The 220,572-nt window shown below is 44.5% G+C and overlaps 1 protein-coding gene across 2 annotated transcripts; it reads right to left on the bottom strand.

The window, feature by feature from the left end:
- Nucleotides 1-24,249: 24,249 nt before the first annotated feature.
- On the bottom strand, nucleotides 24,250-203,991 carry ITGB2 (integrin subunit beta 2). 2 transcript variants are annotated; one of them, XM_077272157.1, is made up of 16 exons: nucleotides 203,906-203,991; nucleotides 109,756-109,816; nucleotides 107,726-107,817; nucleotides 106,860-107,040; nucleotides 105,844-106,014; nucleotides 101,817-102,058; nucleotides 100,407-100,562; nucleotides 87,696-87,791; nucleotides 79,956-80,045; nucleotides 68,549-68,689; nucleotides 62,812-62,996; nucleotides 54,361-54,605; nucleotides 36,519-36,729; nucleotides 33,907-34,112; nucleotides 30,964-31,130; nucleotides 24,250-24,390 (listed from the first exon to the last, which is right to left on the bottom strand). In XM_077272157.1, exons 2-16 carry the CDS (start codon nucleotides 109,811-109,813, stop codon nucleotides 24,325-24,327), a joined length of 2,307 nt encoding a protein of 768 aa, XP_077128272.1. In that variant the 5' UTR covers nucleotides 109,814-109,816; nucleotides 203,906-203,991; the 3' UTR covers nucleotides 24,250-24,324. The 2 variants fall into 2 exon arrangements, with proteins under 2 accessions (XP_077128272.1, XP_077128271.1); XM_077272156.1 differs by lacking the exon at nucleotides 203,906-203,991 and adding an exon at nucleotides 139,132-139,269.
- Nucleotides 203,992-220,572: the final 16,581 nt, after the last annotated feature.

Here is a 220,572-nt window from a genome sequence, read left to right on the forward strand (position 1 = left end):
GCCCCTGATACCCCACTACTGAGCCGCTGCTGCCGTATGTGTCCCTATTACTGCCCCTGATACCCCAATACTGAGTCTCTGCTGCCGTATGTGTCCCTATTACTGCCCCTGATACCCCAATACTGAGCCGCTGCTGCAGTATGTGTCCGTATTACTGCCCCTGATACCCCAATACCGAGCCGCTGCTGCCGTATGTGTCCCTATTACTGCCCCTGATACCCCAATACTGAGCCTCTGCTGCCGTATGTGTCCCTATTACTGCTCCTGATACCCCAATACTGAGCCTCTGCTGCCGTATGTGTCCCTATTACTGCTCCTGATACCCCAATACTGAGCCTCTGCTGCCGTATGTGTCCCTATTACTGCCCCTGATACCCCAATACTGAGCCGCTGCTGCCGTATGTGTCCCTATTACTGCCCCTGATACCCCAATACTGAGCTGCTGCTGCCGTATGTGTCCCTATTACTGCCCCTGATAGCCCAATACTGAGCCGCTGCTGCCGTATGTGTCCCTATTACTGCCCCTGATACCCCAATACTGCGCCGCTGCTGCCGTATGTGTCCCTATTACTGCCCCTGATACCCCAATACTGCGCCGCTGCTGCCGTATGTGTCCCTATTACTGCCCCTGATACCCCAATACTGAGCCTCTGCTGCCGTATGTGTCCCTATTACTGCCCCTGATACCCCAATACTGAGCCGCTGCTGCCGTATGTGTCCCTATTACTGCCCCTGATACCCCAATACTGAGCCGTTGCTGCCGTATGTGTCCCTATTACTGCCCCTGATACCCCAATACTGAGCCGTTGCTGCCGTATATGTCCCTATTACTGCACCTGATACCCCAATACTGAGCCGCTGCTGCCGTATGTGTCCCTATTACTGCCCCTGATACCCCAATACTGAGCCGCTGCTGCCGTATGTGTCCCTATTACTGCACCTGATACCCCAATACTGAGCCTCTGCTGCCGTATGTGTCCCTATTACTGCCCCTGATACCCCAATACTGAGCCGCTGCTGCTGTATGTGTCCCTATTACTGCACCTGATACCCCAATACTGAGCCGTTGCTGCCCTATGTGTCCCTATTACTGCACCTGATACCCCAATACTGAGCCGCTGCTGCCGTATGTGTCCCTATTACTGCTCCTGATACCCCAATACTGAGCCTCTGCTGCCGTATGTGTCCCTATTACTGACCCTGATACCCCAATACTGAGCCGCTGCTGCCGTATGTGTCCCTATTACTGCTCCTGATACCCCAATACTGAGCCTCTGCTGCCGTATGTGTCCCTATTACTGCTCCTGATACCCCAATACTGAGCCTCTGCTGCCGTATGTGTCCCTATTACTGCTCCTGATACCCCAATACTGAGTCTCTGCTGCCGTATGTGTCCCTATTACTGACCCTGATACCCCAATACTGAGCCGCTGCTGCTGTATGTGTCCCTATTACTGCTCCTGATACCCCAATACTGAGCCGCTGCTGCCGTATGTGTCCTTATTACTGCCCCTGATACTCCAATACTGAGCCGCTGCTGCCGTATGTGTCCCTATTACTGCTCCTGATACCCCAATACTGAGCCTCTGCTGCCGTATGTGTCCCTATTACTGCTCCTGATACCCCAATACTGAGCTGCTGCTGCCGTATGTGTCCCTATTACTGCCCCAGATACCCCAAATACTGAGCCGCTCCTGCCCTATGTGTCCGTATTACTGCCCCTGATACCCCAATACCGAGCCGCTGCTGCCGTATGTGTCCCTATTACTGCCCCTGATACCCCAATACTGAGCCGCTGCTGCCGTATGTGTCCCTATTACTGCTCCTGATACCCCAATACTGAGCCTCTGCTGCCGTATGTGTCCCTATTACTGCCCCTGATACCCCAATACCGAGCCGCTGCTGCCGTATGTGTCCCTATTACTGCCCCTGATACCCCAATACTGAGCCGCTGCTGCAGTATGTGTCCGTATTACTGCCCCTGATACCCCAATACCGAGCCGCTGCTGCCGTATGTGTCCCTATTACTGCCCCTGATACCCCAATACTGAGCCTCTGCTGCCGTATGTGTCCCTATTACTGCACCTGATACCCCAATACTGAGCCTCTGCTGCCGTATGTGTCCCTATTACTGCCCCTGATACCCCAATACCGAGCCGCTGCTGCCGTATGTGTCCCTATTACTGCCCCTGATACCCCAATACTGAGCCGCTGCTGCAGTATGTGTCCGTATTACTGCCCCTGATACCCCAATACCGAGCCGCTGCTGCCGTATGTGTCCCTATTACTGCCCCTGATACCCCAATACTGAGCCTCTGCTGCCGTATGTGTCCCTATTACTGCTCCTGATACCCCAATACTGAGCCTCTGCTGCCGTATGTGTCCCTATTACTGCTCCTGATACCCCAATACTGAGCCTCTGCTGCCGTATGTGTCCCTATTACTGCCCCTGATACCCCAATACTGAGCCGCTGCTGCAGTATGTGTCCGTATTACTGCCCCTGATACCCAAATACCGAGCCGCTGCTGCCGTATGTGTCCCTATTACTGCCCCTGATACCCCAATACTGAGCCTCTGCTGCCGTATGTGTCCCTATTACTGCTCCTGATACCCCAATACTGAGCCTCTGCTGCCGTATGTGTCCCTATTACTGCTCCTGATACCCCAATACTGAGCCTCTGCTGCCGTATGTGTCCCTATTACTGCCCCTGATACCCCAATACTGAGCCGCCGCTGCCGTATGTGTCCCTATTACTGCACCTGATACCCCAATACTGCGCCGCTGCTGCCGTATGTGTCCCTATTACTGCCCCTGATACCCCAATACTGAGCCGCCGCTGCCGTATGTGTCCCTATAACTGCACCTGATACCCCAATACTGAGCCGCTGCTGCCGTATGTGTCCCTATTACTGCACCTGATACCCCAATACTGAGCCGCTGCTGCCGTATGTGTCTTTATTACTGCCCCTGATACCCCAATACTGCGCCGCTGCTGCCCTATGTGTCCCTATTACTGCACGTGATACCCCAATACTGCGCCGCTGCTGCCGTATGTGTCCCTATTACTGCACGTGATACCCCAATACTGAGCCTCTGCTGCCGTATGTGTCCCTATTACTGCCCCTGATACCCCAATACTGCGCCGCTGCTGCCGTATGTGTCCCTATTACTGCACCTGATACCCCAATACTGCGCCGCTGCTGCCGTATGTGTCCCTATTACTGCACCTGATACCCCAATACTGAGCCGCTGCTGCCGTATGTGTCCCTATTACTGCACCTGATACCCCAATACTGAGCCACTGCTGCCGTATGTCTTTATTACTGCCCCTGATACCCCAATACTGCGCCGCTGCTGCCCTATGTGTCCCTATTACTGCACGTGATACCCCAATACTGCGCCGCTGCTGCCGTATGTGTCCCTATTACTGCACCTGATACCCCAATACTGAGCCGCTGCTGCCGTATGTGTCCCTATTACTGCACCTGATACCCCAATACTGAGCCGCTGCTGCCATATGTGTCCCTATTACTGCACCTGCTGTGTGGTTCTCTGTGCCCTCTAAATTATAAAGCACCCCTCTATAATGCTGGGCGCAAGTCCCCTAGAAACGTAGAAAGTAATATTGCCCTGTGTGCCCATTTGACAGTCACAGCAACCTGAGTTCCCCTATAACAATAAGTGCCTACTTTACATTTAATAATGTCCCCAAGCCTCCTCCCTGTACAGCTCCTCTATACACAGATACCACGAAAAAATGGTGTACTAGTCCGAAAGGTAATATAAATACTAACTTTATTAGAATATAAATACACAACAGGTCAAAAGTGACAGTAAAGGGTTAAAATCGGCTACACAGCCGTGATTGCATGGTGAGGGAACGACAGGGCGCCTATAATCCAGCAGGTGGAGTAGATCATAATGCAATGCTCAAACCTAGGTAATTAGCCCTCCCAGATGAAGTGTAAGGGTATGTGTCCACGGTCAGTAATCGCTGCGTGTTTGACGCTGCAGCGTCAAACACGCAGCGTCCAGATGTTCCAGCATAGTGGAGGGGATTTTTTTAAATCCTGTGTTTACTATGCGTGGAAACCCGCACGCGGTGGGCCTGCGACTCCGGACATGCTGCGCGTCTTTTCAGATCGCAGCATGTCCGTACACCTTGCGGGGACGCAGCGTCCCCGCAAGGCATAACACAGGGCGCTATGGGAGGGGGTCGATGATCCCGGATGTGTACAGTTAACACATCCGGCATCATCGCGTCCAAAAAGGGGGCGGGGCTTAGCGCCGAGCGGCTTCGCCGCTCCGGCGATACCGCCGGCCATCCTGAACGTGGACACGCAGCCTAACCCAGCCATGGGGTCAAAACAGAGGGAGAACAACAGCAAAATGAAAGCATTAATGCAGTTAAGATACCATATAAAAATACGGTAGGTGCTGGACAAAAGGGTCCCGGCGTCCCCAGACCTCCCGACGTACGTTTCGGATGAACTAAACGTACGTCGGGAGGTCTGGGGACGCCGGGGCCCTTTTGTCCAGCACCTATTTTTATATGGTATGTTAACTGCATTAAGGCCATGTTCACACTTGGCGGTTTTTACCGCGAATCCGCGGCGATTTTGATGCTGCGGGTCCGCAGCAGTTTCCATAGCGTTTACATTAACATGTAAACCCTATGGAAACCGCAAACCGCTGTGCACATGCTGCGGGAAAAACCGCGCAGAAACGCAGCGGTTTACATTCCGCAGCATGTCACTTCTTTGTGCAGAATCGCAGCGATTCTGCACCCATAGAAATGCATTGAACCGCTTACTTCCCGCATGGGGCTGTGCCCACGTTGCGGGAAGTAAGCGGATAATGTGCGGGTAGTACCCGGGGTGGAGGAGAGGTGACTCTCCTCCAGGCCCTGGGAACCATAAATAGTGTAAAAAAAAAGAATTAAAATAAAAAATGATGTTATACTCACCTCTCAGCGCTGCCCGCGGCCGCCCGGTCTTCGGTTTGCTGTGCGAGCAGGACCTGTGGTGACGTCGCGGTCACATGACCGTGATGACGCCTCGGTCACATGACCGTGACGTCACGAAGGTCCTTCTCGGCACAGCATCTTTGGAACCGGACCGCCGGGTGCAGCGCCCAGGAGATCGGGACAGCAGAGGGTGAGTATAACCAATTTTTATTATTTTTACCATTACTATTGATGCTGCATTGCTGCATATGCAGCATCAATAGTACAGGAGTAATCCCGCAGCGGAAACCGCGGAACAAACCGCGATAAATCTGCAGGGATAACCGCAGCGGTTTTGCCCTGCAGATTTATCAATTCTGCTGCGGGATAAACCTGCAGAGCACACCGCAAAGTGTGAACATGGCCTAATGCTTTGATTTTGCTGTTGTTCTCCCACTGTTTTGACCCCCATGGCTGGGTTACACTTCATCTGGGAGGGCTAATTACCTAGGTTTGAGCATTGCATTATGATCTACTCCACCTGCTGGATTATAGGCGCCCTGTCGTTCCCTCACCATGCAATCACGGCTGTGTAGCCGATTTTAACCCTTTACTGTCACTTTTGACCTGTTGTGTATTTATATTCTAATAAAGTTTGTATTTATATTACCTTTCGGACCAGTACACCATTTTTTCGTGGTATCTTAGTATTTTTGGTGTGTCCTGCACATCCTATATATTTGGCTTATTACAAATATAGTAAAATGAGGTTGTTGTATTATTTCCTCAGAAGCCATGTATGTTTTCCATGCTTCTATACTCCTCTATACACAGTATGATACCCCCACTGTATATATACTGCCCCCTTAGCATCGCCCAAACTGATGGCCCCATCACTTTAATTCCCACAGTTTGATGGCACCCTAGATAACCTCCATATAGCATAATGCACTCCCAATAGGCCTCTATATAGTGTAATTTACTCCCCATAGGCAGATTCTATATAGTATAATGCACTCCCTATAGGCATACTCTATCTTGTTTAATGCACCCCCCATAGGCATGCTATATAATATAAAGCACCCCCATTGAAAAAATAAATCCAATACTCACCTCTCTTCCTCCTGGTTCCTCCGCTGCTTCGAGCACCCGCTCATCTCCAGACAGCAGGCACCGAGTAGTGACATCATCGCGACCCGTCATTGCGGCAGTGACGTCAGATGCTGAGAGGGGGATGATGGCAGAGGGAGCGTGACGCTCCCACTCTCATTTATGCAGTCAACTGTATTTCAGATACAGTTGAACTTGCGATGGCAGGCTGGGGGTCCGACTTCTTGCATCGACCCCTCTTACTGCTCAGGGGCCCCATAGCGGCCGGGTGGCAGTACAGGGAGATCGACTCTTCCTACTCTGCCACAGAGTGTAACTGTATGGGAGTGCTGTGCATACTGATACAGTTACAGTAGTGTAGCTCCAGGTGGGCCCCCTCAGCGCGGGGCCCGAGGGGCCGCTCTATCTGCCTCCTCCCCGGTAGCTATTCTATTGATGCTGATTATCTAATGAGACTCCACTATAATAAGCAGTAAAGCTCCACACTACATCTGCCACCTGTACACTACATGGATTAGGCGGTACAGTCAAGGGCAAAATGTAGTTATATATGAGAAAACCTGCTGAAGTGCAGCATTAATGGCAGGCAAAACTATATCGTTGTAAAATACTAGCGGAGAACAGATCGGTGTTTTGGTACTTTCCTCAGAATTTCTTGTCTTTTAATGTTTCAAAAATTTTAATTTGGATGTTTTAATAAAAGTTTTTGTTTTTCTTCACACTAGAAAACAAGTGCTGTGTTTTCTATAACTTTCTAAGGCAGTGACGGGCAACCTTTTGAGCTCGGTGTGTTAAAATTCGCCAAAAAAACACTTCAAGAAAAAAAAACACATAGTTTTGTGATATTTATAGTTTAAATAACAAAAAATTTATAATTGTAATATATAACTGTATTTAATAAACCAAAAATTACCTTATATACTCGAGTATAAGCCTACCCAAGTATAAGCCGAGACCCCTAATTTTGCCACAAAAAACTGGGAAAACTTAATGACTCGGGTATAAGCCTAGGGTGGAAAATGCAGCAGCTACTGGTAAAGTTCCAAAATAAAAATAGATACCAATAAAAGTAAATTTAATTGAGACATCAGTAGGTTAAGTGTTTTTGAATATCCATATTGAATCAGGAGCCCCATATAATGCTCCATACAGTTTATGATGGGCCCTATAAGATGCTCCATATTAAAATATGCCCCATATAATGCTGCACAAATGCTGATTATGGCCCCATAAGATGCTCCATAGACACATTTGCCCCATATAATGCTCCACAAATGCTGATTATGGCCCCATAAGATGCTCCATAGAGATATTTGCCCCATATAATGCTGCACATGGCCCCATATAGATATTTGCCCCATATAATGCTGCACATGGCCCCATATAGATATTTGCCCCATATAATGCTGCACATGGCCCCATATAGATATTTGCCCCATATAATGCTCCACAAATGCTGATTATGGCCCCATAAGATGCTCCATAGAGATATTTGCCCCATATAATGCTGCACATGGCCACACACAGATATTTGCCCCATATGCTGTTGCTGCGATTAAAAAAAAAATGACATACCTCTCAGGCCCCCAGCACTTGCTATATTCACCGGTCCGCATTCCACCGACGGCCGCCGCTGTGTCTTCCCCGTCCTGTGCACTGACGCTCAGGCAGAGGGCGGCGCGCACTAATTGTGTCACTGCAGAGGACGCAGAAGACAGCGGCGGCCGTCGGTGGAACGGGGAACAGGTGAATATCGCGCACAGCGATATTACTGTAATGAGCGGTACCATGTGACCACTCACTACAGGAAGAAGCTGTCAGCGCCCGGAGAACCAGGGATGTGCAGGGACCGCGCCAGGAGCAGGTGAGTATTATTAGACAGCTGCCGCTCCCCCTTCCCTGCCGACCCCTGGGTATGACTCGAGTATAAGCCGAGAGGGGTAATGTCAGTCTAAAAAAATGGGCTGAAATTCTCGGCTTATACTCGAGTATATACGGTGATTATTTAAATTATCTGCTTAGTAACTTCTTTGTTCAACCGTCAGTCGGTTTCTTTTGTTGGTTTTGATATGATTTAACTTGTGTATTTAACTAACCTGCCTATTAGTGACTTTTTTATTGCTGAATTTCATTGGCTAAATTTTCAATTGAAAGTTGGTATTTTGTACTCTTCAAGCCCAAGCAAGCGCTACTAACTTCATCTGTCAATCTGTTTCTTTTGTTGGTTTTGATATTATTTAACGCTGAGAACAAGGTCTCACAAAAGTACGTAGAGGGGAAAAATTGTGAGTAAAGCTATTGCTATATTTTTCAGGGTGCTAAAAGTGTCTGGTAATCGGTTACAGGCACTTAAAATTTCCTGTTCATAGTGTCACTCCTCTTGATTCTCCAAGCGGCACCTTTCCATATTCTGAAGCTTTGACCTCAAGTCGACAAACACCTGAGCCCAGATACTGTCTTGAAATTCTGCAAGTAGCATCTCCAAATCATCAATTTGCATCCATTGGAAACCATTTAATTCCAAACTACTGTAGACTACTGCATCAGGACACTTAATTTTCATGGTCCGTTCTAGGCTTCTAAATTGATGAGGGCATGCACAAGAGCTTTAGTAGATTGTGGGCTGAGGAAGGGACGGATTCTGGCAATATTTTTGAGTTGGAGGCGACAGGAGGTGGCCAGAGTTTGGACGTGCGGTTTGAAGGACAGGGCAGAGTCGAGAGTTACCCCGAGGCAGAGTGATGGCGTTTACCATAATATATCAGGTAGGGGGGATACGCGAGATGGGGGAAAGATGATGAGTTCGATTTTGTCTACATTGAGTTTTAGGAAGCGAGAGTTGAAGAAGGAGGATATGGCTGACAGACACTCCGGGATTCTGGACAGCAGAGAGGCGAGATCTGAGCCAGAAAGGTAGATCTGAGTGTCATCCGCATATAGGTGGTACTGGAAGCCATGGGACTATGAGTTGTCCTAGGCCAAGGGTATAGATAGAAAAAAGTAGGGGCCCTAGGACAGAGCCTTGAGGGACTCCAACAGAGAGAGGGCGGGATGAGGAGGTAGTGTGGGAGTGGGAAACGCTAAAGGTGCGGTCGGAAAGGTATGAGGCAATCCAGAACAGGGCAAGGCCTTTGATGCTGAGGGAAGAAAGAATCTGTAGCAGTAGGCAGTGGTCAACTGTGTCGAAAGCAGAGGACAGGTTGAGAAGGAGGAGGATGGAGAACTGTCTGTTAGCTTTGGCTGTGAGTAAGTCGTTAGTAATTTTGGTCAGAGCAGTTTTGGTGGAGTGGTGGGGACGGAAGCCAGATTGGAGGTTGTCAAGGAGAGAGTTAGATAAGAGGTGGGAGGAAAGTTGACCATGGACATGCTGCTCAAGGAGTTTGGAAGCACACGGGAGCAGTGATATGGGGCGATAGCTGGGCATAGCAGTTGGGTCAAGGTTAGCTTTTTTGAGGATGGGTGTGATGGTGGCATGTTTGAAGGCAGAGGGGAAGGTACCAGAAGATAGCGATAGGTTGAAGTATCAAACAAACTTTATTTAAAGAAATTGAGATCAATTTCTCACGTGTGATGCTCAAAACCCATGTTAAAATACAAAGTAACATGGTAAAACAGGTCTGGCTACCTTATTTCAACATACTTCAGAATGGTAAATATCATGCAAAAAATGAAGTGAAGGAGGTCAGGAAGGTAAAATAAAATTATCTTTATTAGGTGACATTAATATATAAAATCAGTTAAAAAGACAGGGTTGTAAGCCTCCAATTAGGAGGTGGGTGGTCCTACAGCAGCAAAATTATATATATATATATATATATATATATATATATATATATATAATGGCATTGCAACAGAATTAAATTGAGCTTTATGCAATTAGAACAGCATTAGAAAAGACAATAATACGTATTTTGTTTTTCACTACCAAGTTTTGCATAAAGCAATATTAAGTGTTGTTCAAAAAAAGGGTGCATGTGACTTTTAAGGTATTCACCAATGTTGGTTGCACAGAAAAAATCAATAGGCGCTCAAGGTGGTACATCAGAAGGAATCTATTTATGCAACTGCCTTGTAATGTTTTCATTTCCTGTTCTGTACAGATGTCACTGTATCCCAGAATTCCAAGGCGAGGAAATCCACTGACCGCCATATTGGGTCACCCAAGTGATGGGTGTCTCAATATGGAAACTGCTGCTGGTACCAACCTATTGCACGGTACCACCAGCGGAACACCGTCGCACCTCTCACACGCTCACACAGCCTCTTGCGCGGTACCACCAGCAGAACACCGTCGCAAACTGCTGGAATCAGCCAAATGATTCACTGACTGCCGCCATCTTTGTACAGGAGGAGCACATGTGCTGTTTTATTGTGATCGCAGCTATCTGCACAAAGATGGCGGCAGTCTGATTTACTGTGCCAATTACGCGCAGGTGCAGTGAATCATTCGGCTGATCCTGGCGGCAGATGCACGACGTGTCTACAGGCAGAGAAAGCCGGTCACATTGAAGAGGTTTTCCCACAAATGAAAGTTCATTTTATAAATTGACTGTGCCTTACCGTGTACAGAGCATACCACATCTCCTGGGCAGGGGAGGAAGCAAAAGACAATACTGACATTACAGCAGGGGATCACTGTGGATTCATTTTGTGAGGTAAAATATTTCACTGACTGTTTTTTAAAAAAATTTTTACCTCACAAAATGTATCCTCTGCGATCTCCTGCTGTAATGTCAGTATTGTCTTTGAGGGGAGAACACAGCACAGGAAGGAGAGAGACGGGGCAGATAGCACATGGGATAGACAGGTCAAAGAAGAGAGCACAGACGGGAGAAGTCATCACATGGGGAAAGAGAGTGGATGGGTGGGTGAGCACATAGGAGGAGATTCTCAACGCTGCAAAGCCTACCCTCAGCGCGACATTACCGCCCTCATCGGGCCTCCATCTAGTTATATATATATATATATATGTGGGAACATGCTAATGTATCATACAATTTAGCAAGAAGTATTTTACCTTCTATCAATGGATGCCCAGAATGGTACTGCAATTGCGGTGTATAAAGGGTTAACTGCTGCAGAGCGTTCCCCTCGCCCAAAGGTCTAGCTACCTTACCTATACAAGGATGCAATGAAAAGAATAAGGCAGAAGTGATAGTACATTTCACAAATAATAATAGGCATATCCATCACTTCAGAGATAAATGATGATGCCTATCCGGGGCATGTGGCCTAGCCATCCATGGAGAACAGATCTTTTTAAAGTACTCCACTGAGTCGGCCCTAATGGGCTCCAATTTCTCGTATTATTTATTATTAACCCCAGCGATAACAGTGGGGACAAAAAAGCTACATGTATTCAAGCGGCTTGCAGTATAAACTGAGCAAATTTAAAGGATGGGTTCTGCATATTTAAAGGTTTGCACCTTAATAAGAATGTAGCTGGTAGCATAGGACATTTAGCTCCTGCAACTTCCTCTACCATGTTTACTATTCAAGACCCCAAATTAGCTACTACTGGGCAAGGCCACGATATGTGGTACATTATACCCACATCCAGTCTGTTATGTCAGGCTGAGGCCTGGTGTATCTGTTGTGGAAAAATCATACCTTCGCAGGCATACGTCGCATAGTTCTGTCTGCTAGCCTTGTTCCACTCTTTTTTTTTTTTTCAAAAAATCACCAAACCCCTCCCTCCCCCCAAAAAATTTATACAGTCTGTTATGTCAGGCTGAGGCCTGGTGTATCTGTGGTAGAAAAATCGTAGCATTGCAGGCATACTGATCACATATAATTTATGTCCAAATAAATACATTTGTCTTGAACTTTTGTAATAGTTCAGTAGTCCATTTAAAATGGGCAAGGCAAGGGGCGAGGGATGGGAAGTGGACGTGATGCTGATGGCGCATGCAGAGGACGAAGCCGTGGCCAAGCTGAAAGTGGGCCACAACAAAGACCCACATCTTCTCTTTCGACCTCCCTGTCCCAGTTTCTAGGGGACTGCAGCACACCACTATTGAAGCCTAAGCAGTGTGAAACGGTTGTTGGTTGGATAGCGGATAATGCTTCCAGTCACTTAGCCAGCACCACCACCACCATGTTTTCCACACGGTCAAGTCTGAGTAGCCGTGAGTGTGGACCAGATATTTCTCACCCTGATCCTCCTTCCTCCCACCATGCCGAGTGCCCTGAGACAACTGATCCCACAATTGGACACTCAGAAGAGCTGTTCAGTTTTCCCTTTGAAGATTCCAGACTCTCGGACGGTCAACTTGAAGTGGGGCCAGATGAGATCGCATGTAGCGATGCCCAAAGCTTAGAACAGCTATGGCCACACAAAGGCGATGGTGAGAAAGTGTCACAAGAGGTGGACGATGATGAGACACAATTGCCAGAAATATTTTTTCCATGGATGACTCTATATAGAGATAATGATGTTATGATGGTTTATGATTAACTATATATATGTATATGTACCTCCATTGGAATATATTTATGCATTATAATTCTATGATAATGTATGTCCCTTCAAGCCTTTATTTATTGCATAGATTTCTATGTTGGTTTCTCCTTGTACATGTGATTTCTCATTTCAGGTCCATGAGATGTGGTTGAGTTTGTTCCCTGCCTATGGACCTGAAATAGTGAAATATCTTGAAGCTCCTGGATTATGGGTTAGACCAATTTCTGTACATATCTGGGATCTCGAGATGCTATTGGAGGAGATCTCCATGAAATGTACGCTGTTGCGCTGTGTTTTCCGGCGCTGGAAGGTTGTAGAATGTGCGCAGCTGCGCTGTGTTTCCCGGCGCTGGATAGGTGTGGAATCCTGAATGGTGACTTGCGCACAGAGGAGTGAAGGGAAGATGACGTCACGGACATGCGCATTACAGAGCGGTTGCTGGAGAGAGCGTTGCATGCCGGTGATATGACGTCTATCTGCTATGCTGGACTCCTGTTGATGCGATTGGACCGGCGTAATCATGGACACGCCCCGTTACTATGGCAGGGGTGGACGCATTGAATGGATTGGTGCGATCGCCGGTGTACACAAATAGAACGTGGGGATTTTATATTTGGCTTTTTTGGAGATATTGTATATTAAAAGAGCGATCAGGGAGGCTGTAACCTTGTGGGGGGTGATTATATATGGTGGGCTATGTATAGTTTATGAATTTTTAACTGTATTGTCATGGTTTTGGTGTAATCTATATCTGTTCTGTTTGTACTGAACCGTCCTATTGGCTGTGAGTCAATTGCTGGGGCGGGATTAATGATATATAATGGTGGTTGGAGTGCTTTTATGTCATGCTTGAAAAAGGTCTGCGGACCGAAACGTTGCAGGAGGTGGAATAAAAACGTGATTTTTTCGTCTTCACAACTGCTGTGGTGCTGTCCCTCTTTTATATTTTGATTTGGACTTGGATACCGGGATGGATCCCCTGGTAAGGACGTGCACCCCTATATCCATAGAGATATGTAGTTTTTAAACTTATTTATACGGGTGCGGCTAGACCAGTGTTCTATTGGTCTCACAATTGCCAGAAAGTCAGGAGGAGGAGCAGGGTGCGGATGTGGAAGATGAGGTGGTGGATGACATAGTGACTGAACCAACCTGGCAGGAGGACATGCAGAGTGAGGACAGCAGCACACATGGGGAAGGAGGCATATCACCCCAACAGGCAGGAAGAAGCAGTGTGGTGGCCACAGACAGAAGGCGTGCATCCATTCCCCGTAACACCAACATGAGGGAAGTTGCCATTCCAACTATTAGATCTTCCCGAGTCTGTTTATTTTTTAAGACTCTGACGATAACCCTAAACAGGCCATTTGCAGCACCTGCCATGCCTGCATTAGCAGGGGTAGCAAAACTACCAGCCTGACCACCACCAGCATGATCAGACATGGCAGCAAAGCACCCGACTTTGTGGGCCAAACCCCAGGCTAAAGGAAAACTGTCTGCAGGTGACACCACTGCTTCCACTGTTTTGCGTAGAAGCCAGTCCACTGTACACGTGAAGATGCCTCTAGCCCTGCACCTGTTGTTGCACACAGTCAAGCAGCACCATCATCAAGCCCGTCCACGTCCTTGTCCAAGGAAAGCCTTCAGTTGTCTATACCCCAGTCATTGGAACGCAAGCGGAAATACCCAGCCAACACCCCACAGTACTAAGTTCTAACATTTCTCGTCTGCTTGCGCTCGAAATGTTGCCTTTTTGGCTCATTGAGACTAAAGCTTTCCGCCACCTGATGGTCCCAAGGTACTCGGTCCCCAGTCGCCACTATTTCTCCCGATGTGCCGTACCGGCGTTGAAACCAACATGTGTCCAACAATATTACCCGTGCCCTCAACAATGCTGTTACTGGGAAAATCCACCTAACCACGGACACGTGGACAAGTGCTTGTGAGCAAGGACGGTACATCTCACTGACGGCACACTGGGTTAACATAGTGGATCACGGGACCCAGTCATACCTTGGGATGGAACACATCCTTGCCACACCGAGGAATGCGGGCCCTACGCCAATCAGGGTTGCCCCTACAGTCTACAGCTCCTGCACCTCCTCCTCTTCAGCCTCCGTCTGTGAAATCAACACATCAGTCAGGAGCTGGAAACACTGAAGCACTGCCTCAGCCAAGTGGCAACAAGCTCTGCTGAAGCTAATCTGCTTAGGTGACAAACCTCACAATGCTGAAGAGTTATGGACAGCACTGAAAGATCAGTCAGATATTTGGATGACACCGCTGAACCTACAGCCACGCATGGTCATGTGTGACAATGACCGTAACCTGGTGGTGGCTCTGCGGCAAGGTGAGCTTACACACGTACCTTGCCTGGCTCATATGCTTACCCTCATGGTTCAATGTTTTCTGTAAAGAAACCTGGATCTGCTAGTGAAAGTATGCTGTCTGTCTGCCCAAGTCATCTACAGCTTCAGCCGCTCTTGCCATGGTTCAGCAGCGTTTGCAGCTTCCGGCTCACCGACTGGTGTGTGATGTCCCCACGCATTGGAACTCTATACTGCATATGTTGGAAAGGATTTGTGAGCGGAAGAGGTCAGTTGTTGACTACCAACATCAACAAGGCCGTCGATATTCAGTTCAGACTCCACACATAAGACCTCAGGAGTGGACATGGATGTCAGACATATGTACCATCCTCCCAAACTTTCAGGACTGCACCAAGATGGTCAGCTGCGATGACACCATAATTAGCGTCACCATCCCGCTTCTCAGCATTCTGAAAACCTCTCTGCTCACAATTAAAGAGGATGCATTGCAGGCAGAGCACGAGGACATGGAGCAAGGAACCATACAGGGGGATTACACTCAGCCCAGCCTCATGTCTTCCCAACATGGATTGGTAGACAATGAGGAGGAGGAAGAACAGGAGCTACTTTCATGTGCTATAGACGGTACTACAAGCACAGCTGTCATACCGTCTGTTCAGCGGGGATGGCCTGAGGACAGGGAGGAGGAGGACAGCATGGTCAGTCGTCCTATTGGTGAGGACACGGAAGTCATGCCTGTTAGCAGTCTGGCACGCATGGCTGACTTTATGTTGCGCTGCGTTCCACGTGACCCTCGCATTATAAAAATTTTTGGTGACACTCATTACTGGTTGGTGACACTTCTAGACCCACGCTACAAGGAGAACTTTCAATCTCTTCTGCCAGAGGCAGAGAGGTGTACTAAAATGTTCCTGTACCAGAGGGCCTTTGTAACGGAATTACGTAAAAAATTCCCATGTGAGATTGCTGGCAGCAGACGTCAGAGTTTGTTGTACTGAAGAGAGCATACATTGCACACTGGGAAAATGACCTAGGATACAAACTCTCACAATCACAAATAGTTCATGTCTATGCACACTCACATGGCCCAACGAGCTGCGTAAAAACCCAAGAAAACTCTTTTAAAATAGTAGCGCGATGGTACTCTGATGCAGACTCGCGCTTGGCGGACTGGGGCTCAGACCAGATGCTGGCGTTGTGAAAAAGAAGGAGGTTATTTTCATATTTGGTGGTCGTGCCCAGTCTTCCGTCGCTTTTGGGTAACAACGGAAAAACTCGCTAGTGACATTACAGGGACGTTGGTGTCATTGTCACCTGAAATAGCTTTACTGAACTTCCCCATATGATCTAAGCAAAAACAACCTCCACTCTGATCCGCAATATAATTGCTGCAGCCAAACTCCTAATTCCTACTTATTGGGGCTCAACCCAGACCCCCACCCTCCAAAAATTACTGTTAAAAATAGATCAATTATACCATATGGCCGAAGTTGTGGCCTCTGTAAACCATACACAGTGATTCTTCAAAGAAAATTGGCGCTCATGGGTAAATTTCAGATCTTCTTCAAACCTGTAACACACATAAACTTTTATCCAACATGAAGCTCGGAATATAATGATGCCGGCCCCAAACTATGCCGGCCCCAAACTACCCCCCCCCCCCCACTTACCCTCTCTCCCCTTTCTTTTCTCTTCCCTTCCTTCTCCCCCCCTTCATACATACCTTCTCTCTGTTTCTCATTATTACGCATATTAATATTTTATGCATTTCACCCTTATGTACCATGTTGTTTACTTTTAATATTTCTAATGGTGTTATCATACTATCAATCTTCAATAAAAACATAATTGAAAAGGAAAGAGTTTGTTGTACAACCAAGGAGTCCAAGCGAGAGAGACAGAAGTACACTCAAGCTCAGGCAGGGGAACAATGGCAAAGTTCTGGTACAGTTTTCTCAGACCCTTCCATCGTGCCAGCACAGAGGCAAGGGGTGCTGTCACAAGAAGTGCAATGTTTGGGAAGATGCTGAGGGAGTACCTTGCAGATCGTACAAACGTCCTCCGGGATTCCTCTCTGCCTTTTAATTATTGGGTATCCAAGCTGGACACGTGGCATGAACTGGCTCTCTACGCCTTGGAGGTCCTGGCCTGCCCTGCTGCTAGCGTTCTGTCAGCTGGTTTTTAGTGCCGCTGGTGGAATTATAACAGATAAGTGCATCCTCCTGTCAACTGAAAATGCTGACAGGCTGACCCTTATAAAAATGAACAAGGGCTGGATTGGGCAAGACTTCTGTACACCACCAAGTGAAAACAGCGAAACATAACCTCTAATGCATTCTCTTTTCCGGGAGGTGTATTCTCATGCACCTCTTCACAACCACACATGGGTATACGCTTCCAGATTTGGTCTCTTTGGTGTTATCCTCCTCCTTAGGCCGGCGTCACACTCGGCGTAAGACAATATGGTCCGTATTTTACGGCCGTAATACGGAGAAATGTTCCCAAAATAGTGATCCGTAGGCAGGGTGTGTCAGCGTATTTTGCGCATGGCATCCTCCGTATGTAATCCGTATGGCATCCGTACTGCGATATTTTCTCGCAGGCTTGCAAAACCGACATCTAATGGATTTATGTGCTCAAATGTTCGGGAAAACATATATACAGTATATATATATATATATATATATATATATATGTCATTGAGACACATATATATATATATATATAGTCTGTATTTATATTTACTACAGCGCGATATCTGTGAAAAGCCGGTAATTCAATTGCCGGCTTTTCATTTCTCCTTCCCAAACCCGACAGGATATGAGACATGGTTTACATACAGTAAACCATCTCATATCCCCATTTTTTTTGCATATTCCACACTACTAATGTTAGTAGTGTGTGTATGCAAAATTTGGGCGCTGTAGCTGCTAAAATAAAGGGTTAAATGGCGGAAAAAATTGGCGTGGGCTCCCACGCAATTTTCTCCGCCAGAGTGGTAAAGCCAGTGACTGACAGCAGATATTAATAGCCAGGAGAGGGTCCATGGTTATTGGCCCCCCCCTGGCTACAAACATCTGCCCCCAGCCACCCCAGAAAAGGCACATCTGGAAGATGCGCCTATTCTGGCACTTGGCCACTCTCTTCCCACTCCCGTGTAGCGGTGGGATATGGGGTAATGAAGGGTTAATGCCACCTTGCTATTGTAAGGTGACATTAAGCCAGATTAATAATGGAGAGGCGTCAATTATGACACCTATCCATTATTAATCCAATTGTTTGAAAGGGTTAAAAACACACACACACATGATTTAAAAGTATTTTAATGAAATAAACACACAGGTTGTTTTAATATTTTATTGCTCTCTCAATCCATTTGCAGACCCTCGCTTGGCAAAACAATAAACCCACAATATACATACCTTCTGCTGACCCGTCACGTCCCACGAGGTAATCCATCTGAAGGGGTTAAATTAATTTACAAGCAGGAGCCCTGCTAATGCAGCTGTGCTCGTGCTTGTAATTCCCCGGCGAATGAAGGAAATGTAGGTCATTGACCTACATTTCCTTCAGTCGCGGTGATGCGCCCCCTGGTGGATGTCCTCATATGACCTGGAGCGTGGGAAAAAGTTCCCAGGCTGCAGTTCATGAGAACATCCAGCAGGGGCGCATCACCGCGACTGAAGGAAATGTAGGTCAATGACCTACATTTCCTTCATTCGCCGAGGAATTACAAGCACGAGCACAGCTGCATTTGCAGGGCTCCTGCTTGTAAATTAATTTAACCCCTTCAGATGGATTACCTCGTGGGACGTGACGGGTCAGCAGAAGGTATGTATATTGTGGGTTTATTGTTTTGCCAAGTGAGGGTCTGCAAATGGATTGAGAGAGCAATAAAATACTAAAACAACCGCTGTTTATTTCATTAAAATACTTTTAAATCATGTGTGTGTGTTTTTTAACCCTTTCAAACAATTGGATTAATAATGGATAGGTGTCATAATTGACGCCTCTCCATTATTAATCTGGCTTAATGTCACCTTACAATAGCAAGGTGGCATTAACCCTTCATTACCCCATATCCCACCGCTACACGGGAATGGCAAGAGAGTGGCCAAGTGCCAGAATAGGCGCATCTTCCAGATGTGCCTTTTCTGGGGTGGCTGGGGGCAGATGTTTTTAGCCACGGGGGGGCCAATAACCATGGACCCTCTCCTGGCTATTAATATCTGCCGTCAGTCACTGGCTTTACCACTCTGGCGGAGAAAATTGCGCGGGAGCCCACGCCAATTTTTTCCGCCATTTAACCCTTTATTTTAGCAGCTACAGCGCTGAAATTTTGCACATACACACTACTAACATTAGTAGTGTGGAATATGCAAAAAAAAGGGGATATGAGATGGTTTACTGTATGTAAACCATGTCTCATATCCTGTCGGGTTTAGGCAGGAGAAATGAAAAGCCGGCAATTGAATTACCGACTTTTCACTAACACCGCTGCGTATTTCTCGCAAGTCACACTGCTGGTCCGTGTGGAATCCGTATTTTTCTCGCCCCCATAGACTTTCATTGGCGATTTTTTTGCGCAATACGCTGACAAACGCAGCATGCTGCGATTTTGTACGGCCGTAGAACGCCGTATATTACGGATCCGTAATATAAGGCTGATAGGACGAGACCCATTGAGAAGCATTGTGCCGTATGTTATGCGAGTTTTACGCACGTAGTTTCTGCGCTCTTACGTCTGTAAAACTCGCATGTGTGACGGCGGCCTTATCCTCATCCTCATCATCTACAACCAGTAGAACACCAGGGTGAATGGATTCCGTGATGCAAAAGTCAGTCATTTTTTTGTGCAAGGGTGTTTTTATGATGCCCGTTATTAATTGGAAACCAAAACAAATGTTACTCCCCCAGGGGGAAATTTCATAAAAAGTATTTTCTTCCGATTTATGCTTATATTTTACATTTTTCATAGCTCTGGACAGTCCTCTAATGAGGTAGTGTATACCTCTATAATATAAAATTATTCCAAGACTTTTATATTATACTAGATGGTGGCCCGATTCTAACGCATCGGGTATTCTAGAATATGTATGTATGTATGTATATAGCAGCCACATAGTATATATCACAGGCCATGTAGTATATAGCAGACAAATACTACGTGGCCTGTGCTATATACTATGTGGCTGCTATATACATACATACATACATATTGTAGAATACCCGATGCGTTAATACAGGCCACGCAATATATAACAGTGGCCACACAGTATATAACACAGCCCAAATAGTATATAACACAGCCCACGCAGTATATAGCAGCCACGCAGTATATAACATAGGCGACGTAGTATATAACACAGGCCATGCAGTATATAACAGTGGCCACGTAATATATAGCACAGGCCACGCAGTACATAACACAGCCCACATAGTATCTAACACTGGCCACGTAGTATATAGCAGCCACACGGTATATAACGCAGCCCACGCGGTATATAACACTGCCCACGTGATATATAACACTGCCCACGTAATATATAACACTGGCCACATAGTATATAGCAGCCCACGCGGTATATAACGCAGCCCACGCAGTATATAACGCTGCCCACGCGGTATATAACGCATCCCACGTGGTATATAACGCAGCCCACGCGGTATATAACGCAGCCCACGCGGTATATAACACAGCCCACGCAGTATATAACGAAGCCCACGCGGTATATAACACTGCCCACGCGGTCTATAATGCAGCCCACGGGGTATATAACGCAGCCCACGCGGTATATAACACTGCCCACGCTGTATATAACACTTCCCACGCGGTATATAACACTGCCCACGTGATATATAACACTGCCCACGTAATATATAACACTGGCCACATAGTATATAGCAGCCCACGCGGTATATAACGCAGCCCACGCAGTATATAACGAAGCCCACGCGGTATATAACACTCCCCACGCGGTCTATAATGCAGCCCACTCGGTATATAAAGCAGCCCACGCGGTCTATAACGCAGCCCACGCGGTCTATAACGCAGCCCACGCGGTCTATAACGCAGCCCACGCGGTATATAACACTGCCCACGTGGTATATAACACTGCCCATGTAGTATATAGCAGCCCACTCGCTATATAACACTGCCCACGTAGTATACAGCAGTGTGGGCACCATATCCTTGTTAAAAAAAGATAATTAAAGCAAAAAATAGTTATATACTCACCCCTTGGGATCCAGCGAAGCTGTCCCTATGCGCGCGGCTGCCGCCATCTTCCGTTCCCAGGATGCATTGCGAAATTACCCAGATGACTTAGCGGTCTCGCGAGACCGCTAAGTCTTCTGGGTAATTTCGCAAAGCATCTCTGGTAACGGAAGACGGCGGCCGGCGCGAGCGCATCGTCGGACTACGGAGGGTGAGTATAGCAGGTTTTTTGTTTTTTTATTATTTTTAACATTAGATCTTTTTACTATTGACGGTGCATAGGCAGCATCAATAGTAAAAAGTTGGGGACACACAGGGTTAATAGCAGCGGTAACGTTACCCGCAGCATAGCGCGGTACATTACCGCTGGCATTAACCCTGTGTGAGCGGTGAGTGGAGGGAAGTATGCGGGCGCCGGGCACTGACTGCGGGGAGTAGGGGAGGGACTAATAGGACTGTGCCCGTCGCTGATTGGTCGCGGCAGGCATGACAGGCAGCTGGCGAGACCAATCAGCGACACGGGATTTCCGTGACTGAAGTTGCAGACAGAAAGACGGAAGTACCCCTTAGACAATTATATATATATAGATTTTTATTTATAGCCCTGTCTCTGAGCTGTTGCTAGGGACAAAAATATCTCGTTGGACACATTCTGGCTTCATATTTATGAACCTGTGTTCGCCCCTCCCTTTTATTATTTCCTTTCATAGGTGGAGTCACATGTTTTATTTTTTTCTTTGATTTCAGTATGATTTATCTTATGTCTCCTCATTTTCCGCCACTAGATCACCAAGGTTAACGTGTTCTGTGCTGCTACAGCAAGTGAAATTTTTGGGGCAAGGGTGTCTATGATGCTCATAGTCTAATTTTTTAAAGGGAACCTATCACCTCAAATTGGCTGGATATGTAAATGCCTTTTTTCCGGTCCGATGGGCGGCGTTTCGTCTTCATTTCTCCACCCCATCCATCCCTGTGGTCCGCAATATGTTCGAGAATTAGAGTACTTGTCCTCCATAGTTCATGCAGTGGTCTTCAAATCTTGTCTTTTCAGATATACATTCCATTTTTTGCTCTGACCCTTTGTGTATACAGTATTTTGTGTTTTTTTTTAAATACATCCCACATATTGAAACATATTTTATCTCAGTCACTCATCTGGTCTATCAGTGGTATTTAAATCTTGTCTTTTCAGACATACATTCCATTTTTTGCTCTGATACCCTTGGTGTATACAGTATTTTGTGGTTTTAACATTTTTAAAAATAGAGGCCACATATAGAAATAGTCTGTTATCTCCATCCGACGGCCATTTTATGTGTGGTCTAAAAATAGTTTTTTTCATGCATACATTCCAATTTTTGGTCTGTCTAATACCCTAGGTCTATACACTATCTTGGTTAAAACAAAAAAATTTTTACAGTGTGGTAATGCTGTGACACTCCTCATCTATCTGTGGGCTACAAAGTGTGCTTTTGAGGCTTCCATTCTCCTTTTTTTTGCTGTGTGTTACCCTAGCTCAAAACAGTAAACACTATTTTGTCATGATTTTTTTTTTAAATGTACCCCCATGGGGAAATGTTGGTCAGCCCATACACTTGTGGAGGAGTCTAGGAGACACACTCCTTGGTAATGAGACAGTTTTGTTTAGGAGGCCCTCCTCCATGTTTCTACCAAGGGGGGATTGGGGTGCATGCAAATTTGGGTAAAGGCGGCTGTTGCATTGAATGCATAAGGAACCTGTATGGCAGGACCAACTGAAGACTGTGAAGTGGGTTTTCCTGTGGCCATCCAGTATCTGGGTTCAAAGGCTTATTGGGGTGCATATGACTTGATAGCAGGGCAGGCCTTGCATTCAATGCAACATTTTTTCAGGAGGCCCTCCTGTATCTCCACTGAAAGGGGTATTGGGGTGCGTTGTAATTCTTGGCAGCCCAGCCACTCACTGCATAGGCAATAACAGCATAGGAGACCCACTGCTTAATAATGGCCCTATAAGAATATTAATGCCGCCTGATGCCACTCTAAAAATAGGCTCTGTGACTTTAAGAGTCCCATCTACAGAAATGAAACAAGATGTGTCTCCTTATGTGTCACACCACATGCCCAGTTAGGGTTGTTAAATGTTACAATGACATTTCCCAGTGATTGCATTTGTATTGGTTGAAAGCAATGTTAAAGTTGAAAAACGCATCAAAAACGCTGCGTGTGAACATAGCCCAAGTGGTGGAGGAACATTTTGGTCTGGGGTTAATTATTTTGCCTTATATACAAGTCATTACCCTGGAAAGGAGGTTCCTTAACATATTTCCCAGCAAAATCCAGTTTGGTTTCGTTTTTGTATGTTTTTTTGGTGCACCTGTAAAAGTGGCCTGAAACTCTGACAACATTGCTTACAGCTGTGACCTAGGAGTCAGAAATGCTTCCAGGGGCGATCCCCATGATGTTCCTGTGTCATTTGCGCAGTGTTTCCATCATTTTCAGACGTTTTTAGACCTTAAAAAGGACCCCCGGGGGGATCGTGGTAAAAATACTCAGGTTTCCCATAGACTTACATTGGGCTCGTTGCTCGGGTCGAGTACCCGAGTATTCCAATCTGCTCGACCCGAGGAATGCGCACCCGAGCATTTTAGTGCTCGCTCATCACTAATCAATATGAATATACAGTACTCCTCAAATACGTTTTAATTAGCAAATACTGCTCCTTTTGTCTAAGAAGGTAATCACATGTCATGGTCACAGCAGCGGAGCTTCCTACTGCACATGCTCACAGGCGCCTTCCTATTAATGTTCTATTTTTTTTATAGCGCCATTAATTCCACTGCGCTTTACAGACATTATCATCACTCTCCCCATTGGGGCTCACAATCTTGATTCCCTATCATTATGTCTGTGGAGTGTGGTAGGAAATTGGAAAAAATGGAGGAAACCCACGCCAAAACGGGGAGAACGTACAAACTCCTTGCAGATGTCCTTTGTGGGATTTGAACCCATGACCCCAGCGCTGCAAGGCTGCAGTGCTAACCACTGAGGACATGCTCTGATAGTGTAACAAATAACAGCAGCTTTTATGTACTAAAGCGATTACCTTCCTAGAAAAAATAAATGTGATTTGCTAATTAAAGGTATTTCAGAATTTTCTTTATTCCTGGAGAAGTCCTTTAAATAAAAAAAAACACTTCAGCAACGTAAAAAGTATATACATGTTTAAAGCAAAAAGACAATAAAGCATTCTCTTGTGCTTGCTGTTAGATACATGATCATTCGCCATCAAAGTTCGGGTTCTTCACAGTGGTGGTGGCAGTAGTAAAGATGGGATTCACATTCTAAATAAAGAGAAAATAGTATAGTATAAAAGTGGCACAATATATTATAAAATACCATGGATATGGAGAATCTATACAGCAGGCGAAGAAGGACCATTAAGGGGCGCCAGTGTTACAGCATTGCACTAGCTTAGGTATCTATGGTTTTGACAACTCATATAGTGACAGTTAGTTGCTAGTGGTCGTAACCATGGATACCTAAGCTGCTGCAATGTCTGCACATGAGGAAAAAGACATAGCTTATCAGGAGAACTATGCTACATTTCTAATTGGAAGTATTTGCTAATATTATTTTTACATTCACTACATATTGGGATATGATCTTGGAGATGGGAATACCATTTAATTATAACTTTTCGCAAATTGTTAGATCTTCTAAGAAGACGTTAAAGACCCTTATGCACATTAGATCACAATCTGATAAACTCACTGATTTTGTAGGGACCAGCCAATCATCTAATCTAATGTATGGGGGGCTTCCCAACTCATCCTTGATATTATGTCTGGAGAACTAAGAGTTAATTCTTAAATGGAAGCAAAGGATTGTCAAAAGGAGATGTGCTGAAGACTCATCCACATCAGAGTTGAGTCCAGCATCACGATAAAACACATTTATTTGAAATACATTGAAAATCCAAGGTGCAAAAAGGAAGGTGCAAGCTAGATGTGGTTTACATTTTTCGAGCTCGTCTCAGCTCCTAGTTATAGCGTTCATCCTGACACAAGTAAAAACTAAAATACAGTGAGTACTGGGCGGTATTCATGACGTCACTCAATCAGTTCATGACTAAAGGCCCCCCATACACATGGGACTAATATCAACGGGTTTGGCCAACGGTCTAATGTGTATGAGGGCACCTGCCGGCTGATGGTCAGGAGAGATGTTTAGATCGCGCATGTCCCATTTCGGACTGCTGATAGCATTTAAAAAAACAGGTTTAACCAGCAGCACTCAGATATCCACGGTGCACGCTCCACAGTCCATGAATCCAACTGGACCAATACTCACAAAGTCAATGAAAAAAGGAGCAGCATCCATGTTCAGGTGAAGAAAAATTCAAACTTCTTTATTCTGCCATTACAAACATGCAACGTTTCGGCTGGAAATCAGCCTTTATCAAGCATAAAATAGACCATCAGTGGCCATCTTAAATAGTGTGGAACCCACATGTGGGCCAATCACCATCAAGGGCGGCCTTTAATACATAAATCCAAAATAGCACATAATATGTACATCCAATAAAAGATCATGTCATTGTGGCGATACAGTATACCATAATTAGACATATCATATAAAAATACATATCAAAAACAAAAGAAAATAGAAGTACAGCCATATAGGGACACCCCATGTCAAAATATCAGCCAATCACATCCCCGTTGTAGAATTGTCATGGTGATCACAACCCTGTATACATAGAGGCTGTCCAATCGCAATAATCGCTGATAAATGCGCCAAAACTGACCTCACACTATCACATCCTGAAGTCCAGAGGCTGCAAGACGCCGGCGCACGCGCACAGGAACCCCCCACGTCACTAGGTCATGTGACCGCAACGTGAGCGAAAAACCGGCGCAAGCGCACAACAGCATGCAGCCAACCACTCATACCCGGAGCACCTGGTCCCCAGCGCCGGAGGAAGTTTCACAGATCCCCGATGAGAACACGGAACATGGACGAGCGGCGGAAAATTAATGAAGTCATAGAGAACTGGTGGTAAATATATCATCTGTACAACTTTCGGAGACTGAGTATGATGTGTTATCCAAGGGGCTTTCATTTTGTCCTAAAAATTTTCCGGATTGGTTTCAAATTGAGTGTGATCTATTTGCTTTTTTTAGGAGATTACGTTTGTCCACTTTTTTCTCGGGGTCCAAATATGACTCCGATGAGACAACAGGGGGTGGGTTTACCCTTAAAGGGGCAGGTTTGTTTAATCGGAGTTCCTTTCAACCCCCCATTAAGAATCATTTTGTTGAGTCATATGTTGAATTAGTGGAAAGAGATATTAAATGGTTGAAATCCAGTTTCCGGAATTCTGGGTATAATAACCTATCCAATATGGAAAGATGTGCCCTTGTGAGCTTATCAAATAAAACTGAAATTACAATCAAACCGGCCGACAAAGGCGGTGCGGTTGTGGTGATGGATACAGTCAAATATAGGGCAGAAATTATGAGACAGTTGGCGGACACTGCTGTGTATTTGAAATTAGACTGTGACCCTACTACTCGTTTCCAAAGAAAGCTTAAACTTCTGATTGAGGATGCCTTAATTAGTGGACTTATCGATCAGAAGCTTTCGGATTTTTTGTTTGTAGATGCCCCGATTACCCCAGTTCTGTATACCCTCCCTAAGATCCACAAAGATTTGTTTTGTCCCCCCGGACGTCCGATTGTGTCGGGGCGAGGGTCTATGTGCAATAAGGTGGCGATTTTTTTGGACAAGGTTCTCCGCTGTTTCGCTACCTCCGCTCGCTCATATATTAGGGATACAGGTGACTTCTTAGAGAAAATCAACAATGTCCGAGTTGGTACCTCTACTACCTTAGTGTCCTTTGACGTTGTATCTTTATATACATCTATTGAACACGAAAGGGGCTTGGATGCTGTCGGTGTGGCGCTATCGGGCTCGGAGGTGGCCCCTGAGTGTGCACGGTTGGTCCTCACGCTGCTGGAGTTCATCCTCACGAGAAATTTCTTTCTCTTTGGGGATGATTACTACCAGCAGCTACGGGGTACCGCCATGGGGTCCAATGTGGCCCCCACGTATGCTAACATCTATATGGCGGTACTCGAGGACCAATTCGTGTACAGTTCCAGCTTTTGGGGCCACGTCCGGGCTTGGTGGCGCTACATAGACGACATCTTTTGTGTGTGGGAGGGGTCTCAAGATGAACTTTCGATGTTCTTGTTGGAACTCAATGGCGTGCATCCAGAACTGAGATTCACCATGACACACTCGGGGGATCGTTTACAGTTTCTGGACACAATGGTGTACAAAAAAGGTGACATTTTATGTACTGATTTATTTACGAAAATTACTGACAAGAATAGTCTTCTATACTACGATAGTTATCACCCAAGGAGGATGATGGACTCGTTACCATGGAGTCAGTTGGTTCGTGTGCGGAGGATAGTCTCGGATAGTGACACACGGGATTTGAGATTGGAGGAGATGTGTGAGAAATTTATTCGTAGGGGCTATCCTAGTAGGAAGGTGGTTCACCAAAAACAGAAGGTAAGGGAGTTATCGGATGGTGACCTGACAGCACACAGTACCAGGGCGAAACAAAGGCGTATTCCATTTGTCTCCACATATTGTCCAGCTAGCAATGGGATTGCCAATATCCTTAACAAACATTGGGGTATATTGAATAGAGGTTTGCCTCATGTGCAGGACTTCATTTTGCGTCCCATTCTGTCATACAGACGGGGTCGCAATCTGAAGGATCGATTGGTCAATTCGGATGTTGGGACGGGTAAAGTTCCCCTCCAAAGGACTTTATGTCCACCACGAATGGGTAATTTTCCCTGTTTAAACTGTTCTTGTTGCGGTAACATGCTGAAAGGGGATAGTTTTAGTCATCCTCAGACTGGGAAGAAGTTTATGATCAAAGAGCGATATACGTGCTCGTCTAAATTTGTGATTTATGTAATAACGTGCCCATGTGGTCTCATGTATGTTGGTGAGACCACTATGGAGATAAGATCACGGGTTAATAAACACAAGAGCACTATCAGGACGCAAATGTTTGATTTGCCAATTCCCAAACATTTCCATGATTGTAGGCACTCCATTAATCAATTAAGGTTCAGAGTTATCGATGGGGTCCCTGTGTTGAGGAGGGGGGGCGATAGGGTTAAAAAATTTAAACAAAAAGAACTAAGGTGGATCTCCATATTGGAGACTTTGCAACCCAAAGGGTTGAATATAGAATATAACCTTCAAGTGTGCTTGCCCTGAACCCTCCTCTTCCAGGTTTTGGGGTTCCTCTTCTGTTTTGTATATAGTATGTATTTTAGTCATATTTATTTATTAGTGTTTTTTCTCCCCCTTTTTTTCTTTTAGCCTACTACGGGATTTGGCACCCATGGATATCAGGGGGATACAAGGAATCAGCATATGTGGATTAGGTCCATTTGATTGACTATGATGTCGTTTATGCCGTATTCCTTCTCCTTATTTGCTTGTTTCCCCTATGTCTGGTGTTTACCTCCATTTATGCATCACTATTCACTCTGTTGTATGAGAGCCATGGATATGGCTGGTCCTTTACATTCCCCTGTTGCACGGGTCCGGCGCGGCCGTGTGATTGGCAGGGGGTGCGGCTGTTTTGGTTACGCTGCGGCGCCTCCCTGCCTCACACGTGCCGGCGCTGGGGACCAGGTGCTCCGGGTATGAGTGGCTGGCTGCATGCTGTTGTGCGCTTGCGCCGGTTTTTCGCTCACGTTGCGGTCACATGACCTAGTGACGTGGGGGGTTCCTGTGCGCGTGCGCCGGCGTCTTGCAGCCTCTGGACTTCAGGATGTGATAGTGTGAGGTCAGTTTTGGCGCATTTATCAGCGATTATTGCGATTGGACAGCCTCTATGTATACAGGGTTGTGATCACCATGACAATTCTACAACGGGGATGTGATTGGCTGATATTTTGACATGGGGTGTTCCTATATGGCTGTACTTCTATTTTCTTTTGTTTTTGATATGTATTTTTATATGATATGTCTAATTATGGTATACTGTATCGCCACAATGACATGATCTTTTATTGGATGTACATATTATGTGCTATTTTGGATTTATGTATTAAAGGCCGCCCTTGATGGTGATTGGCCCACATGTGGGTTCCACACTATTTAAGATGGCCACTGATGGTCTATTTTATGCTTGATAAAGGCTGATTTCCAGCCGAAACGTTGCATGTTTGTAATGGCAGAATAAAGAAGTTTGAATTTTTCTTCACCTGAACATGGATGCTGCTCCTTTTTTCATTGACTTTGCTGATAGCATTTGTCTACCTGTGATAAGCCGCCGGCCAATGTGTTAACCAGCGGCTTTCTCATAGAGAACACAGGAGTGCTCGGCTGAGTGAACACTCCTGTGTATGGGAGAGTCAGCTGAGATGGCTGTCGGCCGAACGACCGGCCAAAGTATTGTTCAGTCGACATCCATCTAATGTGTATGGCCAGCTTACCAGCTAAGACAATGCTCAAAATATGTAAGCCACAACTAACTTGCTCCATCTTTTTGCACCTTGGATTTTTAATGTTTTTCAAATAAATGTGTTTTATTCTGATGCCGGTGGGTATATGGGCCATACATACAAAAAAATTGAATTTGGGGGGCCACATTCTTTGCAGGACAAAGTGACATATTAAAGTGATATCATTTTTTTCTTTACACCTTTTGATAATTTTTGTTAAAGTTTTTCATGTGTTTATTTTTTTAAATGGCAATCATCGTATGGGTTATGCTACAGTTTTATAACTTGGGTCGTTATTGATGAGGCGATAACAAACGTCCACTTTTTGGTTTACTTTAGTTTTTATGTAAAACAGCATTTTTAGTGGCAAAATATTTTTTCATGCTTTATTTTTACGCTTTGACTATTTTGTTTCCCCCCAATTTCCCCCCAATTGGCCACATACAGTAATATTGTCTGATAATTAGCACCTCATAATAATTCTGGCAAACCTCTTGTAGTAATGTGCCCTATCCTTGTCCCCATCTTGTAGTAATCTCCCTATCCTGGTCCCCATCTTGTAGTAATCTCCCCATCCTGGTCCCCATCTTGTAGTAATCTCCCCATCCTGGTCCTCATCTTGGAGTAATGTCCCCATCCTGGTCCCCACATTGTATTAATGCCCCCTCCTGGTCCCCTTCTTGTAGTAATGTCTCCATCCTGGTCCCCTTCTTGCAGTAATGTCCCCATCCAGGTCCCTTGATCCAAGGACGCACACTCAACTGAAATTGCTGTCGTCGGGAGACCACTGGACCAGGCTGCAATTGTCAAGGGGTCTACAGTGCCTGCGGGCACCATGAAGCAGACTCAGGGGCCGCGTGTTTGGGTCCCCTGGTGTGGCACCCCCTTTTTGGGCTGTGCATTTAGTCAATATAGCATTATCAGGGCAGGTGTTTAGACAGTCAGGCTGGGTCCTGCTCTGCCACGTCTATTGAGGCTTCTTAGCACATAGAGGTTTAATACTAGAGATAGGACTATCCTGATTGGGTACACCTCGCCGCGGTGGGATGGCTTTTACACTTTTTTTTATCAAAATAGTGTCAACTAAGTAGCCTATATTATTTACATCCATGTACTATTTCTATTTTTTCATATACTTAATGCCCATTTTGTTTTTATCCTAGGTTATATCTAGGTAACATGGGGAGGTCCCCAATGTGTTGAACTGTAATATGTAATGAACCTCAGACTCTCTCTCCGTTAAAGAGGTCCTCTCACACCAAGCAGGCTGCATCTACATATCCAGACTGAGCATTATAGTGTAGTGTTCTCTTTAATCTTGGTTTCTGGTTATTGGGCAAAGTTAAAAGCTATAGTATTTTAAGTTACCTTGTCCCACTTGACATGTCGCTTTTCTTTCTCGAAGCGCTGCCACTCTTTCCGATCCTTAACTTCTGTGATCAGTTTCCATATGATAAGACCGATGACTCCAATTAAAATGACACCTGCAATGGTGCCTCCCACAATTGCAAAGATGTTGGGTGCTTCGGGGCATTCTATGAATTTAAAAAAAAACCACAAAAACTGTAGGTTATTCATTTTGTTGCCTGTGAATGTTTTTCAAGCAGAAATTGAGAATGATCTGAAAAAATGTTAATGGAAAATCTGCATAATTACACAAAAATGCATCTCCTGCTGCAGCATCCTGCAGGTTTCATCTTTCTAGTCCTGCCTTGACAAACCTAAAATTTCAGGTAAATTTTGACTTTGTATGTTTTATGCTAGTGTAGCAACTCACTTGGTAAAATCGGTAAAACTGCAACTGATCCTTCCAGATCCTGTACAGACTAGAGATCCTGACCCCACAGTCCTTACTGGTTCCTGCATGAGCTGAAAAAGCCCTAACCATATACTAGAAGATGGCGACTCAGACCTATGCTGCCTAAAAGGCCACTGAGCATGTCACGTTCCTTCTGGAGGGTAGAGTAGAGTATAAACTACCTATTAAAGCAAAAGTGTGCTGAAAAAAAGGAAAGATCCCAGAGTGAGTAAAACAAACCTTGGAATACCAAATAAAGAATGGAGTGTGGAATGGTAGATATTCTGCCACCTACTTTTGAAACAGGAACAGAAAATAGGAGAAGGGTAAAAAACAGAAACAGCAAGGAGTTAAACCCTAGATGAAATTTCACTGACTGGTTTTAAACTACAACAGAATGTCTGGACATCAAAAATGAGACTATCACCAGCAAGAAATGCCAGCCGGGGGAAACAATATAAAGTCGCATCCAAAAGGTGATAGGGCAGACAAATGAAAACACATGGGTTATGCTAAACAGACTGCAGCCAGAAATCAGGACCTAAACACCCAGAGAAAAGGTGTGTCTGCTGTGACTCAATGGACAGAAAAGCCAACCACAAAACACAGGCTCAAGGGTTCGAACCCTGGAGAATGACAGTATGTCAGTGTTTGGTCCCCCTGCCGTTTCCATCTTTCCACTTTAGGAAGTGAGTTTTTGGGAGAAAGAACCCACAATTTAATGACTGTGCTGTGGGGGAAAGATAGCATCTTCGTTTGCTACATGTGACAGTGTTGCAATGAAACCCAAGTTTGGATCAGCCTGCCACTGAATTTTGATGTTAAAAGCATTCTTTAGTGAGGACTTTGAATTTTTGGGACTAATCTTTTATACTTTTTGCTACTGGATGGTCTTCACCATAGTCATTTGTTCACTCAGTAGGACAGGGCACAGGTAGTGGATATGAAGATTGTTTGCTGCATGAACCTGAGAAACACACACCTGTTGGGAGGAAAAGAATTGAAGATGGATACCAGCAATCTAATGTGAACGGTTTCCTCTATGTAGTAAATATGTTGACTGCCTAATGAACAGGTGAGGATTACTTGAGATTTGTAGGAAGAGTCCGATGTTGCAACTGTATTGTATTGTAATAAATGTCCAACTGGGGGTCTGTATGTTGGGGAGACAGGGCAAAAACTGAGAACAAGGATAAATTCTCACCGCCATACAATAAAAGAAAAAGAATGGATCTACCTGTGGCCAAACATTTTTGTATGCCTGATCATAGCACCATGGACCTGAAATTACTTGTATTGAAAGGTAGCTTCAAATCTCAGAGAGACAGGAGAATCCTTGAGTATAAACTTATGATGACCTTTGACACACTTAGTGCAGGAATGAAAGTGTCGCATGGATTTATGTCTTTTTACATCAATTAAGGAATTTGCACTTCAGACCATGTGGGGTCATAATAACAGAACCAGACCCCAATCAGAGGACAATAAAACATTCACTCTCCTAATCTAGAAACTTTCCAATATTTATGGACACAACTGTTTATCACTTATCACTCTCCCATAATGACAGTTCTGTGCAGTGTTGTGTATAAATATGTGATTCTTCAGAATTTCTTTTAGTCTATGCCTGATGAAGATACCTGAGTTGTCTCGAAGGCTTGCAATTTGTTACCATCTTTTCAGTTAGCCATTAAAAGGTATCAACCACTGAGGACTCTCAATTCTAAACATTTTTCTATCTACTGGCTAACACGGTACCAAGATATATATCTTTCCTGTAGCAACTGTATTGGTGATGACAATTTGGGGAATTATGATAAGGTTATTTCCATCTTCTTAAATGGGTAACATTACAGAGTTCTTTACGAGAGCTGCTTAAGCGCTAAATGGTTCTCTGTTACTTGCACTTACTAAGTGGAGGCAAATATTAGCCTCCATGAAGGCTAGTATTTGCAGCAGCAGCAGAGAGGAGCAGGTAGGCAACTAACTAGGTAACTTTGAACATTGCTATAGCAGAGGAGTTTGAGTGGTGATTCCTGAGGGTAGGCATCAAGAGTGCATAAATTATCTGGTAAGAGCTACTTCAGGGCACAAGATAGCTGTCTGTGAGGGGGGCATTGACAAGTACTTTGAGTTTTTGCTGTGCTGCATTGTGAAAGACACAGAGGCTATTCTAAAGGGATGGAAGTGCTGCTGGGGAGATTGCCAGCAGACTTCTACAAGTTTTACAAATACAAAGTAAAGTGTGTCAGGTGTTATGCTATCATGGTCTACCACTGTACCTCTTGTACCTCTGTACAAGCCAGTTTCTTCATGTAAGGTCAGTAACTACCATGTATGTTGCCTTCTGAAAAGCTCTAACTCTAAACATCTCTATTTAAACTACTACAAGGCTTTATTAGTAACAGAAACTTCTGTTATGAGAAGCAATTACAATAACAACATAACATACAGTAAGGGAATGACTAGTTAGACAATTCCGTGATATATAGTTTGCAGAACTTATCGTTTACCTCTTTTTAAAGTATATCGTATGGAGAAGTTGTTTCTACCGTTCTCCTCCTGTAAGTAATACTGCATCCAACAGTTGTCGGAATCTTTCTCTTTGCAGATTGGTTGTTCGGTGACATCCTCCACTGGTGTGACCCTGGCTCCAGAACAAATACCTATGCAGTTCTCTAAATTCTTCCCTCCTTTAATATGACATTCAACACAGGGCCTATAGCATGGGAAAGGCAAGCTTTTAAGTTATGTGATCTTGAATATAGCACTCCTATGCAAATACATAAACATCATTAAACTTTTGGATTCTTATATTCTTTAAGGTACAAAGATTTTTTTTTATAATCGACTTTATACTAATTAAAAGCTGTCCCAACAGTAATAATGCATGAAGAACTTGCTATATCTCTTACAGATTTCTTACATCCTGTTTGATGATATTATCATTTATAGACATCTAAGGGCTTATTCAGATGTCCGTGCACAGACTGGCCGTGGTCCCCCCACCCGAACATGACAGCTTCATAGAAATATAAGAATCTGTTACACTTGGGTCAGAAGAGTCATGACCAGTCCATGCATTAGTGGTCAGTGCATGGACCGAATGGCATGGACATCTGAATGAGCCTTAAGAGGTAATTATGGAGTTCTCCTTGAAGAATAGTCAGGACACATACAAATCAATAGTAGTTGTAGCTACATGAGGTCAAGGTTAACAGACCATGATGATGACAGATTAGCTTCACCTTGCAATATGTAGCAGACCTGCTGCACCTTCACCCTACAGAAGAGGGCTTCTTCTTTATCTGCACTTTCACTTACAGTAATCCCAGATCTTGTCCCACCAGTCAGATGGCTCACTTGCTTACAGGACCGGAACACATTAAATCCTCATGGTAGCCTGTCTCTCACAATGTATATGCATTTTGTTCACTTTCAGGACCAAAACAGGTCAACTGTAACCTCATCATAGCTTTCCAGAGAGCTGAAGGTCTCACACAGCCCACACAACTATAAGCGTTGGCTCCACTCATGGACTGAGATCTTGCAGAGCACCCACTATTAGGTACTTACAAAATCATGCCATTCTGCAACTTCTCATATTCTTAGTCTCTGTCAGAACATTAGTTGACAGCTTTATTCAGGAACCCAATCAATTTTTTCTGCCTCAAGGCTTTTGACAGTCTCAGATTGGATAAACTGAGATCAAAGAAAGGTATTCCAGCTACTCAATGTAGTCTGCCAAACACTGCCATATAAAGATTCCCTGTGCCCCTTTCCAACAGTGCAGCAGTGCTGAATTTGATCCATTGTGCACCACAACCCACCAGTTCATCAAACCTCAGCACTAACGGGGCCCAGACAGTGCAAGACAAAGCACAAAGTAACCGAAAATGCACATCATAACACAAGCGCATGCAACACTCGCTACAGACTTCTCTCAGGCTACCTTTTGTCAGGACCCTTTTTTAAAGAGGTTCTCTGGGAATAAGCAATTGATGACATAATCCTAGGATAGGTCAACAATATGTGATTGATATAAGTTTGAAATCTGCTCCATTAGCGACGGGATGCCAGCAATGTATAGAGGGTAACTCAGTCAGTAGCCCAGTGCATTTTTTACTGGCCGCTGCCTTCTGTAGTCGCTCAGTTTCTCGAGTACTCAGTCACTCACAGAAGTTGATCATATATTAGCCTGCCATCACACATTGAGTCTTTGGTGCAGTTTTGATGCTTTTTCTGGAACCAAGGAGTGAATCTATAAAAGATCAGACTAATATATTTTCTTCCTGTTGGAATTTTGACATTGGCTCTAAAAACTGTACCAGAAATGGATTAAAAAATTGTATGTTTGATTCAAGTCTAACAATGGGTTAAGATATTGCTGCAGGAAAAACTGCAGCAAAATTGACTTGTTTTTGCTGCAATTTTAGAAAACCATGGCCATTAGAATAAAAAGCACATGCACACGTCACATGTGAAGCCGCCCTTTACTGGAGTTTCTCCTCCTTGTACAAAGAATGATTTTGATAATATTATACTAGATAATTCCTCATAACGCAATGTCCTCATGTAATATTGCATTCCTTCCAATTCAGAGTTTCAGACGTATTTCTCCTTGAAACATGAAAGCATATGTTCTGATCTTTAGTCACATTATTGGTGGTTTAGTGTTCCGTGTACATAATGCCAATGGACCAAGATGTGTTCTTGGTATAATGCGGATTGTGTTAAATAATGAATGGTGTACTTGAGAATAAAGGTGTTTTTCGGCACATCCAGCCAGATCCATTCACTTTTAAATGATTTTCATGGGTCATACCAATGAGATTGTGATTTAAGTAAAAATAGAATCTCCTGTAGATATGGAGGCAAAAATATTAGAAACTGTATTCTGCATTTTCTTACTTACTGCATATCTGTTTCTGGGAAACATGGCGGCGTAAGGTGGCCATTACTGCTCGGACATGATAGGCATAACATTTGTCTCTTAGAGACAGGTATATACTACGTAAAGGCTGAAAAGCATTTCAATAAATTTAGGGAGGACAACAAGAGCTTTAAGGAATTAAGCACACAAACAATAAAAATGATCTAAAATGCAGTAATGCTACTTAGTTACCCAAAACGTGGACATTGGGAAGGGCATCCGGGACAAGTCTTGCAGTCTGGTCCTATATAACTTGGATCGCAGCTACATCTGTTGCATTCACACTTCCCGCGGCCGCTACATATCACTCCATTTTTCATGCAGTTAACTGTAGATTTTTTGCACTGACATCCAGGCCCATCAAAACCATCAAAGCAAGAGCAAATACCACAGTTACAGGTTCCTGTAAAATAAAAGGAAACCAGTTCAATGTAAACTGATTGTTTTACCTCTAGGCTTTCTTGTATTATTCGGACTGGGGTGAAAATGTGAATTCTGTAGGCGACATTGTAAGTTTGAATTGCGTGACCCGAAAGACAGGAGCATCTCTTTCAGATCATTTTTAAGAGATCAATGTTACATTTTATTTATTTTACTCACTTATTTAGCATATAAACTATAACACCCAAAAAAGTGCAATAAATTGAATCTAGTAAGGATATTTCCAGAAAATTGTTTGTTTTTGGTGCATACAGAAGGTGTGCAGGTGTCCTGGTCCTCCTTGTAGTTTCTCAGCATGTAGGAGTTTCTCCTGTGTACTTACAGCAATGTCCGTTTATCTTTGGGGTGTGGGAAGTAACTGGAGTACCCAAAGGAAACCCACACAAACACAGGGAGAACATACAATCTCCCTGCAGATGTTGTCCTTGATGAGATTTGAGTTCAGCACCACACCGTTGCAAAGCAACAATGCTAACCACTGAGCCACCATGATGTCCATAAAACTGATTATTTTATGTCACATTGTAATATGGGTCAAGGCTTGTTTGCTATGGGGCTCAGAAGTCTTGGCTCTTGCTACATAGTCTGATTTGCTAAACAAATACAATTTGTTAGAATGCAGGGCATGACCAGAAGTCAGGCGAGCCCCACACACTTGTGTGAGCTCTGGGCCCATCCACTTTAACACCATCAATTCGGAGGAAATCAAGGCCATCCAGCTCCCAGACTGCCTAACCCCGCTCTGCTCTGCTACCTGAACCCTTCTGAGCCTGTTTTTTCTGCCCTGCGACGCTGCTGACACCGAGGCCTAACTGAAGCCAGAGTCTCTCCTACGCAGTACTGGCGGCGTTGTTCTATCCCTCCTCCTCCAGTGCTGGGACAGTTCCGACTGGCGGCCCGAGGCTCCAGAGGTGAGAGATTCCCGCGCTTCTCTGCGAGGGAATTTCCCATAACTTTGTTGTCTGGTTGGATGGGTGTTCACACTGACATACATCGAGGCCTGCTCCAGACTAGTCCCCCTCTGTGTGTTGAAACTACTGGGGGGGGGGGAACCCACTATCTGAAATGGCTGCCCTCCGGTCGTATTAACAGCCCTGCTGGGCCTCTGACTGCATTACCTCCACAGTGTCTTGTGCTCAGTTAACATGCAATAGGAGACTACTGCAATAAGAGACTACTACAGTGGAGTCCCAACAGCCTACCAATTAAATTTCCCCAGGCTTGAAGACATATATATTTTGGATTTGCTAAGCACAATTCAGCATTGCTAGGGTTAATCCTATATTTGACTCATTTAACCAGTGCTGAGATGTAGTTACTAGATTATCCAACAATTCATAACCGCCCTCATGTTGAAATCACGCAGGACCGCTTTAGCAAATCCAAGAATCAACCTCTTGCAGATCAATATGTCCTCAGGACCACACTCTCCAGCTGAATCATCTGGTTCCTCTTTACCAGATGGTGTTGACTCGGAAATGATTCCACCGTCTATAACCAGGGTTCTGTAAACTCCTGCCTTGGACCATACTACCCTACTATCACAGTTCCAGTCTGTCTTGCTTTCACGGCTCTGTTCTTGGGTGTCCCAGGACCAGGGGCTTCTTCCCTGTCCCTAATGCTAGGGGCACCCTAGCTCGCCCTGCTCCCCAGATTACTTCTGATGGTGAATATGCTGGTGCCACATACCTTGCCTTAGCTCCTGAATCCACCCTCAATCTGTACCCTGTACACAAGGAAGAGGGGAGTAGTAGTGTATCGTAATACACCGCCCAGACTAACAATGTAATACGAACAGGGATAAAGGAAAATACCAAACATACAAATATACTCACACATATAACAGAGGAATGCACTGAGGAGTGGAGGATGGGGTTAAACCAAAGTAAGAGAGAAAAGGGAATTATCACACACACAAAAAACTAGCAATGTTCACAGATAAATCCACCAAATGCCTTCTTCCACAATAACCAACAACAACCTCCAGCCATGCAGCATAAACTATCTCTGACAATATGTGCCAGCCAAGTCAGAGATTATATAGGAGGTGGGAGTGGCTAATAGTGCACAGCTGAGAGCCTTAATGCTCAAGGAGTGCTCAACTGAGCAGATTAACTCCTGCACTGCTAAAATAAATTTACACAATTTAATATGAAGGTGAAGTGTTTCTAATCAGTGCAGGAGTAGGAGAAATCAGACGCTGTGGTTTTCTGGCTCCTCTCTGTCGCGGTCTCACCTGCACTCTGAGCTGTCCAAAATGTAGTTAGATAAACTAACTAAAAAAACTTTCCAAAGAAGTCAGAGAACTAGGATCTCGCACCTCTAATCTTGAAGACAAGATGGATTCTACATGTCATGCACAGTGTCGAAAGAGTAAGTGCAACACGAAAGGATGAGGGGAAGGAAGCCCAGGCACTAGGGAAAGGGTGAATGGAGACCCCCAGGGAGATCTGATAACACTCTACCTGCCCTACTGTCGCTAAATTGGTTCCTCAACAATGGCCTAGTAGGAAACCCAAGCCCAGTATCTCCCTAGAGCTAGGCCCTGGATAAGAAGAGGATGAGCAATGGTCAATCCCCACTGTAAACTAAAGACAAAAAGGTAGACAGACAAGGGGAATGAACTTAGCTTGAACAGACTCAGAGCGGCAACACCAAACGTCTTCAAACAACTCCAGAGTGGAAGTTAGCTGACTGCTATAGTGTCATGGTTCCCAATGGCAAGGAAACGTCAGAGAACTTAAACTACAGACTAGCTCCTGGGTGATGGAATCTCGAGCTGACCGTGAGCTAAACCTACCACACAACTAACAGTGGCCGGGTGGCGTACCTACGTTTTATCCCTAGACGCCTAACGCCAGCCGGAGGACTAACTAACCCTAATAGAGGAAAAGACAGACCTGGCTTACCTCTAGGAAAATTCCCCCAAAAAGGAGACAGAAGCCCCCCACATATATTGACGGTGAGTTCAGAGGAAAAGACATACGTAGTATGAAGGTAGGTTCAGCAAAGCGAGGTCCGCTTACTAGATAGCAAGAAGATACAATAGGGAACTTCACGGTCAGCTGAAAACCCTATTAAAATACCATCCCGAAATTACTTTAAGACTCATGTGTCAACTCATGACACCGGAGTGGCAATTTCGGCCCACAAGAGCTTCCAGCTACAGAAAAATAACATAACTGTGAACTGGAACAAAAATGCAAAACAAACTTAGGACTAAGAGTCCAACTTAGCTGATAGTAGTCTAGAAGCAGGAACATGCAACAGAAAGGCTCTGGTTACATTGATGGCCGGCACTAGAATAACTGAGCAGCAAGGCTAAATAGGATACACCCATATCCTGATGGAAACAGGTGAACAGAGAAAGTGAAGCACACAAGTCCAGTACCACCAGTGACCACCGGGGGAGCCCAAAAACCAAATTCACAACAGTACCCCCCCCTCAAGGAGGGGGCACCGAACCCTCACAAGAACCACCAGGGCGATCAGGATGAGCCCTATGAAAGGCACGGACCAAATCAGAGGCATGAACATCAGAGGCTGTCACCCAAGAATTATCCTCTTGACCGTAGCCCTTCCACTTGACCAGATACTGAAGTTTCCGTCTGGAAACACGGGAGTCCAAGATCTTCTCCACAACGTACTCCAATTCACCCTCAACCAACACCGGAGCGGGAGGCTCAACGGAAGGCACAACCGGTACCTCATACCTGCGCAATAATGACCGATGGAAGACATTATGGATAAAAAAAGATGCTGGGAGGTCCAATCGAAAGGACACGGGGTTAAGAATCTCCAAAATCTTATACGGGCCGATGAACCAAGGCTTAAACTTAGGAGAAGAAACCCTCATAGGGACAAAACGAGAAGACAACCACACCAAGTCCCCAACACGAAGACGAGGACCAACACGACGACGGCGGTTAGCAAAATGCCGAGTCTTCTCCTGGGACAACTCCAAATTGTCCACCACCTGTCCCCAAATCCGATGCAACCTATCCACCACAGTATCCACTCCAGGACAATCCGAAGACTCCACCTGACCGGAAGAAAAACGAGGATGAAACCCCGCATTGCAAAAGAACGGAGAAACCAAAGTGGCAGAACTAGCCCGATTATTGAGGGCAAACTCCGCCAACGGCAAAAAGGCAACCCAGTCATCCTGATCCGCAGACACAAAACACCTCAAATAAGTCTCCAAGGTCTGATTAGTTCGCTCAGTCTGGCCATTAGTCTGAGGATGGAACGCAGACGAAAAAGACAAATCAATGCCCATCCTAGCACAGAACGCCCGCCAAAATCTAGACACGAACTGAGTCCCCCTGTCAGAAACGATATTCTCCGGACTACCATGCAAGCGAACCACATTTTGAAAAAACAGAGGAACCAACTCGGATGAGGAAGGTAACTTAGGCAAGGGCACCAAAGGGACCATCTTTGAAAAACGGTCACACACCACCCAGATGACAGACATTTTCTGAGAAACAGGGAGATCAGAAATAAAATCCATAGAGATGTGAGTCCAAGGCCTCTTCGGAATAGGCAAAGATAACAACAATCCGCTGGCCCGAGAACAACAAGGTTAGGCCCGAGCACAAACATCACAAGACTGCACAAAAACTCGTACATCTCGAGACAGGGAAGGCCACCAGAAGGACCTAGCCACCAAATCCCTGGTACCAAAGATCCCGGGATGACCTGCCAACACAGAAGAATGAACCTCCGAGATGACTCTACTGGTCCAATCATCAGGAACAAACAGTCTACCAGGCGGGCAACGATCAGGTCTATCCGCATGAAACTCCTGCAAAGCCCGTCGCAGGTCTGGGGAAACAGCAGATAATATCACCCCATCCTTAAGGATACCTGTAGGTTCAGAATCACCAGGGGAATCAGGCTCAAAACTCCTAGAAAGGGCATCCGCCTTCACATTTTTAGAACCTGGTAAGTATGAGACCACAAAATTAAACCGAGAGAAAAACAATGACCAGCGCGCCTGTCTAGGATTCAGGCGCCTGGCAGACTCAAGATAAATCAAATTCTTGTGATCGGTCAATACCACCTCTTGATGTCTAGCCCCCTCAAGCCAATGACGCCACTCCTCAAAAGCCCACTTCATAGCCAAAAGCTCCCGATTACCAATATCATAATTTCGCTCGGCGGGCGAAAATTTTCGAGAAAAGAACGCACAAGGTCTCATCACGGAGCAGTCGGAACTTTTCTGCGACAAGACCGCCCCAGCTCCGATCTCAGAAGCATCGACCTCAACCTGAAAAGGAAGAGTAACATCAGGCTGACGCAACACAGGGGCGGAAGAAAAGCGGCGCTTAAGCTCCCGAAAGGCCTCCACAGCAGCAGGGGACCAATCAGCAACATCAGCACCCTTTTTGGTCAAATCAGTCAAAGGTTTAGCAACATCAGAAAAACCAGTTATAAATCGACGATAAAAATTAGCAAAGCCCAAAAATTTCTGAAGGCTCTTAAGAGAAGAAGGTTGCGTCCAATCACAAATAGCCCGAACCTTGACAGGATCCATCTCAATGGAAGAGGGGGGGAAAATGTACCCCAAAAAAGAAATCTTTTGAACCCCAAAAATACACTTAGAACCCTTCACACACAAGGAATTAGCCCGCAAAACCTGAAAAACCCTCCTGACCTGTTGGACATGAGAATCCCAGTCATCCGAAAAAATCAAAATATCATCCAGATACACGATCATAAATTTATCCAAATATTCACGGAAAATGTCATGCATAAAGGACTGAAAGACTGAAGGGGCATTTGAAAGACCAAAAGGCATTACTACTCAAAATGGCCCTCGGGCGTATTAAATGCGGTTTTCCACTCATCCCCCTGCTTAATTCGCACCAAATTATATGCCCCACGGAGATCAATCTTAGAGAACCACTTAGCCCCCTTTATTCGAGCAAACAAATCAGTCAGCAGTGGCAGAGGATACTGATATTTGACTGTAATTTTATTCAAGAGTCGATAATCAATACACGGCCTCAAAGAGCCATCTTTTTTAGATACAAAGAAAAAACCGGCTCCTAAGGGAGATGAAGAAGGACGAATATGTCCCTTTTCCAGGGACTCCTTAATATATTCTCGCATAGCAGCATGTTCAGGTACAGATAGATTAAATAAACGACCCTTTGGAAATTTACTGCCCGGAATCAGATCTATGGTACAATCGCAATCTCTGTGAGGAGGTAGTGAACCAAGCTTAGGCTCCTCAAAAACATCACGATAATCAGACAAAAATTCCGGAATCTCAGAGGGAATAGATGACGAAATGGAAACCAAAGGTACGTCCCCATGAGCCCCCTGACATCCCCAGCTTAACACAGACATAGCTTTCTGTTGTGAATTTGGATTCTGGGCTCCCCCGGTGGCTACTGGTGGAATTGAACTTGTGACATCATCTTCCCTGTTCACCTGTTCTGATTAGATCTGGGTGTCGCTATATAACCTGGCTTCTCTGTTAGATGCTTGCCGGTCAACAATGTTATCAGAAGCCTCTCTGTGCTTGTTCCTGCTCCCAGACATCTACTAGATAAGTTGGACATTCGTCCATGTTTTGTTTTTGTATTTTGGTTCCAGTTCACAGCTGCAGTTTCGTTACTGTGTCTGGAAAGCTCTTGTTGATCAGGAATTGCCACTCTGGTATTATGAGTTAATGCCAGAGTCCTAAAGTAATTTCTGGATGTGTTTTGTTAGGGTTTTCTACTGACCATGAAAGTATGCTTTCTGTCTTCTGCTATCTAGAAAGCGGACCTCAAATTTGCTAAAACTATTTTCCTGCTGCGTTTGTTGTTTCATCTCATATCACCGCCAATATATGTGGGGGGCCTCTGTCTCCTTTTTGGGCATTTCTCTAGAGGTGAGTCAGGTCTTATATTTCCCTCTGCTAGCATTATTTAGTTCTCCGGCCGGCGCTGGGCATATAGGGATAAAAAGTAGGACATGCTACCTGGCTACTTCTAGATGATGCGGTAGGTTTAGTTCATGGTCAGTATAGTTACATCTTCCAAGAGCTTGTTCCTATTGAGGCTTATGCTAGTTCTCTGGCCATGGAGATCATGACAGTTTGACCGGCCCACTAAAGGGTTAAAATCCTTGGCTGAGAAAGGAGAGAAATAAGAAGTCTGCTGAAAATTTTTTTTTTTTTTTTTTTTTTCTCTAGTAGTTAGTGTGCTCTTAATTGGATCACTTGCCAGTCTGTCTATGCTGCAGTCTTTCTTTTTTTTCTCTCTCCTTCTAATCTTTGAATGGCTCTATGTTCACCTGTCTATAATGGATCTACAGAGTGTAACTGCAGGTTTGAATAATCTCGCCACGAAAGTACAAAGTTTGCAAGATTTTGTTGTTCATGCTCCGGTATCAGAGCCGAGAATTCCTTTGCCGGAATTCTTCTCAGGGAATAGATCTAGCTTTCAGAATTTTAGAAATAATTGTAAGTTATTTTTGTCCCTGAAATCTCGTTCTGCTGGAGACCCTGCACAGCAGGTTGGGATTGTGATTTCCTTGCTCCGCGGCGACCCTCAAGATTGGGCTTTTGCATTGGCACCAGGGGATCCTGCGTTGCGCAATGTGGATGCGTTTTTTCTGGCCTTGGGCTTGCTGTATGAGGAACCTCATTTGGAACTTCAGGCAGAAAAAACTTTGATGTCCCTATCGCAGGGGCAAGATGAAGCTGAAATTTACTGCCAAAAATTCCGTAAATGGTCTGTGCTTACTCAGTGGAATGAGTGTGCCTTGGCGGCTACTTTCAGAGAGGGTCTTTCTGATGCCATTAAGGATGTTATGGTGGGGTTCCCTGTGCCTGCAAGTCTGAATGAGTCCATGACAATGGCCATTCAGATCGATAGGCGTCTGCGGGAGCGCAAACCAGTGCACCATCTGGCGGTGTCCACTGAGAAGACGCCAGAAAACATGCAGTGTGATAGAATTCTGTCCAGAAGCGAGCGGCAGAATTTTAGACGGAAAAATGGGTTGTGTTTCTATTGTGGGGATTCTACTCATGTTATATCAGCATGCTTTAAGCGTACTAAAAAGCTTGATAAATCCGTTCCCATTGGCACTTTACAGTCTAAATTTATTTTGTCTGTGACCCTGATTTGCTCTTTGTCATCTATTACTACGGACGCCTATATCGACTCTGGCGCCGCTTTGAGTCTTATGGATTGGTCCTTTGCCAATCGTTGTGGGTATGATTTAGAGCCTTTGGAGACTCTTATTCCTCTGAAGGGGATTGACTCCACCCCATTGGCTAATAATAAACCACAATACTGGACACAAGTGACTATGTGTATTAATCCGGATCACCAGAAGACTATTCGTTTTCTGGTGCTGTATAATCTACATGATGATTTGGTGCTGGGATTGCCATGGCTGCAGTCTCACAACCCAGTCCTTGACTGGAGAGCTATGTCTGTGTTGAGCTGGGGATGTAAGGGGACTCATGGGGACTTACCTTTGGTGTCCATTTCATCATCTATTCCCTCTGAAATCCCTGAGTTCCTGTCTGATTATCGTGACGTCTTTGAAGAACCCAAGCTGGGTTCACTACCTCCGCACCGTGAGTGCGATTGTGCTATAGATTTAATTCCGGGTAGTAAATACCCAAAGGGTCGTTTATTTAATCTGTCTGTGCCTGAACATACTGCTATGCGAGAATATGTAAAGGAGTCCTTGGAAAAGGGACATATTCGTCCATCGTCATCTCCCTTAGGAGCCGGTTTTTTCTTTGTGTCAAAAAAAGACGGCTCTTTGAGACCATGTATTGATTATCGGCTTTTGAATAAAATCACGGTTAAATATCAATACCCATTGCCGTTGCTGACTGATTTGTTTGCTCGCATAAAGGGGGCCAAGTGGTTCTCTAAGATTGATCTCCGTGGGGCGTATAATTTGGTGCGGATCAGGCAGGGGGATGAGTGGAAAACCGCATTTAATACGCCCGAGGGCCACTTTGAGTATTTGGTGATGCCTTTTGGTCTTTCTAATGCCCCTTCAGTCTTCCAGTCCTTTATGCATGATATTTTCCGCGATTTTTTGGATAAATTTATGATAGTGTATCTGGATGATATTCTGATTTTTTTCGGATGATTGGGACTCTCATGTCCGGCAAGTTAAGAGGGTTTTTCAGGTTTTGCGGTCTAATTCTCTGTGTGTCAAGGGTTCTAAGTGCGTTTTTGGGGTTCAGAGAATTTCCTTTTTGGGATATATTTTTTCTCCCTCTTCCATTGAGATGGATCCTGTCAAGGTTCAAGCTATTTGTGATTGGACGCAGCCCTCTTCTCTTAAAAGTCTTCAGAAATTTTTGGGCTTTGCCAACTTTTATCGTCGATTTATTTCTGGTTTTTCGGATGTCGTTAAGCCATTGACCGATTTGACTAGACAGGGTGCTGATGTTGCTAATTGGTCCCCTGATGCTGTGGAGGCCTTTCAGGAGCTTAAGCGCCGTTTTTCTTCTGCCCCTGTGTTGCGTCAGCCTGATGTGACTCTTCCTTTTCAGGTTGAGGTCGACGCTTCTGAGATCGGGGCTGGGGCAGTGTTGTCGCAGAAAAGTTCTGACTGCGCCGTGATGAGGCCTTGTGCCTTCTTTTCCCGTAAATTTTCGCCCGCTGAGCGGAATTATGATGTTGGGAATCGGGAGCTTTTGGCCATGAAGTGGGCGTTTGAGGAGTGGCGCCATTGGCTCGAGGGGGCCAGACATCAGGTGGTGGTATTGACTGACCACAAAAATTTGATCTATCTTGAGACCGCCAGGCGCCTGAATCCTAGACAGGCGCGCTGGTCATTATTTTTCTCTCGGTTTAATTTTGTGGTATCGTACCTACCGGGTTCTAAGAATGTTAAGGCGGATGCCCTTTCTAGGAGTTTTGAGCCTGATTCACCCGGCAACTCTGACCCCACAGGTATTCTTAAGGAGGGAGTTATCTTGTCAGCCGTTTCTCCAGACCTGCGGCGGGCCTTGCAGGAGTTTCAGGCGGATAGACCGGATCGTTGTCCGCCTGATAGGTTGTTTGTTCCTGATGATTGGACCAGTAGAGTCATCTCTGAGGTACATTCTTCTGCATTGGCAGGTCATCCTGGAATTTTTGGTACCAGGGATTTGGTGGCAAGATCCTTCTGGTGGCCTTCCCTGTCACGAGATGTGCGAGGCTTTGTGCAGTCTTGTGACGTTTGTGCTCGGGCCAAGCCTTGTTGTTCTCGGGCTAGTGGATTATTGTTGCCCTTGCCTATTCCTAAGAGGCCTTGGACACACATCTCGATGGATTTTATTTCAGATCTGCCTGTTTCTCAGAAGATGTCTGTCATCTGGGTGGTGTGTGACCGTTTTTCTAAGATGGTCCATTTGGTTCCCCTGCCCAAATTGCCTTCTTCTTCCGAGTTGGTGCCCCTGTTTTTTCAAAATGTTGTTCGTTTGCATGGTATTCCTGAGAATATCGTTTCTGACAGAGGAACCCAATTTGTGTCTAGATTTTGGCGGGCATTCTGTGCTAGGATGGGCATAGATTTGTCTTTTTCGTCTGCTTTTCACCCTCAGACTAATGGCCAGACCGAGCGGACTAATCAGACCCTGGAGACATATCTGAGGTGTTTTGTGTCTGCTGACCAGGATGATTGGGTTGCTTTTTTGCCATTGGCGGAGTTCGCCCTCAATAATCGGGCCAGCTCTGCCACTTTGGTGTCCCCGTTTTTCTGTAATTCGGGGTTCCACCCTCGATTTTCCTCCGGTCAGATGGAATCCTCGGATTGTCCTGGAGTGGATGCGGTGGTGGAGAGATTGCATCATATCTGGGGGCAGGTGATGGACAATTTAAAGTTGTCCCAGGAGAAGACTCAGCTTTTTGCCAACCGTCACCGTCGTGTTGGTCCTCGGCTTTGTGTTGGAGATTTGGTGTGGTTGTCTTCTCGTTTTGTCCCTATGAGGGTCTCATCTCCTAAGTTTAAGCCTCGGTTCATCGGTCCGTATAAAATATTGGAGATTCTTAACCCTGTTTCCTTCCGTTTGGACCTCCCTGCATCCTTTTCTATTCATAACGTTTTTCATCGGTCGTTATTGCGCAGGTATGAGGCACCGGTTGTGCCTTCCGTTGAGCCTCCTGCTCCGGTGTTGGTTGAGGGTGAGTTGGAGTACGTTGTGGAAAAAATCCTAGACTCCCGTGTTTCCAGACGGAGACTCCAGTATCTGGTCAAGTGGAAGGGATACGGCCAGGAGGACAATTCTTGGGTCACTGCATCTGATGTTCATGCCTCTGATCTGGTTCGTGCCTTTCATAGGGCCCATCCTGATCGCCCTGGTGGTTCTGGTGAGGGTTCGGTGCCCCCTCCTTGAGGGGGGGGTACTGTTGTGAATTTGGATTCTGGGCTCCCCCGGTGGCTACTGGTGGAATTGAACTTGTGACATCATCTTCCCTGTTCACCTGTTCTGATTAGATCTGGGTGTCGCTATATAACCTGGCTTCTCTGTTAGATGCTTGCCGGTCAACAATGTTATCAGAAGCCTCTCTGTGCTTGTTCCTGCTCCCAGACATCTACTAGATAAGTTGGACATTCGTCCATGTTTTGTTTTTGTATTTTGGTTCCAGTTCACAGCTGCAGTTTCGTTACTGTGTCTGGAAAGCTCTTGTTGATCAGGAATTGCCACTCTGGTATTATGAGTTAATGCCAGAGTCCTAAAGTAATTTCTGGATGTGTTTTGTTAGGGTTTTCTACTGACCATGAAAGTATGCTTTCTGTCTTCTGCTATCTAGAAAGCGGACCTCAAATTTGCTAAAACTATTTTCCTGCTGCGTTTGTTGTTTCATCTCATATCACCGCCAATATATGTGGGGGGCCTCTGTCTCCTTTTTGGGCATTTCTCTAGAGGTGAGTCAGGTCTTATATTTCCCTCTGCTAGCATTATTTAGTTCTCCGGCCGGCGCTGGGCATATAGGGATAAAAAGTAGGACATGCTACCTGGCTACTTCTAGATGATGCGGTAGGTTTAGTTCATGGTCAGTATAGTTACATCTTCCAAGAGCTTGTTCCTATTGAGGCTTATGCTAGTTCTCTGGCCATGGAGATCATGACAGCTTTCCATTCAAGGACTGGGTTATGAGATTGTAACCATGGTAATCCGAGCACCAAAACGTCATGTAGATTGTACAACACAAGGAAGCGAATCATCTCCTGATGGTATGGATTCATACGCATAGTCACTTGTGTCCAGTATTGTGGTTTATCACTAGCCAATGGTGTAGAGTCAATACCCTTCAGAGGTATAGGAACTTCCAGAGGCTCTAGATCAAACCCACAGCGCCTGGCAAAGGACCAATCCATTAGACTCAAAGCGGCGCCAGAGTCGACATAGGCATCCGCGGTAATTGACGATAATGAACAAATCAAGGTCACAGACAGAATAAACTTAGACTGTAAAGTGCAAATTGAAATAGACTTATCAACCTTTTTTGTACGTTTAGAGCATGCTGATATAACATGAGTTGAATCACCACAATAGAAGCACAACCCATTTTTTCGCCTAAAATTCTGCCGTTCGCTTCTGGACAGAATTCTATCACATTGCATATTTTCTGGAGCCTTCTCAGAAGACACCGCCAAATGGTGCACAGGTTTGCGCTCCCGCAAACGCCGATCAATCTGAATAGCCATTGTCATGGACTCATTCAGACCTGTAGGTGCAGGGAACCCCACCATAACATCTTTAATGGCATCAGAGAGACCCTCTCTGAAATTCGCCGCCAGGGCGCACTCATTCCACTGAGTAAGCACAGACCATTTACGAAATTTTTGGCAGTATATTTCAGCTTCATCTTGCCCTTGAGATAGGGCCATCAAGGTTTTTTCAGCCTGAATCTCTAAGTTAGGTTCCTCATAAAGCAACCCCAAAGCCAGAAAAAACGCATCCACATTGAGCAACGCAGGATCCCCGGGTGCCAATGCAAATGCCCAGTTTTGAGGGTCACCCCGCAGCAAGGAAATTACTATCTTAACCTGCTGTGCGGGATCTCCAGCGGAGCGAGATCTCAGGGAAAGAAATAATTTACAATTTTTTTTTAAATTCAGGAAACGAGATCTATCCCCGGAGAAAAATTCTGGTATAGGAATTCTAGGTTCAGATATAGGAGCATGAATAACAAAATCCTGTAAATTTTGAACCTTCATAGCAAGATTATTCAAACCTGTAGCCAAACTCTGAGGATCCATTTTAATCAGGTGAGATCAGAGCCATTCAAGGATTAGAAGGAGAGAGAGAGACCAAGGCTGCAATTAGAGCAGAAATGCAACTGAGTCAACTAAAAAGCAAGCTCAGAAGAAAAAAAAAAAAAAAAAAATCTGCAGACTTCTTTTTCTCTCCTTTCTTCTGCCAACGGTTTTAACCCTTGGCCGGCCATACTGTCATGGTTCCCAATGGCAAGGAAACGTCAGAGAACTTAAACTACAGACTAGCTCCTGGGTGATGGAATCTCGAGCTGACCGTGAGCTAAACCTACCACACAACTAACAGTGGCCGGGTGGCGTACCTACGTTTTATCCCTAGACGCCTAGCGCCAGCCGGAGGACTAACTAACCCTAATAGAGGAAAAGACAGACCTGGCTTACCTCTAGGGAAATTCCCCCAAAAAGGAGACAGAAGCCCCCCACATATATTGACGGTGAGTTCAGAGGAAAAGACATACGTATTATGAAGGTAGGTTCAGCAAAGCGAGGTCCGCTTACTAGATAGCAAGAATATACAATAGGGAACTTCACGGTCAGCTGAAAACCCTATTAAAATACCATCCCGAAATTACTTTAAGACTCATGTGTCAACTCATGACACCGGAGTGGCAATTTCGGCCCACAAGAGCTTCCAGCTACAGAAAAATAACATAACTGTGAACTGGAACAAAAATGCAAAACAAACTTAGGACTAAGAGTCCAACTTAGCTGATAGTAGTCTAGAAGCAGGAACATGCAACAGAAAGGCTCTGGTTACATTGATGGCCGGCACTAGAATAACTGAGCAGCAAGGCTAAATAGGATACACCCATATCCTGATGGAAACAGGTGAACAGAGAAAGTGAAGCACACAAGTCCAGTACCACCAGTGACCACCGGGGGAGCCCAAAAACCAAATTCACAACACTATAGCTTCAAACCTTCACAAGGGAAAAATGTGAATATCACCAGCGACACTCTTCAGCAGACTGGGGATTTTTTTAAGTCCCAGGTCCATGTGTGTCAACTAGAGCTGGAGGGAGGTTACCGCTGGGTCCAAGACACAGAAGGTTTAAGGAGGTGTCTGTAATGCCAAACACAGAGACCTTCTGCAGCCAGATGCAGAGTGACAGTCTGTTGCATCTGACACATCTGTGACATCACCACTACAGACCTCATTACCCACAACAAAGAGATGGATATGCTCCATGAAGAAATCTACTCCCTCAACAATAAACTGGAATATTTTAAAAACCGCACTAGCAGAACTAATATTAATATCTGAGGCCTGCCCGAGACAATTACAGTCCTCCAATCTACTGCTACAGCCCTATTTCAGGAACTCCAACCTGGAATCCCCATCGAATGACTAGAAATGGACCGCATACACAGAGTTCTGAGTAAACGTAAACCTGATGGTCCACCTCACAACATTATTCTTAAATATTACATTTACAAAACAAAAGAACAACTATTACTAGTGGCATGGAATTCCTCACCTCAGAAGTTCTAAGATCACTCCTACGAACTTCTTCGAGACTTGGCCCTCATCATAGATGAGATGCTCTACAAGTGATTGCAGGTTACTTACCTGTTAAAATTAACGCAGTCCATCCCAACCCCTTTCAAGAACCCCAGTATAGTACTATAAATTTGATTGCATTGTTATTGCACACTGAGCTCAGCCATCTACATTACCTGTCACGGCCCTACTGCCACCCATTTATGTCGCTTCCCTTCGTTCAGATGTTCTACCTAGCCCAAACTTCAACCCCCTTACATGCCCGAGAGGACGTATAACAACTTATCGTTCCCAAACTTGGACTTCCAATACCTATCATAGAGCTCAGATGGAGCCTTTGTATGCGACCCAAATATCTTCAGCACGATGCCACTAACCATCCTATTACACAATGTGCCAGCCTTAACTCCACGCACAAATGTACTAAAGCTTTCCTCTACTATAGATCTTTACAAGCAGATGTGCCTTCAAGAGACACATTTCTCTAAAACATCATACCCAATGTTCATATCCCCCACTCTAACCCGCTTTTCTACACCGCCAGTTCTTCTGTGGCACCCCAGGAGTTCGGGTACCACAGTGATGCTGCCTTCCTCTTAGGGAGAGTAGTGTCATGCCTGGAGACAAGTGGGATCCCTTTGGCAGGTAAATCTTACACACAACATATTCTAACTCCAGGCCAGAAGGGGGAGCTCAAAACCCTGTTTTAGGGGAACTTTCCTGATATCCATCCTGGTCTGGAGGAGTTAGTTCAGTCTGGAGCAGACAGTGAAGGGAGAGGAGTGATTAGGAGCTCAAGGAGGCAGCAATTGGGCCTCCTGTGAGCCAGAGCGCAGAAACCGGGCACCAGGAGCCCAAGCTTGTGGATAACTGCAAGGTCCACAGTAGAACCAGAGGGCATAGGACTGTGTGTTGATTGCCTATACCATACCTCAGGTACAGCAGCAGATAGAGCCTGAAGTTACCATGTCAGAGACCCCCAAGAGAACAGCTCAAGCTGCCTGCCATGCAGGTACTGTCCCAGGACAGAAGAGAGAAAGGGGTACCTTGCCAGCGAACTACAGGTAGCTAGGGACCAGAAAACCAGCACATAGAGGAAGGCTCCCAACCTGACCTGCCAAGGGGATTACTACTTGTTTTCAGGCTGCCTGGACTCCTTCTGCACCTGTTGCCGGTACGACGGACTGAGGCCTGCTACCATCAGCAAACCAGGTAAAGACTGCAACTTTGTGTCATCCGTTATTTTCGGGCCACCCACCATCCTTGCCATACACATTGGGAGCCCTGGGGACCCTACTTCACCTGTGGGAAGCGTCACCATCTTGCTGCATAACATCGCCCCAGAGGACCCCTTTGAGCAGCGTCGGTCCCTACTGACCGAAAACCACAGGTGGCGTCATGAACATAGACTTTACAAATCCCCTTAAAGACTGTCTCCCTTTTATAGAGTGACCAGGGCCACGGACCGGGTTGCAGCCACTGTGACATCCCCTTTAAGAGGGACCCGGACCCGGTACCGAGTATCCCCATTGCCCCGGTTGGCGACTCACTTCAAATAAAGCCAAAGGCGTAGACATTTGTTTTAAAAAATCTGTCACCTTTGTCTTTAATTCATTAGTGTCGGACAAAGATGGCTGCTACCTAATGGTGATGGTCACCATTTCAGATGAACTGGTGCGTTCTGTTCCCTACTATGCCTCCAACACTCACCAATCTACCTTTCTCTCCCATCTGCTTGACCTAGTCTCTAAACATGCTCAAAGCACCACATTGCTTTATGGCAACTCAAGTCAATCCTAAGCTTGATAAGTCTACAAACCCCCAGCACCAACTCCATTTTCAGCAGATTCAGTCTCCCTCGACAAACACCTTTCCCACTATCAGTGGGTAGCTTTCCTGTACCACGTACCCCAATACGGCTACCCACCGACACAGGCCTTACGTCCAACCCGCAACAGATCCCCCGATTCTTCCAACAGCAGCTTGAACAGATACAGAATCTTTCCGTAACTCTATTTCCCTCCCAGTCCTCAACTCCAACACGATTGATCTCCTAAATCAGGCCATCACCTCTTCAGGAATAGAAACCGCTATTTATCAACTAATACCTAATTACAAACCAGGCCCAGATGGTTTCTCTGCTCTGTACTATTAGAAGCGCGGTCCTGTTCATATTCTCCATCTCACAAATTATGTTAACTCTCTAAGGGATGGGAAATGTTGAGAATGTTATAAAATTTGCATGTGAGGCCAATGTTTGACTGCAGCTTTTACAGTGAATGATGGACAGGACTTCATCCCAGCACTGATAGAGACATCCAGACCGGTAGTGCTTGAAATGCATGGCAGTCAAGGGTAATTAATGCTTATTTCTTTATTTCATAATATCCCCTGCTATAGACACATACTGGTAAAATGATGCTCACTAAGTCTACGTTCACATTAGCGTTCGGCGCCGCAGCGTCGGGCGCCGCAGCGTCGCCGCATGCGTCATGCGCCCCAATATTTAACATGGGGGCGCATGGACATGCGTTGTGCTGCGTTTTGCGACGCATGGCCGCAAGCGTTGGGCGCAGAGAACGCAACAAGTTGCATTTTTTTTGCGTCCAACTTTCGGCCAAAAAGGACGCATGCGTCGCAAAACGCAGCGTTTTAGCGTGCGTTTTGTTGCGGTTTTGTTTGCGTTGTGCGTTGCGTCGCCGACGCTGCGGCGCGCAACGCAAATGTGAACGTAGCCTAAATTACGGTAGTTCAGTTAAATATGATGTGTGAAGAAGTTTCCTAACATACCACTAGGTGGCAGTGCTCTGCTTACTAAGCACAGCTACTTTTCAGCAGCTGTTTTCAGGAACTCACCTTCTCCTGAGCACAGCTTATCATTGTTCATTTCACAGCTCCAGTTGTTACACTCACAATGGGTGCCCTGTATTTGCTTGTCAGGGTCCTCATTTATGTGACAGAAACATTGCCCACATATGCACTCCCCAGCACCGGAGCACAAAGCCGAGCCGTTGTCTTTTCTACAGTTCTGTTCCAGTTCTTGGGTTGTAGAACTCCCTGCTGCACACTCACAGTTTTTCCCAAGATGGCCTTCATCACAGCTGTTAATTAGAAAATTTATAAATTTGGACATGTTAGATACACTTCATTATGGCCCATAACACATCTTTAAATAACATCTTGGACAATGTGTGCCCTTATAGTGAAGATCCACTAGAAATATACTTTAGAACAAAAATTGGAAATTAATATAATACACGTACAGTATATGTTATTTTAATTTCTGAAATTGAATTTGTACCGTAATCCCTGTAAATACAAACTAGTCATGAACATGTGAGCTTATCCAGGACGCACGCAGGCAAGTCTTGGATAGGAAACACAACTCCACTTCAGGAAGATCCCACCAAAAAATACACAGAGGAACTAACACATATCATCCCCACTACTAATACTAATACCAGACAGTCTCCAAACAGGGGCCTTCTACATGTTACCCGAAATACATAAGATAATCCTGGGAGGCCGAACATCTCTGGAATGGGGACAGTAACTGAGAATATTACTGCATGCAAATATGTCCTTAAAAAAAAACCTATCTGGCCATAGGCCCAACTCTGCATCAGGTTTGTGATCCATCACAACTTTTAAGGCGCACACCTGTCTATATAAGACCTCACAGCTCACAGTGCATGTCAGACCAAATTAGAATCATGAGGTCAAAGGAACTGGCCAAGGAGCTCAGAGACAGAATTGTGGCAAGGCACAGATCTGGCCAAGGTTACAACAGAATTTCTGCAGTACTCAAGGTTCCTTAGAGCACAGTGGCCTCCATAATCCTTAAATGGAAGAAGTTTGGGACCACCAGAAGTCTTCCTAGACCTGGCTGTACAGCCAAACCGAGCAATCGTGGGAGAAGAGCCTTGGTGAGAGAGGTAAAGAAGAAACCCAAGATCACTGTAGATGCAGTAGGGAGATGGGAGAAAGTTCCACAAAGTCAACTATCACCGCAGCCCTCCACCAGTCGGGTCTTTGTGGCAGAGGGGCCCGACAGAAGCCTCTTCTCCGTGCAAAACATATGAAAGCCGCATAGAGTTTGCTAAAAAACACATGAAGGACTCCCAGACTATGAGAAATAAGATTCTCTGGTCTGATGAGACAAAGATAGACCTTTTTGGTGATAATTCTAAGTGGTATGTGTGGAGAAAACCAGGCACCGCTCATCACCTGCCCAACAGTGAAACATGGTGGTGGCAGCATCATGCTATGGGGGTGTTTTTCAGCTGCAGGGACAGGACGACTGGTTGCCATTGAAGGAAACTAGTGATGAGCGAATATACTCGTTACTCGAGATTTCCGGAGCACGCTCGGGTGACCGCAGAGTATTTTTTAGTGCTCGGAGATTTAGTTTTCCTCACCTCAGCTGAATGATTTACATCTGTTAGCCAGAATAAGTACATGTGGGGGTTGACTGGTTGCTAGGGAATCCCCACATATAATCAAGCTGGCTAACAGATGTAAATCATTCAGCTGAGGTGACGAAAACTAAATCTCCGAGCACTAAAAAATACTCAGAGGTCACCCGAGCGTGCTCGGGAAATCTCGCGTAACGAGTATATTCGCTCATCACTAAAGGAAACATGAATGTGGCCAAGTACAGAGATATCCTGGATGAAAACCTCTTCCAGAGTGCTCTGGACCTCAGACTTGGCTGAAGGTTCACCATCCAACAAGACAATGACACTAAGCACACAGCTAAAATAACAGAGGAGTGGCTTCAGAACAACTCTGTGACCATTCTTGACTGGCCCAGCCAGAGCCCTGAGCTAAACCCAATTGAGCATCTCTGGAGAGACCTGAAAATGGTTGTCCACCAACATTCACCGTCCAACCTGACGGAACCGGAGAGGATCTGCAAGGAAGAATGGCAGAGGATCCCCAAATGCAGGTGTGAAAAACTTGTTGCATCATTCCCAAGAATACTCATGGCTGCACTAGCTCAAAAGGTGCTTCTACTCAATACTGAGCTAAGAGTCCGAATACTTATGACCATGTGATATTTCAGTTTTTCTTTTTTTAATACATTTGCAAAGATTACTACATTTCTGTTTTTTTCAGTCAAGATGGGGTGCAGAGTGTACATTAATGAGAAAAAAAATGAACTTTTTTGTATTTACCAAATGGCTGCAATGAAGCAAAGAGTGAAAAATGTAAAGGGGTCTGAATACTTTCCGTACCCACTGTATAGCAGTGCTGAAGCCCTGCTATGTACAGAGCAGGTGATTGGACAATAGTAGCTTCAAGTCTCCAAACGAGACTGTTAAACACAGAAAAGGTAAAAAAAAAAAAGTTTTAAACAATATTAATAAATAAAAACACAAAAGTTCATATCACCACCCTTTTGTCCCATTAAAAATAAAACAACATACACATATTTTGTATCGATGCGTTCAGAATTGCCCGATCTATGAAAATATTAAGTCAATCAATCCGGTCAGTAAAATGCGTAACGAGGAAAAAAATCAAAACGCCAGAATTATGTTTTTTGGTCGCTGCAACAATGCAATAAAATGTAATAACGGGCGATCAAGACATTGTATCTACTCCAAGATGGTCTTAATAAAAAGGTCAGCTCAGGGTGCAAAAAATAAGCCCTCACCCAGCCCCAGATTCCAAAAAATGGAAACGCTACGGGTATCGTAAAATGGCGAGAAATGCAAAAACCTTTTTTCATATAAAATTTCAGATTTTTTTTTTTGCCACTTCAATTAAAAAGAATCTATACATGTTTGGTGTCTGCATATGTGTACTGACCTGGAAAATCATAATGACAGGTCAGTTTTACCATGCAGTGAACATGGTAAATTAAATGTCCAGAAAACAATTGTGGAATTGCACTGTTTTTGCGAATTCACCTCACTTGGAATTTTTTTTCCTGTTTTCCAGTACGCTATATAGTAAAATCATTGGTGTCATTCACCCAGGGGTGAAAGGGTTAAGAGATTAGGTCTAGGGGTGTGTAATTATTTAAATTAGAGAAGAAATCTTATATCCCTGGATGTGTATCCACTCCCCTGATATGTCTGCTCATTAAATTCATGAACTCCCCAAAAAGCATAAAAAATGTCTGTGTGTCGCAGATCTAAATGACAGCTCTGTAACCAGTCCATTGTTGTAAGAATGATCTCCTATACAGTCTGCTGCTGTCGGGAATGGATGATTAGAGAATGGCAGTGTGTAGGGACACCAGATTTGATAAGGGAATGATGTCAATGTTATAAAAAATCAGCCTTCTTTATTACCTTAAGTTCCATAAACTGCAGCAATAAATGGCACTGTTTCAGCTTTTCACAAGCCTTTTTCAAGCATGTGACAAGTTCTAATGTTGCTCTTTATTGCTGCATTATACGGAAAGCTGTATAAAGAGCCTAATTTGGAATTTTGGCAGATTCTGTAATCTGCAGACTGGTGAACAGTAAAAGCCTTCATACACTTTAGATCAGGGGTGGGGAACCTCAGGCCGTATACAGCCCTCAATGACCTTTTTGTCCGGCCCCAGGGCAGATTTCCAGGGACCACAGGGCTTGGGCTCGCAGCTGTATTTTGATGGCCTCCTGCCCATTAATTTCTTCCTTCTCTGTGAGCACGGGCATGTCGTGTTCACTACTGTACACTGAGGTGCGTGCACTGGAAGACACCAGTTCCAGCATCAGGAGGTACTTTGTGGGCGGAGTTAGAGCGCAATTTGGACAGCCCCCGAAGGATGGTATAAATAACCAATTGGCCCTCGGCAGAAAAAAGGTTCCTCACATCGGCATTAGGTGGTTGTTAGATGAACGATGCTTTAATTGATCATTAGGCTGACAGCCATCTTGGCCGTTTCTTCCATACACAGGAGCACTCATTCAGCCAAGAGCTCCTGTGTTTTCCATGAGAAAGATGCTGACAGACATCTCTGCTGATGGCAGTAATTGGCAGTTCGAAATCAGACATGCCTGATCGACATCTCCCCCAACAAGCAGTCGGCCTGCGCCCCCATACACATTATATTGTCGGATGAACTTGTCAATGCTGGAGGGTGCAGCCCACATTAGTCCAATGTGTATGGGGGGCTTAACCAGGAGGAACAACCTTCTGTAGTCCAAGAAAAACCAATGGCTCATTTGCAATTGGGGTAACATCCAGTTGTCACTGCTAGGCACAGAACGGTGCAAGAAGATGGGGAGAGGGTGCAAATTAAGTCAACATCCCAGAATCTGCGGTCGTCTTATTCTGCCACTGCTGTAATATCTCCTGACATGTCATAATTAAGAAATACTTTATTTATAATGAAACAATTTTGCATCATGTTTTTTTTTCCTTTATAGAACTCTGTTGTGTTGTTTTTTGGTTGTGTCCCTAAACAATCAGACACGGGCAACATTGACGAGGCCAAACTTCCTCACTATGCAGGCACATAACCCTAACTGGTAACACCCAGTTGTCATTTATTGATAAAATTCTAGTAGGGATAACTAATGGAAATTATAAGAAAATTCTATGAATTTTTTTTTATAGAACTGTGGGAAATTGAAGTATTTTAATTAGATAGCCTCCTTAAAATTTACATTGAATATTTTTTGTATTTACTTTTAATTTCATTAATTGGAATTAAGTATATAGAAAAAAATATGAGTTTGCTTTCTTCTTCCTTTGGGGTAGCCATATTGAAGACACAATATTATCTCAATGAGTACAATGCCCAAATCTTTATCCTTATGTATAGTGTGCGTGTTGTCTAATCTAGGTCTCCATCACAAACCTCCTTCTACTGATGAAATGATTTATCTCAATTCTCAGTCTAAACAGTGTCTTATATGTGGATATAGAAGAGAAAACAATATATTACTAAAATGAAAAAAAGTATGTTAAGAAGCAAATTTAATTAAAGGGTACCTTTTCAAATCTCCTATACCTTCCTTGCCAAACCATTAATATGACTGTGTAGCCCCTTAAAAGATAAGCCAGTCGATTCCTTTGTCACCCCAAAGCCCTGCTCCAGCAGCAAGAAGTCTTCTTTAGAAGCTGTGTCTGGAAGGGCTTTGGGGCGCTGCACTTCTAGCTTCTCAGCCTCTCAGTATTCCTTGCCTAGCAACTCCCTCCCCTGGCTGTTTGACAGCTCTTTTGCTCTGGAACATGGCGACTGACCTGTCAATCAGCCAGGGGAGGGCGCTACTAGGTAGGAAACACAATGTAAGACCGGTTTCATACTTCCTGATATTTCCGGTACTGGAAAAAAACAGTACCGGAGATGTCAGTGTCGGTGTATTTAATACTTGCGAAACACATGTGGCAACCATGTGCAGCCTGTGTGCCACAAGAGTACCACACGGACGGGGGCCAGGGAAGAAGCGATACAGTAAGCGCTGTTCCACAACGCTGGGTGCTGAAGATGGCTCTCATCATTCTCCCTTGGTCTACCAGCGTCTTATAGGCACCTCTCTATTACTAAGCTGTGGGCTTGATGTCACCTGACAATACAAAGGTGACATCAACCCCACAAATATGAACCCCACTTGCCACCGCTACAAGACAAGTGGGAAGAGACTGGCATAGCACCAGAATTGGTGCATCTAACAGTTGCACCTTTTCTAGGCAGTTGCAGGCTGCTATTTTTAAGACTGGCGGTCAATATCCATGGCCGCTTACAAGCCTGAGAATACCAGCCCCCAGCTGTCAGCTTTAGCAAGTCTGGTTGTCAAAAATGGGGGGAACCACATGAGTTTTTTTTAATTATTTATTTAAATAATTAAAAAAACAGTGTGGGGACCCCTCTATTCTTGATAACCAGCCTTGCTGAAGCTGACAGCTGAGGGTTGTCAGCCGCTCCTGCTCTCACTGTTATTAACAGCAGCAGGTGTAGGCTGATGGGAGTAATAGTCCCATCAGCCATCGCCTGCTGTCATTGTTATCACTTGAATATAGCTCTAATCATTCTCCCCTGCTCACGCTGATTGCAGGCAGAGAAGGGGAGAATGATGAGATCTGTCTTCAGCACCCGGCCTGGGGAACAGCGCTTACAGTTCCACTTCTTCCCATTCATGTGTGTCATCCGTGTGCGGGACGTTTTGCAGCCCATGCTGACATAAAAAAACGGACATGTCAGTGTGTTTTGCCCACAGACACACGGTCCGTGGAAACCCACTGGCATGTGCACAGACCCATTTATTTGAATGGGTCTCCTTGTGTAAGTGTCTCCGGTACATGTGAAAACTGTCACCACACGTACCAGAGACACGGACGTGTGAAAGAAGCCTAAGGCCACATTTCCACCTTCAGCATTTGGTCAGTGTTTTACATCAGTATTTGTAAGTCAAAACCAGGAGTGGAACAATCAGAGGAAAAGTAGAATAGAAGCACGTCACCACTTCTGTATTTTTCACCTACTCCTAGTTTTGGCTTACAAATACTGATGTAATATACTGACCAAGTACTAAAGGTGGGAACGTGGCCTAAGGCTGAGAAGCTAGAAGTGCAGGGTCACACCCAATGCACTTCCAGACACAGCTTCAAAATTCAATTTCTCACTGCTGGAGCAATGCTTTGGGCTCATAAAGTGATCAACTTGTTTATCTTTTAAAAGGCTACAGAATCATACAGTGGCATGGAAAATTTTGTGTACCCTTGGTAAAAATCACTGTTATTGTAAACATTTAAGCAAGTTAAAGATTTAATGATCTCTGAAAGGCCTAAAGTTAAATTTGACACATTTCCTTTGTACTTAAGGCACAAAAATATATATTGTAATTGTTTGCAAAAAGTTTGTGCACCCTGCATGGTTAGTACCTAGTAGCACCCCCTTTTTCAAGTATCAGAGCTTGTAAATGCCTTTTGTAGCCAGATAAATTCTTCAATTCTTGTATGAGGAATTTTCATCCATTCTTCCTTGGAAAATTCTTCCAGTTGTGTAGATTCCTCAGTCATCTTGAATGTACTGCTATTTTAAGTTCTAATCACAGACTTTCAATGATGTTCAGATTAGGGGATGGTGAGGGCCATTGTAAAACCTTCAGCTTGCGCCTTTTGAGGTAGTCTATTGTGGATTTCCAAGTGTGTTTATGATCATCATCCATTTGTAGAAGCCATCATCTTTTCAACTTCAGGTTTTTTACAGATGGTGTTATATTTGCATCAAGAATTTATTGAAATTTAATTGAATCCATTCTTCCCTCTATTCGTAAAATGTTCCCCGTGTCATTGGCTGCAACACAACCCCAAAGCATGATTGATCCACCCCCATGCTTAATGGTTGGCGAAATGTTCTTTTCTTGAAATTCTGTGCCCTTTATTCTCCACGCATATCTTTGATCATAGTTCTATTTTAACCTTATCGGTTCACAGGATTTGTTTCAAAAATGCATCAGGCTTGTTTAGATGTTCTTTTACATACTACTGACATTGAATTTTATGGTGAGGACGCAGGACAGGTTTTCTTTTGATGACTCTACCATGAAGGACATATTTGTGAAGGTGTCTCTGACCAGTAGAACAATGTACGACAACTCCAGAGCCTGGTAAATCTGTCTGATGGTCTTTTGCAGTCAAGCAGGGGTTCTGATTTGCCTCTCTAGAAATCCTACAAGCAGTTCTCATTGAAATTTTGCTTGGTCTTCCAGAACCTATCTTGACCTCCACTGTTCTAGTTAACTGCTATTTCTTAATTACATTTTGAACTTCAGAAAGGATACCTTAAACGCTTTATTATCTTCTTATAGCTTTCTCCTGCTTTGTGGTCCTCCACCATTTTCATTTTTAGAGTGCTGGGCAGCTGCTTTGAAGAACCCATGGCTGTTGTTTTTGGCACAAGGTTAGAAGAGGTTGGGCTTTTTATAAAGCTGGGAGGTTTGCATCACCTGGCCTTTCCTAACAATGATTGTGAGCAAGCCATAACCCTAACAGGCTAATTAAGTTCTGAAACCTTGGTCAAAGTTATCTGAGCAAACATATCTCCAAGGCTGGCACAACTTTTGCTTCTGCCTATTTTCCTTTTTGTAATTTTTAAAATGTAAAAAATGACAATATATTTTTTTTTTGCCTAAAATACAAAGGAAATGTGTTATTTTTAACTTTAGCCCTTTTTAGAGATCATTTCCTCTTCAACTTGATTATGTGTCCACAATAACAGTAATTTTGACCAGGGGTGCACAAACTTTGACATGGCACTGTATATCACTGTATAAATGATTTGGGCTAGGGGTGTTAAAGTATGATAGGTTCCCTCTAATATAATTGTCTGATTTTGAATGAAAGTATAATTTATTTTTTTACCTGCAGACTCCACAAACAATCTTTCCTTTAGAGTTGCATGCTTTAGGATCAACGCCATCATCACACTTACAGTCACATGCAGTTCTCACATTCACAATCACAGAGTCTGTAAATCCCAGGGCACGGATTGAAAAACTTTGATTTGGAAGGCATCTTTTTGCAGTTACTTTGACCTTAAATGTTATCTGAAAGACATGGAATTTGTGAGAGACAAAAATCTGCAAGTGTTAACATTAAAATCAAACTTGAATTAAAATGGAATTTTAAAGTAAGCACAACAGCCTTATTACATGCAGTTTGTGCTGTGAAATGTTCACTGCTGACATCCACATTTCTAATAATTTTTATTTTTTTGTTGGAGAACCAAAATAATTATTGTGTTTTGTTATGGCACATAAGTCTGATTGTTTCATATGATAATATTAAGTTTTGCTTTGATCTGTTTATGCTCTTGTAGAGGTAAATTGTGCAAAGGTGAAAAAAAATGCTTTAATTTTGATTCTTTATATTTTTTCAAAGTTAAAACATCACATAAAACTTTGTGCTTATTGATTATACTATACTTTGGGCAATATTTCTCTGTATGAAAAAAATTAGCTAAAGATATGTGTAGATGGAATTTTTTTCAGATGGATTCCATCTGTAACCCACCTGAAAAAGCACTAAAAAAAGTAAAAAAGAATGAACATATGCACAGCGATGTCAAAACGACTTGCTTGAGATATATATATTATATATACAGTATATATATATGTATATATATATATATATATATATATATATATATACACACACACACACACAATACACAGTTGTGTGAAAAAGTGTTTGCCCCCTTCCCGATGTCCTATTCTTTTGCATGTTTGTCAAACTTAAATGTTTCAGATCACCAAACAAATGTTGATATTAGACAACGATAACACAAGTAATCACAGAATGAAGTTTTTAAAGGGAACCTGTCACCCCCAAAATCGATGGTGAGGTAAGCTCACCGTCATCAGGGGCTTATCTACAACATTCTGTAATGCTGTAGATAAGCCCCCGATGTTACCTGAAAGAGGAGAAAAAGACGTTAGATTATACTCACCCATGGGTGGTCCCGCTGCGGTCCGGGTTTGATGGGTGTCTCAGGTCCAGTCCGGAGCCTCCCATCTTCATTCCATGATGTCTTCTTCTGGTCTTCATGCCGCGGCTGCAGCGTACTTTGTCTGCCCTGTTAAGGGCAGAGCAAAGTACTGCAGTGCGCAGGCGCCGGACCTGAGACACCCATTGGACCTGGACCGCAGCGGGACCGCCCCTGGGTGAGTATAATCTAACGTCTTTTTCTCCTCTTTCAAGTAACATCGGGGGCTTATCTACAGCATTACAGAATGCTGTAGATAAGCCCCTGATGACGGTGAGCTTACCTCACCATCGATTTTGGAGGTGACAGGTTCCCTTTAAATGAAATTCTTTATTAAGGGAAAAATAAATCCAAACCTACAGGGGCCCTGTGTGAAAAAGTGTTTGCTCTCTAATAAGTGGTTGGGCCACCCTTAGCAGCAACAACTGCAATCAAGCATTTGCAATATCTGGTAATGAGTCTTTTACAGTTCTCTGGAGGAATTTTAGCCCACTCATCTTTGCAGAATTGTTGTAATTCAGCCACATTGGAGGTTTAAGAGCATTGTTACGTGCACGCCGCTAGGTTCAGATAAGGGCGGGAAAGGTCTCATGAATTCTTTGGAATCCTGGGGGAACCGTTATTTAGGGCGACCATGCACTGCAGCTTCCTCAGGCACAAGATGGATCCACTTGCTCACACAGACACTATTGATAGAGTCCTCATTAACAAATGAACAGTGTAGTTTAATATCACAGCACGTCCAGTACAATTCAAGTCTCTTAAGCACAGGCTTCATAAAAAGTATAGCTGCTTCTTAAAGGCACATTGACTAACAGTCTATTTTGATAGCACGGTTCAGCACAGATCAAGACACAGCATTCCTTTTAGCACAGTTGAAGGAAATGATTCCTGTGACACAATTCCTTCCAGTCCTTATCTTCCTGCTCCTGACAGACTTTTTCAACTATCAGTACAGGGGTTAGTTCAGCTTCACTCTTTAATGGAATCCAGTGTCCCTGTCATTCACTTGCCTGAACTTTTGTGAGAGACAGATCACACACCACTCATCCCTTCAGCTGCTGCCAGAATAGAAAACAAGTTCCCCACAATCCCCCTGGGGCTCTGCTAAACACTCCCTGCCTCCTGTGACTGTGTTACATAGTTACATAGTTACATAGTTATTACATGGGTGTTAACCCCTCTAGTTGCTGGATGCTTTTGAAGCAACAACACTCAGCACTACTTTTGCATGTCACAGCATGAAACGCCTTTTGAAGGTCTTGCCACAACATCGCAATCTGATTTAGGTCAAGACTTTGACTAGGCCACTCCAAAGTCTTAATTTGTGTATGTTTGGCCACTGATAGATTAGATGCTCCTAATCAACTCGCTACCTGCATTAAAGACAGCTGTCTTACATTGTCACCTTTATAAAAGACTCCTGTCCACAGACTCAATTAATCAGTCAGACTCTAACCTCTACAAGATGGGCAAGACTAAAGAGCATTCTAAGGATGTCAGGAACAAGATCGTAGACCTGCACAAAGCTGGATTGGGCTACAAAACCATACGTAAGACGCTGGGTGAAAAGGAGACAACTTTTGGTGCAATAGTAAGAAAATGGAAGAAATACAAAATAACTGTCAATCTACATTGATCGGGGGCACCATGCAAAATCTCACCTCATGGCGTATCCTTGATCATGAGGAAGGTGAGAGATCAGCCTAAAACTACACAGGGGAAACTTCTTAATTATCTCAAGACACCAAGAAAACCATTGGTATCACATTATGCCGTAAAGGTTTAAAATCCTGCAATGCCCACAAGGTCCCCCTACTCAAGATCGCACATGTGCAGGGCCATCTGAAGTTTGCCAATGAACACCTGGATGATTCTATGAGTGATTGGGAGAAGGTGCTGTGGTCAGATGAGAAAAAATGAGGTCTTTGGCATTAACTCAAATCACTGTGTTTGGAGAAAGAGAAATGCTGCCTATGACCCAAAGAACACTCTCCCCACTGTCAAGCATGGAGGTGGAAACAATGTTTGGGGGTGTTTCTCTGCAAAGGGCACAGGACTACTTCACCGAATCAATGGGAGAATGGATTGAGCCATGTACTGTAAATTCCTGAGTGGCAACCTCCTTCCCTCCCCCAGGTCCTGGCTGGGTCTTCCAGAAAGACAATGACCCAAAACAAACAGCCAAGGCAACAAAGGAGTGGCTAAAAAAGAAGCACATTAAGATCATTGAGTGGCCTAACCAGTCTCCAGACCTTAATCCCATAGAAAAGTTGCCAAGCGACAGCTCAAAATCTTAATTATTTAGAGATTATCTGCAAAGAGGAGTGGACCAGAATTCCTCCTGACATGTCCGCAAACCTCATCATCAACTACAAAAACCATCTGACTGCTGTGCTTGCCAACAAGGGTATTAAGTCTTGTTTGCCAGAGGGATCAAATACTTATTTCTCACTGCAAAATGCAAGTAACTTTATATAATGTATACAATGTGATTTTCTGGATTTTATTTTTGATGTTCTATCTTTCAATGCTAAAATTAACCCACCCTTAAAATGATAGACTGTTCATGTCTTTGTCAGTGGGCAAACTTACAAAATAAGCAAGAGATTTTTATTTATTTCCCCCACTGTATGATCCATGCAGGCATATTTCATGCACGCAATCCCTGCATGTGTTGCGGCTGTCGAACAGTCACGAGACTTGCAGCCGCAGTGACTCGAGCATAGTTTTTGAGCTCACCGAGATGCTTGTGTCGCATCCCAGGAGTCCGGTTGCCACAGTGGCATTGCCTCCCTCACAGGGGGTGATGTCATGCCTGGAAGCAAGGAGGGGTCCCCTTACCAGGTAACACCAGCATCCAACACTTTTCCTGACTCCAGACCAGAAGGTGGAGCTCTAACACCCGGTTTCAAGGGAGCTTCTCTATAAGTTCTGGCCTGGAGGTGGAGTTAGTCAGTGAGTAGTTAGTCTGAGTCTGAGAGAGAAGAGGAGAGGAGAGAAGTCGAGGAGAACCTGGGGAGTGGAGATGTAACCAAGCTCACCCCAGAGCTGAGCGCTAGAAACCGGACACCGGAGTCCATGGTTGCTTGGGTACTGAAGTCTCGGCAGTTAAATCTGGAGGGCAGGAGACTGCAGATCTCCTGGCCCATCTAACACCCAGTGACACAACAGCATACCAGAGCCCAGAGCCGCCACGAAAGAACGACACCTGTAAAAGGTTCAAATGGCCTGCCATGCGGGTACAGTTTGATTTTAACTGCCAGACAGTGAGGGGGACTTGAGCAGAGCTTAAAGCAGCAATGACCTAACCGGACAGCGCAGTAGGAAGACCTCCAAACCCACCTGGCTAGGTGGATCCTAAATTGCTTCCAGGCTGCACGGATCTCCATTACCATCTGTTACCCGTGCCCCGGACTGCACCTTCAGCCATCGAGTAAAGGTAAAGAAAACTACAGCCCTTGTGTCCTCCAGTCATTTCTTGCACCCTCTGTCCTGCACCCCAACGTCCATGGTCCCTTATAACAGTACCAGTAGCCCAGGAGCCCCGCTCCACCTGAGGAGACATCCCAGCTGCGTCACAGAGGTCCCCTTAAGCAGCATCAGCCATCCATCGCCGAACACCACAGGTGGCGTCATGAACTAATCCCCTATAAACTTTATTCCGCTTTCATTTTAATTTTATTGGACACCCAGGGCTACGGACCGGGTCACTGCTGCCGTGACAACCCTCTGAAGACCTGTCCGACCTGGTCCGAATACCCCACGGCCTTAGCGGGCGCTCCACTTGATTAGCGCTCGAGCATGCTTGGATAACACCTTATCCGTGCACGCTCGCTCATCACTAGTTGTCACTTCTTTTAACTCATGAAGGGGCTAAAAAGGTAACATTGCCACACTTCTGGAGGCTTCTGCTTGGAGGCCGCCACTATATTTTATATTTTCTCAAGCTTCTTCTGTTTAAAAAATGATGCAGGTACATTAGTGTCTAAAAGACGGTGCGTGCATATACTTTTAGAATTACCAACATACAAGTCCAAAACTGGAAAAAATACTAGTAGCAATGTCTCAATTTCCCTAGAATATACAATTTTTTTATGTAAATTAGTTTAAGGGAAGAGTCAGACAGTCATATAACTCGGACATGGGATCGCAACGCAATGCTCGGACTGGACGGCGGTTTTCCCGAACTGACTGCGACAGAATATATTTCTATGCAGCTGTCATGCTCAGGTCGGGAGAGCCGCTGGCCAGTCCAAGGATTGCGTTGCGATGCCTCTATGAGTTATGACTCTTCCCCAAACCCCAGCCATCTGCAGTGTAGTTTGAGTGACACTAGCATTAAAAAATGTGACTGCATCAAAAGGGAATATATAACTTGTAATATTTTATATAATATTTTGTTGTCTCATTCTCCCCAATTGCATCATTATAACTCAAATGCATGTAAAACCTTATAATTAAATAACAAATAATATAATAAATATTGATGATTATAGTTTTATATTGATGTTTTTCATGTGCTGCCTCTATAAAGCCACAAAATATAGCAAAAAAAGGGGCTGGTATTTCTTACTATTTTAGCCATGCTCTTGTGCATTATGTTTCACTTACCTCTTCATTGATCCTCACATTGCTGCAAGCCCCTCTAAATTGATCTACAGAATTATTACCGCTGGAGCAATATGAATCATATAGAATCTCCAGAAAGTCCGGAGTAATTCCATGGTCCAGAATGACCTCAGACGACAAGCTCTGTGATCAGATAAAAGAGAGGTCTCAGTATTTTTCACAGCATTAATTTTACCATTTAACAATTTAAAGCCAACCTATATTGGGCCTTCTGAGTGGAGCGTTTTTTCCTTTTGTCCCACATTTTCGTGAACTTATTTTACAACCCAAACCTGTTTCCATTCACAGCTGTACTGTAATTTGTCAGCGGTTAATTTCAATATTTTGTTGGGGGTGGGTGATTATATAATGTACTACTTTTATTTAATTCGTCAGCACAATAACGGCAATACCAAATTTATTGCGCAAGTGGTTTTCATGTTTTCCCCCTTTATTACAGCTGGATGGGTCATGTAATCTCCGGTCTGACAACTGGTCCAGTTCATGCTTCTGAGCATAAACAGGAATTCAGTATGACATCACCTATTACATCCCTCCTGGCATTAATCTGCTGATGTTATTTCTACTATATATAAGAGGCAAGTGATATAGTAGGTGAGACACATTGGATGCACTGTAGTATAGATCACTAAATGGAGATCAGGGATAGCAGTTCTGTGGCACTGACCGCCAATATAAATAAAAGCAAGATCCATTGAGGCGACTTCGCCCCTTCTAAAAAGCCAGATGTTTAATGAAAAGTGTACTGTAGTCTGCATTATGGGTTCCATATCAGAAGAAAAAGGAATAATGGCAAATCATCCAGAACAGGTATACACAAGGTACACAAAACCCCTCTCTAACTCATTAACAATAAACTATACATGTCAAAGAAAATGATAGCTCTTTTTTAAATATTAGTAAGAACTATTGTCACGCTGTGACCGTAGGAATGCCGGGGAATAGGGACCCTACACTGTCCCTAATATAGGGAAGCTATAGTCTATCCTTATGGCTGGAGTCACACTTAACGTATAAAAATACAGTCCATCTTACATGGACGAGAATCGCAGAAATGTTCCCTGAACAGTGATCCGTATGTCATCCGTGTGCAGTGCGAGGGTGCGATTTTCTCGTATCTAAGCATCCGTGTGACATCCGTATGGCGAGATTCTCTCGTCAGCTTGGAAAATGGACATATAATGGATCCATGGCCTCAAATATTTGTGAAAACATATATACAGTATATATATATATATATATATATGTATATGTATATATGTCAGTGACACACATATATACAGGGTGAGCCATTTATATGGATACACCTAAATAAAATGGGAAAATGGGAATGGTTGGTGATATGAACTTCCTGTTTGTGGCACATTAGTATATGGGAGGGGAAAACTTTTCAAGATGGGTGGTGACCATGGCGGCCATTTTGAAATCAACCATTTTGGATCCAACTTTACTTTTTTCAATAGGAAGAGGGTCATGTGACACATCAAACTTATTGAGAATTTCACAAGAAAAACAATGGAGTGCTTGGTTTTAATGTACCTTTATTCTTTCATGAGTTATTTACAAGTTTATGACACACTTATAAAATGTGTTCAAAGTGCTGCCCATTGTGTTGGATTGTCAATGCAACCCTCTTCTCCCACTCTTGACACACAGATAGCAACACCGCAGAAAAAATGCTAGCACAGGCTTCCAGTATCCGTTGTTTCAGATGCTGCACATCTCGTATCTTCACAGCATAGACAATTGCCTTCAGATGACCCCAAAGATAAAAGTCTAAGGGGTTCAGATCGGGAGACCTTGGTGGCCATTCAACTGGACCACAATGACCAATCCCGTTTCCAGGAAACTGTTCATGTAGGAATGCTTGGACCTGAGTTCAAGTTCACCGTGGGTCAGGTGGGAAGTCTGTGCAGCCTCAGTGACGTCAGCGGTAATCTGACTCGTGGTGAACTTGACAGCATGGGAAAATGTTCAAAAACTTTCCCACGCTAATGAGTTCATGTCCGGTCAGGCGGGGAGGCTGCGTAGGCAACTTTTCATTCATTACACAGTGGATTACAGTCGGGCGGTAGCATTAGTACTGCTCCCAGTTGTAAACTATATAACCCCTTAAGATGGATTGCAGCGTGGGACTTGACTGTATGGCGGACAGGTATGGGATATTGTTCATTTTTTATTTTGGATTTTTTACAGGAGAACGAGGGCTTCGCTTGGACTGGGAGTGTAATAAAGATGGAAAACCTGTGTGTTTAATTATTTCATTAAAAAATGTTATTCTTAATGTGTGTGTAATTTTTTTAACCCATTCATACTATAGGATTAGTAATGGATAGGTGTCTTATTGACACCTCTCCATTATTAACCAAGCTTAATGTCACCTAACAATAGCAAGGTGACATTAACCCCTTATTACCCCATATCCCACTTCTACATGGCAATGGGAAGAGAGAGGCTAACGGCCTTTTCTGGGGTGGCTGGGGGCAGATGTTTTTAGCCAGGGGGGGCCAATAACAATTTGGAGCCCAATTTTTTTGCCCTGAATAAATTCATTAATTTAACACCTACATCTCCAAATATATATAGTCAGGGACATATATAAATCTAACTGATATGCAATGGTTTACTGTATGTAAACCATGTGTCATGTCCTGTCGGCTTCTGCAATGATTTTACAGAACCCGACAATTGAATTATCGGCTATTCTGCTACCTAACTCTCTATGAAATATAAATATATATATACAGTATGTGTGTCAATGATATATATATATATATATATATATATATATATATATATATAAATATAAATATATATATATATATATATATATATATATATATATATATATATACCTATGCTATGTGTAGACATTTATTTTATCTATTCTATTTTAACCTGTCAGTGTGATTTTACTTTACACCGCACTGAAATGCCGGCTTTTCTAAAGGACACTGGTGCATATTTCTCCCAAGTCACGCTGATGGTCTGTGTGGTGTGCGGGTTTTTCTCGCACCCATAGACTTTCATTGGCGAGTCTCGGCCGATTTACGGTGCAAATCGCAGAAAACGATGATGGGAGCTGCCCCATAGATTAACATTGGTACGAGTGCTATGCCATTTTTTTTATAGCATAGCACTCGTCTGTAGTGTTGAGCATTCCGATACCGCAAGTATCGGGTATCGGCCGATATATGCGGTATCGGAATTCCGATACCGAGTTCCGATATTTTTGTGATATCGGAAATCGGAATCGGAAGTTCCCAGTGTATGGTTCCCAGGGTCTGGAGGAGATGAGACTCTCCTTCAGGCCCTGGGATCCATATTCATGTAAAAAATAAAGAATTAAAATAAAAAATATGGATATACTCACCCCTCCGGCAGCCCCTGGACCTTACCGATGTAACCGGGAGCCTCCGTTCCTAAGAATGACGAGTTTAGGACCTGCGATGACGTCGCGGCTCATGATTGGTCGCGTGAGCGGTCACATGAGCGGTCACGCAACTAATCACAAGCCGCGACATCATCGCAGGTCTTTCACTCGCTCATTCTTAGGAACGGAGGCTGCCGGTTACAGCGGTTACTACCAGGGCGCGTCAGAGGGTGAGTATATCCCTATTTTTTATTTTTATTCTATCTTATTATTTTATTATTTTATTTTATTTTTATTCTTTATTTTACACATTAATATGGATCCCAGGACCTGAAGGAGAGTTTCCTCTCCTTCAGACCCTGGGAACCATCCAGGATACCTTCCGATACTTGTGTCCCATTGATTGTATTGGTATCGGGTATCGGTATCGGCGATATCCGATATTTTTCGGATATCGGCCGATACCATCCGATACCGATACTTGCAAATATCGGAAGGTATCGCTCAACACTACTCGTCTGTATTATACGGTAATGTGACTCCTGCCTTAACCCCGGGGTTACTCCTGATCATGTCTTGTGAATTTACTTTTTGGCTCCCTCTAGTGGCTACTAGTGATTTGACCGCGATGCGTTCATATATCAAGGAGTCTCTGGAGAAGGGGCATATCCGTCCTTCTTCTTCCCCTCTTGGTGCGGGATTCTTTTTTGTGGCTAAAAAGGACGGATCTTTGAGGCCTTGTATTGACTATCGGCTTTTGAATAAGATCACTGTCAAATTTCAGTATCCTTTGCCGTTGTTGTCAGACTTGTTTGCCCGGATTAAAGGTGCCAAGTGGTTCACCAAGATAGACCTTCGTGGTGCGTACAACCTTGTGCGCATTAAGCAAGGAGATGAATGGAAAACCGCATTCAATACGCCCGAAGGTCATTTTGAGTACTTGGTGATGCCATTTGGGCTCTCTAATGCACCTTCAGTTTTTCAGTCCTTTATGCATGACATTTTCCGGAAGTATCTGGATAAATTTTTGATCGTTTATCTGGATGATATTCTGGTTTTTTCTGATGATTGGGACTCGCATGTGGAACAGGTCAGGATGGTTTTCAAGATTTTGCGTGACAATTCTTTGTTTGTTAAAGGCTCAAAGTGTCTTTTTGGTGTACAGAAGGTTCCCTTTTTAGGGTTCATTTTTTCCCCTTCTGCTGTGGAGATGGACCCAGTCAAGGTTCGAGCTATTCATGATTGGACTCAACCCTCGTCAGTTAAGAGTCTTCAGAAGTTCTTGGGTTTTGCTAACTTCTACCGTCGTTTTATCGCTAATTTTTCTAGCGTTGTTAAACCGTTGACGGATATGACCAAGAAAGGCTCTGATGTGGCTAACTGGGCTCCTGCTGCCGTGGAGGCTTTGCAGGAGTTGAAGCGCCGGTTTACTTCAGCGCCTGTTTTGTGCCAGCCTGATGTCTCACTTCCCTTTCAGGTTGAAGTGGATGCTTCGGAGATTGGGGCAGGGGCCGTTTTGTCGCAGAGAGGCCCTGGTTGCTCTACTATGAGACCTTGTGCCTTTTTCTCTAGGAAGTTTTCGCCGGCAGAGCGAAATTATGATGTGGGCAATCGGGAGTTGTTGGCCATGAAGTGGGCATTTGAGGAGTGGCGTCATTGGCTCGAGGGTGCTAAGCATCGTGTGGTGGTCTTGACTGATCACAAAAATCTGATGTACCTCGAGTCTGCTAAACGCCTGAATCCTAGACAGGCCCGCTGGTCATTGTTTTTCTCCCGTTTTGACTTTGTGGTTTCGTATTTACCAGGTTCTAAGAATGTGAAGGCCGATGCTCTGTCTAGGAGCTTTGTGCCTGATGCTCCTGGAGTCGCTGAACCTGTGGGTATTCTTAAGGAAGGAGTTATCCTGTCAGCTATTTCTCCAGATCTGCGACGTGTGTTGCAGAGATTTCAGGCTGGTAGGCCTGACTCTTGTCCACCTGACAGATTGTTTGTGCCTGCTAAATGGACCAGCAGAGTCATTTCCGAGGTTCATTCCTCAGTGTTGGCAGGGCACCCGGGAATTTTTGGCACCAGAGATCTGGTGGCCAGGTCCTTTTGGTGGCCTTCCTTGTCAAGAGATGTGCGGTCATTTGTGCAGTCCTGTGGTACTTGTGCTCGAGCTAAGCCTTGCTGTTCTCGTGCCAGCGGGTTGCTCTTGCCCTTGCCTGTCCCGAAGAGACCTTGGACACACATCTCTATGGATTTCATTTCGGATCTTCCGGTGTCTCAGGGCATGTCTGTCATCTGGGTGATATGTGATCGTTTCTCCAAGATGGTCCATCTGGTTCCTTTGCCCAAACTGCCTTCCTCTTCTGATCTGGTTCCTGTGTTCTTCCAGAACGTGGTTCGTTTGCACGGCATTCCTGAGAATATTGTGTCGGACAGAGGATCCCAGTTTGTTTCCAGGTTCTGGCGATCCTTTTGTGGTAGGATGGGCATAGATTTGTCGTTTTCGTCCGCTTTTCATCCACAGACTAACGGACAAACGGAACGAACTAATCAGACTCTGGAGGCGTATTTGAGGTGTTTTGTCTCTTCTGATCAGGATGATTGGGTGACCTTCTTGCCGTTGGCTGAATTTGCCCTTAATAATCGGGCTAGTTCTGCCACCTTGGTTTTGCCATTTTTCTGCAACTCTGGTTTCCACCCTCGTTTTTCCTCGGGACATGTGGAGCCTTCTGACTGTCCTGGGGTGGATTCTGTGGTGGATAGGTTGCAGCGGATCTGGAATCATGTGGTGGACAACTTGAAGTTGTCACAGGAGAAGGCTCAGCGTTTTGCCAACCGCCGCCGCGGTGTGGGTCCCCGAATTCGTGTTGGGGATTTGGTATGGCTGTCTTCTTGATTTGTTCCTATGAAGGTCTCCTCTCCCAAATTTAAGCCTCGATTCATTGGTCCTTCCAAGATGTTGGAGATCCTTAATCCTGTATCCTTTCGCCTGGATCTTCCGGTGTCGTTTGCCATTCACAACGTATTTCATAGGTCCTTGTTGCGGCGGTACGTTGTGCCTGTGGTTCCTTCTGCTGAGCCTCCTGCTCCGGTGTTGGTTGAGGGCGAGTTGGAGTACGTGGTGGAGAAGATCTTAGATTCTCGTCTCTCCAGGCGGAGGCTTCAGTACCTGGTCAAGTGGAAGGGCTATGGTCAGGAGGATAATTCCTGGGTGGTCGCCTCTGATGTGCATGCGGCCGATTTAGTTCGTGCCTTTCACGCCGCTCATCCTGATCGCCCTGGTGGTCTTGGTGAGGGTTCGGTGACCCCTCACTAAGGGGGGGGTACTGTTGTGAATTTACTTTTTGGCTCCCTCTAGTGGCTACTAGTGATTTGACTCTGGGTTTGTCAGTCATTCCTTTTATGCTCACCTGGGTCGTTTGGTCAGGGGTGTTGCTATATAAGCTCCCTGGACCTTCAGTTCAATGCCTGGCAACGTTGATATCAGAGCTAATCTGTAGTGCTCTTGTCTACTGATCCTGGTTCCTGCTTGATTAAGCTAAGTCTGCTTTTTTGCTTTTTGCAATTCGTTATTGTTTGCATTTTTTGTCCAGCTTGTATATTATCTGTATCCTGACCTTGCTGGAAGCTCTAGGGCGGCTGGTGTTCTCCCCCCGGGCCGTTAGACGGTTCGGGGGTTCTTGAATCTCCAGCGTGGATTTTTTGATAGGGTTTTTGTTGACCATATAAGTTATCTTACTATATTCTGCTATTAGTAAGTGGGCCTCTCTGTGCTAAACCTAGTTCATCTCTGTGTTTGTCATTTCCTCTTACCTCACCGTTATTATTTGTGGGGGGCTTGTATCCTACTTTTGGGGTCCTTTCTCTGGAGGCAAGAGAGGTCTTTGTTTTCCTCTTCTAGGGGTAGTTAGCTCTCCGGCTGGCGCGAGACATCTAGCGACCAACGTAGGCATGTTCCCCGGCTACTTCTAGGGTTGGCGTTAGGAGTAGATATATGGTCAACCCAGTTACCACTGCCCTATGAGCTGGATTTTTGTACTTTGCAGACTTGCTGATATCTCTGAGACCCTCGCCATTGGGGTCATAACATCATGGAGATGCCTGGTTCTCATACCTCTCTGTGCTGCTATAAAATCCTATGCAGCTTCCACCCTCCCTCCAGTGAGGGAAGGGGCTTAAAAGGGGTAGCACCAGCTGGACAGATAGGGGCAAACCAAGGCACAATGATACGACAGGCACACAGGATAAAATATAAAGCGAAGATGGGTGCACAGTAACGGGGCAGAAAAGCAACATGAAGGAATGCCAACAAGGGTAAGGAAGAGGTATTCACAACAAACCGCATGCAACAATCTTAAGAAGACAAGAGCAACACTCCAGCAACACCTTCTCCACTGCAGTCAAGAACAGAATGAAGATTCTGTTGCTTGCATGGAGGCAAGCTAGACACAGGTTTATATAATGGAAGACTATGGTTCCAATAAGCAGCACAGCCAATAGATCATGAGGAACGCTAAACCCCTTAAAGGCCACAAGAAACTTGTTAACTCATGAATGACAGTGAGGACTTAAAGAGGACCTGTGTTCAGCTAATCATTGCAATCTTCTAATCTCAAATGTACCACAGGTCCCAGCAGGGGTGGGTGTCATAAAATGAGCCCAGAAGGTTTTATTAAGAGATGCTACGCTGGAGTATCTCATGAAAAAAATTATAACCTACGGTAGCATCAACATGGGTTTATGAGGGATCAGTCCTCTCACTAATTTTATCAGCTGCTATGAGGTAATTTCTAGACTGAACCAAGATAAAAGCTACTATACATATTAGACTAAAGTTGGCCAACAGTGTTATGTGTATGTGGGCCTGCCCACTCTGCCATGAGAGTTGATATAGGGAAAAAAAGATTCAGTATGTTGGATTGCCAACTGTTGATCGTTTTATTCCCTGGGAGATAAGTCCTGCCAAAGTGGCCTGCCAGCAGCTCTCTCACAGAAAACACAGCAACAGTTGGACAAATTCTCTCTCTAACGTGTATGGAGCCTTAAGTATATGAATAATGTGTATCTAAGTTTATCAAAGGCATTCAATACAGCGCCACGTAGAAGGTAGATACATAAAACAAGAACAATGCAACTAGCGGAAAATATCTGCAAATTAGTTAGCAACTGGCTCAGTGATGGGAAACAGAGGGTAATTATTAATGTAACACACTTTGATTGGGTCACAGCTAACAGTGTGGTACCACAAGTGTCAGTATTGGGCCCTCTTCTTTTGAATATGCTTATTAATCATCTTGTTGAAGGCATACATAGTAGAACTTCTATATTTACAGTTAACATTAAACCCTTTAAAATAATCAACACGGAGTAGGATAATTTAAAGGAGTTATCCACTACTTGGTCAACCCCTTTTGAATCCCTATGTTTTCCCCTTGTAAAATAATAACACTTATTTTTTTATTTTGCTTCACCTCACCCAACCTCTAACACTAGAGTTAAGCCCCCATACACATTAGGCTAATGCTGCAAAAACACACACTGTTCACCAGAAGATGTTGTCTGGCCGCTTTCTCATAGAGAACACAGGGGCACCCACCCAGACAATTGAGCGCTATTGTGTTTTGGGAGAGATGGCTAAGATAGTTATAAGAAGAATGATCGGCCTAAGCATCGTTCGGCCAACAGCCATTTAACATGTATGGTCAGCGTTAGGCCTTCTAAGATTGGGTTTAAACTCATTTCTGACGATGCATAGAGCAGTACTATGCCTTAATTCATCAGCAACCACCACCTCCTTTGCACAACACTGGAAATCTCCTGGAATACCATCAATGATGAACATTTTTTTTAGGAAACAAATAGAACCTGCAAATATACAGTAAAGTAATGATGTAATCCTAATTTAAATGGGACAGTCTAGCTTCAAATTGGAAATGTGTAAAATCCACAAAACATGACACCTCTTTACATTGACCTCTGAACTGTACCACTTTTTATTTTCATTTATCTCCCTCACCTTAATCTAGAAACCAAAGGCCCCTAATATCTTCCGTTTTGATCATGGCTTAAGCTAAAGTTTAAGATTATTAGTTCTTTTACAGATTGCAATTTTGTCGCTATTTTCTTTAAAGAATGTAAAACTATACCATATTTTTCTGATTCTATGCTATTTTATGCATGCACAAAACCCTTGTTTCACAATCTAACTTTCCTTTTAAATTATTAGAATTAGTTGAAAAAACAAATAGTGTAAGTTATAAGTAGATCGTGGAGTTGGAACATTCACCTATGGATTTATCTTAGTTGCCATATTTGAAGTCATGAAGGAATTCTTACCTTATAATGGAGCAATTAGCAGCCACATTTTGGCTTCCTCTGAACCACTACAATGGGATTATAGGTTATTATGGTCTCTGTATTCACTTCAATGGGAGCTGAGCTGCAGTATCTGAGAAAAATCACTACAGAGTGTACGGAGCTATGGCATTCCAGCTCTGCACTCTGTGAACTTCTGGTTATCGCACCACAAAGTAACAGATGAGTAGTGAGAGTGGTAGCTGTTAGGTAACAAATATCAAATTGGTGGGGATCTATCTTAAGTATAAGTCATTATTATCTCATCCCCCAACAACCCCTTGTGCAGATGGACATATAATTTGGATCAGTGCTATCCGTTGTTTTGATGGCTAGCACTCGACTACATGTTATTCTGTGGGGTTGTGCACATGTTGAACTCGGTCCAGGAAAAAAAAAAAAATTGCAGCATGCATGATTGACATTCATGTCTATGGGTCTGTGGAAAACATCAGACTGCACTCAGATGACCTTAGAATGCAACCTGACTTTCATGAACTTACATTATAGAAGAGGAGGAGAATTTTTTTTCCTTTTTCTCACCAGCTCATAGAAAAATAGGAACACACTCTGATCAAACTCTGATAAAACTCTGATCAGAGTGTGATTAGCATAATCAGACTGATTTTCTCAGCTCCATAGAAAACGATCATCTGCACCTGCCCTTCATGTAAGAGCAAGTAAGAAGCGTTCTAATGGTCTGAGTAATAGATTTATTTCTATTTTATTAGTTTATTTTATAATATCATCATTACTGATGAGCGAGTATGCTCATTACTCGGGCTTTCCAAGCATGCTCGGGTGGTCTCCAAGTATTTTGGGCATGCTCGGAGATTCAGTTTGTGTCGCCACAGCTGCATAATTTGCGGCTGCTAGACAGCCTGAATACATGTGGGGATTTCCTAACAAACTGACAATCCCCACATGTATTCAGCCTGTCTAGCAGCCGTAAATCATGCAGCTGCGGCGACACAAACTAAATCTCCGAGCACGCCCAAAATATTCGGAGACCACCCAAGCATGCTCAGAAAACCCGAGTAAGGAGCATACTCGCTCATCAGTAATCATCATATTAATACATTTGCATGGTAAACTCATCGATCTGTGAGTTACGGCTGTGCTGGTTTTGAAATATGCTAAACACATTTCACCATTTTTCTGCTGCAAACAACATTTCTACATTGTCTCTATGACCTCTGTGGTTAGGTTTGTAACCACCATTTTTTTTATACCAAGGGAGGTGTCCCAGTTTCAAAACAACATTTTCAAACAATTTTATCACAGCTTTTGCTGAACTTGTGTCTTACTTCACAATATGTCAAACTGTATTAACTTCTGAGAAAATACAGTTCTGTGGTACTATTCTTATACACACATGGACAAAATAGTTTTTACCCTTCTGTTAACCCCTTAACGACTGCCGATATGCCTTTTAACGGTGGCAATTAGGGGTACTTATGCCTCAGCGCCTCTTTTTAACAGCTCTGAGAAATAAGTGTATAGCACCCACCAGTGTCAGAATTTCTTCAGGGTCTTGGCTACCGGGGGGTAGCAGAGACCCCAGAGAACATGATTCGGGTCGCTTTTTACTGACCCCAGTGTTGCGATCGCCGTTACTAAAGGAATTTTTTTTTAAAAAAGTCCAATTTCCCATTTAATATGTAGACTTTTTACCTGATAAGCTTCTGTAATCAACTGGACAACATTACTTGAATCATTGGACAAACTCCCAACCACAGATTTCGGAATCAACTTACTGAGATCCTAAAAAATAAAGCATTTACAATAAGCGAAATATATCCGTGGAGTGACCAAGGCCTTAGTGCAATAAGTAAATGCAGCAATATCAAATATTTACAGTTTTACTACTTTTGCACAATAAAAACATAATTTATGGAAAAACAAATATGTAGCTCTTACTTTTGTAGTTTTTGTAGTACTATGAGAGCCTGTTTTCCAGGACAAATTGTAGTTTTACGTGTTGAAATATATGCAATTTACTGATAAAGTGTTTGAAATGGATGCAAAAAAAAGTCCAGCAAACCTGAAACCATTTATAGGTTGGGATTCAATAACCATACTTTGTGTTAGAAAAACAATTTCCCAAGTTCATCTTCATATTTAGGATTTTAGGATTTTACTCCATATTATTAACCCCTTAAGCCCCGAGGGAGGTTTGCGCGTTAATGACCGGGCCAATATTTACAATTCTGACCACTGTCCCTTTATGAGGTTATAACTCTGGAACGCTTAAACGGATCTTGGCGATTCTGACATTGTTTTCTCGTGACATATTGTACTTCATGATAGTGGTAAATTTCTTCGATATAACTTGCGTTTATTTGTGAAAAATAATGGAAATTTGGCGAAAATTTAGAAAATTTTGCAATGTTCCAACTTTGAATTTTTATGCCCTTAAATCACAGAGATATGTCACACAAAATACTTAATAGGTAACATTTCCCACATGTCTTTACATCAGCACAATTTTGGAACCAACATTTTTTTTTGTTAGGGAGTTATAAGGGTTAAAAGTTGACCAGCAATTTCTCATTTTTACAACACCATTTATTTTTAGGGACCACATCTCATTTGAAGTCATTTTGAGGGGTCTATATGATAGAAAATACCCAAGTGTGACACCATTCTAAAAACTGCACCCCTCAAGGTGCTCAAAACCACATTCAAGAAGTTTATTAACCCTTCAGGTGTTTCACAGGAATTTTTGGAATGTTTAAATAAAAATTAACATTTAGCTTTTTTTCACACAAAATTTATTTCAGCTCCAATTTGTTTTATTTTACCAAGGGTAACAGGAGAAAATGGACCCCAAAAGTTGTTGTACAATTTGTGCTGAGTACGCTGATACCCCAGATGTGGGGGTAAACCACTGTTTGGGTGCATGGCAGAGCTCGGAAGGGAAGGAGTGCTATTTGACTTTTCAATGCAAAATTGACTGGAATTGAGATGGGACGCCATGTTGCGTTTGGAGAGCCCCTGATGTGCCTAAACATTGAAACCCCCCACAAGTGACACCATTTTGGAAATTAGACCCCCTAAGGAACTTATCTAGATGTGTGGTGAGTACTTTAACCCACCAAGTGCTTCAAAGAAGTTTGTAATGCAGAGCCGTAAAAATAAAAAATCATATTTTTTCACAAAAATTATCTTTTCGCCCCCAATTTTTTATTTTCCCAAGGGTAAGAGAAGAAATTGGACCCCAAAACTTGTTGTGAAATTTGTCCTGAGTACGCCGATCCCCCATATGTGGGGGTAAACCACTGTTTGGGCGCATGGGAGAGCTCAGAAGGGAAGGAGCACCATTTGACTTTTCAATGCAAAATTGACTGGAATTAAGTAGGATGCCATGTTGCGTTTGGAGAGCCCCTGATGTGCCTAAACATTGAAACCCCCCACAAGTGACACCATTTTTGAAAGAAGACCACTTAAGGAACTTATCTAGATGTGTGGCGAGCACTTTGACCCAACAAGTGCTTCACAAAAGTTTATAATGCAGAGCCGTAAAAATTAAAAATCATATTTTTTCACACAAATGATCTTTTCGCCCCCAATTTTTTATTTTCCCAAGGGTAAGAGAAGAAATTAGACCACAAAAGTTGTTGTGCAATTTGTCCTGAATACGCCGATACCCCATATGAGGGGGTAAACGACTAACCCTAACACTAATCGTAACCCTAGCCCTAACCCTAGCCCTAACCCTAATGGGAAAATGGAAATAAATACATTTTTTTAATTTTATTATTTTTCCCTAACTAAGGTGGTGATGAAGGGGGGTTTGATTTACTTTTATAGCGTTTTTTATAGCGGATTTTTATGATTAGCAGCTGTCACACACTAAAAGACGCTTTTTATAGCAAAAAAGTTTTTGCGTCTCACTCTCCACATTTTGAGACCTATAATTTTTCATATTTTGGTCCACAGAGTCATGTGAGGTCTTGTTTTTTGCGGAACGAGTTGATGTTTTTATTGGTAACATTTTCGGGCACGTGACATTTTTTGATCGCTTTTTATTCCGATTTTTGTAAGGCAAAATGACCAAAAACCAGCTATTCATGAATTTCTTTTTTTTTATTTAGATACAGAAATGTATTTATGGGAATAATATTTTTTTTTTCTTTATTTAGGAATTTTTTTTTTTTTACACATGTGGAAATTTTTTTTTAAACTTTTTTACTTTGTCCCAAGGGGGGACATCACAGATCACTGATCTGACACTTTGCACAGCACTCTGTCAGATCAGCGATCTGACTTACAGTGCTGCAGGCTTACCAGCACCTGCTCTGAGCAGGCGCTTGGTAGGCCGCTCCCTGCAGGACCCGGATGCAGCCCTGCGGCCATTTTGGATCCGGGGACTGCAGGGAGAGGAGGTAAGAAACACTCGGAACAACGTGACGTGACGTCACCGCTGCGCTCTGCTCTCACTGTACGGCGGCACTCAGTCAGAGCAGGAAGCGGACGGCAAGGGACCTGACGGACATCAGATGGTGAGTATGTACTGTTTGTTTTTTTTTACATTTACGCTGGTAACCAGGGTAAACATCGGGTTACTAAGCGCGGCCCTGCGCTTAGTAACCCGATGTTTACCCTGTTTACCCGGGTGCTGCAGGGGGACTTCGGCATCGTTGAAGACAGTTTCAATGATGCCGAAATCGTTCCCCTGATCGTTGGTCGCTGGAGAGAGCTGTCTGTGTGACAGCTCCCCAGCGACCACACAACGACTTACCAACGATCACGGCCAGGTCGTATCGCTGGTCGTGATCGTTGGTAAATCGCTATGTGAGACGGGGCCTTAAGGGTCTCCTAGGGCTAGCTGCCATGGAGTGGGAGCACCATATCCTCTGACAAGTAGGGTGCGAACCTCCGCTGACAGGCAGGGAGCAGCGGAGGTACAGATTAGTGAGAGGGGCCTACTTATCATATTTAAATCGTTATATATCATTTGCATCAGGCATGCTATTTCACTCCTTTTCCCTGACCTGATTTGTATATATATATATATATATATATATATATATATATATATATATATATATATATATATAGTATATATTATATATGTACTGCCTGTTTTTCTGACCAATACTAGTGGGTACTGTTCTCATGTGTTGTGAGTGAAAGTGTGTCAGCTGGCACTTATCGATAGGGCACAACAGGATAGTAGAATCAGCTGTTGGTGAGCAGGGGTGCCATTCTCATGTGAGTTGTCATAGGGTGCCAACCTCCGTAGCCAGGCAGGCACAAAGATCAAGGTTCATCTTTAGGGTGAATGCAGTGTGCACTTTTTCAGTGTGGTGTTTGTATTTGTTGTGTGTCCCGTTTTTAGCATTATACACTGCTCAAAAAAATGAAGGGAACACTTAAACAACAGAATATAACTCCAAGTAAATCAAACTTCTGTGAAATCAAATTGTCCATTTAGGAAGCAACACTGTTTGACAATCAATTTCACATGCTGTTGTGCAAATGGAATAGACAACAGATGGAAATTATTGGCAATTATCAAGACACCCTCAATAAAGGAGTGGTTCTGCAGGTGGGGACCACAGACCACATCTCAGTACCAATGCTTTCTGGCTGATGTTTTGGTCTCTTTTGAATGTTGGTTGTGCTTTCACACTCGTGGTAGGATGAGACGGACTCTACAACCCACACAAATGGCTAAGGTGATGCAGCTCATCCAGGATGGCACATCAATGCGAGCTGTGGCAAGAAGGTTTGCTGTGCCTGTCAGCGTAGTGTCCAGTGGCTGGATGCGCTACCAGGAGACAGGCCAGTACACCAGGAGACGTGGAGAGGGCCGTAGGAGGGCAACAAACCTGCAGCAGAACCGCTACCTCTGCCTTTGTGCAAGGAGGAACAGGAGGAGCACTGCCAGAGCCCTGCAAAATGACCTCCAGCCGGCCACAAATGTGCATGTGAAAAGGACTCCATGAAGATGATCTGAGTGCCCGACGTCCACAGGTAGGTGTTGTGCTCACAGCCCAACATCATGCAGGATGCTTGGCATTTGCCACAGAACACCAGGATTGACAAATTCACCACTGGCACCCTGTGCTCTTCACAGATGAAAGCAGGTTCACACTGAGCACATGTGACAGACGTGACAGAGTCTGGAGATGCCGTGGAGAGCGATATGCTGCCTGCAACATCCTTCAGCATGACCGGTTTGGCAGTGGTTCAGTAATGGTGTGGGGTGGCATTTCTTTGGAGGACTGCACAGCCAGCCATGTGCTTGCCAGAGGTAGCCTGACTGCCAATAAGTACCAAGGTGAGATCCTCAGACCCCTTGTAAGACATATGCTGGTGCGGTTAGCCCTGGGTTCCTCCTAATGAAGGACCATGCCAGACCTTATGTGGCTGGAGTGTGTCAGCAGTTCCTGCAAGATGAAGGCACTGAAGCTATGGACTGGCCCGCCCATTCCCCAGACCTGAATCCGATTGAGCACATCTGGGACATCATGTCTCACTCCATCCACAGACTGTCCAGGAGTTGACGGATGCTTTAGTTCAGGTCTGGGAGGAGATCCCTCAGGAGACAATCCGCCGCCTCATCAGGCGCATGCCCAAGCGTTGTACAGTAGGGAGGTCATACAGGCACGTGGAGGCCACACACACAATACTGAGCATCTTTTCTTTGTCATGAGGCATTTCCACTGAAGTTGGATCAGCCTGTAATTTGATTTTCCACTTTGATTTTGAGCATCATTCCAACTCCAGACCTCCATGGGGTATTCATTTTGATTTACATTGATAATTGTTATGTTTTATTGTTCTGAACACATTCCACTATGCATTGAATAAAAATTTGCAACTGGAATATTTCATTCAGAGATATCTAGGATGTGGTATTTTAGTGTTCCCTTTATTTTTTGAGCAGTGTATTAACATTTCTTGCCTAAACTGCAAATTAAATCATCAGAGGCATTGTGTTAGCAGACTAGTACAAGCTGAGCAAAAATAAAAATGTGACCAAGGCCTTAGTGCAATAAGTAAATGCAGCAATATTAAATATTTATAGTTTTACTGAAAAAGAGATTTCCAACAGAGTAGGCAGGTCATTGAAAATTAAATGACCTGTTATTCAAAGACCGGAGGCAGGAGGAGGGGTCGGGGAATCACAGGCAGGGAGAAAAAGACCCCCTGTACAGTCCGGCCCCTGTGCACTGAAATCTAATTAGCAGAACACTCCATATGCTGATTAAATAAGAACCACAATGTGGATTTCTTCACTAAAGGTATCAATGTAATCAGTATTACAGCGCCGTTACAGTCATGTATTTAATGTACTGTACATTATAAAGTTGTACTGACAGGTTCTTTAAAAACGGTCAAGTTATAGTTATTGCTTTATTTTGGTCCTATTTTTTGACTACTTTTGAAAAATTCCAAAAATTAATACAAAACTAGAAAACTACAAAAGTTTCATTTTTTTTATTTTAAATAAATTGGAAGATGGAAGTAAATTTAATTAAACTTATGTATAGAAATGGGGGAAGTTTGAAGACTTTGCTTTACTTCCTGTTTGTTATTGCAAAAATTGTAATCTGTTTTCCTGCTATTACACATATTCATTTACAGGAATGAACGTTAATATAATCACTAGGGTGAAGGGGACATTCACATAAATACCAATCAACTTTCCTTCTGAAATCACAGAAAATTGGCAAAATTGTATCAACTCTGTTACACCAAAGTGGTAAAGAGCTTAAAAAAATGTCAGTTTTGAATGATTTGTTATGGAGCATAACTAAAAAAATTAATTTTTTTAACCTTATCATCAGTATGTACCAGAAGTATTATTAATGCAAATGCAATAAAAGTGGCCACTCAAAGCATTTTTATGTTTTCTAGCCAATCAGATTACACCATGCTGTCTATTCCTTTTAATTCAGGGTGCTGTAGTGCTATGATGAGAAACATGTGAGATCTTTCTGAGATGTTATGGAGGTAGGCAGCTTCCTCCATGCTTTAATTCCTATTAATATGGCAAGCTTATAAAGCTATGTTGTAGAGTAGTCCAGCACCCATAGAATTGTGTGGGCTCAAACCTCCATATGTCTCTTTTCTGATACATTCATGAAGTATCCACAAATAAATGAATTGTGACACGTTTTATTGCAATGCACTATTATTATTTTCTACTGGAAGAACTTATTCTATGGAAGAATAAAAAACTAAATGCTTATACTTGCAAAAAGTTATCTGTCACCAGAAGTGACTGAATAAATAATAAACAGATCTGTTAGACTTAATTAGGCTGATGTGCTTGCTTGGAAAATCCACAGTAGAATAGTTGCATAATCCTTTTTAAAAGCTCGTCAGTGTTCCTCCTCCCCTGCTGCCGCCGAGATGTTGCAGTGCTCAGTACAAGCTGTGACTGTCACTCAGCCTTGGTTTGAGGAGAGCGAACACACTAGGGCACATTAGCTCTCTCACACTTAAGGTACCTTCACACGAAACGACATTATAACGATATCGCTAGCAATCCGTGACGTTGCAGCGTCCTCGCTAGCGATATAGTTTAGTTTGACACGCAGCAGCGATCAGGATCCTGCTGTGATGTCGCTGGTCGCTGAATAAAGTCCAGAACTTTATTTGGTCGTCCGATCGCTGTGTATCGTTGTGTTTGAAAGCAAAAGCAACGATACCAGCGATATTTTACACTGGTAACCAGGGTAAACATCGGGTTACTAAGCGCAGGGCCGCGCTTAGTTACCCGATGTTTACCCTGGTTACTAGCGTAAAATGTAAAAAAAACAAACAGCACATACTCACATTGCGTCCCCTGCAGTCTGCTTCCTCCTCTGACTCAGCGCCGCAAAGTGAAAGTGAAAGCAGCACAGCGGTGACGTCACCGCTCTGCTCTCACTGTACGGCGCTCAGTCAGTCAGGAAGTGGACGCAGGGGGACGTGAATGTAAGTATGTGCTGTTTGTTTTTTTTAGATTTTACGCTGGTAACCAGGGTAAACATCGGGTTACTAAGCGCGGCCCTGCGCTTAGTTACCCGATGTTTACCCTGGTTACCAGGGGACCTCGGCATAGTTGATCGCTGGAGAGCGGTCTGTGTGACAGCTCTCCAGCGACCAAACAGCGACGCTGCAGCGATCGACATCGTTGTCGCTATCGCTGCAGCGTCGCTTCGTGTGAAGGTACCTTTAAGTTGGACTCATGTTTCATATTAAGATTATGCAGCCATTCTGGAATGGAATTTCAGAGTGAGTATATCAGCCTCCTCAGGACTAAGATCTATTTTATAATGTATACAGTTTGTTTTGTGAAACCTGAAGACAGAGACATAATTTTTATAAACTAGATTTTATAAATTAATCCTCAGAATCCTTTTACCGTATATCTCTTTATTCTCCAGCTCACATTGTACAGTCTTATCTTACCTGGTATGTTTTCACCATATTGGATGTGACTGCAAACACAACTTGGATGTTATTTTGTGAAAGCTTCTGTGCCAGCTGCCCAACTGATGGGTAATCCTGTTGAAAACCAAAAGCACATCCAGTTTAGAAATTATCTAATAAAATATATTCAATAAATGGGACTGTCTGTTGCATGGCAAGGGAGCGACCATTCATTTTGCTGAAAGAGATGGATAACCTAATTTCTAATTAACCCCTTCACGACCCAGCCTATTTTGACCTTAACCCCTTCATGACCTTGCCGTTTTTTGCAATTCTGACCAGTGTCCCTTTATGAGGTAATAACTCAGGAACGCTTCAACGGATCCTAGCGATTCTGAGATTGTTTTTTCGTGACATATTGGGCTTCATGTTAGTGGTAAATTTAGGTCGATAATTTCTGAGTTTATTTGTGAAAAAAAATGGAAATTTGGCAAAAATTTTGAACATTTCGCAATTTTCACATTTTGAATTTTTATTCTGTTAAACCAGAGAGTTATGTTACACAAAATAGTTAATAAATAACATTTCCCACATGTCTACTTTACATCAGCACAATTTTGGAAACAATTTTTTTTTGCTAGGAAGTTATAAGGGTTAAAATTTGACCAGTGATTTCTCATTTTTACAACAAAATTTGCAAAAAAACATTTCTTTTAGGGACCACCTCACATTTGAAGTCAGTTTGAGGGTTCTATATGGCTGAAAATACCCAAACGTGACACCATTCTAAAAACTGCACCCCTCAAGGTGCTCAAAACCACATTCAAGAAGTTTATTAACCCTTCAGATGTTTCACAACAGCAGAAGCAACATGTAAGGAAAAAATGAACATTTAACTTTTTAGTCACAAAAATGATTTTTAGCAACAATTTTTTTATTTTCCCAAGGGTAAAAGGAGAAACTGGACCACGAAAGTTGTTGTCCAATTTGTCCTGAGTACGCTGATACCTCATATGTGGGGGTAAACCACTGTTTTGGGGCACGGCAGGGCTCGGAAGGGAAGGAGCGCCATTTGACTTTTTGAATGAAAAGTTGGCTCCAATCTTTAGCGGACACCATGTCGCGTTTGGAGAGCCCCCGTGTGCCTAAACATTGGAGCTCCCCCACAAGTGACCCCATTTTGGAAACTAAACACCCCAAGGAACTTATGTAGATGCATAGTGAGCACTTTAAACCCCCAGGTGCTTCACAAATTGATCCGTAAAAATGAAAAAGTACTTTTTTTTCACAAAAAAATTCTTTTAGCCTCAATTTTTTGATTTTTACATGGGCAACAGGATAAAATGGATCGTAAAATTTGTTGGAAAATTTCTCCTAAGTACACCGATACCTCATATGTGGTTACAAACCACTGTTTGGGTGCACGGCAAGGCTCGGAAGGGAAGGAGCGCCATTTGACTTTTTGAATGAAAAATTATCTCCATCGTTAGCGGACACCATGTCGCGTTTGGAGAGCCCCTATGTGCCTAAACATTGGAGCTCCCCCACAAGTGACCCCATTTTGGAAACTAGACCCCCCAAGGAACTTATCTAGATGCATAGTGAGCACTTTAAACCCCCAAGTGCTTCACAGAAGTTTATAACGCAGAGCCGTGAAAATAAAAAATAATTTTTCTTTCCTCAAAAATGATTTTTTAGCCCGGAATTTTTTATTTTCCCAAGGGTAACAGGAGAAATTGGACCCCAAATGTTGTTGTCCAGTTTGTCCTGAGTACGCTAATACCCGAAATGTGGGGGTAAACCACTGTTTGGGCGCACGGCAGGGCTCGGAAGGGAAGGCACGCCATTTGGCTTTTTGAATGGCAAATTAGCTCCAATCATTAGCGGACACCATGTCACGTTTGGAGAGCCCCTGTGTGCCTAAACATTGGAGCTCCCGCACAAGTGACCCCATTTTGGAAAATAGACCTCCCACGGAACTAATCTAGATGTGTGGTTAGCACTTTGAACCCCCAAGTGCTTCATAGAAGTTTATAAGGCAGAGCCATAAAAATTAAAAATAATTTTTCTTTTCTCAAAAATAATTATTTAGCCAGGAGTTTTTTTAATTTTCCCAAGGGTAACAGGAGAAATTTGACCCCAAGACTTGTTGTCCAGTTTCTCCTGAGTACACTGATACCCCATATGTGGGGGTAAACCACTGTTTGGGCACATGTCAGGGTTCGGAAGGAAAGTAGTGACGTTTTGAAATGCAGACTTTGATGGAATGCTCTGTGGGCATCATGTTGCGTTTGCAGAGCCCCTGATGTGCCTAAACAGTAGAAACTCCCCACAAGTGACCCCATTTTGGAAACTAGACCCCCAAAGGAACTTATCTAGATGTGTGGTGAGCACTTTGAACCCCAAGTGCTTCACAGAAGTTTATAACGCAGGGCCGTGAAAATAATAAATACGTTTTCTTTCCTCAAAAATAATTTTTTAGCCGAGAATTTTTTAATTTTCCCAAAGGTAACAGGAAAAATTGGACCCCAAAATTTGTTGTCCTGTTTCTCCTGAGTACGCTGGTACCCCATATGTGGGGGTAAACCACTGTTTGGGCACACGTCGGGGCTCGGAAGGGAGAGAGCACCATTTGACTTTTTCAACGCAAGATTGGCTGGAATCAATGGTGGCGCCATGTTGCGTTTGGAGACCCCCTGATGTGCCTAAACAGTGGAAATCCCTCAATTCTAACTCCAACACTAACCCCAACACACCCCTAACCCTAATCCCAACCCTAACCACAACCCTAACCCCAACACACCCCTAACCCTAGTCTTAACCCTAATTCCTAACCTAACCCTAAGGCTATGTGCCCACGTTGCGAATTTGTGTGCGGATTTTTCCGCACCGTTTTTGAAAAATCTGCAGGTAAAATGCACTGTGCTTTACCTGCGGATTTATCGCGGATTTCCAGTGTTTTTTGTGTGAATTTCACCTGCGGATTCCTATTATGGAGCAGGTGTAAAACGCTGCGGAATCCGCACAAAGAATTAACATGCTGCAGAAAATACAAAGCAGCGGATTTGGTTTTCCATAGGTTTACGTGGTACTGTAAACATGATGGAAAACTGCTATGAATCCGCAGCCACCAATCCGCTGCGGATCCGCAGCCAATCCACACCGTGTGCACATAGCCTAATTCTAACCCTAATTCCAACCCTAGCCCTAATTCTAACCCTAACCCTAATTGTAACCCTAACCCTAACTGCAACCCTAACCCTAATTCTAACCCTAATTCTAACCCTAACCCTAAGTGCAACCCTAACCCTAAGTGCAACCCTAGCCCTAAGTGCAACCATAGCCCTAAGTGCAACCCTAACCCCAAGTGCAACCCTAACCCTAAGTGCAACCCTAAGTGCAACCCTAACCCTAAGTGCAACCCTAAGTGCAACCCTAGCCCTAAGTGCAACCCTAGCCTAAGTGCAACCCTAACCCTAAGTGCAACCCTAACCCTAAGTGCAACCCTAACCCTAAGTGCAACCCTAAGCGCAACCCTATCCCTAAGTGCAACCCTAAGCCTAAGTGCAACCCTAAGCCTAAGTGCAACCCTAACCCTAAGTGCAACCCTAACCCTACCCCTAACCCTAGTTCTAACCCTAATCCTAACGGAAAAACAAAAATAAATATATTTTCTGTATTTTATTATTGTTCCTACCTATGGGGGTGATAAAGGGGAGGGGGTTTATTTACTATTTTTTTTATTTTGATTGCTGTGATAGAACCTAAATGCACAGGGAACGAATCTGCTGGCCGGCAGATTCTGCGGGCGCACTGCGCATGCGTCCCCCATTTTCCAAGATGGTGGCACCCATGCGAGAAGACCGAGGACACTGGGACTAGGTAAGTATGGGGGGGTGCGATCGGACAGCGGGGGGGGCAGAGGGGAGGACGGGGGAGGGTCGGAGGGGAGAGGAAGGCGCTTAGGACAGGACAGAGGGGTAGGGAACACTGACGGCGGCTGCAGATCGCCGCCGTCAGTTGGTGGGCGGCCAGGGCTATTGCAGCATCGGCCATGGCTAGATTGTAATATTTCACCAATTTTCATAAGGGAAATATTACAGATTGCTCTGATTGGCTGTTTCACTTTCATCAGCCAATCAGAGCGATCGTAGTCATGGGGGGGCGAATCCACCCCCCCCCCCGGGCTGAAGTACCACTCCCACTGTTCCTGTAGGTCGGGTGAAATTGGAGTTAACCCTTTCACCTGGCCTGCAGGGACGCGATCATTCTGTGACACAGCATATGCGTCACAGGTCGGATTGGCACCGACTTTCAGGCCGGCGTCACACTGGCGAGTTTTACGGACGTAAGAGCGCAGAAAATACGTCCGTAAAACTCGCCAAATAAAAGGCATAATTATTCTCAATGGGGCTGCTCCTATCAGCCGTATATTACGGTTCAGTATTATACGGCTTTCTACGGCCGTACAAAATCGCAGCATGCTGCGTTTGTCAGCGTATTGCGCAAAAAAATCGCCAATGAAAGTCTATGGGGCGAGAAAAATACGGATTCCACACGGACCAGCAGTGTGACTTGCGAGAAATACGCAGCGGTGTTAGTGAAAAGTCGGTAATTCAATTGCCGGCTTTTCATTTCTCCTTCCCAAACCCGACATGATATGAGACATGGTTTACATACAGTAAACCATCTCATATCCCCTTTTTTTTTGCATATTCCACACTACTAATGTTAGTAGTGTGTATGTGCAAAATGTGGGCGCTGTAGCTGCTAAAATAAAGGGTTAAATGGCGGAAAAAATTGGCGTGGGCTCCCGCGCAATTTTCTCCGACAGAGCGGTAAAGCCAGTGACTGACAGCAGATATTAATAGCCAGGAGAGGGTCCATGGTTATTGGCCCCCCCGTGGCTAAAAACATCTGCCCCCAGCCACCCCAGAAAAGGCACATCTGGAAGATGCGCCTATTCTGGCACTTGGCCACTCTCTTCCCACTCCCGTGTAGCGGTGGGATATGGGGTAATGAAGGGTTAATGCCACCTTTCTATTGTAAGGTGACATTAAGCCAGATTAATAATGGAGAAGCGTCAATTATGACACCTATCCATTATTAATCCATTTGTCTGAAAGGGTTAAAAAACACACACACACATTATTAAAAAGTATTTTAATGAAAGAAACACACAGGTTGTTTTAATAATTTATTGCTCTCTCAATCCATCAGGAACACCCTCGCTTGGCAAAATAATAAACGCACAAGATACATACCCTCAGATGAACCGTCACATCCCACGAGGTAATCCATCTGAAGGGGTTAAAATATTTTACAGGCACGAGCCCTGCTAATGCAGCTGTGTGCTTGTGCCTGTAATCCCCGGCGAATGAAGGAAATGTAGGTCAATAACCTATAGTTACCTTCATTCGCGGTGATGCGCCCTCTACTGGATGTCCTCATATGACCTGGAGTGTGGGAAAAAGTTCCCAGGCTGCAGTTCATGAGGACATCCACCAGAGGGCGCCTCACCGCGACTCAATGTAAGTATAGATCACTCAGATTTCCTTCATTCCCCGGGGATTACAACCACGAGCGAGTGCTTTAGCGCAGCTCATGGCTGTAATATTAGTTAACCCCTTCAGATGGATTACCTCGTGGGACGTGACAGGACATCCGAAGGTATGTATATTGTGTGTTTATTATTTTGCCAAGCGAGGGTGTTCCTGATGGATTGAGAGAGCAATAAATTATTAAAACAACCTGTGTGTTTCTTTCATTAAAATACTTTTTAATCATGTGTGTGTGTGTTTTTTAACCCTTTCAGACAAATGGATTAATAATGGATAGGTGACATAATTGACGCCTCTCCATTATTAATCTGGCTTAATGTCACCTTACAATAGCAAGGTGGCATTAACCCTTCATTACCCCATATCCCACCGCTACACGGGAGTGGGAAGAGAGTGGCCAAGTGCCAGAATAGGCGCATCTTCCAGATGTGCCTTTTCTGGGGTGGCTGGGGGCAGATGTTTTTAGCCACGGGGGGGCCAATAACCATGGACCCTCTCCTGGCTATTAATATCTGCCCTCAGTCACTGGCTTTACCACTCTGGCGGAGAAAATTGCGCGGGAGCCCACGCCAATTTTTTCCGCCATTTAACCCTTTATTTTAGCAGCTACAGCGCCCACATTTTGCACATACACACTACTAACATTAGTAGTGTGGAATATGCAAAAAAAATGGGGATATGAGATGGTTTACTGTATGTAAACCATGTCTTATATCATGTCGGGTTTGGGAAGGAGAAATGAAAAGCCGGCAATTGAATTACCGGCTTTTGACATATATCGCGCTGAATGAAATATAAATACAGAATATATATATACACTCACTGGCCACTTTATTAGGTACACCTGTCCAACTTCTTGTTAACACTTAATTTCTAATCAGCCAATCACATGGCGGCAACTCAGTGCATTTAGGCATGTAGACATGGTCAAGACAATCTCCTGCAGTTCAAACCGAGCATCAGTATGGGGAAGAAAGGTGATTTGAGTGCCTTTGAACGTGGCATGGTTGTTGGTGCCAGAAGGGCTGGTCTGAGTATTTCAGAAACTGCTGATCTACTGGGATTTTCACGCACAACCATCTCTAGGGTTTACAGAGAATGGTCCGAAAAAGAAAAAAAATCCAGTGAGCGGCAGTTCTGTGGGCGGAAATGCCTTGTTGATGCCAGAGGTCAGAGGAGAATGGGCAGACTGGTTCGAGCTGATAGAAAGGCAACAGAGACTCAAATCGCCACCCGTTACAACCAAGGTAGGCCTAAGAGCATCTCTGAACGCACAGTGCGTCGAACTTTGAGGCAGATGGGCTACAGCAGCAGAAGACCACACCGGGTACCACTCCTTTCAGCTAAGAACAGGAAACTGAGGCTACAATTTGTACAAGCTCATCGAAATTGGACAGTAGAAGATTGGAAAAACGTTGCTTGGTCTGATGAGTCTCGATTTCTGCTGCGACATTCGGATGGTAGGGTCAGAATTTGGCGTAAACAACATGAAAGCATGGATCCATCCTGCCTTGTATGGAGCATCTTTGGGATGTGCAGCCGACAAATCTGCGGCAACTGTGTGATGCCATCATGTCAATATGGACCAAAATCTCTGAGGAATGCTTCCAGCACCTTGTTGAATCTATGCCACGAAGAATTGAGGCAGTTCTGAAGGCAAAAGGGGGTCCAACCCGTTACTAGCATGGTGTACCTAATAAAGTGGCCGGTGAGTGTATATGTGTGTGTCTCAATGACATATATGTATATATAGACTGTATATATGTTTTACCGAACATTTGAGCACATAAATCCATTAGATGTCAGTTTTGCAAGCCTGCGAGAAAATCTCGCAGTACGAATGCCATACGGATTACATACGGAGGATGCCATGCGCAAAATACGCTGACACACCCTGACTACGGATCACTATTTTGGGAACATTTCTCCGTATTACGGCCGTAAAAAACGGACCGTATTGGCTTACGCTGAGTGTGACGCCGGCCTCATAACGCATACGCTGTGTCACAGGTCGGGAAGGGGTTAATATATATATATATATATATATATATATATATATATATATATATATATACACATCATATATATTATTACTAATTACTAATGTGTTATATTTTATCCCTTTTTCTGCAAGGACCACAAGAACCTGTTTAACGATTTTGTACAAGAGGCGCAAATCACTATCAGGAGACTCAAGGCGAGAACTTCCCGAGCTTCTTGTAATGCTCAGTTACATAATATGCATAGATTTTCATATAACCCTATTTGTATGAGATCAGGAATAGGGCTAAGTGGTAATAGATACATGAGGGCTCCAATAAATAAGACAATTAGATTGTGATGCTTTATGGGAACAATGTATTTCTAATTTAGGCGACCTAAATGGCCAATCCATAGGACAGTGATATCTAATTGCCACAGCACCAATGCTATATAAATTATTATTATTATTATTATTTATTTATATAGCACTATTGATTCCATGGTGCTGTACATGAGAAGGGGTTACATACAAATTACAGATATCACTTACGGTAAGCAAACTAACAATGACAGACTGATACAGAGGGGTGACGACCCTGCCCTTGCGGGTTTACATTCAACAGGATGGTGGGGAAGGAGACAATAGGTTGGGGGTTGTAGGAGCTCCGGTGTTGGTGAGACGGTAGCTTTAGTAGTGGTGAGGAGGCAGCAGGGTCAGTGCAGGCTGTAAGCTTTCTTGAAGAGGTGGGTTTTCATGTTCTGTCTGAACAATCCGAGGATGGTTGATAGTTGGACGTGTTGGGGCAAAGAATTCCAGAGGATGGGGGATATTCGGGAGAAGTCTTGGAGGCGGATGGGTGAGGAGCAAATAAGTGTGGAGGAGAGAAAGAGGTCTTGGGAGGACCAGAGATTACGTGAGGGAAGATATCAGGAGATTAGTTCAGAGATATATGGAGGAGATAGGTTATGGATGGCTTTGTAGGTTAGTATAAGTCATTTGAACTGGATACGCTGAGGGAATGGGAGCCAGTGAAGAGATTTGCAGAGGGGGGAAGCAGAGGAGTAGCGAGGAGAGAGATGAATTAGTCGGGCAGCAGAGTTGAGGATGGACTGGAGAGGTGCAAGGGTGTTAGCAGGGAGGCCGCAGAAAAGGATGTTGCAGTAGTCAAGGCGGGAGATGAGGGCATGCACAAGCATTTTAGTAGATTGACAGTTGAGGAAAGAACGGATTCTGGAGATATTTTTGAGTTGGAGGCGACAGGAGGTGGAAAGAGCTTGGATGTGCGGTTTGAAGGACAGGTCAGAGTCAAGGGTTACTCCGAGGCAGCGGACTTCCGGTACGGGGGAAAGCGTGATGCCATTAATAGTGATAGATAGGTCAGGTAAGGAAGATCTATGAGATGGTGGAAAGATGATGAGTTCAGATTTGTCCACATTGAGTTTGAGGAAGCGAGAGGAGAAGAAGGAGGATATGGCTGATAGACACTCTGGGATTCTGGACAGCAGAGCGGTGATGTCTGGGCCAGAGAGGTAGATCTGAGTGTCATCAGCATAAAAGTGGTACTGGAATCCATGGGACTTTATGAGTTGTCCCAGGCCAAGTGTATAGATTGAGAAGAGTAGGGGTCCTAGAACAGAGCCTTGGGGGACTCCAACAGAGAGAGGGTGGGATGAGGAGGTAGTGTGGGAGTGGGAGACGCTGAATGTGATGTTGCAAAGGTACGAGGCGATCCAGGATAGGGCGAGGTAATGCCAAAGGAGGAGAGGATCTGTAGTAGGAGGCAGTGGTCAACTGTGTCGAAAGCAGAGGACAGGTCTAGAAGGAGGAGTACAGAGTATTGTCTGTTAGCTTTGGCTGTAAGTAGTTCATTAGTAATTTTGGTCAGGGCTGTCTTAGTTGAGTGATGGGGCAGAAACCAGATTGTAGATTGTCAAAGAGCAAGTTAGATGAGAGGTGGGAGGAAAGTTCAGCTTGGACGTGCTGCTCCAGGAGTTGGGAAGCAAATGGGAGCAGTGATATTGGGCGATAGGCGATAGCTGGACATAGCAGTTGGATCAAGGGTTGTTTATTTAAGGGTAGGCGTGATTGTGGCATGTTTGAAAGCAGAAGGAAAGGTGCCAGAAGTTAGTGATAGGTTGAAGAGTTGGGTTAGGGATGGGATGAGAGTGGTGGTGAGGTTGGGGAGGAGGTGGGATGGGGTCGAGCGCACAGGTGGTGAGGTGTGATTTAGAGAGGAGACAGTTAACCCCCCCTTCAGTGATGTTGGATAGGGAGGTTATGGGGTTTGGGCATTGGTCTGGCATACGAAGGGGTTGTGGTGGTTGAACAATGAAGATTTGCCTTGTTTGGTCAATCTTATTTTTAAAGTGTGTGGCAAAGTCCTCAGCAGAGAGGAGGGAGGTTGGAGGGGGCAGTGGGGGGCAGAGGAGGGAGTTAAAGGTTTTGAATAACTGTTTGGGGTTGTAGGATAGAAAAAAAAAAGAGGGTTGTGAAGTAGGCCTGTTTAGCAGAGGTGAGAGCAGATTTAAGATGCTACTAAATTTATAGGACTAGGTAAAGGATCAGGTGAGAGGGATTGTGGGACCTGATTGGTGATAAATTAGCAATTGACCAACACCCCGGGGAATATTACATGATCAAAGGCACTGAGCCTGGCTACAACCATATGCTCTAACACCTCCTTGCACAAGATAATATCTCCTGTGACCCCAGCATGGATGTGCAGCAGTAAGTATTTAATACAATACAACAAATGAATTTAGCAAACATTCAGCAGGCACCTTAAAGGAATTGTTGCAGGATGGTAGGCAGCAGATGACAGCAAGCAGAGATAGAATGAAGGGGATACAATGCTCTTCATTCACTGGTGATTGAACCACCCTCCCAAACTAGACATCCAGAAGTGAATATCAACTTCAAAGTTCTTGAAATTACATTTATCTCATCAATCATTCATCATTAAAGTGAAATTATGTGCTCACCATCATAGCAAAGGTGGCTCTGCTATTTAAAGAGAACCTGTCTCCAGGTTTTTGCTACCCCATCTGAGGCAACCATGATGTAAAGACAAAGACCTTGATTTCAGTTATGTGTCTGTAAGGGGGTGTATTATGTTCTTGCATTTCTTTCTCGTCAGTACCATATGTTATAGTGTATGTTTATGAATAATGTAATGTTTTACCTTTGACTACTGCTATTGTGTATGTTTCATAATGTACGTATTTATTACTGCTGCTTTGTATTAGAAGAAGTTCATTGTTTGTCATACGGAAAGTGTAGTACTCAAGTTTAGCCACAAGATGGGGTACATTATAGTTTCACATATAGCACTGTAAATAATTAATATAGAAGTGGTCACTGTGGATAAGACAGGAGGACTTCCTGGTTATAGTTAGTCGCTCCAGGGTGCCCAAACCGCCTGCACGGGTTTAAGTGCCCGGGACGATAGCAGTGACCATGCAACGTTAATTAAGAGAGAAGCCCAGCCATCCCCAGCACCAGGCCTGTACAGCAGTAGGCCAGAACATCAGCAGGACAGGAAGCTTAAGACAGAAGCAGTGACAGAACGGGGACTCAGGTGGCTCCATAGTGTGGCAACTTATCGCATGGGCTGATACCCTCAGATCTGGGGTGATATGGCTGAGGGAACTCTCAGATGCAGTGAGTTTGGACCAGGAGGACGCTGTGTCACCGCAAGAGACAGTACAGATGGGCAGGTCGCTCGCCAAGTGGTAACTCACTTCGGAGTCTGATACTCTCATGTCTGGGGCGAAACAGACTAAGGAAGGTCTAACTGTAGCAGAGCTGAACAGGGAGGACGCTGAGGAACCATGTGAGATGGTCTAACCCGGGTACGTGCTCTGTGACAGAGAGAGAAGTGCAGGGAAAGAGGAATAAATGTGCAATGTGAAACCTGTTACGAATGCTGTGAAGAATATGGATGTGCTGCGTAAAGAAAACAGTAAAGTTGTTCATTTGAAAGTTGAAATGGACTGTGTCTCTATTTGTGTGGAGCTGTCTTTAGGGAGCCTACAGCAGAGCAGATAAGGCCCTGATGGCGTAGAAAGTGGAGCCACAGGTATGCAAAGTAATGGACACTATTTTCATGTGATGGGAGGCCAGAGCACAAATGCCCCGGTGTCCTCGGCCATGACTACGGCCCTGGCTCTCCCTCACATGTCACTTACTGATCTGCATTTTTTATAAAGTTGTTATCTCTGTTGCATTTCTAGCAGTTCTCTGAATGCTGAGCTCTATAAAACTCCACCCACACTACTGATTGGCTGCTTTTTCTGTACACTGTGCATAGGCAGAAAACAGGCAATTAGTGCTGGTGGCAGAGTTTTAAAGAGCTCATGAATATGGAGGATTACATGGCAACAGGTTCACTATTCCCCTAGTGACAATCGTCTTCTGAGAAAAAAATTATTTTATCAAAACTTGTCACGGATGTGTCAGATGCTGCAGACTGTTGCACTGCATCTGTCTGCAGAAGTTCTCAGTAGTTGGCTTTGCAGACAAATGGCCACCTCCCCCTGTGCTAATGGCCACACCTGGACCTGGGTGTTGATATTCTTCCTGCTTGCTGCTGGAAAGTGCAAGTGATATTTTCTATTTGCACTTCCCTGTTGCGGCTTGGAGCTATTGCAGTTGGCTATCTTCCTCCTTGGTGTTGCTAGAGGACATCTGTGTTTCTCTCTGAGTCTTCTCAAGCTAAATGTTCCCTTGTTTTGTGTACCCTAGCTGTCTTTAGTGGTAGTGGAGATCGACTAGCGCCCATCCTGTCAAGGGCTTATCGCCAGGGTCAGGCAGAGGTTAGGTATCCTGCTCAGCGATAGGTGCGGAACCTATATAGTGACAATAGGACAGACAGGGTGAAATTAGATCTGTCTAGGGGGTCTCCACTCCCTCCTTCCCTAGTGTTTGTTTCCCCTTCCCCTATCCCTTTGTGTTGCACTTAGTCTGTCCCACACTGTGCGTGACAAAACTACAGCAAGCAACCTAGTAAGATTTACATCCCTGGTGTCAGGGTCTCTGTCTCTACATTATGCTGCTCTCAGATTAGGTGGAAAAAACCTTATGACCGATTCCCTTTAAGAATTCATTATCAACAATCTTGAGCAGTTTTCTTTCAAATAATCTATTTATAAAAGACAATTCATAATGTAAATGATACAAATCAGAGATTATGGTAAATCCACTTACAAACTCATTAGATTTCTTGTACATGTTGTCTTCCAAATGACATAATCCATTATTGGGGGTCAGAATGGCTGCAAGTTTCCCATCTCCAGCAATATGAAAGCCATCATCTGTAGCATATACCAAGAGCCTTGTGACATTCCTCCATCCAATCTTGTCCTGTGCAATGTCAAACATTTGCAATTATTTGCTATTATTATTTTAAATAAGGGATCAATCTAACAACAACCTGCAGAGTTTAGGGGAATATTGTATCCCTTGTAGATGTCCTCTGCCTCCACTAGATCTGCCATTTCCTGTATACCGTCTATTCCGGCTGTGCAGTCTGCTGTATATCACCAGCCTATGTCTGATGGCGAAAGGGGTTCTCCCATTTCAGATATTTTTAGCCCATTGGCTCAGCGACATAAAAAATAGCAAACTGATATTTACTTAAACTCCCCAGGTCCAACACTGCCTCTCCACTATTGCTCTGGTCATTTTTGATCAGCTGCAGTGGGGACTTCACGTCGACAGCGCTCCAGTCAATCATTACGTTTAATACCTGGCTACTGCACTGTAGATGTGACATAACCACTGCAGCTGATCAACAAGAAGGAGCAGAGTATGGCGGAGAGGCAACACTGGACCTGGGGAAGGTAAGAAAGGCAGGTTTCACAAATACATGAAACATCGTCTTTGCTCATATCGAAATACCCGTCCATCCGCAAGTCTCCTGACCCGGGGTAAACTACCTCATATGCTGTGTGCCTATACACAGTTCTGGGATATATTAAGAGAAGCATAGAGCCTAGATCATGTGAAGAGATTATCCTCCTCTACTCCTCCTTGGTCAGACCTCATCTGGAATACTGTGTCCAGGTCTGGGCACCACATTTAAAAAAAGACATCGAAAAACTGGAGCAAGCTCAAAGAAGAGCTACCAGGATGGAGAGCAGGCTGCAAACTATGTGCTACAAGGAAAGGTCAAAGGATCTGGGAATGCTGAGCTTGCAAAAATGAAGACTAAGAGGAGATTTAATAGCTGTCTATAAATATCTGAAGGGCTGTCACATTGTAGAGGAATCATCCTTATTCTCATTTGCGCATGGAAACATGAGAAGCGATGGAATGAAACTGAAAGGGAGAAGAAACAGATTAGATATTAGAGAAGCTTTTTGACAGTGATGGTGATCAATGAGTGGAACAAGCTGCCACAAGAGGCAGTGAGTTCTCCTTCAATGGAAGTCTTCAAACAGAGGCTGGACAGACATCTGAGATGGTTTAGTGAATCCTGCATTGAGCAGGGGGTTGGACACGATGACCCTGGAGGTCCCTCCCAACTCTAACATTCTAGGATTCTATTGGTCAGGAGATTCGGCGGCATGATTAATTCCACTTAATTATGTATCAATGAGTAAATATCCATCTCACCCCACAAACTGCCACTTGCATCATTGCATCCAGTCCACCTTCGGGGGAATCCAAGTTTCCAGATATCAACTGCATCCCAACTTGATCTCTAAATTTGTCTCCATCTCCCGTGAGGTTGAGGATATGCTTGAAAGAGAATGGTGGCTGACAAGGTGCACTTTTATTTGTACAAGGGTGCTTCAGTTGCTCTGGATGTGTGCTTACAAATGGAAGCACGGTCTTGTCCACAAAGGAGCCAAAACCTGAATCGTTTAAAAGATGGACACAAATAAATATCCTCTGAAAAGTTGATTACCAAGATTCCTTTTTATAGAGACTCAGAGGAGTATAAACTGCAATATTGTATACATATACACAACAGTATGGCCCTGGTGATAGCTGCCGGTGAAGTTCCAGATCTTCTACGTGCCGACTAATTGGAGCCTTTACTGACAGTTAATACCATGCAATTCTGTATGGAGAGGCATCTTAGGAGGTGATAACCACTACGAGATGTCTTTACAGCAAAGGTTCAACTGCAGTGACCGTAAGAATACACACTAGCATTTAGTAAGTCAGGGCTCACTAGAAAAAACGTATAAACCGTATAATAAAAATAATATTATTGAATAGGCCGATTATTGATATAATTTATGAAAAAGTATTTCCCTTTTCTACCGGACAACCTCCACTTAATAAATTAAAGGTGTTGACTAGAATGATTTTTTTTTTTATTATGGGCCTAAAAGCCTATAAACTAACAGGCAGGTAGTTGCTAAGAGCTGTCACTGACTGCTTCTGCGAGCGGTTCACGTGCTTCAGGTCAACAGAGCAGCTTTTCTTCTTCCACTCTGCTCTGTTGATGGTGCGTGACTGATGATTGACAGCCGGCTCCTGCTGTTAGGCAGCGGGAGCCATCTTTTTCCTTTTTAATAAGTTTGCAAAAATTACTACATTCCTGTTTTTTTTCAGTCAAGATGGGGTGCAGAGTGTACATTAATGAGAAAAAAAAAATTAACTTTTTTGAATTTACCAAATGGCTGCAATGAAACAAAGATTAAAAAAGGTAAAGGGGTCTGAATACTTTCCGTACCCACTGTATATATTGTAACAACTACTGTTTAATAGTGCATGGGTTTCTGTCTCCAGCAATAGTGTTATATTGCCAATAATACATTGTTTAAAAAAAGGGAAATCAGGAACTTCCTGCTCACAGTGTGTGTAGCTGGAGCACAGTTTAACTTTCAATTTGCAAGCTGACATACAAGAGGCCAAGATCCTAAGCTATGATAAATACCAGTTGTAAGCTGTGCTATCTTTATTCCTGAAAAAAAAAATTCACTGTTGAAGGGCTGGAAAGTACAGAGATTAATCTGCTGTCGACACTACTTGTATTCTACTTAAATAATTCTGGGGCATACTTATCTAGCACTTTGAATTGTGTCATTCTTTGTTATTTCCTCCTAAAAAAAGTTTGATAATATATTGACCACTGGGGGTAGTATTTCCTTTGTCCCTACACACGTGAATTGTGTCAGCTCCGATTGGACAGTACAGAGTGTCCAGTCACCGCCTCCCCTGTATCTGGTAACCCCCAATTGTCACTTAATTCATAAACTTGGAAGAGGAATAACAAAGAACAACGCAATGTAGAGTTCTGAGAAAAGATACTTTGAAATTGTGACATAATGAGAAATACAATTGCTTATTAAAACGGACATATCAGGAGAAATGACAGATCCTTGTAAGTGAAAATCAAGTCATAATGAATGAAATAGAAGGTTATCAGACGTCTGATCGAAAACCACCACTGATTTCCTGAATATAAGGGCTGAAGCTAATTGGCACTGAGTAGAAATTACTGTTACTGGAAATATGGCAAAATAATTTAAGCACATTGTCATTGATTTAAATGGCTCTATGAGTGTCAGACATTCATTCAATGAAGACAGAGGAAGCAGCTGCACACTTAAAGGCACGTGGACATGCTTCAAATAGGATTTATTATCAATATTTCATATCCACTGCTTACACTGTGGTATTACCCTAAGGGCTTGTTCACACGATCCTTTTTTTTTTTTTTGCTGCGGATCTGCAGCGGATTTTCAGCTGCGGATCCGCAGACGTTTTCCATGCAGAGTACAGTACAATGTAACCCTATGGAAAACAAAATCCGCTATGCCCACGATCCTTTTTTCCGCTCGAAAATCCGCGCTGATTTTCTGCGGAAAAAAAGAAGTAGCATGTCACTTCTTTCTGCGGATTCTGCTGCGGGTTTCCACCTGCCCCAATAGGAAACTGCAGTTGGAAACCCGCAGTGGAATCCGCAGTAGAAACAGGACAAAAAATCGCAGTGGAAAACCACCGCGGATTTGCACTGCGGGTTCTCAAAATCAGGACCTGAAAAATTCGCAGGAAAAAAAGGATCGTGTGAACATAGCCTAAAGTTTCGGGTGAAGACCCTTCATTACATTCATTACAGTATAGGCTATGTTCAGTGCATATAGGTCTAAGGGGTCCAAGCTGCAGGGTGGGATTACCCCCAAACAGGGACAACCAGGATCCAGCTGTATCATGGCCAGCGGTGCGCATGCGCTAGCCTCCAGGTGTACAGTAAGATTGCAAGGTGGATAATTCACATCATTTTAAAACATTACAGGAGTTGTCAAGAATGATCAGGCCCTATGCATCGGATGACTCGGTATTAATTTACATGCAAAAAGAGACAATAAGATTTGGATTTCCTGTATAGAGTTGTGCTCAAACGTTTACATACATATGATTTAAAAAGAGAAAACACAGTAGTTTGACAATAAATGCCTTCACCCAACCAATAACCGTGAGTGGAGAAAAAGTTTTGGCGTTATCATTTATATTCCCTGAAAAAAGGCCAAGAAAGCAAAAATTCTGCAGGGTTTGTAAACTTTTGAGCACAACTGTATATAGGTTGGATGCAATTTTAAACAAAACAAAGTTCAGAAGTGCCTAAAACTCATAATACAGCAAAGCAGAAACACATATCTGCTTTCATAAAGTAAATAAGTAATACAAATGATTAAAAATTCATAATCTTAATAAATGCCAGCGTTTTCAGATTTGGTCATCATTAAAAGGTGAAAGGCTAAGTGCACTATTTTTTGGCTAAAAAATATCTAAATTAAAAATGAAGTAAACATTTAACCCCTCCTTTTCTCCATCTGGATAACGTAGGACACTTCGTCTTTTAAAGAAGCACTCCCGTGAGGTTTTTTTTCTCATTCAATCTGGGTATATGTGCATGTAATGCCAGGTGCGTGTGTCAGTCTACTCGCCTAACGCCGCCTTCTCCGGGATCCAGCGCCATTCTGATCCTTTTCTCAGTGACATAACCACCCTTCAGACCCGACAGATCATGCAGAGCGGGATCACTATTCTACCTGCTGCAGAACTAGCAGTTCTCTGAATGATGAGCCCTGCATAACCCCGCCCACACCACTGATTGGTGGCTTTCTGCCTATTCACAGTGTAAACGTAGGCTGGGGGCGGGATTACACAGAGCAGGATGACCTCTTGGCATGAGACAAATAGTCCTCTAGTGATAGTCTTCTCCTGAGAAAACAGTGACTTTATTGAAACTACTACAAGTAGCCTAGTAAGAAGACCCATCGCTGGAATCAGGGTCTCGGTCCCTACATTATGCTGCTCTCAAATTAAATAACAAAAACCTGGTGGCAGATTCCTTTTAAACTCTCGTCTTCTATTAAAAAAGTTATTTGATTATTTCTTGCCACTTTTGCTTGAAGGCAAGCTGGGTGACAGTCAAAATAACTTCACCGGAACTGTCACCCAGCTTTCCTAAAATTAACTGGAAAAAATAGAAGCGCATTATTATATTACTACATATAGGAGTAGATTTTCCTGTGCAACAATTTATATAGGAGCTTTAAAGGGAGTCGTTAATGACACTAATTGATACATACATTTTCATGTCCGCTAGTATTATTCTTTGCTCAATTCATGCTCCTATATTGTAATTTTAATGAAAACACAGCACACAAATATTTCTTACCTATCTGGGCAGACTTGGTAATGCTATTCAAGGCTGCAAGTAACTGGGTTCCCAGCCTCTTCACATTCTGCAGATCATCAAACATTGAGTAAGAAAGGTCCATGAGGTAGTAGAGGTCGACAGGATAGCCTTCCGCTCTTCGAAATTTGACAATAAACTCTCCGGTCTCATCTGATGATGTTAGAAAACAATATTAACTTACATAAACAAAGTATACAATGGTCCTATAGACAGAATATAATGACCAACAAGATAGTTAGGGGACGTAGGGGCTCAGAAATTATATTTAGTTACCAGAAAGCTATCAAACAAACGATCACTAACCACTGATGTTATGTATTAGAAAAACATTATTTTTTTAAAGAAGAATAAACGTAAAAGAACATTTCATTTAAAGGTCACTGGAACTGCAGAATCGTCCAGTGCGGGTGATCAATGAGTGGAACAGGCTGCCATGAGAGATGGTGAGTTCTCCTTCAGTGGAAGTCTTCAAACTGAGGCTGGACAGACATCTGTCTGAGATGGTTTAGTGAGTCCTGCATTGAGCAGAGGCTGGACGCGATGACCCTGGAGGGCCCTTTCAACTCTAACATTCTATGATTCTATGGTGAGTTCTCCTTCAATGGAAGTCTTCTAACAGAGGCTGGACAGACATCTGTCTGAGATGGTTTAGTGAATCCTGCATTGAGCCGGGGGTTGGACACGATGACCCTGGAGGGCCCTTCCAACTCTACCATTCTATGATTCTATGGTGAGTTCTCCTTCAATGGAAGTCTTCTAACAGAGGCTGGACAGACATATGTCTGAGATGGTTTAGTGAATCCTGCATTGAGCAGGGGGTTGTACACGATGACCCTGGAGGTCCGTTCCAACTCTCACATTCTATGATTCTATGATAGCATGTATCAGCTGTCAGTTTCCCTATAACCTTAAGTCATTTTTTTGATAATGCATTCCCTTTAATAATTTAAGCAAAGTAATTTCCATTTTGTTCCAGTTTTTAGTAGTTGTTTTACCTGGTCGCAATTGCAAGTCAATTTCTTTAGGAGTCAGCTGTACGTTGTCATCGAGGGGTGGCTCCCTTGTAAACAAAATTTCACTTCTAGGTTCAATGATGTCTCCCTCACAGCCGAGACTGAGAAGTTTCTTACTGGTGTCACATCGTACCGAATCGGGTTCCCCTGGTTTGGTGAAGTTCTAAAAATCAGACATTAAAGAAATCAGGTATCATTACCAATATGGAGTTATGTAAAACACAAGCACTAGAATAACGTTAGATCTAAGCAGTGCGCATATTACCATGCTCAAGAAGTGAATCACAGTGTCTTTACAATATTATTAAATGGCTCTGAAATCAACATTTATTTTAATCAACATTTATATTAATTGTAATAATCTATTCCCTTTTCTAATATACTTTAATTATGAATTCCCCATCATGCACTCACTATGCTATAGTTTTTTTTTGTCTTTTTCCCCTGCCTCCAATGCATGCTAGGGATACTCAAGTGAGACGTGGGGGCAAAGGCTGCAGTCTCCGCCACCGCCATAGCCCCACCATGAAAGAAGCGCCATCATTGGCCTCCGTTGTAAGGGATGGGCTAGTCCCTACTCTACTGAGCATGTGTTGGTTCCGACGGATGATCAGTGGGATCTAGAATGTGATATCATAAAAGCTCCTGCAGACGTAATGTGGAGGTGTCCGAATACTTTTATACTGGTTATAAGGAAATGGCTGTCCAGAACTACAGAACTATTCTAAAAGGAGCCAAGCCAAGAACCACAGGAACTGGAAAATAACAGCATATTGAATGTTAGTTGGAGAGATTTGTTCTTTGCTTTTGGATATAATTTTGATAAATGTGCCACCCTTTAAACTTACCACCTTCTTGCACCAGGAGCAGTGCGGACCCGACTGGATACATTCCTTACAGGTGTTTGCTTTAATCTTTATACATACTTTAGTTGGGGAGGCTGTAAAGAAATGTAATTTATTGGCATCGTTGTTACGTTTGTATCCATGAAAAAGAGCATTTTACGTCTTTTTTAAATTTATTTCATTCATTGTTAGCTTGCATTTACTTTAAACACCTATTTCTGAAAATGGGTTCTAATATAAGTTTCTAAAATGGTCCGAGTCAGAGGTGGGAGTAGGAGGTCCACTTTAAAGGCAATTTGTCGCCAAGTTATTGACACCTAATGTGAGAGAAGCATGATGTAGGCGCAGAGAACTTGATTCCACCAATGTGCCGCTTACATGTCTGCTTGCTATAGCTTTTATAAAATCACAGTTTTATCAGCAGGAGATTATCACTAGAGGACTAGTAAACCTGCATGTAGTCCTCAGTATTCATTAGCTCTGTATAACCTCACCCCATCACTGAATTCACAGTAGAGAGCGTGACCACTTAAGGTGCATAGGGTAACAAGAACACCAAATCCGGCCCTGAATATAATAAGAATATAATAATCATCTCCGTTATCCCCTATTGCGTGTGCGTTTCATGTTTTACAAGACTAGGGAGGGGAGAACAGTGAGGTATTCCAAGAGTCTTTGACTATTGACTTTACGGGGTCCACATATTCCAAATAGCATCCCAAACCTGGAACCCTGGAACCCCGGAGTACGAGCAGATCAATAACTCAAAGCTGAAAATAAAGACTGGAACAAAAAAGCTAAATTATTTAGGTCTTAGTAACCTTTAAGGGTACAGATAAACAAATCTGAGGCTGCCCTTTTATTGTTTTAATAAAAAAAAAAAGTGGGCAGCCGCAGGCTGGTGATTTTATTAAATGTAAATGAATGTCAAAAGTGCTCGTGAGTGCTCTGAAGGTCCCTGATAGCCCCCAATGCTCTATGAAAGCTGGACCTGCACTTCCGAGTTGTGGGATCTCACCATGCTCAGCTGGACCCCACATCCCTCCACAGTGACAGAGCGGGATCCCTCTCTTTGCAGTAGTCCATTGTTGTCGGGTATTTCACTACGTTGTTACTGAATGTCATTGCAGTGGTTAACATTTGATATAAGCTTCGTACAGGATGTGGCGGCTCTGGGCTACTGCAAAGAGGAAGATCTCGCTCTGTCATTGCGACACCTGTATGCTGATATCCCACAACCCAGAGGTCTGTACCAGAGTCGGGCCATTTTGGGGGCATTAATGAAACTTTTGATACTAACTTATATTTTGTAAAATCACCGGTCTGGGGCTACCCATTATTTTATTAAATAAAAAACCTAGCCCCAGACTGGTGACAGGTGCTCCTTAACCACTATGAAAACGCATTTGTTCTTACAGAGTTAGGAAAGGGAGAAAGTCAGGTATTCCTTCCAATAAGGGTACATTCAATTGATCCACCTAATTTATCGGGCCAGTCGGTGTCGGACTAGGGTGCCAAGGGCCCACCAGTAACCAACTCCAGGACCCCACTTTTCAGCTAAATGCAAGTGTGACATTATCCTCAATGACAAATGTATATATCAATGTACTGGGTAGACTATTATATGGATAAGATGCTGCTGTCTGTACCTAGTGATTCATGAATATTGTGCCACATACTGCTCATATAAGAGGGTGGTGGCCCACCGGAGGATTCTCCTGCTCTCCTGTGGGACAGTCCAAACCTGGACCAGTCGCATCCACAAATAGTGAACGTGACTGGCTTCGAGTGCCTGATACAGGACCTGCCTGCTTTTTACATGCTGTGCTCCAGTCTGAAAATTGGTCCAGCCTAGTCCATGCTGCGAAATAGTCCATGTGAGCTGGCACATAAGTTGGGTTGATGGGCTGTACGTTTTCCAAACTCGGCACACAGACAAAAAATGCTTTCGTCTCCACATACCCTAATTGATAGATTTTATTTGTGAAATATACCACTGACGTGTAGGTTCTCCTGTCCTAAAAAATACTCACCAAATTGGGAAGTGAATATTTCAGCTTGAATTAACAGGAAGACAATGCACCACAACATTTCCTGAAATAAACAAATACTTTGTTAGCCCAAAGACAAACAAGATGATGTTGAATCCCATAACGAAGTTCTTTTTCGTCGAGATTATATTGAACACGAACACAGTGGATTCTTCCAGCTTCGTATAACATTTTTTTTTACAGATCCAAGAATTTCATTGGACATTAAACAATAGGGAAATACTATCCAAAAGTCATAAATTTATATCCAAATTCTGTATTGAACTTTTTTTGTTCTAATGAAAACTTTTAGAAACCAGTGTGGTTATGTGGGGTGTAAGAGCTGTGGTTGACCAAACATTTCCCCTACAAAGCGTGGCTGTAAAAATCAGCTTTCTGTTTTAGCTTATAGAGAGGGGTAGTCCTCATAAGACAACTTCCTTTTTAAAGGGTTAACAGCGGTCTCTGTTTACTTCCCTATACCTGAGCATATCCCGACTACTCACATGACCCCTGCCACCAATTACTGGCATCACCTCTGAGTTCAGTGATTGGCTGCAGCAGTCACGTGGTTTAACAGCATGTGATCAGTTGCAGGCGAGTGAATAGACTCTGTAGGAGCATGGCATTAAATGGAGGAGTAATGCTTCCTATGTTATTTTCTAAGCTTTCCCTGACTTTATAAAAATAAACATATCCTGGAAAACCTTTAAAATCCGCTGGAACCACAGTGATCTCACCCCTCCTCTGAAAAGCAGGTCACTGTCAATAGACAATGGACTCAAAAAGCTGTGGTGTGCTGTGGTTAGCTTTCTGAGCTCTGCTGCCAGCCATATCCACAAACTGTGATTGTGTCACAACTGCTGCACCTAGTAAACTAAATGACACATCGTTGGAATCAGGGTCACTTTCCCTACATTATGCTGTTCTCAGATGAGGTAGCAAAAACCTGGTGACAGATTCCCTTTAAACTAGCAGTAATGTCACAGTATAGGGATAGTACACACAATAATGTCACAGCATACAAATAATGCAGTGATATCACAGCATAAAAATAATACAAACAGGTGCATTACAATTAAGAGGTTTTCATCTCCTCATGCAATTGTTTCTGGGGTGCACCTCCAAAGGTGACATGCTGCATGGGTGGTCGGCCTGTCCACGTGTATGTTGCTTTTAGTCAATTTAGCCCATTCTATATTCCATACTCCTCTTACTAGATCTCTAAGAAACTTTACGGCATCAGAAATCATCTACTTGGTCTCAATACAAACTTCTCACTTTTCTCTTTTCAGCAACAAAGCAAATGATAGCCCATGCTTGAAAAAAAAACCTTCACATTCTCAGAATTTTTAGCCCGTGCAGAAAACTTTATGAGTGACCAATGTGCAGCTTATGTGTCCTAAATTTTCCAAGACCTGGGACTCGTGGACAACATATGCTCAGCGGCAGCGCCATTTGTCAGGCACCAGACTTTACTTTGGCCAATTACATAACATAGCGCATTATATCAGTATCAGCTGCTGGTTCTTATTTTCCTTGTGCCCACCATCGCCCTCCCTCATCCACTTTGCCCTTCATCAGTTCTTCATTTTATACTACTGTACAGTAAATGCCAATGTTTTGTTATTGTTCGACTAAACAATAGTCATGTAAATTACTGATGTTGTATGGAAGATTTTATGTTTAGTTATATTAGTCCTCAGTATAAATGAGTACACCCCAACAAACTTGTCAGAAAACCTTTAGTTTAGTTTCAGAATCAATATTTTCTATGGGATATGTGTGGCAGTGACAAGTATTATATGTGAGGGACGCTATGTATCCCCTAGGATGCGCATAGAAGCGTATTAAGGCCACTGGAGTGCATTGCAGTCATAGATATAGCGGTGGTTGCAATGCAGAATAAAAGTAAGTGTGGTCTTGGACAAGTTATTGGCCCAAGGCAGATTTAAGAAAACCTGGCAGGGGCTTTTATTTTTGGAGTGAACTACAGGATGGTAGTGGGGCGGTTCGCTCCCTCCAGGCCGGATCTTACAAGTGACTCATGGCCACAGATTCCATTTTAAAACCCTGCAGCAAAGGGTTGGGTGCGTCCGTCTTGGTTTGCAAACTGAAGAGTAGGTGGCTCTGTAAGATTCGGCTTGTGTGAAGCAACATGGAGCCAAGTGAAGCCAAAACACCTGGCACCCCTCAGTGTGACATGGCGGCGCAGTCGCCCACGGCAACCGGTCTCGGATACGGACTGTCTTGACGCCCTGGCTGCGATCCAGAGGATACCATTGGTTTTCCATTTGTGAGTTACCGTATAAACTCATGTATAAGCTGAGTTTTTCAGCATATTTTTTTGTGCTGAAAACGCCCCCCTCGGCTTATACACGACTCACGGTCCCAGAAAGCCGGCGGGGGAGCGGCGGAGCAGCGGGTCACAGAGGTCGGAGACGGCGACCGTGGCTAAAACCTGTGCCGCTGCTGTAACAGTGCACAGTGCCAGCTGCAGCCACCGGTTTCCAACACTCATCATACTCACCTACCAGCGCACCCTTGGTGCTGGCACTGCATCTCGTTCCAGCCGCTAGCACCTGCAGCTCTTCCAGCTGAGCGATCATGTGGTACCACTCCTTAAGGTAATGAATATGCATGCCTCTCCACTCCAGTAGGCGTGGAGCACATTTTCATTACCTTAATGAGTGGTACCACATGATCGCTTGGCAGGAAGAGCTGCTGGAAGCCGGAACAAGATGCAGTGTCACCAAGGGAGCGCAGACAGGTAAATAAGATGTTTTTTTTTTTTTACAGGAATCATACATAGGGATAAGGAGCCATGCACACCAGGACAGGGACTGGGGAGCCATGCACTCCAGGACAGGGACTGGGGAGCCGTGCACACTAGGACAGGGACTGGGGAGTCATGCACACCAGGACAAGAACTGGGGAGCCGTGCACATTAGGACAGGGATTAGGGAGCCATGCACACTAGGACAGGGATTGGGGAGCCATGCGCACCAGGACAGGGACTGGGGAGCCATGCATACAATGACAGGGACTGGAGAACCATGCATACAAGGACAGGGATGGGGGAGCCATGCATACAATGACAGGGACTGGGGAGCCATGCATTCAAGGACAGGGATGGGGGAGCCATGCATACAAGGACAGGGATGGGGGAGCCATGCATACAATGACAGGGATGGGGAGCCATGCATACAAGGACGAGGATGGGGAGCCATGCATACAATGACAGGGACTGGGGAGCCAAGCATACAATGACAGGGACTGGGGAGCTGTTGTGAATTCTGTTCTCGAGCTCCCTCCTGTGGTTATGAATGGTACTTCGGTGAGTTCTGTTCATGGACTCCCTCTGGTGGCTGTGAGTGGAGCTGCTGGTTCTGAGGTTCCTTCTCCAGCTGATCTCGTTCAGGCCTTGGCTGGCTGCTCTATTTAACTCCACTCAGAGCTTTACTTGATGCCAGCTGTCAATGTCCTAGTACTGGTTCAGTTCTCTTGGATCTTTCAGATGACCGTGAGTCGGTGCGGTGGTTTCTTTTGCACACTCTGCGTGGTTTTTTGTTAGTTTTTTATGCTGACCGCAAAGATACCTTTTCTATCCTCTGTCTGTTTAGTCAGTCTGGCCTCCTATGCTGAAATCTATTTCATTCCTGTGTTTGTGACTTCCATCTTAACTCACAGTCAATATATGTGGGGGCTGCCTATTTCTTTGGGGAATTTCTATGAGGCAAGGTAGGCTGTATTTTCTATCTTAGGGGTAGTTAGCTCTTAGGCTGTGAAGAGGCGTCTAGGCAGAGTCAGGAACGCTCCACGGCTATTTCTAGTTGTTGTGATAGGATTAGGGGTTGCGGTCAGCAGAGCTCCCACTTCCCAGAGCTCGTCCCGTATTGCTAGTTTGCTCATCTGGTCATTTCTAGTGCTCCTAACCACCAGCCAAACATAACAGTAAATAGACAGGTCATCTGAAAGATCCAAGAGAACTGAACCAGTACTAGGACATTGACAGCTGGCATCAAGTAAAGCTCTGAGTGGAGTTAAATAGAGCAGCCAGCCAAGGCCTGAACGAGATCAGCTGAAGAAGGAATCTCAGAACCAGCAGCTCCACTCACAGCCACCAGAGGGAGTCCATGAACAGAACTCACCGAAGTACCATTCATAACCACAGGAGGGAGCTCGAGAACAGAATTCACAACAGGGAGCCATGCATACAATGACAGGAACTGGGGAGCCATGCATACCACGATAGGGATGAGGGGACAATGCATACCCGGCTTATACTCAAGTCAATATGTTTACCCAGTTTTTCATGGCAAAAGTAGGTGCCTCGGCTTATACTCGGGTCGGCTTATACTTGAGTATATACGGTTCTTTGGACACTTTGTTTTGAACTTTCCTGTGGTCACTGCCTGTCTGTCGCACTGCACCATCCTCGCTGCGCTACAGATACCATACTACAAAATGGTCCCACAAATGTGGGTCATTGATTGCAAACAAGGTTTGTTATTTTACACACCAAAAAAGTAATTTTATGTGGTTTTATGTGGAGCTACATGAGTGCTGCTGGTGTCGGGGAGATACAATTCATTGATTCATGAATTCACAGATGTACTGCTCTATACTGAAAGATAAGATGTTCCCATAGCTCCATGCCCTGGGTAGACGTGCACTTGTCCAACATGACAATGATCCAAAACGCACATATGTTACATTTCTGACGAAGAACAGGGTGACATTGATTCAGTGGCCAATTGCCTCTTGATCTGAACCCAATCGGACACCTATGGGGAATTCTGAAGAGACAAGTTGAGCATCACTTTCCATCCAGCGTCCAGGCTTTAAGAGAGCTCGTTCTTGAAGAATGAAATAAAATAATAGATGTTACAGTATGTCCCCAACTTGTTCATTCCATGCCTTGAAGACTTGGTGCGGTCCTTAAAAATAATCGAGATCATACAAAATACTAGATGTAAGAGTTTTTCTTGTGGGGTGTATTTATTTTTGCATCAACTAATTTCAGTAAAGTTGAAGATTTTGTGGTGAAAGTTATATTATTAACCTTACTTTCAGGTTGTGGGTTAAAAAATGTTCTATGAAACTCAGTCTTGTCAAAATTGTGGAAATTGTTCTTGTGTTTAGTGAGATATTGATTAAAATCTTATTTTTCAAAGTGGGTGTACCCATTCATGCTGAGCACTGTATATCAGCAGTAGTTTCCCCTTTAAAACTGCGGTTTTTGCCTTCCTCTGGATCAACATGTTAGGCTATGGGTGGAATTAGATGGACTTATAGTCTTCTTTCAACCTTAAATACTATGTTACTATGTATAAAAGGTAAGAAAATTAGGCTACATACACACATCTGTCTATTTTTGTATTTGTGTAATATGGACCATTTTTCTGTCATGTGTCATTCATATTGGTTGGGATGAACTGTCATTAATAGCCCACAATTTCAAGAAATGCCCTCACTTGCTTCTTGGCAAGCGGTTGCGGCCACTTCTGAATCACCTCAATCTTATTTATCTGTGGTTTAATTTCACACCTTCCCACGACATAGCCTAGGTACTTGGCCTCTTCCTTCCCTATGGCACACTTTTTCGGATTTATGGTGAACCCCGCACTTCTTAAAGCATCAAGAACCAACTGTACCTTTGACAGATGACTGGCCCAGTCAGGGCTAAAGACCATTATGTCATCAAGGTACGCTGCAGCATACTTCTTATGCGGAGCTAGGATCTGATTCATCGCCCTCTGGAAGGTGGCCGGGGCGCCCTGCAGACCGAAGGGCATTCTCGTGTATTGAAAATACCCATCAGGCGTTGAGAAGGCTGTTTTCCCTTTGGCACTCTGGGACATGGGGATCTGCCAATAGCCCTTCGTCAGATCCAGGGTTGTAATGTATCTCGCTGGTCTAAGTCTCTCAATGAGTTTGTCCACATGAGGCATCAGGTAAGCGTCAAAATTAGAGACTTTTAATCCAGCTTGCGGCAGTCGTTGCAAAACCGCCACTCACCGTCAGCCTTTGGTGCGAGGATGGTGGGACTCAACCGTCCACTTTTCGACTCCTCTATCACCCGAAGTCTAGCATCCTTTTCACCTCATTGGATATCACCTCGCTTCGTGCTTCCGGAATTCTATAGGGCTTGAGGTTCACCCTAACATGCAACTCTGAGACTAGGTCCCGGTTCTGCTGCAACAACTCCCGACACTGTTGTTTCTGGGCCGGCGTCAGAGTCTCTGCAATGGTGACATCGTCTATTGTGATTTTGGGACTGGCTCCCAGGCAAGGGGTGTCCAGCGGTTCTCGATCTCGACAGAATTTGATCAAGTTCACGTGATAGACATTGTGCGGCTTCCTTCACCCCGGCTGGTGTACTTTGTAATTAACTTTACCCAGTTTTTCCACCACCTCGTATGGGCCTTGCCACTTGGCTATGAACTTGCTCTCCACTGTGGAGATAAGCACTAGCATGCGGTCCCCAGGCTGGAACTGCCTCAGCCTCGCTGATCGGTTATACATCCTTGCCTGTGCCTCCTGTGCCTGGAGAAGATGCTCCTACACGATAGACATCACTTTTGCCATTCTCTCCTGCAGCTGGGCAACATGCTTTATGATGCTCCTGTGTGGCTTGACCTCAGCTTCCCATGTTTCCTTGGCGATGTCCAGGAGCCCTCGCAGAGCTCGAATGGCAAGAAGCCAGTAGAGGCCTGGGAAACTTCCCTGATGGAAAAGAGCAAAACGGAAGCAGGTAGTCCCAGTCTCGACCATCCTTCTTAATGACCTTTTTGAGCTTGGCTTTCAAGGTTTTATGGAAGCGGTCTGTGGATGGTACACTGAGGTTTGCAGCTGGGCAATCTGGAGGACCCAACACAGTTCTTTCATTACCTTGCTCATGAAGGAGGTTCCCTGGTCTGTCAAAATCTCCTTCGGCAGGCCTGTCCTAGCAAAAATATGGACAAGTTCCTGGGCAATACTCTTAGCTGAAGAGTTCCTAAGGGGTACTGCTTCAGGGTACTGGGTCGCATAGTCCATGACTGTGACACCGCCAGCAGATCAGGTCTTTAGCAGCAGCCATTGGTAGCCCCTCAGCGACTCCTTGGGACATTGGACTCCCCCCAGTGGTGGCTCTGTTAACCCTCTTTGGGACTCGGGCTCCCACTTGGTATCTCATTATGGAGATGTACTATCCCCTGGCTTTCTCCGGGACCTCTCGACCACATGGTACCTTTCTACGAGGCCCACCAAGTCATCCGCATTCCAAGGGCCTCCTTGGGAAACCCAGGTCTGCACTGGCCAGGGAAGTGAGTGAACAAATCTGTCCATGATGACTTGCTCCACCATCTGAGCTGCAGTGGAGGACTCCGGCTGCAACCATTTCTGGACCAAATGCAGCAAGTCAAACATTTGTGAGCAGGGAGGTTTGTCACCACGATACGCCCAGTGATGAACTCTTTGGGCTCTGACAGACATAGCGTGCCACTGAGCGTGCCAATATCTCTGTTTTCAACTTGGCATATTCCCCGGGCATCCTGCAAGGCCAAGTCAAAATAACTTTCTGGGGTTCACCTGTCAGATAGGGGGCCAATAGCTCCACCCACAGCTCCGGGGGCAGCCTCTCCCACTCTACAAACCATTCAAAAACAGTCAAAAATGCCTCTATATCATCCTCTGGGGTCATCTTTTGCATGGCTCGTCTTACCGCTTTCCAGACGCACGAGTCATCACCTTGATGTGGGGGAGGGGCAGTTTCTCTGCTGCAGACATCTCCCACCAGGAGTTTCATCTGCCTTTGCTGTTGTTGTGTGACGCCCCACAGTCCTGGTCGCCACAGTGGCATTGCTTTCCTAACTGGGAGAGTGATGTCACGCGTGGAAGCGAAGGAAGATCTCTTTCACCAGATAATCACCATACACACTACATGCTCATACTCCAGGCCAGAAGGGGGAGCTCTGAACCCAGATTAAGGGGAACTTCCCTAAATTCTGGTATGGAGTGAAAGTACGTCAAGCAGTCTGTCAAAGGACAGAGAAGAGAGCAGTCAGACCTTGAGTGTCGGAAGGACTGAAGGGGCCATGCAGCCAGAGTTGCTACAGCTCCTGGAGAAAGAGAGAGAATACGAAAGAAAGAATATTGTTTAGTGAGTGTGCAGGAGAAGGAAGCACAGGAGAGTGACACCAGGGGAGCATATCAGCGTTTGGGCTACCTCCCTGGCTGAGCGCAGATTCCGGTAGCTGGAAGACCGAGGCTGTGTCAGACTCTAAGAGGCATAGCAGAAACCGGCAGGACAGCTGGATTATTTTAAGTAACCTGTCCGCCCTAATACCCAGGAGGCACAGTGGCGCATAGAGCCCGGGTCGTGATAGAGACCCTGTAAAAAGACTCGAACCACCTATCAAACTGATTTTTCTTGCAATTTTGCTGCATTTTTTGCTGTGTTTTTGGCATGTTAGATTTGTCTCGTATGCATGCTGATAAAGTTTAGTGCAAAAAAAAAAAGTCACCTATTTTTCAAAATCAGGTTTTGGCACAAAAACGCAGCAAAGCCTGATACCTGCATTTCTGCTGCAGATTTTCAGTGTTTTTTTCACTACCCATTCATTTCATGCTGAAAAAGCCATGAAAGAAGTGAAATGCTCTATTGTGTAAAAGAACATGCAAAGCACAAAATACTGATGGCAAAAAAGAAGCTGCGTGCATGATATTTTTGAAATCTCATTGACAGAGCTGGTACTGTAAAACGCAGCTGAAAATTTAAATTAAAAAAAACATTAAAAAAAATGCTGAAAAAAAGCATAGTGTGAACATAGCCTTAACAGAAAAATGAAAACTAGAAAAAAATTATATAGCAAAAGAGACATCAAGGAGTTAAAATGTAACAAAACTTATATCCAGAGATGTAATTCAACAGTTATACTTTGTGCCACATGTTTAAATAGTTCAATGAAGCATAAATTGCAAATGTGATCCATGCATCCTTTGTTCTAAAGATTTATTTAGTTAAGACAAAGTTTGTGCAAATTTCATTGTTAAACAAAACAAAGTCGGCATGTAAAACAAGTTAATTCAATAACGGCATAGTAGTCATTGACTTAAATACTTATGAAGCCTTAGGCCAGGAGCTCATAGACTGATACAGACCAGGCAACGTTTCAGAATGATTCCATTCTCAAGCTATAAGCAAGAAGACAGTCTCTAGGAGGCTGATGTGGTGACCAGATGATTAGAACAGTGGACACATTAAAATGGTCAAAAACTTGTACAAAAAATAAATTATTTTTATTGCCAGAAAAAATAGATAACCCCAAAAATGATATTTCTTTCATGTTCTGTTTTTTTTTTCTGGATATTTTTGGTGTGCTAAAACAGAACTGCTAAGTAAGACATTTAAAGATAGATACCAGGTATCCATAAACCACTACAACTCACAAATAAAATCAATAAAGTTTATTGAAAAATAATATAAAAACACACATAACAAACAAAAAACATATATATGAGGTATTCAAAAAGAGGATGTGTCAAGCCAAAAAAGAAGGAGAGCAGTGGTAATAAGTCAAGCAATCATATAGGGTAGTAGGTATGTATTAGTCCTAAACAGAGAATCTGCCAAACATCCTATAAATTCATCACCATTAGTATAAACATTTATCCGGATGGTGGAGACTATTACTGGGACTGCCCATATAACAAGTAAAATAACAGCTCAATGCTTACCCATTTGATGTTGTAGAAAAGGTCAGAGATACCACCGCACTGACTACCCCGACGCGCGTTTCACCCACGTGATTTCTCAAGGGGAGTGTAGCAGTTGTCCCTCCTATATACTCACAATTACTCACATATTAGCCAGTGAAAATCTCATATGCGAAGATACCCCCATGTGCATGGATTCTGGCACTCTCATCCGGCGCACATCGGAGGAGGAAGTGCCTCCTTGATGTAATTGACGCGCACCGGTAGTTAAAAGAGGCCTTTAGCAAAGCAGTTGCAATAGGTTACGAGTGTGCATGCATTCACTGGCGCCATTTTCAAGAAGTCCTACGGAAGCCACCATATTTCCTGATCGAAATAGTAAAATAAGTCCGCATAAGTAAACCGTGTTCCCATCATACTTAATTAAACTGCATAAGTGAAAAGTGAAAGTGCTAAAGTGCATGATAAAGGAAGAGTTAATTATGCACTTAAATTAAGTATTATGGGAACACTGTTTACTTATACGGACTTATTTTACTATTTGGATCAGGAAATATGGTGGCTTCCGTAGGACTCCTTGAAAATGGCACCCGTGAGTGCATGCGCACTCGAAACCTATCGCCCCTGCATTGATAAAGGCCTCTTTTAACTACCGGTGCACGTCAATGACGTCAAGGAGGCACTTCATCCTCCGACGTGCGCCGTATGAGAGTGCCGGAATCCATGCACCTGGTGACGTGGGGGCGTCTTCGTATGCACGATTTTCACTGGCTAATATGTGAGTAATTGTGAGTATATAGGACAGGGACAGGAGGGGACAACTGGCACACTCCTGTTGAGAAAGCACATGGGTGAAACGCGCGTCGGGGTAGTCAGTGCGGTGGTATCTGTGAACTTTTCTACAACATCAAATGGGTAAGCATTGAGCTGTTATTTTTCTTGTTATATGGGCAGTCCCAGTAATAGTCTCCACCATCCGGATAAATGTTTATACTAATGGTGATGAATTTATAGGATGTTTGGCAGATTCTCTGTTTCGGACTAATACATACCTACTACCCTATATGATTGCTTGACTTATTACCACTGCTCTCCTTATTTTTTGGCTTGGCACATCCTCTTTTTGAATACCTCTTATATATGTTTTTTGTTTGTTATGTGTGTTTTTATATTATTTTTCAATAAACTTTACTGATTTTATTTGTGAGTTGTAGTAGTTTATGCATAACTACTGTAGTATCCATCTTTAGGCGATACATTGATTCACCCACTATAGACTGATATTTTTTTGTACTAATGGAGAGACAAGCACAGATATGTCTCTAGCTTTTTGAATCTTTATTCTAAATAAGACATTTGCTGTAGTTTCCATACAAGAAAAAAACACACAAAACCCCACTTTTAAATCTTTTAAACTTCCTTTTAACGTATTATTGCACAGATAGTGGTTAATGTGAAAGCAGGAACATATACTGTTTTCTTTCCTGAGCACTTGAGCTAATTGCAGAGTATATGTGCAACTAACATCCATCACTGAAAGGAGAACAATATGGGTCAACCTTAAATTTACTTGCTTAACACCGTGTTCACCCATGGAGGTCATGCTATGGGCATTTAATTTCAATTAATATAGCACCTATGTGAGAATTTAAGATAAACTTTTATTATTATACTTTTAAAATATGTGAAAACCTAGACAGAAAAAGTGGGGTAATGATTTCTTGTGAATACACTCATGCCAATAAAGGATGACAGTATGTGGTACAGTCTACCTTCTTCCACAGTAAAAGACACACATGAAGCTTTATACTCCTAATTAACATCTCCCTTAGGCCACTTTCAGATGTCAGTGTGTCCTGTATGTGTGATGACAGTTTTTACACATATCAGAGACACTTACACATGTCAGTGTGTTTTCACGGACTGCTGTATGACCGTGGGCAAAATACGCTGATATGTACGCTGACAAAGATCTGCTGTGAACTCACTGAGCTGAACTGTGTTGAACTCAGTGACTTTTACTCACGGTGTCAGGGTCACCGCAGTTCAGGCCGGCTGGGAACGCAGCCTCAGTGGCCGGTGGTAACCTTGATGACCTCACCACTAGTCATTGAGGCTGCGCTCACAGCAGCTTATTCATCAGTGGTTCTCAGCCTGGACAGTCGCATTTTTGCACCATCCAGGTTGAAAACTACTTATCCTCAGACATGGATTACGGCATGGGACAGAACGTCAGACAGGTGAGGGATATTGTTGTTTTTTACTTTTGTTTTATTACAGGAGACGAGGGATTCAGTGGAATTAGGCTTTAGATGAGTAGAACTGTGTATTTTATTTTTAAATAAAAATGCAAAAGTGTATTTTGTTTTGATTTAAAATAAAATACTTTATTCTGGCTATGTATATATTTACAAAACAACTATAGGATTAGTAATGGATAGATGTCTTATAGACGCCTCTCCATTACTAATCCATGGGCTCGATGTCACTAGACAATACAAAGGTGACAGCAACCCCACAAATATCAACCCCACTTGCCACCACTTCAGGGCAAGTGGTAAGAGCCGGACAAAGCACCAGAATTGGGGCATCCAAGAGATGTGCCTTTTCTGGGCAGTTGTGGGTTGCTATTTTTAGGCTGGAGGGGGCCTATATCAATGGTACCTTACCAGCCTGAGAATACCAGCCCCCAGGTGTCTGCTTTAGCAAGGCTGGTTGTCAAAAATGGGGGGGACCCGACACCATTTTTAATTTTTTGTTATTTAAATAATTTAAAAAAATCATGGGGACCCTTCTATTTCTGATAACCAGCCTTGCTTAAGCTAACAGCTGAGGGTTGCAGCCTGCAGATGTCAGCTTTGCCTAGCTGGTTATCAAAAATAAAGGGGAACCCAAGCCATTTTTTTATTTATTTATAGCGCAGGCAGTGGCTGATGAATGCTTCCATCAGCCACCACCTGCTCTCACTGTTATTAGGGGAAGCAGGTGTAGGTTGATGGGAGTAGTAGTCCCATTAGCTGCAGCCTGCTCTTGCTGTTGTCAGTTGAAAATAACTCAACATTCACCCCTGTTCATGCTAATCGATGGCAGAGCGGGGAGAATGATGAGAGCGGTCTTCAGCACCTGGCGCCGGGGAACAACACTATCTGTACCACTGCTTCCCAGGCGCTGGCACATGTGATACTGGTGTGGCACATGGTTGCCACATGTTTGCCACAGGTGTTACACACACGGACACTGATATGTCCAGTACTGTTTTTTTCAGGTACCGGAAATAGCAGAACTTGTGAAACTGGCCTTATAAGTTATGCTTCAAAATCAGTGGTATCTTTCTATTAATTAACAACAATTAAAGCACTATAAGTACATAGATGTATATATGTGCATCAACAGTGGTCCATTTTTACATCTACCCGTTACCCTAAGCAAACATCCACATCAACAGTGATCAATAGGACAGTTTGTACAGATAGGTCAATATAGTCATATTTGGTAAAAGTTATAATTTATCAATAGACATCTCTAAATATTGCACGTGTGTCCATCTGTTTACATCAATGTGCATATAGACATTTATCTTATACTGTGAGACAAATGAATATATCTTGGGCCAACCCTTTCATATTGATGAAGACTCATAAAATGGAATGATCTCACTTCATCAATTGGCTTCCTCGCAGACATGTTGGACAGGAGTTGCTTGCATGTGGCATCAGACAGGGAATAGTTGCATGTTGTCAGACCCTATGCACCAAAACTCCCACCATTACAAAGGCAGTCCACAGCTGGCCCTCAACAGCTGCTTGACATCTTGATATTCCCTATGTGCCTCCCATAGGCACAGTGGTGTGACCGGCAAGGCTTCAGTCATCGCTGAACAGTAACTAAAGCCTCGCCTCTATGACTACAACCCGGAGGCTGCTGGGAGGAATAAAGTTCATTTTCTCCCAGTAGCCGGGTTTTCAGTGCAGGCACCTTTGAAACACTATTAACCTGCAGATTGACTCTATATCTGCAGGTTAATAGAGTTTTGGAACATGCCAGGTTCCCTTTAATATATTTCAAGAAAATAGCTGTTTCACATGCAAAACCGAGCGGCTGATCAAAATGATCAAGTGGTTTTGCATGTGAAAAGGCTGTTTCTGTGCAAGATAAATTGATTGTGCAGAGAGAAACACTGGAAAGATCTCAGTGTGATTGCTGTGTCTGAACACAGCTTTAATAAGATGTTTAAACCCATAGGAAAAAAATGGACTACCTAATTAAAAATCTGAATATTAGTAGTCGGTGATTTTCAGTAGTGTGATGTTGTGTCTATGATTCTACAAGGAGGAAACAGCTAAGAAAATGGCTCTTGCTTTGATCACCCTCACTATCAGGCCACGTGGTGAGTTTTTTACCTCAGTATCTGCAAGTCAAAATCAGGAGTGGGTGATAAATACAGAAGAGGTGACGTGTTTCTATTATACTTTTCCTCCGTTTCTTCTTCTCCTAATTTTGGCTGATGTAAAGTTCTGACCAAATACTGAATGTGCATGTGGCCTTAAAAGTGTTTTTGCAGAATTTAAAGTTAAACCCTATCCCTAGCCCTCCCTGAGTCTATTCCACAAGTCCAATATTGAACCACATATCCTCAAAGCACATGTATGTTAAGAAAATACAGATGTAATTATAATTTGCACTTTGACTCTCTAGTTGCTTTCTGCTTTTTGCTGACATTCAATGTACATTTTTTTTTAAATAACGTTAAACATTGTTAAAAATTTTTACCATTTATTTTTTCATTACATGTTTATATAACTATTTTATTATACTAGCTCTACCCCTAACCCTAACCCTAGCCTTAACTCCAGCACTAGCACTATACCTACCTAGTGTTGGAAAAATTGTAAAAATGTAAAATCAGCTCTTAGCGATGAATGAAGACAGTATTAAATTGTGTGATGCATATGACTCAATACTGTTTTCATTCATTTCCTGCTCAGATCGGCATCTCAGTCACTGCCTATGTAGAGCACAGCAGAGGAGATGAGTCTTTCATTGATTACTGTGCTTTGCATACTTAGCGACTGAGATGACAAAGCTCTTTTCATTTTACTGAAAGGTTTGTCACCTCTGATGCTGCCTATGCAGAGCACAGCAGCCAAAGGCAAACCCATCTTGAATGCTGCACTCTGCAGTATCACTGCACTGTTCTAAGAAGAGGGGTGCTTGCATTTGACAGTGGAGTAGGGAAATGGCAAAATTTGGCACACCAATAGACTTTGGTACCCGGGGCAAGTGCCACTGTGCTATGCTATGCTATTGTAAGTGAGGGTCCCAAGAACGATGCTCTGGATCCCAAAACTTGTGCTCTACCAATCCCTGCCTTTAATGGAACAAAGTAGCGCATGTTAAAGGTCTGCTCCATTCATATTCCTTGGGACCTCTAGAAATAGGCAAGTGATTTCTCTGACAGTCCCATAGATGGAGCAATAGTCAGAGATGGGAGTCTGCAGTGCCTGTCTGATTGCAATGTTCCAGTGCCCCTTTCTTCATCTCTATGCGGGCCTTAAAAGGTCCTACGGATAGTGAATAACTTTGTGCTCTGGAATTAACTTTCTAATACCTCCAAGTAACTGCTGCCTTTTATTGCAATGCTTTATATCTTTAACCTCAACAAATTATTTGAGGTTTACATGCTGATCTATATTTTGTCATATTCACACCCGTGCTCTTTCCATGAGCACATTACACAATAGATAAAATCAGAGCCATTTCCACCCACATAAAGCTGACAACATAGAACATATTTTGCATTTAATCTGTCAGATCAAGGACCTTTGGAGTCGTTCACTTGACCCATCTCATACACAGACCTGTTACCCTTACAGTGGGGAAAATAAGTATTTGATACACTGCCGATTTTGCAAGTTTTCCCACCTACAAAGAATGGAGAGGTCTGTAATTTACACCTGTGAGAGACAGAATCTAAAAATAAAAAACAGAAAATCACATTGTATGATTTTTACATTAAATTGCATTTTATTGCATGAAATAAGTATTTGATCACCTACCAACCAGCAAGAAATATGGATCTCACAGATCTGTATGTTTTTCTGTAAGGAGCCCTCCTACTCTGCACTCATCACCTGTATTAATTGTACCAATTTGAACTCTTTACCTGTATAAAATACACCTGTACATACACTCAATCATCACACTCCAACCTCTCCACCATGGCCAAGACCAAAGAGCTCTCTAAGGACATCAGGGACAAAATTGTAGACCTGCACAAGTCTGGGATGGGCTACAGGACCATTGGCAAGCAGATTGATGAGAAGGCAACAACTGTTGGCACAATTATTAGAAAAGGGAAGAAACACAAGATGACTGTCAATCTTCCTCAGTCTGGGGCTCCATGCGAGATCTCGCCTCGTGGGATAAGGATGATGCTGATAAAGGTCAAGAATCAGCCCAAAACTACACAGGAGGGCTTGGCCAATGACCTGAAGAGAGCTGGGACCACATTCTCAAACATTACCATTAGTAACACACTACATAGTCATGGATTAAAATCCTGAAGGGCACCAAGGTCTCCCTACTCACACCAGCACATGTCCAGGCCCATTTGAAATTTACCAATGACTATCTGGATGATCCAGAGGAGGCATGGGAGAAGGTCATATGGTCAGATGAGACCAAAATAGAACTTTTTGGTACCAACTTCACTCGCTGTGTTTGGAGGCGGAACAATAAGCACAACCCCAAAAACACCATCCCAATTGTGAAGCATGGTGGGGAAACATAATAGTTTGGGTGAGCTTTTCTGCAAAGGGGACAGGACGACTGCACCGTAATAAAGGGAGGATGGATGGGGTAATGTATAATGAGATTTTGGCCAACAACCTCCTTCTCTCAGTAAGAGCATTGAATATGGGTCGTGGCTGGGTCTTCCAGCATGACAATGACCCGAAACACACAGCCATAACAACTAAGCAGTGGCTCCGTACAAAGCATTTCAAGGTCCTGGAGTGGCCTAGCCAGTCTCCAGACCTGAGCCCAATAGAAACTCTTTGGAGGGAGCTGAAACTCAATGTTGCTAAGTAACCGCCCAGAAACCTGAAAGATCTGGAGAAGATCTGTATGGAGGAGTGGGCCAAAGTCCCCGCTGCAGTGTGTGCAAACTTGGTCAAGAAGTACAGCAAACGTCTGATCTCAAATTGTAAACAAAGGTTTCTGTACCAAATATTAAGGTCTGTTTTTTATAGTGTCAAAAATCTCTTTCATGCAATAAAATGCAAATTAATTATATAAAACTCGTACTGTACAATGTGATTTTATGGATTTTTTTTACGATTCTGTCTCTCACAGTTGAAGTATATCTATGATAAAAATTATAGATCTTTCCATTATTTGTAGGTGGGAAAACTTGCAAAATTGGCAGTTTATCAAATACTTATTTTCCCCACTGTATGCGCAACATGCATATCAGAGTACATAGAACATGAGGTGAGAAAAACGTAGACACTATTTTCTCAGGCCCTGGGGTATTGTGAGTCTGAGTCATGTGGAGCCTAACAAAAATCACACCATTTTGTGGTTTCCATACATGCAATTTTTATTCATGCCTGTGCTTAGTACATGCCTTGCCTTGCCCATGAACCACATTTTTATTTTTGCTCAGCTTGTACTAGTCTGCTTACACTATGCCTCTGATGATTTAATTTGCAGTTTAGGCATGAAATGCTAATACACTGCTAAAAAAAATAATAAAGGGAACACTAAAATACCACATTCTAGATATCTCTGAATGAAATATTCCAGTTGCAAATTTTTATTCATTGAATAGTGGAATGTGTTCAGAACAATAAAACATAACAATTATCAATGTAAATCAAAATGAATATCCCATGTAGGTCTGGAGTTGGAATGATGCTCAAAATCAAAGTGGAAAATCAAATAACAGGCTTATCCAACTTCAGTGGAAATGCCTCATGACAAGGAAAAGATGCTCAGTGTGTGGCCTCCACGTGCCTGTATGACCTCCCTACTGTACAACGCCTGGACATGCTCCTGATGAGGCGGTGGATGGTCTCCTGAGGGATCTCCTCCCAGACCTGGGCTAAAGCATCCGCCAACTCCTGGACAGTCTGTGGTGCAACGTGACGTTGGTGGATGGAGCGAGACATGATGTCCCAGATGTGCTCAATCGGATTCAGGTCTGGGGAACGGTCGGGTCAGTCCATAGCTTCAATGCCTTCATCTTGCAGCAACTGCTGACACACTCCAGCCACATGAGGTCTGGCATTGTCCTACATTAGGAGGAACCCAGGGCCAACCGCACAAGGATATGTCTCACAAGGGGTCTGAGGATCTCATCTCGGTACCTAATGGCAGTCAGGCTACCTCTGGCGAGCACATGGAGGGCTGTGCGGCCCTCCAAAGAAATGCCACCCCACACCATTACTGACCCACTGCCAAACCAGTCATGCTGAAGGAGGTTGCAGGCAGCAGATCGCTCTCCACGGTGTCTCCAGACTCAGTCACATGTGCTCAGTGTGAACCCACTTTCATCTGTGAAGAGCACAGAGCGCCAGTGGCGAATTTGCCAATCCTGGTGTTTTGTGGCAAATGCCAAGCATCCTGCATAGTGTTGGGCTGTCAGCACAACCCCCATCTGTGGACGTTGGGCACTCAGACTATCCTCATGGAGTCGGTTTCTAACTATTAATGCAGACACACAATAATAATAATAATCTTTATTTTCATATAGCGCTAACATATTCTGCAGCGCTTTACAGTTTTGCACACATTATCATCACTGTCCCCGATGGGGCTCACAATCTAAATTCCCTATCAGTATGTCTCTGAAATGTGGGAGGAAACCAGAGTACCCGGAGGAAACCCACGCAAACACGGGGAGAACATGCAAACTTCTTGCAGATGTTGTCCAAGGTGGGATTAGAACCCAGGACTCCAGCGCTGCAAGGCTGTGGTGCTATCCACTGATGTGCTGCACATTTGTGGCCTGCTGGAGGTCCTACTTGCACAAAGGCAGAGGTAGCGGTCCTTGTCATGATTCCCCAATGGCATGGGAACATCAGAAACACAAAAATAACAGACTAGCTCTCGGGTGATGGAAACTCAAGCTGACCGTGACCTAAGTCTACCACACAACTAACAGTAGCCAGGAAGCATTCCTACGGCTGCCTAGATGCCACGCGCCAGCTGGAGAACTAACTACGCCTGGAAGAGGAAGGAACAGACCTGGCTTACCTCTAGAGAAATTCCCCAAAGATGATAGTAGCCCCCACGTATATTAACGGTGAGTTCAGAGGAAAAGACATACACAGTATGAAGGTAGATTAAGCAAAGCGAGGTCCACTTACTAGATAGAGGAAGGATACAAAAGAGGACTTCACGGTCAGCTGAAAAACCCTTTCAAAAACCCATCCTGAAATTACTTTAAGACTCCTGTGTCAACTCATGACACAGGAGTGGCAATTTCAGTCCACAAGAGCTTCCAGTAACAGGAAATGACAAAACTGTAAACTGGACAAGAAAAACAAAACAATAAGGACAAGAGTCCACTTAGCTGATCAGCAGACTAGTAGCAGGAACATGCAACTGAATGACTCAGGTTACAATGATGACCGGCAAGGAAGTGACTGGAGAGCAAGGCTAAATAGGGAACTCCCAAAACTGATGGAAGCAGGTGAGCTGAGGCAGAAAAGCACACACAAGTCTCCAGTACCACCAGCCACCACCAGGGGAGCCAAAAAGCGGATCACAACAGTACCCCCCCCTTAAGGAGGGGGCACCGAACCCTCACAAGAACCGCCAGGGCGACCTGGATGAGCCCTATGAAAGGCACGAACCAAATCTGAGGCATGAACATCAGAGGCAGTTACCCAAGAATTATCTTCCTGACCATAGCCCTTCCATTTAACCAGGTACTGGAGTCTCCGCCTGGAAATACGGGAGTCCAAGATCTTCTCTATAACGTACTCCAATTCACCCTCAACCAGCACAGGAGCAGGAGGCCCAGCAGAAGGAACCACCGGCACCTCGTATCTCCGCAACAACGACCGATGGAACACATTATGGATAGCGAAAGATGCCGGAAGGTCCAAACGAAAGGAAACAGGGTTAATAATCTCCAAAATCCTATAGGGACCGATGAACCGAGGCTTAAATTTAGGAGAAGAAACCCTCATTGGGACAAAACGGGAAGACAACCACACCAAGTCCCCAACATGAAGGCGAGGACCAACCCGACGCTGGCGGTTAGCAAACCGCTGAGTCCTCTCCTGGGACAAATTCAAATTGTCCACCACTTGTTCCCAAATCCGATACAACCGATCCACCACAGCATCTACTCCAGGACAATCCGAAGACTCCACCTGACCAGAAGAAAAACGGGGATGAAACCCCGAATTGCAAAAGAAAGGGGAAACCAAAGTGGCAGAACTGGCCCGATTATTAAAAGCAAACTCCGCCAACGGCAAAAAGGCAACCCAATCATCCTGATCCGCAGACACAAAACACCTCAAATACGTCTCCAAAGTTTGATTAGTTCGCTCCGTCTGGCCATTAGTCTGAGGATGGAAGGCAGACGAAAAAGACAAATCAATGCCCAACCTGGCACAGAATGCCCGCCAAAATCTAGAAACGAACTGGGTACCCCTATCAGAAACGATATTTTCAGGAATACCATGCAAGCGAACCACATTTTGAAAAAACAAAGGAACCAACTCAGACGAGGAAGGCAACTTCGGCAATGGCACCAAATGAACCATCTTAGAAAAACGGTCACACACCACCCAGATAACAGACATCCTCTGAGAGACAGGAAGATCAGAAATAAAGTCCATCGAGATGTGCGTCCAAGGCCTCTTCGGAATAGGCAAGGGCAACAACAACCCGCTAGCCCTAGAACAACAAGGCTTGGCCCGAGCACACACATCACAAGACTGCACAAAAACACGCACATCACGAGACAGAGATGGCCACCAGAAGGATCTAGCCACCAAATCCCTGGTACCAAAAATTCCAGGATGACCCGCCAGCGTAGAAGAATGAACCTCCGAGATGACTCTACTGGTCCAATCATCAGGAACAAACAGTCTACCAGGTGGACAGCGATCAGGTCTATCCGCCTGAAACTCTTGCAAAGCACGTCGCAGATCTGGGGAAATAGCGGATAATATCACCCCATCCTTAAGGATACCTGTAGGTTCCGAATCACCAGGGGAATCAGGCTCAAAACTCCTAGAAAGGGCATCCGCCTTCACATTCTTAGAACCTGGTAGATATGAGACCACAAAATTAAACCGAGAGAAAAACAACGACCAGCGCGCCTGTCTAGGATTCAGGCGCCTGGCAGACTCAAGATAAATCAGATTCTTGTGATCAGTCAAAACCACCACCTGATGTCTAGCACCCTCAAGCCAATGACGCCACTCCTCAAATGCCCACTTCATGGCCAAAAGCTCCCGATTACCGACATCATAATTTCTTTCGGCGGCAGAAAATTTTCGAGAAAAGAACGCACAAGGTCTCATCACTGAGCAATCGGAACTTTTCTGCGACAAAACCGCCCCCGCTCCGATCTCGGAAGCATCGACCTCAACCTGAAAGGGGAGAGAGACATCGGGCTGGCGCAACACAGGGGCAGACGAAAAGCGGCGCTTAAGTTCCCGAAAGGCCTCCACAGCGGCAGAGGACCAATTGGCAACATCAGCACCCTTCTTAGTCAAATCCGTAAGAGGCTTAGCAACACCAGAAAAACCAGTTATAAATCGACGATAAAAATTAGCAAAGCCCGAGAACTTCTGAAGACCCTTTAGAGAAGTAGGCTGCGTCCAGTCACAAATAGCCCGAACCTTGACAGGGTCCATCTCAACAGAAGAAGGGGAAAAAATGTACCCCAAAAAGGAAATCTTTTGAACCCCAAAAACACACTTAGAACCCTTTACACACAGAGAATTCTCCCGCAAGACCTGAAAAACCCTCCTGACCTGCTGAACATGAGACTCCCAGTCCTCAGAAAAAATCAAAATATCGTCCAAATACACAATCATAAATTTATCCAGATATTCACGGAAAATATCATGCATAAAGGACTGAAAAACTGAAGGCGCATTAGAAAGGCCGAAAGGCATTACTAAATACTCAAAGTGGCCCTCAGGCGTATTAAATGCGGTTTTCCACTCATCCCCTTGCTTAATTCGCACCAAATTATACGCCCCACGGAGATCAATCTTGGAGAACCACTTAGCCCCCCTTATGCGAGCAAACAAATCAGTAAGCAGCGGCAACGGATACTGATATTTGACAGTAATTTTATTCAGGAGTTGATAATCAATACAAGGCCTCAGCGAGCCATCCTTTTTAGAGACAAAGAAAAACCCAGCTCCTAAAGGTGATGAAGAAGGACGAATATGTCCCTTTTCCAGGGACTCCTTAACATATTCTCGCATGGCAGCATGCTCAGGTACAGATAGGTTAAACAAACGACCCTTTGGAAATTTACTGCCTGGAATCAGATCTATGGCGCAATCACACTCTCTGTGGGGAGGGAGAGAACCAATTTTAGGCTCTTCAAAAATATCCCCAAAATCCGACAAAAATGCAGGAATCTCAGAGGGAATAGATGACGAGATAGGAACCAAAGGTATGTCCCCATGAGCCCCCCGACATCCCCAGCTTAACACAGACATAGTTTTCCAGTCCAGTACTGGGTTATGAGATTGTAACCATGGTAATCCAAGCACTAAAACATCATGTAAATTATACAACACGAGGAAGCGAATCATCTCCTGATGGTCTGGAGTCATACGCATAGTCACTTGCGTCCAGAACTGTGGTCTATTACAAGCCAGAGGTGTAGAATCAATACCCTTCAGAGGTATAGGAACTTCCAGAGGCTCCAAATCAAACCCACAGCGCCTGGCGAAGGACCAATCCATGAGACTCAGAGCGGCGCCAGAGTCCACATAGGCATCCACGGTAATAACTGATAATGAACAAATCAGAGTTACAGACAGAAGAAATTTAGACTGTAAAGTGCCAATAGAAACAGACTTGTCAACCTTCCTAGTACGTTTAGAGCATGCTGATATAACATGCGCGGAATCACCACAGTAGAAGCACAAGCCATTTTTGCGCCTATAATTCTGCCGCTCGCTTCTTGACAGAATTCTGTCACATTGCATTTTCTCTGGCGTCCCTTCAGAAGATACCGCCAAATGGTGCACGGGTTTGCGCTCCCGCAAACGCCGATCAATCTGAATCGCCATTGTCATGGACTCATTCAGACCTGTGGGCGTAGGAAACCCCACCATGACATCCTTAACGGCATCAGAAAGGCCCTCTCTGAAATTTGCCGCTAGGGCACACTCATTCCACTGAGTAAGCACAGACCATTTACAAAATTTTTGGCAGTATATCTCAGCTTCATCTTGCCCTTGAGACAGGGCTATTAAAGCTTTTTCAGCTTGAATCTCCAAATTAGGTTCCTCATACAGCAACCCTAAAGCCAGAAAAAACGCATCCACATTGAGCAACGCAGGATCCCCTGGTGTCAATGAAAATGCCCAATTTTGAGGGTCACCTCGCAGCAAAGAAATCACAATCTTAACCTGCTGAACAGGATCTCCAGAGGAGTGAGGTCTGAGAGAAAGGAATAATTTACAATTACATTTGAAATTCAGAAACCGAGATCTATCTCCGGAAAATACCTCTGGTGTAGGAATCTTAGGTTCAGAAATAGGAGTACGTATAACATAATCTTGTAAATTCTGAACCTTCGTAGCAAGATTATTTAAACCTGCAGCCAAACTCTGAGGGTCCATCCTTAAACCGGAGAGATCAGAGCCATTCAAGGATTAGAAGGAGAGAAAGGCAAGGCTGTAAATAGAGCAGAAATACAACTGAGCCAACTAAGTAGCAAACATGAGAGAAAAAAAAAAAAAAAAAAAAAATCTACAGACTTCTTTTACTCTCCTTTCTTCTGCCAATTACTTTAACAGCGGCCGGTCATACTGTCATGATTCCCCAATGGCATGGGAACATCAGAAACACAAAAATAACAGACTAGCTCTCGGGTGATGGAAACTCAAGCTGACCGTGACCTAAATCTACCACACAACTAACAGTAGCCAGGAAGCATTCCTACGGCTGCCTAGATGCCACGCGCCAGCCGGAGAACTAACTACGCCTGGAAGAGGAAGGAACAGACCTGGCTTACCTCTAGAGAAATTCCCCAAAGATGATAGTAGCCCCCACGTATATTAACGGTGAGTTCAGAGGAAAAGACATACACAGTATGAAGGTAGATTAAGCAAAGCGAGGTCCACTTACTAGATAGAGGAAGGATACAAAAGAGGACTTCACGGTCAGCTGAAAAACCCTTTCAAAAACCCATCCTGAAATTACTTTAAGACTCCTGTGTCAACTCATGACACAGGAGTGGCAATTTCAGTCCACAAGAGCTTCCAGTAACAGGAAATGACAAAACTGTAAACTGGACAAGAAAAACAAAACAATAAGGACAAGAGTCCACTTAGCTGATCAGCAGACTAGTAGCAGGAACATGCAACTGAATGACTCAGGTTACAATGATGACCGGCAAGGAAGTGACTGGAGAGCAAGGCTAAATAGGGAACTCCCAAAACTGATGGAAGCAGGTGAGCTGAGGCAGAAAAGCACACACAAGTCTCCAGTACCACCAGCCACCACCAGGGGAGCCAAAAAGCGGATCACAACAGGTCCTGCTGCTGGGTTGTTGCCCTCCTATAGCCCCCTCCACGTCTCCTGGTGTACTGGCCTGTCTCCTGGTAGCACCTCCAGCCTCTGCGTTGACAGACACAGCAAACCTTCTTGCCACAGCTCACATTGATGTGCCATCCTGGATGAGCTGCACTACCTGAGCCACTTGTGTGGGTTGTAGAGTCCGTCTCATGCTACCACGAGTGTAAAAGCACAACCAACATTCAAAAGTGACCAAAACATCAGCCAGAAAGCATTGGTACTGAGATGTGGTCTGTGGTCCCCACCTGCAGAACCACTCCTTTATTGAGTGTGTCTTGATAATTGCCAATAATTTCCATCTGGTATCTATTCCATTTGCACAACAGCATGTGAACTTGATTGTCAATCAGTATTGCTTCCTAAGTGGACAGTTTGATTTCACAGAAGTTTGATTTACTTGGAGTTATATTCTGTTGTTTAAGTGTTCCCTTTATTTTTTTGAGCAGTGTATTTTGGGGAAGTAAAAGTTATGCAAAAACAGGATGCTCCACCCCATTTGCAGACTTCCCAGTCAGCGCCTGGCATACAGTAGGTACGGAATGTATTCAGACCCCTTTAAAATTTTCACTCTTTGTTTCATTGCAGACATTTGGTAAATTCAAAAAAGTTCATTTTTTTCTCATTAATGTATACTCTGCACCACATCTTGACTGAAAAAACAGAAATGTAGTAATTTTTGCAAATTTGTTAAAAAAGAAAAACTGAAATATCACATGGTCATAGGTATTCATTCCCTTTCCTCAATATTGAGTAGAGGCACCCTTTTGAGCTAGTACAGCCCTCAGTCTTCTTGGGAATGATGCAATAAGTTTTTCACACCTGGATTTGGGGACCCTCTGCCATTCTTCCTTGCAGATCCTCTCCAGTTCTGTCAGGTTGGATGGTGAACATTGGTGGACAGCCATTTTCAGGTTTCTCCAGAGATGCTCAATTGGGTTTAGATCAGGGCTCTGGCTGGGCCAGTCAAGAATGGTCACAGAATTGTTCTGAAGCCACTCCTTTGATATTTTAGCTGTGTGCTTAGGGTCATTGTCTTGTTAGAAGGTGAACCTTTGGCCAAGTCTGAGGTCCAGCGCATTCTGGAAGAGGTTTTCATCCATGATATCTCTGTATTTGGCCACATTCTTGTTTCCTTCAATGACAACCAATCGTCCTGTCCCTGCAGCTGAAAAACACATCCATAGCATGATGCTACCACCACGTTTCACTGTTGGGATTGTATTGGGCAGGTGATGAGCAGTGCCTGATTGTCTCCACACATACTGCTTAGAATTATCACCAAAAAGGTCTATCTTCGTTTCATCAGACCAGAGAATCTTATTTCTTATAGTCTGGGAGTCCTTTATGTGTTTTTTTAGCAAACTCTATGTGGCTTTCATATGTCTTGCACTGAGGAGAGGCTTCCGTTGGGTTACTTTGCCATAAAGGCCCGACTGGAGGAGGGCTGCAGTGATAGTTGATTTTGTGGAACTTTCTCCCATCTACTGCATCTCTGGAGCTCTACAGCAGTGATCTTGGGGTACTTCTTTACTTCTCTCACCAAGGCTCTTCTCGGGTGATTGCTCAGTTTGGCTGGATGGCCAGGTCTAGGAAGACTTCTGATGGTCCCAAACTTCTTCCATTTAAGGATTATAGAGGCCACTGTGCTCTTAGGAACCTTGAGTACTGCAGAAATTCAGTTGTAACCTTGGCCAGATCTGTCAAGATGGGATGCAGAGTGTACATTAATGTGAAAAAAAACTTTCTTGAATTTACCGAGTGGCTGCAATGAAACAAAGAGTGAAAAATTTAAAGAGGTCTGAATATTTACCGTATCCACTGTATGTAGAGCTTCAGGCAGTGGACAACTTTATCTACACTATTGTTAATAAACACAGATCATGTTTTCCCAGATCACCATGACCCCCATCGCTAGTGAGCCCTGACCCTTGCCCAGGTTTGCCCCAAGTCATTAACGGTCTTTTTCCCTGCGAAGATCACAGATTCCAAAATACTTTTAGACCCAGTAACGGTGAATATGAATATAGTATATCCAAACAGATATAGTATTTCTGTTTGGCTGTAGCTTGCTTACATAGTGGAGAGTGCCTTACAGTGTACAATGATAACACCTAATAATATGTCATGTGTCGCGAAGGGATTAAATCCGCCATATGTTTCCAGAAATATAGGCATTTTTATTGATTGTTAATCTCTAAGTGATAAATCCTTCACAGTTAGTAAATAACAGCACACACTGCGACAAGTGACACATCTCTGAATTCTGCGTTTCATCCTCTATCTCCTGCTGTCTTCAGATTACACACCAGAAGCCTGCTGACAGATTCCCTTTAAGGGTAAATGCACACATCTTTTAAACGCAGGCTAACCAATCCAGTTTTTCAAGACGAAGACTCTTCAGGAAATCTCCGGCACTGTTTTTCCTAAGCAGTTTTTGAGTGTCTTTACAGTTATTTTCTGCGGTGGCTTTGTCATCTGCATTTTTTTTAACTTGTATGAATAAAACAGTGAGAGGTTTCAAGCTGAAGCCGCCTGAAGAATGGTCAGGTCACCTTTAACTGCGTTGTGGCTTTAAAAATCTAAAGTTGTGGGAAAAATGCGCAAACGTCTGAACATACGTGAAGCAAGTCATTTTTACTTTGCAGCGCGTATATTCATTCTTTTTAAGATTTTTTTGCTTTTTCAGGCGGGTTATAGACCATACCCACCGGAAAAAGATGTTGTGTGCACATACCCGTAGGCTTCTGGAGTGCCCGCTAGGACCATGGGGTACTCGGAACCGGGCTGGTTCTTAAGGGGATGTGTCACAGTGGCAGTGACCCGGTCCGTGGCTCTGGGCGTCCAATAAAAGGGGGATGTGAATGGCGAATCAAGTTTATGAAAGCTATTTGTTCGTGACACCACCTGCAGTATTTGGTCAGGGATGACCAACGCTGATTAAAGGGGTCCTCTGGGGATGATGGTACTGCAGCAGGGATGGTATGGCTTCCCACAGGTGAAGCTTAGTCTCCAGGGCTCCAAGTGTAGTGGGTACAGATGACAGACGGTGTAGTGCTGGAAAGAATTAGAGGACACAAGGTTGCAGTCTGTTTACCTTATACTGGTAGTAAGCAGCCACAGTCCAGGGTACAGATCACAGGTGATGGTGCGGTCCAGCCAGCCTGGAAGTGATTCAGAGATCCCCCTAGCCAGGTGGGGTTGGAAGCCTTCCTTACTGTGCTGTGTTGTAGTTCCCTGCTTCCTAAGGCTTCACACAAGGTCCTGATTTTCTCTCTGTCCCTTTAGGTAGGACACTACCCGCATGGCAGGCAACTTGAGCCTTTTTATAGGTGTCTCTGGTTGCGACTCCAGGCTCTATGTGCTGCTGTGCCTTCGGGTGTTAATGGTGGACAGGCGACTTGCAATCTTCTGCCCGCCGGTTTCTGCTGGGGGGCATACAGTTACCCCCACAACCTCGGTCTTCCGGCCACCGGTTCCTTGCACTTCAGCATGGAGGGAGCTCAGTTGCAGCTCCCCTCCAGCTCTTCACTTCTCCTTTGCTTTTTTCCTCCTTCACACTCTCTACAGAATGTTCTGTCTTTCTCTTGTCTCTCTCTTTCCTTTCTAGGAGCTGCAGAACCACGTGTTTCCACGGCCCCAGCTTTCCACTCCTCACTCCTCTCTCACAGACTGACTAAATCCTCCTCCAGCCAGAATATATATAGAGATGCCACCCATTAACTGGATCAGAGCTCCTCCTTCTGGCCTGGAGTCAGAACAGTATTGTGTTTACCTGTTAAAGGGCTCTTTCCTCGCTTCCAGGCATGACATCACCCTCCCTGTGAGGAAGTCAATACTGCTGTAACAACCAGTTACCTGGGGTGTTACACCTCATTCAGACATATGTTGAATTTTACAGATAGAACACGTACATATTAAAGTTTATGGTGCTATTCACATGTCTGTGGTTTTTTTGCTGACAATTTATCCACAAAAAAATCATAGACACGTCTGTTTTTGTGATGGGAGACACAGATCCAAATTACCCATAGAAGTGTACGGATCCGTGAAAAATCATTGAAAGAACACGGATGACATCAGTGTGTAATCCATTGATTAACACTGTAATGGATAGGAGAAACTTTGAAGTTTATTTATTTTTATATAAACTGAAATGTAGTTTGCATTGAAGACATCATATATTTTCCTTTTTGATTTTCAGCAAACTTCCTTATTACAACCAATAAAAATGCCTTATAAAACTCTTCTTTATCCAGCCCAAATGTGCCATTTAAACATTTTTCGACTCAAAATAATTTGAACAAACTTAAGTTGTCCCAGCATACAATACTGATGACCCATCCTATCATTGAACTATCCTATCGATGACGTATCTGGCCACCCCACTGATCAGCTGTCATTAACTCCGATGGCGGATGCTCGTAAACATTGATCGAAGCTGAACGGCAGAGCTCCATTCAATGTGTAGCGGCCCCTGCTGAGTTCTGCACATTCGCTCCTATTCTTTTAAATGAGGAAAATCAAAATAGATATTCTGAATATTTTGGTAATGGATTAATAGTTCAGAAAAAGGGACATTTAATTTCCACTGCCCTTTTAATCTCTTGCCAGAATACAAGCTAGTCTACAAACGGATTTATAATGAAAGATTCTGATAGGAAAAGATCATTCCAAGTAACTATGTTACAGTTTATATTATTAGGTTTAACATGCAATATATAGAAAAAGTAAAACCAGTCCACTTTTCAGTCATTTAAGATACAGATACCCTTTAAATAAATCTGCAGCTTCCAGATAAATAAATCAGTTTCCAGAGCAGTAATTATTTTTTACCAGTTTATGCAATGCTATCAGTAAAACTAATAGATGTAACACCCTTACCTTTATTTCGAAGTACCATGTGACATCTGATCTCAGAAATACTTTGAGTTCATTTTAACTATCTTTTTGGAAATGTTTCTAACTTACACACAGTGAGTGAGTAACGGTGTAACCAAAATGTGGTGTGTGAAGTGTTCCTCTTTCTGATTTCCTCTGCTGGTATTTGAGGGTGATGTGGGAGTGAAGCAATAACTTCTGCGTATCAGAAAGCTCCCTGGAACCTACGTATTGTAAAGTGTAGTAAGCAAAAGGTCTACAGAGGAAATAAAGAAAAAAAATGTAGCAGCCGCAATTCGCCCAACATTATCTTCTTCCTGCAGTTTTGTTTCAAATTGCAATCTAACGCAGACTCGTAACTGTAGTCATAGCAGTAGCCATGGGGCTCGGGGGCTGGGAGGCCCGAGCAGGTCCAGGAACAAAGCCGATAATTCCAAGGGCACCTACAAAAAGTCTGCGAACCTTGGTCCAAGCACAGACCGCAATGCACGGACTGTGCATGGGTCCCCGATCTGAACGCCACAGCTTCATGGGCATACCTGGCACTGCAGGAACATCTGGGGCTCCTTAAACTTTTTAGTTAAAGTTAAGTGTTTTTAAAAATAATAATCAAGGTTTACAAATACTTGGTAGACATTTTACCCCCAAATTAGAGCAGAATCAAAGAGCAAAAGGGTGTACCAAAACTGGGTTCAGACCTCGAGGACGTGTGACCAGTTATTTGCTTTATTTTATTTTATTTTTTTTAAAAAAAGGATTTGGACACCTCTTCTGGTTTTACTTAAATGCATATATTTTTGTCTAAAAATCAATTTTGCAAATTTTTTTTTTTGAACAATACATTTTTATTGACATTTTCAAATACGGTACAGAGGAAAAAAACTGCGGTATATTCGCATGTTACAATATATAACCAAAAAAAGGGAAATATACCCAGTTAACATACTAACAAACATACAAAAGACAGGGTAGGGGACGAGGGAAGGGGGGGAAGACCCAAGAAGAAGTTTAATTACAACCATTCCCAATTGGATAGTTCAGTCGGAGTTCTGAGTATCAGAGTCCGTCATCCGAGATACCGGTATGGCAAAGGGGGTATGGTTTGCATATTCTGCCCATGGAAGCCAAATAAGTTGAAATTTGCCTATTTTGTCTGTGAGTATGGCTGAAAGTTTTTCGTTTATCATGTACCAAGAGAGACGTGAATTTCGCAATTTTATTTGGTTTTCATCCAAAAGTTTGCACCTGTTACCCTCTATAACCTGTGTGTTGCCCTATATATTGCTGAGATAAGTGAGAATACGTCAGTGAGCTTGTTCTGACTGGAGATTTTATAAGTAACAGAAAACTGACCGGCACATCAAAAACTAGTCTGAAGAGGTGCATACCAAAAAACAGCTACTTACATGTACAATATACGAAGATGGTTGCGCTCAATCGTGTTAAAGCATGTCAGTGTGAACTATATGAAATGTGAACAGTAAAAACGTTTTTTGAATATCAGGAAAAATTCATGAAAAAATACTTGAAAAATAAATGAGACGCTTTGCACAAAATTTGGCCAAATAATGCCTGCCCATCAACCAACGTCAAGGTGGCCTCATGAGATGAAGGAGATTTTATAAGGCTATGCTCATACCATGCCCTACAATTAGTGTATATGTTGGGAAAACACCTGATGTACATGTTATGTTTCTATACTGCAAAAGAAAAAAGCGTAGAAGATTATGTTTTTGTATTCTGCAAGATCAAAAATCAAAATGCATCTATTAAACTGATATTTTTTTTAATATGCAAATGACTAACCAATGTCATTGTTACGTATCTGTCAGAGCTGCCGTAATCACATACATGTAGGTCACCGCTGAGGGGGTCACATGAGGAGATGGCTCCGGACCTGAGCTCCCTCCAAATAGGTGGATGCTGGTTATGCAGTGCCCGCCAGGGCAGTGGGGTGCTCAGTACCAGGTCCGGTCTTAATGGAGATGTCACGGTGGCTGCGACCCGGTCTGTGGCCCTGAGCACCCAATTAAAGGCAAAGGTCTTTTAAGGGGTTTTGTAAAGTCTATGTTCGTGACGCCACTTGTGGTATTCGGTCAGTAAGGACCGACGCTGCTTAAAGGGGTCCTCTGGGGTGATGTCGTTGCAGCAAGATGGTAACACTTCCCACAGGTGAAGTGGTGTCCCCAGGGCTCCCAAGGTGTGTGGCAAAGATGGTGTATGCCGACGAATAAGTGGAGGACACAGAGTTTGCAGTCTTTTACCTGGTTTACTCATGGTAGCAGTCCTCAGTCCAGGGTACCAGGTGTAGGGCTTATGTTTAAACCCTTGCAATACGGGATTCGGGTATATGATCTGCCTACAATGAGGCAGACAGAGTCACTATGTGCTGTGTTGCCATCATTTTCGTTTGTATTCGCCTACTTGAGGCTGGCAGAAACATGTAAGACTGATGGACAACAGAGCACACCGGACAGGACAGGTGTAAAAAGGAAAAAAGCTACAACATTTTCCCACTGCTATGAGTTGCACACAAATATTACAACATCTTATACAGTTTTATGTCTATATCTGCTCATAGGCAGAGATTTGTAAACCCACAGCAGTGGGTGGGGAGACCCACCTGTCCAACTGATCTAAAGAGCGGCTTAGTACCCGGCGGCTATTGAAGTTTGTTTTTCTCTGAATTCTTGCAGCGTTTCAGAGTCACACATACATGGCTGAGTTCATGCAGCCCGTGCCTGATACATGCAGCCCGTGCCCGATATATGCAGCCCGTGCCCGATATATGCAGCCCGTGCCCGATATATGCAGCCCGTGCCTGATACATGCTGCCCATGCGCGATACATGCAGCCCGTGCCTGATATACACAGCCCATGCCTGATACATGCAGCCCATGCCCGATACATGCAGCCCGTGCCCGATATATGCAGCCCGTGCCTGATACATGCTGCCCATGCGCGATACATGCAGCCCGTGCCTGATATACACAGCCCATGCCTGATACATGCAGCCCGTGCCCGATATATGCAGCCCGTGCCCGATATATGCAGCCCGTTCCCGATACATGCAGCCAGTGCCTGACACATGCTGCCCATGTGCGATACATGCTGCCCGTGCCCGATATATGCAGCCCGTGCCTGATACATGCTGCCCGTGCCCGATACATGCAGGCCGTGCCCGATACATGCAGCCCGTGCCTGATACATGCAGCCCGTGCCAGATACATGCAGCCCGTGCCAGATACATGCAGCCCGTGCCCGATACATGCAGCCCGTGCCCGATACATGCAGGCCGTGCCCGATACATGCAGGCCGTGCCCGATACATGCAGCCCGTGCCCGATACATGCAGCCCGTGCCCGATAAATGCTGCCCGTGCCCGATACATGCTGCCCGTGCCCGATACATGCAGCCCGTGCCCGATACATGCAGCCCGTGCCCGATACATGCAGCCCGTGCCCGATACATGCAGCCCGTGCCCGATACATGCTGCCCGTGCCCGATACATGCTGCCCGTGCCCGATACATGCAGGCCGTGCCCGATACATGCTGCCCGTGCCAGATACATGCTGCCCGTGCCCGATACATGCTGCCCGTGCCCGATACATGCTGCCCGTGCCCGATACATGCTGCCCGTGCCCGATACATGCAGCCCGTGCCCGATACATGCAGCCCGTGCCTCATACATGCAGCCCGTGCCTGATACATGCAGCCCGTGCCTGATACATGCAGCCCGTGCCTGATATATGCAGCCCGTGCCCGATATATGCAGCCCGTGCCCGATACATGCAGCCCGTGCCCGATACATGCAGGCCGTGCCCAATACATGCAGCCTGTGCCAGATACATGCAGCCTGTGCCCGATACATGCAGCCCGTGCCCGATACATGCTGCCCGTGCCAGATACATGCAGGCCGTGCCCAATACATGCAGCCCGTGCCTGATACATGCAGCCCGTGCCCGATACATGCTGCCCGTGCCCGATACATGCTGCCCGTGCCCGATACATGCTGCCCGTGCCCGATACATGCAGCCCGTGCCCGATACATGCAGCCCGTGCCTGATACATGCAGCCCGTGCCTGATACATGCAGCCCGTGCCTGATATATGCAGCCTGTGCCCGATATATGCAGCCCGTGCCCGATACATGCTGCCCGTATCCGATACATGCAGCTCGTGCCTGATACATGCAGCCCGTGCCCGATACATGCAGGCCGTGCCCGATACATGCAGCCCGTGCCTGATACATGCAGCCCGTGCCCGATATATGCAGCCCGTGCCCGATATATGCAGCCCGTGCCCGATATATGCAGCCCGTGCCTGATACATGCTGCCCATGCGCGATACATGCAGCCCGTGCCTGATATACACAGCCCATGCCTGATACATGCAGCCCATGCCCGATACATGCAGCCCGTGCCCGATATATGCAGCCCGTGCCTGATACATGCTGCCCATGCGCGATACATGCAGCCCGTGCCTGATATACACAGCCCATGCCTGATACATGCAGCCCGTGCCCGATATATGCAGCCCGTGCCCGATATATGCAGCCCGTTCCCGATACATGCAGCCAGTGCCTGACACATGCTGCCCATGTGCGATACATGCTGCCCGTGCCCGATATATGCAGCCCGTGCCTGATACATGCTGCCCGTGCCCGATACATGCAGGCCGTGCCCGATACATGCAGCCCGTGCCTGATACATGCAGCCCGTGCCAGATACATGCAGCCCGTGCCAGATACATGCAGCCCGTGCCCGATACATGCAGCCCGTGCCCGATACATGCAGGCCGTGCCCGATACATGCAGGCCGTGCCCGATACATGCAGCCCGTGCCCGATACATGCAGCCCGTGCCCGATAAATGCTGCCCGTGCCCGATACATGCTGCCCGTGCCCGATACATGCAGCCCGTGCCCGATACATGCAGCCCGTGCCCGATACATGCAGCCCGTGCCCGATACATGCAGCCCGTGCCCGATACATGCTGCCCGTGCCCGATACATGCTGCCCGTGCCCGATACATGCAGGCCGTGCCCGATACATGCTGCCCGTGCCAGATACATGCTGCCCGTGCCCGATACATGCTGCCCGTGCCCGATACATGCTGCCCGTGCCCGATACATGCTGCCCGTGCCCGATACATGCAGCCCGTGCCCGATACATGCAGCCCGTGCCTCATACATGCAGCCCGTGCCTGATACATGCAGCCCGTGCCTGATACATGCAGCCCGTGCCTGATATATGCAGCCCGTGCCCGATATATGCAGCCCGTGCCCGATACATGCAGCCCGTGCCCGATACATGCAGGCCGTGCCCAATACATGCAGCCTGTGCCAGATACATGCAGCCTGTGCCCGATACATGCAGCCCGTGCCCGATACATGCTGCCCGTGCCAGATACATGCAGGCCGTGCCCAATACATGCAGCCCGTGCCTGATACATGCAGCCCGTGCCCGATACATGCTGCCCGTGCCCGATACATGCTGCCCGTGCCCGATACATGCTGCCCGTGCCCGATACATGCAGCCCGTGCCCGATACATGCAGCCCGTGCCTGATACATGCAGCCCGTGCCTGATACATGCAGCCCGTGCCTGATACATGCAGCCCGTGCCTGATATATGCAGCCTGTGCCCGATATATGCAGCCCGTGCCCGATACATGCTGCCCGTGCCCGATACATGCAGCTCGTGCCTGATACATGCAGCCCGTGCCCGATACATGCAGCTCGTGCCTGATACATGCAGCCCGTGCCCGATACATGCAGGCCGTGCCCGATACATGCAGCCCGTGCCCGATACATGCTGCCTGTGCCCGATACATGCTGCCCGTGCCCGATACATGCAGGCCGTGCCCGATACATGCTGCCCGTGCCAGATACATGCTGCCCGTGCCCGATACATGCTGCCCGTGCCCGATACATGCTGCCCGTGCCCGATACATGCTGCCCGTGCCCGATACATGCAGCCCGTGCCCGATACATGCAGCCCGTGCCTCATACATGCAGCCCGTGCCTGATATATGCAGCCCGTGCCTGATACATGCAGCCCGTGCCTGATATATGCAGCCCGTGCCCGATATATGCAGCCCGTGCCCGATACATGCAGCCCGTGCCCGATACATGCAGGCCGTGCCCAATACATGCAGCCTGTGCCCGATACATGCAGCCCGTGCCCGATACATGCTGCCCGTGCCAGATACATGCAGGCCGTGCCCAATACATGCAGCCCGTGCCTGATACATGCAGCCCGTGCCCGATACATGCTGCCCGTGCCCGATACATGCTGCCCGTGCCCGATACATGCTGCCCGTGCCCGATACATGCAGCCCGTGCCCGATACATTCAGCCCGTGCCTGATACATGCAGCCCGTGCCTGATACATGCAGCCCGTGCCTGATACATGCAGCCCGTGCCTGATATATGCAGCCTGTGCCCGATATATGCAGCCCGTGCCCGATACATGCTGCCCGTGCCCGATACATGCAGCTCGTGCCTGATACATGCAGCCCGTGCCCGATACATGCAGGCCGTGCCCGATACATGCAGCCCGTGCCTGATACATGCTGCCTGTGCCAGATACATGCTGCCCGTGCCCGATACATGCAGGCCGTGCCCGATACATGCAGCCCGTGCCTGATACATGCAGCCCGTGCCCGATACATGCAGCCCGTGCCTGATACATGCTGCCCGTGCCCGATACATGCAGCCCGTGCCTGATACATGCAGCCCGTGCCCGATACATGCAGGCCGTGCCCAATACATGCAGCCCGTGCCCGATACATGCTGCCCGTGCCCGATACATGCTGCCCGTGCCCGATACATGCTGCCCGTGCCCGATACATGCTGCCCGTGCCTGATACATGCAGCCCGTGCCAGATACATGCAGCCCGTGCCCGATACCTGCAGCCCGTGCCCGATACCTGCAGCCCGTGCCAGATACATGCAGCCCGTGCCAGATACATGCAGCCCGTGCCCGATACATGCAGCCCGTGCCAGATACATGCAGCTCGTGCCCGATACATGCAGCCCGTGCCCGATACATGCAGGCCGTGCCCGATACATGCAGCCCGTGCCAGATACATGCAGCTCGTGCCCGATACATGCAGCCCGTGCCCGATACATGCAGGCCGTGCCCGATACATGCAGCCCGTGCCAGATACATGCAGCTCGTGCCCAATACATAAAGCCCATGCTTGATACATGAGAAAATCTACACAACAAAATGATAAAAGGGTCCATAATATGTAGAAAATTGCAAAACTTTATTCATTAAAATAGCCAATAGTTTAGCCAATAGTTTAAGTGCAAGGGAGAGATGTGTAATAGATTTAACATACAAAATAAAACATTGCAAAAGTACGGGCGCGCACAGGAAATGGGTATGGAGATGAGGAAAGAATTTTACCTCACTTATAAACAAACAATGTTTGACCAATCATATATCTAATACTAATAGGGATTAATAGTTGTCTTGTTTATATTGCTTCCTGTAAAGAGTTAATAAATGTTTATGAATAAACACTATGAATCCCGAAATAATGCCAGTGACAAACACAACTCATTCTGCAAAAAGCAAGCCCTCATAAAACTATTTCTTGAATTCACTCCCCCAGAACGAAACAAAACAAACAAGTTATATCTCCTGGAATTCCACAAAAGAGTGAAAAAATATGGGCTGACATGATGGCCAAAACTGTCTCGATTAGGTAGATATCTTTTTGTATATGTACTTACATGTATTATGGCTCCAATGGGTTTCTACAAAGTTACTTTTATTTTCAAACTGTCTCTTTTGTCCAATAATATTACTTTCTAATCAGGAGTCAGATATTACTGAAATCCCATCAGTTGTTCCTGTGAGACAATAGGCGTTTCTTTAACTGATGATAATAGAAGCTTTGTGCATCAGAAAATCTGCAAATAGTTGAGTGGGCAGCTCAGAAGTCATGACCAGGATCTCAGCTGTTCCCTTTTAGCCCCAATATGTGGTGACAATTTTCATGTGTATTGGAGACACTTTCACACGTAGACCCATTCAAATCTATGGGGCTGCGCACATGTCAGTGTGCAAAACACATAGACATGTCCATTGTTTTCTGGCAGTATGATCCGTAATGTGTACACTGATGATGATACATGGATAACATCCATGTGTCATCTGTGCGACACATACTGGCTGCTGTGAAAAGCTGTACAGTTAGCACTGTTTCCAGGTGCCGGGTACTGACCACAACTCGCATCAGCCTCGCTTGGTCTCCCTGCTATTAGCAAGACCAGGTGACGCTGATGATAATTGTAGTCAGCGCATCAAATAAATAGCTAAAAAAAAATGGCATGGGTTCTCCTTTATTTTTATTAACCAGCTGAGGGAAAGCAGACAGCTGGTGGCTGATGATATTATTCTAACAAGGGGCCAATATCCATAAAGGTGCCCAGCCTATTAATATCAGCTCACAGCTGTCTGTGTAACCTTTACTGGTTATTAGAAAGGGGGGACCCCACATAATTTTTTATATTTAACAACCAGCAAATCCTAAACAAAAAGCTGCGGGATGATATTAATAGGCTAGGAAGTGGCAATGAATATTGGTCCCCTCCCAGAATAATAACACCAGCTCTCAGCCTTACCAGAAATGGCGCATCCATAAAATGCACCAATTCTGCCACTTAGCCTCAGCTCTTATCAGTTGTCCTATTGCCTTGGCAAGCGGGTTAATGGTTTTTGGATTGATGTTAGCTGTACATTCATTGACATCAAGTCCAGTGATTAGTAATCGAGAGGCGCCTGCCAGACACCCCCATTCCTAACCCGTAGTCAAAAGTAATAAACACACACAGGGGAAAATCTTTAATTGTAAAAATCACTCCCCGACCCTCATCTACCCATTTATTACCATACAAAACAATACAAATCAAAAGTGGTCCGCCGTAAAATCCACCCCACGTAGATTCCCAACTCTGCTACATTCAGATGCAGTGCAGTGCTGAGCGATAACATGAGTAATGTGACCGCTCAGTACAACGTTTGAAACAAACTGACAGTATCTTGAGGATGCGGCTCCAGTGACAAGCAGTGATATAATTAAGGATACCACCGGTCACAGGCAGCGGTACTCACGGTAACCTCTGTGTGAGCCAGCTCGCAGTGTGAAAAATGTCAAACTCATTACCCCACTTTCCAACACACCAGGGCTACTGGGAAGAGGCAAGGCTAAGAGCCAGAAATGGTGCATCTAATATCTGGGTCGGCTGAGAGCTGGTATTATTAGTCTGAGATGGGGCCAATATTCATGTCTCCTTTCCAGCCTATTAATATCAACCTGCAGCTGTCTGTTTAGCCTTTGCTGGTTATTTAAAAAATAGGGGTGACCCCACGTCATTGTTTTGGTGATCTCCCTTTTTTAATAACTATTGTTATTATTATTATTATTATTATTATTATTATATAGCACCATTGATTCCATGGTGCTGTACATGAGAAGGGGTTACATACAAATTACAGATATCACTCACAGTAAACAAACTAACAATGACATACTGATACAGAGGGGAGAGGACCCTGCCCTTGCGGGCTTACATTCTACAGGATGGTGGGGAAGGAGACAGTAGGTTGGGAGGTTGCAGCAGCTCCGGTGTTGGTGAGGCAGTAGAACCAGCAAAGGCTACGCAGACAGCTGTGAGCTGTTATTAATATGCTGGGAACCATTATAGATATTGTCCCCTTCCCTGAATAATAACACCAGCCCCCAGCTGTCTGTTTTCCCGTGGCTGGTTAATAAAAATAAAGGGGACCCTGTGCCAATTTTTAAATTTAATTATTAGAAAAATACAAGTACAGAAAAGTACACATGCAAAGTAATGATTATACAGCTCTGGCAAAAATTAAGAGACCATTGCAAATGTTTCAGTTTGTCTGATTTTCCTCTTTCTAGGTATATTTTTGAGTAAAATGTAAATTGTTATTTCATTCTATAAACTTCTGGCATGTTTACGAATTTCCAAGTAATAATTTTTGTATTTTTTTTCTGACAAAGAAAAATGGTCAAAGTTAAAACAAAAACCCAGTGCTTTCATATTTCAAATAAAGCAAAGAAAACAAGTTCATAATCATTTAGAAACAATAATACTAATGTTTTAACTCAGGAAGAGTTCAGAAATTAATATTTTGTGGAATAACCATGATTTTTAGTCACAGCTTTCGTGCGTCTTGGCATGCTTTCCACCACTGATTCTGGCGCAAACATTTAAGCAGTTCTTCTTTGTTTGATGGCTTGTGACTATCCATCATCCTCTTGATTACATTCCAGATGTTTTCAATGGGGTTCAGGTCAGGAGATTGGGCTGCCCATGACAGGGTTTTGATGTGATGGTCTCTTAATTTTTGCTAGATCTGTATATATTTCACTGACATATTTGTATCTGTCTATCTTTTTATCTATCATCTGTCATTTTTATTCTTCATTCTTTTCCAGCACCTGTCACACTAATGGTGCACATGGATGGCACATGGATAGTACACGGATGATACACACGTACACATAGACATAAGTATGCCACACGGATGGTATCACAATTTTACACGGAATTGGAAGAGAGGCACGGACCACAGAACTCACAGTACTTGTTTTTCCAGTACCATAATTATCAGGACTAGTGATGAGTGAACATGCTCAAATTACATTATATCCCAGCATGCTCAGGTGTTATCCGAGTATCATGGATGTGCTCATATAATAATATGTTCGAGTCCCCACGGCTGCATGCTTTGTGGCGGTAGACAGCCGCAACACATGTGGGGATTGCCAAACAAACAGGCTATCTCTGCATGTGTTGCAGCTGTCTACCGCCACAAAGCATGCAGCCGCGGGGACTTGAACATATTATTCAAGCACGCCGAAGACACGCCGAAGACACTCGGATAACACTCGAGTATGCTGGGATAAAACGTTATCCCAGCATGTCCACTCATCACTAATCAGGAAGTGAAAGAGGCCTAATTCATAGTCGAGTTAGGTTTTTTTCAACCTATATACTGTATTTTCCGGCATATAAGACGACTTTTTAACCCCTCAAAATCTTCTCAAAAGTCGGGGGTCGTCTTATACCCCAGGTGCGAAGCTCTGCGGTCGCCGTATATGGTGCAGGGAGCGGTCCCGATGACGACGTGCCTCACCAGGAAGGTGTAAGTAAATCAAGCCTGCCCTTGTATCCTATTACCTCCTTCTTTCACTCGCCTGACCCACCCTTTTCTGCCGCTCAAGTCTCTGGAAGATGGAAATGAAGCTGCTCCTTCTTTTTCACCCGTCTGGCCCGCCCTTCTCTGCCTTTCAAATCTCGCGGTTGTATGTGGTAATTACTGAAGAAGGGGCCATAGGAGCCCTGAAACGCGTTGAATAAACCACTGTTTTAATTCTACTATCAACTGGAATCTCATCATTATTGCGGCAGCGCGGATTTAATCCACACTTCCTATAGTATACTGCTTCATATGGTCGGTGACCGGCCTGTGGATCTGCGGCAGCCAAAATCTTCACATGCCTGCTTTCAGTTTCACCAGGTGAGCGACTTTCTTGGTGATTCCTCCATTCTTTTTGTGAGATAAGACCCTATTTGCGCTTTGTGTCTCCCTTTTCCTTTCAAATGTGTGTGCTGTGAGGATTCTCTGGTGTCGGGAGCTTACGGGCCCATGACTGCAAGTATGCAATTTGCATACATGCAGTCATGTGCCGACTAGACTTGAATGGCCTTGCTCAATACAAATGAATTAGAGTGAGGCCAGACACGTCTAGTCTTAATGTGGCTGGAATTATTCCAATCCCACTCCTGGGGATGACACCAGAGCTGTTGACACTGATTAGAGCTGTTGACACTGATTAGAGCTGTTGACACTGATTAGAGCTGTTGACACTGATCAGAGAGGCTCAGGCTGCCAAAACTCAGGTCTTGTCCCTACACAGTGGCAGGATATCCACGTCTTTCTATGCTGAGAACTGAAGCACCGCCCGCACAGCTAGTCATCAGTAGTACTACAGAGGAGGGAAAAAGTGTAAAGCGTTTCAATGCTGAGATTACAATGAGTCTTTGAGGTTGAACCCCCATTTATCTTAATGTTGTCCAACTAGCATTGTATATTGTGTTTTTCAATAGACACCGTTTGGAAAAAAGACAACCAGAACATATGTGATGTTCTTTGCTCTTAAAGGGAATTTGTCAGCAGTTTTTTGCTATTTAATCTGAGAGCAGCCGAAGGGGCTGAGTAGGGGCATAAGCCCTTATTCCAGAAATGTGTCACTTACTAGGCTGCTTGTTGTTGTTTCACTAAAATCACTGTTTTATAACCAGGAGATTATCAGTAGAGGACACGTTGTCTTATGCCATGTAGTCCTCATGCTCTGTATAAACCCACTGTCAGGGAGAGACTTGGTGAGTGAGAGCTAATAACCCGGGCTCCTGCAACTTCCCTAAGACTAGGGAAATCCTGACTGACCCTCTACCTGAAGTTTACACTGATGGTGTGCATGTTCAGGCCTCGCCCCTCGCCCTGTCTCCTGTTTCAACCCTAGGCTGAAACCTCTACCCACCACCCAGTGAAGAGGTAATACTTAAATACCCACAGTTAGCACAGACAAGGATAAAGGAAAATATACACCACGCCGCAGTCACTCAGGAATACACTATAAATGTGCAGGGCAAAATAAACACAAATATAGGAAGGAGTAAATAAGACGAAGGAATATACACCACCAGCAACGAATCTCCAACCACCAGCTCTCCACTCCAGACCGAGATAACAACGCAAGACAGAAGCTATAATCGGCGACGCCCAATGATCAGGAGAACTATTTAAAGGCCATGGAAATGGCCCAGCTTCCAATCCGAGGATAAGGTAAATTAGCCCCGTAACAGCTAGACAAAATCTAGCAGACGCCAATGAGTAAATAGTGGTCAAAAGCGGAATTACCGTTGTCTGTCGGACGACCTGGTCTGAACAGCGTCCGACATGACAGTACCCCGCCTTCTACGAGGGACACCAGGGCCCTCACGGCTTATAGGATCCGGCTTGTCCGGATGACGGCGGTGAAACAACCTGACCAGCCGGTCAGCATGAACATCCGAGGCTGGTACCCAGGACCTCTCCTCAGGCCCATAACTACGCCAGTGAACCAAGTACTGTAAAGTGCGACGCACTACACGAGAGTCAACCACCTTGGAGACTTCAAACTCCAAATTACCATCCACCAAGACTGGAGGTGGCATAGGCGCCGCGTCCACAGAACCCACCACCTTCTTTAGAAGAGACCTGTGGAACACGTTGTGTATCTTATACACTGTAGGGAGCTCCAATCGGTACGCAACTGGGTTAATGACGGTGGTGACCCTAAATGGACCAATAAACCGTGGACCCAATTTAAGGGATGGTATTTTGAGTCTTATGTTTTTTGTGGATAACCACACCCAGTCATCCACACTCAGGTCCGGACCTGGCACACGCCTACTGTCAGCCACACGTTTGTACCTAGCACCCACACTCAACAGGCGCTGTTTAACTCTCCTCCAGACTGATGACAATTGTGTTCCTAACTGGTCCTCCTCCGGAACGCCGGAAGAGCCCCTCTGACTCAAGGTACAAAATTGAGGATGTAGCCCGTAAACACAAAAAAATGGAGACTCCCCAGACGACTCCTGGCGGTGATTGTTGGCAAACTCAGCCAAAGGAAGAAAGGTAGACCACTCCTCCTGGTTATCAGAGACAAAGCAGCGTACCTACTGTTCCAAATTTTGGTTCATACGCTCAGTCTGACCATTTGACTGAGGATGAAACGCTGAAGAATGAGACAACTTGATCCCCAGCCGTGAGCAAAACGCTCTCCAAAATTTTGCCACAAACTGAGACCCCCAATCAGACACGATGTCAGACGGAACCCCATGATGTCTGACCACCTCCTGCACAAATACCTGAGCCAGAGTCTTAGCGTTAGGCAACGCAGGCAAAGACACAAAGTGCGACATTTTAGAAAAACGATCAACAATCACCAAGATGACCGTGTTTCCAGCTGATGAGGGCAAATCAGTGATGAAATCCATGGAGATTTCCGTCCATGGCTTACTAGGTACCTCAAGAGGAAGTAGTGTGCCAAAAGGATGGGAGCGGGGCGTCTTAGCCCTAGTGCACGTGGTACAAGCTGACACGTATGAGACCACGTCATGTCGAATCTTGGGCCACCAAAATCGACGTGACACCAACTCCAAGGTACCTCTAACCCCTGGGTGACCAGCCAGGACGGCATCATGATGCTCAGCCAAAACCTTTAAACGGAGATGAAGCGGAACAAAAGATTTGTTGATGGGAAGCTCAGATGGTACCTCCTCCTGAGCCTCGGCAATCTCAGCCTCAACCTCGGTAGTGAGAGCCGAAACCACAACACCCTTTTGGAGGATGGGTACTGGATCCTCCCGAGGTTCTTCCCCCGGAAAACACCTTGACAGAGCATCCGCCTTAGTGTTTTTAGACCCCGGTCTGTAAGTGACCACAAAATTGAACCGCGTGAAAAACAATGCCCAGCGAGCCTGCCTGGGGGACAGACGCTTGGCTGACTCCAAATACAGCAGATTCTTATGATCGGTAATAACAGTATCCTGATGAACCGACCCCTCCAAGAAGTGTCGCCATTCCTCAAAGGCCAACTTGATTGCCAACAACTCCCTGTTGCCGATATCGTAGTTACGTTCGGCGGACGAGTTTCTTGGAGAAATAGGCGCACGGACGTAAACCACTCAAAGATGAGCCTTGAGATAGTACCGCCCCCACACCAACCTCAGACGTATCGACTTCCACAACAAATGGTTTAGATACGTCTGGCTGCACAAGAATGGGGGCTGAAACAAAACTGTTCTTAAGAAATTCAAATGCGCGCACAGCAGCCTCAGGCCAAACAGAGAAATTGGTACCCTTTTTAGTCATGTCAGTTAGCGGTTTAGCAATGATGGAAAAATCCTTGATAAATTTCCTATAGTAGTTAGAAAACCCAAGGAACCGCTGAAGTGCTTTCAGGTTATCAGGACGTTCCCAATGCAGCACCGCCTGCACCTTAGCGGCGTCCATTTTAAAACCAGAAGCAGACACAATATAACCCAAGAAAGGCAACTCTTGAACAGAAAATACACATTTCTCAAGTTTAGCATACAGCTTATTCTCTCTGAGAAGCTGTAACACCTGCCTGACATGATCTAAATGAGCCTCACGGTCGCAAGAATATATGAGAATGTCATCTAGGTACACGATAACGAATTTCCCCAAAACATGCGAGAACACATCATTGATGAAATGTTGGAACACTGCAGGTGCGGTAGTCAACCCAAACGGCATCACCAAATTTTCAAAATGACCCTCAGGGGTATTAAAAGCCGTCTTCCACTCATCACCTTGACGGACTGTTATGAGGTTGTACGCCCCCCTGAGGTCAAGCTTGGTGAACCACTTAGCACCTGCCACCTGGCTGAACAAATCTGGTATCAGAGGCATAGGGTATGGATCACGATCGAACCGTAATCTGGTTCAACTCCCTGAAATCCAAACACGGGCGTAATCCGCCATCTTTCTTCTTCACAAAGAAGAACCCTGCTGCCACCGGCGAGGATGACGGCCTGATGTGCCCTTTGCTCAAGCTTTCCGCAATGTAATCTTTTAACGCTTGTCTCTCCGGACCGGAGATGTTAAACATCCTTGCTTTAGGTAATTTGGCCCCTAGTTTAAACCTGATAGAACAGTCATAAGGACAATGTGGCGGCAACTCTGAACAACCCTTCTCAGAGAACACATCCACAAAATCCTGAAGTGACTCCGGAATGCTTGAAGTCACCGCAGCCACACATGTGGCCAGGCAATTCTCCTGGCAGAACTCGCTCCACCGAATTATGTCCTGAGTTTTCCAGTCAATTACCGAGTTGTGCATAGACAACCAAGGAAAACCCAAAACCACCTGAGCAGGAAGATTCCTGAGCACCTTACATGTAACCCGCTCAGAATGTAGAACTCCAATGTGGAGTTTCACCTTAGCCACAAATTCAGTAATCTCCCCCTGAAAGAGAGGAGCAGCATTGATGGTGACCACGCGGATAGGATGATGTCATGGTTCCCAATGGCAAGGGAACGTCAGAGAACTTAAATAACAGACTAGCTCTTGGGTGATGGAATCTCGAGCTGACCGTGAGCTAAACCTACCACACAACTAACAGTGGCCGGGTGACGTACCTACGTTTTATCCCTAGACGCCCAGCGCCAGCCGGAGAACTAACTATCCCTAATAGAGGAAAAAACAGACCTGGCTTACCTCTAGGGAAATTCCCCCAAAAAGGAGACAGAAGCCCCCCACATATATTGACGGTGAGTTCAGAGGAAAAGACATACGCAGTATGAAGGTAGGTTCAGCAAAGCGAGGTCCGCTTACTAGATAGTAAGAAGATACAATAGGGAACTTCACGGTCAGCTGAAAACCCTATTAAAATACCATCCAGAAATTACTTTAAGACTCATGTGTCAACTCATGACACCGGAGTGGTAATTTCGGCCCACAAGAGCTTCCAGCTACAGAAACATAACATAACTGTGAACTGGAATAAAAATGCAAACAAACTTAGGACTAAGAGTCCAACTTAGCTGATAGTAGTCTAGAAGCAGGAACATGCAACAGAAAGGCTCTGGTTACATTGATGGCCGGCACTAGAATAACTGAGCAGCAAGGCTAAATAGGATACTCCCACATCCTGATGGAAACAGGTGAACAGAGAAAGTGAAGCACACAAGTCCAGTACCACCAGCGACCACCGGGGGAGCCCAAAAACCAAATTCACAACAGTACCCCCCCCCTCAAGGAGGGGGCACCGAACCCTCACAAGAACCACCAGGGCGATCAGGATGAGCCCTATGAAAGGCACGGACCAAATCAGAGGCATGAACATCAGAGGCTGTCACCCAAGAATTATCCTCCTGACCGTAGCCCTTCCACTTGACCAGATACTGAAGTTTCCGTCTGGAAACACGGGAGTCCAAGATCTTCTCCACAATGTACTCCAATTCACCCTCAACCAACACCGGAGCGGGAGGCTCAACGGAAGGCACAACCGGTACCTCATACCTGCGCAATAATGACCGATGGAAGACATTATGGATAGAAAAAGATGCCGGGAGGTCCAATCGAAAGGACACAGGGTTAAGAATCTCCAAAATCTTATACGGGCCGATGAACCGAGGCTTAAACTTAGGAGAAGAAACCCTCATAGGGACAAAACGAGAAGACAACCACACCAAGTCCCCAACACGAAGACGAGGACCAACACGACGACGGCGGTTAGCAAAATGCCGAGTCTTCTCCTGGGACAACTCCAAATTGTCCACCACCTGTCCCCAAATCCGATGCAAACTATCCACCACAGTATCCACTCCAGGACAATCCGAAGACTCCACCTGACCAGAAGAAAAGCGAGGATGAAACCCCGAATTGCAAAAGAAAGGAGAAACCAAAGTGGCAGAACTAGCCCGATTATTGAGGGCAAACTCCGCCAACGGCAAAAAGGCAACCCAGTCATCCTGATCCGCAGACACAAAACACCTCAAATAAGTCTCCAAGGTCTGATTAGTTCGCTCAGTCTGGCCATTAGTCTGAGGATGGAACGCAGACGAAAAAGACAAATCAATGCCCATCCTAGCACAGAACGCCCGCCAAAATCTAGACACGAACTGGGTCCCCCTGTCAGAAACGATATTCTCCGGAATACCATGCAAGCGAACCACATTTTGAAAAAACAGAGGAACCAACTCGGAAGAGGACGGCAACTTAGGCAAGGGCACCAAATGAACCATCTTTGAAAAACGGTCACACACCACCCAGATGACAGACATTTTCTGAGAAACAGGGAGATCAGAAATAAAATCCATAGAGATGTGAGTCCAAGGCCTCTTTGGAATAGGCAAAGATAACAACAATCCGCTAGCCCGAGAACAACAAGGTTTGGCCCGAGCACAAACATCACAAGACTGCACAAAAACTCGTACATCTCGAGACAGAGAAGGCCACCAGAAGGACCTAGCCACCAAATCCCTGGTACCAAAGATCCCGGGATGACCTGCCAACGCAGAAGAATGAACCTCCGAGATGACTCTACTGGTCCAATCATCAGGAACAAACAGTCTACCAGGCGGGCAACGATCAGGTCTATCCGCCTGAAACTCCTGCAAAGCCCGTCGCAGGTCTGGGGAAACAGCAGATAATATCACCCCATCCTTAAGGATACCTGTAGGTTCAGAATCACCAGGGAAATCAGGCTCAAAACTCCTAGAAAGGGCATCCGCCTTTACATTTTTAGAACCTGGTAAGTATGAGACCACAAAATTAAACCGAGAGAAAAACAACGACCAGCGCGCCTGTCTAGGATTCAGGCGCCTGGCAGACTCAAGATAAATCAAATTCTTGTGATCGGTCAATACCACCACCTGATGTCTAGCCCCCTCAAGCCAATGACGCCACTCCTCAAAAGCCCACTTCATAGCCAAAAGCTCCCGATTACCAATATCATAATTTCGCTCGGCGGGCGAAAATTTTCGAGAAAAGAACGCACAAGGTCTCATCACGGAGCAATCGGAACTTTTCTGCGACAAGACCGCCCCAGCTCCGATCTCGGAAGCATCGACCTCAACCTGAAAAGGAAGAGTAACATCAGGCTGACGCAACACAGGGGCGGAAGAAAAGCGGCGCTTAAGCTCCCGAAAGGCCTCCACAGCAGCAGGGGACCAATCAGCAACATCAGCACCCTTTTTGGTCAAATCAGTCAAAGGTTTAGCAACATCAGAAAAACCAGTTATAAATCGACGATAAAAATTAGCAAAGCCCAAAAATTTCTGAAGGCTCTTAAGCGAAGAAGGTTGCGTCCAATCACAAATAGCCCGAACCTTGACAGGATCCATCTCAATGGAAGAGGGGGAAAAAATGTACCCCAAAAAAGAAATCTTTTGAACCCCAAAAATACACTTAGAACCCTTCACACACAAGGAATTAGCCCGCAAAACCTGAAAAACCCTCCTGACCTGTTGGACATGAGAATCCCAGTCATCCGAAAAAATCAAAATATCATCCAGATACACGATCATGAATTTATCCAAATATTCCCGGAAAATGTCATGCATAAAGAACTGAAAGACTGAAGGGGCATTTGAAAGACCAAAAGGCATTACTAAATACTCAAAATGGCCCTCGGGCGTATTAAATGCGGTTTTCCACTCATCCCCCTGCTTAATTCGCACCAAATTATACGCCCCACGGAGATCAATCTTAGAGAACCACTTAGCCCCTTTTATTCGAGCAAACAAATCAGTCAGCAGTGGCAGAGGATACTGATATCTGACTGTAATTTTATTCAAGAGTCGATAATCAATACACGGCCTCAAAGAGCCATCTTTTTTAGATACAAAGAAAAAACCGGCTCCTAAGGGAGATGAAGAAGGACGAATATGTCCCTTTTCCAGGGACTCCTTAATATATTCTCGCATAGCAGCATGTTCAGGTACAGATAGATTAAATAAACGACCCTTAGGAAATTTACTGCCCGGAATCAGATCTATGGTACAATCGCAATCTCTGTGAGGAGGTAGTGAACCAAGCTTAGGCTCCTCAAAAACATCACGATAATCAGATAAAAATTCCGGAATCTCAGAGGGAATAGATGACGAAATGGAAACCAAAGGTATGTCCCCATGAGCCCCCTGACATCCCCAGCTTAACACAGACATTGCTTTCCAGTCAAGAACTGGGTTATGAGATTGTAACCATGGCAATCCGAGCACCAAAACATCATGTAGATTGTACAACACAAGGAAGCGAATCGTCTCCTGATGGTCTGGATTCATACGCATAGTCACTTGTGTCCAGTATTGTGGTTTATTACTAGCCAATGGTGTAGAGTCAATACCCTTCAGAGGTATAGGAACTTCCAGAGGCTCTAGATCAAACCCACAGCGCCTGGCAAAGGACCAATCCATGAGACTCAAAGCGGCGCCAGAGTCGACATAGGCATCCGCGGTAATTGACGATAATGAACAAATCAAGGTCACAGACAAAATAAACTTAGACTGTAAAGTGCCAATTGAAATAGACTTATCAACCTTTTTTGTACGTTTAGAGCATGCTGATATAACATGAGTTGAATCACCACAATAGAAGCACAACCCATTTTTTCGCCTAAAATTCTGCCGTTCGCTTCTGGACAGAATTCTATCACATTGCATATTTTCTGGAGCCTTCTCAGAAGACACCGCCAAATGGTGCACAGGTTTGCGTTCCCGCAAACGCCGATCAATCTGAATAGCCATTGTCATGGACTCATTCAGACCTGTAGGTGCAGGGAACCCCACCATAACATCTTTAATGGCATCAGAGAGACCCTCTCTGAAATTCGCCGCCAGGGCGCACTCATTCCACTGAGTAAGCACAGACCATTTACGAAATTTTTGGCAGTATATTTCAGCTTCATCTTGCCCTTGAGATAGGGCCATCAAGGTTTTTTCAGCCTGAATCTCTAAATTAGGTTCCTCATAAAGCAACCCCAAAGCCAGAAAAAACGCATCCACATTGAGCAACGCAGGATCCCCGGGTGCCAATGCAAATGCCCAGTCTTGAGGGTCACCCCGCAGCAAGGAAATTACTATCCTAACCTGCTGTGCGGGATCTCCAGCGGAGCGAGATCTCAGGGAAAGAAATAATTTACAATTATATTTGAAATTCAGGAAACGAGATCTATCCCCGGAGAAAAATTCTGGTATAGGAATTCTAGGTTCAGATATAGGAGCATGAATAACAAAATCCTGTAAATTTTGAACCTTTGTAGCAAGATTATTCAAACCTGTAGCCAAACTCTGAGGATCCATTTTAATCAGGTGAGATCAGAGCCATTCAAGGATTAGAAGGAGAGAGAGAGGCAAAGGCTGCAATTAGAGCAGAAATGCAACTGAGTCAACTATAGAGCAAGCTCAGAAGAAAAAATCTGCAGACTTCTTTTTCTCTCCTTTCTTCTGCCAACGGTTTTAACCCTTGGCCGGCCATACTGTCATGGTTCCCAATGGCAAGGGAACGTCAGAGAACTTAAATAACAGACTAGCTCTTGGGTGATGGAATCTCGAGCTGACCGTGAGCTAAACCTACCACACAACTAACAGTGGCCGGGTGACGTACCTACGTTTTATCCCTAGACGCCCAGCGCCAGCCGGAGAACTAACTAACCCTAATAGAGGAAAAAACAGACCTGGCTTACCTCTAGGGAAATTCCCCCAAAAAGGAGACAGAAGCCCCCCACATATATTGACGGTGAGTTCAGAGGAAAAGACATACGCAGTATGAAGGTAGGTTCAGCAAAGCGAGGTCCGCTTACTAGATAGTAAGAAGATACAATAGGGAACCACGGTCAGCTGAAAACCCTATTAAAATACCATCCAGAAATTACTTTAAGACTCATGTGTCAACTCATGACACCGGAGTGGTAATTTCGGCCCACAAGAGCTTCCAGCTACAGAAACATAACATAACTGTGAACTGGAACAAAAATGCAAACAAACTTAGGACTAAGAGTCCAACTTAGCTGATAGTAGTCTAGAAGCAGGAACATGCAACAGAAAGGCTCTGGTTACATTGATGGCCGGCACTAGAATAACTGAGCAGCAAGGCTAAATAGGATACTCCCACATCCTGATGGAAACAGGTGAACAGAGAAAGTGAAGCACACAAGTCCAGTACCACCAGCGACCACCGGGGGAGCCCAAAAACCAAATTCACAACAGGATGAGACAGTTTTTCAATCCTAAAACCTGCTGTGCGCGCAAACCCCTCATCAATGAGATTTGTGGTTGAACCACTATCCACAAAAACAGTAATTGGCAGCTCACTGCCAGCAACAAAAACCTTAGCAGGGAGCATGCACTGAGAAACCACCATGGAGGATATACATAAGCTCAGACTGGTCTCCTCCACACCCTCTGAGCTCAGAAGTTTTCCGCCGTTGCGTTTTTCTTATGCAGCAGAGGACAGATGTTAATAAAATGACCAGTTTTACCACAGTAAAAGCAGGCTCCCTGCTTCCTGAGCTCAGGGGCTCGATGCTTGACATGTGACACCCATGCGATTTGAATAGGCTCCGTGGGCTCACCTGCAGCAACTTCACGTGAACCTAAACCCTCTCCCATAGGCGGTGTCTCATGCTCCCCCTGACGCAAACGGCGATCAATGCGGACAACCAGACTTATAGCGGAATCCAGAAAAGTAGGAGTCTCGTACATCAGAAGGGCTTTTTTAACCCTTCCAGAAATCCCATGTATAAACTGACTCCGCAATGCTGGATCATTCCATTGGGTATCGATCGCCCAGCAGCGGAATTCAGAACAGTAATCTTCTGCTACTCGCTCCCCCTGGCGAATAGAGCGTATCTTAGATTCTGCCAGAGCCATTCTGTCAGGTTCATCGTAGATTTTCCCAAGAGAAGAAAAAAAACTCTCCACAGAGACAAATGCAGCAGAATCAGATGGCAAAGAAAACGCCCACACTTGGGGATCCCCACTTAACAATGACAACACCAGGCCCACACGCTGGGCCTCATTACCCGAAGATATCGGGCGCATACGGAAATATAGTTTGCAAGCTTCATGAAAAGAAACAAATTTACTGCGTTCCCCAGCAAATTTTTCAGGCAACAGAAATTTAGGCTCAGTAACTCTTCCTGTCGCTCCAGCTTGCACATTGGACACTGCTAGTCCCTGCTGCTGCACTGCCCCCCTCAACTCAGTGACCTGTAGGGACAGCACCTCCAACTGGCGGGTTATGGAAGTCATGGGATCCATGACAAAACCAAAAAAAAAAAGAAACCCCCTTTTTTTTTTTGTTGTTGTTGTTGGGCCGATTATAATGTCAGGGAGAGACTTGGTGAGCGAGAGCTAATAACCCGGGCTCCTGCAATTTCCCTAAGACTAGGGAAATCCTGACTGACCCTCTACCTGGAGTTTACACTGATGGTGTGCATGTTCAGGCCTCGAATCTCACCCTAACTCCTGAGCTCAGCCCTAGGCTGAAACCTCCACCCACCACCCAGTGAAGAGGTAATACTTAAATACCCACAGTTAGCACAGACAAGGATAAAGGAAAATATACACCACGCCGCAGACACTCAGGAATACACTATAAATTGGAAGGGCAAAATAAACACAAATATAGGAAGGAGTAAATAAGACGAAGGAATATACACCACCAGCAACGAATCTCCAACCACCAGCTCTCCACTCCAGACCGAGATAACAACGCAAGACAGAAGCTATAATCGGCGACGCCCAATGATCAGGAGAACTATTTAAATGCCATGGAAATGGCCCAGCTTCCAATCCGAGGATAAGGTAAATTAACCCCGGAACAGCTAGACAAACTCTAGCAGACTCCAATGAGTAAATAGTGGTCAAAAGCGGAATTACCGCTGTCTGTCGGACGACCTGGTCTGAACAGCATCCGACATGACACCCACAGACACCACTGATTGACAGTTTTCTGCCTCTGCTGTGTACTGGACCAATTGGTGGTGTAGGAGGGGTTATACAGAGCCCAGTGTTAGAGGACTGCTAGATCTGCAGTAGAAAAAACTGTTATTTTATTAGACAGCATGCAGACCAATAATCAGTTATCTTAGCAGGAAAAAAAAAGTTGTGCAGAGAGTCTGGTTTTTAGTCTGGTTAAAAAAAATTGAAACTGGATCTGTTTTTTTTGTTGATTTTTTTTTAACAATGAAGTCTATGGAAAACGTATCAGTTTAATAGCTAATTGTTTTTCTTCTATTTGAAACCAAATCATTGTTTTGCTTAATGGATCTGTTTCAAATAGATGATTACTGGACTTATGAAATTAGCCTAACTTTCCACATAGATGTTACACTTGCTGTTTTATAGTTTCCAGGCCTAATCTTTCTTTCTTTTTTTTAAATAAATAGGCAGTCTCCAACTTATAAACCTCTGACTCAAGTATGCCCCTCAGTTACGAAAGTCACATCTTCAAAAAAAAAAAACAACGAAACCTAATACTCACCTCCCTGTACACCTCTCCAGCTGTCATTCTTTCCATTGTCGTGTGACACATCTCCAGTCACTCTACCTTGGGCCAGGACTTGTGGCCAATTTCAGGCCGGAGTTCACTATGCATCTTGACGTTGCGTCATCACGCGCAACGCTGGAAAGAAATTGATTGGACAGTGAGCAGCGGCACAGGCAGAGAGGTGATTATTAGTTCAAAAAAATAAACTAGTAAACTAATACTCTTCTCTCCGGCCACCCAGCTACTCACCGCTGTGTTCTCGTCTTTCTGGCGTTGTGCCGCATCTCCATGACTTTCAGCCTCGTCCATCCCCAGTAGGTCACTGCACGTTGTAAAGTTGCATCGCTGACTTCACGGACTTATTATGTGCAGTAACATCCTAGGACTGGACGAGTCTGAAAGTCCTGATCTATAGTGAAAAAGCCGGAGATGTAATGCGCAAAAGTGTATAAGAGGGAGCTGGATGGTGGACGGCGAGCAGCGAGTTGGGGGAGCGGTCAGTAGTGAGACGAGTATTAGGGCTTTTTTTTCCTGCCTTGTTCCAACTTACATATATATTAGGGTTACAATTAGACCTACAGAACTCATCTAGTTCCTAACTGGGTGCTGCCTGTATTCGTGACATTAGCTTAAAAACATTAGCTTTTAAGTTGTATGTGGTAACTCCTGAAGAAGGGGCCATAGGAGCCCTGAAACGCATTGAATAAACCACTGTTTTAATTCTATTATCAACTGGAACCTCATCATTATTGCGGCAGCGCGGATTTAATCCACACTTCCTATAGTATACCACAGCATGCATATAGCACACTGTGAAGATTCACAAGTCTGCAGTCACATAGAGTGGATTCAGACTTGAGCCCCAAGCCTGGACAACCCCTTTAATGAAGAGAAGCCACATACTTGGACAAAACACCGTGTACATTCGTGTTCAGAAGTATTGGGGGACCCAGAGGTCAAACCTTCACGAATCAGACTTCCATTGCATATCCAATATGTATGCACTGAATATCTGTTGCAGAAAATCCATTGAATCAGTGCTCATAACATGACACATAGTTGCTACATAAAGGAAATTTACAGGGACCTTAGTTTAAAAAAAAATTGTGTTTATTTTTGGAACTTCTTTATATTACTCAGTTTGTTAAAATTATCTTTAAATCAGCATTGACACCCACCACATCTAGAGAGTCATAGACGTTCTTTACTATGGGTGTGACAATCGCACCACTCACAGGGTTGTGACCTGAACTGAGCCCTGACACAAGTCTCTTATAAGCAAGTCATACAAGCAAGCACACATTACAATATGCTAGCCTTGCTCGCAACATCATGTATGCAAGCAAGGGAGCTTTTCAGAATGTGGTGATGGTAAGAGGCTGGCAGAGGCTACCGTATAAAGTAATTGCTGGATGACTGCACGCTGTTGGCTTCCCTGTAATTGTATAGAAAGGAAGCCGGCTGCTTGTTGATTATGCTGCCCGCAGCAATGTCTCGCTGGCACAAAGAGGATGGCTCCAGACATTTCAGAAACTATCCTACTAAACAGCTCCTGCATATGGGGCTTGTATTAATTATGTGCTTGCCACTAAAACAACCCCCAAACCAAATAAATGGAAACGGTTACTAAACACAGAATTTCTGCAACACATTTTTCATATGTGCATATGGTAACATCTACTGAATAAAACGAACTGCATAGCTGACTGTGACAAATACACCCAACAGTGAATCACGACTAGGACGCTAAATAGGGAGCTAAGAAATATGACAATGTGGTACTTTTTTTAGATTTGACAGCATTTCTATTTAAAGCATTGAACTTTCCATATTCTCTCCAATAGTATGGTTTTTGAATTACAACATCTTAAGACTGCTGTCTTTCAAACAAGGAAACATGTCAGCCATACGCTAAAGCTAATGGAACTCTACATACAATAGATGAATAATATACCTGAAAAACTTAATTTGCTACATTACTGTGTGCATAGTTTAAGCCCAAATAAAAACTAGTTATTAAAACTTTATGTCACGGGGATACCACGACAGTGTAGGGTCAGACGATCGCAGTGTCTGGTGACACATACACGTACAGTAGTTAGAACAGCTTCACTGTTCTATTAGCAGTTTTGGCTTTTTTTGCTCTGGTGCTACAACAGTTAAACTGCTTAGTTAGATTCCTGGAGTTCTCTGTCTTGGGTTCTATCAGCTGTTCTGAGTTCGTTACTCCCAGCAGGTATGAGAACAATCTTCCTTGCTTCTGAGCTTGCCAGTGATAGTTACCACTACCTGGTTTGGAGTTGAAAGAGAAATTCAGTGCTTGGAGTAGGCAGTTGGGGAGTTTTTCAGAAGATTGCTGAATGGAGTTGGTTTGCATGTTTATCCTTATCCTCTCCCATTCTATTTCTCTTTCTTACTATTCCTCCACTGTTTCCCACTCTGTTGTTTAGTGAGTGTTCTGGTGTGATTTCAGTTTTCTTTTAACCCTGAGGGTATGTGCACACGTCAGGATTTCTTGCAGAAATTTCGTGAAGAAAACCGGAAATTTTCTGCAAGAAATCCGCTTTTTTTTTTGCGTTTTTTTTCCCGTTTTTTTCGCGGTTTTTTTAGCATTTTGCAAGCGAAATTCACGGAAAAAAATGCAACATTTGCACAAGAAATGCGGAATACACTGTAAATAATAGGAGGCATATGTAAGCGTTTTTTTCGCGTTTTTATCACATTTTTATAGCGAAAAAACGCGAAAAATACTGAATGTGTGCACATGGCCTGACTGTTTACCCCGTTTGGCTAGTGTTTGCCTATGCACTTTGGCCTCACACTTCCCTTGGTGGGGGAGGGAACAGATAAGAGTAAGATAGGAGTATAGCAAGGTACGAAACCCCAACATCTCCACCATCCAGGGTAATCTGGGGGACAAGGCTAGCCCCTAGTTCAAGGGATTGGGTAGGCGCCCACAGTCCTTTGACACTGCATCACACTTTAACAGTAATTATAACGCTGCATTAACATAAACCTACATAACTGTCACTGAATATATGCAACATTAGACACTTTACACACATTGATACACAAGATATTTTATAGATTAATTAACCCCTTCATGACCCAGCCTATTTTGATCTTAATGACCTGACCACTTTTTACAATTCTGACCAGTGTCCCTTTATGAGGTAATAACTCAAGAACGCTTCAACGGATCCTAGTGATTCTGAGATTTTTTTGTGACATATTGAGCTTCATGTTAGTGATAAATTTAGGTCGATAATTTTTGCGTTTATTTGTGAAAAAAAGGAAATTTGGCTAAAATTTTGCAATTTTCAAATTTTGAATTTTTATTCTTTTAAACCAGAGAGTTATGTGACGCAAAATAGTTAATAAATAACATTTCACATATGTCTACTTTACATCAGCATAAATTTGGAAGCAAATTTTTTTTTTTGCTAGGAAGTTATAAGGGTTAAAATTTGACCAGCGATTTCTCATTTTTACAACAAAATTTACAAAACCATTTTTTTTAGGGACCACCTCACATTTGAAGTCACTTTGAGGGGTCTATATGGCTGGAAATACCCAATAGTGACACCATTCTAAAAACTGCACCCCTCAAGGTGCTCAAAACCACATTCAAGAATTTTATTAACCCTTCAGGTGTTTCACAGCAGCAGAAGCAACATGGAAGTAAAAAATGAACATTTAACTTTTTAGTCACAAAAATGAACTTTAAGCAACAATTTTTTTACTTTCCCAAGAGTAAAAGGAAAACTGGACCCCGAAAGTTGTTGCACAATTTGTCCTGAGTACGGCGATACCCCATATGTGAGGGGGAATCACTGTTTGGGTGCACAACATGGCTTGGAAGGGAAGGAGCGCCATTTTACTTTTTGAATGAAAAATTGGCTCCAATCTTTAGCGGACACCTTGTTGCGTTTAGAGAGCCCCTATGTGCCTAAAGATTGGAGCTCCCCCACAAGTGACCCCATTTTGGAAACTAGACCCCCAAGGAACTTATTTAGATGCATAGTGAGCACTTTCAACCCGCAGGTGCTTCACAAATTGATCCGTAAAAATGAAAAAGTACTTTTTTTCACAAAAAAATTCTTTTAGCCTCAATTTTTTTGTTTTCACATGGGTAACAGGATAAAATGGATCCTTAAATTTGTTGGGCAATTTCTCCTGAGTACACTGATACCTCACATGTGGGAGTAAACCACTGTTTGGGCACACGGCAAGGCTCGGAAGGGAAGGAGCGCCATTTGACTTTTTCAATGAAAAATTAGCTCCAATTGTTAGCGGACACTATGTCGTGTTTGGAGAGCCCCTGTGTGCCTAAAGATTGGAGCTCCTCCACAAGTGACCCAATTTTGGAAACTAGACGCCCCAAGGAACTTCAGTTCAAAGGTAACCAACAGCACACAGCTGAAGGCTGCACGCTCCAAAGTCCAGGGATCCAACAGGACCAATACTCACAAATAGAAAAAGAAGGAGCAGCAACCGTTCCAGGTGAAAAAATATCAGAAGTCTTTATTCCGCCATCGTAAGATATACAACGTTTCGGCCATATTGGCCTTTATCAAGTATAAAATCAGTCACATGTGGCCATCTTAAATAGTGTGGAGCCTATACAGCCCCCAATCACCATTAAGAGGCGGCCTTTATTAAACATGTTAAAAAACACCATAATATAAGTCTGCACAGAAACTCCAATGAAATATACATTAAATCACATTTAATTGCATGTGCATCATATAAAAACTATATCTGAAATACAAAAGGGAAACATGTTATCAGTGTAAACATATCGCTGCCCCAATCCTGACACAGCTCCTCCGTTGTTATGGTGATAATGCCTCCAATCACTGGCCTTGGATACAATAAACAAACCCCCTAACCAATCCTAGATAATCTCCAAAAGAAGCGCTAAAGCTCACACCATCCAATCATCACATACCTATATGATAGTGTCCATGGAGTAGCGCACGCCAGCGCCTGCGCACACACACACTCCCGGCAGGCGATCACATGACCACCACCGGAGTGCGCCGAGCGCATGCGCCGACCGTCGCCCACCTGAGCGTCATCACTGGGAGCATCCAGCCGGGTAGCCACATGATCCATCAGGGGCGGAGAGCCGCTCACCCAGGGAGCACACGTGACACTCCGGATCTGTGCCCACAGGGAGACGCGGACCTAGCCATTTCCATGGCAACGATCGATATCATATACTACAAAGTACACCGTGATTTGGCACGCAAGGATCCACAGGAAGGGGGCACAGTAACACACGGATCGTGCACAGTTGGGGGAGGACAATAATTACAATCAAAAAAGACAAAAAAGGGGGGGGGAGGGGGAGGAAAAAGAAACAAAAAGGGATATCCTCCACATCCTCCACATGTCCCTTGTATGTCAAATCCCTGATGCACTGTAAAAAACAAACAAAACAAAAAAACAAAAAGACAAAAAGAGTTAAAATATATACAGCAGCACATAATTAAAACCTACACGCATAAGGACTCACCATGAGGAAGGGAGGACTTAGGATATACATATTTGAAGGTTATAATCAACATTTAACCCTCTAGGTTGTAGGGTCTCCAACAACGAGATCCACCTTAGCTCTTTCTGTTTTAATTTCCGTATCCTGTCACCCCCTCTCCTCAAGATCGGGACCCCATCGATAACTCTAAAGCGCAATTGATTAATCGAATGTCTACAATCACTGAAGTGCTTTGGGATAGGTAATTCCAATAATTTCGTTCTTATAGTACTCTTATGCTTACTTATCCGTGCTCGAATTTCCATAGTAGTCTCGCCGACATACATAAGTCCGCACGGACATACTATTAAATAGATGACAAATTTCGAAGAGCACGTATACCGTTCATTAATCATAAACCTCTTACCCGTCCGGGGATGATTGAAGCTGTCGCCTTTTAGCATATTGCCACAGCAGGTACAATTGAGACAGGGAAAGTTGCCCATCCGAGGTGGACACAATGTCCTTTGGACGGCAACTTTACCTGTGCCAATATCGGACCTAACCAGTTTGTCTCTTAAATTACGTCCCCGTCTGTAAGACAGAATGGGTCGTGCATGAAAATCCTGAGTCTGAGGCATACCTTTATTCAGTATCCCCCAGTGCCTATTCAAAATGTTGGCAATGCCATTGCTAGCAGGACAATATGTAGACACAAAAGGTATGCGTTTTTGTTTGACCTTTCTTTGGGTTCGTAGATCCCCATTGGATAGTTGTAATATTTTATCCCTATGACCAATCACTTTAGATTTCGGATAACCTCTATGTAAGAATTTTTTACACATTTCATCCAATCTTAACTCACAGGTTTCATTGTCTGACACAATCCTCTTTACCCGAACCAATTGACTCCAAGGAAGTGAATCCATCATCTTCCTTGGATGATAACTATCATAGCATAAGAGGCTATTCTTATCCGTTACCTTCGTGAACAAATCAGTACACTATGTACTGATTTGTTCACGAAGGTAACGGATAAGAATAGCCTCTTATGCTATGATAGTTATCATCCAAGGAAGATGATGGATTCACTTCCTTGGAGTCAATTGGTCCGGGTAAAGAGGATTGTGTCAGACAATGAAACCTGTGAGTTAAGATTGGATGAAATGTGTAAAAAATTCTTACATAGAGGTTATCCGAAATCTAAAGTGATTGGTCATAGGGATAAAATATTACAACTATCCAATGGGGATCTACGAACCCAAAGAAAGGTCAAACAAAAACGCATACCTTTTGTGTCTACATATTGTCCTGCTAGCAATGGCATTGCCAACATTTTGAATAGGCACTGGGGGATACTGAATAAAGGTATGCCTCAGACTCAGGATTTTCATGCACGACCCATTCTGTCTTACAGACGGGGACGTAATTTAAGAGACAAACTGGTTAGGTCCGATATTGGCACAGGTAAAGTTGCCGTCCAAAGGACATTGTGTCCACCTCGGATGGGCAACTTTCCCTGTCTCAATTGTGCCTGCTGTGGCAATATGCTAAAAGGCGACAGCTTCAATCATCCCCGGACGGGTAAGAGGTTTATGATTAATGAACGGTATACGTGCTCTTCGAAATTTGTCATCTATTTAATAGTATGTCCGTGCGGACTTATGTATGTCGGCGAGACTACTATAGAAATTCGAGCACGGATAAGTAAGCATAAGAGTACTATAAGAACGAAATTATTGGAATTACCTATTCCAAAGCACTTCAGTGATTGTAGACATTCGATTAATCAATTGCGCTTTAGAGTTATCGATGGGGTCCCGATCTTGAGGAGAGGGGGTGACAGGATAGGGAAATTAAAACAGAAAGAGCTAAGGTGGATCTCGTTGTTGGAGACCCTACAACCTAGAGGGTTAAATGTTGATTATAACCTTCAAATATGTATATCCTAAGTCCTCCCTTCCTCATGGTGAGTCCTTATGCGTGTAGGTTTTAATTATGTGCTGCTGTATATATTTTAACTCTTTTTGTCTTTTTGTTTTGTTTGTTTTTTACAGTGCATCAGGGATTTGACATACAAGGGACATGTGGAGGATGTGGAGGATATCCCTTTTTGTTTCTTTTTCCTCCCCCTCCCCCCCCTTTTTTTGTCTTTTTTGATTGTAATTATTGTCCTCCCCCAACTGTGCACGATCCGTGTGTTACTGTGCCCCCTTCCTGTGGATCCTTGCGTGCCAAATCACGGTGTACTTTGTAGTATATGATATCGATCGTTGCCATGGAAATGGCTAGGTCCGCGTCTCCCTGTGGGCACAGATCCGGAGTGTCACGTGTGCTCCCTGGGTGAGCGGCTCTCCGCCCCTGATGGATCATGTGGCTACCCGGCTGGATGCTCCCAGTGATGACGCTCAGGTGGGCGACGGTCGGCGCATGCGCTCGGCGCACTCCGGTGGTGGTCATGTGATCGCCTGCCGGGAGTGTGTGTGTGCGCAGGCGCTGGCGTGCGCTACTCCATGGACACTATCATATAGGTATGTGATGATTGGATGGTGTGAGCTTTAGCGCTTCTTTTGGAGATTATCTAGGATTGGTTAGGGGGTTTGTTTATTGTATCCAAGGCCAGTGATTGGAGGCATTATCACCATAACAACGGAGGAGCTGTGTCAGGATTGGGGCAGCGATATGTTTACACTGATAACATGTTTCCCTTTTGTATTTCAGATATAGTTTTTATATGATGCACATGCAATTAAATGTGATTTAATGTATATTTCATTGGAGTTTCTGTGCAGACTTATATTATGGTGTTTTTTAACATGTTTAATAAAGGCCGCCTCTTAATGGTGATTGGGGGCTGTATAGGCTCCACACTATTTAAGATGGCCACATGTGACTGATTTTATACTTGATAAAGGCCAATATGGCCGAAACGTTGTATATCTTACTATGGCGGAATAAAGACTTCTGATATTTTTTCACCTGGAACGGTTGCTGCTCCTTCTTTTTCTATTAGCCCCAAGGAACTTATCTAGATGCATAGTGAGCACTTTCAACCCCCAGGTGTTTCACAAATTGATCCGTAAAAATGAAAAAGTACTTTTTTTCACAAAAAAATTTCTTTAGCCTCAATTTTTTCATTTTCTCAAGGGCTACAGGATAAAATGGATCTTAAAATGTGTTGGGCAATTTCTCCTGAGTACACCGATACCTCACATGTGGGGGTAAACCACTGTTTGGGCACACGGCAAGGCTCGGAAGGGAAGGAGCGCCATTTGACTTTTTGAATGAAAAATTAGCTCCAATCGTTAGCGGTCACCATGTCGCGTTTGGAGAGCCCCTGTGTGCCTAAACATTAGAACTCCCCCACAAGTGACCCCATTTTGGAAACTAGACCCCCGAAGAAACTCATCTAGATGTGTGATGAGCACTTTGAACCCCCAAGTGCTTCACAGAAGTTTATAACGCAGAGCCATTAAAATAAAAAATCATTTTTCTATCCTCAAAAATTATTTTTTAGCCCACAATTTTTTATTTTCACAAGGGTAACAGGAGAAATTGGACCCCAAAAGTTGTCCAATTTGTCCTGAGTATGCTCATACCCCATATGTGGGGGTAAACCACATATGGCAGAGCTCGGAAGGGAAGTAGTGATGTTTTGGAATGCAGACTTTGATGGAATGGTCTGCGGGCATCATGTTATGTTTGCAGAGCCCCTGATGTGCCTAAACAGTAGAAACCGCCCACAATTGACCCTATTTTGGAAACGAAAGCCCGCAAGGAACTTATCTAGATTTGTGGTGAGCACTTTGAATCCCCAAGTGCTTCACAAAAGTTTATAACGCAGAGCCGTGAAAATAAAAAATCATTTTTTTTCCTCAAAAATGATTTTTTAGCCCGCAATTTTTTATTTTCACAAGGGTAACACAAGAAACTGAACCCCAATAGTTGTTGTCCAGTTTGTCCTGAGTACACTGATGCCCAATATGTGGGGGTAAACCACTGTTTGGGCACATGTCGGGGCTCGGAAAGGAAGTAGTGACGTTTTGAAATGCAGACTTTGATGGAATGGTCTGCAGGTGTCACGTTGCGTTTGCAAAGCCCCTGATGTACCTAAACAGTAGAAACCCACCACAAGTGACCCCATTTTGGAAACTAGACCCCCCAAGGAACTTATCTAGATTTGTGGTGAGCACTTTGAACACCCAAGTGCTTCGCAGAATTTTATAACACAGAGCCGTGAAAATAAAAAATCTTTTTTTCCCCATAAAAATAATTTTTTAGCCCCCATTTTTTTATTTTTCCAAGGGTAACAGGAGAAAGTAGACCCCCAAAATTGTTGTACAATTTTTCCTGAGTATGCTTATGCCTCATATGGTTGGGTAAACCACTGTTTGGGCACACGTCGGGGCTCGGAAGGGAGGGAGCACCATTTGACTTTTTGAATGCAAGATTGGCTGGAATCAATGGTGGCGCCATGTTGTGATTGGAGACCCCCTGATGTGCCTAAACAGTGGAAACTCCTCAATTCTAATTCCAACACTAACCCCAACACACCCCTAGCTCTAATCCCAACTCTAACCATAACTGTAATCACAACCCTAACCCCAACACACCCCTAACCACAACCCTAACCCCAACACACCCCTAAACCCTAATCCCAACCCTAACCCCAACACACAACCAACCCTAATCCCAACCCTAACCATAACCCTAACCACAAGCCTAACCGTAACCTCAACACTCCCCTAACCCTAATCTTAACCCTAATTCCAACCCTATCCCTGATTCCAACCCTAACTCTAGCTCCAGTCCTAACCCTAAGGCTATGTGTCATGAATCCCAATGGCTAGGGATAGCAAGGGACAAGCAAAGTAATACAAAATATCGGACGAGCTCTAGGGTGATGGAACTTGGGCTGACCGCTGCCCTACGCCTGACAAACGCAACTAGAGATAGCCAGGGAGCGTGCCTACGTTGGTTCTAGACGCCACGCACCAGCCTAAGAGCTAACTAGTACTGCAGAGAAAATAAAGACCTCACTTGCCTCCAGAGGAATGAACCCCAAAAGGTATAGTTGCCCCCCACATGTATTGACGGTGAAATGAGAGGAAGGCACACACATAGAGATGATATATATTGGTTCAGCAAATTGAGGCCCGCTGTAAACTAGAAAGCAGAACGATACAAAAGGGGTCTGAGCGGTCAGCAAAAAACCCTAATCAAAAAACCATCCTGAGATTACAAGAACCCATGTGCCAACTCATGGCACATGGGGAGAACCTCAGTCCACTAGAGCTACCAGCTAGCATAGAGACATAATAAGCAAGCTGGACAAAAAAACCAACAACTGAAAATCAGCACTTAGCTTATCCTGAAAGATCTGGGAGCAGGTAGGCAGGAACCAAACAGAGCACATCTGAATACATTGATAGCCGGCAAGGGAATGACAGAAAGGCCAGGTAAAATAGGAAACACCCAGCCTCTGATGGACAGGTGGAAACCAAAGGCCGCAACCCACCAAAGTCACCCAGTACCAGCAATAACCACCAGAGGGAGCCCACAAACAGAATCCACAACAGTACCCCCCCCTTGAGGAGGGGTCACCGAACCCTCACGAGAACCCCCAGGGCGATCAGGGTGAGCTCTATGGAAGGCGCGGACCAAATCAGTCGCATGAACATCGGAGGCGACCACCCAGGAATTATCCTCCTGACCATAACCCTTCCACTTAACCAAATACTGGAGTTTGCGTCTGGAAACACGAGAATCCAAGATCTTCTCAACAACATACTCCAATTCTCCCTCCACCAGCACCGGAGCAGGAGGCTCAACCGAAGGAACAACGGGCACCTCATACCTCCGCAACAATGACCGATGGAACACATTATGAATAGCAAACGATGCTGGGAGATCCAAACGAAAAGATACAGGGTTAAGAATCTCCGAGATCCTATAAGGACCGATGAACCGAGGCTTGAACTTAGGAGAAGAGACCTTCATAGGGACAAAACGAGAAGACAACCACACCAAATCCCCAACAAGAAGTCGGGGACCCACGCGGCGACGGCGATTAGCAAACTGCTGAGTCTTCTCCTGAGATAACTTCAAATTGTCCACCACCTGGTTCCAAATCTGATGCAGCCTGTCCACCACCACGTCCACTCCAGGACAATCCGAAGACTCCACCTGACCAGAGGAAAAACGAGGATGAAACCCCGAATTACAAAAAAAAGGAGAGACCAACGTGGCAGAACTAGCCCGATTATTAAGAGCAAATTCGGCCAGTGGCAAAAAAGCAACCCAGTCATCTTGATCAGCAGAAACAAAACATCTCAAATAAGTTTCCAAGGTCTGATTAGTTCGCTCCGTCTGGCCATTCGTCTGAGGATGGAATGCAGACGAGAAAGACAAATCAATGCCCATCTTGGCACAAAACGTCCGCCAAAATCTAGACACAAACTGGGATCCCCTGTCAGAAACGATATTCTCCGGAATCCCATGCAAACGAACCACGTTCTGAAAAAATAAAGGGACCAACTCAGAGGAGGAAGGCAACTTAGGCAAGGGCACCAAATGAACCATCTTAGAAAAGCGGTCACACACAACCCAGATAACGGACATTTTCTGTGAAACCGGGAGATCAGAAATAAAATCCATGGAAATGTGCGTCCAAGGCCTCTTCGGGATGGGCAAGGATAACAACAACCCACTGGCCCGAGAACAGCAAGGCTTAGCTCGAGCACACACTTCACAAGACTGCACAAAGGTACGCACATCCCTAGACAAGGAAGGCCACCAAAAAGACCTGGCCACCAAGTCTCTAGTACCAAATATTCCAGGATGACCAGCCAACACAGAAGAATGGACCTCGGAGATGACTCTACTGGTCCAATCATCCGGAACAAACAGTCTTTCTGGTGGACAACGATCCGGTTTATCCACCTGAAACTCCTGCAATGCACGTCGCAAGTCTGGGGATACGGCGGACAATATTACCCCATCCCTAAGGATACCAGTAGGCCCAGAGTCTCCAGGAGAGTCAGGCACAAAACTCCTGGAAAGAGCATCTGCCTTCACATTCTTTGAACCTGGCAGGTATGAAACCACGAAATTGAAACGAGAAAAAAACAACGACCAACGAGCCTGTCTAGGATTCAAACGCCTGGCAGACTCAAGGTAAATGAGATTCTTGTGATCAGTCAAGACCACCACACGATGTTTAGCACCCTCAAGCCAATGACGCCACTCCTCAAATGCCCACTTCATGGCCAAAAGCTCCCGATTACCCACATCATAATTGCGCTCGGCGGGCGAGAATTTTCTAGAGAAGAATGCACATGGCTTCATCACCGAGCCATTAGAACTTCTCTGTGACAAAACCGCCCCCGCTCCAATCTCGGAAGCATCAACCTCAACCTGAAAAGGAAGTGAAACATCTGGTTGACACAACACAGGAGCAGAAGAAAACCGGCGCTTAAGTTCCTGAAAGGCCTCCACGGCCGCAGGAGACCAATCAGCAACATCAGCACCCTTTTTAGTCAAATCAGTCAAAGGTTTAACAATACTGGAAAAATTAGCAATGAACCGACGATAAAAATTAGCAAACCCCAAGAACTTCTGAAGGCTCTTAACAGATGTAGGTTGTGTCCAGTCACAAATCGCCTGAACCTTGACGGGATCCATCTCAATAGTAGAAGGAGAAAAAATGTACCCCAAAAAAGAAATCTTCTGGACTCCGAAGAGACACTTTGAGCCCTTCACAAACAGAGAATTGGCCCGCAGAACCTGAAACACCTTCCTGACCTGTAGAACATGAGACTCCCAGTCATCAGAAAACACCAAAATATCATCCAAATACACAATCATAAACTTATCCAGATATTCACGGAAAATATTGTGCATAAAGGACTGAAAGACTGACGGAGCATTGGAGAGTCCAAAAGGCATTACCAAATACTCAAAATGGCCCTCAGGCGTATTAAATGCGGTTTTCCACTCATCACCCTGTTTTATCCGCACCAGATTATACGCACCGCGAAGATCTATCTTAGTGAACCACCTAGCCCCCTTAATGCGAGCAAACAAATCAGTCAATAATGGCAATGGATACTGATACTTGACTGTAATCTTATTCAGAAGGCGATAATCTATACAAGGCCTCAGGGAACCATCTTTTTTTGCCACGAAAAAAAAACCTGCTCCCAGAGGGGACGAAGATGGACGAATATGTCCCTTTTCCAAGGACTCCTTAATATAATTCCGCATAGCAGTATGCTCTGGCAGTGACAGATTAAATAAACGACCCTTAGGGAACTTACTGCCAGGAATCAATTCTATAGCACAGTCACAATCTCTATGCGGAGGGAGCGAATTGAGCTTAGGCTCCTCAAAAACATCCCTATAGTCAGACAAAAACGCAGGGATCTCAGAAGGAGTAGATGAAGCGATTGAAATCGGAGGTGCATAATCATGAACCCCCTGACATCCCCAGCTTAACACAGACATTGTTTTCCAGTCCAGGACAGGATTATGAGTTTGTAACCATGGCAGACCAAGCACTAGTACATCATGTAAATTATACAGTACAAGGAAGCGAATCACCTCCTGATGAACGGGAGTCATGCGCATGGTCACTTGTGTCCAATACTGCGGTTTATTCATAGCCAATGGTGTAGAGTCAATTCCCTTCAGAGGAATAGGAACTTCCAGAGGTTCCAGACTAAAACCGCAGCGTTTAGCAAATGACCAATCCATAAGACTCAGGGCAGCGCCCGAATCCACATAGGCATCGACGGAAATGGAAGACAGTGAAAAAATCAGAGTCACAGACAAAATGAACTTAGGCTGCAGAGTACCAATGGCAAAAGATTTATCAACCCTTTTTGTGCGTTTAGAGCATGCTGATATAACATGAGCTGAATCACCACAATAAAAACACAATCCATTTTTCCGCCTATAATTTTGCCGTTCACTTCTGGACTGAATTCTATCACATTGCATAGTCTCAGGTGCCTGTTCAAAAGACACCGCCAACTGGTGCACGGGTTTGCGCTCCCGTAAACGCCGATCAATCTGAATGGCCATAGCCATCGACTCATTCAGACCTGTAGGCGTAGGGAACCCCACCATAATATCCTTAATGGCCTCGGAAAGACCATTTCTGAAGTTTGCAGCCAGGGCGCACTCATTCCACTGAGTAAGCACCGACCATTTCCGAAATTTTTGACAATATATTTCCGCTTCATCATACCCCTGAGAGAGGGCTAATAAAGCCTTTTCAGCCTGAATCTCCAGGTTGGGTTCCTCATAGAGCAATCCCAATGCCAGAAAAAACGCATCCACATTGAGCAATGCAGGATCCCCTGGTGCCAATGCAAATGCCCAATTCTGAGGGTCGCCTCGCAGGAAAGATATTACAATCTTGACCTGTTGAGCAGGGTCTCCAGAGGAGCGAGATTTTAAAGAAAGAAACAATTTACAATTGTTCCTGAAATTCAGGAAGGTAGATCTATCTCCAGAAAAGAACTCTGGAATAGGAATTCTAGGTTCAGACATGGGAGTGTGAACAACAAAATCCTGTATGTTTTGAACTTTTGCCGCGAGATTACTCAGGCTGGAAGCCAAACTCTGGACATCCATGTTAAACAGCTAATATCAGAGCCATTCAAGGGTTAAGAGGAGGTAAGAAGCAGCTAGACAGCAATTAAGGGCTAGGCAGCAAAACTCTGAAGGAAAAAAAAAAAAAAAAAAAAATTTCCCTTAAACACTTCTTTTTCTCCTGCTTCAGCCCAAACAATTAACACTTTGTGGGCCGGCTATACTGTCATGAATCCCAATGGCTAGGGATAGCAAGGGACAAGCAAAGTAATACAAAATATCGGACGAGCTCTAGGGTGATGGAACCTGGGCTGACCGCTGCCCTACGCCTGACAAACGCAACTAGAGATAGCCAGGGAGCGTGCCTACGTTGGTTCTAGACGCCACGCACCAGCCTAAGAGCTAACTAGTACTGCAGAGAAAATAAAGACCTCACTTGCCTCCAGAGGAATGAACCCCAAAAGGTATAGTTGCCCCCCACATGTATTGACGGTGAAATGAGAGGAAGGCACACACATAGAGATGATATATATAGGTTCAGCAAATTGAGGCCCGCTGTAAACTAGAAAGCAGAACGATACAAAAGGGGTCTGAGCGGTCAGCAAAAAACCCTAATCAAAAAACCATCCTGAGATTACAAGAACCCATGTGCCAACTCATGGCACATGGGGAGAACCTCAGTCCACTAGAGCTACCAGCTAGCATAGAGACATAATAAGCAAGCTGGACAAAAAAACCAACAACTGAAAATCAGCACTTAGCTTATCCTGAAAGATCTGGGAGCAGGTAGGCAGGAACCAAACAGAGCACATCTGAATACATTGATAGCCGGCAAGGGAATGACAGAAAGGCCAGGTAAAATAGGAAACACCCAGCCTCTGATGGACAGGTGGAAACCAAAGGCCGCAACCCACCAAAGTCACCCAGTACCAGCAATAACCACCAGAGGGAGCCCACAAACAGAATCCACAACAGCTATGTGCCCATGTTGCGAATTCGTGTGCGGATTTTTCCGCACCATTTTTTTAAAATCCGCAGGTAAAACGCACTGCGTTTTACTGGCGGATTTACTGCGGATTTCCAGTGTTTTTTGTGCGGATTTCACCTGCAGATTCCTATTGAGGAACAGATGTAAAACGTTGCGGAATCCGCACAAAGAATTGACATGTTGCGGAAAATACAACGCAGCGTTTCCGCACAGTATTTTCCGCACCATGAGCTCAGCGGATTTGGTTTTCCATAGGTACCATACATGGTACTGTAAACGTGATGGAAAACTGCCACGAATCCGCAGCGGCCAATCCGCTGCGGATCCGCAGCCAAATCCACACCATGTGCACATAGCCTAATTCTAACCCTAATCGCAACCCCAACCCTAATTCTAACCCTAACCCTAGTTCTAACCCTAACCCTAGTGGAAAAATAAAAATAAATATATTTTATTTATTTCATTATTTTCCCTACCTATGGGGGTGATAAGGGGGGGCTTTATTTACTATTTTTTCCTTTTGATCACTGTGATATAACCTATCCATGCGCCCGCCATTTTGGAAGATGGCGGCGCCCATTGAAGATGCTGGACTGACATCAGGAGGGTCCCCGGGACTCCAGCAGAACGGGGGGTGGGATTGGACAGCGGGGGGGCACCGGAGGGGAGAGGAGGGGGAGGAAAGCAGCGGAGGACAGCGGAGCACAAAAAGGAGGGGAGGAAAGACTGACAGCGGTGGCAGATAGCCGCTGTCAGTCGGTGGGGGGGTCAGATCACGGTCTCCAGCCATGGCCGATGATATTGCAGCATCGGCCATGGCTGGATTGTAATATTTCACCAAATTTCATAGGTGAAATACTACAAATTGCTCTTATTGGCTGTTGCACTTTCAACAGCCAATCAGAGCGATTGTAGCTACGTGGGGGCAAAGCCACCCCACTGGGCTAAAGTACCACTCCCCCTGTCCCTGCAGATCGGGTGAAATTGGAGTTAACCCTTTCACCCAATCTGCAGGGACGCGATCCCTCCATGACGCCACATAGGCGTCACAGGTCAGATTGGCACCGACTTTCATGGCGACAACGTGGCGTCACAGGTCGGGAAGGGGTTAATATTAATTAACTTTTCTAAAAGTATTTCTATGTTATTCACAATTCCAAGGAGAAAACTATGACAAAACATGTATATAGTTGTACTCAGAACTATAACAATAGGTCAGATTGATTTATGGACAAGTAATATGAAATACCTAATAACTTAGTAAATACACTTTATAGATCAAGTTACCCAAAAGGTTCTTAGGTCTTTTTTTTGGCACCTTGCATTCAGTACTAGTCAAAAATTTGGAAACACCTGTTCATGCAATGGTTTTCCTAGTTCTTATTAGATTGTGCACATTCTAGATTCAGACTGAAGGCAGCAAAACAACAAAGTAACACGTATAAGATAAGGAGTAAAAAACAGGTGTGTAACAAATCAGAATATGTGATAAATCTTAGATTCCTCAATGTACTCTTTTTTACAGCTTCATCAGGTTATCACCTGGAATTGTTTGCCAGCAGACTTGAAGGAGTTCCCAGAGGTGCTGCTGAGCACTTGTCGGCTACCTTATCATCATCTCATCCTGAACCATGTCAACTTACTTGAGGTAGGGTGATTGTGGAACACAAGTCATCTGCCACAGTGCTGCTTCGTTTTCCTTCTTCAAATAGCCCTTACATAACCTGGAGGTGTTTTGGATCAATTTCCATAGGCAACACAAATAATGGTCCCAGTATGTGCAAGCTAGATGAGATAATATGTCTTTGCAGAATGCTGTGGTAGCCGTGCTGTGTAATTTTCCTAGAATTTGAAATAAATCACCAACAATATCCTCCTCCTTGCTTCAGAGTGGACACCACACATCTGCCCATCTTTTCTGCATCTCACAAAAACATAGTGGTTGGTACCAAATATCTGGAAAGTTGATTAATCAGACCACAGTACAGATTTCCACTGATCTAATGTCCAGTTCTGATGATGCTTAGTCCAAACAAGTCTTGTCTTGTTTGTAGTCTTCAGTAGTGGCTTCTTTACAGAAGTTCAACCATAAAAGCCTACTTCTCACTGTCTCTCCTAGTCAGTGAATGTTGAGATGTGTCACCTCATTGATGTACGTGCATCATTTACGAGGATTGCCGTTCGTGCAGGGGTGCATTCGTGCACTATTATTCGTGTACATTTATTCAAAGTACTTTTTCTAAGTACTTGGCAGTTATAACATGGCAGTTAGACAGGGCAGGAGACAGGTAAGACAATCTAAATCTATTCCCTATTCATTTGAAACAGAACAAATACTCACCATATGTATTTCTATAATCTATATCCTGGCTGCTGCATTCACTCACATTCACTGCCCTTGCATAAACTCTTTACACTCCATCCATATCGGCCGCTCTGTTCTTGCCTCTCCTATGTATAGCACTCATGCTCTGTTCACATTGCTTAACAGGGCAGATCCATTCAGTCCCACCATCCAACACAAGAGACGCTCTCACAAATCACTTAACCATCTGCTCACTCTTTCTATCCTCCTTCTCCTAGTTGCTGGAGACATCTCTCCCAACCCCGGCCCCCTATGTTATAGCCAGTCAAACCTCCCAATTGCTACACCCAGAAACCCCTCTAACCTTATTAATATTCCATGCATGCCTTCTTTCTCTTTCAATTGTGCCCTTTGGAATTCTCGCTCTGTGTGTAATAAACTCTCCTTCATCCATGACTTCTTCCTTTCTAACTCTCTTAATCTCCTGGCTCTTACTGAAACCTGGATCCAGCAGTCAGACACCACCACTGCTGCTGCTCTTTCATATGGTGGACTACACTTTTCTCATACCCCAAGATCAGACAACAGAGCAGGTGCAGGCATTGGTCTGCTCCTTTCACCCAAATGTACCTTCCAAGTTATCCCCCAAGTACCCTCACTTGGATTCCTTTCCTTTGAGGTCCATGCTGTCAGACTCTACGTCCCCTTCTCCATGCGAGTGGTGGTGGTGTATCGTCCTCCCGGCTCCTCTCATCAGTTCCTGGATCACTTTGCCACCTGGCTTCCACACTTTCTCTCTTGTGACACCCCCACCCTTATCATGGGTGATTTCAACATCCCCATTGCTTCTCCCCTCTCCCCATCTGCTTCTCACCTTTTATCTCTAACCTCCTCTTTCGGCCTCTCGCAGCATACTAACTCTCCAACGCATGAAGATGGAAACTCCCTTGACTTGGTCTTCTCCCGGTTTTGCTCAGTGGACAATTTCACAAACTCCCCTCTCCCGCTCTCTGACCACAACCTTCTTTCATTCTCTATCAAGAACTGCCATCCCGCTCAGGTCACCCCCACTTTCCATACTTATAGAAACATACAGGCCATTAACACCCAGAAACTTATGAAGAACTTGCAGTCCTCATTGGCCCCAATCTCCTCCATCTCATGTCCTGATTCTGCTCTGAAGCATTACAATGAAACCCTGCAAAGTGCCCTGGATGAAGCTGCACCTCCTATACATAGAACAACTCAGCACAGACGGCGACAACCGTGGCACACGCTGCAAACACGTTTCCTGCAGCGGTGCTCCAGGTGTGCCGAACGTCTGTGGAGAAAATCTAATCTACCCGAAGATTTAATCCATTATAAGTTCATGCTAAAAACATACAACTCTGCCCTTCACCTCTCCAAACAAACCTATTTCAACACCCTCATCACCTCACTGTCAAATAACCCTAAACGTCTCTTTGACACTTTCCAGTCCCTACTCAACCCAGGAGAGCAGGCCCCAACCACGGATCTCCACGCTGACGATCTGTGTTGTGAATTCCGTCTGGGCTCCCTCTGGTGGCCTTTAGCGATACTGCGGGTCTGGAGATGGGCTCAGCTGCCTTATTTCCTGCTTTGCTGGTTCCTATTTAACTCCACCTGCACCTTTGTTTGTTGCCTGCTGTCGTTGTATTCAGTACTGGTTCTGATCTCTCTGGACTTCCTTGTGACCTGTCTCCATCCGGAGAAGCTAAGTCTTGCTAGTTCATGTTTGCTCATTTTTCTCTTGAAAATATGTTTCATTATATGATGAGTTCAGTCCAGCTTGCTTATATGTGATTTTTTGCTTGCTGGAGTGTTATGACCCCAATGGCGAGGGTCTCAGAGGAACGTGGAAGTCTGCAGAATACAAAAATCCAGCTCATAGGGCAGTGGTAACTGGGTTGACCATATATCTACTCCTAACGCCAACACTAGAAGTAGCCGGGGATCATTCCTACGTTGATTCTAGATGACACGCGCCAGCCGGAGAATCTAGCTACCCCTAGTAGAGGAAAACAAAGACCTTTCTTGCCTCCAGAGAAGGGGACCCCAAAGCTGGATAGAAGCCCCCCACAAATAATGACGGTGAGGTAAGAGGAAATGACAAACACAGAAATGAACCAGGTTTAGCACAGAGAGGCCCGCTTACTAATAGCAGAATAAAGAAAGGTAACTTATATGGTCAACAAAAACCCTATCAAAATCCACACTGGAAATTCAAGAACCCCCGAACCGTCTAACGGTCCGGGGGGAGAACACCAGCCCCCTAGAGCTTCCAGCAAAGGTCAGGATATAGATTTGCAACAAGCTGGACAAAAATACAAAACCAAAACAAATAGCAAAAAGCAAAAGGCAGACTTAGCTGATATAACTGGAACCAGGATCAGTAGACAAGAGCACAGCAGACTAGCTCTGATAACTACGTTGCCAGGCATTGAACTGAAGGTCCAGGGAGCTTATATAGCAACACCCCTAACTAACGACCCAGGTGCGGATAAAAGGAATGACAGAAAAACCAGAGTCAAAAAACTAGTAACCACTAGAGGGAGCAAAAAGCAAATTCACAACAGTACCCCCCCCTTAGTGAGGGGTCACCGAACCCTCACCACGACCACCAGGGCGATCAGGATGAGCGGCATGAAAGGCACGAACTAAATCGGCCGCATGAACATCCGAGGCGACCACCCAGGAATTATCCTCCTGACCATAGCCCTTCCACTTGACCAGGTACTGAAGCCTCCGCCTGGAGAGACGAGAATCTAAGATCTTCTCCACCACGTACTCCAACTCGCCCTCAACCAACACCGGAGCAGGAGGCTCAGCAGAAGGAACTACAGGCACAATGTACCGCCGCAACAAGGACCTATGAAATACATTGTGAATAGCAAACGACACAGGAAGATCCAGACGAAAAGATACAGGATTAAGGATTTCCAATATCTTGTAAGGCCCAATAAAACGAGGTTTAAATTTGGGAGAGGAGACCTTCATAGGAACAAAGCGGGAAGAAAGCCACACCAAATCCCCAACGCGTAGTCGGGGACCCACACCGCGGCGGCGGTTGGCAAAGCGCTGAGCCTTCTCCTGTGACAACTTCAAGTTGTCCACCACATGATTCCAGATCTGCTGCAACCTATCCACCACAGAATCCACCCCAGGACAGTCAGAAGGCTCCACATGACCCGAAGAAAAGCGAGGATGGAAACCAGAGTTGCAGAAAAAAGGCGAAACCAAGGTGGCGGAACTAGCCCGATTATTAAGGGCAAACTCAGCCAACGGCAAGAATGTCACCCAATCGTCCTGATCAGCAGAGACAAAACACCTCAAATAAGCCTCCAAAGTCTGATTGGTTCGCTCCGTCTGTCCATTAGTCTGAGGATGGAAAGCAGACGAAAACGACAAATCAATGCCCATCCTACTACAAAAGGATCGCCAGAACCTGGAAACGAACTGGGATCCTCTGTCTGACACAATATTCTCAGGGATGCCGTGCAAACGAACCACGTTCTGGAAAAACACAGGAACCAGATCGGAAGAGGAAGGCAGCTTAGGCAAAGGAACCAAATGGACCATCTTGGAGAAGCGATCACATATCACCCAGATAACGGACATGCCCTGAGATAGCGGAAGATCAGAAATGAAATCCATGGAGATATGTGTCCAAGGTCTCTTCGGGACAGGCAAGGGCAAGAGCAAACCGCTGGCACGAGAACAGCAAGGCTTAGCTCGAGCACAAGTCCCACAGGACTGCACAAATGACCGCACATCCCTTGACAAGGAAGGCCACCAAAAGGACCTGGCCACCAGATCTCTGGTGCCAAAAATTCCCGGGTGACCTGCCAACACCGAGGAATGAACCTCGGAAATGACTCTGCTGGTCCACTTATCCGGGACAAACAGTCTGTCAGGTGGACAAGACTCAGGCCTATCAGCCTGAAATCTCTGCAACACACGTCGCAGATCCGGAGAAATGGCTGACAAGATAACTCCATCTTTAAGAATACCAACAGGATCAGCGACTCCAGGAGCATCAGGCACAAAGCTCCTAGAAAGAGCATCGGCCTTCACATTCTTTGAACCTGGTAAATACGAGACAACAAAATCAAAGCGGGAGAAAAACAATGACCAGCGGGCCTGTCTCGGATTAAGGCGTTTAGCAGACTCGAGATACATCAGATTTTTGTGATCAGTCAAGACCACCACACGATGCTTAGCACCCTCGAGCCAATGACGCCACTCCTCAAATGCCCATTTCATGGCCAACAACTCCCGATTGCCCACATCATAATTTCGCTCGGCAGGCGAAAACTTCCTAGAGAAAAAGGCACAAGGTTTCATAACAGAGCAACCAGGGCCTCTCTGCGACAAAACGGCCCCTGCCCCAATTTCCGAAGCATCCACCTCAACCTGAAAGGGAAGTGAGACGTCAGGCTGGCACAAAACAGGCGCCGAAGTAAACCGGCGTTTCAACTCCTGGAAAGCCTCCACGGCAGCAGGAGCCCAGTTAGCTACATCGGAGCCCTTCTTGGTCATATCCGTCAAAGGTTTCACAATGCTAGAAAAATTAGCGATAAAACGACGGTAGAAGTTAGCGAAGCCCAAGAACTTCTGAAGACTCTTAACTGACGAGGGCTGAGTCCAATCAAGAATAGCTCGGACCTTGACTGGGTCCATCTCCACAGCAGAAGGGGAAAAAATGAACCCCAAAAAGGGAACCTTCTGTACACCAAAGAGACACTTAGAGCCCTTGACAAACAAAGAATTTTCACGCAAAATTTTAAAGACCAACCTGACCTGCTCCACATGCGAATCCCAATTATCAGAAAAAACCAAAATATCATCCAGATAAACAATCAAAAATTTATCCAGATACTTCCGGAAAATGTCATGCATAAAGGACTGAAAAACTGAAGGCGCATTGGAGAGCCCAAAAGGCATCACCAAGTACTCAAAATGACCTTCGGGCGTATTGAATGCGGTTTTCCATTCATCACCTTGCTTAATGCGCACAAGGTTGTACGCACCACGAAGGTCTATCTTGGTGAACCACTTGGCACCCTTAATCCGGGCAAACAAGTCAGACAACAGCGGTAAAGGATACTGAAATTTGACAGTGATCTTATTTAAAAGCCGATAATCAATACAAGGTCTCAAAGATCCGTCCTTTTTTGCCACAAAAAAGAATCCCGCACCAAGAGGGGAAGAAGACGGACGAATATGTCCTTTTTCCAGAGACTCCTTGATATATGAACGCATAGCGGTATGTTCAGGTACCGACAGATTAAACAGTCTTCCCTTAGGAAATTTACTGCCTGGGATCAAATCTATAGCACAGTCACAGTCCCTATGAGGAGGCAGTGCACTGGACTCAGACTCACTGAAGACATCCTGATAATCAGACAAATACTCCGGAACTTCCGAAGGCGTAGAAGAAGCAATAGACACAGGCAGGGAATCCTCATGAATACCACGACAGCCCCAACTTGAGACTGACATAGCCTTCCAGTCCAGGACTGGATTATGGGTCTGTAACCATGGCAGCCCTAAAACGACCAAATCATGCATTTTATGTAAAACCAGGAAACGTATCACCTCGCGGTGTTCAGGAGTCATGCACATGGTAACCTGAGTCCAATACTGCGGTTTATTTGCTGCCAATGGTGTAGCATCAATACCCCTAAGAGGAATAGGATTTTCTAATGGTTCAAGAGTAAATCCACAGCGCTTAGCAAATGAGAGATCCATGAGACTCAGGGCAGCACCTGAATCTACAAACGCCATGACAGGATAAGATGACAGTGAGCAAATCAAAGTTACAGACAGAATAAATTTAGGTTGCAAATTACCAACGGTGACAGGACTAACAACCTTAGCTATACGTTTAGAGCATGCTGAGATAACATGTGTAGAATCACCACAGTAGTAGCACAAGCCATTCCGGCGTCTATGAATTTTCCGCTCATTTCTAGTCAGGATTCTATCACATTGCATTAAATCAGGTGTCTGTTCAGACAACACCATGAGGGAATTTGCGGTTTTTCTATCACATTGCACCAAATTAGGTGTCTGTTCAGACAACACCATGAGGGAATTTGCGGTTTTGCGCTCCCGCAACCGCCGGTCAATTTGAATAGCCAGTGCCATAGTATCATTCAGACCTGTGGGAATGGGAAAACCCACCATAACATTCTTAATGGCTTCAGAAAGGCCATTTCTAAAATTAGCGGCCAGTGCACACTCGTTCCAATGTGTCAGCACGGACCATTTCCGAAATTTTTGGCAATACACTTCAGCCTCGTCCTGCCCCTGAGACATAGACAGCAAGGCCTTTTCTGCCTGAATCTCAAGATTGGGTTCCTCATAAAGTAAACCGAGCGCCAGAAAAAACGCATCAAGATCAGCCAATGCCGGATCTCCTGGCGCCAGCGAAAAAGCCCAATCCTGAGGGTCGCCCCGTAAGAACGAAATAACAATTTTTACTTGCTGAGCAGAATCTCCTGATGAACAGGGTCTCAGGGACAAAAACAATTTACAATTATTCACGAAATTCCTAAACTTAAACCTGTCTCCGGAAAACAGTTCAGGAATCGGTATTTTAGGTTCTGACCTATGATTTCTGATAACATAGTCTTGTATGCCCTGCACACGAGTAGCCAGCTGGTCCACACTTGTAATCAAGGTCTGGACATTCATGTCTGCAGCAAGCATAGCCACTCTGAGGTAAAGGGGAAGAAGAAAAAAAAAAAAAAAACTCAGAATCTTCTTTCTTATAATCCCTCTTCTGCAATGCATTAAACATTTAATACGGGCCTGGCAAACTGTTATGACCCCAATGGCGAGGGTCTCAGAGGAACGTGGAAGTCTGCAGAATACAAAAATCCAGCTCATAGGGCAGTGGTAACTGGGTTGACCATATATCTACTCCTAACGCCAACACTAGAAGTAGCCGGGGATCATTCCTACGTTGATTCTAGATGACACGCGCCAGCCGGAGAATCTAGCTACCCCTAGTAGAGGAAAACAAAGACCTTTCTTGCCTCCAGAGAAGGGGACCCCAAAGCTGGATAGAAGCCCCCCACAAATAATGACGGTGAGGTAAGAGGAAATGACAAACACAGAAATGAACCAGGTTTAGCACAGAGAGGCCCGCTTACTAATAGCAGAATAAAGAAAGGTAACTTATATGGTCAACAAAAACCCTATCAAAATCCACACTGGAAATTCAAGAACCCCCGAACCGTCTAACGGTCCGGGGGGAGAACACCAGCCCCCTAGAGCTTCCAGCAAAGGTCAGGATATAGATTTGCAACAAGCTGGACAAAAATACAAAACCAAAACAAATAGCAAAAAGCAAAAGGCAGACTTAGCTGATATAACTGGAACCAGGATCAGTAGACAAGAGCACAGCAGACTAGCTCTGATAACTACGTTGCCAGGCATTGAACTGAAGGTCCAGGGAGCTTATATAGCAACACCCCTAACTAACGACCCAGGTGCGGATAAAAGGAATGACAGAAAAACCAGAGTCAAAAAACTAGTAACCACTAGAGGGAGCAAAAAGCAAATTCACAACACTGGAGGTTCTGGGGTGCAGAGTGCGCCCCCCACATCGTGAGTCGGTGTGGGGGTTCTTGTATTTTCTGCGTGGATAGTTTTTGATAGTTTTTGTACTGACCGCACAGATCCCTTGCTATCTTCAGTCTATTTAGCTTTAGCGGGCCTCATTTGCTTAAACCTGTTTTTCATTACTACGTTTGTATTTTCCCCTTAACTCACCGTTATTATTTGTGGGGGCTGTCTAAACTTTGGGGTCATTTCTCTGAGGCAAGTGAGGCTTGGCTTTCTCTCTAGGGGTAGTTAGTTCCTCAGGCTGTGACGAGGCGTCTAGGTTTTTAGGTAACGCTCCACGGCTGCCTTTAGTGTGTATTGGATAGGTTCAGTGTTGCGGTCAGTATAGTTTCCACATCCCCAGAGCTCGTCCTAATATTCTCGTTTACCTATCAGGTCAGTTTGGTGATCCTACCACTGGATCATAACAGATCTGGCCAATTACTTCAAAGAAAAAATTGACCACATTCGACAGGAAATCCCAATCTCTTCATACCATGCACTGTCCTCCCTCCCCCACTGCATCTAGTTCACTCTCTGACTTTGAACCAGTTACAGAAGAAGTAATCAGGCTCCTTGCATCTTCTCGCCCGACCACTTGCACCAGTGACCCCATTCCGTCGCATCTCCTCCAGTCCCTTTCCCCGGCTGTCACCTCTCATTTAATAAAAATATTCAACCTTTCTCTCACTTCCGGTATTTTTCCCTCCTCATTTAAGCATGCCATCATACATCCATTACTTAAAAAACCATCCCTCGACCAAAACTGTGCCGCTAATTATAGACCTGTCTCTAATCTTCCCTTCATCTCTAAACTCCTCGAACGCCTGGTCCACTCCCGTCTTACCCGCTATCTCTCAGATAACTCTCTTCTCGACCCTCTTCAATCTGGCTTCCGCTCTTTACACTCTACTGAAACAGCCCTCACTAAAGTCCCTAATGACCTACTAACAGCTAAATCTAATGGTCACTACTCCATGCTAATTCTCTTGGATCTCTCGGCAGCATTCGATACTGTGGATCATCAGCTCCTCCTCACTATGCTCCGCTCCATCGGCCTCAAGGACACCGTTCTCTCCTGGTTCTCCTCCTATCTCTCTGACCGATCCTTCACTGTATGTTTTGCTGGTTCCTCCTCCTCTCACCTTCCCCTTACTGTTGGGGTTCCTCAAGGATCAGTCCTAGGCCCCCTTCTCTTCTCTTTGTATACTGCCCCTATTGGACAAACAATCAGTAGATTTGGTTTCCAGTACCATCTCTATGCTGATGACACCCAATTATACACCTCTTCTCCTGTTATCACGCCGACCTTTTTAGAAAACACCAGTGATTGTCTTACCGCTGTCTCTAACATCATGTCCTCCCACTATCTGAAACTGAACCTGTCAAAAACTGAACTCCTCGTGTTCTCTCCCTCTACTAACCTACCTTTGCCCGACATTGACATCTCCGTGTGCGGTTCCACCATTACTCCAAAGCAACATGCCCGCTGTCTTGGGGTCATCCTTGATTCCGAGCTTTCATTCACCCCCACTGAGCTCGCTGGCTCGCTCTTCTTATCTGCATCTCAAAAACATTTCTAGAATTCGCCCTTTTCTTACTTTCGACTCTGCAAAAACTCTTACTGTTTCACTTATTCATTCTCGTCTGGACTATTGTAACTCTCTACTAATCGGCCTCCCTCTTACCAAACTCTCCCCTCTCCAGTCTGTCCTGAATGCTGCAGCCAGGATCATATTCCTCACCAACCATTACACCGATGCCTCTACCTTGTGCCAGTCATTACACTGGCTACCCATCCACTCCAGGATCCAGTACAAAACTACTACCCTCATCCACAAAGCACTCCATGGCTCAACACCACCCTACGTCTCCTCTCTGGTCTCAGTCTACCACCCTACCCATGCCCTCCGCTCCACTAATGACCTCAGGTTAGCATCCTCAATAATCAGAACCTCCCACTCCCGTCTCCAAGACTTTACACGTGCTGCGCCGATTCTTTGGAATGCACTACCTAGGTTAATACAATTAATCCCCAATCCCCACAGTTTTAAGCGTGCCCTAAAAACTCATTTGTTCAGATTGGCCTACCGCCTCAACGCATTAACCCAACTATCCCTGTGTGGCCTATTAAAAAAAAAAAACGTAATCAGGTTCCTCGCATAATGTTCTCATACACTTTATGCAGTTAATAGCCCTCTGTGTCTGTACTGCTACATACTTAGGCAGTTAACTGGTTTATGCAGCTTTACATGAACACCCGAGCCTTACACTATGGCTGGTCCAAATAACTAAAGCAATTGTTACCATCCACCTCTCGTGTCTCCCCTTTTCCTCATAGTTTGTAAGCTTGCGAGCAGGGCCCTCACTCCTCCTGGTATCTATTTTGAACTGTGATTTCTGTTATGCTGTAATGTCTATAGTCTGTACAAGTCCCCTCTATAATTTGTAAAGCGCTGCGGAATATGTTGGCGCTATAGAAATAAAATTATTATTATTAATTATTATTATTGTCATCTGAGGTGCAGGCAATATGTTATTCTGAGGCTGGTAACTCTGATGAACTGATCCTCTGCAGCAGAGGTAATTGTTAGTCTTTCTTTTCTGGGGTGGTACTCATGAGAGCCAGTTTCATCATAGTGATTGATGGTTTACATCACTGCAGTTGATTCAAGAAAAGCACATCCAGCCCATGAATGGCAGCGCTTCCCAGGACTCACATTCAAAGATGATATTTCATATTTTTTTATTTCATAACTTAAAATAGAAGAGATACAATGCGTTTCGGATACAGTATATATCCTTCTTCAGGTATCATAAAAACACAGTACAAATCCTACTAGTATAAAATTCAATTACACTTATATATAGTATCAAACCTTTTATCCCAGCCTCAGAAACTCGATTTGGGGTGTGGACCAAGTTCAGGAAAACACCCACTAATTGATACAGCCTTGTTAACATTGATGCAAGAAAGAGAGGAAGGAGAAAAAAAAAAAAAAAAAAAACTAAGAAAAAAAAAACCAAAGGGGGGGGGAAAAAAAAAAAAAAAAAAAAAAAAGCAACCTTTACACTCTCTCTATAATATCATTCAATCCATTTGGAAATAATGTTCCCAAACGATATATCCAAAACGTTTCTTTCCTGTTTAAAAGAGAATTCCTGTTTGCAACCCCAGAGGGTATCTGCTCCACTGGAGTTACTTTTATGTTAAAAATTTTATTATGTTTAAGTAGCAGATGTCTTGAGAGACTATGTTTTAAAAAGCCGTTTTTTGCTCTATTTCTGTGGCCATTAATGCGGGAGCGCAGTGTCTGTACAGTGCGTCCCACATATTGCAAACCACAGCTGCATGTGATGACATATACAACATGATCACTAGTGTTGAGCGATACCGTCCGATACTTGAAAGTATCGGTATCGGAAAGTATCGGCCGATACCGGCAAAATATCGGATCCAATCCGATACCGATACCCGATACCAATACAAGTCAATGGGACTCATGTATCGGACGGTATTCCTGATGGTTCCCAGGGTCTGAAGGAGAGGAAACTCTCCTTCAGGCCCTGGGAACCATATAAATGTGTAAAAGAAAGAATTAAAATAAAAAATATCGCTATACTCACCTGTCCGACGCAGCCGGGACTTCAGCGAGGGAACCGGCAGCGTTGTTTGTTTAAAATTCGCGCTATTACTTGGTTACGTGAATTCCCGGCTTGTGATTGGTCAGGTCGGCCATGTTGCCGGGACGCGGACCAATCACAGCAAGCCGTGACGAAATTACGTCACGGCTTGCTGTGATTGGTCCGCGTCCCGGCAATATGGCCGCCCTGACCAATCACAAGCCGTGACGTCACGGGAGGCTGGACACGCGCCCATTTTAAAATGAGCGTGTCCAGCCTCCCGGCTTGTGATTGGTTGACCGCGGCGCAACCAATCACAAGCCGTGACGTCACGGGAGGCTGGACACGCGCCCATTTTAAAATGAGCGCGTGTCCAGCCTCCCGTGACGTCACGGCTTGTGATTGGTTGCGCCGCGGTCAACCAATCACAAGCCGGGAGGCTGGACGCGCTCATTTTAAAATGGGCGCGTGTCCAGCCTCCCGTGACGTCACGGCTTGTGATTGGTTGCGCCGCGGTCAACCAATCACAAGCCGGGAGGCTGGACACGCTCATTTTAAAATGGGCGCGTGTCCAGCCTCCCGTGACGTCACGGCTTGTGATTGGTCAGGGCGGCCATATTGCCGGGACGCGGACCAATCACAGCAAGCCGTGACGTAATTTCGTCACGGCTTGCTGTGATTGGTCCGCGTCCCGGCAACATGGCCGACCTGACCAATCACAAGCCGGGAATTCACGTAACCAAGTAATAGCGCGAATTTTAAACAAACAACGCTGCCGGTTCCCTCGCTGAAGTCCCGGCTGCGTCGGACAGGTGAGTATAGCGATATTTTTTATTTTAATTCTCTCTTTTACACATTTTAACATTAATGTTGTTGCGATACCCGATATCCGATACCACAAGAGTATCGGAATCCCGGTATCGGAATTCCGATACAGCAAGTATCGGCCGATACCCGATACTTGCAGCATCGGAATGCTCAACACTAATGATCACTACTACAGGTGAGTCTTTGTGGGATTTCAAAGACATCACCAGTATTATTGCATTTGATATTTTTAGCTCCATGATCTAGGATCCCACAGGTACAACATTTTTTGGAGTTACATTTGAAAACTCTGGTGCCTTGAAGAACTCCACATAAAGTTTGATCCTTATTTTTATAAATGTTTTTTCTTTTTGAATCCAACTGTTTTTTTAATTTACTGGGGGCCACCAAATTTTTCAAAGTTTTCCCCCTTCTATATGTAATCCCTGGTTTATCAGGGAGATGTTTTCCCAAGACAGGGTCACGCTTCAAGATATACCAATATTTAGAAAGCACAGTTCTTATGACTTTATTTCCCCTATTGAATGTTGTCACAAAATTCAATTTCCAGCGATCATCACTTTTTTCCTTACCAGTAGTCAAAGTATCCCCCTTCCTGGTTTTTCCTTTTAAACATTCCTCCTGTGTTTTTATTTTGTTGTCCCTATATGCACCATTTATCAAATTTTTCGGGTATCTTTTTTCCTTAAATTTTCTTTTTAAAATTTTAGACTGAGCTACATAATCAGATTCTCTCGTACAATTCTTTCTGATGCGATAAAATTGGCTGTGGGGTATATTAACCTTCCACTTCTTGTAATGTGCACTATTGAAATCTAAAAAGCCATTTGAATCCACTTTTTTGAAGTGGGATTTCGTGATGATTTTTTTCCCACTATGGCTGATCTCTAAATCAAGAAATACCATTTTTTCTTTATTAATTTGTGATGTAAACGTAATCCCCCAGGTGTTATTATTGAGCTCCTTTATTAATTGTGCCGCTTCCTCCTCTGTCCCCTTCCATATGATAATCAGATCATCTATGAAGCGCTTATAAAGCTTTATTTTGTCATAGAAAACAGGCTTAGAAAGTGGCGATGAGGACTCGAATCGCCCCATGAATAAGTTTGCGAAACTTGGCGCGACCCGAGTCCCCATCGCGGTGCCGAGCAACTGTAAGTACAGTACGCCTTCAAAAATGAACACATTGTGTTCAAGAATGAATTTCAGACCCTTTAGCAGAAAATCTCTTTGTTCGGGGAGCATATCTGTCTTTGCTAAATAAAAACTCACCGCATTTACCCCTATTTCGTGATCTATGTTGGAATATAATGAATTTACATCCAATGAGATAAAGGAATAGTTATCTTCCCATTCAATATCCCTCAGTTCCTCGATTAATTGTGTGGAATCTCTCAAATATGAAGGAAGAGACTTTACTAGATCTTGTAGAAACAAGTCAATATAATGAGAAAGATGACAAGTTAAAGACCCTATTCCTGATATTATTGGTCTGCCAGGTGGTTTTTCACAGTTCTTATGCACTTTTGGTAAATGATAAAATAACGCCATGGTTGGCGCAGGATTTGATAAAAACCTTTTTTCTGTTTTATTGAGAATGTTCCTCTCATAGGCTTCCTTAATCATATGGTGATAGTCCCGAACAAAGGATTGTGTAGGATCTTCTTTTAGAATTTTGTAATATCTCATGTCAGACAATATGTTCAAAGCTTCCTCAATATAGTCAGATCTGTTTTGCACAACTACTCCCCCCCCTTTATCAGCCTGCCTTATTACTATGTCTGTATTTTGTCTCAAATCCTCCAATGCTATTTTTTCTCTTTTAGAGATATTGTTCTCCTTTTTTATCTTATTTTTTCCAATTCCATGCTTTTGGATTGTATGTTTATTATTATTATTTTCCCATTTCCTAAATTCTTCAGATACTAATGAAAAAAAAGTGTCTATATTTGGTCCTCTGTGTTGATGAGGATTAAATAGAGATTTTGGGTGTACCTCCTTGTGGATATATTCCCTTTCTTTGTTTGTCTCTATTGGGATCAATATTTCTTTTGCATCCCCAATGTCCCCATTTTTTTCGTTCAACAAGAAATGCCTTTTAAGAGTGAGTTTGCGAGTGTACGCATTTAAATCGAGAAAAAGATCAAATGCATTCATATCTTGAGCAGGGCAGAAGTTTAGTCCCCTACTTAAAATTTCCATTTCTGAGGAGGATAAAATATGGGATGATAAATTAAATATTTTAACCAGAGGCGGATTTAGTTGTTTATTAGTTTCAGGGTTGCTTGTTTTTTTACATATTCTCAGATTTCTATTAGATCCCTTTCCTCTTTTTCCTCTTCCTCTACTTTTCTTTTTTTGGATCTTGATATTACCGTTGGTGCGAAGTAATTTGTAATAGGATTCCTTTGTATTGGACTTAAAATTTGAGCTGTTTGTGAAGAACTGATTAGTGGTGGTAAAATTATTTCTGAAGCGCTTGGACGTGTGGGACCTATCTCTAAAAAAGAGATGTTGGATATTACTGAGGATGGTGATGGAGTGGGCGCTTGTAATACTGTGGTAAATGTAGATGAGGATTCCGTGTGATCATGGATAGTTAGTTCATTTATATCAAATTCAACATTGGAAATTTCCAACCTGTGGGAAGCAGTAGGAATTTCCAATGGGGGAAGTCCAGGATTAGGGAGAGGTAATGTTGGAGCATTTTTCATTATAATGATCCTGGGCTCTAAGGCCGGTTTCACACGTCAGTGGCTCCGGTACGTGAGGTGACAGTTTCCTCCCGTACCGGAGACACTGACACACGTAGACCCATAAAAATCAATGCATCTGTTCAGATGTCATTGATTTTGTGCGGACCGTGTGCGGACCGTGTCTCCGTGTGCCAAACACGGAGACATGTCAGTGTTCGTGGGAGCGCACGGATTGCACGGACCCAATAGAGTCAATGGGTCCGTGTAAAACACGCACCTCACACGGACATTCTCCGTCTGGGGTCCGTGTGGCGTGCCGGAGACAGCGCTACAGTAAGCGCTGTCCCCCCCACATGGTGCTGAAGCCGCCATTCATATCTTCCCTGTAGCACCGTTTGCTACAGAGAAAATATGAATGATAGTGTTTAAAATAAAGATCCATGTGTCCGCCGCCCTCCCACCCCCTGTGCGCCCCCCCGCTGGTCAGAAAATACTTATCCGGATCCCCCGTCGGCTGTCGCTCCTTCCTGGTCTGGCCGCGGCTTCTCTACTGTATGCGGCCGATTACACTCATGAATATGTGGCTCCACCTCCAATAGGGGCGGAGCCGCCTATTCATGAGTGTAAATGAGCGGCCCCACGTGACCGCATACAGTAAGCTGCGGCCAGACCAGGAAGGAGCGACTGCCGACGGGGGATCCGGGTGAGTATTTTCTGACCAGCGGGGGGGCGCACAGGGGGTGGGGGGGCGGCGGACACATGGATCTTTATTTTAAACACTATTCTTCATATTTTCCCTGCAGCAAACGTTGCTGCAGGGATGATATGAATCGCAGCTTCAGCACCATGCAGAGTGGGTACCACACGCTCCGTGTGGTACCCACTCGCCATACGGGCGGCACACGTGTGCCGCAGGTATGGCCTCCGTGAGTTCCCAGGCACACGGACACGGATAACTCCGGTACCGATTTAGTCCGGTACCGGAATTATCTGGACGTGTGGGACAGCCCTAATGGAATGTTTTTTTCAATGGGTGGAGGTTTTTTCTTCTTTGCATTTTTATTGAATATGGTGTGAATGTTCTCGGGGGTAGACGTATTTAGAGGTAATTTAATTTGAGATATAGTTGTTTCAATATCATGTATATTTTTTATATTTGAATTAATTATAGTCCTTGTTTGTTTTAAACCTAATTCCTGTGGGACCCGGACTTCTGTTCTTAAATTACCAGGATTGTTCTTTGTTGGTTCATTGATACCTATCAGGTTTTTATTCCTGATTGGTTCCTTTGACATTGGTTTGGTTTTAACAGTATCCCTACGAAATTTTTTTATTTTTACATCTACCAGATCATTTTCAAATACTTTGAGTTTCCTAGTAATGTCATCGTTCACCAAATTAAAAAAATGTAAACTTTTAAAATTTTCAAGTTCAAGTAATTTCCTTTCACAAATCATTGCAGCCTGGAGTGAAAATGGAGTATTATAATAACAGAATTGAGAGGAGAAAGGAGCTGTTATCATCCATTAAGAACATGACTAATACAAGGTTGGATAATTCTTGTACTGAACCTGTGATTGATATTGAGACAAAAAGGACCATCACTGGTCTTTTTTTGGACTTTGAAAAACATATGAAGATGGAAATAAGACATCAGATTGATGCAGAATTTCTAGGTATTTGTATTCATCAAAAAATTGTTCCAAATGGTTTGAAGATACATTTTAATAGTACTTTTCCAGATGACAGTAATTTTACCAATAATTGGAATAATATTTTAAATGATTGTTCTTATAGTCTTATGAGTTTGTTAGTGGAAAAACGTTCTGAGCTAGCCAGTAAAGCTGCAATGATTTGTGAAAGGAAATTACTTGAACTTGAAAATTTTAAAAGTTTACATTTTTTTAATTTGGTGAACGATGACATTACTAGGAAACTCAAAGTATTTGAAAATGATCTGGTAGATGTAAAAATAAAAAAATTTCGTAGGGATACTGTTAAAACCAAACCAATGTCAAAGGAACCAATCAGGAATAAAAACCTGATAGGTATCAATGAACCAACAAAGAACAATCCTGGTAATTTAAGAACAGAAGTCCGGGTCCCACAGGAATTAGGTTTAAAACAAACAAGGACTATAATTAATTCAAATATAAAAAATATACATGATATTGAAACAACTGTATCTCAAATTAAATTACCTCTAAATACGTCTACCCCCGAGAACATTCACACCATATTTAATAAAAATGCAAAGAAGAAAAAACCTCCACCCATTGAAAAAAACATTCCATTAGAGCCCAGGATCATTATAATGAAAAATGCTCCAACATTACCTCTCCCTAATCCTGGACTTCCCCCATTGGAAATTCCTACTGCTTCCCACAGGTTGGAAATTTCCAATGTTGAATTTGATATAAATGAACTAACTATCCATGATCACACGGAATCCTCATCTACATTTACCACAGTATTACAAGCGCCCACTCCATCACCATCCTCAGTAATATCCAACATCTCTTTTTTAGAGATAGGTCCCACACGTCCAAGCGCTTCAGAAATAATTTTACCACCACTAATCAGTTCTTCACAAACAGCTCAAATTTTAAGTCCAATACAAAAGAATCCTATTACAAATTACTTCGCACCAACGGTAATATCAAGATCCAAAAAAAGAAAAGTAGAGGAAGAGGAAAAAGAGGAAAGGGATCTAATAGAAATCTGAGAATATGTAAAAAAACAAGCAACCCTGAAACTAATAAACAACTAAATCCGCCTCTGGTTAAAATATTTAATTTATCATCCCATATTTTATCCTCCTCAGAAATGGAAATTTTAAGTAGGGGACTAAACTTCTGCCCTGCTCAAGATATGAATGCATTTGATCTTTTTCTCGATTTAAATGCGTACACTCGCAAACTCACTCTTAAAAGGCATTTCTTGTTGAACGAAAAAAATGGGGACATTGGGGATGCAAAAGAAATATTGATCCCAATAGAGACAAACAAAGAAAGGGAATATATCCACAAGGAGGTACACCCAAAATCTCTATTTAATCCTCATCAACACAGAGGACCAAATATAGACACTTTTTTTTCATTAGTATCTGAAGAATTTAGGAAATGGGAAAATAATAATAATAAACATACAATCCAAAAGCATGGAATTGGAAAAAATAAGATAAAAAAGGAGAACAATATCTCTAAAAGAGAAAAAATAGCATTGGAGGATTTGAGACAAAATACAGACATAGTAATAAGGCAGGCTGATAAAGGGGGGGGAGTAGTTGTGCAAAACAGATCTGACTATATTGAGGAAGCTTTGAACATATTGTCTGACATGAGATATTACAAAATTCTAAAAGAAGATCCTACACAATCCTTTGTTCGGGACTATCACCATATGATTAAGGAAGCCTATGAGAGGAACATTCTCAATAAAACAGAAAAAAGGTTTTTATCAAATCCTGCGCCAACCATGGCGTTATTTTATCATTTACCAAAAGTGCATAAGAACTGTGAAAAACCACCTGGCAGACCAATAATATCAGGAATAGGGTCTTTAACTTGTCATCTTTCTCATTATATTGACTTGTTTCTACAAGATCTAGTAAAGTCTCTTCCTTCATATTTGAGAGATTCCACACAATTAATCGAGGAACTGAGGGATATTGAATGGGAAGATAACTATTCCTTTATCTCATTGGATGTAAATTCATTATATTCCAACATAGATCACGAAATAGGGGTAAATGCGGTGAGTTTTTATTTAGCAAAGACAGATATGCTCCCCGAACAAAGAGATTTTCTGCTAAAGGGTCTGAAATTCATTCTTGAACACAATGTGTTCATTTTTGAAGGCGTACTGTACTTACAGTTGCTCGGCACCGCGATGGGGACTCGGGTCGCGCCAAGTTTCGCAAACTTATTCATGGGGCGATTCGAGTCCTCATCGCCACTTTCTAAGCCTGTTTTCTATGACAAAATAAAGCTTTATAAGCGCTTCATAGATGATCTGATTATCATATGGAAGGGGACAGAGGAGGAAGCGGCACAATTAATAAAGGAGCTCAATAATAACACCTGGGGGATTACGTTTACATCACAAATTAATAAAGAAAAAATGGTATTTCTTGATTTAGAGATCAGCCATAGTGGGAAAAAAATCATCACGAAATCCCACTTCAAAAAAGTGGATTCAAATGGCTTTTTAGATTTCAATAGTGCACATTACAAGAAGTGGAAGGTTAATATACCCCACAGCCAATTTTATCGCATCAGAAAGAATTGTACGAGAGAATCTGATTATATAGCTCAGTCTAAAATTTTAAAAAGAAAATTTAAGGAAAAAAGATACCCGAAAAATTTGATAAATGGTGCATATAGGGACAACAAAATAAAAACACAGGAGGAATGTTTAAAAGGAAAAACCAGGAAGGGGGATACTTTGACTACTGGTAAGGAAAAAAGTGATGATCGCTGGAAATTGAATTTTGTGACAACATTCAATAGGGGAAATAAAGTCATAAGAACTGTGCTTTCTAAATATTGGTATATCTTGAAGCGTGACCCTGTCTTGGGAAAACATCTCCCTGATAAACCAGGGATTACATATAGAAGGGGGAAAACTTTGAAAAATTTGGTGGCCCCCAGTAAATTAAAAAAACAGTTGGATTCAAAAAGAAAAAACATTTATAAAAATAAGGATCAAACTTTATGTGGAGTTCTTCAAGGCACCGGAGTTTTCAAATGTAACTCCAAAAAATGTTGTACCTGTGGGATCCTAGATCATGGAGCTAAAAATATCAAATGCAATAATACTGGTGATGTCTTTGAAATCCCACAAAGACTCACCTGTAGTAGTGATCATGTTGTATATGTCATCACATGCAGCTGTGGTTTGCAATATGTGGGACGCACTGTACAGACACTGCGCTCCCGCATTAATGGCCACAGAAATAGAGCAAAAAACGGCTTTTTAAAACATAGTCTCTCAAGACATCTGCTACTTAAACATAATAAAATTTTTAACATAAAAGTAACTCCAGTGGAGCAGATACCCTCTGGGGTTGCAAACAGGAATTCTCTTTTAAACAGGAAAGAAACGTTTTGGATATATCGTTTGGGAACATTATTTCCAAATGGATTGAATGATATTATAGAGAGAGTGTAAAGGTTGCTTTTTTTTTTTTTTTTTTTTTTTTTTTTTTCCCCCCCCCTTTGGTTTTTTTTTTCTTAGTTTTTTTTTTTTTTTTTTTTTTTCCTTCCTCTCTTTCTTGCATCAATGTTAACAAGGCTGTATCAATTAGTGGGTGTTTTCCTGAACTTGGTCCACACCCCAAATCAAGTTTCTGAGGCTGGGATAAAAGGTTTGATACTATATATAAGTGTAATTGAATTTTATACTAGTAGGATTTGTACTGTGTTTTTATGATACCTGAAGAAGGATATATACTGTATCCGAAACGCGTTGTATCTCTTCTATTTTAAGTTATGAAATAAAAAAATATGAAATATCATCTTTGAATGTGAGTCCTGGGAAGCGCTGCCATTCATGGGCTGGATGTGCTTTTCTTGAATTACTCATCCTGTGTGAGCCTTACTCTGGCTCTTTCACTTGGATCCACCCGAGGCAAGCTGCAAGCCCTGTATATTGAAAAGTATCTCAGAGGGAATTCTGAGGATACATAATTTAAAGCCATTTCAGTCTTTTATCAGGTGAGTGCATAAAATTGTGCACCCTTTAAAGACTATAATATTGTGTTTACGCACTTAGGGCGCTGCGATTTGTCTGTTCTTCTTTCCCAAACAGGGTTTTTTTGTATCACTGCAGTTGAGGATTACTAGAAGGTTCTAGCAATTTTGCACATTGACTGACCTTCATGTCTTAAAGCAGGGGGGACATATCATTGGTGCAACCTGTGTGGCCGCACAGGGGCTCATGAGGTAAGGGGGCCTATTTCCACCTCCAAAGCAAGTGAAATTGATCATTTTTAGAAACTCTTGGGTTGAAAATAGCCCATATAGTGTTCTTGCACAGGGACACTTTTCTGTCTGTGTCTGCTAGTGTCATAAAGTATTGATGAACTGTTGTCTCTTCACTTATTTGAGTGGTTCTTTCCATATTCTGGCTCAGAATAGTTGGGGAACAGGGCTCAACACTTTATGGAGTTGTGTACCAACATGGCCTCTGCAAGACACACCTGATATCACAAACACTTTCCAAAGGCAGAGAACTCCACAAATTAACTCTTCAGGATTCATATCTGTTAATTGGAAGTCATTCCAGGTGATTACCTGATAAATCTGCTGGCTCGAATGCCAATGGGGGAGGGGGTAAAGCTGTCATCAGATTAAAAGGGGTGTTTTTTTTAGAAATCAAAGGGTAACATACACATTACGATTTGTTTCACTTGCGTTTCTTTAAAAATGTGGATTTCTCTGGAATAAGATATCAGATTGCAGATTTCTATGTATCATTTTATTCATCTAAATATGATCTCCATGCCCATACAGATGGCTTAGGAGGGTTGATCCTAATGACATATTCCCTTTAATGAAGGAGCAATTTGGAGCACGATGTGCTGAATTCATGCACATGCCTTTTTATTTATTGCATGCTGTAATACTGTATAACGCACACAGACAGTATCCTTATAAGACCACTCATCCCACAAAATAAGACTTCATATTGTTGTTATTTTTGGTAATACAAATTATATTTAAAAAAATACCGCTGAGATAAAATTACGGAAGTCCTGAAATGGTTAAAGTTTTTCCTGCCTAGTGGCTTCTTCACTCAGTGGTTATCTTATCCATTTTAGAGGAAGTACAATGATTCACATTTATATTAGTCAGGTGTAAGTAACTATGGGGTTTATCCATAAAAAAATAATTTTTATTTAATTTTCAAAATGGAAATTGTATATTTTAACAATACTTAAAACCGTTATTGCAAAGCTGCAAAGAAGCTGGAACATTACAGTCATACAAAGCAAAACGACTGACTGCTGGCAAATAAAGCCCATGGCTTCCATAGTTGCTGCAGCTCAGGGACTGTGAATAAGTGCCTTCCATATCTATTCATTCATACTGCTCATTTGTTACCTAATTCCAAGTCAAATTAGAAAAAAAAATAGCAAAAATCCAGAAGCCGACCAGAGAGATAAGATGGCTGTCAGCCGAGCGATGGCATGAGTGATTGACGGCAGCTATCTCCGCCGGCTATCCCTTACACTACTATGCTGATATAGACGAGCGCTCCTATTTTCTCTATGAGAGAGCCATCATCACATCTGGCTGCGGCTTATCTCCAAGATGCAATGAGATCAGCAGTCCGAAATCAGGCATGCCAAATCAATATTTCCCCCAAATTTAAGTATTCCAAGGCTCCCATATATGTTAGACGGTTGGTATCAGCTGGTTCGGACGACTTTTTCCCATTATGCATGGGAAGCTTAGCATGTACCTCTACACATCTAGGCTAATAGGAAAGACAAGTGTTACCTTACCTCATCGGATGGACTTCAAGATCTGTAGTGCTACTTTTTGTGTAATTGTGTTCTTATTTGAAATGCTCCTTATGAAAACAGGAAGGCTAAAAAGAGGAAATCAATTCTTAGTCGGTAATGATGAAAGAACTGCTCCTGTACCTTACACTAAGTTATGGTGAACAACAATTAAGGGCAATTAAAACAGATTGTAATTACAGAGAAAGGTCACATCTTTATACTATATCAATGAAGAGACACGATTTTACTTCAATTATTTTATCATCTGTCGTGGACAACATTCCCTTGCCTATTCTATGATAGTAGGTACTTCTTTCTGATCATTTGTAGTGTTCTCCTGGGTAAAATAAATATACAATGTGTGAAGGTACTTTTAGCATTATTATATGGTCTGCCCATGTGATCACCACTGGTCTGGATAGGGCTGCAATCAGGGCGGTTTAGGTGGTCTTATGGTTGGGGTAAACGCAAATTATTAATAAAGTGATATCTACTCTCACCTGTCAGTACTTATCTGTCCACCAATAATCATTTCATGGGACCAATTAATAATGTTTTATTAATACATTAATGTCCAAGATAGGAGCTGTAGAGTGGAGCTCTAATAATACATTAACGGCCAAGATTTGAGATGTAAAGTGGAGCTCCAATAATACATTACTGTCCAAGATGGGAGACGTAGAATGGAGCTCCAATAATACATTACTGTCCAAGATGGGAGAAGTAGAATGGAGCTCTAATAATACATTAATGTCCAAGATGGGAGACGTAGAATGGAGCTCTAATAATACATTACTGTCCAAGATGGGAGATGTAGAATGGAGCTCTAATAATACATTAATGTCCAAGATTGGAGATGTAGAGTGGAGCTCTAATAATACAGTAATGTCCAAGACGGGAGATGTAGAGTGGATCTCTAATAATACATTAATGTCCAAGATTGGAGATGTAAAGTGGAGCTCTAATAATACATTAATGTCCAAGATTGGAGATGTAAAGTGGAGCTCTTATAATACATTAATGTCCAAGATGGTAGATGTAGAGTGGAGCTATTATAATAAACTAGATTGTGGCCCGATTCTAACGCATCGGGTATTCTAGAATATGCATGTCCCCGTAGTATATGGACAATGATGATTCCAGAATTCGCGGCAGACTGTGCCCATCGCTGATTGGTCGAGGCAACCTTTATGACATCATCGTCGCCATGGCAACCATTATGACATCTACGTCGATACTGTGCCCGTCGCAGATTGGTCGAGGCGAATTCGCGGCAGACTGTGCCCGTCGCTGATTGGTCGAGGCAACCTTTATGACATCATCGTCGCCATGGCAACCATTATGACATCTACGTCGATACTGTGCCCGTTGCTGATTGGTCGAGGCGAATTCGCGGCAGACTGTGCCCGTCGCTGATTGGTCGAGGCAACCTTTATGACATCATCGTTGCCATGCAGTGCCCGTCGCTGATTGGTCGAGGCCTGGCGGCCTCGACCAATCAGAGACGCGGGATTTCCAGGACAGACAGACAGAAAAACCCTTAGACAATTATATATATCTATATATATAATTGTCTAAGGGTTTTTCTGTCTGTCTGTCTGTCCCGTTTATTCATTCGCTGATTGGTCGAGGCCACCTGGGCCTCGACCAATCAGCGACGGGCATAGCATGGCGACGATGATGTCATAATGGAAATCCCGCGTCTCTGATCAGCAACGGGCACAGTATCGACGTAGATGTCATAATGTTTGCCATGGCGACGATGATGTCAAAAAGGTTGCCTCGACCAATCAGCGACGGGCACAGTCGGAATCATCATTGTCCATATACTAGGGGGACATGCATATTCTAGAATACCCGATGTGTTAGAATCGGGCCACAATCTCGTAGATTATAATTAATCACTTAATATTGAGTAGAATTAAGTACAACGACAAAAATACGGATTCCACACGGACCAGCAGTGTGACTTGCGAGAAATACGCACCGGTGTTAGTGAAAAGCCGGTAATTCAATTGCCGGCTTTTCATTTCTCCTTCCCAAACCCGACATGATATGAGACATGGTTTACATACAGTACACCATCTCATATCCCCCTTTTTTTTGCATATTCCACACTACTAATGTTAGTAGTGTGTATGTGCAAAATTTGGGCGCTGTAGCTTGTAAAATAAAAGGTTAAATGGCGGAAAAAATTGGCGTGGGCTCCCGCGCAATTTTCTCCGTCAGAGTGGTAAAGCCAGTGACTGAGGGCAGATATTAATAGCCTAGAGAGGGTCCATGGTTATTGGGCCCCCCCTGGCTACAAACATCTGCCCCCAGCCACCCCAGAAAAGGCACATCTGGAAGATGCGCCTATTCTGGCACTTGGCCTCTCTCTTCCCACTCCCGTGTAGCGGTGGGATATGGGGTAATGAAGGGTTAATGCCACCTTGCTATTGTAAGGTGACATTAAGCCAGATTAATAATGGAGAGGCGTCAATTATGTCACCTATCCATTATTAATCCAATTGTATGAAAGGGTTAAAAAACACACACACACACACACACACACACACACATTATTAAAAAGTATTTTAATGAAATAAACACACAGGTTGTTTTAATATTTTATTGCTCTCCACAATCCACCAGAAGACCCTCGCTTGGCAAAATAATAAACCAACAATATACATACCTTCTGTTGATCTGTCACGTCCCACGAAGTAAATCCATCTGAAGGGGTTAACTCATTTAACAGGCAGGAGCTGTGCTAATGCACTCGCTTGTGCCTGTAACCCCGGGTGCTGAAAGGAAAGCTGGGTGATCTGTACTTACATTGAGTTGCGGTGATGCGCCCTCTGGTGGATAAACTCATGAACTGGAGCCTTGGAAAAGTTCCCACGCTCGAGTTCATATGAGTTCATCCACCAGAGGGCGCCTCACCGCAACTCAATGTAAGTACAGATCACCCTGCTTTCCTTTCAGCACTGGCGGCCTCGACCAATCAGCGACGGGCACAGTATCGACGTAGATGTCATAATGGTTGCCATGGCGACGATGATGTCAAAAAGGTTGCCTCGACCAATCAGCGACGGGCACAGTCGGAATCATCATTGTCCATATACTACGGGGACATGCATATTCTAGAATACCCGACTCAACAAATTTACATCAAAGAAGCTGCTGACTTGCAGATCTATCACTTGCTATTTGGCTGCATACATACAGTGGCGTAAAAGTTCAGGCACCCCTGGTCAAAATTACTGTTATTGTGAGCAGTTAAGCCAGTTGAAGACAAAATGATATCTAAAAGGCCTAAAGTTAAAGATGACAATCAGAGACGCGGGATTTCCATTATGACATCATCGTTGCCATGCTATGCCCGTCGCTGATTGGTCGAGGCCCAGGCGGCCTCGACCAATCAGCGAATGAATAAACGGGACAGACAGACAGAAAAACCCTTAGACAATTATATATATAGATTAATGTCCAAGGTGGGAGATGTAGAGTGAAGCTCTAATAATACATTAATGTCCAAGATGGGAGATGTAGAGTGGACCTCTAATAATACATGAATGTCCAAGATGGGAGATGTAGAGTGGAGCTCTTATGCTTTTGTATCTGTATTGGACCCAAATATTCTTATGAAGGAGAGAGGAGTGCGGTGGATCCTGGGCGATGCCGCTGACAGAGGCGATTCCAGGTGGTGAGTATGAAAAACTTCCAATTAATTGCAACACATTTCAGAGTAGATTCCACTCCTTCCTTAGACAAATACTCTGATGACAGCCTTGAGTCTGGTGAACAGCTGTTGTCTCTGAGGGAAACAGCAGCTATCCATTTTTCTAAATGTTATCAAAAGTGTATGAAACATTCCCTATTATGACTTAAATGGTTGTCAACTACTCATACAGACCCTTCTCAATTGTTATTCCCCTATGTACGGTGGCTTTCAAAAGCATTCAACCCCCTTGGCTTTTTAACTATTTTGAAACATTCCGACCTGTGTTTAAATATTTTTGCAATCCAATTTGTGTGTAATGCATCAGAACTAAATAGTTGGTGAAGTGAGGTGAGAAAAATATAGGCGTAAATTAAGCTTATAGGATCAAATACCTAAAAATTGGCATGCTCTTATGTATTTACCCTTTCCTCTAAAAATTTCTGGTGCAAGCAATTACCTTCATAAGCAGGGCCGTATTTGCCACTAGGCACTTGAGGGCACGTGCCTAGGGTGGCAGGATGCGGGGGGCCACACTTGAGCAAGGTTTTTTTTTTTTCGTTTTTTTTTTCTTTTTTATAAAGTCCCGGGTCAAGCGTCCGCCCCCCTCTCCCGCCCGCCCTCCCTGAAGACTTCATACTCACCCTCCTCCAGCGGTGCCTGCTGCAACTCCGTCTCAGCACCGGTAGCTCGTCCTGTCCTCAGCGGTCACGTGGTACCTCTCATTAAGGTGATGAATATGGACGCATATTCATCACCTTAATGAGCGGTTCCACGTGACCGCTCATACAGGAAGGAACGCTGCGGGGACAGAGATGCCGGGAAGTTCAGAGCCGCACGGTAAGAGAAAGGTGAGTATGACAGGGGAGCAGGGGCGTAACTGCCGAGGTCGCAGCTGCGACGGGGCCCGGTAGCGTAGCTCTGGGTGGGCCCCCCAGCTTCCCCCCATAGCTCCGCTACTGTAATATAAAAGATAGTATATGCCACAACAATCACTGATCGCGTGATCCATCATCACATGTGCCAGTCCAGAACAGTAGTAATAAAAGCGAGAGTAGCACTCTCCTCGGCGGCACACTAGTGACAGGCAAACATGAGGCCGGTGGGAGGTTACCTTGTGCTGGTTGTAGTCACACTTGTTCCCGCTGCTCCGGAGTCACCAGCATTGCGGCCAGTGCCCACCTTCCCCACGTCTCTGTGCTTTGCTCAGGGCTAAGTTCTACTGTCTGCCCAGCATGGAGTTGAGGGAGGCAATGCCCATCAGGAAGGCTTAGCTGCTGCCCGGTGGGTGCTGCCCACATGTATCCTGTGCACTAACGGCTTCTTCTCCAACCTAAGACCCTCGGAACCTTTTCTTACTCTGTACCTGCTGGGGCCAGACAAGAACCTCACAGAGAGGCAGGTGGGTGCTGGCTCATCATCCCCCTATGGTGTTGTGATATAGATCCTGGAGATGTGTGCATAGAGGGGCCCCATGTTTGAGGTGACGGGGCAGAGACGGGGCCCCTTGTGTGAGGTGGCGGGGCAGAGAGGGGAGCCCCCTGTGTGAGGTGGCAGGGCAGAGAGGGGCACCCCCTGTGTGAGGTGGCAGGGCAGAGAGGGGCTCCCTGTGTGAGGTGGTGGGTCAGAGAGGGGCGCTCCCTCTGTGAGGTGGCAGGGCAGAGAGGGGCACCCTGTGTGGTGCTAAGACGTGGGCAGAGAGGGGCGCACCCTGTGTGAGGTGGCGGAGCAGAGAGGGGTGCCCCTTGTGTGGTATTGAGATGTGGGCAGAGAGGGGTGCCCCCTGCATGTGTGGTTACGGGGCAAAGAAGGGTGCCCCCTGCATGTGCAGTGTGAGGCAGAGAGGAACTCCCTGTAAGTAATACCAGCTAGAGAGCCTCACATTTAGTGTGCGCCAGTGAGGAGTTCCCCTTATACCAAACGCCCCTATGCACCATGTGAACTAGAAAAAAATGCCACCATACATAGTACCCGATAGTGACTGCCCCCATAGTTTGCACCAGTCCATAGTGCTCGTATAAACATTGGTAGTCATCGTGTTCCTCTGTGCCCCAATGTTCTGTGTCACTGTACATCAGTGATGGTGGAATCATCCAGCCCGGACTTCAGTGACTCCAGATTCCTGCCCCGTTCATCAGATCAGGAGATAGGCCGGGGCAACACCAGTGTATATTGTCTCTTCTAAGAGAATCGGCTCAGTTATGGAAATACTCCAATCACACTTCTCTCAGAGAAGATGGAGAAGCAAATGTCTCCATTTTGTCAGTCTGCGGAAATCTGACTGCACTTAAATGTCATCCAAGTGCAGATCAATTTTATACACGCACCCATAGACTTGAATGAGTTGGTGTGTGCCATCCGATTTGGGCAGCAATTCGCATTATGCATGAAAAGAGTTGCAGATCTACAATTCCCCATAGTGTAACATTAAAATACCACATAGCACTCGGCCATGTTATACACTTGTGTGAGTGAGCCTTTTATAGTGTGTGGCACTGTTGTACTCTGTGTGTGTGTGCATGCGTGTGTGTGGCAGTGTTGTACTGTGTGTGTGGCCAGGGCTGCCACTAGAAATTTCTGGGCCCCATACTGGCAAAATTTCCGGGGCCCCCTTGAGACTAAGCCCAGGCTCCACCCCAGCCCCGCCTCCACGCTCCACCCCTCAAACTGTCCACAGTCCCACTGCTCTCTCTTGGAAAAACTCCACTTCTCACCTATCACACATTGACAGTTCCCATCACCAGATCACACATATAGCCGACAGCTTTTGTTTTGGCCAAAAGATTTTTTAAGCCACCAAAATGACAAGGTAGACACTTTTGGCCAGGCCCTACTCTACTGTAACCTATTAAATATTTGTTAAAATATGCAATACAATTTAGGTATATTTTTATTTATTTTAAAATTTTTAAAATGACCTATAATACCACATATAAGGAACAAATACCACAGTACCATGACCAGACACCATATCACCACAGTGACCTATAATACTATCTACAAGGCACAAATACCGCCACACCATGACCAGATGACATATTACCACCACAGTGATCGAATAATATCAAATACAAGGAACAAATACCGCTACACCATGACCAGACCGCATATTACCACCACATCGTGACTGAATACTACAATACTGATCAGTAATAAAAAAAACCCCACAATACTATCACCATAAGTGCCATTATACACAGGAGATCTGTACTTAGTATGCAGTGTCTGTGTACAGGTAATACAGTGATCACCAGTGACATTATACACAGGAGCTCTGTATATAGTGTACAGGTAATCCAGTGATCACCGGTGACATTATACACAGGACCTCTGTATATAGTATACAGTGTATAGTGTCAGTGTATAGGTAACACACTGACTCACCAGTGACGTCTCTAGGTGAAGTCCTTCATCTTTCATCTTGCACAGACCCCCATCACTTCATCCAGCCAGGACTCGTCTCTGCAGGAAATAACACCGTTATCTCGAGTTCCGCTTGCAGAACACATTACTTAATTTTCCCAACTTCTACATTACACCACATGAAGAAGGCGACATAGTATCACTCTACACAGTAATAGGACCGCCCCTCCATTTAAAACAGTATACTCAAAAAATAAAATAAATACATCACTGCAGTAATAATATCCCTTAATTAGCCCCTATGGTAATAATATTCGCCATCCTAGCCCCCGTGTGTCTCATTCCTGGCGTCAGCCATATGTTCTCCCATCCTGCCCTAATGAGTATCCATCCTGCCCCATATGATCTCCCCATCCTGCCCCATCTGTCTCCATCGTATCCATCCTGCCCCATGATCCTGCCCCATCTGTCTCCAATCCTGCCTCCAGTGTCTCCAATCATGCCCCAGTGTCCAGCTTTCTGCCCCAGTGTCCAGCTTTCTGCCCCAGTGTCCAGCTTTCTGCCCCAGTGTCCAGCTTTCCGCCCCAGTGTCCAGCTTTCCGCCCTAGTGTCCAGCTTTCCGCCCTAGTGTCCAGCTTTCCGCCCCAGTGTCCAGCTTTCCGCCCCAGTGTCCAGCTTTCCGCCCCAGTGTCCAGCTTTCCGCCCCAGTGTCCAGCTTTCTGCATCAATGTCCAGCTTTCTGTCCGTGTCCAGCGTTCTGCCCGTGTCCAGCGTTCTGCCCCTGTGTGCAGCATTCTGCCCCTGTGTGCAGCATTCTGCCCCAATGTCCAGCTTTCTGCCCGTGTCCAGCGTTCTGCCCCTGTGTGCAGCGTTCTGCCCCAATGTCCAGCTTTCTGCCCCCCTGTGTCCAGCTTTCTGCCCCCCTGTGTCCAGCGTTCTGCCCCCTGTGTCCAGCTTTCTGCCCCCCTGTGTCCAGCTTTCTGCCCCCTTGTGTCCAGCTTTCTGCCCCCGTGTCCAGCTTTCTGCCCTGGGCCCCCCGGATCGCCGCTATCAATAAAAGAAAAAAAAAAAGTTCTGCTTACCTGCCGCGCTCCTGCTCTCTCCACGCAGCTGAAGCGTGCACTCGCCGGCGACTGACAATGAAGTCAGACGCCGGCGACATGCACGCTGCGGCTGACGTCAGCTGCCAGCCTCAGATTGGCTGGCTGCTGCTAACTATTGACGTGCGGGCGCGGGCCCGCACGTCAATAGCGTTAAACAGCTGCAGCGCCGGCCGCCGCTAAGGGCCCAGTTCAGCCTGCGGCTGCCGGTAGCGGGCCCCCTCTGCCCACCGGGCCCCATACGCCAGTCACGGCTGTAATGCCCTGATGGCGGCCCTGTGTGTGGCAGTGTTGTACTGTGTGTGTGACAGTGTTGTACTGTGTGTGGCAGTGTTGTACTGTGTGTGTATGTATGTGTGAGGATGGGGGAGCCGTGCACACAGGGTGAGAAGATGGAGGAGCTGTGCACACAGGGTGGGTGGATGGGGGAGCCGTGCACACAGGGTGGGAGGAGGGGGGAGCCAAGCCATGCATACACGGTGGGAGGATGGGGGAGCCGAGCCATGCATACAGGATGGGAGGATGGAGGAGCCGAGCCATGCATACAAGATGGTAGGATGGGGAGCCATGTATACAGGGTAAGAGGATGGGGGAGCCATGCATACAGGGTGGGAGGATGGGGGAGCCATGCATACAGGATGGGGGAACCATGCATACAGGGTGGGAGGATTGGGGAGCCGAGCCATGCATACAAGATGGGAGGATGGGGAGCCTAGCCATGCATACAAGATGGGGGAGCCGAGCCATGCATACAGGATGGGAGGATGGGGACATGTATGAGGAAACAGTACTGGGGAATGGGGGGCATGTATGAGGAAACAGTACTGGGGAATGGGGGGCATGTATGAGGAAACAGTATGGGGGAATGGGGGGCATATGTGAGGAAACAATATGGGGGGATGGGTGCAGACAGTATGGGGAGCGAACGAGGGAATGTGTGTGGACACAGTATGAGTAGCGATGTGAAAAATGGATGTGGACAGAGTACGGGGAGTGAGGGTGATGGGATGTGTGCAGACAAAGTATGGGGAGTCAGGTGAGCAGGCAGTATAGAAAGTGAGGGGGTAAATATATGAGGAGACAGGATGGTGAACAGGTGGGATTTGAGAGGAGACAGTATGAGGAGGGAGGGGCATAGTGTAAGGAGACAGTATGGGGGGGCAGAAAAGTGAGCGGGCACAGAATAGAAACTGAGTAGTGGGGGCGTAGCATGGAGGGACAGTGTAAGGGCACAGCCAGGAGGGGACAGTATACCAAGGAGGGGGAGTGTGAAGAGAGAATACAGTATAAATACTAGGCCCTATAGGGGGACACAGTGTGAGAGGACAGTGTGAAGAGGGGTCGGTAAGGAAAGGAGAGGTCAGTGTGAAGAGCATGTACCATAAGAGGGACAGGGTGGGGGTCATATTTTGTGCAGACAATATAGTGAGGGGCAATTTTTTATTCAGGAGCATTATAATGACACTTGTATGTTTAAGGGCGTCATGTGGAGATTTTCTGCAAAAGACCGGAGAAGATGGAAGTCTGCAGAGACGGCTGTGGATGAGAAAACTCATCATGGGGTCTGGACAAGATGAAGAAAAGAAGAACGGCTCCAGAGACGACGTCATCTATAAGGTACCTGGATGTAAATGTTATTTGTGATGCTAACTAACTCTCATGTTTTTATTTATGTTAGGAGCCTTAAAGGGGATGTCCAGGCTTGTGATGAGTCTGCAGTCATTCTTTGTGACTGCAGACTTCTGAATTCTCACAGTGCTCACTGCATGCTGTCAGGATTCTCTCGTGCTGGTGATTTACATACATGCGGTCACATGCTAACTAGACATGTGTGGCCTCCGTCAATGATAATGAACTGAGTGAGGCCGGGCACGTCTAGTCAGAATGTGGTCAGAAGTATACAGATCACTTGCTTGTGCTGACATGACCGTCCACCGGCAAGGGAGAATCTTAAAAGTGTGCAGTGCATTAGTTGTGAGAATTCAGAAGCTGTGATGTCAGGATTCAGTTCTGCAGGTTCCAGTAGTCGTCACATGGACACGTCACTCATATGTGATTTTCACACTTATGGTCCTGTGACAACGAGCTTCTCTTCTGCTTCTCTCTGTTTTTCACTGAACATTGAGAGCATTAGGGAGAGGAGCTCGTCGGTACATGACTAAGTGTGCAAATCGCATATGTCCTTGGCGGAGGGGGGGCACCAAAATGAATTCTTGCCCCTGGTGCCAGAAACCCTAGATATACCTCTGCCGGTATGCTACTGCGAGCGGTGATTACCGGGTCCGGTGGAGGGAGGTCTGTGCACAGGCAGTGAGGTGTGCACAGAGAATGGGGACCCGGAGACTGCCTGGAGCCCTCATTATCATAGGAATATGTCAGTTAATAAATTGTTTTTCTAAAGATTTATAGTGTAGTTTTAGGTCAGGGAGGGATGGTTAGGGATGAGGTAGGAAGGTGCAGGGACAGGTAATGATGGCTACTTGCGGACATGTGCGGCACTTACGGTTTTGCACTTGCGGTGATACAAAAAACACTGCTAGCAGTGTTTTTTTCCATTGCTGCAAGTACCGCATTTGCCTGATCGCGGCAAAACCGCAAGTGCTGCACATGTCCGCAAGTCCCATAGGGAATGAATGAGGCCGAACGCAGTGTTGCCGTAAGTGATCCGTTACGCGGCAGATGCAGAAAAAGGCTACTTTCACATCAGCGATTTATGGCAAAGTCACTGCCGATAGCATCATACTCACCAATCGGGGAGGCAGCACTAAAAGTGCCTAGGGCAGCAGAAACTCTAAATACGGCCCTGTTCATAAGTCACATGTTTAGTGAAAGGAAGTCCACCTGTGTGCAATCTAAGTGTCACATGTCTGTCATAATATAGACTTTACCTTTTCTGAAAGGCCAGAGAGGCTGCAACACCATTAAGCAAGAGGTACCACTAACGAAACAAGACCATGAGACCAAGGAGGTCTACAAACAAGTCAGATACAAAGTTGTTGAGAACTTCAAGTCAGGATTGGCTTATAAAAAATATCCCAATGTCTGATGATCCTGTAAAATCACAGCGGGTGGTAACTATGGCCGAGCTGCTGCTCTACAGCGCAATGGCACTTTACAGGAAAACTGTGTCCTAGTTTCAGGTGTGGGGTGCATCACACTCACTTGCAGGTCGCAGAACACAACTCAGGGGACACCGAGTTCATGTTAACAAGCAAACGTTTACTCAATAGTTCAAGTTCATCAGATTGAAACTCATCGGATAGGGCACAACACTTTTTGTCCCTTACTTTCTTAGCACAACACATCTTCAGCCCTACTGTCATGCCGTTCTGTCTGTTTCTGGTTTTCGGCATTACAATGCATATGTTTGCTTTAACCCTTTACTCTTTTCCCCCTAATTTGAGCTGGGATACTGTTGGCTGTTACCTGGATTGGAGCCTTCTCAGTTCCCTGCTCTGCTGCGCAGCCGTACAAGGTGGTTGGGTATTTTCTATTGCAGGACCATCCGCATGTGCGGTCCCTGGCAGCTGCTGTGAAGCTGTCCGCGGGTTGGGAGGTCATTTGCAGCTGGTGCATGACTTTCCACGTGGGTCAGTGCATGCAGTTTCAGTCAGGTGCCCTGAGCCTCAGATCCTGCACGGATTGTGCTGTAATGGTTTCTGTTTGTGCTTAGGGCGTGCGCGGCCACACCTCCCCTGCTTTTATCAGGGTTAGGGTGTGTATTTGAAATGCTGTCCCCAGCCAATTGCTCAGGGGCAGCTCCTATATAAAGTTCCCCTGCCCTATGAGCGGGGCCTGAGCTACTCACAAAGCTCCTGAACTTTGCTATGTGTGTTTCTGTTCCTGCACCTCTCCTGTCTATGTTTTGGTACCAAAGTCCTTGCCTTGATTCCTGCTTTGTCCTGTTCTGGCGCCTGTTCTGGAGGCGGTATATCCAGGCCCGAATCCTTGATCCTGTACCTGTCCTGTACCTGAACCTGTCTGAACTGTGTCTGCTGTGATTATGTCCTGGAATCCCTCTGCATATGGAGCCTCATTCCCAGTGACTTTGAGTCTCTTGAAACCGGTATTTCTGCTGAGCATCTACTACTCTGTGCTCTGACTACCATGCGGTGTTAACCCTGTCTGGCTCACGTCCAGTACAGCGGTGCTTGCACCATCACGCTTGAGTTCCTTTCTAGGTCCGATGCCCGGAGCCTGACGACCACAGTCTGGAACCTGATGACCGCTGCCTGGAGCTTGGAGCCTGATGACTGGTGGTGCCTGTAGGTCGTGTCGGATGTCCGGAACCGAAAGACTCCTGTCTGATTTCTGCCACGCCAGTGTCCCAGCTGATGACCTCATAGACCCTGATGTCCTGATGTTCTCGTGTGTCCTGATGTCTTACCTGTATCCTGATGACCTCGTGTTCCCTGATGTCCTTCCTGTGTTCGATGTCCTGATGTAACTGATGACCTGAGCTGCCACAGAACCCCGGTCTCTGCCCTCTCCTAGTCTGGGTAGGCCCGGGTCCCCCTCTGCGGTTTAAAGGGTCCGTATTGCATCCCCGGTAGACGCGTGCCCCATGCCTTCTGAGGTCAGTCGGCTTGGGGTCGTCTATGGGCTGGGCCGCTTCTGCGGCTGCAGCTGACCGTGACACCTACCATATGTTCCTCCTGGACTATCCCTACGCCAACTGGCTCTATCATCCCCAGGGATTTCCTGTCCTGTTCTGCAGTGCACCTGGGATTTGTCACCTTGTCTTTACACAGTTATGCGTCCCTCTTCCCTTGTGCGGCAGAGGACATAAGGAGCCATTTAGCCCCTATGCTGGGCTTTAAGCGCCTGACATTGCAGGAATGTCTGCTCGGGATTCTAGTGCGGTCTCCCACTGCCTTGAACGATAGGTACATGCTGGTGTTAGCAGCTCACTGAACTTGAACGTGACCTTGTTACTGTACTTCTCTATCTGAGTCACTATCAGGAATTGCCTACTTTTCACTAGCAATACCCCTTCCCACTGTGGGCACGTACAAAACATAACTGTATCTTATCCTACACTTTTAGCTAACTACAGTTACAATCCTATAACAGTATGTAATAAGCCTATTGTCCTTATCTTATGTCCTTTCCTTATACTATACACTGCCAATATTATACATTACCAACATGTCCTATAACATTACCACTCACTATGCATATTATACTTCAAATTACTATATTAACAGAACTTATACTACACTATATCACATTACACACTAGATGCAAAGAAACGCTTGACACTATTCACATTAGACAACATTGATCCGATTAGTGTCTTCAGGGGCAGGAACACAGCAGTACAGTCCACTACTGTTACAATCCCCCAGAGCACCATCAAATCTATTACCAAATGGAAAGAACATGGTACCACAACAAACCTGTCAAGAGAGGGACGCCCACCAGATCTCTCAACCCAGACAAGGAGGGCATTAATCAGAGAGCATGAAGACTAAAATGTGATGAATTGATAAGAGCGGCAGCACAGAGACCAAAGGTAACCTTGAAGGAGCTGCAGAGTTCTCAAGCAGAGACTTGAGTATCTGTCTGTACGACCACAATAAGCAGTACACTCCATAGAGTAGGCCATTATGGAAGAGTGTGTAGAAAAAAAGCCTTTACTTACACACAAAAATGTTAATACAACACAAAATCCCCTTAGCATATAGTGGCACATATAACTGACCAAAATACAGATCACACACAAGAAAGAACAGTATACTGTGCTATAAAAAGAATTAACTTTATTAAACAAATACTACAATATGTAGCCAAATCATTAGATTACATTTATATCAGATACCAATAGGTATTAGTACATGAACACTACTTGATAAATTAGGAAAATACATCAACCTAAGTCTGGTCTACCTTCCATGAAAAAAGTGCACCGTGCTACTCTCAATACTGACCCCAGTGATGTCCTCGCAAGATAGACATCTAAATCCCTAAAGGGTTAAATAAAGATATATAAATATGCACTTACTGGAGAGGTGACCTGACCAACGTGGTTTTCCGCAGCGCCCCGACGCGCGTTTCGTCCCTTCGTCAGGAGGCGAACATTATGGGGAGAGTGCATGCATCTTAAATAGGAACCAATATCCAATGGGGGAACCAATTTCGTTTTAACACGGTGCCGCCTGTTACTAATCCGGACATCATTTCCGTTGTATACTGCGCGTGCGCAGCCGGCAAACTCCGTCTCCTAGGTGTCCTGGTTTGCGGCCGTGGAACGCAAGCACGTACCTGGGCCGTCATGAAGACAGCGCAGGCGTCCTGCTCCTAGTGCAAGCGGGCACTAGGAGCAGGACGCCTGCGCTGTCTTCATGACGGCCCAGGTACGTGCTTGCGTTCCACGGCCGCAAACCAGGACACCTAGGAGACGGAGTTTGCCGGCTGCGCACGCGCAGTATACAACGGAAATGATGTCCGGATTAGTAACAGGCGGCACCGTGTTAAAACGAAATTGGTTCCCCCATTGGATATTGGTTCCTATTTAAGATGCATGCACTCTCCCCATAATGTTCGCCTCCTGACGAAGGGACGAAACGCGCGTCGGGGCGCTGCGGAAAACCACGTTGGTCAGGTCACCTCTCCAGTAAGTGCATATTTATATATCTTTATTTAACCCTTTAGGGATTTAGATGTCTATCTTGCGAGGACATCACTGGGGTCAGTATTGAGAGTAGCACGGTGCACTTTTTTCATGGAAGGTAGACCAGACTTAGGTTGATGTATTTTCCTAATTTATCAAGTAGTGTTCATGTACTAATACCTATTGGTATCTGATATAAATGTAATCTAATGATTTGGCTACATATTGTAGTATTTGTTTAATAAAGTTAATTCTTTTTATAGCACAGTATACTGTTCTTTCTTGTGTGTGATCTGACAAAAATGTTAATGTTCATTTTCAGTTTGTCAAAAGACATGTAGGAGACAACTCAAATGTATGGAGGCAGGTGGTGTGGTCAGATGAGACCAAAACTGAACGTTTTGGCCACCATGGTAAACACAGTGTCTGGCACCAAACTAACACAGCTCATCACCATCCCCACAGTGAAACACCGGGACAACAGGTAGGGACTATAAGCCGTATCTCGTATCTGACTAGTAAGACCTGGCAAAACTGCAGAGAGCAGGATAACTCCAGGAGGGCTCTACTGCCCAGCATCTGAACTGAGAGCAGTACCACTCCACATTACCATTTCCCTGAATCAACCTGCGGATCATTGATTCAGCAACAACAACTTTATCAAGGTGGTCATAAATAAGCCCCAGAGCAGAGAAAAAAGCATCTACTGAGGAAAGCAATGGAGAATCCTCAGGCAGAGAAAATGCCCATGTCTGAGGAACTCTGCCAAGTAACGACAGAACAATACCCACACGTTGACGCTCACTTCTGGATGACACAGGATGGAGACGAAAAAAAAAACTCACATGAAGAAAGAAAGATGGAAAACTTACTTCGGTCCCCGTCGAAACAATCCGGAAAATTTACCTTTGGCTCAGAAGGTGGTTTTAGATGTTGTAGAACTTGCGTAGCGGCGAATAATACATGCTGATATTACTGCTTGATATCTGCCACCTCTGACGTCAGGGACTGCAATTGTGCAGTCAAGGTGTCCACAACGTTCATGATGGTGCTCAGCACACACAAAAAAAGGAGTGGGCTGGTGATAATGTTAGTTCTGTGTAGCAACCCAATCGGAAAAATAGGTTATACACTAAAAACTGTAACTGACCCTGCTGGTTTCTGTACAGACTGGATATCCTAACTCCGCAAGTCTCTAGTGGTTCCTGCATGTGTAGAGATAGACCTAACCAAACACTAGAAGATGGCAACTCGGACCTAAACTGCCTATAAGGCCACTGAGTTGCTTCACATTCCTTCTAAAGAACTGGAGGGCAGAGCAGAGTGTGAATTACCTACAAGATGGAATTGTGCTGAACAAAGGAAATATCCCAGAGTAAATAAAGTAAATAACAAAATACTAAACAAAGAAAAAAGCAAGTACTGTGAACAAATATATTGCCTACTTCCCAAAGATAAAAAGAAGATAGGTGAAAAGTAAAGCAAAGAAACAACAAAGCGATAACCCTTAGCTGGAACTTCAGAGACTGGTTCTAAACATCAACAGAATGCAGAACATCCAAAAGAATCTGTCACCAGCAGGAGACACCAGCAGGGGGACATAATATAAAATTGCACCCACAAAGGTGATAGGCAGACAAATGAAAACACCTGTGTTAAACTAGGCAGGCTGCAGCCAGAATAGCAGAAGCAAAATACTCAGAGAAAGGGCTCATACTCACTTGCGAGAAACTCGGATGAGTCTCGCACTTCAATACCAAGCACTGCACCCGGCACTCAGGAGCGAAGCATGCGGCTGCATGTATTCCTATGCGGCTGCACGCTCCGATCTGAGTGCCGGCAGCAGTGCCGGGTATTAACATGCGAGACTCATTCGAGTTTCTCGCAA

The sequence above is a fragment of the Ranitomeya variabilis genome, chromosome 7 (assembly GCF_051348905.1).
Source record: "Ranitomeya variabilis isolate aRanVar5 chromosome 7, aRanVar5.hap1, whole genome shotgun sequence".
Classification (NCBI taxonomy): Eukaryota; Metazoa; Chordata; class Amphibia; order Anura; family Dendrobatidae; genus Ranitomeya; species Ranitomeya variabilis.

Coding starts and splice junctions, on each gene's coding strand:
- ITGB2 (XM_077272157.1), bottom strand. CDS start 109,813: ATGTTGTGGTGCATTGTCTTCCTGTTAATTCAAGCTGAAATATTCACT. Junction 107,041..107,725: donor GCTCCTGGTGCAAGAAGGTG/GTAAGTTTAAAG, acceptor TCTGATTTTTAG/AACTTCACCAAACCAGGGGA. Junction 36,730..54,360: donor TAAGCTGTGCTCAGGAGAAG/GTGAGTTCCTGA, acceptor TTTATTTTACAG/GAACCTGTAACTGTGGTATT.